The 283,667-nt window shown below is 41.7% G+C and overlaps 21 protein-coding genes and 1 long non-coding RNA gene across 36 annotated transcripts in view; 10 read left to right on the forward strand and 12 right to left on the reverse strand.

The window, feature by feature from the left end:
* Positions 1 to 2,738: 2,738 nt before the first annotated feature.
* Positions 2,739 to 16,992, forward strand: LOC306711478 (gamma-aminobutyric acid receptor subunit rho-2-like; the record flags this gene model as incomplete). The annotated part of the gene is made up of 9 exons (XM_079180444.1): positions 2,739 to 2,860; positions 4,371 to 4,477; positions 10,093 to 10,160; positions 12,947 to 13,170; positions 13,317 to 13,399; positions 14,176 to 14,316; positions 15,219 to 15,371; positions 16,376 to 16,584; positions 16,678 to 16,992. The coding sequence occupies 9 exons, from the start codon at positions 2,739 to 2,741 to the stop codon at positions 16,990 to 16,992; spliced, it is 1,422 nt and encodes a 473-aa protein (XP_079036570.1).
* Positions 16,993 to 26,153: 9,161 nt separating this feature from the next.
* Positions 26,154 to 51,753, reverse strand: ankrd6b (ankyrin repeat domain 6b). Of its 5 annotated transcripts, XM_079180892.1 has the most exons (17): positions 51,620 to 51,714; positions 46,192 to 46,281; positions 38,534 to 38,805; positions 35,466 to 35,564; positions 32,963 to 33,061; positions 31,709 to 31,807; positions 31,424 to 31,522; positions 30,524 to 30,622; positions 29,977 to 30,075; positions 29,817 to 29,894; positions 29,583 to 29,687; positions 29,284 to 29,382; positions 28,956 to 29,114; positions 28,541 to 28,693; positions 28,256 to 28,369; positions 27,579 to 27,858; positions 26,154 to 27,461 (listed from the first exon to the last, which is right to left on the reverse strand). In XM_079180892.1, exons 3-17 carry the CDS (start codon positions 38,657 to 38,659, stop codon positions 26,899 to 26,901), a joined length of 2,271 nt encoding a protein of 756 aa, XP_079037018.1. In that variant the 5' UTR covers positions 38,660 to 38,805; positions 46,192 to 46,281; positions 51,620 to 51,714; the 3' UTR covers positions 26,154 to 26,898. The 5 variants fall into 5 exon arrangements, with proteins under 5 accessions (XP_079037018.1, XP_079037021.1, XP_079037020.1 ...); XM_079180895.1 differs by lacking the exon at positions 46,192 to 46,281 and having other exon boundaries at positions 27,579 to 27,855; positions 29,583 to 29,681; positions 51,620 to 51,753; XM_079180894.1 differs by lacking the exon at positions 46,192 to 46,281 and having other exon boundaries at positions 29,583 to 29,681; positions 51,620 to 51,753.
* Positions 51,754 to 57,035: 5,282 nt separating this feature from the next.
* LOC306711136 (uridine-cytidine kinase-like 1) lies at positions 57,036 to 75,625 on the reverse strand. The gene is made up of 15 exons (XM_079179932.1): positions 75,509 to 75,625; positions 73,645 to 73,853; positions 71,995 to 72,101; positions 71,497 to 71,667; positions 64,731 to 64,802; positions 63,731 to 63,920; positions 63,521 to 63,582; positions 61,181 to 61,200; positions 60,123 to 60,221; positions 59,823 to 59,916; positions 59,642 to 59,704; positions 59,283 to 59,405; positions 59,081 to 59,188; positions 58,800 to 58,956; positions 57,036 to 58,442 (listed from the first exon to the last, which is right to left on the reverse strand). Exons 1-15 carry the CDS (start codon positions 75,607 to 75,609, stop codon positions 58,366 to 58,368), a joined length of 1,653 nt encoding a protein of 550 aa, XP_079036058.1. The 5' UTR covers positions 75,610 to 75,625; the 3' UTR covers positions 57,036 to 58,365.
* A 1,800-nt stretch (positions 75,626 to 77,425) lies between these two features.
* On the forward strand, positions 77,426 to 87,819 carry slc30a2 (solute carrier family 30 member 2; the record flags this gene model as incomplete). Its single annotated transcript, XM_079180607.1, has 8 exons — positions 77,426 to 77,508; positions 83,181 to 83,395; positions 85,182 to 85,328; positions 85,580 to 85,733; positions 85,921 to 86,143; positions 86,445 to 86,550; positions 87,160 to 87,294; positions 87,674 to 87,819. The coding sequence occupies 8 exons, from the start codon at positions 77,426 to 77,428 to the stop codon at positions 87,817 to 87,819; spliced, it is 1,209 nt and encodes a 402-aa protein (XP_079036733.1).
* Positions 87,820 to 93,008: 5,189 nt separating this feature from the next.
* gtf3c2 (general transcription factor IIIC, polypeptide 2, beta) lies at positions 93,009 to 108,442 on the reverse strand. Its single transcript, XM_079179785.1, has 19 exons — positions 108,288 to 108,442; positions 107,565 to 107,642; positions 106,556 to 107,138; positions 106,271 to 106,410; positions 105,984 to 106,165; positions 105,750 to 105,835; positions 105,548 to 105,625; positions 105,120 to 105,221; positions 104,535 to 104,874; positions 104,330 to 104,441; positions 100,038 to 100,069; positions 99,772 to 99,901; positions 99,429 to 99,570; positions 98,528 to 98,689; positions 98,097 to 98,175; positions 97,592 to 97,720; positions 97,196 to 97,471; positions 96,850 to 96,957; positions 93,009 to 95,475 (listed from the first exon to the last, which is right to left on the reverse strand). Exons 2-19 carry the CDS (start codon positions 107,587 to 107,589, stop codon positions 95,299 to 95,301), a joined length of 2,883 nt encoding a protein of 960 aa, XP_079035911.1. The 5' UTR covers positions 107,590 to 107,642; positions 108,288 to 108,442; the 3' UTR covers positions 93,009 to 95,298.
* A 1,186-nt stretch (positions 108,443 to 109,628) lies between these two features.
* Positions 109,629 to 125,666, reverse strand: znf512 (zinc finger protein 512). 3 transcript variants are annotated; one of them, XM_079179861.1, is made up of 16 exons: positions 125,600 to 125,666; positions 119,238 to 119,371; positions 119,101 to 119,156; positions 118,860 to 118,918; positions 117,890 to 118,464; positions 117,455 to 117,544; positions 117,110 to 117,214; positions 116,764 to 116,888; positions 115,834 to 115,920; positions 115,491 to 115,589; positions 115,234 to 115,401; positions 114,948 to 115,145; positions 114,427 to 114,528; positions 114,028 to 114,090; positions 113,788 to 113,886; positions 109,629 to 113,190 (listed from the first exon to the last, which is right to left on the reverse strand). In XM_079179861.1, the coding sequence occupies exons 2-16, from the start codon at positions 119,335 to 119,337 to the stop codon at positions 112,471 to 112,473; spliced, it is 2,646 nt and encodes an 881-aa protein (XP_079035987.1). In that variant the 5' UTR covers positions 119,338 to 119,371; positions 125,600 to 125,666; the 3' UTR covers positions 109,629 to 112,470. The 3 variants fall into 3 exon arrangements, with proteins under 3 accessions (XP_079035987.1, XP_079035985.1, XP_079035986.1); XM_079179859.1 differs by lacking the exon at positions 125,600 to 125,666 and adding an exon at positions 120,521 to 120,737; XM_079179860.1 differs by lacking the exon at positions 125,600 to 125,666 and adding an exon at positions 120,001 to 120,124.
* On the forward strand, positions 121,950 to 124,944 carry LOC306711871 (uncharacterized protein). Of its 2 annotated transcripts, none has more exons than XM_079180935.1 (6): positions 121,950 to 122,083; positions 122,355 to 122,380; positions 123,289 to 123,480; positions 123,726 to 123,928; positions 124,074 to 124,092; positions 124,693 to 124,944. In XM_079180935.1, exons 1-6 carry the CDS (start codon positions 122,046 to 122,048, stop codon positions 124,785 to 124,787), a joined length of 573 nt encoding a protein of 190 aa, XP_079037061.1. In that variant the 5' UTR covers positions 121,950 to 122,045; the 3' UTR covers positions 124,788 to 124,944. The 2 variants fall into 2 exon arrangements, with proteins under 2 accessions (XP_079037061.1, XP_079037062.1); XM_079180936.1 differs by having other exon boundaries at positions 122,059 to 122,198.
* On the forward strand, positions 125,444 to 151,158 carry LOC306711080 (uncharacterized protein). Its single transcript, XM_079179862.1, has 36 exons — positions 125,444 to 126,113; positions 130,351 to 130,563; positions 131,575 to 131,625; positions 132,675 to 132,800; positions 132,918 to 132,944; positions 133,975 to 134,001; positions 134,827 to 136,854; positions 137,471 to 137,608; positions 137,953 to 138,144; positions 138,225 to 138,287; positions 138,587 to 138,625; positions 139,204 to 139,233; positions 139,343 to 139,408; positions 139,711 to 139,752; positions 139,870 to 139,920; positions 140,473 to 140,520; positions 140,649 to 140,702; positions 140,786 to 140,833; positions 140,961 to 141,251; positions 141,501 to 141,548; positions 141,634 to 141,669; positions 141,821 to 141,853; positions 142,026 to 142,076; positions 142,240 to 142,290; positions 142,406 to 142,453; positions 142,650 to 142,697; positions 142,796 to 142,843; positions 143,069 to 143,116; positions 143,280 to 143,327; positions 143,428 to 143,475; positions 143,598 to 143,720; positions 143,833 to 143,868; positions 144,319 to 144,363; positions 144,449 to 144,475; positions 146,047 to 146,091; positions 146,202 to 151,158. The coding sequence occupies exons 1-36, from the start codon at positions 126,095 to 126,097 to the stop codon at positions 146,354 to 146,356; spliced, it is 4,491 nt and encodes a 1,496-aa protein (XP_079035988.1). The 5' UTR covers positions 125,444 to 126,094; the 3' UTR covers positions 146,357 to 151,158.
* Positions 151,159 to 158,010: 6,852 nt separating this feature from the next.
* clvs2 (clavesin 2) lies at positions 158,011 to 179,545 on the reverse strand (the record flags this gene model as incomplete). The annotated part of the gene is made up of 5 exons (XM_079179903.1): positions 158,011 to 158,104; positions 158,362 to 158,594; positions 159,335 to 159,445; positions 177,440 to 177,614; positions 179,157 to 179,545. 5 exons carry the CDS (start codon positions 179,543 to 179,545, stop codon positions 158,011 to 158,013), a joined length of 1,002 nt encoding a protein of 333 aa, XP_079036029.1.
* A 12,841-nt stretch (positions 179,546 to 192,386) lies between these two features.
* smpdl3a (sphingomyelin phosphodiesterase acid like 3A) lies at positions 192,387 to 199,427 on the reverse strand. Its single transcript, XM_079180521.1, has 8 exons — positions 199,255 to 199,427; positions 198,549 to 198,762; positions 196,448 to 196,592; positions 195,805 to 195,901; positions 194,849 to 195,012; positions 193,884 to 194,064; positions 193,520 to 193,644; positions 192,387 to 193,223 (listed from the first exon to the last, which is right to left on the reverse strand). The coding sequence occupies exons 1-8, from the start codon at positions 199,358 to 199,360 to the stop codon at positions 192,915 to 192,917; spliced, it is 1,341 nt and encodes a 446-aa protein (XP_079036647.1). The 5' UTR covers positions 199,361 to 199,427; the 3' UTR covers positions 192,387 to 192,914.
* A 1,568-nt stretch (positions 199,428 to 200,995) lies between these two features.
* Positions 200,996 to 203,036, reverse strand: LOC306711185 (fatty acid-binding protein, brain). Its single transcript, XM_079179997.1, has 4 exons — positions 202,910 to 203,036; positions 202,611 to 202,783; positions 202,164 to 202,265; positions 200,996 to 201,150 (listed from the first exon to the last, which is right to left on the reverse strand). The coding sequence occupies exons 1-4, from the start codon at positions 202,980 to 202,982 to the stop codon at positions 201,100 to 201,102; spliced, it is 399 nt and encodes a 132-aa protein (XP_079036123.1). The 5' UTR covers positions 202,983 to 203,036; the 3' UTR covers positions 200,996 to 201,099.
* Positions 203,037 to 210,467: 7,431 nt separating this feature from the next.
* LOC306711876 (uncharacterized protein) lies at positions 210,468 to 212,747 on the reverse strand. Its single transcript, XM_079180944.1, has 6 exons — positions 212,632 to 212,747; positions 212,239 to 212,505; positions 212,032 to 212,142; positions 211,824 to 211,910; positions 211,290 to 211,318; positions 210,468 to 210,791 (listed from the first exon to the last, which is right to left on the reverse strand). Coding segments are annotated over exons 1-6 (561 nt in total). The 5' UTR covers positions 212,633 to 212,747; the 3' UTR covers positions 210,468 to 210,725.
* A 4,727-nt stretch (positions 212,748 to 217,474) lies between these two features.
* Positions 217,475 to 218,189, reverse strand: LOC306711325. Its single transcript, XR_013767517.1, has 3 exons — positions 218,074 to 218,189; positions 217,877 to 217,987; positions 217,475 to 217,552 (listed from the first exon to the last, which is right to left on the reverse strand). It is a non-coding gene; the product is annotated as an uncharacterized lncRNA (long non-coding RNA).
* A 2,923-nt stretch (positions 218,190 to 221,112) lies between these two features.
* On the reverse strand, positions 221,113 to 223,835 carry LOC306711324 (uncharacterized protein). Of its 2 annotated transcripts, none has more exons than XM_079180203.1 (8): positions 223,757 to 223,835; positions 223,140 to 223,475; positions 222,756 to 223,013; positions 222,535 to 222,603; positions 222,370 to 222,399; positions 221,912 to 222,004; positions 221,799 to 221,827; positions 221,113 to 221,599 (listed from the first exon to the last, which is right to left on the reverse strand). In XM_079180203.1, the coding sequence occupies exons 1-8, from the start codon at positions 223,815 to 223,817 to the stop codon at positions 221,516 to 221,518; spliced, it is 960 nt and encodes a 319-aa protein (XP_079036329.1). In that variant the 5' UTR covers positions 223,818 to 223,835; the 3' UTR covers positions 221,113 to 221,515. The 2 variants fall into 2 exon arrangements, 1 of the variants encoding a protein (XP_079036329.1); XR_013767516.1 differs by having other exon boundaries at positions 221,571 to 221,599; positions 221,698 to 221,827.
* A 1,098-nt stretch (positions 223,836 to 224,933) lies between these two features.
* Positions 224,934 to 227,113, reverse strand: LOC306711322 (uncharacterized protein). Of its 3 annotated transcripts, XM_079180201.1 has the most exons (7): positions 227,022 to 227,113; positions 226,405 to 226,740; positions 226,000 to 226,278; positions 225,856 to 225,915; positions 225,500 to 225,586; positions 225,389 to 225,417; positions 224,934 to 225,111 (listed from the first exon to the last, which is right to left on the reverse strand). In XM_079180201.1, the coding sequence occupies exons 1-7, from the start codon at positions 227,080 to 227,082 to the stop codon at positions 225,046 to 225,048; spliced, it is 918 nt and encodes a 305-aa protein (XP_079036327.1). In that variant the 5' UTR covers positions 227,083 to 227,113; the 3' UTR covers positions 224,934 to 225,045. The 3 variants fall into 3 exon arrangements, with proteins under 3 accessions (XP_079036327.1, XP_079036326.1, XP_079036325.1); XM_079180200.1 differs by having other exon boundaries at positions 226,012 to 226,740; XM_079180199.1 differs by having other exon boundaries at positions 226,000 to 226,740.
* Positions 227,114 to 228,508: 1,395 nt separating this feature from the next.
* LOC306711800 (uncharacterized protein) lies at positions 228,509 to 232,792 on the reverse strand. Of its 2 annotated transcripts, none has more exons than XM_079180843.1 (9): positions 232,718 to 232,792; positions 232,101 to 232,436; positions 231,696 to 231,974; positions 231,531 to 231,611; positions 231,265 to 231,348; positions 231,149 to 231,177; positions 230,839 to 230,880; positions 229,275 to 229,343; positions 228,509 to 229,027 (listed from the first exon to the last, which is right to left on the reverse strand). In XM_079180843.1, the coding sequence occupies exons 1-9, from the start codon at positions 232,776 to 232,778 to the stop codon at positions 228,947 to 228,949; spliced, it is 1,062 nt and encodes a 353-aa protein (XP_079036969.1). In that variant the 5' UTR covers positions 232,779 to 232,792; the 3' UTR covers positions 228,509 to 228,946. The 2 variants fall into 2 exon arrangements, with proteins under 2 accessions (XP_079036969.1, XP_079036970.1); XM_079180844.1 differs by having other exon boundaries at positions 232,101 to 232,433; positions 232,718 to 232,791.
* A 4,977-nt stretch (positions 232,793 to 237,769) lies between these two features.
* Positions 237,770 to 246,509, forward strand: LOC306711612 (cysteine-rich protein 2-like). The gene is made up of 8 exons (XM_079180623.1): positions 237,770 to 237,870; positions 241,931 to 242,025; positions 243,786 to 243,843; positions 243,958 to 244,092; positions 244,349 to 244,417; positions 244,555 to 244,649; positions 244,751 to 244,808; positions 245,955 to 246,509. Exons 1-8 carry the CDS (start codon positions 237,828 to 237,830, stop codon positions 246,020 to 246,022), a joined length of 621 nt encoding a protein of 206 aa, XP_079036749.1. The 5' UTR covers positions 237,770 to 237,827; the 3' UTR covers positions 246,023 to 246,509.
* A 1,563-nt stretch (positions 246,510 to 248,072) lies between these two features.
* Positions 248,073 to 252,227, forward strand: pnrc1 (proline-rich nuclear receptor coactivator 1). The gene is made up of 2 exons (XM_079180700.1): positions 248,073 to 248,609; positions 250,014 to 252,227. Exons 1-2 carry the CDS (start codon positions 248,349 to 248,351, stop codon positions 250,476 to 250,478), a joined length of 726 nt encoding a protein of 241 aa, XP_079036826.1. The 5' UTR covers positions 248,073 to 248,348; the 3' UTR covers positions 250,479 to 252,227.
* A 1,885-nt stretch (positions 252,228 to 254,112) lies between these two features.
* LOC306711517 (uncharacterized protein) lies at positions 254,113 to 259,754 on the forward strand. Its single transcript, XM_079180491.1, has 9 exons — positions 254,113 to 254,185; positions 254,467 to 254,802; positions 254,929 to 255,219; positions 255,304 to 255,387; positions 255,570 to 255,653; positions 255,730 to 255,758; positions 256,027 to 256,068; positions 257,270 to 257,338; positions 259,216 to 259,754. Exons 1-8 carry the CDS (start codon positions 254,125 to 254,127, stop codon positions 257,315 to 257,317), a joined length of 975 nt encoding a protein of 324 aa, XP_079036617.1. The 5' UTR covers positions 254,113 to 254,124; the 3' UTR covers positions 257,318 to 257,338; positions 259,216 to 259,754.
* Positions 259,755 to 268,812: 9,058 nt separating this feature from the next.
* On the forward strand, positions 268,813 to 273,196 carry LOC306711558 (uncharacterized protein). 4 transcript variants are annotated; one of them, XM_079180553.1, is made up of 9 exons: positions 268,813 to 268,945; positions 269,227 to 269,565; positions 269,692 to 269,970; positions 270,055 to 270,138; positions 270,321 to 270,404; positions 270,481 to 270,506; positions 270,775 to 270,816; positions 272,323 to 272,391; positions 272,639 to 273,196. In XM_079180553.1, the coding sequence occupies exons 1-9, from the start codon at positions 268,885 to 268,887 to the stop codon at positions 272,729 to 272,731; spliced, it is 1,077 nt and encodes a 358-aa protein (XP_079036679.1). In that variant the 5' UTR covers positions 268,813 to 268,884; the 3' UTR covers positions 272,732 to 273,196. The 4 variants fall into 4 exon arrangements, with proteins under 4 accessions (XP_079036679.1, XP_079036682.1, XP_079036681.1 ...); XM_079180556.1 differs by having other exon boundaries at positions 272,336 to 272,391; XM_079180555.1 differs by having other exon boundaries at positions 269,692 to 269,958.
* Positions 273,197 to 273,959: 763 nt separating this feature from the next.
* Positions 273,960 to 281,045, forward strand: btbd9 (BTB (POZ) domain containing 9). The gene is made up of 11 exons (XM_079180458.1): positions 273,960 to 274,092; positions 274,619 to 274,827; positions 275,107 to 275,470; positions 276,495 to 276,762; positions 276,866 to 277,085; positions 277,484 to 277,603; positions 278,172 to 278,281; positions 278,500 to 278,689; positions 279,404 to 279,511; positions 280,198 to 280,276; positions 280,488 to 281,045. Exons 2-11 carry the CDS (start codon positions 274,643 to 274,645, stop codon positions 280,680 to 280,682), a joined length of 1,839 nt encoding a protein of 612 aa, XP_079036584.1. The 5' UTR covers positions 273,960 to 274,092; positions 274,619 to 274,642; the 3' UTR covers positions 280,683 to 281,045.
* A 2,612-nt stretch (positions 281,046 to 283,657) lies between these two features.
* zfand3 (zinc finger, AN1-type domain 3) overlaps positions 283,658 to 283,667 on the forward strand; it is a 7,204-nt gene continuing 7,194 nt past the window's right edge. Inside the window, exon 1 of the mRNA XM_079180167.1 lies at positions 283,658 to 283,667. This exon is cut by the window's right edge and continues 446 nt beyond it. The gene's annotated coding sequence lies outside the window, so the exon portion shown is untranslated.

The following is a 283,667-nucleotide window of genomic DNA, read 5'->3' on the forward strand; positions in this document are numbered from 1 at the left end:
CTCTGTAAATGCTCTAAATCTTCTGTATTTAATTCGCTTTTGTTAACAAAAATCACCAAATTGCTAGCGACGTGACTTTGCTCCAGGCGTCTAAGACACAGTATGCACCAAAAAAACCCAACGAGCTGCTTTGTGCTTCCTAATTTCAATGACAAATCTGGGTGCAAAAGCAAAAACACACCATCTGAGGGTCGGAAACATATCAAACTGTCGGAGCGCTGCTCGCACCGGTCGTCGTGTCGCCACTGAAGCAGCGCCCACAGCGTAATGAGTGTCCAGCAGTCCTGTGAAGCGAAGGACGCGACTGATCCAGGATCGGCTAAAACACAACGCGCGTTTGGTGAAGCGCAGCACGAGGCCGCAGCACTTTGAACTCTTCTCACCACTTTGCATTTTAGGGATTATTAGCGCCGGGAAACATGACGAGTTCAGACAACTTTCTGTACTCTCTGCAGCGAGCATGACTCGGTGTGTGATGCTGCTTCACCGCCTACAACAGATTTTTATACTTTATTTGAATCAGAAAGTCATTTTTTTCTGTGGTCATTTATATCTTTCCTCCCCTGCTGTTTTATGGCATTCATTACGCATTCATCTCTCGTTTGTCTTTCATTCTCTGAAGATGTGTGCATCATTTTATCCCCCCCCCCTGCTTGTATAAATACACCCAAACACTGTCTAACGTTTACGCTCTTTTGTTTTTTAATATACTTTGAGTTGGGCTTTATCACCCTGATGAGACTCAGAGGAACTAGGAAACAAATTAAATTCATTATCTGCACAGCAGCATACAAATAGCTCAGAGGTATAGTCGCAGTCTTTACTTCTTGGAAGGACAGTAAATGTCTCTGTAGTTTTAGCAACATTCAAAATACAGCATGAATTATAACTGGAGCTTGACTCTCAAGGACTTTTACGGAAAGTCACAATAGACTCCGACTTGTTTTTGACTGACGTGAGACTTGACTTGGACTTGTTTCAGTAGATTTGAGACTTGATGTGAAAATCAAGGACTTGAGACCCATTTGGGGAGACTTGAGACTTGATTTTCACTTGTCTTGATCAACTTGACTCAAACCTCTTCTTTGCATGTGTCCTGTACGTCCCCGGAAGATTAACTAAATGCAGAATGTCTTCTGTGTTATATCTACAACATCTCTCACACGGTTTGTTAGTCAGGCCCGAAACATTCAATATGTTCCAACCTTTTTAAAGAGAAGGGAATCTGTTGTCAGCTGTTGAGTACTCAGCATTCATCTGGGCAGAGTCGTTTATACAACATGGTTTTGACTGGATAATACTTTTTAATCTCTTGAGATCAAAAACACTTGAAGTGACGGCACAGAATGTTCCTCGGCATCCACAAGGACTGAAGTTGAGAGCTTAAGGACACGGGGCCGACACTGCAATGCTCGACTGTTTGATGTCAAGAGGAAAACAATCAGATCAACATCTTTTAAAAAAAGAATCATCAAGGAACTGTAGGCGGCAGCAGCTGTTCTCCAGTCCACAGAGGAAAGTGGATTTGGCAATTTTAGTAGGCAACCCGTATAAAACTAGAAAGGTGCCCTCAGTAGAGTGCAGATGTCCTCCAGGTGAGTCTGCAACGACCACTGCTGCGATGTGTGATTGAATCAATACGACCACAATTGGCTGACCCCTCGTCTTTACACGTGTCTTTCAAACTCAAAAAACAAGCAGCAATGTATGCATGCAATCGACTCGAAGTCATCGTATAAAAGACGTCTTACGATCTTGCAAAAAAAATCTGTTAGCCATGAGCCAAACACGACGTCTTAAAACAATAAAAATGAGCTGTTAGGTATGCAGCAGGGTCTGAACTGGTGGTACCGTTAGCCGTTAGCCAAACACACCAGGTGTCGGTTAAGGGTAGTAAGTGAGGAGTCAGCAGGCAATCAATGGCTGAATAAAACAGGTAGTTAAAGGTGTTTTTGAAGAAAGCGTGAGTCACCGCAACCACAAGAGATCCTCGAGCATGCAGCCATAACTGGGAACCCAAAATATTATGCAGTTTGCTGCAGCAGAATGCAAGATTTTCTAAAGCTGTTCCACATCTTCTGTAAAACTTCTCTCTCCAGACTCCAGGCGGTCAGGGTGAAATTAAACCTGGAGCGACACAGATGTGGACGTTTACACGTTTGAGAGGAAGTCTTTAGGTCACGCTGTCCTCCACTGCAAACAAGTCAAATAAAGGATCAAATGTTCCAGACTGTTCCAGACTTAATCAGTTCACATTTGCATGCAGGTTCTTTATCAATGATATCAGATCAAGTGATACGTTTGATTATATGATGGTCTGTGAAAATCTAAAAAAAAAGAAGCTGCAGCAGGAATTCGAGACTTCATGTTCTGCCTTGTCCCAGCAGTGTCTCTGCCTCTAACGACTCATCAGGGGGGGAAGATATGTTTTATTTTTTGGATTGCGCTGCATGTGGTGCTGATGCTGCGCGCGCGCCTGAGCCAGAAAAAACTAAACAACAGCCGCTCTGGAGGCTGAAGACCAATCAGCGCGCTTATCAGACTCCACCATCCCGTCTCTCTCTCTCTCTCGCTCTCTCTGTCTCTCTCTCACCCGGTGCACTTGTTCCCCCACAGTCTCCCTCACACTCTTCCTCCCTCTTTTTGCCTCCGACACAGGAAGATGGTACCGTGCACAGTGCGTCCTGCACGCGAACCAAAGGCGCTCACCGACTCGCTGCGGGACTTTTGAACTCACCATGCCGGGTTACGCGAGGTTCCTGCTCGTGCTGCTGTGTCTGATCCTGCTCGGGGAGTGCCGGAGACACAAAAGTAGGAGAAAGCGTTGGTCCGCGCCGGCGGAGACTCACAAGCCCGGCACGTAAGTACCGATAACGCTGCTTTTTATTTGATGTTGATTGAACTCTGACCTTTCGGACATCATCATAGGGACAGCGAGGATCATCACTTTAATCAGCCGCACATTTACGCGCAGCTCTGCGCAACAGACCAATCAACACTTCTATGAGTTTGACAGCGAACAGTTGAACGAGCGAACAGCTGATTTCCAAGAAGGTCCAGAATGTCCACATTAGCATGCAATCTGCACAATTTTAAGTCATGTTGTGGTTAAAAGGACCCTTCACATTTATTCAGACCCCGCTTGTCCTTCCTGTCAAAACTTCTGTCCTCGACCTACCTGCCGTATTGTCTTCATTATCTTTATTCGGATTGGCTTGAGGGTAACAGGAGAGTCTCCAAACAGAGAGGTTGAGAGTGGTTGTATTCTATGCCCCACTACTGTCAACGGGATCAAACATCGCTCAGTAGCAGCTGTAGCTTTGTCCTCATGTAATGTGCATGAATTTATTGTACAAAACATGGCTTTAATGTCTTCCCCCGCATATTAGTGCTGCACATTTCCAATTAATGAATTAATCTTCCTATTATTTTCTCCTGTCATCGTTTTGTCTACATTTTGTCTTCAACCCAAAAATGTGGGAGGTTTTGCTTAAAAAAATGCTTATTACAGCATTCAAAGCATATCTATTAATTTTCTCAATTTATTTAATCAATGATCATAACATAACACTAAGACGATGAGGAATATAATTGTCCCTAAACAAACAGTGAAGAGTGATTTAATTCTCTGCTCTGGTCGACATTACTCCGCTATATCTTTAGTTTTTTAATGCTGTATTAATGCTCTGCATATCGAATAGGCTATACAACCTTAAAGTATTAATCTAAGAAGTCACAGTTGTTGCTGATCATCTTTCTGGTTTTTTTCAGCACTACTGCACAGTCAGTTAGTTTCACCTCTTATTTTTCTTTATTTCAAATCTTATTTTTTATTGCAAAACCAATTGGTTTTAAAATGAGCTTTGCTTACAAACATAAAAATGTACATAGCAAAAAAACAAAAGACTGGTACCCTGTTCACTGCACCTCGTTAATTGTTTAATTTATTAGGAAGTACAAAACATTTTTTTCAATTCTGTAAAAACAAAATATCAGAGGGCTTCACATTTGCAGTTAAGGAGCTCCATAAGTCTGATGAGTGTTTTTTATTGTCATCAAATCCTATGTGTACACCAAAAACTACAATAAATGCATCTTACCCACAAAGGCTGATATCTTCCTCTTTGCCAAAGATCCCCATTAAAACACACCAGTGAGGCTCACTGTTGCACTGGGTGACATGTTCCTTAATTTCACAAACACACAAAGTTTATTTTGACTCAATCCCACACACACACCGTCCTCACTAGAGCGCCAAAAGTGGATTAATCCACCGCTGAAAGTAGTCCCCCGACAAATGCACCACTTCCTTACTGTTTGATTAAAATAACTACAGTGACGAAACTCCAATGGCACCTCTCTCCTCTCAGCCCTCTGACCAAGAAGGCCTCGGATGGAACCAAATCCCGAAAGACGAAGACCAGCCACCTTCTGCGCATAGACGAACACGACTTCACCATGAGGCCCGCCTTCGCAGGTGAGCTCTGTGAGCTTTAGGGGACTTTGCCGCTGCGATAATGTTGGCGGCAATGTGAGAATTATTCACTGTCGTTTCTTTAAATAAGAGCAACAGGAGAGTAGGGTTCACCATTTTGTTAAAGCTGAGTGTGAAACAGGCGGTAACTTCCGGTTCTGCCGAGTGAAGCCGATGCGGAAGTGTCTTAACACTTGCATTCTCTCTACTGACCACCAGGGGGCGACTCCTCTGGTCGTATAGAAGTCTATGAGAAAATGACTCTACTTCTCTCTTGATTTATTACCTCAGTAAACATTGTAAACATGAGTTTATGGTCTCAATCTCTAGTTTCAAGTCTTCTTCAATACAGCATGATGTTCATTTAGTAAATGATGGTCCATTTAGAGTAAAATAGACCATAAAGCAGGGGATGCTTTAGGGCGGGGCTACTGTGATTGACAGGTCGCTACCAGAGACGTGTACGACATTTCTACGTCACTCATCCGCAGTCCAAATGTGGTCACTTCTGTTTACTGGTTACGAAAAAGAAGATGGCGTTGGTCGTAATCCAAGATGGCGACGGCAAAATCGCCGTACTCAAGGCTTCATTACGTCAGTCCACAAGCCAATGAGTGACGTCACGACGACTACGCCCTCTTCTTATAAACCGTCTGTGGTGTGAAGCGAATGTTGATGCCACGCTGAGTTGGGAGAGAGCAGGCTTATTTCTTCCTGCACTTCATCCCTTCCGTTCAGCTCACAAACCTAAATAGCACAGAAATAGACGACATGTGGAGCCCAACACGGCCCCGAGATAGAGGAAACAAAGAAAGCAGGATCTACTGCACTGTAAATACATTCTGACACGGAGCTGAGCAGATGTCATCCTCCAGAGAAACCTCTTCCCTCTGAGGCCGTTAATTGTCACCTCTGGTTGTTTGTATCTTCCACTTAAATGTGCTCAAGTAAAAGTACTGTTACTGTACGAGCCACGTTTTTGATTTGTGCTTAAGTGTTGCATGCCTCCAAGGACTGGGTGGTGTTTTGGTCAACGTATCCTCATACAGTGATACGTTACTCCCTTATTTTTTGTGCGTTTTCCTCAGCAACACGTGTCAATTTCCGCTTGTTACGTGAATACGGTTCAGATCAATTTGCAGCCAGTAGCGGCTAAAGAGGACCTCTAATCGCTAAAGCTACTTTGCAAAAAAACCAAATACTCAAGTAGAAGTAAAATTAGGCATCAAAGTAGCTACTTGAGAAATTATATTTACTGAAAAAAATCACTTGAGTAACGACCCTAAAGTCGACGTTGGCTCTGTGTGCGTCCTCTCTACACCTTGAATGTCAGTAAAACGACACTGCTGCTGGGATTTGGAGGAGGCAATTAAAAATGAGAAGCTTATTTGTTGAACCAAAGCGGCCTATTCTCTGGTATTTAGCATGTTTCAGCACAGGAGGAGGCGGCGAGCTAAATGAAACGTCCCACAGTGAATTTCATGCTCCTCTGGAACTCCAGTCGCGGCCACAGATGGGAGCGAGGAACACTTTGTGTGTTTTTTTTTGCCCTGCGTCTGAAAGCTTTTGTTTGTCGACGCAGGCAGCTTCTTCTGCAGCAGCAGAAGAAGAAGAATGGGATTGTTTTATTCAAACATCATCAAAAGCTGACTGGTGTGAGCGCCCAGTGAGACTGCCATGTGGTTCCCTTCTGGCTTCAGAAGGAGCGACTGCAGTGTTACTAATGAAAGCCTCTTACACGGCGGTGCCTTCCGGGTATGGAGAGCGACGCCGCTTCGTGCCAACGGGGGTGTCAGCGTCAGTTCACTGTCCAAAAAGTGCACAATAAACCGCTTTGTTGTGAAGATATCGAATGGAGAAATGTAATTGTTTGGCTAAGATCCTTCCACAATGCCCGCGAGAGCGACTGTCGGTGATGTTTATGCTATCAATGGTGTGCAGGTGGAGCGACGAGTCTTGATAAGGTGTCTGTCATCCGACTTAAAAGCACCTGAAGTGATCCAATTGGACGGGTTCTGACTGTGGAAGCTGAAGGGAGGAATATTCGTCATCGCCAGTTGTGATTTCTTGTTTACATCTATTTGGGGAGCTCCTCCTTTCCCGTCTGCCTCGGGTTTTTAAAGGAACACATCTGATGAGGTGGACGGATCCGTCACGCGTTAGTCACATCTGCATTAAAGAAGCAACGTGTTTTCCCCCTCATTTCACCCCCACGGGATTCTGAAGGACCCGACACCAAATGCATCCTTTCACTTGAATTTCTTTCTAGCCGCTGCAACATATAGTGTCTAATGCTGTCTAATCCAGCCAGGGTAAACCAACAGTGGATTTACAGTTGCTAATCCATGAAAAGAGGAGCAGTCCAGCATCATTAATGGGAATGGATAAGTTGTTTTTTTCTCCCTCTATTCTGGACACACGTGTTGAAATTACGTGAGGACAACTCAGCCTGCGTTATTCAACACATGACATGAAGTGTAGCTGTAATTGGAGTTATGTTCCTTTCTGTCAAAGCTTTTATAAGATTAATTTATGTTTCAGGGTCAGCTGTGTGGTGTGTGATGAGGATGATTGACAGGTTTATATATCCGGTAAACCTTAAAGGAAAAGAGGGGAAATAACAAAATTCTTCCTCTTACAAATAAAAAGCTGAATTAATAAGTAATAAAACCAACAAAATCTCACTAAACTATGGTGCGCTACGTACCCCTCTAGTCTCTTTTCAACATAAACTTCTGTCTTCACAGGAAATGAGGTTTAGGTTTTTTCAATAAAAAAAGAAATTGCATAGCCCAAAATCACAAATCACAAATTTGCCCTAACTATACACCTGAGCCAGCCCTATATAAACCTGAGCCAGCCCTAACTATAAACCTGAGCCAGCCCTATATAAACCTGAGCCAGCCCTAACTATACACCTGAGCCAGCCCTAACTATAAACCTGAGCCAGCCCTAACTATAAACCTGAGCCAGCCCTATATAAACCTGAGCCAGCCCTATATAAACCTGAGCCAGCCCTAACTATAAACCTGAGCCAGCCCTAACTATAAACCTGAGCCAGCCCTAACTATACACCTGAGCCAGCCCTAACTATAAACCTGAGCCAGCCCCCAAGTAACCCTGAATTTAGGGAGTGCAGCTCTCTAGTGAGGTAATAAGGTACTATAACATAACATAACATGACATAACTGACTAATGACTCACGTGACTAGCGAGTCGATATAATTATATAAATTGAATTACATGCACAGCTATTTTCTCACTTCCTGTAGTGGAATCTATCCATTCAGATAGTTTTATGGGTTGTATGTGTTCAGGTGCAGAGAGAAAATGTCTCAGAGATGTCTGAGTCCTAAATATTGATATTGATCTTGTAATATCCTGAACCGAAACACACTGAATACTGAACTATTTCTTTAAAGGCTGCAGCAGTTTAATAATATGTTAGGGTATTTGATGCTTTTATTAGATAGTGGACAGTGTTGACATGACAGGAAATTAGGCAATAAAGGTTCCCGACCAGATGGATATCTTTAATCCTGGACACACAAAACCAAACAGTATCCTGCATGACTGCTCTGAAACCCTGAACCTCACGGGCAAGTTGGTTTGTAGTGATTTGACTAATTTGTTGGAGAGTACTGTATCACTAAATCAGAGTCTTAATAGAAATGAAAAGGGCCTTCAGGCTCTGTCTCGCCGATGGACCCTACATGAGATATTCTGTATAAATTGTTGATCAAATTACCGCAAATTGATTTCACAGACTTCAAACTTCCAGCGAAGCAGTGCTATCTGGGGTAATTTATGATGTATTATTGGAAAATTATGACGAAGCTGCCAAGTGTCTTCTGTGTGCACGGCACATAATGAGCACTTGAAGGAACGAGGCCATCGGGTCATTTTCTCCTCAGGCGCCTAATGAATGAATCCAGCCCTGCTTGGGGGAACTGGCCCTTTTATTTCTTTATTTTATTTTGCTATATGCCGGCTCAGAAAGTTTCATTATTTTCGTCTAAAGTAGAAAAACAGGATGAAAAACTCAGGAAACTGCCTTCACAAGGGGAATATTCCTCTATAGCCTAATTTAATATGTCTTTATTTTGCCTGAACATCTGCTGGTACACATCAAAATAATAGTCCCTCCCTAACACGGAAATCCTGTATTTTCTCAAATTAATGTTCCTACAAGTGTAACTTTCTTAATTAGACACATTATGAAATTTCACCCACGGGGATGAACGAAAGTCTAAACACACAGTGACTCAAATAATTAGCCTGGTGAAAAACGCAGTAGCTGGATGAATCCCCCACATGTAGCTAATAAAGTTTAGCTCCCGCTGTAAATGCATATAATTTGTGTGCTTTTGTTTTTTTGTGCTTTTTTTGACGATAATTCCATTATAAATAGTACGACGTGGAGTTAAATGATGCCGTTGGGGTTTAGTCGAGCTCTCAGGAAAGCAGAACCGTGAAACTATCAGGACGGCTCTTCTGCCTGCTGCGCGCGCCCATAAACAGGCTGCTTTTAGCATTTTAACTTTGACTTATAGTGTTTGCTCCTCTGTGATGTTGATGCTCGTTGTTGTGGTGCTCATGCTTTGTGGGGGGAAAACACTGGCTGGCAACACTCTCGCTTCATGCCCCATTTGAAAACAGGCCACACGGAAGTGCTACCGAGGGCTACGAGGGCCAGCAGGACTTATGATGCGGAGCATCTCTGTGACGCATTCGTGGGTCTCATCTGATGATCGGTGACGTGGAATAATTCGCTGATGCTGTCAGCTGAAAATAGCAAACGGAAATCTTCTGGCAAAACCACACGCAGGACATTTCATGTGTGTCTGATTGTCCCGTGTGAACACACACACACACACACACACACACACACACACACCTCCGTTTTTCAGCCTCGATCTGAAGCCAACATTTTGAACATTGTTGCACAGAAAACAGTGTCCTTTTTTGTGTCCTTGCGGACCCCGATTGGTTTCCGGCTGTGGCCTCCTGCGATCCAGCTGCAGGGTTTTTACTCAGCAGGTGTCTGGTTGTTACGTCCACTGAGGCAACACGTCAACAGGAGCTCAAGCCTTGCTTGAATCTGGCTCGTGACATGCGACATATGGTGTGAGTACGAGTAGGGAGGACACTCTGCCGACAGCTGGAACTGGGCACGAGTTGACGTCCCCTCTTCCAGGTAGCAGCTTTGCTGGGCCACCAGTTGCGTAACGCTGGCACTCTCGCTGCTGCTCAGATTAATACTACAGCCGTCAATGTGCCTTTAATACACTCATGACACAAGGGTGTGATAAGGATACTCTTCCATATAACTGTACATCCCTAACCCCTCTTGTTGATATGCTCCAGCTGAGGCCGTCTGCAATTGTTTTTCAGCGTCAACAAATCATATGTTGTTGTTTCACCCTGTTTCGTTCCATCGGAAGCAAATGCCGTTAGCCGGTTCTCAGTGCTATTTAACGACATAACTCAGGAGCCATACTTCTCTTCAGATCTACCTGATTCTGATAAGTTGAAGATGTAACTTCAAAACTAACTGAGATAGTCGAGGGGCCTGAAATATTCTAATTTATGTGCATCGGTTTGATATGAATCTGCAGGTCCAGCTGTCCCCGTTGGAGTGGATGTTCAGGTGGAGAGCTTGGACAGCATATCGGAGGTAGACATGGTAAGTGGCTTAAATGTGTAAAATACCTTTTTAAAGATCCTCCCAATGATTACGAACCAGGATTGTTGTGGGTTGAGCACCTTTGGAGCCCGATGAGGAACCCTGGGTGGATTCTAGATGAGAGCCTTGGACATAAAAGGATCTTCTTGTTAGCACCCTTAGAAGGTGGAAAGGTTCTAGAGAGAACCTCCAGAAAGGGTTTTAGGTGGAGCCATTACACCATAGAAGGGTTGTCTGTAAAACCTCTCGGAGGAGGTTCTGGGTGGAACCTTTCGCAGAATTAATCGAACTGTTAAATGTTTTCATAATGGATTAATCGGTAAAGAAACAATGTTTTCTCAGATTTCAGCTTTTTAAATGTGAACATTTTCTGGTTTCTTTACTCCTTCGCGACAGTAAACTGAATATCTTTGAGTCATCTTGGGCTTCGGGAAAATCTGATTATCTGACATTTTACAGACAAAACAACTAATCGAGTAAATAATGAAAATAATAGTGAGTTGCAGCCCTCATTGCTATTGTTTTTAGAATAGATTCTGTTTTGGGCGTAAAAATGAAGGATTACTTTGGATTATTCTCTTTAAAGCAAAAACCAACAACAAACTCAAAGTAATGAGATTATGGGAGAATAGACACATAATGTAATCATTAGCGCTGCTATTCCAGTGGATTATGTTACTGGTGGCAAATGTAACCCCCCCCCCCCCAAAATAAATCTATGACAAATTACTTTGACAAATGAGCTCATACTGCTTCAACACATGGGGGAGAAGCAGCTAATGAGGCAGGAACCCTCTTCATTAACAGCATGAGGACGAACACATGAGCACAACGATGACTAAGACGATGGGGACGCGTGTCTTCTCGATCCAATTTCTTTTTTGATTGGACTCATAAGATCAGAGCCTGAATACAGTTCACAGTAATCCGTTGTCCTTTATCAGATATCTGTGTTCGGCTTCCTGCGCTTTGAACTGATGAACGTAACCTTTTTAGTTATAGTCATTTAGCTGTTGTTTTCAGTTGGATTATCAGAATCAGATTATGAAAGCTCAATGGTAGGAATTGTTTATTTTGCCGAGTAATGTAATTAAATCAACCTTCTGTTCTGGAACCAAAAATTGGATCCGAAACCGTCGTCCTGATGTTGTGTAAGCTCCGGTTTTGCAAGGACGACCAAGGATTACATTTAATTTGGATCCCAGTGTGTATTTAATTGTTTTGGAGCAGAGGGGGGGGGGACGGGGACGGCTGCTCTTAATGACATTATGTCATGTCACAAAGCTGCAGGATGCGGTTACACAGGAAACCATCTTCTGCTGTTTCATTTAGAGGTTAACGGGTTCAGCAGAGACGAGATTTAAAAAAAATGTATCATTGTCTACATTTCACATGAAAAGACCGAAACCAACGATGTGTCGGTCTGTTTATCAATACTTTCTGACCTCACTACCCCGTCTGTGGCTCTCAGCTCCAAGCCCATCGCCTCATATCTAAAACATCTCATAAACCCTCACAAGGCTCAGTCATTTCCTCAAACCAGCGGGCCATTGTAGTTTTTAGCTAACATTACCAAAACAGGAGAAGAGGGTAGAGGCGTCGCAGTGGTGGAAATAGTCAAACTAACTCAATCGTATCAATCTGTTATAATATCGCTGCACTAAAATGATTAACTTATCCATATATTTACCGTACACTTGGGAATGCCTTCTGTACGTTCTACATTGGACAAAATAGATTTGCGGGGCGTGTGAAACGCTCCCTTCGTGTAGAGAGTGCAGCGATCGAGCAACGGTGCATTTTGTTGCTAATTAATTCAACTGTTCAAGTATTTCAGGGATTATGCAACTGGAAGTTTCACAAAAACAGTTGTTTTTCTACACAAGAAACACACAAAGAAGTAGTGCATTTATTGAATTTGCATAAGGAGAAATTTAAACAGCAGCAATAAAACCAATTCTCTGAGCAGATAAAATGGTTGAAATCTTAACATTGTCCGTCAACTTTGACTGTGTTTGAGCACCAAACATCATTAATGTAAACACAGAGTCCACCTCCTCTCGACACACCGGAGTCCTGCTGATCCCGGATGCACGATGTAGCCAGGTCAGCCTCCCGATGTCGGGTTAGCCCGAGGTCTCACATGTTCCAGACAGAATGTGTAACTTTTGTCTCGCTTTAAAAGATTCACCTTCCAGGACCCTCAAAATCAATTTGTCCCAGTTGTTTTAAACAGCTAATATGCTTGCAGTTATATAAATAGTCAAGGATACGTTGAGATCACAGCACTTGAAACCATCTCTCATTAGTAAACTTACTACACATCACAGTTGTTACTCGCTGGACAGATTCAGACATGACCCTGAACTCGTCGTCTTACGCAACATCAAAGGTACTTTTATGGTCGATGCCAAGAGTGCAATATGTTGCTGCTGCCATTATTCCAAACTGATCTGATCTTATGTAATGCCATGAGGAGAGTGGTATAGAGGATGATCTGTGCAGCCGGGGGGGGGGGGTAGTAGTGCAGGAGTCCCTGCATAGCAACAGAGGTTGGAGGCGATAAAACAAAGGTAATCTCGGACCGATGGAAGCTGTGGATTGAGGTTAGTTAACATATGTTCGGCACCTCTCTTGACCATGTATGTTTAGTCAAAAGCAATCCATAAAATGCAGCAGCAACGGGTCGCAGCTCTGTAATCCCATGGAGTTCAATAAACCCAGTGGCTGTTTTCTGTTTCTGTCACCCCTCCCCCCCCCCCCCCCCACCCGCCCCGACCCCTCAGGACTTCACCATGACCCTGTATCTGAGGCACTACTGGAAGGACGAACGGCTGGCCTTCCCGAGCTCCACCAACAAGAGCATGACCTTTGACGGGCGCCTGGTGAAGAAGATCTGGGTGCCCGACGTGTTCTTCGTCCACTCCAAGAGGTCCTTCATCCACGACACCACCACTGAAAACATCATGCTGCGGGTGTTTCCCGACGGTCACGTCCTGTACAGCCTGAGGTGAGGACACGCACACAGATATCTGCCATGTCGGGGCTTTTTTTCTCCCACCAACCAAATGCGACTTGGCAGGCCTTGTTGCAGCATGCACAGCACAGAGCTGGTGATGTTTACGCTCTGCTGTCTCCCCCCCCCCCCCCCCTCAGGGTTACAGTTACTGCTGCGTGCAACATGGATTTCAGTCGTTTCCCTTTGGACTCGCAGACGTGCACGCTGGAGCTGGAGAGCTGTAAGTACTCCACTCTATTGCTGAGAACATAGACTGTATATAAGCAGTGGATGTAGTCATCGTGACATAACTGATTTTTTTTTGTTTTGAAGCCTTGAGTTTGGCATTTTGGCCGGCAACATCCTGGCTTTTTGCAACCAATGAACAGTAGTGACCATATTTGAACTACAGAGAGGTATACAGCTGTGGTAGAGACCTGTCAATCAAAAGGTGAAATGTTATTCATTACTGTTTTATTACTATTAACTGTTAGTAAGAAGTGACAGGTGTTTTCACATGAGTGGGTATTAATCAGAATCAGAAACGGTTTATTCCCAAGTCTTCTCAACACAGCATGATGTTCATTTAGTAAATTATGGTCCATTAAGAGTCAAACAGACCATAAAGCAGGGTATGCTTTAGGGCGGGGCTACATTTGTATTGTCTACGTTGTCTCTACGTCACTCCTCCACAGTACAAATATGGTCACTTCTGTTCACTGGTTGCAAAAAACAGAAGGCGACGGCCAAAACGCCGAACTAGAGGCTTCAAAACCGCAGTCAACAAACCCAGTTCTTTTATATATGGTCTATGATTTTCACACACAAGGATTAGGACTTGGTGATCAGATTGTTACATGACAATAAAGACTGACATGATTAAAATAAATGATGTGAAAGTGTGGGTTTTGATGCCTTTGGTCACAGGAAATCCTCACATGCCTAAGCCTGTATCCGTCCTACTGCTGCAGCTGATACTGAACTCTATTCTTGCGTTCATGTGTTTCTGTCCTTCAGATGCGTACACAGACGAAGACCTGATGCTGTATTGGAAAAGCGGCGACGAGTCCCTGAGCACCGACGACAGGATTTCTCTGTCTCAGTTCCTCATCCAGAAGTTCCACACGAGCTCCAGACTGGCTTTCTACAGCAGCACAGGTAGACAGAGTTTACATAGAACTCATTCTAAAAGGCTGATGTACCCGATGGTAAAAAATGGCTCCTATAGGAGCTCTAAAGTCTTCATGCTCACTGTGTGGCAATTAGTATTTTCACTAAGTTGTTGTTGTTATGAACCGAAACGGGAAGACTTTAAATTAACATTAAATTCTTTAATGTCACCTGCTCTCTTCTGCACTCTGTCAGTTGCAGGGAATGCTTATTTTTCATTGCACTGTGCAAGAATATTTAATTTCTATATAATAGTATAATGTTTTTTCTCACAATTTGATGTTCCTATTACGTTGCAAACTTTTCTAAAGGACAGTTCTTTGCCTTTCTGGATCTCCAATCTGCTCCTTTTCTTTCACTCAAGGACATTGTTTCTCTGAACATTACAGTTTTCATGGTACAAAATAGTGCTACTAAGGGATTGAAATAGTAACATATATTAATTATATTAATAAATATATAAAAGCTGAAAGCTGCTACTGAGTGAAGCTTTCAGTGAAAGCTCTGAAAATAATTGTTTGGCTTTGCCCAATGAGGTTTTACTCAACCCGGTGAGATTAGCACTGGATCCAGAGAAAAGCTGTTCCTCTGAGAAATGTTTTTGAATCAGAAACTCAGAAACTAGAACACTGATGTGAAAAAAACACCTTTTGGGCTATTTCAACATTTCCCTCACATTGTTATTTGTTACTTTGCTCTGCTGTCATAAATGTTGTTATCCAATGCAATTATCTCTTTACTATTCAGATGTTGTTTTTTGATTTATCGGGCGCTGTGCAGATCAGTTCATTCCACCTGGCTCCGTGTTTATTGTGGTATCATTTCTGTTTTTACCTCTGACACATACAAGAACAAACCTTCTCGTTATTCTGCTTCTTCCCGGTCTCCAGGCTGGTACAACCGTCTGTACATCAACTTCACTCTGCGGCGTCACATCTTCTTTTTCCTGCTGCAGACCTACTTCCCCGCCACTCTGATGGTCATGCTGTCCTGGGTGTCCTTCTGGATCGACCGCAGGGCCGTCCCTGCCAGAGTCTCGTTAGGTAACACGATGAACCATCCGGCCTGTTCACGCGTATTATCAAAATGCCTTTTGCCCAATACGTGCTGAAAATGTAAACATTTAACTCGTATGACTGATCTGCTGAAACATGGACAATACCAGCTGACATGAATGAACACATTTCTGAAGAGACCCTCTACAAGACTTGCGTAGCTTATAGCGCCGACTGCTGACGGAACTACGCCGTAGCCACGTTTATTCACTCCGAACCAGTTTGCATTTCTTTATGCGAGACATTTCAAAATTCACTTGACAATTGAATTGCAACGCAGCAATTGACTTTTGCTTGTTTAATCTGTACACAAGCAGGAATGTAATATGACAATTTGTGGTTTTAAGGGGAGTTACAGCCTCAATGTTGGCAACTTAATGACTTTCTTGCTAGCTTTAAGGACTTTCAAAACCCCTTTTAGGGAGTTTTTTTTGTTAAAGCACCAAGTGACAAATTTATTAGGTGGACCTTAACTCCTCAGCCTTGAAGAAAGTCTCCAATTATTGTCGGTGAATGTTCTCTCATGTGCCTGTGGCGCTCTAGACTTATGCTTATGGACTTAGATATTTCCACTGGAACCTTGAAGTCGGGAGAACCTCACCAACCCTGACCTAAAAAAAAATCCAAGATTACTGCAGAAGTGAAATTTGTAATATTATACTGTTTATTAGCACTTCTGTCTTGTTTGTGTCTCATTGGTCGTAAACACAAAGCTGTCCAAATTCCATCTGTGGACATGTTGCTACGGTGTTTGTATGTGCAAAATACAGCGTAACGGTTTGTTATCAACTGGTTTCTTTTCCGACTTGTTGTGCATCATGTCACATCATCCCCATTGTCTTGTCTGGGGACCACCTTCTCCTTTTCTTTTTGTTTTTAACAGTTTCAGTTTCCCCAGTTTCTCGTCTCTGCCCTCCAAGTTCCAGAAGTTGATGTCTGTTCTGGACTGACGGAGACAAACATGGACATGAATTTTGTTTTCTGTGCTTCAGGTATAACCACGGTGCTCACCATGTCCACCATCATCACTGGAGTCAACGCCTCCATGCCCAGGGTGTCCTACATCAAAGCTGTGGACATTTACCTCTGGGTCAGTTTCGTCTTTGTCTTCCTCTCCGTGCTCGAGTACGCAGCCGTCAACTACCTGACGACGGTGAGGGACGGTAAAGACCGCAAGCTCAGAGAAAAAGCCAGGCAACAGGTACCATTTTTTTAGAAACGACGTATGTCTCCCAAACGGTGCTTTCGTGAACTTCTTATTCAAGCCTGATTCCTTTTGCTCTCTTTTGCTCAGTCGCAGACACTCCCCTGCACCTGCGGCATGTCCCACGCCAGGACCATGATGCTGGACGGCACGTACAGCGAGGCGGACGCCAACAGCCTGGCGGGGTACACGCGGGGCTCCATTGTGCCCGAGGATTCGTCGGAAAAACAGGAGCGGATGGTGGTGCATCTCTCCCTGGACAAAGAGCCCACGGGGACCAAGAAGAAGGGCATCCGTGGCTTCCGGATCATCCAGAACACCCACGCCATCGACACCTCCTCTCGCATGATCTTCCCCGGCGCCTACATCCTGTTCAACCTGGTCTACTGGTGTGTGTACTGCTGAGCGTGTGCATTTGAGCCGCAACTGTAACAGTGAAGGACGGAAACTGCGAAATCTTTTTGTTTACCTGTTTGAAGAGAGAGATACAGCCGTTTCTATTCTGCATGTTCAAGTGGAGCAACGGGTTTCGACAGGATGGCAAAAGCAAATCGGCGGCTTCTGGGTGTGAATATCTCAAAAGGCCCGCATGTCATCGCTGGACTGGACCACTTAAACAGCTTCTCCTGCTTCACGTGGTTATATCACGAGCTCATTCTTACCCTCAACCAGTGTGCGAAATACGTACGCAATATACAAGAGTTAATGGTTGCACACACATCAATCAGTAATCAGCTGATATCGTTAACAATAAAACCACTCACACAACTACACAGCCACGCCCTGCAACAGAATACGCACGCTCGCCTCTCTCTCTCTAACCCAACTCTCGGACCTCGGCTTCTTCTAGTTGCCGTCTTAGTATCCGAGAAGAGGAGAGACAATGTCTTGTTTTATTCCAGGTTCTCACGAAAGGCACAAGATCAAATTTGTCCAATGGGGGTCCGTTTAGGTCCCCAAACGGACATTAAGACAGGCTCGCTTAATGAATAATGAAAACTGCTGGGCATTAGTAAGCTTTAATAAGACATTTAAGAGACAATTACAGGAAACAAATGATTGTCTTATGATTTTAGAGACCCCCCCCCCACCCCGAAATTTAACAATTGAGGCTCTCAGGGGGTCTCGAGAGTCAATCAAGGGGTCTCGGACCACCTCGTATTTCGCACACTGCTCTCAATCATACTCCCAACCACATCGTGGGGCTGTTTAATTCCATTTGTACAGAAATAAAAAACAGACAAAAAAACGTAAGCCACCGTAAACGATGGCAACATATCACTGTTGACTCTGCAGCTCTGCTTGCTATTAATATGACAAACCCCCAAAACAGAGGTGACAGACTGCCAATGTTTTAAAGCCTTTGTAGTCAATCTTTGTCTGAAGCTCATTTCAATATATCATTTTGGTGTTAACTTCAGCATTAAAGACCCAAACGCACTGAGAGCGATAAACGCTGTGCGTCAATTGATGCTCCCATGATGCACTGCATCAAATTTGAAATGCCAACACACAGAACCAGCAGTTTTGTAGGAAAATGTTGCTATTCAGGCGACATTTTTGTATATTACAGATAGCCCTTAACATTCATTATTGATATGATATAAATTAAAGTTTAGCTTATTCATAATGTGAAATTGGTGTCATGCAATCCATAGATGGAAGAAGTATCACTCTGTTGGAGTGTGGACGACTCACTGGTGTACAGTGGTGTTACAGACGCCGTCCTGCAGAGAGAACATAATTTACATAAAGTAGTGACAGCTGATGTGACCTACAGCCGGCCAAGTTTGTCATTTTAAGCAGTGAGAGCATCAGTAGTATTTTTATTAATTTCATAGAACATCATCCTGTGGGGAATAATGTGCTTTTGTCGCTGAAAAATCGAAACAAGCTCAGAGTAGAGACGTCAAAGCAGTTGGAAGCACGTCGTTACACTTCTAGTGCATGTCCGGCCATTTGAAACAACAGGTGAACTCCTTCAGCTCAGGGTCCAGCGGGGCCTCCGCCTTGGACCTGCAGTCGGAGCTCCAGCGGGAGGAGGAGAGCTCCGCTCCCTGCAGCAGCGTCTTCTCCTCCTCCTCCTCCTCCAGGAGCAGAGCTTCTCCTCTCTGGAAGCTAACACCAACACCACGCTACTGGAGACCCAGGACGTATTGCTGGACCCGCTGGACGGAAGGGAGGCACAGGAGAACCAGAACCAGGACTGAGAGGGGCAGACTGTCGGACCCTGCTGCAGTAAAATGAGAGGTTTTCTAAAGAGACTCTGGCGCTCAGAAACACTACCACTTTGGTCCACAGGAAGCGCCAAAATCAACACAAAATGAAAGTTTCTCGTAGCAATGTTTCTCTGCAACACTGAACATTGAAGTTTTAGTTACATTTCTTTGTAATGTTTTTTTTACAATGTGGAGAAATGGTAATTAGCGGACTACAGATGCTTCACAGCGAGCTGAAAAACACAAACCATGGATATTTCATCACCAATTGTGTTAGCTGACAGTTGGCTATTTAAACAACCAGCTGAAAATGAGCAACATTAATGTGGTTTTGGACAACACAAACAATATTAGTCAAATTTTACTCTCCGTTTTGGTCTCTATCAACTCCTGAGAAATATCAGTGTTGTGTGTCGTGACTATATTGAGTCTGATATTGAACTGAAGTTGGACAGTTAGATCTGAGCCAGAGTCAACTTTTTGTGCAAACCAGCCCCCATCTAGACTTCCCTAAACATCCCGTTCTTCTCTGAAGCGCTCTTTCTTCAAGATCAAACTGTCAAAAATAATAAGAGCAGATCATTTGGCTGCTATTTCCTCTGTAACCTTTGGATCTGACTGAGTCACAGAAGAGTCCGGAGCAGATGGCTAATGAGGCAGTAAGTGTGCTAAATACCAGACTGTCTTCTCTTAACGGCACTCCTACCACATTGACAAATTTTCAATTAAAGTGAGAGTAAATGCTTCTGCTGTGTATTACTCATGGACTACTGTTGGCATTTACCAGACTGAAGCAACCCATAAAGCCAGAATTAAACAGGATGTTACTACTGTATGGGGTTTTAAAAGCACCACACACCACTGTTGCTGAGCAAAGTCTTCTATTTATTCATGTATTTACAGTTTGTTCATTCACTAAGTTTCTTTTATTTGATATTTATTTATTTATTTTTAGTGCAGCGATGGATCTATGTGCCATTATACCTTGATGCATGCTGCAGAAGAGCGATGCTGTATCTTTCTAGATGTATATTTCTATGAAAGGACTTGAAAACACAGGAAGCTTTACTAGTGATGTAACCAACTTGAACCGCCTTAACTTCTTTTTTTTAATACACCAACATGGTTTAATGGCTGTATTTTTGTTTGTTTCTTCATTTATTTGTTTGCGTAAAATGAGTGAATGCATAGTTTTATATTGGAGTTTTCTGATCAGAATTCCATCCAATTCAGCATTTAATCACGTGGGTAAATAGTAAGATAGAAGCTGTGGTGTGTGATTTCATCCATCACAAGTGCTGCAGTTTGTTTACACAATACTGGTGCACAAGTCAGTGTTTCAAAAGCAGATTCTACCTGCAGAAATATATACATTTTAAAGCAGTAATTTGACATTTTGGGAAATTGATATAAATTATACATCAAACAGATGTAAGAAAGAAACCTGGTTAGAGACAGTGAGTGAACACAACAGACTCCTTTTCTGTTTGTAAACATGACGTATTTTTCTGGGTGGTGCGTAGATGGAGGCAGAATAATTCTCTCAACACTTGGGAATGTTAATATTTACCAATAATACCAGATAGTTAGCTAGCTAGCTTGTCCATCTCAAGAACTGGCTAATTAGCAAACTAGCTTGTCCATCTCAAGAACTGGCTAGTTAGCTAGCTAGCTTGTCCAGCTCAAGAGTTGGCTAGTTAGCTAACTAGCTTGTCCATCTCGAGATCTTGCTAGTTAGCTAACTAGCTTATCCATCTCTAGAGCTAGTTAGTTAGCTAGCTAGCTAGTCCATCTCCAGAGCTATCTAGGTAGCTAGCTAGTCCACAAAGCTTCACTGGCAACCAGCCGGCTGTTGGGGATAATTTTCTGTAACAAGTGTAGCTTGCTAATTAGCCAACCGCTAAATGTATTAACTTAAACAATGTAATACTTCATCCACACACACGAAGGCTAAGTTAAACTATTAGCAACATTTTTATGCCGAGCTAGGCTAACCAACTTTTGGCTCTAGCTCCATACTTATTGCACAGCTTTATTTTTATGTATTTTAAAGGTGCATATCATTTTGGAATGAAACTCTCATTACAGCAAGTCAGATGGCGTCTCAATGCAAAAAAACAAAACCAGAAAGAAGAAGCACGCTTGCCAGATCCGTCAGCTTCCAAACCGACATCTCTTCTACTTCATCTCCAGAAAACAATGTTCAGAATGTAATTTCATAAATAAAGACTTTCTTTCACACATTTAAACGACTCCTGATTTACATATTTTTGAAGATCCAACATATGACAGGATTTGAGGCCACAATCCTATGGAAGCCCCAAAAAAAAAAAGATCATGATGTTTTTTTGGGTTTTTTTTTTTTGCATGCGCTTCAGTGACGATCTCCTCACAGGTTCCTTCATCCCCTTGCCAGTCTTTCCATGAAAACAACATGCAATTCTACACCAGGTAACTATTACTGGTGACTTTTGTAAATGTTAAAATATATTATTGTAAAAGCTACATTAACAGCAATCTTGTAATGTGTTTAGCTGCAACAGTGGACTGATTGAAAGACTTTATAATTATATTGATTGAATGATATGATAGACTTCTAATCTCTATTTTTTTTTTTTTTTGACTTTTTTCCGGTTAAATAAAATAAAATAAAATAAAAAAAAACATCATGATCTTTATTTTTTTTTTTACTTTTTTCCGGTTAAATAAAATAAAACAAAAAAAACATCATGATCTTTTTTTTTACTTTTTTCCGGTTAAATAAAATAAAACAAAACAAAAAAATCATGATCTTTTTTTTTTTTTTTTTACTTTTTTCCGGTTAAATAAAATAAAACAAAAAAAACATTATGATCTTCTTCTTTTTTTTTTTACTTTTTTCCGGTTAAATAAAATAAAACAAAAAAAACATTATGATCTTTTTTTTTTTTTTTTACTTTTTTCCGGTTAAATAAAAAAAAAAAAAAAAAAAAAAATCATGATCTTTTTTTTTTTTTTTTTTACTTTTTTCCGGTTAAATAAAATAAAACAAAAAAAAAACATTATGATCTTTTTTTTTTTTTTTTTACTTTTTTCCGGTTAAATAAAATAAAACAAAAAAAACATTATGATCTTTTTCTTTTTTTTTTTACTTTTTTCCGGTTAAATAAAATAAAACAAAAAAAACATCATGATCTTTTTTTGACCGTCTTGGTGAAGAGAGAGCTGAGCCGGAAGGCAAAGCTCTCAATTTACTGGTCGGTCTACGTTCCTACCCTCACCTATGGTCACGAACTCTGGGTCGTGACCGAAAGGACAAGGTCGCGGGTACAAGCGGCCAAAATGAGTTTCCTCCGTAGGGTGGCCGGGCTCAGCCTTAGAGATAGGGTAAGGAGCTCGGACATCAGGAGGGAACTTGGAGTTGAGCCGCTACTCCTTCGCATCGAAAGGAGTCAGCTGAGGTGGTTCGGGCATCTGATTAGGATGCCTCCTGGACGCCTCCCACTGGAGGTTTTCCGGGCACGTCCAACTGGGAGGAGACCCCGGGGAAGACCCAGAACACGCTGGAGGGATTATATCTCCCAGCTGGCCTGGGAACGCCTCGGGATCCCCCAGTATGAGCTGGAAAATGTTGCGGGCGAGAGGGAAGTCTGGGTCAGCCTGCTTGGCCTGCTGCCACCGCGACCCGACCCCGGATAAGCGGAGGAAAATGGATGGATGGATGGATCATGATCTTTTTTTTTTTTTTTTTACTTTTTTCCGGTTAAATAAAATAAAACAAAAAAAACATTATGATCTTTTTTTTTTTTTTTTTACTTTTTTCCGGTTAAATAAAATAAAACAAAAAAAACATCATGATCTTTTTTTTTTTTTTTTTTACTTTTTTCCGGTTAAATAAAATAAAACAAAAAAAACATGATCTTTTTTTTTTTTTTTTTTAACTTTTTTCCGGTTAAATAAAATAAAACAAAAAAAACATTATGATCTTTTTTTTTTTTTTTTTTTACTTTTTTCCTGTTAAATAAAATAAAACAAAAAAAACATTATGATTTTTTTTTTTTTTTTTTTTACTTTTTTCCGGTTAAATAAAATAAAACCAAAAAAACATTATGATCTTTTTTTTTTTTTTTTTACTTTTTTCCGGTTAAATAAAATAAAACAAAAAAAACATCATGATCTTTTTTTTTTTTTTTTTTACTTTTTTCCGGTTAAATAAAATAAAACAAAAAAAACATTATGATCTTTTTTTTTTTTTTTTTTAACTTTTTTCCGGTTAAATAAAATAAAACAAAAAAAACATTATGATCTTTTTTTTTTTTTTTTTTTACTTTTTTCCGGTTAAATAAAATAAAATAAAATAAAAAAAAACATCATGATCTTTTTTTTTTTTTTTTACTTTTTTCCGGTTAAATAAAATAAAATAAAATAAAAAAAACAACATAATCTTTTTTTTTTTTTGCTCGTGGTAATGGGCTTCCATACAATGCTGTCAAGCTCCCTCACTCTGGTTTCTAATGAGAGGAAGAAGCAGCTGTACTGAAAACATTCATAAAATCCAAGAATAATGTATCAGACACAATCTTCCTGCATAACGCACATCTGTCTCTAATCCAGATTTTAGAGTGCACTCTGGGCACATCTAATCCCTAAATAAACAAATCACGTCAGATTTGCCTATGCTACCACTACTTAAAAAATAAAAAAAAAACAGCACTGCAGCAAGGCAACTGATCCTGCGGTCTAGTCCTTGTTCATTAGTGCATTTTCTGCTTTAAGGTAACTCACTGACTCATGTTCTAATATGTCTGGCTGTGGTTTATACCCACCGGCAGATCCTCTGACGTCTGCTGTGTCTTGTAATATGTTGTGTCTGGGATGTCTTAATAAACATTTACACACACATTTCTTTGAAATGAACTACCCCCCTAAAAAACGGAAACATGATATAAATAGTTTACAAATCCCTGCGTATGCAAAGCCGACGGCTTTGGGTAGTTTGGTTGGATTTGAACAGGAAGGAAAAGGATCAGATTTGAACTGAGCGTGACCCAGAATTAGGGGTTTTGGTCAACGTTTTTTTCTTTTAAATCGTTGCTCAGTAGACATTAAAAATCATCTGCGTTACTGAGGTAATGTCACCCTCATTTACAGGGTTACTCAGGTAGAATGTTTTGGCACTGAGAATATCTGTTTCAGTCACCTTAACACATCTATGAGTACAAATCTAATAGGAGTAATAACGGGATTTGTGAGACCATGTGTCCTCTCCTCCACTGTTAATATAATGGAAGTCACCTTACTTGTACATCTGATCTATTTAATCAATTGTTCTCTGTACAATAAGGCCAAGTTGCCCAGTAATTGTGACCTGGATGTTGACGCTAATTAACATGCAAAAGTCATAAAAGGTCTAAGTACACAACTCATTTGGAGGAATAGGTTTAACATTTTCATAAATAGACCTTTTTGCTTCACGTCTGTGAACGAGGAGTTTGATATCGATGTCACGTCTGTGTGTTTTAAAGCTGCATTCATTGATTTTAATGGCCACTTCGGTGCAAACAGTCCTAGTTAAAGTGTACCAGCAGTATTTAATATTTTGACCCTGGAAGCAGCTCAACTAACTGAAAACAACGAGACTAGAGATGGTAAGATACCATTTTTTCCTTCCTGATACCGATACAGAGAACCGATCCACTGATGGAGACAACATGAAAAACAAACAAACTGTATGTGTGTTACCATACAACCATTAGCTTAAGCTCAACACATGGTGAATATATATATATATATATATATATACAGGACTGTCTCAGAAAATTAGAATATTGTGATAATCCCCATACGTGTGATTTAGTTTACTGAACCAAGCTGAGTGTTTTTCAAGGCTCAGGAAACCCTTGCAGGTGTTTCGAGTTAATTAGACGATTCAAGTGATTAGTTGAATACCCTACTAGTATACTTTTTCATGATATTCTAATATTTAGAGATAGGATATTTGAGTTTTCTTAAGCTGTAAGCCATAATCAGCAATATTAAAAGAATAAAAGGCTTGCAATATTTCAGTTGATTTGTAATGAATCCAGAATGCATGACATTTTTGTTTTTTTAATTGCATTACACAAAATAAAGAACTTTATCACAATATTCAAATTTTCTGAGACAGTCCTGTATATATATATATATATGTATATAATATGTGAACAGGAAGTTCTCTCTGACGGGTCACAGGAGTGAACTCCCTCTGAACCCTGTGCTGTTAGGGTGTAATCTGCTTTGTGGTATTCTGCTGACATCTGCTGGTTTTACTGAGGACTGGCTAAAATTGGACTTTGATCGGCTGCAACACAGATAATTACAAGCCTTAAGATTGAAACAACATTAGAGTACAATATACAATCTTAATTTAATTTGGTGAACTCAAAACAGAGACAAGAAATCTCCTTAAAATCTGTAAATCACATAGAGAGTAAAGTTAGGTTAACGTAACTCCACACAGAGTACCTAACACTACAAACAGAGAATTATTATCATCATTATATTAATGACATTTTTAATGACAACTTTTACAAATCACGTCGTTTTTTTTTAACAGCCAAGAGATCCAGACGGTTCAGTTAGACTTCAAAAGAGAGACTCTCCGCTCACTGGCGTGAGTTTATTCACCAGCATGAATGCTTTGATGCTTCTTTAGAGATTTGTTGTTGACGGAAACTACGGGTAGAAACCATGTGGGTAGGTGGAGGGAGAGGGAGTAAGACATGAAATAGTGGTCAGAGAGCTGGAGGGGAGTGATGGAGAGGTTGGCGGTAGAACAGTGTCTAGTGAAGGTAAGATCCAGCTGGTTGCCGGCCTTGTGGGTAGGAGGAGAAGAGGAGTGCAAGGACAAAGGAGGAGAGGAAGGAAAGAAGAGGTTCTAACTTATCAGTCTGGATGTTGAAGTCGCCAGGAGGTGGGCCAGGTCTACCGTTATCCGGCCTGATGTTACCAGGGGATGGGTGATGTAAGGATTGTGAGGAGGGAGGGGCAGGTGGAGGTTGGTTCTGGGGATTGGGGATAGGGGCATGTTGGGCTGGGGACAGGGGATGCTGGGAGGGGAGGGCAACATCAGGCGCAGCCCAGGAAGATGCCGGACGGCATGACCCGTGACCAGTCGATGGCCATCGGGTCCAGAGGGTAGAGGCCACGCCTCCTGAACCCTTCTGTGTTGATGAAGTTTAACCTGCAGTCGATCTGTGTCCGTCTTCTCCTCACTGAGCTCTGAGTTGCATTGATGGGTTCCAGTGTAATGTCCACAAATCCACAAAAAAAAAAGGAACAGATTCAGAATGATCTTTTTTTTTAATACAAAATATGTTTTCTGGCATAATCATACAGAGTGCATTATTCATATCCATGTCTGTAACCAGCATGTATGAGTGGACAGTCACTACATCAAACAACAAAACCTGCAACACAACCTGCAACACAACTCTGAGCTTTCTTCATGCAACACGACAGAGTTCATCTTTAACGTCGGTACATTTACTGGTAGACAAGCGTGGCAAGACGTCGGCATTCTGGAAGCTACCGTATACATTCAACTGTTCAGGGTTAGGGCGTTCGGGGTCGACAAGGCAGAAACTTCATCTTTTAGTCTTTAAAAAGTCAGAAAATAGCAAAAAGAAAAGGGCAAATCCTCACATTGAAGGAACTGCAATCAGACTTTATGACGTTTTTGCTTCAAAAACAAAGAAAACAACAACAGAGACTTTTCTTTTGATCAACTAATTGATCCTCTAATCGTCTAGTGTGTCGGCTGTAGTAGAAATCCTCGGCCACAAACCAGAAGAATGAACAGATGCGTAACAATTACAGAAAGCCAGTCTGCTAAAAAAAACAACTAAAAACCTTCAGGGGTTATTTACAGTATTAGTTCAGTTACATTCTCATAAATAAGCAGGAGGTTGTTCCTCTGTCAACATGCAGGTATCAACAAAAAGCTTATGTTACTGTAATTCCCTCCATCAACAACTACGATCCGATGACAAAGATGGTGAAACCTCACATGGACTTTGTTATGCAGCCTGGCAGTGTGTGTGTGTGTGTGTGTGTGTGTGTGTGTGTGTGTGTGTCAGCAGTCGTCGTGTCTGTTAGTCCTGAGCGTGTGCAGCTCGTCCTCCAGGTACGTGATCCGCTCCATCAGAGCGGCTCGGTCGGCCTGAGCCCTCCGGTCGGCCTGCCAGCGAGCCTCCTGCACCTTCCTCTCGTACCAGCGCTCCATCTGCGCCGACACCGCCTCGAAGAAGTACTGGGTCACCTCCTGAGCGTGCATGTTGTCCCTCTCCTGAGCAAAGGAGGGTTCACTGGGCTGGTCTCCGAAGACCTCCAGAGTCCGGGCCCCTGTGGTCCCTCTGGACTTAGTCCTGGCCTGGGAGTGCTTTTTGTGGTGTTTCCCTCTGAGCCCGGCTTCAGTTCTGCCGCGGCGCTCTGTGGCCGGAGACAGGCTGCTGGATCTGTAAGTCCTGCCCCCCCTGGCCCCGTACTCCGTGTCCATGTCCTGCAGGTCCTGGTTCTTCCTCTGGGTGTCAGCGCAGATCCCGGGACGCTCCTTGGGCCGAACTACCTGGACAGACGACAGCGGGCTCTTGGCTGCTGCAGGAGAGGAGACCTCTGCATTATGAGCCTTATCCCCATCTGTTAAATGTTCAGAAGAGATCCAACGATTTCACATTATAGTTACACAGCAAGTACTCTTTATTATTAGCCTGCAGCGACTCTGAATCATGAACAAGGCAATTGTGGAGGCGTTACCTGGAGAGCTCTCCACATGAACCACAAAGTAGTGGTTGGCTGAGCCGCCCTCCGCCGCACTGGGACTGTCGTGGAGCTCCAGGCACTGGGAGCTGCCTCCCTGGCCAGAGGGCGGCACAGTGAAGCCGGCTCCGTCGGCTCCGTCGGACTCGTTCAGGCCCTCGGCCACAGAGGAGGAGCGCCGCAGCTCGGTGCTGCCGGGGTCTCCTGTGAAACGAAGGTCCATGCTGTGCAGCTTGGACAGACACCAGCTCTTCAGCTCGCTGACCAGGGACGCCTGCTTAAAGGGCCGATACAACCACACACACACAAGAGTCCATATGGGTTCACGTAAAGAGAGAGAGCAGGACTCCAGACTGTGTTCACATCAATGATGCTTGGTGCTCAAAGCTAGTGAAATGTCGGCCATATTATCAGCTAAATTAGCCTTGAATCCTTCAGCCCCGAAGACACGATGGGCTTGAATTTTGTACAGCATATGTTTATTTTACTTTCATTTTGTTGTAATAGAAAACAGGCCGAGATCTCAGAGAAAACGTTCAAGTAAAACCATCTGGACATCACTAGAACGATACCTTGCAACCTAAATACAGAGGTATACAAACGCATCGTGCCGCGTGATGACCTCAGCGATGACTTCATCAGCTGCAGAGCCTGTGATTGGCCGTTGGCGTTACCTGTCTCTTCTCTGCCTCCAGCCGCTCCTGCAGGGCCCGCTGCTCGATCCTCTGCAGACACTCGGTCCTCTCAGCGGACACTCGCTCCACCGTCATCTTATCGAGAGCTCGGATCTGACGGGAAAAAGCACACAAGTCGCACACATCTCGAGAATAAAATAAAATATCATTGTGTAAATATTAGAGGTTGACCAATTTGTCGTGTGAGAGACGCAGAAGTTCTGCGAGGCAGCCGTCACGTGTGGCCCCGACATTAGCATGTAGCATGTAGCATGTGTACGGCACCTGGTGTTTGTTCTTGCGGTCCAGCTGGCCCAGCTTGCTGTTCATCAGGTCTTGGACAGTGTGGATTTCAGTCTTCATCTCCTCTTTGGTGGCCTCCAGCTGGTTCTCCAGTTTACTGATGAGAGGTTCACAGCGGCAGCCGCTCAGAGGAGCCTGAAAACACACCGCAAGCATGAACAACATGTCCAGCAAAGACCAGCTCTGGACTGGCTGACACATGTATCTCGTCTTTTACACATTTTTGTCAAATAGCATATTTACTATGGGGCCACAGTAACACCTTCAGCTGGTAAAATGACAGTTAAGTTTACACAAAATGTATTTACCAATGTTTTTTGTAGTTTTTTTTACAAAAAAGATCAGCCGTGGACAGACACACAGATGCACACACTGGACCGACGGTTTGAGCACTTACCTGCATGATCTTGCCGTCCTTGCCGCGGTACAGCGTGTAGAGCTGATAGGCCTTGTAGTTGTGTGGAGGGATGTTGGCTCCTCGCGGTTTGCATTTCCTCTTGTGGAAGCCGTCGCTGGTCCTGGTCTCTCTGCGGCGGAGCGGGTCGGACAAAGACGGCTGAAACATCAGCAGCACCCCGAGGTTAATTATTCCATCTCAACGAGCGCTACTCGTTTTGTCTTCTGCTGTCCAGAACTTCGACTAGCAAACGGTGCGCGCTCCTTTTTCTTACATCAGTACGGATTCAAGTGTGTTTGTTCTAACTGAGGTGAGTTCAGGGACCTACTTTCTCTTTCTGCTTCCTGTTCTTTGTGTTCGACTCGGTGATCTCAGCGTGTTTGCAGGCGGCTCGGTCACTGCTCTGGGTGTCATCTGCTGCACTGTCCTGCAGGGAACATAATATTAATTAATGTATGAATATTACAAGAGCAAGCTCTAAAAACTAAAGTTTTCCCTTGTAAATATCGTTCTGTTCTTTCAAGGTTTTAAGGTTTTTTCTCACCCCTTTCCTTTCCCTTATTTAAGCAACTTAAACTACAAACACAATAATGTAAACTTGCTTTGACACAACGGAGCAGCGTTTACCTTACGGTGCAGCACCTCATCTCTGGGCACAGACTGAGCTCTGCCCTCCGCCTTCAGCTTCTCTCTCCTCTTCCTCGCACTCCTGCCACGCACAAAACTCTGCACCTTCACACACACACACAGGAAACAAAATGACTGACGACTCATATATGTAATGAACTAGTATGTAGTAGGAGCACAGAAATGAATCTCTATGTACGAGTATTGTTTTACAGCTGCCTGTGCTGGTGTTACCTGAGGAGCTTTGGTCAGCAGAAGAGCCACGTCTGGGTTGTTGTGTTCTCTGGCCTGGACCAGAGCTGTTTGACCCGCCTGCACACACACAAACAGTAAATTAGCACACAAACACTTCTTCTGAGCATTAACGACGTGGAAAGAGGCTGCAGGAACTCACCTTGTTGCAGACGTGGCTGTCTGCTCCGGCCTCCAGCAGCAGACGCACCGTCTTCTTATGATTCAGAGCAGCAGCAACGTGCAGCGGCGTGTCGCCAGCCTGCACACACACACACACAACAAGATATAATATGAATTAAGTATTACCATAAATATGCATACTTATAACTATGTATTTACAAACTTAGTTACTAAAACGTTTGCCAAGAAACGTCAAAATTAGATTTTCTTGGCTTGCAAAATTATCTTTTAAATTGACAAACATCTCGCTATTGACTACCACACATATTTGTTCCACAATAAAGGTCCCATTGTGATCAAGCGGAAGGGGAGGGACTTTGTCCTTCTATTGGCCTTGCAAGATTAGGGCTGCTTTAAAAGAGTAGATGGTATTTTGAGCCATTTTTAACTGTTAAACGACTTCACATTTTGTAGGAGTTGTCACTATTAACACCAGAATGGATGTGTGTCATCACAGTAGAGTCATTAGGTTTACAGAATAAAACAACACGCTTCAGTGTGCAGTTACTGAATCAATTTGAACTCACCAGGTTTTTCTCCGACACGGAGCAAAAGGCTCCCAGCAAGATGCGGATCACAGCCACGTGGTTGTAGCGAGCCGCCACGTGCAGACACGTATCCCCCGCCTGGAAAACACACATTTAGCAATTTTACAAAGAATTTCATTTCAAAATGAAATGTCGCAGCAGAATGCCAAAACTAATTTGAGTTCTTTGTGAGGGCCATGCAAAATGAAATTAAAAAAAATTAAATAAAATGGGTAGAAATATTGCAAGCAATAATAGACAAGCCTATTGTTTATTTTTAATTCAGTTAATCACTCAGTAAATGTCATCGCATATTAAGTCACTACACTGCAATGTCCCATCCAGGCCGCTAGAGGGCGCCTTGCGCTTGGGTGGTATAGACACCGAGGAAGAATAGAAACACTGCGCTTTGTCTTTGTATTTTTGGATGATAGAAGGTAGATAAATGTGAGCGTGTGAGGAAGAAGTCACGCTGCAAGTTTGTTTTTAAAGAGCATTTTACATGAAGGAAGTGTGAGATAAAGAAACAGTAACAGGTGGATCTAAAATGAAGGAATCAGTGTGTTCACCGGAAAGTTGATATTAAATGCTGCACTGCTCTTTTTCTACCACTGTGCAACAAGCTGTAAACACAACTTCTGACATAAAGTTTTAAAGGTAAATGCAAACAAGGAGCCACAGGAGGAATTATTATGAGTCATATCTCCGTCCACCTGATGAAAGTCCAACATTTACTCCCTTTAGATCTGCTTTAGTCTCCACCAACTCCAAAGAAAAGCATCTTGCTCTTCAGCTGCTAAATGTGAAACTCGTTAGTCTCAAACGTTGCCTGCTGTTGGGGGGTTACGATGTGGACAAAGGGTTCCAGAGGTGGAGAGCGAACGCTCACTGGAGACTTACATGGTTCTTGTTGTCGGGCCTGGAGCCTCCCAGGAGCAGAACCTTGGAGCTCTGAGCGTGACCGTTCTGACAAGCAAGGTGGAGCGCTGTGTTTCCTGCCTGCAAAACACAAAGTCAGTGACGCTAAACAAAGAAATCACACTTCTGCTCTGAAAGTAACATTACAAAATGACAATGCAGAAGCGCCGCAGTTCAATAAGTCAACAGAAAGCCCTGAACCGCTGCTGAAGCAGTTCTACACAGTTCACAGCTGGTTGAAAGGTGAGAACTTTGCAGCACCATCACCTTGTTTTTGGCGTGAGCGTTGGCTCCGGCCTTCACCAGCACTTTGACCGACTGGCTGAATCCGTGCCAGGACACCTCGTGCAGAGCTGTGTTACCATCCTGACGAGACAAAAAGGCTTCAGGATACTTCCACTCATGGAGATTCTCTTCATAACTCTATGATATCAACCCATGAAGAAGTACATGGATGATGGCTCCGTCTACACGTCTTTTCTCCTGATATTTTCATAAACCCTGACAAAATGTGATAATGTTTTACATGTACTTTGTGAAATGTGTTTGCATTTCAGAGCGATCATCCAAAATGAGCCAACTGTAAAGGATTTATGTGGAAAAGGGGCTTAATCAAAGCGTGCATGGTAATACTGGCTGGATTATTTTACCATTAAAGGATAGTTTGGATGTTTTAAAGTGGGGTTGAATGAGGTACTCATGAGTCAGTGTATTACTTACAGTAGACGGAGTTTAGACTAACAGACAGGACTACCAGCAACAAAGCACAAAGATGTACATTTGATACTCTGTTATTGTAAACATATACACTTATTAAATGAGACCAAATCAAAGTTAACAGGCTCTCCTTATTTCCCTCTCATCAGTAGAACAAACCTAGCCTGTCATATTAGAGTCAATGTTATAAGTAGAATACAATTATCATGTGGCTCAAAAATGTACAGCAGACATAACATCTCCTGACCCAGTCACGGTTAGCACAACCCAAATAACCCAAACACAGTAATCAACGGAGGCAGCGGTGGACCAGAAACTCAAGGACAGTTGTTTTAGTGAAAGCAGTCTGGTGGCTTTCAAGAGAGCGAAGATAACAGCTTCAGTTCCCAAACAGAAAGCAACCGCAGAGCACCTCATACGAGCCCACTTAAAAACACACACACCACCGACTGCATCACCATGACTGTCTAATGTCCGTTTGTGCTGCAGAAAAGAGCAAAATGCACTCAAAACTAATTCCACCGGCCTGTCGAGCAGCTAATAAACAATCTAATCTAAAGTTAAGTTTCTACTTAAATACACTTTTATTAATGCACGATATTCACTTCCTCTAAACACACTACTCTACTCTTCATGAGGGAATGAGGCTAAGCAGATTACAGGCCCACTGGTTTCTCTATGATTATCACATGCTTTAATGCAGTCATTCTGGCTTTAAAGACCCCAATGTGCCTCTGTGTGTGTGTGTGTGTGCGTGTGTGTGCGCCTCTGTGTGTGTGTGTGTGTGTGTATTTTGATCCTCACCTTGTCCTGTCTGTCCAGTGCACACCCTTCCTGGATGAGAGCGTTGATGACGTCGCTGTTTCCAACCATGGCGGCCCGTTGTAACGCTGTCTGCTCCCCCTGCCAATAGAAACACACACACACACACACACACACACACACACACACACACACACACACACACACACACAAGCACACACACACACACACACTGACTAACGATACAGTGGCAAGAAACACTCCGCAACAGGTCAAGAAAACCAGCATCCATCCATAGAAAAGATATTCCATCATCACAACGTTGTGTTCTTGCAGAGTCATATTCATGCCCTCGAGATCTATAAATCTTATACAAAATTGTAATATTTCCGACAATAATTGTTGAAAAGTTCTCACCAATCACAGGTGGCGGGATAGTCTTGTTTTCGTCTCGTCAATCATTTGTAAAACACTTGAAAGGTGCCGCATAAAGAACATTTGATGGATAAAGGAATAACTTAGTTTTGGAGGAGTTAGTTTTTATTGCTGCTGACTCTGAGCAGTAAAAACACATGCGTGGATGTGTGTCAGTGATTACAGTTTAAACTTAGCTAGATTACTGACTCTTAATAGGATCAGTATTAGGACTGCTCAAAAGAAATACACCTGTGAACCTCTCCACAGAGTAGCTGCTGTACACGTCTTCATTCACAGATTCATGAAGTCTCAACACACGAATAAAGGATTTCAACATTTTGGGAAATACTCATTTGTTTGCTTTTTCTGAGAGTGAGTTGAGCTCAAGTTTACATCCACATGCAGTGCAGTGTTTGCCATGTTTAAGACTTTTTTTTTAAAATAACACTTTGTGTAAGCGAATTGGAAATGTGCATAAAAACAGGTCGATGGAAATCCACTTAATCTCATGTCTGTGTGAAGCTGGACCTGGTTAGCTTAGCTTAGCTTAGCTTAGCATAAAGTCAGAAATCAGTGAGAAACTAGCTCCGCTTGGCTTGTGAAAGCGCCCTTTGGAGGTGCGTCTGGCTAGCTGTTTCCCCCCTGCTTCCAGTCTTTATGCTAAGCTAAGCTAACCAGGTCCGTATTTAACCAATCGGAGCTTTATCTTGATCCTCTAATCTCACTCTTGAAAAGACCACAAACAGGGTTTCTCTTTCCTAAATATGTTGAACTATTCCTTTAAAAAGGAGATAGTTTGATTTTGGGGAATTTTGTTTGGTAAACTCCTGGATTTACCAAACCTTTATGTCTCTCATAAAGGTAACCTGCAGAGACCTTTATGTCTCTGCAGGTTAAAAGAATAACCTGTGAAATGATCCTTTGTGTATTTACTGCATGTTCTGCTCAAAATAAATGCAACTTGACACACTTATGAAGTCGATAGTTTAACGGCTATACATCATGTATCATTGATGACAGTGGATCAAACATAACACCACAGAACAATTTAGATAAACTAGAGAATATTAAATAATAAACCCTCCATCCACAGAGTTACTTCATCACATAAACATCTGTACTAATATTAACATTAATTCAAAATAGTACAAAATTCCCCAAAACCATCTATCCCTGTTTGTGGACAAGCTCCTTTTCAATAAGCTCAGCAGAGTTATTACTGACTCGAGCAGTAATGGTGTTAATATGGTCCCAAATAGCAGTTATACAAACCACAGCCGGTCACCTCAAACAGCTCCGTCTGCTGTTTGGAGTCCAGAGTGGTTTGTATAACCGTGACAGCGGTGACATACAGTCCCAGGGAAGATTAAGCTCACATGTATATGCTCAGCCCATTCAATTCAGCACACAGAGCAGATTAGTGGTGAGTGGACAGGTTTGACATGAGAGCGCTGGAAGAAAGAGCAATGACTTCCACGAGAGATGGGGGAGGAGGAGGAGGAGGAGGAAGAGGAGGAGGGAGAAGAGGAAGAGGGTCATTCCAAGGATAGATAAGAAGTGAGCCCAGCAGCAGCAGCAGCAGCAGCAGCGGTGGAGGAGTGGAGTTTGTTCAGGGAAGGTAAAATGGGGGAGGGGGCAGATTTCCGCTGACTCAGTGGGATCAGTTTTTGGCTAACCTCCTTCACTGTCCCTGATCCTTCAGGCTCTTTCCCAGCCCTCCTCCACTGTCTTCTCTCCTCCTCCTCCTCCTCCTCCACCTCCTCCTCCTCCTCCTGACTCAGTCTGCACCTCCTGCTCCCTCCAGTCCTGGAGGACGTACTGCAGCCTGTTGCGGAGCTCATTGACCACAGAGAGTGAGTTTGGCAATGCCACACATCTGGCTTTTCACTATCTGTAGGAAAGGGGGACCTGCATCCTGAGGGCAACCCCACAAGTGGACAGTCCAGAGGGTCCCACTCAAGGCCACTGGACGTCGTTAGACTACAGTGTGAAGAAATATCTAAAATATAAATTCCAGTAAAACAAAACTGAAAGCAAAAAAAGATAAGCAATCTACTCAGGACTGCGGTGCGAGAGCTGGAAGTGGAAAGATGGCCGACGCAGCGGACGGGCGGGTGGATCTACTCACGTCGTCTTCGATGTCCAGGTCGCAGCCAGCTTTGAGCAGGACACGCACCACCTCAACGTGGCCTTTGTAGGCGGCCAAGTGCAGGGGGCTCCTGCCATACTGTGGACACAACACACACACACACACAAAGCCCAGTGAACAACACACCAGAGGGAACACAACAGAAGCACAGTAACTCCCGAGCAGGAGCAAACAAAGTCGAGTAAATAACGCACAGCATTACGATCCAGTGAGTCAGATATCGCTGCCGGCGGTGCGGCTGAAGACAATCTGCTTCAGAGGACAATCCATCTCGGTAACGAGTCGACCGAAAACAAACAGATACGTAATCCGTGGTTTAAGATAATCGTGCACAATCTAAACAGCTGTTCATGTTAGCGGAGTCGAGGATCAGCTCTGGGATCAGTGGGCCGAGGCACAAAGGTTGTACACTGAGTGTTCAAATATATATATATTCAAAAACATCAATTGATTAATGAAGAAAATAAGCTGCAGAATTATTGTGCAAAAATGTGGGCACATCGACAAGTTTAGATTTATTTAAATTCTTCTTCCTCTTTAATTATATTAATTGCAAATAATTATTTGGTTTCCGAATCGTCTGTTATGAAGTAATTATTGAAGGACACACACACACGTATGTAATGCTACATCAGTGATGCTACGTACACAACCAGGAAGTGTGTGAGGACAACAGGAACTTCAACAAAGGGAAATTCCTTCTTACATATACGTGTATGATAATTATATAAACATAACACTCGTTGGGAGGATTAGGACAAAAGCTCTGAACACATCCTGAACATTACATCCAAAATAACGAACTGTATCCAGAAGAATGAGGGCGCAGGATGTCTGCATGCAGGTAACCGTTCAGACTTCAAACACCAGAGCCAGGTGATCTCTGTTAATCTGTCATTTTACCGAGCAAACACAGTTTAATTACTGTTCCCACACACCAGCGTAAGCCGCATTACACCCCCTGGTATTATCTCAGCGCTAGGAGGGTTCGTGCTTTGTTTGGGCGCGGCTCTGGTCTGCTCTGTATTTACGTGGTCCTCAGATTGAGTTACACTTGGAGAGGAGCCACCAGCCGAGCTCGGGTAAACAGCAGGCCCGAGGCCAGCGGGGAGCCTCTGTTGTCTCCACACTGACTGAGGGATTGTGGGTTGGTTCTTTCAGAGGCAGTCGGTACGTTGGGTGTCACTTTACCTCGTACTTTTTGTCTCCAAATGCTCTTGTATACGTAGTTACATTCCTCTTTTTAGTTATGCATTTGACTTTATCTGTACGTTTTGCCGTCGTCGTGCTGCTGAAGCAGACTCTCCCTGCTGGGGATCAATGAATCTTATCTTTCATCTTAAAGATGTGTTGGCTTGTGTGACGGAGATGAGGTGCAAATCAGAGCTGTAATAACCTCGGAGCTCTTCATCGTTACAACGGAGAACAACACAGAGTTACCGAATAAATTCATCCAAATCCCAGCGAAGCACACTGATCTACAAAGAATAATCACTCCTCAACTACATGGAGTCTGTTAGTGGACCGGCCGTATAAGACTTTGATAAATGAATAATTGTTTCAGTTGTTTTTCAAGTATAAATACAAAACGTGGGTCCAGCTGCTCCAGTACGAGGATTTTCTGTTTTGTATTATTAACTGAATGTCGGACTGTTGGGCAATATATTTAAAGACGTTACCTTGGGCTCCAAGAACCACGACTATTAATCAATTAATCAAGGAAATAAACTGCAAATTGTCCTTAAACCTTTCACTATTCTATTCTTTCATTCGTCCACTGTAACAGCAGGTCAGGGAAAGAGTTAAAAGGGAGCTTCACAACTTTTAAAGTCCATCTTAAAAATAATACGACATGTCTAAATGTAAAGGGATCTCCTCCCAAAGCGGTTCCGATGTAAGTGATGGGAGACAAAAGAGTCTCAAAAACCTCTCAACCTCTTCAGATTGTGATCCCAGTAATTACCAGGACTCTAAACCCTCGTCTCCTCACTCTCTCCTTTAACCTCACTGAACTCCCCGTTTTATCCTTTTCCCCGTTTTCTTTCTCGATCCATTCATCGCATTAGCCTTCTGAAAACTATTCCTACAGTCCGCTTCCTGAGCAGAGGAATGTTTCGTATGAAACTCTGCCCCCTTTATCCGGGATTAAGTTTTCACGATGGCAACCTGCCAAAATACCCAAATACAGCTGGTGGAGACTAAATCATCAGAGCGAGCAGCAGCACACGTCATGTTGTTGTGGCTGTCTTTTCATTTCAGGTATTTCACATAGAGAATAAAAATACCAAGGAACTAATGATTTTAAATGTGTGCCTGAAACCTAAATGATTTCCTAAATATAGGAAAGCTGCAGCACAACAGACCTGTTGTTACTGTGTCTCTGGAGGCTAATAGACGATGGAAGAAGATGAAGATGAAGAACAGTCAAATTGAGGACTCGCCTTCCTTTTGGGGACAAAATGTACGTTAATAGTTACATTTTTTTGTTTGCATTCTTTGTACCGTCCATCAGGGGGCGACTTCTCGTATTAAAGTATGAGGAAATGATCCTATTTCTTAATATCTCCTCCCCTCGAACACCCACAGTGTATTTAAGAGGAGGTGTCTTCATCCTCTGTGTGACTCCCACACACAATGGATCACACTCAAAACCCTTTTACACTGACGCCATCATTCCCCTGACTGAGTGAAGCTGCTGAAATCATTTTCATTAGTAAGAACACGACGGGGTTGTGTTCACACGTTAGCAGCGCTAAGCCTTTCATGCTCCGTTCTGCTTCTATTTGAATCCAGAGGAAACGGTGACGACACACTGACTGAACACATCTGATGATATCGTGACATTTTTCTGGAAGCTCACAGCTTTGCAGTGAAAGCAATTGGGCCACACTAAAAACCACATCTATGAGTCACACAACTCAGTGACACAATGGGATGTGAATCGACACCCTAAGGACGCAGACACCGTTAAACAGGCCGTGAACAGAGAGATGAAGCTTTGGAGCGGATTCGGGCCGACGGGTTCAGACTCAGGACCGCTCGCTCACCTTGGTGACGGCTACTTTGGCGCCCTTGTTGATGAGCTGGACCACATTGTCGGCTTGCCCCTTGTGCGAAGCTACGAGGAGGCGCTCGGAGAGTGCGAGGACCTCAGCCGCATCCTGCTGGCTCATGAAGCAGGGCGAGTGGTGCTGCAGACAGAGGCGTCAAACAGACGTGGAGCTGGAGAGGCTGCCAGTGCTGCTTCTTCTTCTTCTTCTGTTTGCTTAGAAACTCCACAAACTGCCAGGATTCCTGCCCTTCATCCTCCTCTCCGCTGCTGGGAAGAGAACAGGAAACACATGGAGTGAAAAACAAGCCAGCATGTGCTCCGCTCGTAGTGCTGGCAAACAGGAAGACGGGGCCGACATCCCGACTGTCCAGGTTGTTACACACATGTACAGTCCTCGTGGGATCATGTGCACAGAAATAATCCCAAAACCAGGGCCAAAAAGAGGGTTTGTATTCAGTCACACATTGAGTGCTGCTGTAGTATTTAGTAGTAGTAGTAGTAGTAGTAGTAGTAGTAGTAGTAGTAGTATTTTAATCAGCCATCACGAACAAGTAAATAGTGTAGCTTCTATACAATCTAGTATACTTTATGACTGAAAAGGCACAGGCAGAAACATATATATATATATATATTACATTTGTATCAATTTAAGCTACCCTCAACAAAAGAAAAGAATAAAATAAAAATCATTCACACTTGTAACCCCCCAAAAACGCTTTATAAACCACTCTTTTGAAAACTAAAAGTGAGTTACATATTCTTACATTTATGTATGTATAGCTCTGAACATTGTTGTGTGTGAATCGAGCCTTTCACACTTAATATGTGACACCATGAAACAGTCGGTAACCACCACTGACAGCACAGACACACTTCTGTGGTCTGATGAGTTCTCCAGTTACACACTTCTGTGGTTTTGGTGTGTAACCGCAGGGAAGGTAGAGTGACTAGAGGGAAAAAACGCCGCCGTGCCTCACCTGATTTCTCATCACCATTAAAACGCATTGAGTCGTCATGCACCGGAATGCATCGCTGTATTCATGTCTTGGAGTTGCATAACCAGGGTATGAGACTCTTGTGGATCCAATGAGCTCGACTGTTTTCATGTGCCACGACGTTTTCTTCACATTGTAGCCATTTCATTGTAAAGGAGACCATTTTTTAAACTTGATGTGACCGTAATAAAATGACCTGTTGTGACCCGTAGGATAATCACAGCCTTGTGAAACTTTACGAGCGCTGAGTAAACACCGAGGGCATTCAGAGGATATATGGCCGTCCCAGGTATAGTGACAAGAAAAGGGCTTTCTGAGCAGCTTCCACAACAGAAGTGCTCACCAACCAATTCCTGCAGAAATCCCCAAATGTCAAAAGTATTTGACACCAAATCACAGCATGGAACTTTCTATGGTGCTCCTTAAGTTCTCGGTGTAATGTGGTATTTTGGAGGGATGGTTTTGAATATTTGAGGTAAGAAACGGTTGAATTTTGCACCGAATATGTTCAAGAAATGGTATCAACCCAGAAATTGCTGCAAAAGCTTATGAGAGATACGCGAGCATGAGAACGACATAACCATCATCATAATGTTCCCTTTTATAATTTAATTTAATAATTCAATACATTAATCAATGCATGTTTAGCTGCTGGCTAGATTTTGAGACTTTGATCGAGCGTAAAAGCTGTTAATATGTTACTTAATTAAGTTTTAATGTGTTATATCATGCAAGAAAGTTCCCCACTATGGTCAGTTTATCCAAATAACAGAGCTGGATAAACATAACTGGTTGTATAAATAAAATAAATAAACATTTAAATCAGTATCATTTGAGTAAGATATAGTGGTACTCTCTCCACGCATGCTGCCTCTAATTAAGTCTCAATATATGAATCCATAAAGACACAGACAGGTGACAGTTATATGCAGGCAGATGGAAAAGTCTGTCAACTTTGGAGTATCATAAATATTTCAGTGGAGGTAAATGGGCTCCTTTCATGTCAAATTCTTTTACTGTTATCAATCCAGAGTCATAAAAGCAGCAGGTAATAATCGGAGAGAAGACAGACGCTGTGAGCATGTTGTGACAGGACGGCTCTGTGATTAAAGAGCCTCTATTACATGTTATTTGTGCTGTGAGAACTCCAAACTATACCTGCATTTATTACAGGCTTTAGTCCTTTTATAAACGTTGTATTCAGGTAAAAAAAGATGTGATGTTCTGACCCATGTGGTGTTTATTGGCTGTAGAACTGATAATCCCTGCTCACTAAGCCTCACACAAGCACAACAGAAAGAGAAGAACTTGTCAAATGTTTGAGGTTAAGCTTTCCACAGAGTGAGGAAGTGTTGATATGACTTCAACAATCATCAAAGACTTTAAATACACAAGAGCATAAACGAGCGGAAATAACAAAATACATTTACTTTTGCTGCTGGAACAAAAAGATGTTTTTGTGTACTTTTTAAAAAAATCTGTAATTCTACTTTTACCGAAGTACTATTTATCACAACCATTGTACTTCGCTACATTTTAAGTATTTAAATATATATATATATATATATATATATATATATATATATATATATATATATATATAAAACACATATTAAACATTGTTAACAGCTAACATTTAGAATATTTTGACGGTTTTAAACTCTTTTTCGGGACGGTGAAAGGAAAGCTCGCCTGCAGCCTTGCTATGAATTACAGCTCTTTGACATTAAACCGGAACGTCAGACTTACAAGAACATAAATCAAGAAGAAGCCAAGAGAATTGCATTTAGTGCATCTCTATAGTAGATACTCATTTATGCTTCATTTCCCAGTTTGCATCTCAAAAGGACACCAATATTATAAAAGCAGTACGAGCCGAGGAAGGGATCAGGACTTTGTAGTCACTCGTGTCCATTCGTACAAACTGGTAACCGGAGCCGACCACAGGACGTGAGAGAGACACACTGATTGCACAGCTCCACTGTGAGGAGGAAGAGGCACATCCCATCCGATCCCTGGAGTCTAATCTGTGATGACAGTCCGTGTAATGACGGCGTGTTTCATCACTAGACACACAGCACAAAATGAGGCAACGTGGGACGGACGACATCAACAAGACGGAGTCGGCGCCGCAGACGTACATGGCTAAATCCAGAGAGAGAGAGAGAGAGACGGATTACTTCCAGGACATTAGACCTTCATCACAACTCAACCATGAAACACAGCTGTGTGGTACAGTTCTACTGGAGTAGAGTTTCAACTTTAAAGCGCACAAGTACACCCCCAGTGTGTAAAGGCCCTAAACGACAGCAAAATGCAGTAAAGACGAGGTTATGGTGGAATTGTCCCCACTGCGATGCATCTTAAGAGTCCACACATCTAATGGATTAATGGATGATTCTGCAGTCCAACACATTTCCTTGAAACATTCTCAAAATTTGAAATCAGGCCACACAAAGTGGAATGCCAAAGAATGCATGAAAACCCTCCCAATCGGAGGTCAATTCACTTGAGCTGAAGAAGGGTTCTGAGGCACTATGGTAACATGTGAATGGCTCCCTACTGCAGCTCAAACACTGAATAAGATTAGAGGGGGGGGGGGGGTTCTCTCCCTGACTGCATTCCAGTAGATTCTCCAGAAGATCCTGTTCAGTCGGAGACCACGAAGCACACAAAGCCGGCCTGGCAGTCGCAGCGAGGCTCCTCGCATGCAGCTAGGCAACGCGGGCTTTTGTGCAAACTTTTCTTTTTTTTTTTGGGAGCTCAGGACTCCTGTTCAACAACAACAAGATGCCAAACCCTCGCTTTTCACATGGCTCAGGGAGGAGGCCCTGGAGAATACTTATTAACCTGCCAACTTCTCATGCAGAGACACCGCTCACTATCCGCGTGGTTGGAGCCGATCGGTGGAGGGGGAAGGATTTATTTTTCTGATATATGTTAGTGATAAAATGACAAAAGAAGGGGAAGATATATTCGCGGTGGAGCTGTGTTGTATTTGTTTCATACTGCAGCCCGGATTACCTGGGACGAGGTCAAATGGGCCCGTTTGTACTTTAATACTACTGAAAAAAACACCCGTTAAGTGCTACAACATAACGTTAAACTAATAACAGATATATAACTTATTTAGTCGACAATGTTCATGGACTCTCTTTTGGTCTTTCTGTGTAAAATGATGCAATCCTTGCCAATTTTCTTTCCTCGTTTTCTCAAATAAACCATCTTTGGCCAAGTGTAAAGACACCGGTTTCTTTCAGACTAGTGGTAAGAAACATCTAAAACACACATTTAGGTGTTTATTTTCCTACTTTTGTCCGTTTACGTCTGTAGATTTCTCCTAAATTCACCAAAAGTTACCATTACACAATGCCTCATTTGCATATTTAAACATAACATTTAAGAGTAATGAGTAATGAACTGGTGAAGGTTCATGGTGAGTTCACGTTTTGACCCTCTTCACCTGTAGAGTCTCTAAATGTGTGTAATTGAACTAAACGTGTCTTTAAAGGGCGTTTTCTCTAAATGAGTTTGTTCTCAGACTCTAATCCAGAAACCTCCACTTCAGCAGCTCTTACACACCAAACACACTTTACACTTTCATTCCTCTCTATGTGCTGAAGGTTCACACAGAGGGGTTTGTTCACATGTCATTCACAGACTCATTTATACTACATTAATAAAAACATGGAGGAAATATATATATTTGTATGGCTGTTGACAGTCATTTCTGATATATGAAGTGGTAAAAAATGTTTTCCGAAATTCCCTCTATAAAAACATGCCTTATCCAATATTCAGATTTCTGATCGCAAAAACACGTAATTTTTACGATTACATTTCAACGCTATCATGATAACATTATAATTAATCTTTACCCAGTACTCATTTTAACTAGAGCTTGAAGACATCATAATGTAACTCAATGCAACCTCTGTTGACGTTAGCCGTTATTTAGTCAAAATTATTCAGCTACTGTACTTGGCTCCGCCCTCTCGTGTCACTCCTGGTTGCAAAATACCAAGATGGCGACGGCCAAAATGCCAAACTCAAGGCTTCAAAACCAAAGGGTGACGTCACAATAAACATCTCCACTTGTGATATATAATCTACGAGTAAGACGGGATATTTATGGTTTGGAAACTTCTAATTCTGCCCACTTTTCTGTATTAGATCTCATAAGTTAAAGTCAACTTATATCATGCTCATTAACATCCCACGATGCCTAAAGTGTGCAAATAAGCCTCTTCATTTGTTTAAACAATATCTTGTTGCAGGTATAGCGCGTCATGTTTGGGTCAACTTCCCTGACGGCTGACGTGTTGAATCTTGCGGTCCAGCCTGCTGGAGGTGTGACGGGCTTCCTTCAGAGAAACAGCTGTGATGGGAGGCGCCCGCATGATAACCTCACAGTGACATACCGGCTCTGACCTTTTCTGACTCATTCACAATCACATGCAAGCAGCAAACATGTGCCGGGCTTTTTATTTCTATCAAAAATATACAATAAATCAATGTTAGCTAACCCTTGCAGTAAATCAACCCCCGGCTTTTTGTCGAGGGGACCAATGCTTTGCTAACTTCCACAAAAGTACGTCAACTGTCCATCCTTTAAGACCTCGGGAAGCAGTGGACATCCAAAGTATGCCAGGAATGTCACTGACCACTAAAACGTGCACCAACATCCTTTAACCGACACGTCAGGAAAGATATGCTGTGTTGCACTTTTTCTGCTTTCCGTTAGTTACTCCCGCCAAAGATTTGGCTTCAGATTACAGTCTACAAATGATTATCTGAAGAGCGGGGGGGGGAATGAATTTGACAATTCACCAGCAATATATGAAACTTCCTATTCTGCGCTAGCAGCAACCTCCAGGTCTGAAAAGTGAAGCCAAAGCTTCATGTGTTAAAGCTGCATTCTCTCTAGTGTCCACCAGGGGGCGAATCCTCTGGTTGTATAGAAGTCTATGAGAAAATGACTACTTCTCTCTTGATTTATTACCTCAGTAAACATTGTAAACATGAGTTTATGGTCTCAATCTCTAGTTTCAAGTCTTCTTCAATACAGCATGATGTTTATTTAGTAAATTATGGTCCATTTAGAGTCAAATAGACCATAAAGCAGGGTATTATTAAGGGTAATATTCATGGAGCAAAGAAATAATGCTCAAATTGTCTTTAAGACTTGTAACTGCTTTCCCTCTCAGAAACAAGCCTGAGCTTCTCACATTACATCATATGTTTTTCACTGCTCTTGAAAAATAAAGCGCTCCAGTTCACACAGTTCATGCTTAGAAATGTAAAAATTCCCTGAGGGGTCTCATTAGATACCAAAACTCTACAAGAGGTCACATCCTACAGATCCAGCTTGATACAGAATTAACATCCACTGCACCGTGACTCCATGTGAGGATGGAAACATTAAAAACAGAATCTGTTGAAGCAGAGCATGAACACACAGTAGCCTGCAGTACAGTCTCCATTATGTGGGTCATCTCTTCCTTCTGTTCGTATGAACACTCACAGCCCCATTATAGTACGCCTGTGTTACTATACAGTCCCATGGTGCTCTGCATGAGCCTTTAACACACAGATACACTCTATTTTCATCTCACCTCATATGGTATAGACCTCTTTTCTGTTGGTAAACACGAGGGCGATAACCAGCAAGTAGTCGTTAGTACACAAAACACATCAGGAGAGACATATGGAGACACCTTTACAAAGAAGCTGATTCATGTACAACCTGCCTCCACCAAGACCAACCAGGTTCAAGCATTCATAGCTGTGAACATATAAAAAATAATACACTGTAATTCATAGATATCCTACAATGACCGATGTTTGTTTATGTTGATTTAATTGTTGCGTAACTTGCATACTTCAGTAACGGCACTCTGTGGTTATCTTAACCCAAATGACGATCTTTTCCTAAACCTCACTAAGCAGTTTTGTTGCCTAAACCTAGATAAGTTGTTTCCTGTGAAGAAGGGAGTTTATTTTGAAAATACTGAGCGGACGGGAGTTTACTTTGAAAATACTGAGCGGACGGGAGTTTACTTTGAAAATACTGAACGGATGGGAGTTTATTTTGAAAATACTGAGCGGACGGGAGTTTACTTTGAAAATACTGAGCGGACGGGAGTTTATTTTGAAAATACTGAGTGGTAATTATCACGTATTGCTGGACTGTCGTAGGAACAAATATTTGTAATAATAACGGTAAGCACAACAAGCTAGTGCTGTAAAAAGGTTCAACATATCCTCATACAACAGTTTGTATGATATCTAACAAAAATATATTTTCCTACGAAAGCCAGCAACACGGTTAAATCTCTGCTCGTTACGTGTATACGGTCTTTTCACAATAAACTTCCGTCTTCACAGGAAACTCAGTTAGGTTTAGGCAAATACACTACTTAAATTAGGTTTCTGAAAAGATTGTCGTTTGGGTTCAAATAACCACAGAAGTGTCGACACCAATTACGAAAGTTACGTGACGAAAACATCAACGTTGACTGCTGTTTTCACACGGTCTCCTGGCTGAGAGATCGCCGTTTTCTGGATCCAACCACCTCCCGCCCCGCCAGCAAAACTTTTCATAGGTATTGCTACGAATGCTGGATGAGACCAGCCTGAACGGTTTGTGTGTTCTTACCGGACTGTCACCGTACGGTGTCGCTGAGGTTATCGTAACAGGCAGAGTCAGTCTCACGGCTGGAAGACCGCCCTGCAAGTTTCCGGTCTGCTGCAACAGTAACAGAGAGAGAAATAGGTGTATAAGACATGGACGGTGCGTCCCTGTCCCTTACTGAAAGCCAGTCTAGTCAGCTTCATAAATAGTCTTAGAAGTCCTAGTTTCACCAACAGCGTGAGATAAAAACGGGCCCTGGGCGACAGATTTTTGCGGATGTTTTCTCGCATCACATCACCAAAAACAAACTGAATCTGACTGCAGAAGGACCAACAGCTCAGTAACTCGACTGCTCTTAACAGCGCAGCTATTTTCCCAGCAGGAGGGCTTTTCCCCCCTCATACTGTAGATGTGAGGGATCAGTGACATGACTATTTAGTGTGTTTGTCTGTGTGTGTGTGTGTGTGTGAAAAGCAAGTGTGGTCAGAATGGAAGGCCCCCCTCAACCCCTCCTTCCACCGTCAGGATTTCACTCAAAACTCAGCCATCTGTCTTTGCTGCACCAGTCAGGGACATAGAGCCAAAACCAGATTAAAACAATACTTTGACCCACTCACTAATCCCAAGATCTGTTTCAGTGCTCGCTCGCTGCAGCACAGAGAGAATGAAGCATTCACGGTGGACAAAATGGGACATAAGTACAGCAGAATACAGGACATAAATCCTGTCACTTCTGATGGACCACCATGGGACTTTATATCGGGGAAAAATACGTACGGTAGTCAAATAACTATTTTACCCCATTAGAATTGTGCCATGAATTGCATATATTGTGTTTGTTAATGTAACAGAAAAGTCACATTTTGCATAAGACTGTGAAAACATGTAAATTAAAAGACCACGCCCCAAAAAGTAGCGTAAGAGACGTCTGTGGCTGAAGCTACAATGCCCTTTTCATACTGAGACGTAATCGCACCAAAAAAGTAAGTAAGAAAGTGGAAATAGCAAGTTAGCTAACTAACTAGCCAAGTCGCTAAATGAGTCAAATTAACTCAATTTCTGTAACCAGTGCAGCATGAAAGGGGAATTAGCAAGCTACAAAGCTTCTAAATGAAACGACTTAATGCTTCATCCAAACAAACACATTACCATCGCCAGATAAGTGACAACATTGATCAGCTCATTTCCTGTCACCAGTGTATAGCATGAACACATGGTGGAAATAACAAGCTAGCTGGCTAACTAGCCAGCTCCTAAATGAGTGAAATGTAACAACTTAATCCACATCCAAAAGACTCTCGTCCACGCTCTTGTCTCAGCGTAGGACAACGCATTGCTGTCGGCAGATAATCTGCAAATCAGAGCACAGTAGTACTTGCTAGTACTAGCCAATCAGAGCACAGTACTAGGAGGAAAATAACATGCATGGAACATGGCTAAGTTACCCAACGTATCGTATATGTTGGTGTTGGTGACGTACATTGTGCAAGACAATAGATGTAGTTCAAACTGCAACTTCCTTGACGTGCAATATTATCTTTTACATTGACAAACATGTATAAATCACGGCACACATCAAACGGGACGTCTCTGGTCGTGAACTACCATCTGGGAGGCTGACCCTCTGTTAATCCTCAGGTCACTGCTGGAAACAAACCTTCTGTCATCCGTGTGACAGCTGATCCAGATGTGACGGCCATCTTAATAAATAGTACCGAGGTCAACCTAAACATTAGACTAAAAATAACAACATATCGTGCCTTTTAGTACAACTCTGCTGTACGACACGGGGGCATTTAAATTACCTTGAAAAACCAGGGCTAATAGTATATTAATAGAATCTGAATTATCTAAAGTATTGAACAAATATGTGTGAATACACAAGGAATTTGATTCTCTCAATGTACAGCTAGGGGTGAGGATAACGAAGCTGGGCGGATAAAGGTTAAGAATACATAAGTAGTGAAAACATAGGTTTAAATATAAGTATTATATAGAACATGTATAAAAAGCACAGAATAAGAAAAAGTGTTCTGTAATGTAGTATAGTTTTAACCCCACAACAAACCAAAACATGTTAAATGCAACAGGTAGCTAAGAAATACATATGAAACGTACAGCTTTGGTCACAAAGTAGTTTCACATTCTATCAAAGGACGAGTAAATGCTGTAAAATCAGTCTTGTAAAGCTCCCAGAGGAACCGTGTGTGCAGGTCAGCGTTGTTTAGGCGTTCTCTGTCTACAACAAGAACATCTTATCAACGCTCCTGTACAATATAAACAGAGAGATCCACGTTTCACAAGTGACCCTGAGTTTTTTGGGGATTCCTGTAGTGAGCGACTCTTTGCCGTACTGTCTTTTGGTTTCTCCTCATCTGCAGAAAACTGTTGCTGAGACCAACAGAAGCTACAGAACCGTCTTTGCAGCCACACTGAACAATGTCCGACTCAAAAGTACTAAGTTATGTTTCAGATAATGCAATGTACAACACGGACCTCTTGGTTGAATAAGCATGTGTTTAAACGGATGCAGCTGCACAACAAAGAAGAAGACCCTCCTACTCTGAAGACCCTTGCCAGTCTGGGAGCCGTAATCACCTCCTGGGCCCTGCTTCATTGTCCGGGAGCACCGAGCAGAAAAGGCCCCTTGTGCTCCTTTTAGTGGTACATTCACAATGAGGTCACCGCCCGTGGGCTAGCAAATGCATTACCACAACAACACCGTAACACCACATGTGGTCGTTAAGGGACCAAACTCACACGGGCCCCTCCCACTTTGCCTCAGTCTAATTAGTTGGCTTTCTCTTTTGCAGATTTGGCAAAACATGCATTTCCTATACCTGCTTTTGATGGCTAACCCTAATTGACTTCCCAGTGTGTTGCAAAGTGACGCTAAAGGTCCTAATCAAGCGTCAGTACACGACGGGCCGGGATGAGAACTTGTTGCGCAAAAAACATGCGCAAATTAGGAGGAGGTGAAGCCGCCCATGGCGCCTCCTCTCCAGCTGGAGGGAGCCGAGTGTCAGCTGTCAGGCAGGGCATTCAACAATTCCCCCCCCCCCCCGCCATCCCAAAACCCCCACACACAAAGTACAGGCTGTATCCCGCTGCACCACTCAATGAGCCCCTGCAATGCAAAAGACTTAAGACTCAAGCTCCTTGTCTTTCACCACAGAGCTATTCTCTGATTCCAGAGTGATATTATCTCCTTAAAAACACAGCATTAATATCACAGATTTTGTATATATTGTAATGAAAGCATCATGGGAATTAGCAAATCTCAGCATCTTCCCTTGCACTTGACAACAAATGCTCCCATGAGGCTCCATCTCACCATCTGACAGACAAATCTAATAACTGCCTCTCACACAGTGTCTAGTTTCTGGAGCCTGTAAAACGCATTAAGGCCCATTATGTGCCCATTATACACCTGGTGACCTCTGACCTCGTCAGCCACTGTGCCACGCTAATCAGCCCCCCCCCCGGGGACGTGAGCAGACGGACGGACGGGTATTCACTCACATACTCACTACTGCGTGGGTGGATTCATCGGCTCCACACATGGCATGACTACACCTCCCCGTACGCTTCCACCTCCAATTTAGCTTTTTTTGGAAAAAAATGTTGGAATTGTAAACCAGAGATTTAACTGACATTGTTACTATTTATGTCACAACCAGCTCTGCTCCCAGTAGACCACACAACACAAAATATAAATATATAAATACACTGTGCAATAGTACAATTATTCTGTCTGTATATATATATATATATATATATATATATATATATATTTTAGTTATTGTGGATTTCTTTACTTTTTTAATATTCTTTACTGTTTTATTACTTATTTATAATACTTGTTTTTACTATGTCTCTTGTTTGCACTTTACTGTATATACAGTATATATATATATATATTTACTATATATATATAGGCGGTTCCTGCCTTTGAAAGTGAAGCTTTGCATCGTCTCACTCGGTCACTCTCTAGAGGAGGAGGTCACCAATAAAACTATAAGGAGAACCCTCCAAGCTGCACCTGAAGCCTCACAAACAAATCACATTCAAATAAATGACGCCTCCGTCACTACTCGCTCACAACCACCACTTCTTCCTTCTGAGTAGAAGTTGAGGTATTATCATTAGAACACATTACTGGCCAGCCTTTCCTAAGAAGCTCATAACTGTTAAATACCCTCAATTTGAACCCTTATTATATATACCGAGAATTAAATATTTAGGTTAAGCCTTAAGCTGCAGAGAAGATTTCCACTTCAGCCTACTTTAGTTCACATTTCAGTGGTGTTTCTTAGGGGCTGGAGCCTAATTTGCATCAGATATGGCAACATGTTATGCATCCAGTGCCCTGATTAATTTGTAATTGCTTAATTTATTCTTGTTTCCAGACATCTTACAAACACACTGAACACTGAACCCATCTGAGATCAGACCACAGCCTTTAAATAGTGATGCGTTTTGTAAGAACATTATGCAGTAATATATGTATCATAATGAGAACACTGAGGGGATATCTTGGTGAGGTCATTCAACAGTGAACGGCACAGACGCGTAAATACAGAAAGTTTCTTAAGGGACGTCTGAAGCATTTTAACTTAAACATGTAACATAAAAATGTCATTTATATGCTTTGGAGGTTCCAAGGGAAATGCCATAAAAATGTATATATATATATATATATACATATACACAAACTCCTTCCTCTCCTCTCACTGGGGTTTAAAGGAGTTTCTAGGGACATACCCCACCCTAGAAATCAATGATCACACCCTGCCTGACGATGTGAGGAGCTGATGTGGTCTAATGTGGTCTAATATGGTCTGACCTGGTCTAATGTGGTCTGACCTGGTCTAATGTGGTCAAATATGGTCTGACCTGGTCTGATGTGGTCTAACCTGGTCTGATGTGGTCTATATATATATAATAATAACCTGACTGACGATGTGAGGAGCTGCAGTTCTATCAGCACTTTAGAACCAACTTAAAAAGTCTGTTAAACGCATCTCAACTCTGTACTCACTGAGCTTGACTCTTATGGTCTTTATAACTTTTATCTGACAAACATACATTTGTGATGTTCTGTAGCTTTGTATTGTGTGTCTCGTGTGTTCTTCTTTGTATATCTTTATATTATGTCTCGACCTTTGTACTGTTTGTTATTCTTTCCTTGTTTTGACCTGCCAAAAGGGACTACAGATGCGAATTAGCTTTAAAGCTATAATCTGGTACGATGCATGAAACGGTGGCATTTATGTTTTAAACTGTAAACGGTCCCTTTTAAATAAAATAAATAAATACGACAGTGATTTCGCTCGAGGCACGTAATTCAAGTCAGCAGAGTCACGTCCAGTGTGCGTACGCAGCACAAAAAACAAGCACCGTGAACCTAAAACACGACAAAATAAACACAGCGTAAATCAAAGAGACTCACCTGGGAGAGAAAGAGTCGCTCGAGCGTCGTCAGTTGGTCCCGACAGCCTCGTGAGGTGCACGTTGAGTGAGAGGAAACTACAAAGTGAAAACACACGGTCGCTTCTGTCGTCGCTCCTGCCGCCTCCCTCCCTCTCTCTGTACCATTTACATGTCAACAGACCCGCTGACTGACTCCGTCACTACGGAGAAATGAGAGGAAGAAGACGCAGTTCAGCTTCGGTTCAACTTTCTCCTCAAATTAAATTAATTCCGGACAAAAAACGCCCTCTTCCTCTCCTGACCCTCGACTTCAGAGCCGCAAATAAGCTTGTTTTTATAGCCGATTAAGTTAATAATGGAGTGTTTTGACGATTTTGGCAAATAAACTCATAAGTGTAAATAATAAAACAACTCAGATGATGCTTTAAGAGATATTCCTGTGACTTAAAAGTGTAGCATTTAGGGTTCTATTGACATAAATGTAATATAATATTAATAAGTATGTTCCGCCATTTTTATTTCTACAGTAGCCCAGAACGGACAAATGATACACTGGCCTCTAGGTGGGGCCATTCGCGTTTTCGCGTTACCGCGTCGGCCACCATAGTTTGCCTACACACTTCGCACTGGGTATACTGAGGATTCTTATTGACATTTTTCTATATTTACTGTTAATTTAATGTTCGAAGTAAATAAATGCATATAAAAATGAAACTAAATGATTGTCACTGTCTATTCATATCAATATGAATCTCATTACTTTATGACTGTATGAGTATAATTATTAAACCTGTATAAGATAAGGATATCGTATGTTTTCATGGATGGCCGAATGGTTCGTCACCGCCGCGAGGAATTCTGGGGCGGGATTATCTACTTTTCTTTCGTAAAGGAAGGTCCAGTATTTCCTTTGCGAAAGGAGCTAATAAAGGAAGCATTGATGCACCTTTCCTTAGCATTTAGAGAATTCAAGCTCTTATCATGGCGGCCACTGAGATAGTTCCGGGTCATTTCACTCAGCTAAGAACCTTCCTAAGCAAAAAGGACTATTCCACCGCAGCCTCCGGTTCTGCCGAGTGAAGCCGATGCGTAAGTGTCTTACAACTTGCATTCTCTCTACTGACCAGCAGGTGGCGACTCCTCTGGTTGTATAGAAGTCTATGAGAAAATGACTCTACTTCTCTCTTGATTTATTACCTCAGTAAACATTGTAAACATGAGTTTATGGTCTCAACCTCTAGTTTCAAGTCTTCTTCAATAGCCTACAGCATGATGTTCATTTACTAAATGATGGTCCACTACTTGTAAACAGTCTATGCTTGGCACACAGAAGAAGCCATGATAAGAGCTGGTGGAATTCTCTAAATGACAAGAAAAAGTGCTTCAATGCTTCTATGGGGACAAGTCGAAGAACCCCACATGGTTCTAGTTAGCACCTTTCAAAACAACACTAAAGTAAGCTATTGGTATTCTGTTAATGTCAGATTGTGTTGCTTTCTTTTAACTGTCAATCATGTGAACTTATGTCAAAGTCTTCTTAATTCAAGGATGGTGACATCAGCCCCGCTCTGTGACTCCGTCTCGCCCTTTCTCCGTCTGTATCCGTCTGTACCAGCCCCCCGAAGCCATGGAGACCTTGTGGGGCCCCGTCCTGGAGAAGAAGGGTGTGTCTGCAGCGACCTGGAGCTTTCACACCTCTCCTCTTTGTGCTCTTCCTCATCTGCTGTCAACCTAAGACAATATTTCCAAAGAATGGAGCTAGATATCGGAGAAGCGCAGATTGAATGCAGGTGTAACTGTCAGTTCACGATTCTCTGGTGATTCTTCTGCTGCCGACATGACACACTTTCTTCAGGTGGATAGAAACGTCATCGTCTCATGAGTCAGAGGAATTGGGAGCTGATCCAAATTTGCGTTGCACTAACCTAAGGGCTTGTTCTGATCCATCCACAATGCAGAGAGCCACACGGCCTCACACACTGAAGGTGCTTCCCAGGGTTGATTTCATCGTGAGAGGATAAAGCAGAGACCGCAGGATGTGAAGGGCGGGGGGTTCTGACAATGGGTGAAGATTCACAGCTCTTTAATAGCTGTTCTTTAGTTTTGTTATGGGGGCTGGGATGTTCCATAATTAGAGACATTTACACAGTCTAATTGTAATCAATTACAAATTCGATACATTTTTTGTGCATTTCAGTGAACCCAAAAGTAGATCATTACTATCCAAGTAATCATGAACGAGGAAGTTCCTAAACATAACTAAGTAGTTTAGTTCCCTAAAACCAACTGAGTTGTTTCCTGTGAAGACAGAAGTTTATTTTGAAAAGACTGTTTGTATGGAACAAGAGGAAATGGACGAGTGTTGCTGGACTTTTGTATGAAAATGTGCAAAAAATGAGCAGTAACTTTTCATAAGATATCATATGATACGTTGCATGTATACCGTCTTGTGCGAATTACCAAAATATCTATTGAGGTGGACTTTTTATCGGCCAGGAAGCGATAGAACAAGCAAGACCTCGTTGTTGGTGTGAGAACATCGTGGTACGAAACACACAGGAAACGTCACTTACACTACTTTTGGGTTTGTAGACTTTTTAATGACGTATTTTCACCGTCTGTCAACAGGTTTAAGAGAAAATGCGTCTTTCTTAACGTGCAAAGTTATCTTTTAAATTGACAAACATCATATGCGTAATTCATGGCATAATTCAAACTCTCTCGCCGCAGTAGAGTTTAAACTTGTATTTATTTGTTGATTCATTTGATTAGTTTTATGATGTATTTGTTTTATTGTAATGGTAATGAAAACTTTTTTTCTTCAAGCAACAGATTTAAAACAGAGAAAAGTAACAACTCGCATTTGAGAAGCTGGAACCAACAAATGTGCGACTTAAACAATTAATCAGTTATCACAGTTGATCAATCGTCAATCACCAAATTGATTAATAATGGTCCCATCACTAAATATTATACAATCACAGGACCACATCCTGTAGCTTTCCAGAGTTTACATCTCAGCAGTCATATAAATACTTAATTGCTGTTGAGTGTGATCCTAAATTGCTGTTAAGCTTTTCAACATCAGGAAGATGTGACGAGAAACAAAACAACAACAAAGGAGTAATCTTTGACCTGGAACTCCCGACATGAAGCCCTGAGTGATTTGTCAGCCGACGTCAGCGGCTTTAGTTCAGTCACACCGACCTCGCTGAGGTGAATGCGCTTCTCTTGCCCTCTTCACCGACTCTGACCTTTGATGTTCAGAAGCAGAGCGAATCATCAAAAGCACTAAAGACGTTTTCAATTCTCCCGTCTCAGATTCCCAGAGCAGGAATCTGATCCTGCATTACCGCATAACCCTCTGCTTAGACTCTGGAGCTTTATTAGATTTTACAGGAAATGGTGCATAGTTACAAAATTATTTCACGACAGGTTATCTATGGAAGCCCATTTCTGCCAGCAAAGAAAATTCAAAAGTCACTTAAAAAAAAAAAAAGAATAGTACGTTTTTATTTTTTTTTTGCTGGCGAAAAAAAAGTAAATAATTGAAGAAATATATATATTTCTTTCTAACTTTTTTTATCTCATTCATGAGCTAACTTCAAATCATGTTCATGACACAATTAGTCTAATTTCAAATTAGATTTGACAGGAAATGGTGCATAGTTACAAAATCATCTCCCGACAGGTAAATATGGAAGCCCATTTCCGCAGCAAAAAAAAAAAGTCACTAAAAAAAAAAAAAAATAATAATAATTGTAGGTTGTTGTTTTTTTGCTCGTGGAAAAAAGTTAATAATAAAAGAAAAATAAATATATATTTTTCTACCTTTTTTATCTCATTCATGAGTTAACTTCAAATCATGTTCACGAGACAATTTGTCTAATTTCACATGACATTTTAGAGGAAATGGTGCATAGTTACAAAATCATTTCACGACAGGTTAATAGCAGACCACCTCAAGGTGTCACTCAGACAGAACCAGGACATTCTGATGTAGCATTTCAAAAGCCCTTCAATCTCATTCATGAGCTAACTTCAAAGCTTGAAACATGAGGAGGACAAACAGCCACATGTCACCGTTGTATATGAGCGGGTTTCTCCCACACTAACATTACAAGCAGGACTGATGTTTACTATTTTTTTAATTCAAGTATAGTATTAGGAGTGTTGCATACTGAAACGTGGGCCTAACGCGGTGCTGGACAGGTAGCTTGTGGGTTTATACTGAAAACAGCTGCTGGAAACGTTCAAAAAACAACCAAACGCTCAACAGAGTCGAGAGTTAAGTGATGAATCTCTGTGGTTTCATCATCGCAAGCGACACCTTTCACTTTATAAATAGTAATGTGAAAACTGAACGCTGTTTCTCTACGTTTAGTCTTGACTGGGGACAGAAAGCAGACCTGTTAAAGACGAGCTGAGAGGTCTGGATGTTGGGCAAAAGGGCTGAAAAGGTAATTCCAGAGTGACTTGTTGGCCTCTTGCTTTGCCTCTGCTCTGCCTTGGGCCAGTTATTCCTGCACGAGAGGTGCCATAAATCTGACCGAGCTGTCAGGAGACAGAAATCAAGACGGCAGATATGCTCAACAAGCCCACTTTGTGTTTAGGTTTTTGGATTGTGCCGACAACGAAATACTGCAGCTGGACTTCTGTTGGAATCATTGGATTGTACCGCGACGGTAACAGCAGGAAGAAATTTGGTCACCACGTAGTGCCACCGTGAGGTCAGACGAGTGAACACCATTAAAATATGTTTAGACACGATCACAGTGTGACCAGTTACTGCCTTTAAAACACGAATTAAACTTACTTCTGATAGATATGTGGGAATGTATGTGGCTGCTACTGTATTATAAAGAATGCATCTTCAGCAAAGTAAAAATAAAGGAAAGAATTTGATGTCTTTGATGACTGAGGAACAACTGAACTCCTCCTCCCTCCATCTACCTCCCCCCACTCTCCCTCCCTCCCTTCTTGCTCCTAAATGGACAGCACACAAAGTAAAAGCTTTCATTGTATTCATTTGTTTCTGTACTTTTGCTCTCGTTTATTCTCTTAGATGCTCGTTTAACAAAGGAATGCACTCATGACTTCTGGTGACTAGCAGTTCTCTTGAATACCGATGTTGAATACACTTATTGTAAGTCGCTTGGGTTATTAAAAGCATCTGCTAAATGACTGTAATGTAATTTCCTACAGACAGGAAGGCAGCATGAGGACCGCAGTGTGTGTCACTCACACACTGTAAACAGAACATGTTGTCCTCTGCTGCCCTCCTGTGGGGGAAACGCAGTACAACACAATAAAAAACACGTTTTAACAAGTTATTAATAGCTGATATTTTTATTCTGTACAAAACCAACAGATTATTCTCACAAAGAACATGTTCACTTGCCAAACACAGGTGTAACTATTAACTCGAGCACCAAAATACAACTGAGCCACAATCAGTGTTTTTAGTTTCACCAATAAAAAGTGTGACAAAGGTTCATCGGTCGGCACGTTGCATTTCATGTAAACCATCTAATGTGAAGCTTTCACATAGAAAGTTAATAGTTGAGTCGTATAAATGAAAGTGAGACATCGTTCTGCTGAAGTTATTGTAGTTGTAATGTGCCGTCAGATACGGCTGGACGTAAACATCGTTCCTCACAGTGTTTTAGTTTTCATAAAAAGCACAGGTGTAATTAAAAGCATTGATATTGTTATTACATTATAATTAAAAGCTGTTCCATATGTTTATTAAAATACTGTTCTGAAGTAATTTTATGAAACTGAAAGCCAAGATTGTTCTTTTTTACTCCATCATAAGTTATTCTCCTGATTCAGATTATTAATACAAAATAAGAAACAACTAATAAATTATTATCACGGATTAAACTTGCTGGCATTGTAAAATAAATATCGAAACTTAGCTCCACATTTAGCATCTGCATTATAAGAGTGATGAACACATGAAACACGGTTGGATGGACTTAAAACAAATACCAGAAGAAGTAGAATCGCTTCAATCAGCACAAATAAATAAATAAAAACATTAATAAAGCAGCCGCAAAGCGAGGTCACCGCAACGCGTAGGCGTCCCGTGTGAGTGAATATGACACACGGTGTCATCTGGTCTAAGAAGCAACAAACTCATGAGCAGCCGAAGAGCGAAATATTGTTTTGTAATGTAACGATGTTCGATGGTTTTTAACTCAAAAGAATGAAGTTTTTCTGAAATAATGAACAAAAAAAAGTTATTGTTTTGGTCACCGATGTGATAAAATACCATAAAATTAAAATAACCAACAACATCTGAATGTTTCCTCTTCAGTCATCGGTCCGTCTTCTTGTTCAAGTATGAATCCGTTCAGTGGAAGTTGCTGAGAAAGCGTTTTACAGAGCAGAGCAGAGCTGTAACACGAATCATTCTGAAGCTAAAACAAGTGATTAGATTGAACCTGACTGGAATGTGAAGCCGGGTATCGATCCATCGATCCTGAAGTTCATCTTTTTAGAACTGCTGTTAAAACGTCGGGATTCAAACGGAGCGTAGCTCCAGCTAACGTTCAAGCAATGATTTAAACTTTCTGTAAACTTTGGCGCCAACAGGGAAATCTCCACCGAGCCGTCACCGACCGAACGCTGAACTCCACTCCGCTCACCTGAACAGGAAGCAGTTTATCACAGCGTCACCTCTCTGGGCTGACAGACGTCGACGGGGCAGCGAGGGGTGAAGGAGAGTCTTTGTGCTTCTGTAACAACCCTCCTCGCTCTTCAGACGTCCATCCCTTCATCACTCTCACACCAGTCTGACGGAGCGTCGGTGCCAAAGTAACGGTCTCCAAAATTACCTTTGGAAACAAAAGAGGAAATAAGAGCAGGTAGGTTAGGTCAAGTGGGAGGAAACAAAACAAAGGCTGCAGAGAAGCCGGATCTGGGTCTGTCCACGGTGGACCGGTCTCTGCTGGAGGATCCGGGTCTGTCCACGGTGGACCGGTTTCTGCTGGAGTCTGAGCTGAAGGAGTTTCTGGTGATCCGACCCGGTGGCTCCGATGACGAGCTTAAAGAATAACTCTATAGAAACAGACCATCTTCTCTCTGATGGTCTCTTTACTGATGGAGGTCTGATAACAGGATCAGGACCCTGCATGTGAGGAACTGCTTCTTGCGGACTACCTCAGCAGATGAGGGAACAGAAACCTCCTCACCGATGCCTGGTATGATGTGGAACTGGTCGTTGACCTCCTTGTCCACGGCGGTGGTGATGATGCAGACTTTAGGGAAGGCGTAGGCCACCGAGTGGACGCCCATCTCCGCCATCAGCAGGGACAACAGGAAGATCTTGTCCTCCGCTACGTCGTGGTCCTTCAGGAGGAGAGGATGGAGATTAACGAGAGACAAACCTCACAGACTGGTCTCCAGTTCAGCACACCGCCGAGGAAACATCTCGACTAACGAAAGCACTGGACGGCCGTAGGAGTCGACCTACTAGCAGCACTCTGACGGCCATGAGAGCAGCAGCTCCGGTGGACACGGTGCTGTCCATCAGGATGACGTAGTCCTCACTGATGTCTTTGGGCAGACGGAGGTAGTGGAGCTAAAAGAAAGGAGACATAAACAATATTGTTTTATTTTTGATCTTTGTGTAGAAAGGTGCCGTTTAACTAAAGTGTGTTATCATTATGTGTGACCTCTGGTTCCCCGGTGTCGTGGTTGGTCTGGATGAGGATCTTTCCCAGTCGGATGTCTTTACACACGGCCATCAGCGCCTGCTCCATCGTCTCTCCTGCTCTCAGGATAGAAACGCCCGTGATCTACAAACACAGAGAACTTCAGTGTTTGGTGACGTGTACTGTGGTATGCAGACGAGGCGGGGACGGAAATCAATACAATAACGTTTCTCTAGTTCATGATATCATAAAAAAAAATAATATCATTTCATTTTCGAGCTTTAAGAAAAGGAAATTGGGAATCTAACACTTGTTTAATGTAAATATAATACTTCCTTCATTAACGACCGGGTGAGCGGAAGCGCAAGAAGCAGACTCACTCGTTTACCGCTCAGCCTCTTGCCATCGTAGATGCCACCCTGAGGCGTCTCCACCGACACCGGCTGGATGAAGAGGAAACAGAGAGGAAGATTAAAATGTAACAATATGCAGAACAGATAATGTACTGTATTAATATTCCAACAAGACTTAAAATGGAAGCAGCAGCAGTAAATAGTTCACCTTGAGAGGCAGGAAGGAGAGGGCGTGCTCTATGAGAAGCCTCATTAATCTCTTGGAGTAGAAGATAAACTCGTCTCTGTTCGTATCCTTGTTCCTACGCAAACACGCAGAGGTCAGGAGAAGAGGAAGAAGAACATCGGTAAGAAAGCGGCAATAGTTTGAGGCGCGAAGGTCAGGATATCTCCACCTCCGCCGCCTCGATTTATCTCTTGAACCACCCCGTTGAGTTTGAGCTTCCTCTCGGTCTAAAGTTTAAAAGTAACCTCCAGAAGCTTGTGAGACGCTGCCGTGTGTTCTGACCTGATGATGGTGTGCATGCCGCGGACCTGCGGCGTGCTCTCCAGCACACTGAGGGTTTTGGGTAACGGCTGACCCTGGTGAGCCGAGGCCAGAGCCGATCTGTGGGGGATCAAACAGACGCAGCGTGAAGTAAAAGCAGCAGATATCATCCCGCTGCATCTCTTCTAGAGGACTACATGCAGCATTTTGCTTCTAATAGACATGCTGGAGACCTGCTACACCAAGTAGATGTTGTTGTTAAGCTGCAAAAGTTTGACTTTTGGCTGAAGTTTATCACCATCGTTAGTGAGACTACGTGGACTTCAACTACGACGACTTCTTCTCCAACATTTGTTATAAGAAAAAACTACAAACTGAGTCGTGTTTTCTTGTGTTTTGTGGAACGGATTGTTAAGATAATGTTGCAATTATGTCGTGTATAAATTAAGTCTTTGGCCCCGTCTACACGTATACAGATATAGTTTTAAAATGACATATCAGTATACGGGGAGACAGAACCTTTATTTGTGAGCATAAAAAGAGAGACTGGTTTAACAGGCCTCACAGGATCTTTGTGCAACTGGCTCCAGATTGTAGTTTGAGAAGAGCCGCTATGATTTAAAAGCAAAGTTCAGACGGTTGTCATAAAACCATCAAGGTGTCGGTACTTCACCTGCAAGAATAATCTATTGTTGGATGTGAACGGATTGAGCTGTAGTCTGCAGACGTTTCCTGTTACTGAATGAACAGTTTTTGGTACCAAGACTAACGCAGTGAGTCACCTGAAGCCAACAAAATGCAAAACAAGAAATGCAATTACCCAAAAATGAGCAAATACACTTTGAAAACACATGCTTACAATGTTAAAGAGCGTTGAAAGGCGCTGAAGTTTGCTGCATGCTCTGTCCCTCCACTAAAATAAACAAAGCATGCTTCTGCTTTAACCTCCAGGATTGCAAATGAGTTCAACGCTTTCCTGCAAAAACATCCTCAGTGCTTCACGTCGGCCTTTGGGTTCATTAAGCAGAGTCTATTGGAACAAAACGACACTAAACGAGGATGCACAAGGCGAGCCTCACATATCCCAGCGGAGCTTCCTCTGAAGAAGGTGACAGATATTCATTCGAGGAGATTTAGAGGTGAAATGAGGAAGAAGAAAGAGACAAATATAAGAGGAGAGAAGAAGAACAGCGTTAGAGCAACGAAACAGCTGCACTGCATCACAGCTGTGCAACACTGAACACAAGCTTCCTGGTTCAGTCATTCACTTTGTCTTATAAGTGGTTCATTTCAGGCGACTCCGTTCATTCACTAGAAGCACTACGGTCGCTCTTTACCGCCTCTATTCCCGCGTTTAACACACCGACCTAGAAGAGTTCATCTCTTTGTGTTTGTGAGTCTTCAGCATCTTCTTCAGAACACCAGCATGTTGTATTTAAATGGTTCCATGTCGCACATTTCACCAGGACGTGAGTGCGTTACTCAGGTGTTAAGTGTATTTCTTCCCAGCAGAGGGCAGAACGCTGCACGAGTTGATCTTCGCACTGCAGTTGTAATGTTTGAAAAGGAAACTACTTTGAAAATGTCTTCTTAACTTGAGGACAAAGCAGGATGTGGGGTTTTATTTTGTACTTCCTCATTTGAGCGTCTTCCAGACACTTTCCTCACAAGATGAGGTCACATCTAAAACACTCCATTTACTTGTTTTTGTGTTTATGTTCCATCTTTAACCCTTAATGTACATTTAATATGACAGGCTGAACACCCATGTGTTTACGTCTCCATGCTTCCACTGGTTACCCCGTGTTTAACGACACATTGCAATGAATTGTGGGTAATTCAATCGCAGCATCATGAAACTTTACAAACACACACTAGAGACCGAGGGCGTTCAGAGGACGGCTTTACTAGTTCCCTTCTTTAATGACACTCCGTTACCAGATACCAGACCAGACACCAGACCAGATACCAGACCAGATACCAGACCAGATACCAGACCAGATACCAGACCAGATACCAGACCAGATTGTTCTACGGTGTTCCTTAAGGTCTTGGTGCCGTCATGTGGTATCTTGGAGAGATACTTTTGTCATTATTAACTGTTCAGGGGTAACAAAATGGTGTCAACGTGGGAATGGCCATCATATACTTCTATTACAATGTTCTAAGCCCTCATGCACGTCATCATTTATTCAAATGTATTCATGAACGGAGATGATCGATCTCTGCACTGACGGAACTGTGAACGGCTTCCTGGTCAAACAAAGCAACGTAAGTGCAGATGTTAACCAGAACGATCCGATTGATTCCTTTGTTCATCAGTAAAAACTAATTTTGCAAACAGAATGAAAGCAGAGAGGTAAAAGGAATGAGAAGATGTAGTAATAATAATAATAATAAAGCGACAGTCGTACCTCACAGTGATCTCACGCTGAACGGTTACACAGCATTCAGCCGGGAGAGGAGGAGTCGTGCACAAACGATGAGACATAAGAAAAAACAACAACATGACATCAGCCAATCTGCAACATAAACCCTCACAAAGTAACGCCCAACATTTAAATGAAATAAATGTTTGTTAAAACGAATGATTTCTAACACTAAGAGTCTCTGCGAGGCCGAGTGTGGATCTAAATGCTAAAGAGAGACAGAGAGAGAGAAATCATAAAACATTCAAAGTGTTATCTTTGTACTTTTCTATTGTCCTCTTACGTGGTTATTTAAAACACTTGTTTTGTATTTGTATTGATAGAACATCTTGTCATTAGTTTAAATGATGTATTGTGTGTTTAGAGCTGTTAAAACACGTCCTAATTCATTCTCAAATATCTATTTCATAATGCTGTGAAATTGCTTCAAACTGTATTTTTCATTACATTTGAACACATCATGTTAACGTTCAACCAGCTCATTGTTACTGAGCAGAGCCTGAAGGCACCATAATGTCACTGAAGATCTCCAGGTCGCATACTTCTACTGAATATCTTCAGTGGACGGCCTCCGTCCGCTGCACCACTAATGTGTGTTCTACTCGTGGAGGTGAATGAATATGTCGACGGTGGAACAGATCACAGCTCTGTACAGGTCATAAAGCCGGCTGACAGGACAGAGGGGGAAAGATGGAGGACAGCTCTCTTCACGGGCTCATTAATCTCAGGTTGCTCTGTCTCACCGGGTTCACCGGGGATAAGGAGACCGGGAGCGCTCGAGGACGACCATCGATGAAATCTCATCATTTTGACGGATATTCTACAGCTCGTTGTGCTCGATTACCACCTGAATTGTGCGAACATGGTAAGAACTGAATGGTTGAATCCAGTTTTAAAAGCTGCAGGACACAGCAGGAAGTGGTCAGGGACGACGTTGGTACACCGAACCCTGACCGGAGGCTCGTCTCACGCGTCTACTAGAATCTTTACCTTCTCCAGCTGACTGTGGACGTGCTGAACAATCAAATCCAGGGCGACAAAGTTTTCTCCTCCTGGAAATAAAAAGGACAAGAATTTAAATCATTTGAAGCCTCGTATCTCCGGTATTAATCACCGTGTAAAGTGTCTTCACAGAGGGATTGTTGGCACAGACGTATTAAAAAGTAGTTCCGTTATCTCTCCGGTAAATAAACCACTGACCTCGGGGCACCACGATGTCGGCCGACTGCACCGTGGGTTCGATGTACAGCTCGAATGCCGGCTTCACGAACTTATTGTACTGTTTGATGATGCCGCCGATGTTCCGCCCGCGCTGTGAAATGTCCCTCTTCAGCCGCCGTATCAGGCGGATGTCAGAATCCGTGTCCACGAACACCTTCATGTCCAGCAGCTGGCAGACAGGAAGGGGAAGGAGGGGAATCAGTCTCATAGACACGTGATTTATTGTCTTTATCTTCTGGTTTTACAATTGATGTATGTTGATATTTACACACACACACACAGTTCAAGCACCTCACTCTCAAACCAGACCGCTCCGTTAGTGAATCACATTTGCAGCAATAATTGACTTCAATTACAAGAATTACATTTAAAAGATGATTAATCAGCGCAGACAACGGCTGTAATTAACTGAGTCAGACGGTAATCAACTACAGCGCCTCAGGGGAGGCTGTGAGTCTTATCACCACGGTCCAGCATACTCTCTCACTCACACACACACACACACACAGCATTAGCATTTTGGCCGTCACCATCTTGGATTTTTGCCGTCGCATCTTTATTTTACGCAACCAGTGAACAGGAAGTGACCATATCTGGACTGAGGAGGAGTGACGTAGAGACGCCGTACACGTCTCTGGTAGAGACCTGTCAATCACCGTGTAGCCCCGCCCCTAAAGCATCCCCTGCTTTATGGTCTGTTTGACTCTAAATGGACCATCATTTACTAAATGAACATCATGCTGTATTGAAGAAGACTTGAAACTAGAGATTGAGACCATAAACTCATGTTTACAATGTTTACTGAGGTAATAAATCAAGAGAGAAGTAGAGTCATTTTCTCATAGACTTCTATACAACCAGAGGAGTCGCCCCCTGGTGGCCATTAGAGAGAATGCAGGTTTAACACATGAAGCTTTGACTTCACTTCACAGAACCGGATGTTGCCGCCTGTTTGTAATCAGAGAGAAGTTATTCTTACCTTCAGCAGCTCCTTGTTGGCAAAAGCCAGGATGCCCTCAAAGATGACAACATTAGCCCCGTACACCGTTTTCTGTCAAGAGGAACAAAAAAAAAAAAAAATGTTTTTAAATAAAGTCTGTCATGAGATTTAATAAACCTTTTCTGATTGAAATATATAAATGAGGTCCCATGGTGGCCAACTGGAAGGGGAGGGTCTTTACCTCTCTAGCTGCCAAACAGGTACATTACAGATAGATCAGTTAAACACAAACACAACACATGTTCCCGTTCTTCACCGTTATCTGATAAACCTCATCGTCAACCAGCTTTACCACCACAAGAGAGAGAGAGAGAGAGAGAGAGAGAGAGAGAGAGAGAGAGAGAGAGAGAGAGAGAGAGAGAGAGTGTGTGTGTGAGAGAGAGAAAGGGAGAGAGAGATTAATCACTGTCTCAATCAAAGACAAAATGGTGCAGAGTATATCACTATCCCATTACCTTCCTCTGACCAGCTCCATGCTGAAGTCAATGGACTGGACACTTTGGTATTGATTTTTGTTTTTAAAAACACAAAGAGAGAGAGAGAGAGAGAGAGAGAGAGAGAGAGAGAGAGAGAGAGAGAGAGAGAGAGAGAGAGAGAGAGAGAGAGAGAGAGAGAGAGAGAGAGAGAGAGAGAGAGGCAAAGTTGTGTGTGAAAAGCAGAAAGGGAATTCTAGAGAAACAGATGAGTGTTTATCGATTTGTTAATTTCCCCTGTTCTTTGCTAAGAGATGATTTAGTGGCTCTTTAACATGTTTAAGGGTGAGACAGAGACAGAGAGAGAGCGAGTAAGAGAGAGAGACAGAGAGAGAGAGGCAGAGAGACAGAGAGAGAGAGAGAGAGAGAGATTTGATTTTTAAATTCCTTTTATTGATCCAGGACAGATCACGTCATCAATTCAGAATAAATAAATAAAAACAACTCCTCCACCCACAGAAACTCAACAACATCTCGTGCACGAACAAACAGCGTTTTCCTTTCGTCATCGGTACAAGCAGAACCCTCCACCCCAAGTAAATACCAAAAACAGTACAACTGATAGAACCTACAGAGAGACAAACACTGTGAGGTACATGATCCGTTACCTTCTAGTGTTTTTAACAATTTTTCCTTTCTAAGAAGAGTGATGTGTTTTTTAAAGGCGAAAACGCTTCTTCTCATCCAGAACGTCAAAGCTGACCAGTTTCATAATAGAGAGGATGTCACTGAAGTGATCGCTTACTTTAGATTTATTTTTATATGTTTGATCAACAAAAAGTGTTTAACTCTTTCAATGTGTACAGATCTGTATATTTCCCGGGGGTTCCACTCACAGACTCCATGTCTGACACAGTTAAAGATCCGAAGATCAGGAACCATTCAAATCTAGCGCCTCCGCCTGTATTTTTTAATTGGACATTTTATGGATTTTATAACGTTTTTATATATGTAAGCTATTATGTTGAGTATGTTAAGAAGCGGGGTTCCTGTATATGTGTTAGTGCTTTTATTGTGACGGAAGGAGAGAGAGAGAGGAGAGAGGTTGTGAAGAGGTGTGTGAGAAGGATTAAAGTGGCTGCCATTTTGGCGCTGAATACGAAAGAAAAAAGATGGCAGCCACTTTAATCCTTCTCACACCTCTTCACAACCTCTCTCCTCTCTCTTTCCGTCTCCTTCACAATAAAAGCACAAACACATATACAGGAACCCTGCTTCTTAACATACTCAACATAATAGCTTACATATATATACTTTTAAATGACAATAAAACGGATGATTTATTTTCATTATTTTAGCCGATTGTTGTAAATGACTATAAAAGTACTAATTTTAAACATTGTATTATGTTCCCTTTTGTTGCAAAACCAGCAAAATCATACTTAAATACAACGTGGTTACTCTAAGCACCCTCAGCGCGGCAGCTTCTTGACGGGTGCCGCTCGGGTGCCGAACTAGTGCCGCTCGCAGTTGTGGCACCTAACTGACACTTGCCGCTGAAGTGCTACTAAGGTATCACAGTCCCGACACCTGCCACAGACTAGCCACCGGGGTGCCAGTGGCACAAGGAGGACCTCGGCCCTGCTCGGGAGAAAGCTTTAAAGCAGGATAAAGACTAAAGAAAGTGCTCTGTACCTCAGACTCCTCTCTGTTAGCCACGAATGCTAAACGAAGCTAGCGTAGCGTGCTAGCAGGAAATAGACGGAGATGGACCTACACAGCGCTAGTCGGAGTCTCTGTTCGATATAAACTAAACTGTGTTTTCCATCGACCCGCAAAGTCCACATGGACCTGTCTGAGTGGGCTCTGTGTTGTTCCGCTTCATTGAAAACGCCCGGATTGTCTCCCGGTGTCCTACAGAGCTAATTAAGTTAGCATGCTAGCAGGAAGTAGACAGGGACGCGAATGTAACCTAGCAACACAGCGCAGGTCAGAGTGAGAACATGTCTAAAGTCCAAATGCTGAGATGTTTAGTCAACCAGCGACTATCTGCGGCTGCTGAAGAGATAGTTGGTGAGTTTGAAAGAACGATAGCAGAGCTCGAGGAGGAACTTTCTCGTTCTAAAGAGAACGAGCGACAACGGAAACTACTGCACAATGTTTTCAACCCTCAGCTTCGGTTACACAGAGCAGGTTGGTTCACTTTGTTTTATTCCCTTTCTGCAATCCCAGACTTTATTGTATTGCTGTCTTTTCAAATATAAGAACAATTATGAATATTCTTCTTCTTTTAATATCATAGCCACACATGGTTCTGTTGGTGTGCTAGAGTGGAACTAATTCACCACTTTTTCAATGATAAACCTCTTGAACAATAGAGATATTAATATGAGATTCCTATGACGTATGAATGTATTTTATAATTCTCCACAGACGCCCAGCAGGTATTGGTGGTTAAAGAAGAGCAGCAGGAGTGGCGCTCCAGTCTGGACCAGGAGGACCCAGAGCCCCCACACATTAACAAGACCGAAGACTCTTCTGAACAGGAGACTGATGACTGGAATCGGAACAGAGACCGCCAATCAGGTTCAAACTCTCCGAAAAATGTGCTTGATGATGGAGAGGAAGCTCAGTCCTCACAGCTTCATCAAAGACAAAGTGAGGAGAACAGAGAGGCAGAGCCTTTGAAAACAGAAACTGATGGAGAGGAAGCCAGATCAGAACCAGATAGACAGCCAGCTGCTGATGAGACGTCACCATCCTCTGAATGTGAGACTGGTGACAGTAGTGACTCCGAGGAGACTAAGAAACCTCAGTCAGATTTAAACCCTCTTCAAAACAATGAAGTACCTGTAAGTGAAATAGACTGTAATACTGGAAAAACATCAATCAGCTCCTCTGAATGTGCTGGAAGCTTTGGCAACAAGAGACATCTGAAGAAACACACTGAGTCCAAAACAGGAGTGAAACTATTTCAATGTTCAGTTTGTAGTAAAACATTCTCACTAAAGAGAAACCTGACACAACACATGACTGTCCACACAGGAGAGAAACCCTTTAGTTGTTCAGTTTGTAGTAAAACATTTTCACAAAAGGGAAGACTGACACGACACATGACTGTCCACACAGGAGACAAACCCTTTAGTTGTTCAGTTTGTAGTCAAACATTTGCACTAAAGAGAAACCTGACACAACACATGACTGTCCACACAGGAGACAAACCCTTTAGTTGTTCAGTTTGTAGTCAAACATTTGCACTAAAGGGACACCTGACACGACACATGACTGTCCACACAGGAGAGAAACCCTTTAGTTGTTCAGTTTGTAGTAAAACATTTTCACAAAAGGGAAGACTGACACGACACATGACTGTCCACACAGGAGAGAAACCCTTTAGTTGTTCAGTTTGTAGTAAAACATTTTCACAAAAGGGAAGACTGACACGACACATGACTGTCCACACAGGAGAGAAACCCTTTAGTTGTTCAGTTTGTAGTCAAACATTTTCACAAAAGGGAAACCTGACACAACACATGACTGTCCACACAGGAGAGAAACCCTTTAGTTGTTCAGTTTGTAGTAAAACATTTGCAGAAAAGGGAAGACTGACACGACATATGCCTGTCCACACGAGGGAAACTGTTTAGTTGATGAGTTTAAGATAAAAGATAATAATTAATTTCAAAACTGTCAGGCTGATACAGATTCCAAAATCAATTTATTCAGCTAAGGTGAAGCTACACATCAATTTAAATTCTGTTGGTTTTTGTCTATATGATATTTTCTCATGTATTGTCATGTATTTATTAATTAATATTGTGTTAAATTGTCAAAGTATTTCTTCTCCCCTATACAGTAGGCTACTATGGTTTGAGCTGAATTCTCATCGGTGATGAAACTAAGGCAAATATTTAACCTTCTTTCTCTTCAGCAACGTTTTCTCTCGTTTAAATTCATTACTTCCTTGATGTTGTTTCACTGTACAAACTGCAATTTTGTTCCATAACTGAAGAAAAAAGTAATAGTGGTTAGTTGTCTACATCCTTCTTTTTTATATTCAACATCACCCTCTACTGACCTCATCTCTTTGAGATATAGTGATTCTGTCCGATGGACGGAGACTCTTGCATATTCAGCAAAGATTTCAGTTCAAGTTCCTTGCGTTGATGAGCTGGAACTTTGTTTTAGGACGTGAATATTTCATCTTTGGTAATCTGTTCTAATTGTTTTCATGATGGCTCACAGTTGAAAAGTTCTGCCCATGTTTTCACCATCATAACTGCAGTTCAATTTGTTCTTTCGGTTTGCCTGTTTTTCCAGAAATAAATCATAAGAAACTGAAACTGTTCATGGACAATGGACTCTTTATCCTGCGCGTACCACATACTCGTGGTGCTTCAGTGGCCCTTTGATTCATGTTACAGTTAGATTTTTCTGACAAATGGCCACTAGTATGCTACTTAGGAACACTTGTTTTCTATACAGATTTTTACTATTTACTTAAATAACATGAAAATGTGTTTGGAACTCAGATCCAGATACACATTTAGAACCAAATACTACGCACAGCAGCAGAGGATCTGGATGAAGACAGAGCTGGTATCGATGGGTCTCTGGCCACCATGAGGATGGTGTCATGGTGGCGTTTCCCTCCCCAGCGAGAATGAATCGACAGCATCATCTGACAGTACTACCTGTTGTCATCCAGGCTGTGCTGCAAAGTGTGCAGGAAAAGGTGGCACGCTGACAACTCACTGTGGCTGGACAAACTCCCAAAGAGGTTCACAGACATCCTCACAACCAATCACAAAACACTCCATGAAACCTGCTCTGTTCAACACGCGGTCACGAAGCAACAAAAGCCCGATCATCAATGAATTCATTGCTGACCACAACAGTTAAAATGTACACAGACCCTTGCTATGCCCTTGCTGTAGTGCACAACTTTAGCGCCCTGTGGAAACACAGAGATTCCGACATCATCCGGCCAGCCCATTTCTCACCGCCGACTTGTAAGAAGCCATACTGCTCCCTAAAGGTGTGTGTGTGTGTGTGTGTGTGTGTGTGTGTGTGTGTGTGTGTGTGTGTGTGTGTGTGTGTGTATATATATATATATATATATATATATATATATATATATATACACACACACACACAGAGGCAGAGACACAGAGAGAGACAGAGAGAGGTGACCTCCAGTTTTACAGAAATATAAAGAAGTAGTAAAACTCTTCTTCATGTGTAGAAACACACACACATCCTGAAGAAGCAGCCTCCGGCCTCCTCGCAGGGCCTGAGGCTTAATTACATCCCCGTCGGTACAAAAGGTTCATAAGATGATGTCACAGGTCCTGGTGGGAGATTCCCCGAGAGCTGTTGATCCTTTCAGCCATGAAATTACATCGCAAAGAAACGGAGAGGAGATGTCAAGAGTGCGACGCGGCCGCATCGATTCTTCACAACGCTTTCGGGAGGAGATCTGTGCTCTTCGGTCGAGTAAACGTCCTGTACACTAAATCCTTATTAATTAGCTAATTAGCAGGCATCTCAATTGGCTTCAGCTAAAAACGACTAATACCTCCCTGGAGGGGGGGAGTTAAGTGATTTGTACATTTATCCTGTAAACCAGCGGTCCCCAACCACCGGGCCGCGGACCGGTACCGGGCCGCACAGAAAGAATAAATATTACATTATTTCCGTTTTATTGATTATCAGAGTCTGAAAGATGTTTTATTTTTGAAAAATGACCGGATTCTCTCCCAATTTCATCCGCCTGTGGCTCTTGACATGTCAAGATCGCCACTAAAGCACTGAAAACCCTGCTTCCATTTCACACATCCTCTTTGTGAAGCGGGATGTTCTGCAGTGACAGCAATGAAAACAGAACGGAGTAGTCTGGACATGAGGAACACACTTCGGGTGTCATTGTCTCCCATTAACCCCCAGATGGGACCGTCTCGTTGCAGAGAAACAAGCTCAGGGCCCCCACTGATTCAGCGTTATTGTGAGTTGTATTTATTTATGCATTTAATTTATGTTTTCATGCCGATCGTATCATTTTATTTCATCGTTTTCATCCGCCACACCTTGAAAATATTGTCTTACATCAAACCGGTCCGTGACGCAAAAAAGGTTGGGGACCTCTGCTGTAAACAACAACAAAAAAGAAGGAAAAAGGTGCTTTTATTTTGGCGGCGATAGATTATTTCTAAAGGTTTACACTTGAATTGTAATCCCTGTTAATTTTGAAGGTTGGAACGGTTTCGATCAACCAAATGTCCCAACAAACGGGCCGGTAACAGTAACGTGGAGTTGGTTAACGCGGTTCTCACCCATTCTTTGCGTCTGCAGTGGGACGTGAAGTCGTAAACCGGCACTTTGATGCTCTTCCCTTTCTTCAGCTTCCTGAGGACGGTGACCAGCAGCTCGAAGTCGAAGGCGTCGGGGTGATCGAAGTTATACTCGTTTCTGGACGCCAGCTCCTGCTCTTCTTTATTCAACACCTGACACACACACACGAAAAGTCAATGTTCAGCACTAACGATATTCATTTAATCTCATCTCTATTTAGCTATATATACATATCTATACACACACACACATATATATATATATATTGACCAGAACTGTGATCGATCGGTTACTGGTCAGCAGGTTTTACACACTACGCTGGGATCAGCACTAATGATCCACGTGGAGGAAAATAGAGGCATTAAAAGATAATTATCATGTAAACACCGGGCGTAAAATGTGGAGCACGCAACGTGAAATATTACTGAATGGATCGACTGAGCGACGGCAGGAATACTCTCAATCGAAAGCTGCTTCACCTTGTAGAAAGAGTCCATGGAGAGCAGAACCACCCAGGGGACGTCCAGCGCTTCGATGATCTTATTGGCCACCGTGGTTTTACCAGAAGCACTTCCTCCACACAGACCTTCAGGAGAGGAACACAAAGAAGCACAACACGGTATTAGGGTTCAGGAGGAGAACGGGGACACAAACGGACGGACGGACGAACCGTCGCCCACACGGAGGAATAAAAAAAGTCTGGAGCCTCGAGTCGCCTCACTCGACCTCCTGAGTCAAAGAACACAACAGACATCGGGACGATCCTGGGAGCCGGGCCAGGACTACATGCTGGATGGCAAGGAGGTGAAGAACTGGATGCATTTGCTGCCAACGGTTGTGTGTGTGTGTGAGAACAGAAATAGCCTACAGAGCTACTTCTGTGGTATAAACAACTCTCTGTGAAGTGTTGGAATGGTTTTTTTTTGCTCAGATAAGACACTTCAAGCTGAAAACTGCTGACTGGGACACTGAGTGAAAGAGGCTCCTCATTCCTCCCAATGATTACGGCTTCAGAGCGGCCGCAGAAATCATGTTTTAAAAAAGAAATCCTATTAACTGTCTTCATATAGATTCAGTGTAAGTGACACGTTTTGTCACCCGGCAGTGAAGCTCGGCTGGTTTTTAGATAAAACAGACTTTTTCTATGAGCAATAAAACCAGAAAACTGGTCTCTATGACGTTTCACGGTGTCTGAGTCCTTCCTCTTTCTGTTCATGCATCTTATTTCCCCTCTTTCTGTTGGTCCTTGAACACAACATGTGTGATGAACACCTCAAGCAGCAACATTTCCCCCAAAAAACATTGTGATATTTCATCAAAAACACTTTATTCCACTTTGAAAATTTCACCTAAAATGAACAATTGTTCACTAACCAGATCGTGTACAAAACAAACTGATGGACTCGCTGAGACAAACAGGTGACAAGAACTGTGACTGAACGTCAGGCTGCTGAACACACAAATTATAAAAAGAAATTCAACTTTGTAATGATTTATTGTAAAAGACATGTTTGAGTTCTCTCTACTTCTAGCCATGATTGTGCCGTTTCCATAAAGGTGCAGGACTCGTAATACCGATATTATTCCCGTTTTAGCAGCATTCTTTAAAAATAAAAATACACTCCCTCATGGCTCATGGCAAATTGTTTATAATGTGTTTTTTCTGATTTAGATGTTTTTCCTGACACACATGATGTGTTCAGGGACCAACAGAACGTTGAAAATCCCCTCCTGGCTGTGATAAATAGTGTGTTTTTGGCAGGGCTCTGTGCGTTGTTATTATCGTTTGTCCATTTAAAATGCTTAGCAGGAATACAGTCCTGTTATATATTCGGTGTACGTAGACGTCGTGTTTTTCATCAAGGCTCTAATGAGTTCCACAGTCACACCGCCGGGTCCTTTTATCGACTCCAGCGCAGCGGAGCGTGAAATTGTAACCGGCCACCGCGGCTCGTTGACAATAACAGATCGCCCACTAAAGACAACGTCCACGTCTCCCTCCACGTATCCCCACTCATGCCGACCTGATGTGTTTAACCACGGACCATCAGCTCTGTGAAAGTCAAACAAACACACACACACACAGACAGAGTAGAGCAGAAGTAGGCGGCAGTAGGCCGATTGCTCACCGATAACGAAGGCCTCTGTGAAGGTGGTCCCGGTGACGTTGTACCAGGGCGGCCTGCCGGCGGTGTAGATGGTCCGTTTGTCCGTCCTCAGCAGCGGAGGCTCGGTCTTGGACCGGCTCGTGGTCCGCTTTCTTGGCGACAAAGACGGCGTCAGCGGGCAGCGGGGGACGCTGTCTGAGACGCCGTCCAGGGAATCGTCTCCACTCCCACTGGAGACAGACGGGGAACACAAACAGGGGCCGAGATCAGACAGCAGCACATCAACTGTTTTCTTTCAAACTATAGTTTTCTGTGTTTGCCATCAGAAATGCCGTTAAGCTCATAGATGGCCCCGTGCTGCTGCTCCGTATACAGGCAGTTAAGTCGTTCGTGGTGGTACCTGCAGGCTCCACAAAGCTGTGTAAGATAGGCCATACGTTTAAAAGTAGACGTTCTTTACTGATCACACATAGCCAAAGTTACGAGGCTATAAACGAGCCGAAAATTGGCTTCATCGAGACGTCACATTCTAAAATTAATCAGCTTAAATTTGATCATTATTTCATATTTGTGGAGCTGCAGATACGCTACTGTCCTGCAGAGAGACGAGGGGGAGACGATGCTCTCTGGTGTCTCTCTCTCTCTCTCTCTCTCTCCACAGTGAGGTCTCTGCTGTCGGTGTGGCTGAGGGGGAGGAAGGTGGAACTCTCCGACTCTCCCCAGGAAAACACACCGCCGCCCTGGACGCAGCGAGGCACAAGGTGAGGCCACCGTTCACATGAGTAAGGCTGTCATCACTTGGCGAGGGACGAGAAGATCTCACCAACCTCGCTGTGTGTCTTTGTGACAATATCTGGTGAAAGTACACCGTATAATCTGGAGGTTCACTGTTGACTTGCTTATCCATAAACATCTTAAAAAGGTGCCGATGAACAGTTGTTTGTATGCACGGTTTAAGGACGTCTATAGTCGTTAGTCCAGCTACTGCTAACCTGACCTACTTCTTAAACGGCCCTGAGCATGTGAGGACATGAGTCATGACACACATCAGAGGTAGTCCCACTCAAAAGGCCAGATGGGATAAATACACGCACGCGCACGCGCGCACACACACACACACACACACACACACACACACACACACACACACACACACACACACACAGAGTTGTGACCCAGTAATAATCAAGGATAAACAGACAGATGTTTACACCTGTATTGACACAGCCGGGTTAGCATCCGGACAAAAAGACACCTGATCCCCACGGCGCTACATGTTCTGAGTGTTAGCCACATTAGCATTAGCTTTTCTGTTTTATTTGTGCTTGTTGATTTTACAAAATTATTTTACAAAATATATTTATTTATATATAAATTATTTTATTTATTTCTTAGTTTATTTTTTATGTCTAATTGTTGATTTTACTTAATTATTTTGCTAAATATATATACATATGAAAATAATTGTATTTCTTTCTTAGTGTATTTGTATCTCAATTTGTTGATTTTACTAATTTATTTTACTATATATATATATATATATTATTTATTTGTTTCTGTTATTATTGTCTTGACTTTGCTGCTTTGTCTGTCAAAGCACTTCGTAAACTCTGTTTATAAACGTGCTATAACACAATATTATTATTATTAGTTAAGCCGTATTTAACAGGCCACGTTGCAACGCAGTAAAGAATAATGTCACGCCTATTACAAACGTTTGCCAACAACCTAAAATGCAAATTTCGTTTTTTGTACACAGAAGTCTGGCGTGACGTGGTCCACGCTAGAAGCTAGCTCCGTTAGCATGAAGCTAGCATGAAGCCGCTATCACTGCGCTGTTCTGACTTTTGAGGCCGCAGACATTTTAAAATCTTTATTCTGTAACCTGTCGGATCTTGACACGGACCTGTCCGCCTCCATCACTCCTCCGCCGGTCTGCTGCTGGTCGTCCGGTTTAACGGTACAGTCGCTGCTTGCTGTCTCCATCACTTCGTTCTCTTGTTCAGCGCGGCGCGTAAAACCAAAACACGGAGAACGTGATGACGTCACGACAGCGTAAACTGATGGTGTGTTTAAGGTAATCGGAAAAATGCCACTCACTCTTAATTAACAATACTTTTTTTGATAGATAGATAGATAGATAGATAGATAGATAGATAGATAGATAGATAGATAGATAGACAGATATCATGGACTTATATGCTCGCTTTGGATAAAAGCGTCTGCTAAATGACTGTAATGTAATGTAATGTTATATCATATTTAATATGGATCTTTCTTCTTGCTTATTTGTACAGTTTGTTGGCTGCATAAACATGATTATTATTTAATCGTTTCAGATGGTCATATATCTGTCTATTAATTGTAACCCTATGTGTGTAACACAGTTGAAAAGTTCCAGGTTAAATCCCGCTAAATGGGGAAACTACGCCACCTGCTGTTGTAGATGTGCAACTGCATTGAGTAGTAGAAGCTAACTAACTTAAAAAGTACATAAAAGTTGAGCTGGCTTTATTTGATATTATTTGTCTTACATTATATTTGCCATGTTTTCATTAAGTTAACCATTTGTTTTTACGTGTTTTATTGAAGTATAAACGTTTCCAGTATAGCTAGCTAACATTAACATGATACTCATTTTAGACAGCGCATGCGCAGTTGTCCACAAGAGATGACCATTCTACTATAATGTCCTTAATAAATGCAGGTATTTTACAGTATATAATATTTTAAACTTTCATGCAAATGTAGTGTTTTCTATATATAATACTTGTTTACTAAGTTAGATAATTGTTTTTATAAAATAAAAAGTACTTTGATAAAAGGTAACAGTCCAGTGTGAGAAATCTGTATACATATTTGTTTGTATATATATATATATTTGTATTTCTCCTCCTACATTTAAGAGAGAGACAGTTTCTGTGCTATTTAATTTACATTAATTTAAACCCACTATACGATCACTATCATTGTATTTAAAAAAGTAAACATAGCTAATCCTCAAAGTAACGGAGGATTTCATGATATTAATTTGAATATTTTTTTTTTAGACTGGCATTAATCGACGAAAAATAATTTAAAAAAAAGTTTTTAGACTGAGAAATGTTTAACTTTGTTATTGTCATTTTGTTCAGATATAACCAGTATATCTTTACAGCATGGCATACATCTGCTTTTACACAACCACATATCAGGCTGAGTTGATAATAAATGAATGCAGAGCGAAATTAAGAAAGGTTGATGTAAAAACTGAACATCTGCAACCCATCCTCACTGCAAAAATATGCAGGAAAGTCAAGGACAATAATGTGTTTATTTACACAACATTTGAACACATTATTTAAATGATTTCGTCTCATGTGTTTCTGTGAATGAATTGATTTTCGCTCATATCGATGCTCGTCCCATTAGCGGATGCACCAACCGGAGGTCCTGCATGGAGATCAGTCAGGCTTCACTGTAGGTTTCTGTCCTGCACACTCACAGCAGCTGCAGTGCTCACAGCGCGGCGTGTCTGAATATTACTGCTGCTGCAGCTCCGTGTTCGAGGCTATACAAAAAAACTAAAATTAAGAAAAACCTCCGCGTGTGTTTTCCTCCTCGTGTCCTCTTGGAATGTATCCGTCTGCTCTGAAGTCTCACTGCTCACTGAAATGCGCTCTCGGATGAACCGGACCTGTCGATTCTCGCCGGCAACTCCTGCAGCATCCTCTTAAAAAAATCCCCTTGGCTTCTATTCTTTGTTTTCTTTCTTTGTTATTTAAATCTCACACGGGACACCGACTGACTGCAGCCTGATTAAATGGATAATAACGCTGCAAATTCGGAGAAATCTCAACTGATACACGAGAAGAGTGCGAAAATGTATTCTCTCAAACTACAAAGGTGGGTTTTTTATTTCATGTTTTTTTCAGCTGCATGGAGAATAATGCTGCATTAAGTTACATGCACGAGCCCAATGTTAGATGTGGCATGCTGTTCAAAATAATATTTAAACAAAAGAGACAACATAACTATTCAATATGTCAGGTTTAATGATAAGGTGTGTTTCTCTGTGATGTTTGTGCGGAAAATCAAAAGTCAATATATATATATATATATATATATATATATATATATATATGTACACATATAAACTGTGTAAGGCATGGTGGGAGCAGTCGTCACCGTGGTGCATGTTAAGCAGGCTGCCGCTCTTTGTTTTATGTGAATGAACAAATTCATTTCCATGCTCGGCTTGTTTCTGGACAGCCATGTGACAAATGGCCCCCGCGGCCAGCTCACTGAGCAGTGCTAAAAACTCATCATCTGTCATTAGAGGAGGCGAGAGGCATGCGCACTGCACGCGCACTGCACGCGCAGTCTGATGGAGACAGTAAACGCATGTATGTTTATACACCTGCACGTGAAGGCGCCACGAATTAACACATGGGCGGTTTATTATCCGTGAGGGAAAAATATCAGGCGTTCAGACAGATATTGACCTTTAATAAAATAAACATATTGGCCTATAATGCCATAAAACATCATTTTAATCAATACAAATGATTATAACAGTCATGTTCTTTCGAGGAAATGAACTGTCAAGATCCTTGTTCTGCAAAAACGATATAATTATATATATATATATATATATATATATATATATATATATATATATATATATATATATATATATATATCATATACATCATAAAGGTTTTCAATAATATACAATTATAAGTGCGCATTTCGCAGCTATAATAATAAAATACACATTTTTAAATAACAAATTAAATAGAAAAAAACAAATAAATGAATTTATGATCCTAGGTTTTTCATCACCATATATGCAAAAAAAAATTAAATCAGCAATTTCTTCGTTTGTTCAACGTGAAAGCTGCAGCAGAAACACACCTGCGTGTTTTTCTACATCAACACTGATTGATAACATTGGAAATATCGGCCCACATGAGGAAAATGAAACACAACGGAGGGAAATTATTTTGTTATTACACATCATCAGTTTAGGCCTCGTGGTGTTCACCCATCTATTTAAAAACGAGATGAGAATGAACTCTTTCACGCTCTCATGTCAGCTGTTTCTCACTTTTTAGAGACAAATACAAGATGTGCTCTGAAGCGAGGAGAGAATAAAAACATTTACATTATTTGTTGTTGTCGCAGACAGTTCAGGCCCCTAAAAAAGTCCCCATCATCAGGAAAACACATTTCTAGAATTTTGTATTTGTGTTCAGAAAAAGGCGATGTGCAAGGTGGTGTCGTGTGCTTTTTAACACGTGCATGTTCGTGCGCGTGTGAGTGAGGGGGGGAGAGAGAGAGAGAGAGAGAGAGAGAGAGAGAGAGAGAGAGAGAGAGAAGTGCATATGGCATCACATTTGGGATTTCATGCACCATTTGCACCGTGTGTGTTTGTGTGCGTGTGTGTGTGTGTGCGCGCGCGTGTGTCATCTTCATAATTTTTTCCAGCTGGCTGCAAAGTGGCTAAAGGAAGGTGAAAGGAAAAATATTTAAATCAATTAAGTAAGAAAATAATTGGTAGATTAATTGATTATGACGGCAGTGGCAGCCACATGATTAATGACGTTATCGATAAATGGAAAGGAGTTTATTATCCTCAAGCATCAGCAGAAGTTTGTAAATCCACAAATGTTCTTATTAATCCACTAAACCTGCTCCTGGGATATCTATGAATTACGGCGCTTTATTTCTTCGTTGGTATTGAATGCTGCATGAGACCAGCCTGCTTCATGACCCTGCTGTATTTACCAAAAGCCTATTAGTCGGATCATTCACTCACTGTTAATTCTGATATTTCTGGCAGCACCTGAAGGCAGCATAAGTAGCTGAGGGTTAATGGGAGTCTGGCAGGAGATAATAAACCAGTGGAGCCAGTCCGGCCTGTTAATGCACTTTGGTCACCAGCCTGGTGTTCTGGTAGCTAAGTTATTTAATTAATATCATTTAGGGTTTAACCTAATCTAGTTAAGATAAGTGTAACTTAATGAGATCATATTCATCAAAACATCTTCTCAGAATACAAAATCATGATTCAAATGTCTACCAGAGACAATATGTATCAATACCGATATAAAATGTTGACTTTGCATCTTAAATATTTTAAAAGTAATGTGAATATTTAGTATTTCCAACAAGACTGAGCGTCTACAAGTCACAGCAGTGCTTTGTGCTAAATGCATGCTAACATGCTAACAATGACAATGCTAATGATGCTACGTATGCACGTAAAATGTTTAGCATGTTTAGTATCTCAGTTTAATGCGTTAAATGTAACATTTGCATACTAAAGTACAGCCCAGGCCGATAGGAATGTCGTTAGTTTTGCAGGGATTGTTATAAACGAAAGTCATCGACAACCTGAACCTTTGACCTGATGATGGCACCAGATAGTCAGAGAATCACCAAAATCATTACGATTCATCCTCCGGAAACCGTTAATGTCTCTACAAAATGTCACGAATCTTTAAAGACCAACGTAATTATGATATTGTATCAACTGACAATCACAGACGGTTATGTTTTTGATAAATCAGGACTAGAATCACAACAGTTATAATTAAATGACTTTTCCGTTAAAGCCGCTGGACCACACGTTGTCATTTCTCTGCTCTGCAGCAGTCCTCCTTTCTCCCCGCAGGCACTGTTTTTTTGTCAGATGCATAAAGTATTGCAGTAAAATAGAGTTCTGATACAGCAGACTGCAGCTGTAATAAAATGCTGGATGCTTATTGTTTGAGTGGACATTTCTTCGGAGGGTCTCTTCATGTCACATCATTTCACAGATGGCTGAATATTCCCTCAGATCTCTGCACACCTGCCCTGCGGCGTTATTGACAAACAGATGAACTCCAGTATTTCGGACACCCAACATGTGCACAAGAACTTAATGCAGCCGTTAATACAATCTTAATGGAACAGGGTGCAGGAAACGCCACAACAATTTCTTCTGCTAAGACATTTGAGATTAAATATGCGTCATAAGGCCATAACAATAACCGTAAAAGCTCTTTATTACCTTCGTATTGCTCATTAAAGAGAAGTATGCAGCTGTTGTGTTGGTTGTATTCAAACATGAGATGATGCATGATGCACCAAAGGTGAGGCAGAAGTGCTCACTTATAAAGTGTAGGGTTAAATAAGGGCGTTCGCTTGTTTTTTTTTACGTTTTAGACTCGATTTGAAATTCAGAAAGCACATCTGGGCAGGAGGAACCACGACCTCACACAACAAAGAGCTGTTCTTCTTACCCGAGTTAAAGAATGTAGGACTCAAGGACATTGTTCTGTGCGCACAAAACCAACAAATGAACAAAACAAATATACGTCAAATGTGAAAAACGATAAAGTTTGTCTGCGTTTCCCTAAATCAAGTCAGGACAAAAAGGAACAAACTTAGCAAAATGCTAACAAGCAAACAAAAAAACTGTCTTTTATGAAAACAATCTTTTACAATTGAGGGTGATTTTGTTTTACTGTGCAGTACTAAAGTAGATATGTATCTTAAAAATGAATATAATGCGGAAAATACATTTGTTGTACAACGGTAACGCCTCATGGCCACACTGAGTGTCTGTGGTTGTATTTGGATATTTCTTTTACAAATCTATTTTTTATCTGCATAATGAGAACATGCTCACATTTGAACATATTGCTTTAAGGCTGCAGAGCACTCGAGTGTGTGTATGTGTTGTGTGTATAAAGGTTGTGTGTGAGTGTGTGTGTGTGTGTGTGTGTGTGTGTGTGTGTGTGTGTGTGTGTGTGTGGTGTGTGTGTGTGTGTGTGTGTGTGTGTGTGTGCTCTCATGTCTCAGTGGTATAATTGAACAGAATCTGTTTTCCACTTGGCTGATTCTTTTCAGTTTGGACCTACGTATATATGTGTGTGTGTGTGTGTGTGTGTGTGTGTGTGAGATAAAGGCTAATCATGAAACACTAGCAATCTCCCATGTGAGGTGTGACATAAAGTGTGTGTCCGTGTGCGGTTATCTCAAGTGAGCCCAGATTAGTTTCTTTCCACCTCATTAGCCACATCATCGCAGCTCCCCCTCACTGCACAGCAGCAACCTGGATGTGTGTGTGTGTGTGTGTGTGTGTGTGTGTGTGTGTGTGTGTGTGTGTGTGGAAAATGCAGAAGTCAGTGTTTCGTTCTGTTCCTTTGATTAAAATCCAAATGAATGTAGTTGTATGTGGTCAAAGCTGAGGGGTAATTCTCAGGTTGAACACAATCACTGTGACCAGATGTTAAAAACGTCAATAGTCTGATGTGACGCTGATAGATTGAGAATAATCAATAAGTAGTATTAGTAGTAGTATTAGTAGTAGTAGTAGTAGTAGTATTAGTACTCAACGTATCCTCATACAATAGAAATAGAAGAAAGGTTTCTCCTCATTTCAAGTTCAGCAAAGCAAAATAAACCTCTGACATTACAGGAAACCAGTTAGTTAGCTTTAGGAAAAGATTGTGAAATATTTTGTTTAGTTTACATTAATTTTCTGGAATATCGAGTGTTGAACCTTTAACTACGGTAGCAGTAAATGTACTTCACTCCGGTCCGAGTTGTTAAAATTCAGCGAGCCCCGCTCCCTGTCAGCGTTAATCGATTTCACCTGTTTCTTCTTTACTAGATGAGCCCGTCTCGCCCATTCTGCCACTTCAGTGAACATTGATTGTAATCCACTTTGTCAGGAGAATATCTGCTTCCACTAAGTGTTGCTCTTCCAAACAATACTGTGCTGCGCAGCGACGTTTACTCCCAAAATCAATTCCACTCAGTGTCTTATATACTGTAGTAAGTGAGGCAGTTACAAGGTGAACAACAACCACCCTAAATGCCAATATGTTGCAGCATTATATCACCTTGTATTAACAGTCATGTTGGCTTATTCTACCAGTGTAGTTTCACCACAGCAGAACAAATTCACCTCAAACTAGTCAACGGTGGGAGAAGCTTTTAGATCGCTCAAGTAAAAGTTCTACCACACTGTGAAAAAACCTTCTGGATTAATATTCCTGCTGCATTAATGTGTATGTTGCACGTTAACTAGTTTAATCTACATCAATGCATCATATTCTATAAGATCGTCACACGTTTGTAGCGTCGCCGTCCTGTGAGAACCTCGTATCTCTAAAAAGAAAAATCCACCTCTTGCGTTTTTTAAAAATCAAAATCCAATTATCTTTTCTTCCCGTAAAACAAAATTAAATCTGCTTTCATAAGCTGCTACCGACCAATTTCAACCAATAATAGCATTTACATCCATCAAGCTACTTCCAGGGAGGAGTGTGTGGAGCGCTTTAATTTCCGTTTCACGAGGACTTTCATTTGGAGCATGTGTCTCAACACGTTCGGTAGACGACTACCAGACTACGGTAAATACAGTTAAATCCAAAATGAGAGGATCCTCTCCTCTGAGCAGCAACCTTGAAGTCAACGGAGGGAAACATGTTTGGAGTCATACTTCTGTGCCCCTCCATGTGGTCTGTGTGCTTTTCTTTTCATAGTGCCACTACAAACACACACCTTCTCTTTGTCCCCAGCAGCTCCTTTCCAGACTCCAAAGAGCAATATCCCGACTTCCCCTTCAAGAACGGAGGCGTGGCCGGTGCCATCGAGCTGAAGCGGCCCGTCGGCGCCCACTGCCACGGGGCCAAAGGCCCGGCGCGCGAGGAGAGCGGCGACAGGCTGCTGGCCAAGAAGAAACTCTACATCGCGTCGGCCGTCTGCCTCGTCTTCATGATTGGCGAGGTCATAGGTAAAAGTTTAGAAGCTCAAACCTCAGGGACGAAACAGAGCCAGAAAATCAGACTGAAAATACAGAATATAGCAGTTTTCTGATGTACAGTTATGTATATTTTGAAATAAAACAGTTTAATGCTACTATACTACTACTACAGTACGATTTGTGCAACTTATAAATGAGGTATGAAACAAATAGAGACACATTGAAATGACAAACGTTTGACGATCATAAGTGATGTTTAGTGTGTCTGGATTTGTACCTCCTGCAAAGCTTACATCAGACATCAGAGAAGCACGTTTAATATGGTACGGAAGCTCATTAATGACAAAAATATTGAGCGCGCGCAAGCAATAATTTTAAGCACTCATCTATAAGTCGAGAAGGAGCTCACAGGGAGTAATTCATGAGAGCAAAACAACTTTTGAACCGTGAGAATAACAGATGTTTTTAAGGACACAGGAAGGAATTGACCCTTCGCTAAGTCCCGCCCCTCAGACACAGACTGTCCAATAGGCTCTCATGCAATAGTTTCACATGTTCTTCATTTTCAGGCTGGTTTTGTGGATTTGGAGCTAGTCGTGGTTAAACGTTGTGTGATAGTGATACTCGTTACCCGAAGAGGTTTGAAGAAGATATATGTCTCTACCTTAAAACCTGTGGCACTAACATTAGCAGAGCGTTAGCACTTCTATGCTAAGCTAGCTACTGAATGTATACTCGTGCTGCAGCGGGAGTCGGGGCTTAGCGAGGGGTCAATTGTGTTCACAAGATTACAAGAGTAGCTGCACATTTCTCTCTAAGAAACTACAAAGAAGAAAAACTTTTTTATTGCCTAGAATAAGCTATAAAATGGTAAAGCAGTCTTTGGTTGATTGCCCAGATGTTTATGATGATATAAAAGAATATCATATATTTTTTCCCTGAGGCATTAAAGAGGATCTGAATACATGGTTACATGGTTTGTAGCTGCATTAAATTACACGTTTTATAAACCTTTAAATGGCTCAGATAGAGATAACGGTTGTTTAACAGTTGGTGAATCTCTCCTCATCAGCAGGTTCTTACATTGAATGTGTCTGGAGATTGTGGTACGCTTCATCCCAACCTGTAGAAGCAACTTGATACAGGTTTTATATATTTTTCTTTACCTACTTTAGCAGTAAAGTTATCACATGCCACGCAAAGATTCAGCTAAAAGTACAACAGCTGTTTTAGTTTGCAGATGTGAAGCGTGCATCAGGATTGGATCTTCACGTCGTGGTTTTTGGTCGTCGCTATCTTGTTTTTTTGCAACCAGAAGTGACGCAAGACGATGGACTTAAGTACAACCGAAAGCTGAATTAGACATTTTTAGGTGACCAAAATGTTACAATTAACTTTTATAAACTGTAAAAAAAACACAGCGAAAGGGTTAAAGTTCTGAGACGAAAACATGGACAGCTCACAGACCGAACAACGCTGGGGTAGAGACCTGTCAATCACAACGTAGCCCCGCCCTAAAGCATAAATGGACCATAATTTACTAAATGAACATCATGCTGTATTGAAGAAGACTTGAAACTAGAGATTGAGACCATAAACTCATGTTTACAATGTTTACTGAGGTAATAAATCAAGAGAGAAGTAGAGTCATTTTCTCATAGACTTCTATACAACCAGAGGAGTCGCCCCCTGCTGGACATTAGAGAGAATGCAGCTTTAAGGAACTTCTGCACTGGCTTCACTTTTCAGACCCGTGTGGTCGCCGCCTGTTTTCAAAGCTATAACGGTAATACTGTTTTCTCCTGGTTTCCTGCAGGAGGCTACCTGGCCCACAGCCTGGCCATCATGACCGATGCGGCCCACCTCCTGACAGATTTTGGCAGCATGATGGTGAGCCTGTTCTCCCTGTGGATCTCCTCCAGACCGCCCACCAAAACCATGAACTTCGGTTGGCACCGATCAGGTCAGAACGAGAGATCGGACGTTTATGTGTGGGAATTTTGAATTACGAGCAAATCACAGTTATCTTGCGTGTGTTGGTGTGTCTGACACTCGTCTTTCTGTTGAAGCTCTGCCTCTGAGGGATGTCCTCTTGTTATTTAACTTCATGTCCTCCTGCGGTGCTCAGATAGACGTGTGTGTGTAGAGAGTGTGATGAACTGCATTACAATATAAAAGTAATTAAGATTCCCGCCTCTCCTCTCCTCTCCTCAGAGATCCTCGGGGCATTCATCTCCGTCATTTCCATCTGGATTGTTACGGGCGCTCTGGTCTATTTAGCCATCGAGAGGATCGTACGCAACGACTACGAGATTGATGGCCGTGTAATGTTGGTCACCTCCGGCTGTGCCGTCATCGTCAATATAATGTGAGTGGTTCTCAGCAATGATGGCCGTTGACATTGTATATTATGCCGCTATAGTGAAGGCGGAGATTAATAAATGTTGTTTTTTGTTTTGTCAAAGGAGAACAAGGGTTCTTAGAGCTCAAACCTTAATCTTCATAAATGATTCAATCCTAAGAGAATAATCAAACTACCTCTTTCTTTTCTGCAGCATGGCCTACATCCTCCATCATTCCACCACCTTCCACGCCCACGGCAGCGGCTACCAGCAGATCGACGAGGGCGGCCAGAGTCCCCCCGTCGCTCACGGCCACTCCCACGCGCTCCTCGGCGGCCACAGCAACACCAGCGTCCGCGCCGCCTTCATCCACGTGGTCGGAGATCTGCTGCAGAGCGTCGGCGTCATGGTGGCAGCGATCATCATCTTCTTTCGGGTCAGATATAGATCACATTCATGTTCGGGTGAGACCGAAAACGCTTTAAGTCCTGGTTTGGAAAGAATATTTCCTAGTTTAAGGTCTAAATACTGTTGCAGGAGCTTTTCTGTGAAATTAATGGAAACACATTGAATTCATTTTGTATTTTACCTGAATATTCTCTGTAAAAACCATTTACATTCATGCAAGCTGTTCCCTTTTCTGTTTGCCCTGGGCACTTTAATGGCTGCTGACTGTGGAAAAACACCATCTGATGCCCATTTACTTACTGCTTAAAAAGCTCTTTTCTCTCTTTCAGCCCGAGTACAAAGTTGCAGATCCCATCTGTACGTTCCTGTTCTCCGTCTTTGTCCTCTGCACCACCGTCACCATCCTCAGAGACGTCTTCAGGATACTCATGGAAGGTACTTCTCCTGGAAACTTTTATTCTCTATTACTGAAAAAATGTTTCGGTTGGGAGAAGAGAATAAAAATACCAATGTGCCCGATGCAAATACTAAAGTCCATAGATGTCGTTTCACCGCTGCAACAAAACTAATTACTGACTTGGGAAAAAAAACATTAACACAGAAGACATTTCGTGTTTTATCTCGTTTTCAATTGCTCTGAAACCGTCGTGATTTCATTGGAATTCGGTGCATTCATGAGTCAATTCAAAACAAACTTTGAATGTAATGATGGGATGTCTTCAGACACACGCGCTCCAATCGTGGGTTGAAACTAGCAACCAGGATCCAGCTAAATAAGTGCACGGACCTCTTTTCTTTTGTGAACACGCATTTCAACTTTATGCAGAACAAAGAACACAGATGGTCACATCCCGGGGACGCTTTTTGGGACATCTTTAAAATTCCCTGTGCACGTCTACTATTACAGGTCCCCTAAATAGTACTGAAAATGTTCTACAAACCTTTGCTAGTGAAATAAACGTTTGGTGCAAACTAAAAACATGATTATTATCCTCACATTACGGTATTTTTTTGCGTATTAATTTGTGTCCGGCTGTTTTTCAGGCTCCCCTAAAGGAATCGAGTTTAACTCGGTGAAGGAGGTGCTGCTGTCCGTGAAGGCTGTGAAGTCGATGCACTCTCTGCACCTCTGGGCTCTGACTCTGGGCCAGGCCCTGGTGTCTGTGCACGTGGCCATAGGTAACGTACCGTAAAGATCTACGACCTACACTCATGGATTATGAGGCGATGGGCTCCCCGAGCACAGACATGCGAAGGGCCCCACCTCCTCTCAGTTATTAAGCCTCTCGTTAATCATTGGTCATTATATGTCTCATCATTGTAGCTTTGTCTCTTTGTGGTCATTTTGTGTCTCTTTGAAGTTGCTTTATGCCATTATACACCATCTATATCAGTGTTCATCCTACACGTTCTCCAGTCTGATTTCATATTTCCACATTTCAACTACAATCACTAAGTTCCTCTCATGAAGAACGTAGAAATGAGAGAAGCGTAGTACAACAAAATGTAGTAAAATCAGACTCACGGCTTTGTTTTCTGCTTTCTCACTTCATGTCAGAGGAGGGTGCCGACGCTCAGTCGGTGCTGCAGGAGGCCACTGATCTGCTCCACACCAAGTTCGGTTTCCACAGCATCACCATCCAGGTGGAGCTCTACTCCGAAGACATGAGCCACTGCTCCCACTGCCAGGACCCCAGTGACTGACACCGATACCGGACCAGACCGGATACCCGACAGCGACACCAAACGGCTCAGGCATCATTTCTCCATTGTCTCTGGGTGAGCTGGTGCAGTGACAGCTGTAATCACAATGCAGCTTCCTGTTAAAGGAGTAGAAACTATTTTGGGTATTTATTTTTTGTGTGCCATTTAGTCACGAGACAGCGAAATCATCCATGTGTTGGTAGCAGAGTGCTGGCGCTGGAGCTCCATGCTAACATGGGACTAAGCCTTACAGTCCTCCAATAAAGTCTCTATTAAAAATGTAAAATAATGCGTAAACTCTAATCTCTAAATGGAGCTTTTACCAAATACTGAGAATAGAATAATTGAAACTGCATACTGGGTTGATAAGGTGCTGGCTTGTAAAAAAAGAAAATATGCAACAGAGCCATAAAAACCTCCATCTTGACACCTCAAATTCTGAACCTAAACAAAAAATTGCACTACGGCACTATTTAGATAAGAGGGAAACTAATTCTATAATAGCATCATTTGGTTGCAGGACTAGTTTGCTGGCTCACAGCTAGTTTACAGTAGTTGCAAATAAGTTAAAGACCTTTTTACAAACTCAATAAGGAAGTTGAGTTTTACTTGCGCTTGAGTGTCTTCTCAGTGTTTGTCCAGTTTTGGGTGATACGCCGCCGTAAAGTTTGCATGAATATGAACGCGACGGAGCAGCAGGGGTCCATCTCGGGCACCTTTTGAAGGATTCTTGTTTTTTATTCCACGTTTGACATCCAGATCAGTTTTTCCCAACTTTTTCTATCATTGAGTAGACTGAAGACCCCTGACTAGGTGACATTTTAAGGATATTTCATGTTATATTCATGGCAATACAATAACAGTAGAACTGATAAACTGTACAGTTAACTCGCACAAGTGAACGCAATAGGGAGTTTGTTTAAAACGAGTGATTTGGATTGTAGTTTTGAGTGTCGGGCAGATTATTTCCTGTGAATATTGCATCAGAGATGAGTTTTCCTGTTTTTTTTGGGAACTTTTAATACAAATATCTGTAATTTTTTATCAATCATACATCTTTTTTTGACATTGTACTATTAGCTCTTTGGTTGTTTTAACTGCGTATTTTTTCTAATTTTTAAATTCATATCTTAATTAAAAATCTAAACTTAAAAAAACTATTTCATGTAGTTTTCTTCACAGACTGAGATATAAGACAACTGTTTATCATTTTTAAAAAGTTGTCTCGGACCCTTAAAATCAAGAAGGCCTCCCGTGAAGCTTTGGAGACCACTAACTAACCAGTGATCTAGATTATCACACTTTTAAAATTAAATATAAGAATAGACAAGTAATGCAGCGAAGATTATATTTATGCAACTACTTCAGGGGGGTTTTGTTTTTGCAGTCTCTCCCAGTTGATAAAAGTAACTGCTGGTTGAAAACACTGCCTGATTTCATATGAATTAAAGGAAACTGCCAGATGTAGGACCACATACGTACTTATTTTCTACAGTAACTTCCCTCATAATGCTACTTTTACACGATCGTAACGCAAAATCGTAATAAATTAGCATGTGCTAAACTGTTAGCATGGAGCACCTGGTGTCATGTTGTACCAGAGACACATGGATGACTTTTAATGTCCGACTTTACCAAAAGGCCCGTCTACCTCCGGACGCTCACTCTACAGCTCACTGCCATCTTTGTTCCATTAATCTGCTTTCCCACTAAAAGTCCGACAGGAATCTGCAACACTAGCCGGTCATGAATTCACTTTTTTTATTTTGCAAACTCGTAATGTCTTGACATTGTAAAATACAGACGTACGTGAATTGTGACAAAGCAATAGAGTGCTACAGGAATGAGTCCCGAAACCCAGACATGAGTCAGTATTTTTTAAGCTTTTACGTGACGTAAAAAAAGGCGGTCGCTAACAAGTGGCTAAACGAGACGACGAAACGTCATCAGGCCGACTAGTCCGCATTCAAAGCGAGGAAGGAAACAAGTGTGATGCCCACTTCCTGGTTGGCCTTCAAAAAACAGCTCATCCCTGCAGCACTCTACGGTGTCATTGTTGATTTGAAGAGATTTAACGGACCTGCAAACCTTTTTTTATTTGGAGGCACATTGTTTAGCTGTGGATGGAAAATATAAAAGTGTATTTCTCATTTCACCATGAGCTCTCGTCTGGAGACCTAAACTGTTCCACTACTCCCTTTAAACATCAAACTGCTCTGTACCTCGTCGTACTAGGCCGACTAGAAGTGTTATATGTCTTATTTCTAATAATTCAGCTAAATGTTGACTTGACCAATCTCTCTACTTGTACTGTACTTCGTTTTGTTTGATCACATCATGCCAAAGATGAGGAGTCTCCATTTCAGAGGGTCACGAAAAAATGGATTATTCAAGTTAAGTGGACCCGTAGATTTGAGGATGAAGGATTGGTTGAGATGTTTCTTAAGATAACAGCAGCCTCAAAACTCATTAAGGGCTACTTTAGTTCCTTTTACAGTTTTGTAGCTTCGCAGGCATTCTTGCGTTCCCTTTTGGGTTTGTTTGCTCTTCTGTTTTTATGAGAAGGGTTTTGCCTGATAGTGGGATCTGTATTGATAAGTGTCAGACTGAAAAAGCATTCAGCGTCTTCCACTCCGGGCTGACATTCAGTTCTGAGGGCAGAAATGATTTAGTCCTTCGGTCGGACGATTAGTTTCAGCCTCAAGCAGTCATCCATCTCATTTGTCTCTCATTCCTGCTTCAGCGTTACCCATCCATCCACTATATGTCTGTCTGTTCCACCAGCTTTGACCTGTCTAGCTGTCCGTCCATCGGTCTATCCACCCATCCATCCGTCCATCCATCCACCCATCCATCAATCCATCCATCAATTGGTCAATCCACCCATCCATCCGTCCATTCATTCACCCATCCATCAATCCATCCGTCCGTCCATTGGTCAATCCACTCATCCATCCATCAATCCATCCGTCCATCAGTCCATTCATTCACCCATCCATCAATCCATCCATCTATTGGTCAATCCATCCGTCCGTCCATTGGTCAATCCACTCATCTTTCCATCCATCCGTCAATCATTCAATCCACCCGTCCATCCGTGTTTTGCAAGTCTAGGGGCCCTGGAGGTTGGATTTTCAAAATAAAATCCCCGAAAAGCTAACCTAAAACCAGGAAATGAGTCAGCATGTTTCCACTTCAGGTTCCCCGTCTCAAAGTCAATAGGTTTTTAATGAGATGCTTAAAATAAGGTCTGTTGTTTAACACAAGCTGAAGTTTGTTCTACGATATTAAATACGTCAGTGAATACACACCTTTAATGCATTTTTAAGCTTTTACGTGTCTGTTGTGTTGAAATGAAACTACTAAACGTCATCACTATTTCAGCTCTCCTTCAGCTCAGTGGTGGTGACGTGAAGTCATGTGACCGCGGTGTAGTTAGCCTAACGTTAGCTTTTTGACTTCTGGCGGTTGCATTCACGCTTCAAAAATCCTAAAAGTGGTGTTTATTTGTGAGGATTATCTTCTTGAACTACAGTAAACGTGTAAGTATCATAAACATTTGTTTGCCACAGAGATTATTTTCCACAATAATCCAAAATCCACTGCAAGAATCCCAACGGCTTTTAGTCGAGGGAACCAGAGCGATGCTAACTTCTGCAGAACTCTATGACGCTGATGGTCTCCCATTATAACTAAGACACTTGAATGACACCTCACCTCCTTCACTGTGCCCTTTCGCTCAAGCCCTCACACTATGAATCTCCTTTCAACACATGTCATGGTTTGCACATATCCCGCCCTCTTTCCATATCATTCCAGCTCTTCATACGTCTCCGTAAGACAGCAGTGCAGCGCAGCTCCCAGACATTTATCAAGCAATTCCATTCAGCCTCCAGCTCCTCAAGCCACGCAGTTACACGCATCACTGCAGCAGCCTTTCAGCAGAATTCTCGAGTTAGTTATGTTGTTGGCAACTGGCCAGAAAGGGTTGCGTGTTGAAGGAAATGGAAAAAGAGTTCATCCTCTGGGGAGCGAGATTGTGCCCTTTTAGTTTTAGAATTTCTGGGGACCAAGAAAACCAGCCGGCCGGTATCAGTTAAAAACGTTGGACTTGAGTAAACAGAATAATTGGGATCATTTTTGCAACCGTAAGAAAAGCCAACGAGCCAGTCGACATGCCTGTAATGTTCCGCAGCCACCATGAAAGTCTTGATGTTGTTCATTGCTCTCAGAGAAAGGACAATTGTACATTGTGAACTCCTAGCCGACGCCCATTCTGATCCGAACACGTGCATGGTTGTTAGCCGTTATTCAATATCATGTACAGTAATGATAAGTTTCCTCGTTCAACTGCCAATCAGAATATGTTGATACACCGTGCGGAGGATTAATCAAAAGAAAAGGTTTCTTCTTTAAAATTCTATATTTTCACCAATTTTTAAGGAGATCCTGTATATTGAAATACATTTTTCCTTTTGAAATAATGCAAAATGAGAATATATATATGGACTCAACAGCTAAGATAAAACAAAGTGAATGTAACACAGACCAATGCATTTTACTGTACACGTTTTGATAAACATGCATTCTGAAGTTCTTCGTCTACCTTCCTTCCCGTTTGTTCACTGTGGAAGTCTAATGTTTGAGAATGCCCCGTGTTGTGCCGTTTACCGTCCCGTGACAATTATACTCCGTGTGACTGTTGTAAATATGTCAAATATTGTGTATTTTCTGTGTATGATTTTGTGTATACATGTGTAAATACATTTATCCCTCTTGTACAATCGGTCCTATTTGTCTATGTGCTCTGGTGATGTTGCATAATTCCACATCTGTGATGTTTGATATTTCATTTTTATGTGTGGCAAGAGTTTTTTTGTAACGTGAAATAAAAGAATGCAGATGATGGAAAGAGGCTGGATTACTTTGGAGATGTAGCAGGTCAACTATGTCACGAAGCAAACTATTTTATGTTTATCCTAAAACGGGCCACTAGACACTTTATTTACTTTTTTATTTATTGGCAAAACAATCCAATAGCTCCGACAGCAGCTGTCGTTGGATTTCGATCGTTCAGCAGCAGATTGACTTCATATGTACAATTCATAAGTTGTATTGTTCTTCAGTACTTTTGGAAGACAGCAGTTGACAAAACATCTAGAATTTAAACATTTGAATAGAAATATTTCAACACAAGTGGTGAAACCTGATGAAGACCATGGTGCTATGATGGAAAGCTCCAGAACAGCTGCGAAGATCGTTTCACCACCTGCTCTTTATTTAATATCTACTCAAACATTTGTTTTATTGCAAAAAGCTTTTATTATATGTGACATTTTAAAAACAGCAACAGAAGAGAAGCTGCTGTACATTCTGATGCTTTTATGAGTATTTTTTTAGATTAACAACTTAACGATAATGTCGTCATTCATGAGCTGTTATCATAACTGACAACGTTACTGTGACGTTTATTAAACGGCATTCTGAAACTGCCCATGAGATTTGTTAATAAAACTAAAAAAAGGCAAAAGAGACGTTTTCAAACCTCTAATTAAACTCGTTTCTGACAACTTCTAAAACCAAACAGCTGCTTCTGGATACAATAACATTTTATATTTCAGTTTGTTTGACACTGAAAAATAAATGAGGTCATGTCACAATACAGCAGCCGCTCTAATTAAATAATAAATCAAAACATTTGAAACACCAGAACAACAACAACAGCAGGAATAATTCACCAACAAGAGAAAAGAACAAAGAAAAATACATAAAGTTGTCGTTTATAAACATTACATTCAGCACAGATACACTAACAAAATGTCAAGTATTTCCTCCCAGTTAAAAGCCTGAGTTGTTAAAAGACAAAAAAGACCAATTACAAAACTACAGCAGCGAAGATGGGCTTAAAGGAATAGTTCACGCAAAAACAATATCCATTGTAAATAGTGCTTCTGACGTTTAGGAGCGGAGAGTCCGAAAACAGAAAGAAAATCTGTGCGGACAGACTTCAACGGAAGTCCAACGAAAGACAATCAAATAAAAAGGTTATAAAACGCCCCAAAGGACAGAAGATTCCTGTCCAGTATTATCCAAGTGTGTGTGTTTAATCCATTCGTAGGCTCATGGAAATCCACACACGCAACAGTTTCTGCTGAACTATTGCACAACAAATTCCTTCATGAGAGGTTAGTCCAGAAAATGTCTTTATTCAGCAAAGGTTGAGTGAGAACAGGATACAACGGACACGAGACACTTGGATGATGCTGCACGGGACCTTTCGGAAAGTTTCCCAGATAGTTTATAAAGTCTCCTAAACATTCAATAGAAACCTCTCTGGGGGCCGTGGAGCCTCTGGAACTATTCCTTTATAAGATACATGTTTTCTTGCTGTTGATGTTTTTTTTAAGCGCAGCACAGTTCACAGTTTAAAACATCAACAGTAAAGTGGGAGGAGAGACAGAAAAGTGGATCTTTCGCGGTAAAATAAATTAGCGAACACAAATGATCGTTGTGCTCCGGATGCTGCCGTCCTCGTCGCTGCTCGCTCTTACTAGTAAGGCCGACAGATATGAAGACACAAATTTAAGAAAGCTGCGGTGGAATGTTTTACCGATAAAAAAAAAAAAAAAAAGTACAACGGAAATGTGTACCGAGATTCTCGCGTTTTGCTACTCAGTCCTTCCGTTGCGTGAACAGAAACACTTTTGTTTGAAGTGACGTAGAGAGGAATTATCAGTCATGTCTGCGTTGCTTTACCCTGAGAGAAGTGGGACAAATAGGACGCATGTTGTTGGAAAAATCACCTTTTCTTTTAAATAAATAAGTCTGTTGCACCACTGACCACACCCCCCCCCCCCGGTGATGTCACGGCGCACTGACACACCCTGAAGTACACTTCCACATCACTGTTGACAACTTTAACCACTAGATGTCAGCAAAACGAAGACGTTGTTGTTGTTAATATCAATTTTAAAAAGCTGCAGGTATTTATTATTTTTCCTGAGAGTTGATTTTCTAAGAGTGATTTTAGTTTGCAGCTCGCACGCCCAATGAGAGAAACTGGAGCAAACGAAAAACCCGACATGGAACCAATGTGCATTAGGTGGAGGACGTTTAGCGAGGCACTTAACTGCCAGCTGCTCAAACTTCCTGGAAGCAAATAAACTTCGTCGCTTTTGATTAAAAAAGTTTGGAGCGGAAAAAAAGGTGCATCTGTGAGACATTTGGTGGTGGAAGTAAAATGGTTTGTGGAGGCGGAAACTCTTAACCCGAGGCTCTCCATCGACCTGGAACACTTTCAAGCAGAATTTTAAGAACATCGCTGGTCTTTTGGACACTTGAGACGGGATTAGGCCCAGTTGAAACACCAGCGGATGTATATACTGTATGTGCCGAGGGAATGTTATTTTAAAAATACTCTTTTGCAGGCTTGTGTGTTTGTGATCCACCTTCTGGTTCCGGCGTGAAGCTGAACTCCTGCTATAGCTCCTCCTGGTCTTTAGGAGAGTACAGTGCATTGAACTGGTCGTGGTTCTCACTGATGATCTTCTTGGCCTGGGAGCTGTTCATAGCCCTCACACAGTTTATTTTGACCAGCCCCGACTGGCCCCCGGACACCAACCAGGTATGGCAGCTCATGTTCGGGTTGAAACGCACCTGAGGAGAGAGGAGGGGAAGAACACATGAAATCATAAATAAACTGAAAAGCTTGTTTCCAGGTGCTAGGAGAGCGAGCAGCATCGGTTAGCTGTAAACTAATCTCCTAATCTACGTGGAACTGCTCACAACAAGGTCTGTGGATCGTCTCCAGTAACCGGGTCGGGATTTCTGGAAACAAACAACTCTGTGGATTGTTTTTTAAATGTATCTTTTTGCCGCTTTGAGCACCACAAGCAGAGGCATTCTAGTCTCATTGTATCAACATTCTAGTCTCATTGTATCAACATTCTAGTCTCATTGTATCATTGTATCAACATTCTAGTCTCATTGTATCATTGTATCAACATTCTAGTCTCGTTGTATCATTGTATCAACATTCTAGTCTCGTTGTATCATTGTATCAACATTCTAGTCTCATTGTATCATTGTATCAACATTCTAGTCTCATTGTATCATTGTATCAACATTCTAGTCTCATTGTATCATTTTATCAACATTCTAGTCTCGTTGTATCATTGTATCAACATTCTAGTCTCATTGTATCATTGTATCAACATTCTAGTCTCATTGTATCGTAGAGAAGGCAGACGATATCTCCAACACACGGCAACAAGAATTCATGGCACAAACAATGCCGAGCTTAAGTCTCAAGGACAAGGACAGGTGTAACACCGTGTCATCAGCGTAACTAATGACGCATTTATTTAGCTAGAATCTCCTTCATCTTGAGGACTACTTTGGTTCTACTTGAGTTAAATCAACTTGTTTTCAGGTAGTTTCGCTCCTCTGTGAGCTCTCAGCGAGTCGATATCACTGCCAGCTTCTTCCTCTTCTTTACTGACACGCACCTATTCATCACCATAACTCCTCCCGCTGTGCCTCCCCCCCCCCCCCCCCCCCCCATCTCTTCCAGAGTCAGTCTCTTCCTCTTTATAATCCATTTATCCCCTTCAGACCAACAGAAAAACAGTTCACAAACCCAGCGGCGTTTTGTTTTTTGGAGATTGTCCCATGAAGTGCCCGTCCATCATCTCGTCCCAGAGGCCATGGAGACACCCTCCACTCTGCCCCTCTTAAAATTAAACACATCAAATCCTCAAATGGCTCCCCCTCCCTCCCCCCTCCCTCCCTCCCCCCTCCCTCCTACCGACGGTGACATTTTTCTCATTTTACACATCATTACATTCCGCCTGTCTTTATTGCTGCCCATCAGAGGAGGAGAGAGAGAGGAGGGAGGAGGCTCTTCTTACATCTCTCACCTCCTTTTTCCTTTCCTCACAGTGTTTCCTTCACTTCCCTCCTTTCTATCGTTGTGTTGCAGCAGAAGTCTAACGACTGTGTGTGTGTGTGTGTGTGTGTGTGTGTAGATACCTTGTGTAGTGCACCTAAGGGCATCTCGTCCATGTTCAGCTTCGTCTTCAGCTCCGTGTCTTTCATGCGTTTCCACACAGGTCGCTTCTCGCTTCGTGCGAAGGTCCGCTGGAAGTCGGAAGGATTATTACATTGTGAGTTTTAAAAAACACAAAATAGCTTTAATAACTAATAATGATTATTGTGAAGCTATTTGGACTTTCCTAGTTCTGAAAAGACGGACCGTCAGCGGTGCCGACTTTGGCGACTTTCTCGCTAGATTTAGCAACATTAGAGAGCTGCTAGCTACGTTCATTATAAAAAGAGTGAGCAATGTAGTATGTTGAAGCGGTTTGAATCTACCCACCATGTCGCTGTCTGTGTGCTGGAGCCAGTTCCTCTTCACGGCCTCTTTGTAAGTCTGGAACTTCAGAGGAGGACATTCATCCTTTCTCCCTCTTCCTCCATCTCTTTTGATCTCGCTCCCTCCTGCGGATCCAGCATCCGGTCCTTCGGTCTCTCCTCCGTCCTGCTCTTCGACGGCATCCCCCTCATCCTCCTCCTCCTCTTCCTCGACTCCTCCCATCTCTTGATTGTCGTCTTTGGTTGCCTCGTGAGGCACCAGAGACGTGAGGTAGACGGGCTGGAGACAACAGCGGGGACACGTTAACAGTTGTGGAAGCTCCTCTGAAAATGCTTTGCTGCACGTTTTTAGCAGCAATGTAAACGTACAACGCACAACAAACAAGAGCGGTAAACTTACAAAGCGTCTCTCTAACGTGCGCTTGATGTATTGAGGGATGATGCCGATCTGAGGTAAGAGCGAGAGGATGACCTCCCCGAGGCTGTCCGCTGTCACCACACTGTTCAACCACTCGGTGTACGATATGGACTGCGAAAGAACAATAAACAGCATTAAGAAATGTGCTATTTTCCCCTCGTGAATACCAGGTTTATTTGGTGTTTCGTTACAGATATGTATTCAGAATTACACGGTAATGTGGCATCATAGAAACAGAGTGGAGAAAACATATTTCCAACGTCAGAAAGTCCTTTTGAAAACCTACCGACTGGCTGAGGTCTTCTGGTACCAGATACATTTATAAACTACGTTATGTTTAAAAGTGTTCGTTCTGACGTCCATGAGCGTCGTGCCCACAATTAAAAGAAGTCACTGAAGAGCAAAGCTGATCTATCGTGCACTCCGTGGCTGATTTGAAGGAAAAGCCCAATGACTGAAAAGATGGACACGATTACGTCACACTCACCCACAGAGTGACGGTCCGAGGAATTGCGAAGATGGCGCGCAACTGATGGTCAAAGTAATGCACTCCCTGTGAACCGTACCTAAAAGAAAAGAAAATCACAAAGTCAGGATATCTCACGTTACAGATGGACGTTTATGGACGTTATGAATACAGAAGCACCGATCGATCGGCCGAATAACACGACATACAAAACATTACAAACAGCAAAGCTGGACACGATACACACGACAGAAACAGAAACAGCTTTTGCACAATAACATACAATTGGATAACTTTAGTATTTTAGGGCGGACTATGTGGGATTGAATTTATACGGGTATTTAATGTAGTTTTTGGAATAGTCAGAATATCTTCATTTTGAAGATGCTCGTCAATCATAGTTCTTAGAAAGAAGTGATGACGGAGAGGACAAAGAGAAGCCGCCTCCTCACGCTGCGTAGGTGTTCTCCTGGGCCAACAGGACTCCGGGTGCGTTCAGGGGCCAGTAGATCTCATTGGTCAGGTAGCGTTTCTGGACCGTGATCGGATGGTAGAGCCTCCTCAGATCCCACGTCTTCACATAGCGGTCTTCTCCTGCGGTCACCAACAAGAACCTGAGAGAGAAGGAGAAAGTTAGTTTATGGTGGGAAGCGGTCCATGATTAAGCATCGGTAGCATCATGTAAACGTGGACTTTTGAGGCAGATATGTTTACGTCAAATAAATCATTTTATATTTATACATACGTCGATAATATATCTCTGTGATGAGCTCATACGTGCACACATCCACCCCCCCCACCTCACATTGATTAAATCTGACAGCGATGTCGACCATCAAACAAATGAAGACGGAGCAATCAATACGGATTTCATTGTGACAAAAAAACAGTGTGAATGTGGAGAGGAAGAGATGACAAACTGTGCAGGTGGAAGAAAAAATAAAAAGTAGAACAGAGAGAGAGAGACTGTTTAATTAAAGAGCAGTGATCCAGATACGTGTCCTCCGAGTCTCCCTCTGGAGGATTAATCTTCTTATTCACGTACGTGGTTCAACTTTAGGTTAATACCTATTCCTATTTTACATGTGCCTTTGCAGAAGATCGACTCAAAAGTGTGAAGCACAAACGATGAGTAATGGACATAATGGATTCGTGCCAGAGATGAACTTCAAAGAGGAAAGTAGCTTCAGATATGCAACTTTAACTGCGTTTGAGTCACGATTGTTTGGGACGTTATGCGTTAGTACTTCTTCTATTGGCTGACCCAAAGTTACCATTAGAGAATGCCTCATGTGCATATTTACACGTAATATTAATGGTGATATATCAAAATACGGGTGAAAGGAGTCTGACCTGGAGGCGGGGCAGAAGGCCAGGGCCCGGACGGCGTTGTCGTGAGCCAGGAGGCATCGGTAGGGCAGCAGGCTGAGGGACTCGGACTCTCGCAACCGCAACAGCGGCGACTTTGTGGACAGATCCCACAGACCTACAACACCTGGAGACAGAGAGAGAGAATGTGACACACAAGACTAAACAAAGACAGAAAACACCGGCTCAGAGTAACTTGAAGACAGATGAAAAAGGAGCGATATTGGTAGAAAAGAATAAAGAGGCAGATGAACCTGAGGGGATTTAGACTCTTCATCCGTTTGTTCTGTCAAACGCTGAACCGATTAATCAAGAAATCAATTCATACCGTCATAAAATCCAACGGCCATTATATTGTGAGGTTTCTCAGGCAGCCAATCCATGGACAGGACTTGTCCGCTCTTCTCACGGCGAGGGGCTTTGAAGGAGCCCAGCTTCAGCGTCAACACCGCTTCTGCCTGCAGAACACAAGATCCGTCAAACGTCACGTAAACCGCAGCGTTGGATATTATATGGTCATATACTATATATATATATATATATAGATGAGGTATTTCATGACCTATTGTGTATGTCTGCAGAATTGAAGCCTACCTGGTAAATCGGCAACTGTTTACTGTCTTTTCCTGCAGAGAGAGAAACATGAAGCACACTTTCTGTTTTATGATTATTGGTAACGAGGATAAAACTAAGCACAGGATGCAGCGAGAACAGCAATGAACTGCTGGATGTTAAGAACCACTTCAGAGGTGCTTCTGCCCCGACGATCAGCGCTGTGTTTAATAGAGGTAGAATCCAATAACTAAAAAAAATAAAAAAGGCGTCCCGACTGTTCCCCATCATTAGCTTCCTCCTCCCAGTGTTCGGATCGATACGGAGCCCTCCTCACTGTTCAGCACCTTCCATCAACTCGCCTCAGCCTTTAGGAAAACACACACACTCACACTTTTATACCATCGTCTGACGGAGTAAATCAAGTCCCGATCTTTAGCCTCTTCCCAGACCAGCGTTCAGACCCGGGTCGACCTCAGACCTTCACAACCCCCGAGCTGGAGGTTACCGGAGACCCACATCTCAAGATGCACCGATCGATCGAGACCGGGCAGTCACTTTCATAATTCACATATTTTTTTGTGGGTCACATTTACACGCGTGTGTGTGTGTGTTTGTGACACAAACCACTTGTGTCACTGAGTGAAGAAGACACAAAACTCCACAATAATCTGTGGAGAAGCAAACCTTAAAAACATGTGGTCTATCTACGATAGTTTAGAACGGTTGAAATGATTTTTTGAGCGGTTCCAAGACGTTGGTAAAAAGTTTGGAGACGTGAAAATAGTAAATTGGAATCGGCCAAAAAATTTGCAATCGGTGCAAAAATCTATATTTGGGAGTAAACAGTATAATACTGGCTTTTAGTGGTACTTGAGTACTTGTAATATCAAATATAAACAGAGATTAGAGTGCATTACCAAAGGGAGTCTTTGTTCAGTCTGGTTTGCATAATTCACAGGAATCGTTCTGTTAACGTGTCAATAAATAATCATAAATACATCTGATGTTACCGTCACATAAAGCGAGTCCGGTGTTCAACCAGGAACCCAACTTTACCAATAAACAGTTTAAACCCTGACCTCAGCATTCGAGGCCGATGACAGACTGGTTCTCGTGGTGAATATAAGTACAACACACGATCAGAAGCACTTCATCTGGGCTTTACTGTGCCCCCCCCCCCCCCCCCCCATGATGATTGACAGAGTCGGGATACAAGAGGTGTCCGCTACTCGACCTGAAATTCATGGCTTCCAACACTAACAACTGGCTCAGCGATGCATCTTCTTTGTCATTTCAATTATAGATCCTTGTCTGACGGAGAACGGTGCTGTAAATTATGTGCGTTCACTCGCAGTCTCGCTTTCTCCCTTTTGTCTTTTTCTCCTCCTCCTCCTCCTCCTCTGCAGCTTTTAACAGCCTCCTCCTCATTCATTCTGGTGACTGGACGGACAAAAGCCATTTATAATTATCTGTCGCAAAACAGCACTGGGCTGCTGGAGGAAAAACCAGAACAAAAACACACCCACACACACACACACACACACACACACCTTTAACCCCGTCTAAGCCAATTTCACCTTTAACCCATTCAGTTGAATTCCCGCTCGTGCTCATGTAAGATAGCTAATCTGCATTCAATTAGTGCTCATCATGTCAGGCTATAATAAGCTATAAACACAATTCTCTGGTCATTATTCACTTGGTTAGATCCTCCTCCTCCTCCTCCTCCTTCCTCTGGGGAACATTAATGTTGGCACCAAAGTTTGTGACGATCCAACTTGTAGAAGTAAAGATATTTAACTAGATCTGTGGGTCGCCAATTTGCTGAATTCTTCCATTGAATTTCTGCCGTTGTCTTTTATTTCTGCAGTACTCCTTTAGGCCACACGAGGGAGCCTGAATGCTGATAATTGAAGCCGATTCATACAATTTAATCTAATATAAAAAGGCTAGCTTACATTCCGTTTGTTTCACTGATGAGAGGAAATGAAAACAGTGAGATCGCCTCTGACTAAAGCCTAAAGTATTTTAAATGTTCTCAATAACACAAAACGAAACACAGAAACCATAATCTATCTAATAAAATGTAAAACATTCAAAAACATTTTGGAGGCTTTTGTTTTGGTTTATCAGACTCGAGACTTCTTGAAATCGCGGCTGTGACTCAGTTTGAAAGCTCGGTATTAGATCAAGTCGTCTGTGTGTGTGTTCAGCCACCTTTCCATCCAATAACGATAACCTACGGGTGGAAGCAGGGGGCTGATGGAGGAGCTCTACTGAAGCTGGAACCAATGACCCACGGCTACAAAATAAAATGGAAACCAGACTCCATGAAGCATTGGGGCAAAGAAAAAAAGAAAAGCATGTAAATGTCAGGTTCTATGTGGCTTTCTATGTCCATATTGCACTGGAAATTATTCTTCAGTGTAAAACCAAGCCAAGTGTAATAGAGTTACCCAATATGCTGTGTATGATTTTAATATTAGCGCCTATGATGGTGTATTTAAATCAAAGTAAACTGTGTGTTTTTGCATATTTATAACCTCTTTTACGTGTCATACAATAAATCAAGGCGAGTGAAGCTGAGTTTCTTAAAACCTGCATTCTCTCTAATGTCCACCAGGGGGCGACTCCTCTGGTTGTATAGAAGTCTATGAGAAAATGACTCTACTTCTCTCTTGATTTATTACCTCAGTAAACATTGTAAACATGAGTTTATGGTCTCAATCTCTAGTTTCAAGTCTTCTTCAATACAGCATGATGTTCATTTAGTAAATGATGGTCCATTTAGAGTCAAACAGACCATAAAGCAGGGGATGATTTAGGGCGGGGCTACACAGTGATTGTCTCTACCAGAGACGTATACAGCGTCTCTACGTCACCACTCAGTCCAAATATGGTCACTTCTGACACTTTCTGTTCAAACAACATGTCGACGGCCATAAACCAAATTGTTTAGGGCTTTTATTGTGAAAGGTAAAAATGGAGGGAACGGATCATTTAATTCAGAGGAGATATGCGGTGGTTTTGGACTGTGAGGAGTATAATTAAATGTATAATAAAAAGTAAATTCAGCAAGACATCCTGGTCATTCTTCACCCAATAGAATGTCGCTGTCGCTCTACAAGCAGCGATATCAGCCGACCCCTCGAGCTGCACCGCGCAACAGAGAAGACACGCCGCATAACACCGAGCTCAATGAGAGGAAGGAAGGGTGTGTCGACCGTGACGCGATGAAATGTGAGAGAAGGTTTGTTTATATACGAGAAACACTACGATCTTAGACTGGTGCAGTGTTTAATCAGATTAGCGCACACACACACACACAGACACACACACACAGACATAACCGTGTTCCTGTGTATGATGGATGTGGCAGATAATATCACCATTAATCTCATTCATCCAGTCTTCTATCAGCAGAGCTCCGTGAACTAGACCCCAGGCTCCAGCTTCTCTACTGTCAGCATATACTCACACACTGCTGGAGGGCATTATGTGTGTGTGTGTGTGTGTGTGTGTGTGTGTGTGTGTGTGTGTGTGTGTGTGTGTGTTTCAAGTGTTTCAGAGGAGCAGTTAACTGTTAAAGCTGCTTTAAACAGTTTGATGTAATAATTCATTAATAATGAATGTGATAATCAGCTGAGATGAGGCTGAGTTTTGTACGACGTGGTTGTGAACACATTTCTTCTTCTACTTCTAAAATTCCACCGGCCTCAAAATCTTTTACTTGTTTAGAAATAAACAACGTGTTGCTCAAATTGTATTTCACATCGGGGTCATTAGTTCCTGCTGGTTTCGACTGCTCGCTGGTTAAATTAGATAAGTGGTCTCTGGATTACTGGACTAGTGGTCAGAATACGGATGAGAGCGCTGGGTGAGACTCTTTAAGACGAGATAGAAGGATGCACAAACACAATAAAGCTCGATTTCTCCTATTTCTAAACCTAGATTTGTCATTCGGCACGGCCTTTTTGTTTCTTCGTTGTGGGTGTGTGAAGAAAGAGAAAGAGTAATGGAGGTGTGCAGCACAAATAAAAAAATCAGCCGCTGGGTGGGGTTCAGCGAGATGTGAACGAATCCGTAGTCCAGCTGTTGCCATGATCTAAAAAGCACCACTCAGACTCTGCTTCACTGCAGGAATCAACTTCCTGACTCCATGCTTCATATAAAAGGCAACACTGCCCTCTACTGACCACTAAGACACACTTCATGTCCTGGGTGTCAAGGGTTGTGCGTCATTTCTACTGTTAAGGAAAACCCCGTTGTCATCGTTATAATATTTGTAATTGAATTACAATAAATCTGCCGTTTAACTTTCCCAGTCTTACCAGTTTCCCTCTTGCTGGAGTGCAGAGCGTCCGGGTGAGGCAGGCTGTAAATGGTGACCACAGCGGTGGAGGTGGCGACCGCCAGAAGACCCAGTCTGGGCAGGAACGGAGCCTTTTTTCAGGTGCAGCGGGGGATTTAAAATGTTTAAATATATTTACATTATTAGTCTTCAGTACTCTCATGTTGGTGGAACAACCTCCTCACCTTTCTGCCACAGCTGGGGAGCTCCCAGCCTCCTGCGGGACACCACTTCAGAGCCCAGATGAAGCCTTCGTCCTGGGCCAAGCCGTAGGCCAGGGCCGGCTGAGAGTCCGGTCTGCTGTCGTACTCCAGCGTGCCCAGGTCCCACAGCTGAACGAGTCCGGCTCCGCCGTGCGTCTTGTTGACGCAGTGCTGGTCGTCCATCCCTCGATGGCAGGCCAGAGCGACGTACTGGGATGCCGGAGCGCCGTCGGGCGTGGGACACCACTCCATAGCCCAGACGGGTCCGCCCGCACACAGCAACATGTCCCAGCGATCCGGGTGAGCGGGCACCGCCGTGAACCTGGTCGGGAGACATAAACAGAGCGGCGTTAAAAAAATTAGGATTTTACTTTGAAAATACTGAATCTGACTTTTAAAATGTCTCGTAACGAACACCAAAACATATTCTACTTTAGTTAAGCTCTCCCCCAAAGGTGTCCTGAGGCGTCTTCAGCCAGTCACACACTACTCTTGTAAAGTAGTAAAAAGCTTGAATTCTAAATGAGTTTTTACGTAATCATGATGAAAAGCTTGGATCCTTCTCACCTGCCGAGTCTCTGCAGAGGCGTCTCCTCCTTACCGAGGCCTTCTCTGGACACTCTGAAAGCAGCCGACTGCAGCTCCTGAGGAAGGTACTTCTCCACGTCACTGAAGAACACATGAGAACACACGAACCTTCAACGATCGCTGTATAGAAAGTAGAGCAGCGTGGGGAGCGCTCACGTGCACTAAAATGCATGCACGGCCGGCCCGTCTACGTCAACAAAGCACACAAAACCTCATTCTAGACACTACTCCACTTTATCTTTACACAGACAATAGTTGTGTGCTGCTACATTAATGCTCTGAATGTTAAATGCAGCTCCTTTAAAATACGGTACGACTTTATTTTGATGACTTTGGGAGTTCTCCGTCTTGTAGAAAACGTTATTGTCTCAATGATTACAAACACAAGTTAAAGGTTAACTACCTACCTTGGTGGAACGAGGTTCCAGACACTGGTGGAGGGGACCCACTCTGGGAACACCCAGCTGCTGTAGTGCTCCTCCCGGCTGGAACACACACAGTGAATGTCAGTGAATTTGTGGGATAATATCGTGGCTGAGTTAGTTCATTACGTTATTATTACGCGTGTGGTTTGAGAAAAAGACGACAGTCGTGAGTGAAGCTACTTACAACTTCTTGGTCGTCTTCGTGGCGTCCCAAACCGTTCTCATGATGTTGGTCGTGAGCCCGTTGGGGGTTTTGGTATTCGGGCCTGTCTGCAGGAAGAGAAGAAGAAGAGTTTATAGTTTCATTTCTTCAGTAACGGTTCTGCAGAGATCCAAAGTTTGTCTTAAAGACTACAGAGTCTCTGTATCCCAATATTTGATCTCAACCAATCAGAACGAAGCAGAAGGTTCGACTAACGTGACACTTGTGGACATGAAACGTGGCGGGACTTCTTCCGTCGGTCCCCGAGTCAGAGTCTGAGTTCTCTGCCTCCCCTTCGTCTTCCATCTCCTCAACATCCTCTTCTTCGCCACCTGGAACGAAGTCCTCGTCTTCTGCAGCGTCGCTGTCGCAACGTTTCCTCTTCTGGCCTTTACGTCCTGAAACGAATGAAAAGAATTATCATATTCTAAGTATTCCTGTCAGAGTATGTAGGGGTTTTACTGCTATTAGTGCAGGGTGACCCACAACGACCACGACAGTACCTTTGCTTCCTTTGAGACTCCTCCGCTCCGAGGCTGAGTGTCCGCGGGTGATTTCACTGTCGCACTCTGGCTGGGAGCCGGACTCATCGCTGGGATGGTTGAGCACTTCTTTTGCCAAAATTTGGAGGTACTTCAACGCCCTGGAGAGACATTTTAAACATAGAATAACTACATTACCCTGAGATGATGTGTATGCATGCAGAACGTCTGAACTTGCAACCCCCCCCCCCCCCCGGTACCTCTACGCTTAACTGACTGTTTGCAGGTCTAATGAATGTAACTCACGCTTTAGCAGCACCTCTCCTGTGGCGCCCGCTCGGCGTGGTCTCCTCCTCGGGTTCTATCGGAGGATCCTCTTGAGCCGCCTCACACGGGGGTTCTGCAACCGGTTCCTTCGCAGGCTGCTTCCTCACATACTTTCTCTTTGGCTTTGGCGTCCCGTTTTCCAGCTGCACGGCGTCTACGACCCCACCCTCCCCATCGGTGGTGTTGGGAGTTTTCTTGGCGGGGGTTTTCTTGGCGGGAGTTCTTTTGGCGGGAGTTTTCTTGGCGGGACTCCTTTTCGCCGGGGTCTTCTTGGCTCTCGTCGCCTTTTTAGGGGTTTCCTCCTCAGGTTCCCCATCGGACTCCTCGGCCGTTCCGTCGGTAGCTTCTTCTGGTTCCACGTCTTCGGTCTCAGCTTTGCCGCTCTTTGCCGGAGTTCTTTTAGAAGCCGCTCCTCTGCCTCCTCCCGACCTCGTTCTTGGTGGTTTTTCTTGGGCACTTTGCACATCAGACGGTTCATCGGTTTCATAATCACAATATTTTGTGTTTTTCCTCCGTTGTCGTCCTCTGGAGCTGGGTGTTAAACCTGCCGGCTTCTCTTGCCCTGCGTGGAGAGAGACGTTATTACTGCACAGGTATAAAAACATGTATCAAAAACACAGTTAAGAGACTATAGCTTCACTAAAAGTGTGCACAACTATCACCAAACGTTACTCTTACAGGAATGTACCAATATATGTATAATATAGAGGTGGAAGTGACCACAAACGGGTAATTCATGCTCCTGAATTAGCAAATTGTGCAAACTAATGAATCATTTTTGCTCTCAAATTAATCATGAAGGCACAAAAAATGAATGCATTAATGAATTAATTTAAAAGGAATTAATTCAGAATTAAACCCCCAACACAGCGGCCGTCCTGCCACAACAACATTTTGCAACATTATCATAAATTACTCGTGTTTTCCCTTCATGACACCTTTATAATAGATTGTAACCTCGTGCATGAGAATGTTAGCTCTGTATCACCTGGTCCAGAGTCAATGGGATCCATCGGCCCGGTGGTTCTGGTGCTGGTTCAGTCAGAAGCCTCCTCCTCATGGAGCACTAACACAACACAAATCAAGACATTTTATGAACCACATCTGAGGGTGTGGTACAAACAAACACCCGGAGATGCATTTATGAAAAGGTGACGTTATACAGTTAGTACACATGCACTAATATTTCATCATACTTCAGTGTTTCCTCCTGTTCTGGACTGACTGGGCTCAACGTCGTAAAGACAGTGACTGCTGACCCTGAGAGGTCGTTATTGTGTGTTTACGCCTCCATAAGTAGTTTAGAAACACTTACTGTGGAAACATCGCGTTATCTGAGACCACTGACCCAAACCTCATCGGGTTTTGTGAGTTTTATGTTTTATTCCGCATTCTTCAGTGTAAATCGGCGATAGACACACAGATATATAACTATACTTGTCACATGTTAACCACCCATCAATTCGGCATATGTTTCAGATATCACACGTGCAAGGACCAAGTTATTCAAGTGGTTTGCAGGCTTGCAGTCTTGCAGCGAGCATGCTATTGAGCTAACACCACACAGCTAATGCTAAACGCTGCTAAAGTGGTCAGTGGAGTGTGAGCGCTTCCTACACCGGCGTTCAGTCGCGTAAACCCTCTTTACATCGGCCGGTAACGTGAAGGACGTTTCGGGTTACACGCTCGCTGGTGGCCATTAAAAGCTTACCCTGCGTGCACCAGAGGCTCAACTCCTCGGTGGCGAAGGCTGAAAACGCGTCGTACCGGAGCCCGAGACGCCTGCGTTTGGCTCCTCGGGATCGAATCCCAACCTCGACAAGAAGATCTCGCGGAAGGTCGACGGAGGCGCGGACACGTACCGGACGTGAGGGTCCCGCCGTTAACGCGCAACTAAAATATAAACACCACACGCGCCGAGTCCACTGATTCCGGTTTGGCTGAAAGTCGCTTTCTGCTCGCGTTTAGACCGCCATGTTACTGTACCGGCATGGTGACCCACACCGCCCCCTAGCGGCAGAGCGCGGAACTACACCGGGTTACTACTGTAGCAGTCGCGAGTTCAAACCACAGAATAACCAAATATCAATATTATGTTTGTATTCTATAAAGGAGGAAGTATTCAGACCATTATTAAAGTAGAAGTACTAATACAACACTGTAAAAATAATAGTCTGATACAGCTGAAAGTCCTGCTTTGAAAATGTAACTCAAAATGAAATGACCGATGTGTTTATTAATTTTTGAGAGCATAGCTGGAATACAAAAATTTAAATAAATTTAAAAAAAATTAAAAGCCACCGCACAAACATCCAGTGCAATAACAGCCACAGTCATAATTAAATAAAATACAAAACAATTACATTTCTCTTTAAAAAAAAAAAATCCAGATGCATTGGGTTTGCGGTCTATTTTCCACACTTGCAAGATTCTGAAACGTTTCTGAAAATGTTATTAAGTTGTATAATCAGAACAATGTATTTAAAGTAAAAGTAATCAAGTGACTGTTACATTATATCGTTAGATTGTTATTACTCGTGCAGTAATGCAATAACTGTTCGTGGTTTTCTTTGGCATCAGTTGATTTTAACATTTAAATATGTTATTTAGTTCTTCAAATTATCTTCAGTGCAGAAAAAAGACAAAGACACACCTTTTCTCAAAGTACTTCAGGTTGCAACACTTATGCACTTAAAATAAAATTCAGAATGCATTCAAAGTGTTTGACTCTGTGGCATTTTATTTTACTTAAGTAAATAATCCAAATGTTTATTTCACTACTGCCAAACACAAACATGTTAAAACACATTATTAAACATGTACAAATATATTTGAATGTGTAAAATAGTTATCACAGCATATGAATATTAATGATCATTCATAAAACAATCATAAAGTCCGTTTTTATCTTCCATACCCTGTAATTTAAATTTTTTTATAGAATTCTACTTAAACACACTTTTATATTCTATTGTATTATTTGTTTTTGTGTCTAAAACACAAGCTCAGATGTTGATCTTGTTACTGAAGACACGGAGCCCCAACATGACCATGAATTCAACTTTTAATCATCCGTGTGGTTAGAACAATGCTGGTATACCATGAAAAAACAAACAAGTAACAACATATTAAATGTACAGATTTGTAACATAAATTCAGCAGAGATCATAACAAGTAAACCTTGAATATAAATGATGTCGCACACGACGGAAGAAAAATAGAATGAAGTGTTTATTTGTGTGTTTACAAACGATACAGGACTGCTAACTGAACCTTTATTCAGATCTGGTCTAGATTATATTTACTTTCTGGATGACGATGATGATGATGAAGATGATGATGATGATGGGGGCACAAGACGTCAGAACTTTATTTTCATTCCTCATTAATTTACTGTACGGTTAATAAAACAACTCAGCCCCCAGTATTTGGAATAATTTGTCACTCGTACTCTATAATAAACGGGTCACCATTGATCAAATCAAATGTAATATTGTAGCCGTTTTGGTTCCATTGCAAACAGATAATAACTCCTGTTGGCACTAAAGTACAGTTCTTAAACAACACAGGCTTTGAGTTTTAAGTAAATCTGGATCACAGATCGTCGCTCCTGCATGAAGAAGAAGAAATAAAGTAACGGCAGGAAAGACCACGAGGTGCAAATGAAAACATGCAATAAGTTTCACTTTTTACTGGTGTGGTGTTGAGCAACGTTCCACTCAAAATACCAACGCTCGGACTTTGAGGAGAACGTCGAGCGGGCGCTAAAGATTTGGTCACAAGCATTAAGTGCACATGGGAAGTATTTCAAGAAGCAACGGGAAGCTTTGAGCCAGTTTCTGAAGGATTTCACCGTTTATGAACTTAAGACAGCAATTAACAGGAAAACAAACAGCTTCACAAAGTCAGAGTTCTAGAGATTTCTAGTCTTTGCTTGTTTCTGGTGTTTACAGGAGTTTTAGTACCGTTTGATGATTTGGTTACAACCAATAGACATTTATTAGTACTGACGATGAGTTGTGAGTATTGCTTCATTTCAGGAGACCACCACCTATAGTGATAAATAAATAAGAGACTTATCTTATTAACATTATTAAGTGTTGAAAACTGTAGCGAGAGGGAAACGACAAAGAGTTTAAGACACTTGTGAGGTCATTTTTCCTCACAGTAACTTTAAAGTAAATCAAACAAAAAGACGGTTTAACGCGTCGTTACACTGAGCTACCAGCAAAATGTGCGTTTATGGTTTAAAAATAACACAATAGAGGTGAAATGACTGAAAACAGGACGTGAGAATAAAGTGTTCACGAAGACATCACTGCATGTCATGACATCCACACTGAAATATAAATAAATCTTACTTTTTGAAATACTTCCCACGTACGAGGAGGTTTTCTATTTTAAACTCTTCCAAAAGGCATCTGATGGAGGGGGATGAAGGCTAAAGCACTTTAAACAGAATCACTCACATAGTTTGTTGAAGACAGATTAAAGGGTTCTCCTCTTTGAACGTTTCAAATGATGAAATCAGTTTACTGTAAGTGCACAACAGACGGGAAACAAAATACATTCATGAATGCAAAAAAGAAATTGTAAAAAAAACAAAAAACATACTAAATAGTGTTAAAACATCACAAACAAATGACTGACGAGCATCCATAACCTTACGTCACTGTAGTAGATACAAAATGCAGAGTACATAAACATTACATGCTATCTGTTAAATATTCTGTGATAAAAACATTACGGTCTTTGAAGAGTGAACAGAAAGTGTTAAACGCTTGGTATGTTAGCTTTCCTTCATCGGCGCGTCTGACTTCCTGTCACCTGCAGTCCGTTAATTAACGTCATGAACAATAAGTGGACCGTCACATTTATGTGCTTCATGTTACTCTGTTTCCCTGCTGACTGAACTCCTGTGAGGAATGTTTAAAACCCATCTTGTGTGTATTCTTCATCAGGCTCAGGTCAAGTGACGACAACAGAGCTCCATCAGCAGAGGAAGAGTAAAAGATGCCGTTTTTAAGTTTCACAGAAAGCTCGAGAAAATGTTGAACCGTTGCTCTACTGTGATGCATGTGCTTTAACTCGTCATGTGACCTGCTCTTCATGTGTAATTTGCCTGTTTAAACTCTTTGTAAACTCTTGAGCTGCCAGCAGACTTGGCTCACGGAGGGCGGCTATGAGGCCAAGTGCGCATTCACTGTCAAAAAATAAATAAATATATATTTAGTCAAAATCTCACTGGTGAAAGGTTGTTACAGGAAGGGGCCACGGTGAGATTAATCCTGTTTCTATTTGAAGATAGATTAATTGAACCCAGAAAAGGCCAATCAGTTGTACGTAGTGAGCACGTAGTATGAAGTTATGCAGATCATACTTAAGAGGCACAAAATATTTTCAGAGAGCGACTCGAGTCTAATAAAATACTTCACTGTAGCAGCCTCTCTTAGAGGGAAACGATTCCCCTTTAAAGGGTCAACATAGAAAGACAGGAAGGGTTCTTCAAAGAGTTTTCAAAAGAAGAAGAAGACACATTTAAAGAATCTGTTACAGATAAACACACAGATAAAACGCTACACTACAGTTTTCTCAAGGCTATTCAATGACAACCACAGAAACAGCCTCTGGACCAGGAGTGTGTGTGTGTATGTATGTAGTCTCGCTGACTCTGTGAGGTTCTTTTGAAGGTTTCCGTCGTCATCTTCTAAACATTTTTTTAAAGTCGTAAATAGCAGCTCAGTCGTCAGCCGCCTCCTCCTCGCCGGTTCGTCTTGTGGAAAACCAGTTCTACGTCTCAGCTCGTGAAGTAGGGACGGACACTCCGCGGCGTCTTTTTCTACCTCTTGTTAAAAATCAGCTCTGATGCACGACGACGTTTTCATTTTTTATTTTTAAGTGATCCTTTGGACCTTCCCGGCCTCGGGGAGGGGCTCCATGATGCCCGGACGTTTCAGATTCCACTGGTCGATCTGTCTCTGCCTGTCCCGCTGCTCCGCCTCTGATTCGCCGGACGAGCTGCCAGTATTAACACCACCACCACCGAAAGCAAAGCAATCCTTCCGCTTCCCATCCGCCTTCCCCCTCTCCCCCTTATCTCTCCTTTTCCCCTCCGCCATCCCGCCGTCGTGCTCTCCGGGTTTCTCAACATCCGCCATTTCCAGCTCGATCGGGGCCTGCTCCGGTCCCGGCCCGGCCCCCCCCTGGTCCATGTCCACCCACATGGGTCCGGGTGGAGGCTCTAAAGGGGTGTAGTGGAGCATCGGCTGCTGGTGCTCGGCGTCCGGCTGCGGCGGGAGGCTCTGGTGCTCCGGGTGGAGGAACTGGGTTTGGTGCTGGAGGTGATGCAGCGGCTGCAGAGGGTGCTGCATGGGTTGGAGCTGCAGCAGATGCTGCTGGTGGTGGTGGTGGTGGTGATGCTGCTGCTGATGATGATGCTGATGATGCTGCTGCTGCTGCTGCTGGAGGTGGTGATGATGATGGTGGTGCTGGTGATGCTGGTGGTGGTAGTTTTCCACGATCTGCTTGTCCACATTATGGATAATATCCTTGGGCTGGTTTTTGAGGAACGTCTGAAACTTCTTGGAGGCTTTTTTGTTCGTCACAAACCAGTCCTGTTGGAAAGACGAGACGGGGTCAAAGCAGGTCAGCAGGAAGGATGCGGAATTCCAATACCTGCCTTATCCTTTTACCTCGTTATTGTCATGTATAACACATCATTCAAATGATTAGGAAATAAATGTATGGATCTGTATTCAAGCATTTGCTTTGATTAAACCAAAAAACAATCTTGTCATTATTACACATTTTCACTGAATAGAGCTTAACCGCATCATAATGTAAGTCAATGCAACCTCTTTAAGCGTTAGCTGTTAGCTCAGTTTTTTAGCAAAGCAGCAAACGCTAACTAGCTCTCCTTTTTGCCAGTTTCAGCACGGATTTGTTATTTTCAATGTAGCATTAACAGGGAAAACAATGGTTTAACCACAGGTGTGTTGTACTACTTTGTAGGATGTACGGATCAGTTAGCAATAGACACGTGTTGTTGTTGTTGTTGTTGTTGTTGTTGTTGTTGTTTCTGTGTAGCCTAAATGAGCTGATAAATGACGTCACGTGATATCAGATGGACCTGCGTTCTCACCGATACCCGATCCAGCATTTTAGATGTCGGTATCGGAAACAACTCTACCGGTCGTGAACTACGTCGTTACCTGTGAGTGGACAGAGTTGATGTGGTATTTCACTCCACTTTCAGAGTTGAACTCTTTATTGCAGATCAGACATCTGTACTTTCCAGCCTCAAAGTCGCCCTGAAACGAGATGAGAGGCAACAAAAGAGCCATGAAATGATTAATAACACCTTAAGACTTTAAATACATTTCAGAATGTATCAATATTTACGTCACTATGCAAAGTTATCTTCAGGGATAAAGAAAAGAAAGCCGACGTACCCTCGAGCAGAGTCCCAGATGAGCTTTCAGTCCAGACACACTGGTGTAGGTGGAGCCACAACCCTGAGGAAGAAACGAAGAGTGTGTTAAGGGTTGTGCCCTTTAAGAAAGACACTTAAAGGAACACTTCACCTGCAAAATTACCAGATTAATAATCAATCACTCGACCCTGTGATACCTTGAATTCTGGAAGGGAACTTTGTTTTTCTCTCATGCCTCCACGGTCAACGAAGTATAACAATAGTACGGTTTTAGTGAAGATGCTGAGTTAAATCATATTTTAAATCTTATTACAGTCGAGACATCCTGTTCCAATAACCAGGCTGCACACACATCAAATACATATATAAATACACAAACAACTCAATAAACAAGTACACCAGCTATGATGTTTTCTACCTGGTTGGGACAATGGACTTTCCTCTGCAGCTTCACCTCGTTCTTCCACTTCCTCAGCACCTCTTGGCTGAAGGCCGGCAGGCCCGGTCGGGTGTATTTCAACTGATAAAGCCAGAACGAAGAAGAGGAGGTCAGTGACGGTATCCTCAGTACAAACGTCTGTCTGGCCTTCACATCACTGTTATCATCACTTATCTCAGCTCCTCAACCGTCCTACAGTCCCACGAGTTTGTGGGAATATTACACAATAAAACATCTAAATCTATCTTTTTTTTAATCAAAAAGATAATAATCACATCAAATCAATGACAATAAAAACAAATGAGCTCTTTTGTAGGCCTTAAATAAAGAAATAGACTGTGGCCAACATGTAAAATAGGAGACCTGGCTTTGTGGAGAACGTCTTGTCTATCGAGCTCCTCTGCTGCATTTCAGCACCCAGGACAGCGACCGCCCAGCTCTTTACACACAACAAACACGCATCCGGGTCCGCCTTCCATTGTGAGACAACCGTTTCTCACCTTCTTGTCGTCTGGCACCAGGTCCGACTGAAACTTCCTCTTGGGCCAGTCTTTGGGCAGCTCGTTGTTGGCGATCTCGGCCAGGTGGAAGTTGGCCACCTGGGCCGACGCTCGCTGCACCCGGCCGCTGGCCGTCCTCTCCGGGTTCGCCTCCCTGTGGGCCTTCAGGGCCTCGTCTTCCTCACTCTTCTGGGGCGTCTGGGTAACCCGGAGGGGGGAAACAATTGGATTAAACGGTTCTGAATCGGCTGAATCGGCACACGATAAATAAAAACACGGGACTCACGGGAGCATGCTCTGATTTCAGGTGGTACTCCAGACCGGCTTTGGACTTGTAGGTTTTCCCGCAGTGAGAGCAATTCAGCAGCATCTTCTCCAGCTCGGACTCCTCCTTCCCACACTTCTTCATGTGGTACACGTAGCCCATGATGCTGGTGAAGGCAGCGTTACAGCCCTGACAAGAGAAGAAGAAAACCATTTCACCGTGGATTCATCATCGTTTTCTTACCATATTTTAATAAATTTCCCGTTTTGTAGTTTTACCTCTTTAGAGCATTTTAATTTGCCGAGTCTCTTCAGGATTTTACGCAGCTTGTCTTTGATGGCACGATCATCCAGGTCCTTGGCATCTTCTGCTGAGGGCTGAAAAAAAGAGGCAGCTGGAACATTTTGTAAGATGCAAAGAAACAGAATCTACTTTCATGAAAGCAGATTCATGACTAATTGGACGTTAGTCGACCAAACGACCGATTAGTTGACTCCTCAACTGAGAATAACTCAGCTGAAAGATCTCCTTACTGTGTGTCTGAGGACATGAATCAATATGGAAAAGTGTAAAAATGGAAGAAGGTAGAGACGATGAGGGGTAGCAGGTGATCAGTCTCACCAGGTGGCTGTGGTCAGCCATGATGTGATACTTCATCCCCGTTGAAGACTTCAGCTGCTTCCCACAGTGCTGACAGGTGAAGGGTTGCTGCACACAGCACATTAAAGTTACGTCACACACATTTTATTTGAGGTTATATGGTGTTTACCTGATGGTCACAAATGAATCTGTGTCTGGACAAACATCATCCGGATTATCACGACAGTTGACATTGAACATTTAACATAAAATGCAGTTATTTGAATTTATCTTTAGATCATTTTACTGACTTATTATAGTATAATTATTTTAGGAATTATGTTTTTTAAATTATGTTTTTTGAAATATCTCACATACCTCCTGCAGTACTCCAACGTACCTCTAGGGGAGCTAGTACACCTCATTTGAGAAACACTGCTCTTGATCGCAGCAGATTGTGTATTCAGCAGTGATGGAATGTAATTAAGTACATCACAGTTTTGAGGTATTTGTACTTCACACGAGTATTTCCATTTAAGCTTCTTTATACTTCTATACACTTCTACTCCACTCAGGAAAATTGCAGTTTTTACCAGTAGTATACAAAGTATCTACAATTGGCTCCACGTTGACGAACTAGTGATAAAATCAGAATAATCTATAACAATGCAACACTTTGAAAAAGATTCTTCTGCACAATGAGTATTTACTTTTTGTAGTTTAGGTACATTTTGCTCATAATACTTGTGTACTTTTACTGAGGGAACAATGCGAATGCAGAACTTTTAGACTGTTAGACTGTATTTACAAAGGATCTGAGTACTTCCCTCACCTCTGGCATTCTGAGGTAACTCTACTCTACTTCTATACTGTACGAGTGAGGGCTTCATATACATGTACATTAAAGTGTATACGCTTTCAAACAGCTTATGATTCAGACTAATGTCGGAGTAGAAACACAGCGTTGCTCACCAGTCTGCAGTTCTCCATGTGCTTCTTCAGCCCCTCCACAGTCTTCCTGCTCACACTTTTACATTTGGGACAGGTGACTCTGCCTTTGGCCACGATCTGGAGCTGCCATCGCTCCTCTTGACTTCCTGGTGGACGTCGACAAATAGAAGATTTGACTTCACACACTCAGGAGGAGGATCTAATGACATCCTTCTGTGTCAGAGGTCTTTTTATTACTGCAGCAGGTTAATGGTCATTTCTATGTTAATGAAAACAACCTTATTGTACAATTCCATATTTGAATCTCTCCCCTGGGAAAAGCACACTAGACAGTGGGGATGGATATACACAGCAGTGGTCGTCTCACCTGGAGGATAGGTAGGAGGCTCCTTCTTGGTGGAGAGGACGGGGGGCTTCTGGTCCTCGCTGGGCGGAGCCGTCGAGGCCTCGCCGACACTCGCTGCATCGGAATCTGAAACATTTGCATTAGAGGACAGACTTTTAATGCTCTTTCTTTTGCTCTTTTGTCATTTCATATCTTCATCCTACGGCAGGAAAACTGCTTTCCCCCTCCAATCAGTGTGCAGGGAACGCTGCCAAGAATATCACAACAGCCAACACGACTTCTTCATTTCTGCACGAAAGAATCTGAATAATAAATAATAATGTCTCACGCTCGACCCGTTAAATGTGAGACCAGACGGTAACTTACAGGAGTCTCGGCCCTCTGGTGGCTGTGAGAAGTTATTAACAGGTGGGCCTCGCTCCAGCTCCACTCTGAGGACTTTCTTCATGTTCAAGTCTTCAAAAATGACACGTAAACAACAAAGTCACTCTCCAAACATAAAAGACCAAAATACTACATCTAAGAACACATTATATCTCTTATAAATGCACGCGAGGAACAAAGGAAAAACACTCGTACATATATTTAGTTTGGGCAGTACAACTACATACTATTTATGTACACATAGGCAGTATGAGAACAGGCCACTCCGTATAAATATAAAGTAGAGGAGCTGTTGCAGTCAGGGTCCAGTTTTGAGCCTTCACATTCGTTGGATCCCATAATCTAGTGTTGACTTTATATTCTTCATATCCTGAGTTGTAGCTGGTTTTATCTGCTGTAAGGTGTTCCAGTACGTACCGGGTCTCCAGACGTGCCCTCTGTCCCTGCCGGTGTTGCTCCAGCCCTGGTCTTGGCTTCGGCCGGTTCCCCACGCCTGCTCCGGCCCCGAGGAGGGCCCGCCTCTCCCCGGATCCCTGCCCGCGTTCCACACCTGATCCTGGCCTCGGTCTCTGTCGGCCGCCCACCCTTGCTCGGGGCCCCGGTCCCGGCCCGTCATCCAGACCTGGTCCGGTCCGCCGTGGGCCCTGTCCCTGCCCGGGATCCACGTCTGTTCTTGACCGGAGTGTCCCGCCCGGTCCCTGCCGGAGTTCCAGACCTGCTCCTGCGGTCGGTCTCGACCCGGGGCCCAGGCGACGGGGCCCCGGTCCCTGCTGGGGTTCCAGCTGTGGTCCTGAGGCTGGGGCGGCTCCCTGCTGGCCTCGGGGCCTTGAGGCCACACATCCTTTCCCACCAGTCTCGGAGGCAGCCTTGCAGTGGGCGGAGCCATGGACCCGGGGTCCGCCCCATTGGCCAGGCCACCCGATGACATCACTGAGCAGCTGGTGGTTGGGTAATCTACTGTTCCTATGGAAACACTCTGGAGGTCCTCATACCTGATGAAAAAAAACAATCCATCAACACTTATTATTTTAGGAACGACAATAAAAAGTTATTTAAAAAGGGCCAGTGTGTTGTATTTAGGGGGATTTATTGGCAGAAATGGAATATAATTATTAATCAAAAGTATGTTTTCTTTAGTGTTTAATCACCTGAAAATAAGAATCGGCGTGTCTTTGTTACCTTAGAATGAGCCGTTACATACAAAGCTAAATAATGACCTTTTATTGGATTAAATATTGTCAATAAATAAAATAAATAATAATACATGACGTTACACTTGGACTGCTTGCCTGCTCACACCAGACATGCTGTCTGTAGATCATTATAAATATCTGTAATAACCTCAGTATCTCCAATGAGCAAAGCAACAAGTCGACGTGTCTCTTACCTTTTTCTACCATAAGTCCTCTTCATCTTCAGAGAGTCTCGGGCTTCAGCTTCGTCATTCTGAAACATTCAAGTACAGAACTGTGAAGAAGCGATCCAGCTGTGCGCACACAGTTAACACATTCGGAGTATTAGCAGATGGAAATGGACGTTTCCTCATAACATCTGGACGCTTTGCTTAAATCAGACACATCATTGCATGTAACAGGGTGCATGCTGGGTACTTATTGCGTCATTCTCACCTTGGGATATCCAACTGAATTTAAGTCACAGGTTCTTTGTGGTAGTCGCTGAACAACTGTTGGGAGGGAACATTTAACTTGATTCAAAATCAGAGAAACAGATTTTCAGAACGATCATCTTTTCTTTTCTTCGTTACCTGGACATGGCACTCCACTTTTGGGTTGTGACTGCACGGATTTTCGTTTTCTGGGCACATACAAAGGTGACATGTCCCCTCCAATGTGTGCCGGGTCCATTCTAGGAGAGAGAACACCCCGGTAGAAATCACCACTGAAAACACAGAGAGAACACACATTTCACTTACTGTAACGCTTCCTACATGGTTGCATAAGTCATAACAATTTACATTTCTATACGACAAAAAGAACAATTACGTGTTCTGATAAAAAAAAATAGAAAAAATAGACGAGGTTAAGGCAGGTCCTAATCTTAACCATCGGAGGTCAGTGCCTAACCGTAACCATTTAAAATCAATGCTGAACCTTCACCATCTTGCAGTATTCATCTTGCAATATGTTCACATTTATCTTCAATCAAAGTGCCATGTACATGTAGAACAAGAACGTCACAGATGCAGAGTAAAGTTTTTATCAAAAGTTCTGTGTTTACATGTTGACCACTTTTGATTAAAATCAAACAAACAACAAAACAAACAACAAAACAAACAGAGGGGTTCCTTTAAAGATCCTGTAATGATGATTTGCATATATTTAAGTATTTCAAATTATCCCCATTTTTACCAGCTGCACCAATAAAGTCATGAACACATGCATCACTAATCATAATCCAGGAATATAATATATGCAACTCCTAAATAACATTCTGCACGACTACTTTTTGATGCTCACACTTTTGGAAGTGTTACTACTTTTACTTCCACCACTGTGTGTGTGTATTACCTTATAACGGGATTGCAAAATAAGATTTCTCTGCGGCACCATGAAGGTCTTGCAGCAGAAATAAAGTATTAAAAATGAAGAACCGTGTCTCGCTGCAGCATCCCGTTGTGTTGCATTTCCACCACGCGTGACATTTGAACGGTGTTATCTTTGTTGTGTGCGTGGATGCGTCTCATCATGTTGAAGGCCACTGACCCGCTGCTTGAAAAAATAAAAAAACTGCACAGAGGCTTTCAAAGAGCGACACTAAATGTAGTTAAAGTGAACGATGTATAAATATATATTTGTTTTAATGTGTCGGACCAGATGTAAAGATCATTATTGTCTGTGTGGATTTAAAAAATAAAAAATAAAAATAACATTTTTGATTTTGACGACGACGGAGAGGAAAACACGTCCAGCTGAAAAGCAGAACTAGCTCGCTCGCGAGCCGCTGTCTCCAGCGGGAGGCACATTAACCTGTCCTCTCGGTCTTTTCATTGTTTCTTAACGAGGAGGAGAAAATGCAACGCGAGCCTACCGTCCTACAGCTCCCTCCCTCTGCAGAGACGGAGAGCCTCCATGTCTTCCGAGTCCGCCTGGCCTCCTCCTCCTCCGTCCACCAATGGAGGGCTAACATGGAGGAAGGCCCCGATCCGGGAGTTAAACAAACTCTTTAGATAAAACAACAACCGATAAAAAACACACAACGCGTTGACAGCGTCTCGATATGAAGGACGCACACCGGCAGTGTTCGCTACACTGTATCTGGATGTTGTTCGGAGGAACGCCCTCCTGCTGGAGGGAACAAATAAGACCCGCATCTGCTGCTGCGTTCACGGGTTGTCGGAAATACCGGATTTTCCATGATCGCAATCATCTTCTATGTGTACAAAAAACTACACGTTCAAGGAATTTCACTTTAAGGCCTCGTTCATGCCTTTAAAAAACACTGCCATGAGACAATATATTACTTTATGATGTATATAATATTTTATGTAAACTGATTTATATTTATATTATTTTATAATGTATTTAATATAGTATATAAACTGCTTTATATTTATACCAAGTTTTTTGCAACTGATGAAGGAAGTGACCATATTTGGAATGTGAAGGAGTGACGTAGAGATGCCGTAAACAGCTCTGGTGGCGGCAGCGACCTGTCAATCACTGTGTAGTCCCGCCCTAAAGCGTACCCTGCTTTATGGACTATTTGACTCTAAATGGACCATCATTTACTAAATGAACATCATGCTGTATTGAAGAACACTTGAAACTAGAGATTGAGACCATAAACTCATGTTTACAATGTTTACTGAGGTAATAAATCAAGAGAGAAGTAGAGTCATTTTCTCATAGACTTCTATACAACCAGAGGAGTCGCCCCCTGGTGGACATTAGAGAGAATGCAGGTTTTAAAACACTTCCGCGTCGGCTTCACTCTGCAGAACACGAGGTTGCCGCCTGGGTGCAACATAGCGGACTCTGTGAAGAGGACCTGCCCCCTCACTCTTAGTTCAAGGTAATTGTACTCTAATGAAAACATAGGTATGAATATTATATTAAATTAATGGTAATAGATCTCCCAAAATGCAACGCACTGTACCATTAAGTACAAATAGTAAAAGAAAAACCCTGCAAGCTGCTCTTTAAATGAGCTTGAAGAGTTGTGTTTTAGATTGTCAATACTTTACTGCCTTGCTAAGATTATGTAGCTGATAGAAATCTTGAACTAAGCTGCTAAAGTTGCATAAAGAAAGAGTGAGTAGAAGTTGGTCTCTGTGGTTGTTCGCCTTCATTTGCAACAGTTTTGAGTAAGTGAACACTTAAAGGCATGTTTACTCCACAGATAACCGGGTTAAAGCTGTGCCGTTCCTCCTTCCTCCTGCTGCATTCACGTCTCCTCTGTTATTGCTGAACTGGCTTCACTTCTCCTCTCTGCACTTCCTCATTGTATCTGCGTGCTCGTCAAAGCGAAAGTGAAAGTGTTGCACCGACCGAGAGGGTGGGTACGTGTACGTTTTGACAGCTGCTATTGCTTCCCTGGCTGATTTGAGACGGATATGCCAGAAGTGTTAACAACAAATTACCAGGCTCTTTCGTAAGTAACTATAACTTATAAAGTATCTCGTAAAAGTAAAAAATATTCCGTTCGAGCCTGTGAACTGCTGAATCTCAACCATGTATCAGGACGATCGAGATTATTGGCCTCTGAGGTAACTTTAGCGGTGTCTCCTGGGCCCGTTCAAGCTTGTGCAGAGCAGCAGTGACAACACAGTTTGTGATACATGTACATCGTCGCCTCGTTTAGCTTTACTTTATTTTATTAACTGTGTTGACTTAAAGTTCCTCTTTCTCTCTTTCCTCCTCAGAAACATGGACGAGGCAGAGACTACTGGTGAGAAAACAAGTTTGCTTATTTATTTGTATTTATTTGAATAAATGAAGCTACTCAGCGGTGGAATGTAAATAAGTACATTTACTCAAGTACTGCAAGGTGATTTTGCATTCGAAGGTTTCAGACAAACTGAAGGATTGAGTGTAAATGCAGCAGTAATATTAACAGTAAAACACAGACAGAGACCATTTTGATGCACGATGACTTTCACTTTTGATTCTTACAGTACATTTCTGCTGCCAATACTTAAATACCATTATTTAAATAAGGTTTTGGAAGCAGGACCCTTTCTCATTTAATATATATATATTTATTCAGTGTGGTATTAGTACTTTTACTTAAAGGAAGAGTGTGTAACATTTAGGGGTTATTGGCAGAAACAGAATATAATAACTATGTTTTCTTTAGCGTATAATCACCTGAATATATCGGCATACGGAGCGCGTCCTCTTATCGGAGCACCCACCATGTTTCTACGGAAGCCCAGAACAGACAAACCACACACTGGCTCTAAGACGGGGCCATTTGTGTTGTTTACATGTTTAAGCGTCGGTCTCCGTAGTTCTCCTACATGCACACAGGTAAAGTTTCAGGTGGTTGCAATCTGCAACCTCACCACTAGGTGTCGCCAGATCCTACACACTGCACCTTTTAAGTAAAGGATCTGTCTTTGAGTGTAATGATGTTACTTTCCCCCCAAAAATGACCATTACGTTGAAAAATCACATTCCAATTTCATAAAATATCAGTATCGCCCATCCCTTGTTTTACGCCGTTTATGAAAGTGATACAGTTTGTGAATGTGTAAAAACCTGCTGAATTTAACTAAATATCTTTTTTTTTAACTAGATTCTCTTTGAAACTATGTAAAGCTCAATAATGACTCAAACATTCTTCTCTATCTTTAGTGTCGGGGAAGAAATTCTTTGTCCACGTGGCGGGAAAAACTAACAACGCTCATCTCGAGTACATTGCAAAGCTTAAACACATCGGCAAAATTGACGTGGCCTCTCCTGAAGAAAGTGACTTCCTCGTGATTTTCTGTCCCGTCGTTTCACGAGTTGGAACGGACATCAGCATGGCCCTGGAAAACATTCCAGGTAGGAAATGCCTTCGTTCGCCAGTTTCTTATATATATATATTTCATATCATCACTTTGATTTTAAAGATCTCAGCTTTACTGTTTAGAATTACTCTCCACACATATGGATGCATATTCAGCTCTGCTGCCCCCAAGTGGCAAACAAAATCCCAATGAATACAACGGCAAGAAACTTCTAAGATAAATAGGAAAGACGTGTCATGTTGTTTCTGACTCATTTGTTCGTGCCGTCTTTGCTTACAGCTGATAAACCAGCAATTCTGGTGGTGATGCATCACACCTTCAATGTTGACTACGTTGTAGCTGAAAGCAGGAGACAGGTGACCAACCGGAAAGTCCTGCTCACTGTGGACTGTCTGTTCCACGAGCGCAAGCTCCTGAACAGTAACCGCAACGACATAGCGTGGCACGAGGTCGAGACGTTTCTTGGATCTTCCCGTTCAGCGGTAACGACTATTTTTACTGATCTGATACAATCAGGTTTCCACACAATCAATGCAGAGTGACCGAGATACCAGAATCCTTGCTGTGGTCCATGAAGCAGTGTCATTATTACTAATTAATATTACTTATTTTGTTTCTTCCTTTCAGGTTCCCTGGTATAATAAACGTAAGTGTTACATTCACCTCAGATTTCAGATCAAACAGAAGCTAAATAAATAATTCTTAAGTTACAGTTTTTTTAGTGTATTTGTATGTTCTTGATGAGCTGCAGTGGAGGGAGAGCAACAAAGCATCACAACTTGAAGCTGAACTGCAGACAGCATGTTACAAGGAATGTGGTTTTGTGGTGAAAAGACGATTAGAAGAGTGCAGTTTGAATAATTCAGTCTTCTGCATTTCTGGAAATGTGGTCTTATTTCATAGTTGTGGCCATCAGAATAAACTACATGTGACTCCTGTACAGAGACGTAGAAGGAGCATCATATGCTTGTATGCATTATTACTTCTCTCTTTGATTTATTCCCTCAGTAAACATTGTAAACATGAGTTCCACCGCTTCATTTTGGAGGGCTGTTTCCTCATAAATCATACAGTGTGAACATTTTGAGTATGGTCACATTTGTTTCCCCTCTGAATAAGTTGCTGAGATAACTGGGTTGATCCGGAGATTGCTCTGAATGTGTTTGAACTTGAGATGCACCGATACTGATATCGGATATTGAGATGTAAATGATACCGGATGACTCATTGTTTTTCTTTATTTTAGGAATTGTGGCAATCACAGTTGCTGTTGTGGTGATAGTGGCAGCGGTGGTGATCATCATTGTCACCACTGTTGGAAAGAAGAAGGCTAACCCCTAACACGCACGACATGATAAAGGCTTTGGCAAAAGGACAAAACATTCTGTAACAAAAGGCTTGCTGCTGCTCTGTGCTATTAAAGATAAAGATTATTAAAGATAAAGATGATATGTTGCTCCTTCATAAAGAATGAATAAAAATGAACCGATCAAAGTGATTATCGTGGATTGTCTCTGTACATTCGTCGCATCTCTGATATGGATTCTTATCAAAAATGAGGTAAAGGTCTTATAATATATATATATATATATAATAACAAGTAGATTTAAGTGGTGGGTCATACGACCTGGTTGGTTTGAAGCATACAGCGACTCTAACTCTGTTTACTTTGCACTTTTACTGATCTGAGTCCTGTTTACTTGTAGTGTCATGACGGCACTTCAAACTCAACTGTAAGAGCATATTGCCTGCACTTCAGGTCTCTCTCCCCCTCTCTCTCTCCCTCCCCCCCCCTCTCTCTCTCTCTCCGCTTGATGACAGCTCTGCACTGAGCGGTGGAGTCTGGAGGAGGGGGATTAGTTAACATAGAGGGGGGGGGAGCGATGGGGTGTTAAGGTCACGCCTCTGGCCTAAAAAGGCGAAGCAGAATACCAGCGAGCAGTGAGCCGCTCTAAGAATAACTCTCGGGGCCCTGAGGCTCAGAAACATGGCGTGAATGTAACAGCACCTAATTAGAGTTCAGACTTCTATTCAGACCAATCAAAAGAAGAGAATAACAAATACGATTGATCGTTTATTAGTGTGAAACAAACGTCCACACGTGTGATCACGTGACTCCAGCAGCAACACACTGGCTGGTGGGATAAAGTTACCTTGAAGCTCTCTCTTCTCAATCTCTCTTCTCTGTTTCCCTTCCGTCGCCCGTCAGTCCGCCGTGGTCGATCTAATTCTGTCAGAGCAGGGTGGAGGGGAGGGGAACGCCACAACCGGAGCGCCAACCAGGCAAAGGGCAAAAGACAGTGACCACCTTAACTTGGTGTCTTGTCCGTCTCCCCGGCCTCATCCACTGGGACGGAAGTCTCCCGACCAACCTGGCACCTTTTGGACCCCCATGAGAAGCGTCTGACTTTTGGAAAAACACAGATTTGACAAATGAGAATGGGAAAAGAGGTGTAGAGCGTTACCGGTTTGTTTTTTTTGTTTTTTCCTGCATAACTTCAGCAGCAGCCGTTCAAACGTGACGTTTCTGGATTGGAATTAAAACACTGGGGATTAAAAAAAAAGCGCGCGGAGGAGTTCAGGATCTACCATAAATATTTGTCTTCATGGCGACTTAATCTGCACAAAGGATTTACCGTTCTGTAGCTATGACTGAAACAGTTGAAGGTAAAAAAACACATTATTCAATTTCAACACCGTATTACATAAAGGCTGCCTGACATCATGTGTACATATTAAACTCCTTCAGTGTGTCTTGTGTTGTCCTTCTATGTTTGGCTGTCTGGTGTGTAGGGGAATTTCATGATTGGAAGTATCTAAAAATATGGCGCTATCATGTATCTGTCTGCTATTTGCAATGCAGCTTTAAGACCCCTGTGACATCTACAGCGCCGTATAGGAGCAGTCAGCATCAACACTGTACTTCTCGTCACATGCAACCAGAAGCACTTTTATGTGCATTGGTGACGGTAGTAGTAACGCCTCGTGTTTGAGCGTCAGTATCTAATTTACGGAAGAACTTTATTGAAAGATAAAGAGTTAACAGTTTAAAATAAAGTGAACCATTTAAAGTGACAGCTTATTTCTTCTAGAACCTTGAATTTAGCACTGGAACAGTTGCTCTCTGTGTGTGTGTGTGTGTGTGTGTGCGTGAATGTGGACTGAACTTCTGAATGTGCATGTGTCCCAGAGGCCTAAGGGTCCGATACCAGTCATACATACAATACATGTGGTAAATGTAGACGGCTGCTGCAGGCTCTGCGGTGCCCCAAGCAGCATTCACACAGCTCCCTGTTTCAGCATGTGGGTTTGGAGTTAGCATGAAGATAGCGAAAAATGTCCATCACATTAGTTATATGCCCATGCACACACACACACACACACACACACACACACACACACACACACACAGAGGTGTACAGAGTACAGAGAGGTGATATTCCTCTCCTGTAGGAAGAAGTTATCATCTTGTGGGAACAAGTTCTTTATCTTGTGCACACATGAAAATGATAAAAGGACAAAAGACAAAAGACAGCATTTACATTCTGGTAGAAACTGAAATGTTGATTAATATGAACGGTCCCGAGTAAATGAATAAATGTGCTTACAAGATAAAAGATAAAGATAAAGATAAAAGATATCCCTTTTCTGGACTTTTTTGGGGCTCCGTGGTTTTCACTAATTCTGGTTTATTGAATATATTTCTGTACTTGGCCTCTTTCTTTATTAGACATTTCAACATGCCACAGGTGGAAACGGAGTAAATTGGTCTGCTCACCTTCAACCTGACAAGAGATCTGATTAACAAGAATAACACCTGTGTGGGTGCTGCTAAGACAACGAGATGAGGATTATCCTCGAGCGAAGACTGTTTCATTGTGTTCACAAAACGTATGTAACGTCATGTGTTCACTGCGTTTTCTCAAGATTAAATATGATGAAGTTCAATTCAAACACAGATTCAGACTCCAGTCGCTGCTGAAGTCATTTGGTTAAAAAGCTCCGAAAAAAGTTAGTGAGTTGAGAGAATGAGCCAAGAATGAACTTCCATGCTAATAAATGATGCTCTTATGGTGTTAATGTTCATTTCTTAAGACCGAATAAGACGCGTGGTACGTGTTTTATTCTCTAGAATTGTTGATTTCTTGTTTCTCCTCACTCTCGTATGAGGACCGACTTGTGCAGACTGTAAAAATATGGAATCCCATCATCATGTTAAAAATAAGATTATTATTGAATCTCAGATTTTACTGGGAAACTGCACTTGGCTTCCCCACAAGAAAGAAAACGTGTTACATCTTGTAGCTTGATTCTGCTGTGTAAATATGAAATGCTCTGATACGACCATGCATTTCCATGTATAAGACTTTTCAAAAAGTTCAAAAAGTATTGAATATATAGTTGCTCATGTAGTTTTTGGCAGCAAGTGTGTTGAAGAGTAATCATGGGAGTCATGACACTTTGTTTACAACGTGTCTGCTGTGGAAATGGTCCATACTTGGGGGATGTGAGTTTATGTTTGTGAGGCAGATCCAATATAAATGTGTGACTCTAAAATAGAAGAAGTCTCGTGGAAGAAGGTGGAAAACTAACATCTATTTTGTATTTGTGCACATTTTTGTATAGATTAACAAATAATGGGCCGAGGCTTTGCGATTCCTTTTCTGTATTGCATTATATCAAGGATGGGATGTCTGCACGTCCTGTAATCCATTTCCTCACACTCATTATTGCATCCTAAATGCTGTAAATGGAGAGTCTGCAGTGTCAACACTAACATTACAGCAAATGCACGAGCCCTGTGCTAGTTGGAGACGTGGAAACCTGACCTGATTATGAGCAACCGCCGTACTCAACCAGCCGGATCTTTATGGTCTCGGCTGCGCTTCGTGCAGCTCTGTGCACTCATTAAGGAAATGTTATGACTGCACTCCCCCTGTTTTCTGACTGAACAGGCTCCTAATGACTGCTCTGATCTGGGCTGTCATGGATACCCAGAGAGTAACAACAGTGTGGAGACAGGTCAGCCATAAAAGGAGGAATCGGACACGGACGGCTGGTCAAAACCATTTAGAGTTGGGTTTTAAAAAGTGCTGGTTAACAGAGGCATTCAAAGAATGGAAAGATTAACACATTATTCATGTTTTAACGCTCAGTGTAGCATCCAAAAAGTGGTCACTACGAGTACATTTTATGACAATCTGGATATTAAGATTGTGATATTTTTGGCTGATAGGTGCACCTGAGGAAAGGTCAAAGGGTGAGTGGAAGCCATGGTGTGAAGGTGTCAGTAGTTCATTGCTGTATCATTAGAAGATCTCCTTAGTACAGCCAAACATGACAAAACTGAAAACTGAAAATCTGATCAAGATATGTTGTCGTGGGCCGAAGTCTTGGATGGATTGACCAGTCAGCATTCTCAGTCAAAAACTGTGGCGTGGGTCTGATTTTCATGAACTTCGGTGCAGAAACCTGAATAGAGAAGTGAGTACTCAGGAGAGCGGAACTCTACGTAATCAAAGCCATCCAGAGAAGCCTGTGAGAGGATGCAAAACTCTCTCACTCAACAACTACTGAAGTGTCCTTCTTGAGCCGCCACATCAAGGAAGCCTCCCATCGGTTGTGACTATTGTTAGAAATAAACTTCTTCCTCCTCAAAAGTCCAAAGCAATGGGACCGCAATCTCTATATGTTTTTGTGTAGTTTGTGTATATTTATGGAGTGTATGAGTTAATAACATGGCCAAGGGTACATTGTTGATGGGTATTGTCAGCTTGATTGTTTGTTAGCATTGGTTAGCTAGCATGCTAACTATTAAAATGTAAGAGAAACATGATACTTTCCGCTGTAGCCACCGGGAGGTTTTTGCATCTCGTCATCACTCGTATATGAACTGACCTGTTGGGAGTCATGCAGAGTAATGAGGATAGACAGAGGTGTGTGTGTGTGTGTGTGTGTGTGTGTGTGAGTGTGTGTGTGTGTGTGTGTGGTTAGAATGCGGCCGAGCTGCTTGAGTCAGCAGTAATGGAGAAACCTTCGGTCGCTGCCAACAGGGAGCTGAAGAGAGCGGACAGGTGGTCTGAGCGTCACTAACACAACCACAGTGACAGCACTGAAGCACCCACAGTGTGCCTGAGTTCAACTGACAAAGCCGATCCACTATCAGTGTTACAGGTTCAGTGCTTGTCGTCTCTCACTGCATTTTATCATCCGAAGCCATATAACTCATTTAGAAACGAATCAGGTTGCTCTGGTTCCCGTTTGGCTGTAATAACAACACGAGGGAGAGTCTGTTTGTAACAGTGTCAGAAATGTAACATTTGACCTTTTGACCACAAACGCTGCTCGTTCCACTTCCTACCAACACTTTCAAGGAAAACACTTCCTCCGCTTTCATTGTATACAAGCAATTAAATTAACGTAAACTGCTGCTGACAGAATATTTGCATAACACTGAATTTAGGAAATTAATATTAGGACAGTGGAATAACAAGAAATACATTTATTTAATAACTCTAATTACTTTATTTTAATAACTATTTCCACATTAATGCATCAATCATTATAATCCAATAATACATATTATTCTGAAATGGGCCATTCTGCACAATGAGTACTTCTATTTGTGCGACTTTAAATGTGTTGCGTTGCTAATTCGTTGTTTATTTTTGCTCCAGTAAAATGTTAAATGCCGGACTTTTACTTCTACACTTTGCTGCTATTGCTCAAGTACAAAGTCTGAGAACCTTTTCTACTTCTAGTACACATGATGGCACACAGCTCGCAGTGTTCATTTCTGTCAATGTAGCATATATAGAATACTCAGGGAATAAGAAATAAAAACGGTTCCATTGACGGTCATATTTCTTGCACCGTATCTGATCACAGTTTCTTCGCTCCTCAGCACGGTCATCGACCACCACCACCATGGTCATCGACAGCAAGAACGTAGACGCGGGGTCGGCGGCTGCGCGCGGGCCCAAGAAGACGTTTACGGACGACCTCCACTCCACCTTCAGCTCCCCACTAGCCTGGATCTTGGTTCTGGCTCTGATCATTACGTGGTCTTGTGTTTTTGTCATCATGTTTGACCTGATGGACTACAAGACCGTCTCAGGTGAGGAGAGGTGTCTGCTCTGAAACATGATGTGTTTGCATACACACACACACACACACATACACACACACACACACACACACACAGCCGAGCAAATGGGAAATGATGCTTTCAATAATGATAGTGTTACTCACATTATCAATCAGCCTCTGCTTTGATACTGTGAGACGAGGTTGAGGTCAATGTTTCTTCATAGAGGGTCAGTTATTTTGAAAAAAGACGGACGTGAAGAGATAAAACAGAGCCAACAGCAACAAGCAGGTGTTCTACTGAGAAGCTGTCTTTGTGTGTTATATGATCAGCAATGTAACACATTATTCAGAATTGTTTAACGTTTCTAGTAATGACTACTACGCCTGCACAGTTATTGTGCATTAAAGGCTAATTTTCATTAAAAAAAGGAGAAACGTTTTTATTAATTGTTATATTTTGTCTTATGAATGTTTCTCTTTCTTCATTACAGTGCTCTCTCTCTATCTTAATGTTGTTGTACAGCACATTGAAGTACCCTGTGGATAAAAACTAATGATTTTACTTGTTCATATGTATTACTGGTATTACTAAGTTGCAAGCATTGGTTCCATTTCTCCTCACAACATTAAAACTTCATTAATTTCTCTCCTGTTCAACTCCACTCAATGTTCTAACCTTAACATCAACATCTGACTTTATTCCTCCTTTATTCCCTAAATTATGATTCTTACTGTAAACTAGTAGAAAGTCCTGCAAGAAACGTGACTAAACGTCGACCTTAGACTACAATACTGCTAATAAAATATCATTCATATTCACAATTTCACCTTGAAACAAAGGACGACAAATCGGTTGATATCAATAGAAATATCAACTTCTCTCTTTTGCTCTTTCTGACAGTTATTAATTTAAATTCATGTAACGATGTCACAGGCGTCAGTACATCATCACCTTCATCATCTTCATCATGGAAATCCTCTCTTTGCTTCACTCTGCTCGATGTCTTTGCTTATTGCCGTGTGTTTCTCATCCAACCAGGTCGGCCACCTCCTGTCGTCAGGAAGGTTTTAAAGGATTCAGGCCGTAGAGGCAAGGCACCTCATCTGCTACTAACCTCCTCCTCCTCCTCAGAGCGGAAGCTTTTTCTAAAGGCGCTGATAAAAAAACTACCAATGATCTCACATCGACTGCTAATATTAGCTGTCAATGCTAGAAGGTCCTGAACAGAGCACAGTGTACAGTGCAAGCTTCTGATACTGACAGTGTTCTATTCCAGATGTTGTTTAGTTTGTGAAGAAGAAATATTTATGATGTTTTTAATTTTGCTTCAGGTGAGCTTGATTTACCAAAACATAATGAATCAACCTCATCTGAAATCTCTGCCTTTAAAACGCATTTGACTGCTATATTTTCGTTTATTTTGTCTGATGGCTTCTTGTGTGGATCTGGTTGCAGTCAGGGCTCGGAAAACGTAGAAATATGCAAAAACTATTCTCTGTGGTTCCGCCGAATGTAAGTTAATTGACGAACAATGCATTGGAGACAGAGATAATATGAATCACTTAATGTCTTTATAAGGAGAACAATATTTAGTTTTCTCCGGTGGTTCAGATCTCTTTAAACCGCCCTGATTGAAAAGGAACCATGTTTCTAAAGTGTCCGGTCCTCCTTCATCAAAACTGTCGTGGAATTGAGTTTATATTTGAGCGCTGGGAGACTCCCAGTCTGTTTAGTATGAAGCTAAATTAAAAACGTAAATGTGATGAGAAGAATCAGATAAGAAGCCATGAGTAATAACTTGATGAAAGAGGGTCAAAGTGCTTTTTGCACAGCAGTATGTGATGTACAGTATGAGGCCTTTACTGTGGTTAAACTGGAAGGTGGGTGATGCTTGTTCCCAACAGAATATTGATCAATTCCTGAAATCCAGATTCAGCTCCTGTAGCCCCCCCCCCCCACAGTTTAACCCTTTGCTATAGAGCTGATGTTTTCTGACATTTCCTCAATGCAGCTGAACGTCTGCATTGAGGAAATGTTTGAGGAAGAGCACAGAAACTCTGGCTGAAACTGGAGATACGTTTGAAAAAACAACTTCCATCCAACTGGATGACTGTATACTCGTGTCCCTGCTTCACCAGGAGGCCTCAGCAAGATCGGCTCGGACCCCATGAAGGTGGTGAGCGATGCCGTGGAGGAGTCGACAAACGTGATCAGTCTGATGTTAAAATTTGTCACCAACCTGGTTGCTCCTGAAGACGATGACGGTATGCAGTCAATGTACACATGGCTGAGAAACAAAACAGTGCATGCATCTCATAGCTTTCTTGTAAAAAATGTTGATGAAATTGTGACTTTTTTTTTACTCCTCTCCTCTTTCCTAGGAAATCTCTACGCGGTGAGAAAAAAAGGTTTGTACTGACGCAACGTTTTGATGCATTTCCTGTCGCGGTCGTCATTGTGCTGCAGCCTCGCTCGCCGCTGTGAATGTCATGTACACATGCTGCGCTGCATTACATGTGCTGTTCTTTATGTTGTACTTTTAGCAAATGCATAATCTCAAACAAACATCTCACAAAAAGGGATTTTGTTGCTTTAATGCAACTCATAACAGCACATGTACTGCAAGTTTGACCTCAGTTGACTTTATCAGGCAATACTTTTCATTTGTAAAGGCCTTTACACACCAGGGAGCGTTTTTTTCTTATATAGAAAAAAATATATATATATATTTTCAATATATTTTTGGAAATGTTTTGTCATGACTTTTTTTGCGCGGCGAAAAAATGACCTAATTTCTTTCGATAAAAGGTTGATTTTTGCTACAAATTTGGCATTTTCGTGTTGTTTATTCGTCATAATCCCGATGTGTAAAGGCCTTAAGGGTGGCAAATATTATCTAATAAACTGAAATCAATGGGTGAAAATTCTAAAGATGGATAATGATGCCACTGCAGGAATCGTCTGCCTTCATAGACAATAGAAATACATAACACGTGTGGCTGAGGGACTGGGGGCATTGTTATTATGGAGTTTCATGCTAACTTGATGTATGAACGATCTCAAAGATTCAACATGGTTGGAGGAGGAGGAGGAGGAAGTGGAGGTGAAGATTAAGAAAGCAAAAGGTATTTTATGATTATTATTTTTCCATGAACGTGTGGATACAATCAATCCTGTCCCTCACCCTTGTAACAGTAATGACGGCAGTGAATCAAAATACTAGCAATATTTAAAGGTATGTGTTCATTGTTCTGCTGCCCTAATAACCTTTCTGATGAGAAGCTTGTCTGTTTCTCACTAACTGCTTCCACTGAGCTAATAAACTTCTGTTAAAACTGTATTTGATGTGAATTAGCATCTAAACAGAAACATGCTTGATCCTGTTAAATGTGCACTTTGGTTTAGTTGCTGATTAACATTTCTCTTTCTGTGTTCTAGGAGAATTTCTACCCTCCCGAAGTAAAGGTATGCCCCTCTAGGTTGATCGGATGCTAGTTTCCCTCTCAAAGCTAACTTCACAAGCTAAGTGTTAGCATCTTCAGAGATTACTTTACCCGATGCTGCAGCTCGGCTTTTAAGTTTAAGTTTAAGCTCATTGTTTAGCTGACCGGTCGCAACTTTACTGTTGTGGGTCGCTCTCACGGCTCTCATGGGATAGTTTTTAGTAAAAAAGCTGTAAAAAATACGGTAAAACTATACTTGCTCAGCAGCAAACAGCAGCCAGACACAGTTAGAGACCAGCTGGGGGACATAGTTGAGCATTTAGCAGCTAAAGTGACAGATATTTCACACCAAAAACAGAGCTAAAAGAATAATGGGTTTAAATGTATCAGGTTGACACAAACATGATTCAAAATGAATGATCATGTTGCCCCGTAGCTTCTGAAAATGTTCCAAATCACTAATATAATATATATTTGTCAATATTGTGTTTGCAGCTTGTTCTGCTGCCCAGAAGTGGGCGAAATAAATCAGTTCCTGCAACTCTAAGTTAACTCATTACGTTGTGTGACTAGGCTGTACGTTGTTCCACAACTGCTGCATATTTATGACTTCAGTTATTATTTCATTGCTTTCTGAACTATACATATTGATGTGTAACATTGAAGTTGCTCATTCATGCGCCCTCCTTGCTTCAGGGTAATCTGCTGTGAGTGTAAAGGCGGAGTTAAGTTGGTGTGTCATGTGACGCAGCTGTAACGGCTTCATTGATTTGTTTGATTTATGTTTACGTTATAATTAAACATTATTACATTAACAGTTAGAATTACATTTACATGTTTCTTACAGTTACAGGAATGCAAGTGATTGAAGTTGTGGAGGAGGACGAAGAAGAGGTGGGAGACGACGAAGGAGAAGAAGGAGGGGAGGTTGCAGGGGAGGAAGAGGAGGAGGAGGAGGAGGAAGAGTATGCAGAAGAGGAGGAAGAACTAGAGGAGGATGAGGAGGAGGATGAGGAGGACTATGAAGATGAGTATGAAGAGGAGTATGATGAGGAGTATAAAGAATATTATGAGGAAGAAGCTGACGAAGAGGAGGAGGAGGAAGGAATGGAGGAGGAGGAGGAGGAGGAGGAGGAGGAGGAGGAGGAGGAGGAGGAGGAAGAAGAGGAGTTGGAGGTAGCTGCTGAGGTGGAGGAAGATGAGGATGAAGACGAGGAAGAAGAGATGGAAGCAGCTGCAGCGGAAATTGATGAAGAAGAAGATGATGATGAAGAAGATGATGATGATGATGATGAAGTGAAAGAGGCTGACGCTGACAAAGATGATGATGATGATGAGGAAGAGCAAACAGATGCTGCTGATGAAGATGATGTTGAAGAGTCTGAACCTGCAGCCGCTGATGCTGAGGATGATGATGATGATGATGATGAGGAAGAGGAAGAGCAAACAGATACTGCTGCTGAAGATGATGTTGAAGAGTCTGAACCTGCAGCTGCTGATGCTGAGGATGATGATGATGAGGAAGAGGAAGAGCAAACAGATACTGCTGCTGAAGATGATGTTGAAATGTCTGAACCTGCAGCTGCTGATGCTGAGGATGAGGAAGAGGAAGAGCAAACAGATGCTGCTGCTGAAGATGATGTAGAAGAGTCTGAACCTGCAGCTGCTGATGCTGAGGATGAGGAAGAGGAAGAGCAAACAGATGCTGCTGCTGAAGATGATGTAGAAGAGTCTGAACCTGCAGCCGCTGATGCTGAGGATGATGATGATGATGATGATGAAGTTTCTCCAGAACCTATCTCCACTTCTGAGGATGAAGAGTCGGCGGTGTCTCCTGATTCCGAGTCTGACGCTCCTGTTGAAGTCAAAGACAGTGACGAAGACGTAGCCCTGCCCGATGAAGATGACGGAAAAGATGAAGACGAACACGACGAAGGCGATACCAGTGACGATGCGTTCACTGACACCTCAGAAGTCAGCGGATCTGCACTTCTCTCCAGTGAGGACGACGACGAGAGGGACGAAGACGACGATGAAGACGATGAAGACGACAAATTAGCTGAGGGTGTTGCAACATCTGATAGCGACGACGTCATTGCAGAAGACAGCGATGACGACCTGGTGCTTGATCTTGTTCTTGCAGCCAGTGAGGATGATGAAGATGATGAAGATCATAAATTAGCTGAAGAAGATCTTCCTTCTTTACCTGTTGCGGAGGATGATGATGACATTGATGATGATGAAGACCTGGACGAGGCTGTCAAAGTTGCCGAAGATGAGGAGGATGATGATGATGATGATGATCTGGACCTATCAGACGAGGACATCTCCGTCGCCTCCTCTGAGCACTTTGCAGACGATGAAGATGATGAGGAGGACAGTGACTTAAGCGACGAAGACCTCGACTTCGACCTGGACAAAGACGTCCGCGTTGACCTCGACGATGATGACGACAAACCCGATGATGTCATCGAAGAAGACATCGATGACGACGACGATGATGATAAGGAGGAGGAAGAGGAGGAGAAACTGCCTCCCTTTGAGAGCACAGACAGCGGAGTCTTGGGCGATGAAGATGACGATGACGACGTTGCTCTTCAAACAGATGAAGAGACCGTCTTCAGTGAAGACATCTCCTATGACACAACCGACGATGATGAGGATAAAGATGATGAAGATATCGATTCCAGCTCATTTGAGTTCAACGTAGACCAAGAAGACGAAAGAGAAACATTTGTTGATGCTGACAAAGACGACGACGATGATGATGATGATAAAGAAGTCATATCCTTAGGTCGCGAGGATGAAGAAGACGAGGATGATGAAGACGACGACGACGACGATGACGATGATGTTGATGAAGTCTTGCTAGCAGGTATAGTCCAGTACTATTGAATACTTTTTACTTTTTTTACTTTAGACTTTATAGCCAAAGACAATCCTTGTTTCTGATTGGCTGGCAGGTGTCCATTCAAATTAACTTTATAGACATCAAACGAAGAAAAGGTCAACGGCTGAAATATCCTTCCAAGTCGACGATGTATCAATATTAATTATGTATCAAAGCAATAATAAATGATGGAAAAGGAGAGTAAGCGTGGATGAGTAGTGTATAAGATATCTTTTTATTCTACTGTTACGGTGCCTTTTTAAATCAAATAACAATAAAACAAGAGTACCAAAATGTGCTCACAATAACAGCAGTAATAATGATAACAGTAATATTAATTCTAATTTATAGCCAATTGTATTGATATTGCATCAGGATTAATCAAAATTTTAATAATCAAGGGATAATGACCAATGAAGTGTCCATTTTCAGGAATTAATGGACGACGAGGAGATCATTAATTTCTAATTATGGACACCTTGACTGGCAAATATTAAGACCGTCCCTATCCCAGCACGTTGCCCCGTATATCACAATACATATACAAGTCATCTGAGTTCACTGGCTTTGTAGTTAATGATGTAACGCTGTGTATGTGTAGCTGCCACTGCAGCAGCGTTCAGTGTCCAGGAGGAGGCAGCAAAGACTGAGGCAGACCAGGATGAGGATGAAGATGAGGACGTCAAAAAACAGGCTGCGGATGAAGAGGAGACTGAGGAGGCTGAAGCAGAAACAACTGGTGAGAATCACACATCCATTATTACCTGCTATGTCTAACATGGGCACACTTATCTCCTTATTACCTGAGTTTCCGGTCACAAAATGCTGTGACATCATTTTTCATTCTGTTTTTTTTTGTTTCATCCAACACCTCAGTGTTGGAAACATTTTTTTGCACTTTACACATGTTGTCTTTTATCAACTGCAGCTGCTTGTCCAGTACCAGGAGTAATGGTTGTTTCATGTTCTTCTCTGATCTCCCGTTGACTGCTGCCCCTTCATATGTCTTTAACGATGACACACGAGTGTAATCAGTCACCTCACAGATGAAAACTAAACCACTGCTGCTGCCTTCGCCCTCAGTCACCAGTCACCCTGCCGCTCATGACGAGGACGACGACGAGGAGCCGACAGCCGAACTAAAGAAAGCTGTGGACGAGCCTGAAGACGAAGAGGAGGAGGATGAAGACGACGACGGCGAGGAGAAGGCCACGGTGGACGTGATCAAACCCCTGCCTGAACCGGAGGAAGAAGCGCCAAAGACGGAACCGGCAGGTCAGAGAGCCGAGACGACCGGAGCTTTTGCATCACATTTACCTCCGCTGTCACCTCACCTGTGTGCGTTGTGGTTTCAGTGTGTCCCTGCATGAACTCTGCAAAGGCCAAAGAGTCCGCCAGCAAGACTGAGGACAAAAAAGGTTGGAGACACTCCTGTAATGTACATCTCTGTTTTTCAGGCAACAACATTGTTTTTCATGCAATTCAGAGATACAAAACACACTTTCAGGTGTTTGTTTTCCTACTTTTGCATCTGTAAATTTCTCCTAAATTCACCAAAAGTTACCATTAGATAATGTCTCATTTACATATTTAAACACAACATCTCTTGTAATACAAACACATAATTAACTGGTTACGTTTAATGGTCTGCCTGTTGCAGAAGCACATCGCTGCAGTCTGCAGCTTTAAGTCGGTGATCTTGTGTTTGTGTTTTCAGAAGCTCCGAGGAGAGTTTCAGCTCTGAGAAAGAGAAAAGGTATTTATGACTGAAGGGATTCTTATTGATTTTTGAGCAACCCACATCTCTAAATTCAAACTAAATATGAACTAATGAAGCACGTTGGACTGATAGTTTTACAAGATTTACCTGTAATATTTCACATTTACTTTCACTTTTATCACTTCACAGGCTTTAACTGTGATATTTCACAATGCTGTATTCACATGAATGTGAGAGGGAATTTGAGTTTGAACTGTGTGAGGCATTGTTTGATTACGTCATTCTACAGTATACTGCTTTAATAATCTGAGGGTTAGTTTTTCTGTAAAATCACAGTTCAATGCTGTAATACTACAGCATCATACTGCTTTATCAGAGTATTTTGATGCCATAACTGACTGTGAAGTCACATTATATACATGTCATTTTACTATAATGAACTGTAACATTTCACAGTAACTTGCTGTGAATGCAATGCAACTACTCGCCATTAATTTACCGTAAACCTACAGTCAAAGCTAATGATAACTGTGATGGAGCATTAGCATACAAGTATAAAGATCCTTTAATTTTTTAAGTATCCGTTTGTAATTCTATTTTTCTTTATTTTTAAGATCGTGAAGCCGTGAAGACCACAAGGAAAGGTAACGCTGAGCACATCATCTTTACACCACCTTTGTCTCGAAAGCTAAGTGCAATCCTGCTTCTTACTGTGATGTGATGAATTAAACATGTGCATGTTGTTGCATACAGCTCTGCCCAGAATTTCAGTCCTGGAGCCAATCAGGAGGATCAGGAGACTTCCTCCTCCTTTCAGAGGTACTCTCACTTACTACGGGTATAAAATGCTCTGATGTGTTTCCAGTCTTTATGCTAAGCTAAGCTAACTTCATATTTATTGTACAGAAATGAGAGCGGTATCAATCTTCTCATATAACTCTCTGCCAGAAAGGGCATTCGACAAAATGTTCCTTTAAGTATTAAGTTCTCTAAGAAACATGCAAAGAAAGCCGCAAGAAGATCATGTGAATAATTGTAACATTACATCCACCTTTCCAGCCACTATTTCTGTCACAATTTCAATTAACGGGATTTTTTCTCTTTTAAATTCCAATAAAAAGCCAAGAGAGTGGAAAAGACTCCGACCAAGGCTCCCAAAAAAAGTGAGTGGATGAATTAACCACTATTAGGTCACAATGGCACTCATTCTGTGATAAGAGCAAGCCAAAGTATTGTACTGTAGATATAAACTTTGTCAAGACTACTGTTTTATTTTTCAGCCCAATCTCGCAAATCACAAGCCTCAGAGAGTCCCAAGACCCTTGATTCAGGTAAGAACAACTCTGCAAAAAGGGATCCATCTCCCAGGACGTACATACATACATACGACTGTTTATTCCAAGATCGATCAAGATTGTTATGAAAATAACCACTATGGATGAACAATATATAAGAATAACATTTATAATGTTTCATGGTTTACACTGATGTCAGAGCGGTTGAAACGATTTTGGATAAAAATAGTCTGGAGCCTTGTAGACCAGCTGCTACAACAAAAACAAAATGATCTGTATTAACCAATATGGATCATCAATGACCGGCAATTAGTATTGGCAGCAAAAAGATAAATAAACGTGATCGGGGCATCCCTAAAAGTTGTATTTGCTTCCTTTTTTTGTGCCGATCTGATCTGTCACTCAAAACCGTGATACGTTCTGAATCGTGAGTTCTATGATCTATTGCACCTCAAACCTACACACACACACACACATCCGGTAGTATGTGAGATTAGCCGTGTACAGACACACGCAAGCATGCACGCACACAAAAGACCGAATACATAATGTCCTGGTGGAGATAATAATAACAGTTTTCCTTGACAGAGACAGAGACCAAAAAACAAGAAGAGGTCACAGAATCTGGACAAGAAGGTCAAATACATTACATTATTAATTCAAAAAGGTTTTTAAAGTAACACAAAGTAAATAAAACATATTTATATATTTATTTTCCTGTTTTATTCTGGAGGGACACATCTACTGTCTTTGGTCTGTTTCAGTTGGCCCTTGCAGACCGGCACCGGTCTACTGCCCGTCGCCACCCGGCTGGTACGGTGAGTAACGTTATCATACAGGGGAAGTAAACAGCTGATCTTAAAAGCTACGACCTGCTTCAATATAAATATTTATCTTCCAGTTCATCACATTGTCACAGACAACCCGTACCCTCCTCCGACCATGTCAGGTATTCATGTTGTCACGCTATAATAATATCAGTAAAATAATATTTCCTTTTATTCGTATGGACCTGTGCGATGTTTCCGGTCTTTTCTTCTGGAAAATAAAAACACGTCATACGGTCTTTTTTTCAGCTCCCTCTGCTCCTGTTCTGACCGCTCACCCCGTCCACCCCGGACCAATGCCGCCTCTTTACCAGCAGCCGATGCAGCCGATGCAGCCGATGCAGCCGATGCAGCCGCTCTATGCGCAGTACCAACCGTACCCACCGATGCAGCCGGTGATGCAGCCTCACATGGAGCCAGTGCAGCCAGTCCCACAAGGTGAACCGGCCCGGCCAGAAGCCTCGGAGCAAGAGGCTCCCGTTCAGCCGGAGATCCAGACTCCGGCTGCTGAAGCTCAGCTGACTGAGACTCCGGTCCAGGGTGAGAGGAGACGATTCAATCAGACCTGAGACTCACTTCATTCTTTGAAATCTTTAATGCACTACAGAAACTCTTTTTCATTCCCTTTGGTTTCCTGATTACATGAGTCAGAACATGTTGATGGTAGAAACATGAACTATTCATTTTGATGTAAATTGGGCTATATATTTTCAATGTCTTTGATCTGCTGGGATGCACAAGGTATACAACAGTTTTTAATCCAAATCAACAAAGTCTTCTCTCTTAAAGAACCAGAGACCGTTGAGGAAGAAGTGAAGGCCGCCTCCACAGAGAAAGGTAACTTGTTGTTAAACTCACACACGTGATTCCTTTTCTCTTAATTAACGCTGTTGAACAATAATCAATACGTAATATTTTCCAGCTGCAAAGAAAACCAAGGCTGCTGATTCAGAAAAAGGTACCGTGTGCGTCTCCAGATCCGCTCAGTGTGGAGGATTCTCAGTAAATAACTATACAGCTGCAGCATTAAACAAGTGATGTACGATGACACAATGTGCTGTATGGAAAATTAACTCTGCATGGCCGTTCCCCTCCGATTATCCCCTCAGAGCCGGCAGCAGCCAGAGAGAAAACAAAGAAAGGTAATTTATGTTTACGGCGCAGTAATTTGCTGTCTTTTCAAAAAAGGCTCGAGTGTTGTGACAAATAATACAGACAACAATTTGAGCTGCGCTCTGCAGTAAATATGCAGACGCGATCACACACTCCGGTGTAATATGAGCGTAATTCAACCAAAACATTTTCCAAATCTAGATGCGGCTGCTTCGAGTGAGAAAACCAAAGCTGCTGCTGCTGCAAAGAAAGGTGATTCAACTTTAAAACTTAACCGTGGTTATCTTGAGGAATCTTCATTTTTAACAAATGCAATACAAAGAGAAGCACGGTTCTGGTTGTTTTGTCATTTAAGACCAACAATGTAATCAGAATTAAAATACTACAAACACTGCACTTCCTTCTTTTTTTGCAGAGCCAGCAGTAAGAAAAGAGAAAACCAAACCTGCTGCAGTGGCTAAGAAAGGTAACATTTTAGTAGAATATACAGTTTATACTTCACATAAACAATGTGAAATTGGCTTTAAGATTTTGTTACATTGTATTTTATGTCTTTAAGTCAGTTGCATTTGTTTTCACAGAGCCAGCTGTCAAACAGAAAACCAAACCTGCTGCAGTGGCTAAGAAAGGTAATGAAGATTTTAGTAGAATATAAAGTTTCCACCTCACATAAACTCAACAAAACAAGAGAAGACAAGCTCCTTACAAATATGCAATATTAGCTTACAAGAAGACTGAGAAGTTATCATCATAATATGAACATAACATTCAGAATATATTAATTTATATTTCATATCTTTGTGTTTCATATCTTTGTTTTCACAGAGCCAGCTGTCAAACAGAAAACCAAGCCTGCTGCAGTGGCTAAGAAAGGTAATGAACATGTTAGTGGAACATAAACTCAATAAAACAAGAGCAAATAAGTTCCTTAAAAAGATCCTGAGAAATAATCATCATCATGTGAATTACAGAGCCAGCTGTAAAAGAGAAAACCAAGCCTGTTGCAGTGGCTAAGAGAGGTAATGAACATTACAGCAATGAGTAATGACTGAGAGATGAAGCTCTACTGAAGCTCCCTGAGCTTCTTCAATGAAGCCTCACAAGTTTGTCGTCATATTTATAAACAGGCAACGCTTCCAAAGTGTCGGTACAGCCCTACTGACAGAGGTTATCGCCGTAATGTGAAGATGGATTGTATTCATTTATATTTGATATCTTTAAGTTAGTTGCATTTGATTTCACAGAGGCAGCTGTAAAAGAGAAAAGCAAACCTGCTGCCGCTGATAAGAAAGGTAAAACATCATTAAAGCCCGAGGGTGTCACAGAAAGTATGAACAATCTTAAGTTATATGAAAACTAATCCACCGGCTCCTCCGTGTGAAGGTGCAGCTAATATTTCACTCAGAAAACAAATGATTCAGGCCACTAATCACAACTCTTTCCTCATTATTTCAGAGCCGGCAGCTGCGCGGCAGAAGAGGAAATCCGCCTCTGAGAAGACAGGTGACGACACACTTTTTGATTTGCATTAATTAAAGTCAATCATCATTCTTGTCGGCGACAGGAAGGATGATCGGAAAATAATTGTTTTTGCTTCTCTCAGAAGCGTCACCCGTCAGGAGCAAAGTCAAGGCTTCTGCAGCAAAGAGAGGTACGACTGTGAACGTGCACTAACATGACATTTTAGCAATTTCTCGCTTGCATTATCTTATACAGATGCTGAACCAGAATTTGTTTCAAGTGTACATTTAAATCAAGGTATTGATTTGTCAGAACCAGATCCAGAACTGCACCCGCAGCCGATCAGACTGAGAACAAGACTAGAAGCTGTGCGGAGGGATAACGTAACATCTCAGGCAAAGGAGGAGAAACCTGCCCGACCTTCGTCTGAGCCAGGTAACACTGGTTACTGTTACTTTCTCCAACACGGATGATGGTTTTGGGTTTCACTGGCCTGTGGGGGAGCAGGACTCTGATTCTGAAACCTGCATTTTCATTTTTATTCCAGCCAAAACAAGATCAAAATTATTGGCGGACAAGAAAAGTAAGCAACACCTGGACTTTCACCCAGGAGACAACTGTTTGTGTCCCGTGTGAAACCAGAAGTCAGCGTTGATTTATTTGTCACGTAACTTCCGTGCTTAAGCTTCGCCACTTCCGTAGTTATTATCGGCCAAAAGTTGACTTATCTGTCCCATACAGTCCGTATTTAAGTAACGCCGCTGTGACCTATTTGTCACGTAACTTCCGTAACGTCACTTAACACCACTAACGCCACCTCTACATCGTTTAAGGACACATCCCACTTCTTTGAAATATAGTCACAGATTATGAAATGAAATGGGCTGTTTTCTGCATGATAAAGTTCCAATTAGGGACATGCCAAGCGGCATTACTCCGAGGGGAGAACTATACCACAAGAATATTAAATGCACGCCACAATTACACAGATTCTTTTGGCAGGATGTAATCAGGCCCGTCTCTCCTCTCGCAGGCAAAGCTGAGAAGGCTGAAAAGAAATCTGTGAAAGAGGCTGAAGGTGAGGATTCACAACCGGTGGATGTAATGCGTGATGTGGATGTTTGATCAGTTCCTCTCTTTTTCTCTCCTCGCTCACATTTTAGATGAAGACAAACAACCGTCACCAGCTAGTGAGTATGAACGTTATTCACACAGACGTTATGCTTTTAATTAGACCCCAGTCAGGTTAAAGCGTTGCCACAAAACTCAGTGTTTTAAAGATAAAAGTTCACTTTTACTTTAGTCAAAGAACCAAACAAACGTGTTGGAAAAGGGGGTCAGGCATGCAGCGCAACAGCCAGCGAGTACGTAAAACTACACATCCTGACATGGAATGAGTGGAAATGGGAAACAGGTGCACGGGTGGGCGGAGGAAGATCAGGTGATGGGGAAGGTGTTACTGCAGGGCAGGAGGGAGTGTTGTATCATTATGCACATCATTTACATCGTTTGTTACATAGTCCTTTATATATATATTTATATATTTAATACTTTCAGTTTCAAGTTATTCATCATCAAACAGCAGCAGTCGTAAAAGAGAAGCTAAGAATAGTACGGAAAATAGGGATCAAATATATCAGAAATAAATATGGAATAAAGGAATATGAATTCGTGGTCGAATAATTATAAATGAATCTGTTGAACAGAAACAATGAGGAGCGTTTGTACTTCACCTGTAGACGGTGACTTAAAGAAGCATTTATTTACATGTTTTATACTTTATGCTTGTTGTTCATAGAGAACGGAAAGAGAGCTTCCTGTAAAGCTTAAGGTATTCACTTGATTTCCTCCATCTTTCCTCTGGTTGACTCAATACGAATTTGCTTTAATGACATTAACAACGTTGGTCATTAGAATTGAATGAGAGGAGCCGATTGAGACGAGATTAGAGGCCTTTTTGAGCCGCCTCGAGTCATCGGAGGAGATTATGGCCTTTGATGAATACAGCAACAATAATACTTTGTCGGATTGATTAAATCCATGAAGCAAAAACCCATTAAATTGGGTTATTAGTGTCCTGTTCTTATTGAGTCATCCAGTGGAGAATCAACACTCCCCCCACAGCCCCGAGTGACTCTTCACTGTCCTGATATTAACGTCTGACACAGTATTTCCTCTTTCTTATCAAACATGGTTTGATTTCTCTGGTTAATGTAAAACTTCTAGGTTTCATTGGCTGCTTTCTGGGGGGATTTGGGTCTCATTTTTGAGAAGTTGTCTGTTTTATGCGTGATACAAATTTTAATTTGTTTTTAGAGAAAATTACCTCAAGTTTATAGAAAAAGGTCCCATGCAGAGTGTTTGAAAGAATTACATTTCCTTCATAAATCACAGTTAAAGTCAAACTGAAATTGCATTTCTCCTCACCGTGAAATTTAAATGTGTAATGACATCGCTGTTCCAGCTGGTAAACTCACACATTTATGCCGATGGAAGAGTGTCGAAACAGAGGACGAAAAATGACATTTAAATGTTTATTACTCACAATTCTAATGTGGATTTATAGAACAATTATATTTTTATTTTCAGCTGGACTTTAACAGGAGAGGGAAAGAGCTCATGGATTCAAAAGAACAACTTGTTTGAATGAAACCTTTTCTGTTTACATGCACGTCATCCTTCGTCTTCTCTCTCGCTCACACAGACTCACACTCACAAACCGACAATATATAACACAGTGTGTTTATCCCATTCCTTACAGAAGAAACCCGGATTGATGACAACACGACGGAAAAGAAGAAACCAAGTAAGAGTTGCAGACATTTTAAATAAACTAGCCGACGGGATATAAAGGAGTCACAGTAAGCACCAAACGTGCCGTTACCGATCACCTTTCCATCCTTCTCGTCTTCACAGCTCAGAGATACTTCCAGTGCATTTACGTCCCTGGTAAAAATGCACAGTACCCCTTGCGACCTTTCACCCCGGCCATGTCCCCCGCCATGATGACCCCGGCAATCAGGTCCATGCTGGAGCAGCAGCAGAGAGCGGCGAGGGCGTCGGGGCAATAACCTGAAGTCTCACCTCGTACCTGACAAAGCACTGCATCTCCCCAGTCCAGCAGGAGGAGATGCTTTCATTAACATCTGTGGAGTCCTTCAATTGTGAAGGAGAAACCACAGACAGATAAGAGTGGACGGAACTATTTTCTCTTTTAATATTTATGTATTTATTTCCTCTCCGTGTGGTTGAGCTCCTGGGGTTCCTGCTGATAATTCCCAATCTTCCTGTCAGCTGACGCTTCACTGCCGCGCCTCGCTTAGATCAAATATAATATCGCCAAAATCCAAACAAGGAAGCATTTATGTGGTAACTCATAAAGTATATTGTACATACTGCTTGTATTTGTACTTTAGGCGTAAATAAACGCACACACCTTTTACTTCTGCAGTCGGGTATAACGTAAGCGTTCTATGATACCCTATATTTGTTTTTATACTTAAAGGCATTTCAATTATGCACAGCGAGAAACGCATAGTAGTAATAAATACAGAACTGATAACGCACGAACGAACCTAATAATAAATTACAAACTGAGATAGTGTTTTGCATCAGATGTTAACGGAAAATAGATCAGGAAACTTTAAAGAAATTAGAGAAACAGAATAGTTTTGTGTTTTTATTTGAATGGGATTAAATATTACTTGAAGGGGCTTCCTGCATATTTCACAATAAGAGCTATACGATCACCGGCTTCCCTCCTCTTGTATTTCCTGCGTACCGTAACAAGGTGTGTTTCGCTGCGTCTGCAACAGATTAGCATGCAAATGTTTTGGAGGGTCAAATCCCAGGAGCTCCCACATTTTGATCCGAGCAGCCTCCCCGTCTCCGACGGTGAGTCTCATCAACATGCCAAACGTTGTTGAGGGATGCATGATGATGAGGAATTTTCTTCTTCTACAAGACTTAATATCAGGCAGCAGTGAAGAGGAAGGTGAGCTCATCCCAGAGTATGAAACTGCTGGTTTGTAAGACACACTTTATTTAAATGAACACTTTGGTTTTCATTTCCAGACACTGACTCGTTAATAAGTTGCTAATTTAAATGTCAATTTGACTTTAAAGAGGCGGAACTAACGGCTTAAGTTAAAGTTTACATGCAGTATATGGTCCCCTCATCAAATACCACTAATTTATGATTTGAATGCTGATGTTTTATTTTGTATGGTTTGGCGTTTAATTTTTTTTTCCCCATGCAAATCTTGACCTGCAAATTGTGGATGAAAAATCCTCTTTGTTTGTCTAAATGAAGTGCGGTTTGTTGAATCAATGGCGTCATATTTCTGCATGTTTGATCAGATAGGATCTCAAACTGTTGAGGTGTCTTAGTAAGACATAAATAGAGAGCTGCAGGGACGACGTATTCTTGTAGTCCAACAGGAAGTTAGCATCGCGCTCGTTCCCTCCACAAAAAGCCAATGAGATTTTTTTTATTGCAGAAATGAATCTCTGTGTCAAACAAACGTTTATGATACTTACATGTTCTGTTCTTTAAGATCTTCACAAATGAACAGCACCTTTAAGATTTTCTGGAGCGCAAGTAAAATCATCAGAAGTAAAAACGCCAACATTAGGCTGTAGAGGAGCTCCACCACGGTCACATGACTTCACGTCTCCACCAAGCTACGCTAAAGGAGGACTAGTGTTCTAGTGAGGACGTCTAGTCGTCTCATTCAGACGCTTGTTAGCAACTGTCTTTTTTAAGACGTGTAAATTGGGACATTATCATAGAACAAAACGTTAAAATCTCTTCAGCTTGTTTTAACCAAAACAACTTATTTCAGGCTTCTAAGCAAAAACCCAATAAAAAAAAACACATCGGCTTTGAGTCGAGGGAGCGCTGACTCATTTCCTGTTTTTAGGGCTCACCCTGCGGCCCTCTGTGGCCCTCCGGTTATTTAACATGTTGAGAGACGGGGAGTCTGCACGGGTCAACTTCACCACGTGACCAACTAAAGAGACGCTGTGATGTCTGCTACAGTGGATAAATGTTAATCACCGGCTTACTTACAAAGCCGGATACTGTGTCATATTTTCAGTTACCTCACTCGCTCTGGTTTTGCACCTGAGCAACGACGCTGCTTTGTTGCCGCTGCGAAACCTGTTGCTGAGCATTGTCGGAAATTAGCTTTTTTTGTCTTACCGAACTTGACTACAAAGAACCAAAAGGGTGTTTCACTCTGTAGGCTTAATCCTGGGATAAGGCGCACTGTGGTGTTCAGTTTATTCACACTTAGAACAGTTAAGATGTAACCTTAATTCCTCCATGTTTTGCAGTGTAAGGCACTCGTACTGTTGCAGTGGTTTTCCTGCAGCTGAACAGCTTGTGGACGGACTCAGAGCAGTTGTTTAACTGTAGACTGATGTGAGAGGTGTGGCAATAATGTGGGGCTGTATCTTGAGCCCACAGATTACTAGTCTTCATTGCATTGCAGTTCTATACGCCACTTTTTCAGGGTCATCCCCCCAGAAAGTCTTACGGTGTGTTCAGACGGAACCCAATGCTCATTTCAGAGGCGATGCAAATGCATGCAAAGTCAAAGGAAACAGTTCAACCTGTGCAGCGCAAACATCTGAAAATGCTTCCGCTCCAGCGAGAAATTTGCACTCGTCCTGCAGCTGCATGACTCAATAACAGAGAACTGGAGCTCCTGTTATGCTAACGTCGCTACCATGCTAACAGCAACGGCTAGCCCCCCCGAGGAGTTTGTCTTTGGGATATTTGTGGTCACACAAGAAAGCGAGAAAACACGCTTTGTGTTCACTCTGAATGCACCTTTTAAAATCACTGGTGTGTTAGAACCAAAGCAATCTCAATTGGCTGTTGGCGAAATGATTTTGGAGTGTGAACATTTTAACCTGAGGCTTGATCTAAACTCGGAGTTAATGAGTCCAAGTGTGAATAAAGTTAAGATAGGCCTGGGGGCCGCTTTCTGCCGGCCCTGCAGGGTTTAGGTCAGCGGGCCTGAGAGAAAGGTTAGTGTGAAGAGTCCTCATGTTTCATGAGATCTGACAGAAGAAACCTGCAGCATGTGTGTTCTGTTTAAAAAAACGCACCTGGCGTTGGTGTCTACTTCAGGTGTTATGAATTATTCTAATGATAAATGAATCCTATTCCATGCAGCAGTAGGTGGCTGCTCTGCTGTCTGGAGGCCCTGAAACATCAGCTGCTCGGCAGCTGCTTGATATTAGTAATGTTAGAGAGTAATTACACCAAACAGCTGCAGCTGTGTGCTGTCATTGTGTCGTTAAATCTAATATAAGCTAATGTAATCTCACTGAACTGTATACAACAAATGTCATAGCATTCATAAACATTTGCGTGAACAAGTTTACTTTAAAATGAGCATGTTTGACTCATCCATCCACCCTGACCTCCTCCCTAACGCGAACTTACCAAGACTTTGACTAAACGTATTTGTGATACGTCGAATACAAATGTAATTTGAATACAACGTTTCCTCGAAACGTTGCTGACGATGCAGTTTTGTTGTACGGGAACGTGACTTTTTTAGGAGACCAGGCTGATAGAACACATGAGGTTAAGTTAATGTCAGACCAACGAGCTGTGTGGAGTGACACAACTCAAACAAACTCGTTGTGTTTGCTTCATTAACTCACTATCTCACGTGTCCACCAGCAAGCAGCTGTAAAGAGGGAAACCAGCTACACGTGTGCTTTGTATCGCACCGTATGTGACTCTTGTTTACATCGCAGTGATTTGCTGGTTTTCTACCTTCCTCTGAGGAGGATTTAGGGGATTTAAAACCAGGTTTCTGAACCCTGGAGGGAAACGAGGAACCTGCTGCAGCAGCTGCAGTTCCAGGAGTAAATGTTTTAAAACTAATATTGAATGGACTTTGTGAAGATTTTAAAAGGTGTAAATGAATGCCATCGGGCTTGTTTTTGTGAATGAAATCATTAGTTTCAAGGTTTAAAGTGTCAATCCTTAAGATGGTTGATTTAGAAGTGTGAGTGAAAACAAAAGTAATCGTTTTAACAGTCTGGAGTCTTTGGCTGCGTCCAAATTGACGTACTAACATGCTATTTTTTTTGAATTATGTGCATAGGTTCATCTTTTGTGTGGTTAAAATGGAGAAAGCCTGTGATACATATTTATTTTCCGGGAACGTCACCACAGACGTAACACTGCAAACGCATACATGTTGCAATACTTTTTGGTTATAGGCTCACTCACCATTGTGTTAGATCGATAGATACTGACTGAACAGACATTTATTGAACTGAAAATATAAAATATGATGATTGTGTTGCAATAAGAGCAGATTAATTGCTAGTGAGAAGAGAATTTTATCTGATGAACAAATATGTTTTGAGGTTGTTTGGTTCTTTTAGAGAGATCACTTATTTTGTGAATGTTTCTGATGTAATTTGAGTGATGGTGTAATTTACAGGAAGCACAGCGACACATGTTTAAATATGTGATTCACACAACAGTTAGTCAGATGCTGTACGGAGAATGTAGATAATAGTTCATTTTATCTGTTGCGCTCCGGAGACGGTTCACCTCATTAGCTCTAAAGAGACAAAAAGGAAGTCATACACTGGTTTGCTTTATTAAAAAATGTTTTTTTTTTGTGTTAAATATCATCAGACTGTAATGTGGGCGATAATTTGAACAGTTTTTCATAAGGAGACGGTATGAAGTACCTGTTGCACGTATGATAAAGCGTATCAACATGTTCAAACAGCACTTAAGGGACTCTACTGAGGACGTCTGCCGTGGTAATATGTAGAATCACCAGAATGCATTTTGTGAGTCCGAATTTCAATAAATATTTGCAGAAACGTGCGAGGCCATTCCCGTGTCTTTCTTTGGATTCCTTACAAGCTAGAATTAAAGGTGAAATATGTTCGGAAGGGCAATTAATTGCTGCCTGGAATACATCTTTTCATAGACATTCATCAACAGTTACTGTCAATGTTTTAATCTAATTTCCTCTTCGTTCAGGAAACAGGTCGTAGTCTTGATCACTGATTCTCTGCAGCTGCACTTCGTTACGTCTCAACATCAAACCGCTGCATCATCGTTAAAGGACGGCAATAAGTCAAGTGGTGAGACACAAAAAGAGGGAAATGTGAGAAAATCTACGTGTGTCCATATTTATTTTTGCTCGTTTTACATGATGCATTTCAGAAAATTGTCTTTGAGGACATTTATACATTTCACACCGGCTAACTGAACAGTTTTTGTTGCTCCTATAATATATACCGGCTTTCCATAATAACTTCACAATTCAGTTTGTAGTTTGGTCTCCTCTACAGCTCCTAATGATACAATCAAAGAACAGTGATATGGAATATGGATTAAATATCACCAACTCAAAAGGTATGCATTCATTTCAAGCAAATTATATATATATTAATAATAATTTAAAAAAGTAATTCAGTGTCCAAATCCTCAAAGCACATGATACGAAGCAATACATTTGGGTTTTTAATGGAAGAGGTGGCTTTGGCAGAAATAAATAAAACATTAGTCAAAGTCAGTGAGAGAATTCATCTCATTAGTCCAAGAAAATACAGAATTATAAAGACATCGACAAAGCGTTTGAGTTTGATTCCATAATGTTGCATTGTTGTAAATACATTTTTCCCAAGTCAGACCTTTTTTTTTGTCACCTCACTTTGGAACAAAACTCTTCATGTGAACATTTAAAGACTTAACTGATCTACACGGTGCATGTACTGTCTGTCGTTGGTACCAGTTTCACTTATATAGCAAAACAACAGCTACGTGACTCAGTGGAGTTCAGGGCTGACTAACTGAAACTGCTCATGGAAGTCAACGTTTCCCTTTTGAAAAAAAAGAAAAGAAAAGACATTTAGTGTCAAAAATTAACCAAAAGGATGCAAACAATCACAGGTGAATGAGTCTCCGAACATGTTTCCAGTTCCTATGAATGACAGAAATGTCTTCTCTTCTACAATCTGCCAACCAGTCATGATTTGCCTTTTCATTGTGCATCTTCCAAACTGGGATTACACAGCTGAAGAACGCCGTCCCAGTCTGTCTGCTGACCACATTTGCCACCATCATGGAGGTCTACTGGAGATTTACTGTAGTTGTTTTAAGTTGTGTGTGATCATAAAAAGAAAATCAATATTTTGTGTTGAATTTTAGGAGCATGCACATCCAAAAACAAAAATCACAGGTCGGAGAAGCAATGTAAAGTCTTCTCCCTGTTTTTCTCCCATGCAAAGTGATTTATCTCCAACAGGAAGTGATGTTTTGAGCTCCAGGACAAAACTGGAGAAGCTGCGAAAGCTTCAGGCTTTAATAAAGCAGCCAGAAAGTGTTTCTGGCTGTATAGCCACGGACGCCAGACACCACACCTCCGGTACACTGTGAGTGTAGAGAGAGAGCTTTCCTCGGCTGCAATGGGCTTCATCAGCATTGAACTCGTGACCTTGCTTGATTCATAAGGAATATGGATTTTTCTGGCTCCAAACAGCTGAGCGGGGCCCGTTTCAGAAAAGCTAATCTGCTTAAGGTGAACTGCGAAAGGTGACAGCATCATCTTTCACAAACGTTTGTCGCCTGCAAAACGGCAGTTCAATTTGTCCTTCAGGGCTCTTGGGCGCTCATGCATGGCTCCCAAGTATGGCATCCGACATCATGCTGCAAATCTCAGCTTCACGCCGCCTTTATGTTTCTCTCATCTGCGTCATTGTGAGATCCTATTTTGCACGGGAGAATAACAGTACGTGGGCTCCACATTTTGTTTCATGTAAGCTGGTGTGACAAATGAATGTTTACAAGAAGACAATGTTCTTCAGCTGAATAAACACCGTATTAGCTCGTTATAAGCTGACACCTTAATTATTGGTGTTTCCAGTCAAAACCAGCACAGAAATGATTCATTTTGTTGAGAAAGTTGAATTAAAGTACTTTAGAAAAATCACTGAGGACCTCCATGGCGGCTTCCTGGTTGGCGTTTGAAAAATGTGAAAGCCGTGAAAACGTCACGACTCGAGTGTTACAACAGGTTTGTGAAATGCATTCTGCAACACTTTGCTCCGAGGTCAGCAGGAAAAGACATAACAACACTGAAAGAACATTCGAAATGCGGAATTTCTTCAAAACAAAAACATATTCTAGCGTCATAATTCTGTTTACAAGTCATACCACATATACCTGTGTAATAAACAAGGTAGAGAGCAATTTAATAAAAATACTGACGAGAAAAAAAAACAATTAAAAACTCTTAAATGTGTGGTAAAGCACAAAGCATCACCCGATAAAGTATATTTGTAATAAAATGTAAATCTTTACCTTTGTGTTTACTGTGTTTAAGTTCCTCTACATACAAGTATACGTTTTACAGAACAAAACGAAGCAGCCTCTGATACCAACCTCTAACACCTTTACCCTAAAAATAACCAGTGAACCTGCAGGACGTCCTGTGTGTAATATATATTCAAGCAGATGTATATTTAATGTAAACTTCATATCCTAACAACTGGAAGCATCTACAGTGGCTGTGTGTGTGTGTGTGTGTGTGTGTGTTTATGGTACTGATCTGTGTTTTCTTTCACATTTCCTCAGCTGACTCGTGATTTTTGCGTCCTCCTCTTCTTCTGTTTCTATGTTGTAACTGTGAAAAATATATACCTCTACCGATGCACGGAAATCATTCTAAAACACTCGGATGAACATTTTCTGGTTCCACGTTCGACCCACAGTTTATTACAGTCTCTCTGATGTGCACAAAACTGGCAGTTCTACATTTCCCCCCACAAAGTGTCTGAGTAAAAACGCAGTAAAGCGATTAATAAGCCGTTTTTTAAATATTTCAAAATGACATATTCTCAATATGAAGAAAGAGTCTGGGTGCTGAAACAACTTGGTTGATAAGTGAAAGATTCAAGTTTTGATTTACCAGATGAACTACACGCACACTTTACTGTTCATCTTGGTACATAACGGGAACACTACTCCCTGCACTAAACACCTAAAGTAGTCATTGAATGTTACGTCGTCTCTTACATGGTGACTCTCTTAGTCTTTTAGCACAACGTCATGTATGTAACCATCATGTGCATACTATCATAGGGTTCTGGTCTTTAAGCGAATCAGCTGGAACCGTTCAAAAGTTGTCCGAGGTCGTTTTCAAGCTTTAATTAGGCTAACTAGCTAATGCTGGCTAATGCTAACGCTAGCTAACTAGCAGCTTATCAGTCGTCAGAAAATCGAAGATCGTCGGCCAGAAATGATACTTTTGTTTTCTTCTCGGTGAAATTGAAGCGACTCATTTGGGCCTCGTGCAAGAACAACTCGTACGAACAGATTCATTCTGAAGCGGCTGGTTCGAGTGATTTAGGAGAACTTGCTGCATTCAGCAATTATTCTCTCAATTTGAATTTTCTCTTAATTACGAGCACACTTGACACACACGTGACATTCATCACGTTCATCATCGGTTGTCTGACGTTGCTCACTCGTACTACAAAAAGTAAGAGAGGGTTGAGTTTAGAACATGAAAATGTTCTTGCGTGAGGTCCGATGCTTAAAAAAAACTAAAGATACCACAAACTTTGAGAAGTAAACTTGCTTCAATTATTAATATAAACTGCACATTTGCTGTGTGAGAATAGAAAGGTGTAGCAACTAAGGGGAGCGGGGTTTAAGCGAAGGGTCGATTAAGAATTCAGATTTAAGAATTCAACATCAGTTCCCCCAGACTGGCTGGTGTTAAATAAGGATATCACCTTCACATGTGGCAGATTGTTATTTCCGTCTGATGCGAGGCAGACGGGTCTCCCACCGAGGCCGCAGTCTGCCATCGACTTCTGCCTCGCAGCCTCGGAGCTGTTGTGAGTGGGGCTGACATGTCATGTACGGCTGGTGCGATAGTTTAACATTCCAGCTGTCTGCTCTCGTTGCAGCCGGCCACCTCTCACTTCCCCGCCTGCCGGCCTTTTCTGCGATCAGCCGGTCTGGGCTGCCTGCTTGCCAGCCCGACCGGCTTTTCCTCTGCTGCTCTGAACCGTCGTTTCCCTGCCTGCTGGCCTGTCTCACACGCGGTCGTCATTTTCTGTTGCGCAGCATAAAGCGAATTGTCGATTTTTGGAAGACACCTTCAGCTGGTGCCGTGGAGAAGTAGTCAGTATAGCATACAAAAAAATAAATAAACGGTGAGTGGAGCAAACAGGAATAGTGTTTGCGTCCTTTTAAATATCTACATCACAGCAGCAACTTGTCTAAGTCAAGATTTTAAACAAAATACTGTCATTTGAAAATGTAAAATAATACTTTTCTTTAGATAAAACTTGACATAAACCTATTTACTGCAAATCACTTTAAGCGCACTTACTGCCAACTTGGATACGGCCTGAGATAGACTCTTAAGTCTGCAGGTGTGGTGTGTTCACGTGCTGTTAGGAAGTTCTGACATCTGAGACTTAAAGGCGCCCCGTGGAGTTTTCTTGTTAATGCCTTTGTTGGAGCGTAAACTTCGCCAGATTAGTGAAATACTGTGAAACTAGAGAATGTGAATAAACATCGCCTGATAAAAAACAAAACAGAGACCTGTTCATCGCTCCATAGTTCTACTAGTGGACAAAAACTCAACAGAGCACCTTTAAGACCCTGTCTCATAACCCTGTCTCATAAAAACTACATTTCCATTAAACTGAACTGCTCTCTCATTTACGTTTCGAGCAATCCTGGAACCCATCGACTATCTGTCCGGGCCAAGACTTCCTCTTCCGTGCGCTGCTCATTGTTTACGGTCCGATTAGCACTTTGAGATGCGAGACCAGAGTTGCCGTTGAGAGACGACGTGTACGACCGGATTGTTTCACGAGTAGCCAGTTTACAAGCTAACTGTAAACCAATAAAAAAAGCTAAATCATCATCAGACGATAAGACGATTTTGCTCTCCACACGGGCCGTTAAACTGTCAACCAAAGTCTGCTTGAATGTGATTGGTCAACACTTGAACTACAAGCGGGAACCAAAATGCTTCCGATGCCAAAATATTTTCCCGCTGCCGACAGTCATGCGCAGAATCTTGAATAACATATGTTTTAAAAAAGTACCCAACGATGTGAATTGAAACAAAACAAAGAGCAAAACATCACGGTTTGGCTTAAAATAAGTACGTTTGTTATGTGACTTAGAGTAAAATACGTAACGTTAAAAGTTAAACCTGGGACATCGGTCTCATGGGTGAAAGTCCTGTGTCTGTTCGACCCGTCCAACCACAACTCCGGAAAATATGTTTCACTCAAAACATAACTGACGGTGCAGTTTAGTTGGGAACGTAATTTTTAGGAGACAAGGCTTTAAGAGTCTGCTACCGAAGAGCATTTCCTCATGTCGCTGTAGAACCAAATGCTGAAGACAAGTATCACTGCAGTCATTTTCTTATCACATGATCGGTGTGGTTGAAAGCTCTCAGGCCAAAGTAAATAAGTAGACCTTGAGGTGAGATTATAACGAATACTAATACTGGTTAAAATACATGTTAGCTGCATTATAAAACACCAATAACGCACTGAAATAATGCAAGAAAACAAACAAACTTTGTGATGTTTAGCAAAACATGCAAAAAATACCTGTGCGTTTTAAAATCGTATAATATAATATGTTGAAAAACAGATACTCTGGTAATGTTTGGCCATTTCAGAAGTAACACTATTATTGCCAGAAATATAAGAAACGTGTCACAGAGTCCGAGGAGATGGTAATATTCTTACCCTATCTCTGCTTTCATACAAATTAAATGGAGGCTTATTTATTTGTCTGGCTCGACGTCCTAACGATCACATTCTCAAAATAATGTTTCGGTCATCTTCAGCCAAGATTCATTGTTTGAAAACTAAAAGTAACTTTCCGAATGGAAGAAGTGACATTACGGGTCAGAAAAATAGGAAGAAAAACACAGTATTTATAGAGCCAACTCTCACCGTAAAGGGGGGTTTGCTTTTTCCACGAGGTAACTGGAGCGAGGCCGACAGTTCGCGCTATATTTTCACAGCAAAAGACGCGCGTAAAGCCTCGGTAAGCTCCCAGTAAACCCAGCGGCCTGCCTCTCTGCCAGTTTTGTGTCCGGGAGGTTGAACGAGCTCGTCGTTGTCACCACTTCCTGAGCCGTTCGTTTTTTCTTCAAAATCACTGTACAAAGAAGAAACCTGCAGCCGGGGGGAGCTGTGGCCCCCAAGAGCTCTACGGAGTGAGATTTCCAGCTTTCCAAAGCGCTTCCATCTTTATATATATAATACACAACCTGTCGGAAACACACATGTGGCGACCTTACAACTCGTTCTTTCTTTGTGTTTTCTTTACAGGGTTTCTTTTGGGTGTGGGTGGGGGGGGGGGGGGGATTGGCACTTGACAAATAACTAAATATATAACTAAATGTATAGAACACCACCAGCAGCTCTGAGGAAGCCCCTTCTGTGTGAGGGAGGCGTCCCTCTCGTCTCCGGCTCGTTTTTCCTGCTTCCCATCAGCTCTTTCAGATTTTTTTTTTTTTTTCCTCGAGTTCAAGAGAAACAGGAATCCAACAGCAGCTGCATTCTCTCTGGAGGAAGGTGTTTTACAGGGCGTTCAGGTGCACAGGTAAGTCAGTGTGTTTTGTGTGTGTAAATGCTCTGATTATGCCTTTTTTTTAAGCTGTTGTCGAACGTGTGCGGTTTAGTCCAGCGAGAGCAGCGGCTGCATGTTGTCTTCTTCGCTCTTGGTTTTGTCCGGTCGCTTCAGGACGCCGGGTTCCACCACCGACTGAGACCTGGAGGGGAACGCAACACGAACGTCAGAGGATATCGATGTTTTATTTGTAAATTTACAACTTTATTCTCAGACTGTTTTTACCCCTCCTCACTGCTCTGTCATTTAATTTTGTATTTATTTATCTACGATAAGCAGTCGATGGTTCAAATCCCTGCAGCAGAATAAGTGACACATTCCCTTCCATAAAACTAAAACACAAAACCAGTACAACAATAACTGCTACAGACGAGGAGATGCTAAAGGTGATGAGCCGACCTTTTCATGGTTTTCGGGGACAGGTTTTTCTCCAGGTCCCGCTCCAGGTCTTGCACTGACAGGGTGTAGGACTCCGGACAGTAGTCGGTCTCCTCGTCGTAGGCGTGGTCCAGCAGCGCCCGCGCCCACGTGCCCATATCGTACGGCGGCATCATGCCGCCGAGCTCCGACGGCAAGATCTCAGGGTGGATCAGCAGGTGGAGGCTGTTCAGGTTGTTGCCGTGCATGAAGATCTGCAAAGGTGCAGACAGCAGGACAGCTTAGATTGGGGACTTTGAATCGCTTAAAACATGACTTATGTGGATCCATCGTACATTTAAAAAGTTTGTTCTGACAAGACAAAAGGCTTACTTTAATATTAATGTTCCCTAATCAATCTTTATAGCAAAATATTGTTATAATACCAATTTAAAGGTAATTTATTAGCCATATTGGCACAGGTAGCTCAATTGTATTGCTACATACAAATGTTGTTTATATTTTGAGAGAGGAATTTAACCAAATTACGTTTGCCTTTAAAGAAAAAAATCTTAATAATATCAACTTATTTCCAAACAGTTAAATTTGACTCAAGAGCAATTCATCACAAGACAGAAAATAATGTATTTTTGGGACTTTTATCATGTCAAAACCAGATTTCTTCTTGGAATGTTTTCCATTGAAAGTGTCATTAAGCCTGCATTTGTTTTGGGCCAAACAGTTTCTTATATTAACGTCCAGCAGTTACGGAGCAACATTATCATTCATAAGTAGTTTTGTTTGTGACCCTAAAGTCTACTATTCTCTCTCTGTTAGCTCGGTTTTTGGTCTCCACCATCTCCTCCTTAGCTGCTAAATGCTCCACCATGTCCACCAGCTGGTCTCTTAACTGCGTCTGTATGCGGTTCAGGTGCTGAGCAGGAAGTGTACAGTCAGTTTTTGGAAGCCATCAAGTAATCGTTACATTAGGAATATTGATTGAACGCAGCCTCACCCTCTTCCTGGTCTTGTCTTTGAGGAAGGGCCGTATCACGGTGTAGAGAGCGTGGATGTACCAGGGCTGGTTCACGAAGTGGATTCCTCCAAATCTGGCAGGAAAACTGTCCTGTTGGAGAAAGACACAAAGCAATATAATCCCATTAAAACCAGACGATCCAGAGACCTAAAGACAGCTGCAATCATTGAACCAAGATTCATAATCTCCCCTGTGTTTTATCACAAGTAACAGAACGCCGGTTTCAATCAAGACGGTTTGTTTTTCTTGTCTTCTTTGGGTTCCAGCAACTGAAAAATTACCTCTGTGAGTTTCCCGTCCCCCCCTTTCATTGGATTAGTTTAGTAAATGGGCTCTAATCTCATAGTCAATAGAAAATGGACCGGTCTTATTTGGAGTCACCGCAGCAACAACACCGGAGGGAAATGAGTCCTTGTTCCTACAGGTTGGCGTGTGGAGACTTTCCTCCAACGCTGGACACAATTATGATGATTACACTCCACTGTGTGTGTGTATGTGTGTGTGTGTGTGTGTGAGTCATTCTTGGCTGTGGTCCAGCAGTGTGGTTGAAATTATATTCTGACATAACAAAGCCAGCTGATGCAAAATACAAGGCTCGGGGGTCAGACGTTTATATACAAACTGTGAGCAGCGTGTGGGAGACACGGAGACAGTGAGAGTCTCTGAGGTCGGGCCCGGTTTGTAAATTAGGGTTCGTGACCGATTTGATGAGTCATCGAGGCCGAAGTCGATGCTTAAGAGGTTTTCGATTCGCTGGCAGGGATGTCGGCTACCAGACTGCCGGACGCTTTGGTCCAGAGCAAGATACTGTTTCTGGACATCCACGGCCAAGCATCTAACAAAGAACACGTTTAAAAAACTCATTTCTGGGTTTTAGGACTCATTCATGCGGCGCTCTGTGTGTGTGACTAAGGCCCAAAGAGGATTCTTACTCTTCAAGTCTACATTCTCACAACTTACTGTGTGCACGTCGACCCAAATACAAACACAAAACAGCCCTTTTCTATTTTGGAGACACAGTGAGTTGTCATGCGTCAAAAGTTATTGTTATTAATATATTAATAGTTATATAAAAACATATTAAAATATGGCTGGTCTGCAGCCCAACAGATACTGACGACTACTTTCCTTCGTCGAATGAATTAGTTCAATATTCCCACCTGTGCATAAGTTTTACACAACATATATAACAAATTGTATTATTGTCATGTTATTAAGATGTTATTTGGGGATTTTTTAAGAGTTTTAATGAAGAACATGTTGGGAATATTTTTAAAGGAGCTTTTTTTCAACGATTTTACAGTTGTAAGTGTCTATTTTTTCAAAATAAAAGCATACAAATACGCTTTTTTTAACCATTACGAAAACCCAATAATCCAGTTATTCATAGAGGATATCGGTGCAACATGTTCCGGCTAAAGCGAGGTCCGACATCCCTTCCCCTCCTCTCAGATCCCTCTGACTCTGAACCTGGCCTGCCCTCTGCCCTGACAGACACTTTCACTTTGATGAAGGGACCTTCTGCATTATACATGAAAGACTGGAAATGGAATATGAGCTGCAGAGCCTCTGCTGCACCGCAGGGACTGAAAGAGGAGGAGGAGGAGGAGGAGGAATAAAACAGGAGCTAAGGGAAGAGAGTGGAAAAGGTGTGGAGAGAGAAAGTGTTTAAAGGTGGAGACTTGCTTTAGAGAGAATAATACAACGTAAAGGAGATCAAAGATGGATGAAAGATGTTGAGAAGCAGATTTAGAAAGACCAGGTTTCTCAGAGTGGCAGCCAGTAAAGAGGACTGAAGGAGGTTAGGAGACGATTAATACTAAACAGACGTCGTTTTCTTCCCACAAACTCAGAAGTTTGGAACGTGTGAACAAGGACAAAAGCAAGCTTTAATCTTTTTGTGGTCAATATTTACAGACGCTGTCCGACACAGACATTAAAAAGTCTATATTTATATTCTCCCCCAACAAAACAATGCCTAAATGAGTCTGAAAGTGATACAAAACAAACAATGTGAATTAAAATAATTGCTGCAGAAACTATCTTCCTTCAATATTTGGGTGTATTTTTGAATCTCGATGTCTCATTAAATTATCGTTTTAGAATTGTCTTATTTATTTTTCATGGTTTTAGTGGCTCTCGGGCCGTTTCAAGGTGCTATTTCTGTTATTTCTAGGATGAAATATTATTATTTTTATCGTACTTTGTGTCATCTGTCTGCTGTTATTTAACTCACTGCTGTTGCCGTCTATTGAAGGCCGGCACACTCAAACCAGTCATTTTTACCAGAGGATGATCTGTATTTCTGACAGGGTTGAAATAAGGGGGAGTAATGTGTACGTTAAATAGCTCAAATATAAACTGTCAATTCCAGAAAACAGCCACTCAAAAGTTTGTCTGCAGGAGGAAAATGTCGATGGGAAACAAATGAGCGACTGCGGGGATTTATTCTCGGCCTCTCGCCGCAGGTCTGCGGGTCGCTGTGTTCTGTTACAGCGAAAGGTTGAAGAGAACTAAAGGTGACAGAAGAGAAGTCCGTCAACACCAACAGGACGACGTCTACGACCGAGGAGTCGTTCTTTAAAAACACCACCAGGGTCGTATATACATTTCGTATTTCATGAACCCCTCTGCTTCATCCGTCACCTCCCCCTCCCGGGAGCCCGCGGCTGCTCTGAAGAGGATAAACTCGTTAGAAATGATTTTCTCTTCAAAGCTCGCTTCGCTGTGGAAAAACTGCGCCCACCGCCTGCTTTGTGACACCAAGCGAGATTTCCCTCTAAATCTGACCTGAAGCCACAACATGTAGAACGCAGTGAAGACGCCGACAATCTCATTGGTGACGGTCTTTTGTTCTACGGTAATTACACTCATGACTCACAGAATTCATCTTTACGCTGTTTTAGTGAAGGGGGATGAGATGAGGAGTAACGTTTGAGGACCAATAGTTTCACTTCTTCTCATGCGTTTTTTCCACAGACTGTTTATAAGACGTGAACGTAGTCCTCGTGACGTCACCCATTGGTTTGTGGACTGCAGTTTTAAAGCCTCGAGTTCGGCCATCTTGACTTTTTTGCAACCAGTGAATGAAGTCACCATATTTGGAAAGCAGAATAGTGACGTAGACGCCGTACACGTCTCTGGTAGCGACCTGTCAATCACAGTAGCCCCGCCCTAAAGAGAAAAAGTATATCGCTCACACTGATTTACATAAAGGTATGTTACCAGAAAGCTAAATATGAAACTGTCAAACTGTCAATCACAGTAAGCCCCGCCCCTAAAGCATCCCCTGCTTTATGGTCTGTTTGACTCTAAATGGACCATCATTTACTAAATGAACATCATGCTGTATTGAAGAAGACTTGAAACTAGAGATTGAGACCATAAACTCATGTTTACAATGTTTACTGAGGTAATAAATCAAGAGAGAAGTAGAGTCATTTTCTTATAGACTTCTATACGACCAGAGGAGTCGCCCCCTGGTGGACATTAGAGAGAATGCAGCTTTAACACATGAAGCTTTGGCTTTAAATTGGCAGAACCAGAGGTTGCTGCCTAGTTTTTTGCAGGTGAAAATGATCAATTAATGATAAAAATGTCAAACGAAGTAAAGGTCGAGTATGTTTGGGCTACATACTCCAAAAGTTACTCCTCGTTTTACGTATGTTTTTACTAGAAAAGTCAGCAACACGTGTCAAGTTCCGCTCGTTACATGCATACAGTCTTTTCAAAATAAACTTCCATCTTCACAGGAAACAGCTGTCGTTTAAGCAACAAAACCTCTTATTTAGGTTCAGGAAAATATCGTGAAAGACTTAGTTCGTGTTGAGGAAAAGATTGTTATTTGGGTTAAAATAACTACAGAGGTGCCGTTACTAAAGTATGCAAGTTACGTGACAAATAAATCAACGTTGACTTCTCGATTCACACGGGGATCTTACACATTGCACCTTAAAGGGAAATCTGTCGCGTAATCAGCAGATCTGAAGTGTTTTCTCACTCTTTTTCTCTTCACTTTCTGCCACAAAGAGCAACATCGGAGCTCTTCTTGTGACAATAAAACCTTGCTTATTGTAAACTGCTGCGATCAGTGTCTTCTTGCTGCAAAACAATGGTTTAATTGGGGTAAAATGTTTGTTTAAAACATGCGTTTTATTCAGGAAAATCAGAAAAAAACAAAGGCTTATCCACTTTTAATTCTAAACTAATACATTACACCTCAACATAAACTCACACTACTAACTTCATAACAACTATTCATTTATCATGTAAATTAAGCTCATCAGCAGTAACACTGACAGCTGCCATCTGGGGCTGTCTGACGCGTGAATGCTTTTTAACCGCAACAATCTTTCCATCACTTCCTTCTGTCCCACGTGACCTGAACGCAGCATCAGTGCTGCCAGAGGGGACACACACACACACACACACACACACACAAACAGACAGGCTGCCACCAGCACTGCAGGTTAAAAACACAGAGTCTACTCAGAGGCGCACTGACACTCAGCGGTAACGACGTGTGACGTGTCGACATCCGCTCCGAGGGTGAAGCGAAGCTACAGAGGAAGTCAGCCAGTCGTCAGCTGACACAGCTGCTTCTTTACTGGTGAAAAGTCCGTCTGTGGATTAAAGGCTGCACTCAAGCAGCGAGTCCACCTTAAGGATACTCAATGTGTCCTTTAACAGATAACCACACACACACACACACACACACACTCTCAGACTCTCACTACCAGTTGTGCTTCGAGCATTTTGGATGTTTTAATTCAGTAAATGTACTGATGCACTTTAGTGGTCCAATCTGGATCCCAAGGAGCTGTAGAGGACACAATACAATGTGTTTTACAGCTAAAACTGACTGTTTGAAGTGACTTTAAAATGATAGTTTGCCATTTTGAAAAATAAAGTTAAATACAGATCAAACAAAAGACAGATAACGACTTTATTATTGAGCTTCAGAGATGGATTTGATCTGTTTTTGCAATTTTACTAGTTTTTTCACCGTTTTTTTATGTGTTAGAGACAAATAAATGATGATAAATAATCTTCTCTTGTTATGTAAAATGTGTTGGCAGAAGCTGAAAAGCAACTCAGCACCTGCAGACAGTCTCAGCTTATCGATCATAAGCAGTCGTAATAACTCAAATAAAAAGTCAATATATTTTTGGCCTGATGAAGAAAGAACTGATGCAAACTGACTCCCAGTTCTTGAGAACAAATGCTGCAACAGTCAACGTTTCTGTTGGAGAGCGAGAGTCTCTGGGCAGTCCGCTTAGCGAGCAGCTGACGTTACAACATCTGACGTGCGTCGTCTACCACTCTGAGTGTGTCGGGGGTTTGTGCTCGTACATCTTCTCCCGTCTTTCTGCAGCACATCAGGTTGATGAGCTCTCTCCGCTGCCGTCACTCCCCATCCACAGCAGGATGAGTAAACGTGTCCCCCAGTCAAAAGACGAGGCGGGGGGGAGTGAGTTCTGAATCCATTCGAGTGCTTCTTTTCTTCTTCTTTGCAGGATATAAAGTGTAGCCCGGGGTGACGATATTGCTTTGCTGCTGGGTTGTTCTTTACAAAAAAAGCACCTTTTTAAGAGGAGACGTCTGACTGGAGCTAACGCTGCAAAAAGAAGCAGTAAGTCATCAGTGAGTCTTAACAGTATGCGACAGAAAGCAGCTTCACTCGTCAAAAACGCCGCACTACAAGTCAGAGACGAACCGGATACATTTAACCTTTTTAGTTCACTTTTCCAAAGGACAGCAGCAGCATTAGTTCAACATCGGACCTCTTATAATCTAGTTTTCCTCTTCCCGCTGTCATCATTTATGTTCCTTTCTTTGTTCCTTAGATATAATAATTATAATATATGTCAAAGATAAGCAGGAACTTTACTGTCTGAAAAATACTGTCTTTAGTTAAAACCACCAAAAGACAGAAATACAGTTAAAACTGACAACAACACTGATGTATTGTGTAATTGAATGAATGCAACCCACAATTGTCTCTTGCGGTCTTTATACTCCCTGGTTCACACAAATTGATTTCAGTTCGTAGATGTGGCTACGAGCGCTGAAAAGAGACTTTTTACAGTATGTGAGGCATCAAAAGTTACTTTCCAGCTTCTTTCCCCGTCAAGAGTTTCACACTGAGCGGGAAGGTCACACCAATTAAACTGCAGCAAGTTATTAAAAATACTGCCAACTGCACTCAGGAGCTCCGAGAGGGGAGCAGAGAAATGAAGTTTCTCTCCACCCGAGAGATCACAAGTATTTAAATGTTAATAAATATATATGTATATATATATATATTGAGAGAAAGAGGGAGAGAGAGAGAGAGAGAGACCACACTGTTGGTGAACCACATTGTAAACTGAGCTTTCACATCCTGATCTCCAGCGCTTTATGTTAAATGGTAAATAACTTCAAGTTTTGTTTATTTGTGCCACACAGGACTTTAAATCACGAGATCGGTGTTCGCCGCTGCGTGGTGGTTTCATGGTTTATTGCCTAGTTTTTAACCCTTTCTGTTGAAAAACTATAATATTGAATTATTGCCCGTCACCGGATCAAGCGAAAGGTAAAGAAAAGAGTTTAATTTCTCTGTAGAGTTCTTTTCAGGATGTTGTCAGACCCTTATAATAACAGTCTGACAGTCAATATCAAAGCTACGCTTTAAGTTAAGGCGAGTAAATCGACTTAGTGAAGGTTAGCGACATCCTGAGAGATAAAGAGAGGCCGCTGTTTTTCTGGCAAAGACGCGTTCGGTAAACAAACCGAATTCAGCTGTTGAATATTGGCAGAGAATATAAGCAGTTGGCAGCTTCTTTTTTAAACCATCTTCAAAACCTCATATCAGTGAAAACCTCGTGCGATCTGTTTTTATTGAAGCGGGAGAACACTCGGAACGGACAGCTGCCGTCGTCTTCCAGCTGCAGTCGGAAGATAAAAGAGCGGAGAGGAAAATCAATGCCGCAGCGTCGTGTGAAGACAAACTGTTTACTCACAACAAAACAGCTCCACTTCCTGTCTACAGACTCCAATATAGGTTGGGATCACCGTGATTGACGGAAGAATCCAAAGCGATAAACACACTTATTTCACTTAAAACCCATTTCCTGTTAACTGATTTTCTCATTTTAAAGCATATAATGAAGCTGCTATCTTAATTATACTGCTTGAGATTTAAATTATAGGGTGTTCAGAAACCTTTTATCATTTATTATACATGACGATGATGATGATGAGAAAGAGGGAAAGAGGAGGATCATCAGATTTGAATTAATGCTGCAAGATATCAGACAGACAAGTGATGCTTTCCAACTGCTTCCCTCTGAAGAAGTGTTTTTTTTACACAGAAGCTGCCGCCTGAGAAGAAGCAGTAGGTCAAACTCTATCTCGTGTCTTTTCTTGCAGACGTTTTTCTCAGGAGTCCCAGTTAGTCTGCGTGTTACATAACGATGCTAATGCGGAGTAAAATCCACGGAGAGTTGGCCGACTGGTGCTGTACTACTGCGAGTGTTCATGTGCTCCACATATCTGCAGATATCCAGGCTCTGTAAAATGCACTCCTATTGTAAAAGAGAATGAATAATTAATGAGTGAGTAATTTAGAAATCAGTTTAGTCAAAAATCAACCAGGAGAAATTCACCAAACTAAATCTAATAAACTGATTTGCTACAGCTACAAGTAATGGTTTCTTTAATTGGTGATTAATCAGCTAATTATTCATTTGATTAGATGATTATTCATTTAGAATATAAAATGTCACTCAGCTGTGAAGGATAACCAGGGAGACATCTTGTTTGTCTAACAACAGAGCTGCTTTTGACAATATGACACGGTACATTATTTAAATAATTAATAACTGTTGTAGATTCATTTTGTGATTAATTAATTGATTAATCAACTACTTAAGATTTTCCCGTATTCACTGATCAAAAGCTGAAAGCATAACTGTAACTACATGATTATCCAAAATGAACAAAGGTAATTTAATTAATCTGCATGAATTGGTTTTTGGGCCTCTCGGGGGAAAAAGAACAAGCTGTAAACACATTTATGTTTACAAAAAAAGGAGGTTAAATACAGATCAAGACCTAGCTAAATGCTAACATGCTCACAATGACGATGCTAACATGCTGATTGGTAGCAGGTATATGCTTACCAAACTTTACCATCTCCGTTTAGTGTGTTGGCATGCTAACATTTGCTAGTTAGCATTAGATTTAGGGTTACAAAGGGCACACAAAGCACAGCGGATGCTGAACGCCATTACTTTTTTAGGTATTTGGCCAGAGCATCCCTGGCATTCCAATTGAGATCACCGTTGACGTGAATTAGGGATGCACCTTCCTAAAAAAGCTAGCTAGCTAGCTAGCTAGCGATAGCTGCTAATGGTAGCTGGCACTGTCGGGCCTTGCTCTTCTCCAGCGCCACCCCAAATATGGTCACTTCTGAATCCACAAAACCAGGATGTCGACGGCCAACATACCAAACTCGAGGCTTCGAAACTGCAGTTCACAAACCAATGGGTGATGAAACTAATTCCACTTCTTATATACTATGGTATTTATGGTAATAATCCAAATTATTAAAATGTCAAAGTTTGGCCTGATGATGGAAAAGCCGTCAATTGGATTTATCCTCTGGAAACTATGAATATCTGTACAAAGATTTCTGACAAATTTGAATTTCTGGCGGCACTAGAAGAAAGTCAGGCTGTGACCAAAGTAATTACAATTCATCCTTAAATGAGCAATCCATCCCATCGTCAAAACATTTAACTAAAAATAAAAAATGTCAACCTCCCAAGATTAAGATGCACGAAAGATAAAAAGGTTAAAGGAACTGTTTCTTCTGTGTGTGTCTTTATTTCCTGCTGCAGCACTGTGCACACAGTGAGCAGCGTTACACTATTAATTATACATCACACACATCATACATCCACAGTCATTTGTGGCGCACTCGCTGACCGACCGAGCAGCCGTCTGTGAGCGTCTCGGAAGGAAAAAGAGACGGAGAAATGTGTCTTCACGTCTCCGGCACAACAAAAGGAAACCCGTCTGGAGGAGAGGGGCTGAGCCCCGTAGCGTGGCAGGCCGACATGTTGCCGTGGCAACGGTGGGATGTAGCGGGAGGGAGGGCGGAGGGGAGAAAAAGAAGAGGAGGGGGCGGGGGTTCGATATCGTGCATCTGGCTGCTGATGATGAAGAAGAAGATGCTTCTTTTAGGTTCAACGAGTAGAATAAATGTGAAAAATGTAACAGCAGGAAGGAGAGTTCAGGATGATTTCTGCCACTATTTCATTTGGACGATGTTGTGTTTCTATAGAAATAGCTGTTATTGAGTTCATTTTTATACTAGAGGATGAAGCACAGGATGCCGTTTCTTTTTACAGAAGCTGACATTTATCTGCCATGATGGAGTGACTGAATTGAGAGAGGGGGGAGATGAGAGAGTGAGAGGGGGGAGGGTAAAGAAAACAAAAGTAAAAGGGATGGAGAGGCCAGAGGGGACAGAGGAGGAGGAGGAGGAGGAGGAGAGTGGAGAGATATTCTCTTTTTTACATTTTCTTTCTTGAACCAGTGAGTCCAGTTCCTTTTCTTTTACTCTCCTATCTAACACTCGGATGGCGAAGTGGAATCGGAGGTTTGACAAAAAAAGGAAAAAAGGTCAAGCTGTCCGATGAAAGGGCATTACTAAATATAACAGGAATGGTGTTAATTAAAGAATAATCTTTTCACACTCACAGGGAGCGTGAACGTCTGTAACACACGTCATCGTGGCTAATCCGTCCAACGACGGCTGAGATCATTTAATACTCGTCACCAAACATCTCACGATAAAGTTTCCTACAGTTTCTTTGTCGATGTCGTTACTGTATGAAACCAAACACGTTTTATTAGAACAATAAGAACGCTCGAGAGACGTCCTTTAGAGACGTTTACAGTCTCACGTTACTGAAGAATGATCCCAAAAAATTCCACCAGAAGAAGTAGAACTATAGAGATTTTAAATTTGGGGGGAAAAAAAGAGCACCTGATTTAGAAGTCTTTAGACTTTTCAGATCCGATCAAATTAGACCCGAGGACAATTAGACCCGATCCAGAATGCAGCCGACCCTGACAGACCCAAATAGGAAACGTGCCCGGCAGCAGCAAGGTTCTCGAAAAAAGAGCAGCGGACATGTTTTCCTGCACCTCACCTCAAAAAAAATCATGTCTTTAATAATGCAACAGAGCTGACAAAACGTACTCATCTCCAGCAAAAAACAACAGATCCCAACCAGACTCACTTAGATTTCATTTAATTTGGACCCGGCTCGACTCCTGGTTGAGTCCTGTGAAGACTTCTAATGCACTTATGTAACTGATGATGGCATCAGCGTTTCACATTACAGCTTTAATTATCTAATTAAGCTTGAGCCTCGTTATCGTCCTGTCTGCAAAAAGCACGAGGAAACAGCTTCTATCTGCCGCCAACACGTTCTCACTCCAAACTCCCCGCATACGGACTCTTGGTCAGGACCCCCTGGTGTCAATACGCTTCAATGTGTGGACAACATTGGGAAATTCAGACAGAACTACTTGGTTAGAAGGACAAGATAATGGTTTGGGTTAAAATAAGTATGTTTTGCGTAACTTTAAGTTATGTGCATTAGTTAAGAATGTTGCGTATCTTAAGTTCTGCTTTTGGTTCACACGGGACACGTACAGCGGTCTCCTGGGTCAAAGTCCTGTGTTTGTTTGACCCATCAATCCACTATGACCTCCTCCCTAGGCCGACTTTGTTGCTCTTTATCCATGAATTCTCCCCACAATCCATGCATGTTTGAATACAAGCCGTCTTAAGAAGTCATACAAATCTCTACTTTTACCTTAACTTTCTGTGTAACGTTACTTTTGACAGTGATCTAATGTATCACTGCTTGGTTATACGGACCAAGGACCAGGGAGTGAGAATGTGCTGTATCAGCCCAGTAAGAAGTCCCGTATGTTGGACTTTCCCACAAGCACATGAATGCAACATTAAGAGGTTTGGCCACAAACAAGAACTGTCTTCTGAACAACATCCCAGATGCAGAGCAGCAGCAAAATCGAGCCTATTGTCTAGAGACGTGTAAGAATCATCTTTATTCAGACATTAAAAGCTTTAAATGCAGGTGACTCACATGCAGCTTCAGTGTCGGGTCTGCTGGTTGTCAGAGATTCATTACTGAGTGGCAGGTTGCTGGTCTGAGGTCAGATGGTGTCAGGCTGTGACAGATCACCTTAACGAGGCAATTGACATCTCTGACCTCAGACAGAAGAAGTCTATACGCCGTGTAAACTGCGCTTGTATAGTCACAGTAAATAAAACCCTGCAAACATAATCAATACGTTTAAAAACAATAAGTAAACTAACTCTATTTAACAGGAAAAGAAAATGTATTGATTGACAGTTTTTTTATTATTGTAATTTGCATTTTTACATTTTATTTGTTTTGTGTATGAAATGTTCTGGACAATAAAACTTAAAACGTGCTTTATGTTGTGCAAAGTTTGGGCTTTTACAAATAAGCTAATGGTATTATTAAAAAGGAGGGTCAACATCCAATCTTTTATAAAAAAGTGTAAAATTATATTTCCTTCATTTTATTCTGTCAAAATGTATTTATTGTCAAATGTTTATGTTGTTTTTATTATCTCTGCCACGATAATCTATAAGTGAGGTTGTTTATTGAACTCCTGAACAGTTGACATTCTGGAGAAATATTTAAAAATGGCAACAACATTTTCCTAAACATGACTTTGATGATTTTTTTTGGAGAAGAACAACCCAAAAGAAGGTTGTGTAATCCTTCTGTAACATTGTAATCCTGGAGGATTATGACTGGATGGGTTTGAATCCCGTACCGCTCACCGTCTCACCTCCCGTGTTTCCACAGACTCTTTCATATAATCTCTTGTATGCCGGCATAAAGACATTTTATTGGAGCATGTGCTATTCACACAACTGGGGAAATGGAGCATGTGCTGCGTGTACCGTATCAGAGAGGAACGAGCACACGAAGCCCAGACGACACAGTCTCAGACAGCACGTTAAGAAGAGCAAGGCCACAGAGAGGGTCAACGCACGGACACAAAGCTCTGCTGAGCAGTCGGCTACCAGTTCTCAATTAGTCCCTCGTTGACCATTAGTATTTATATATTATATATTTACATAGTATAAAGGCCTCAACACTAACTTGTAAACGTGGTTGCCAGTTTTACACGTCGTGTGTATGTTTGCAGTATAATTGTCCGTCCAGCTCAAAGATGGCAAAATGCTTTGCCTCATAATTTTCACAAATTTTTCACAAATAATTTTCACAAATTCCCTTTTCGTTTAGGTTCATTAGGTTCTTTTTCAGCTGAATCAAGTTGCACATTGTGATGTTGAACTTTTCATCCAACAGTTAAACAACTTTATTGTTAAGATGCTGTCTCTAAGACAGATGCATGTGTGAGCGCTAGTAAACGCACGTGCAGCTGTTTCCGGTTCTGACTGTAAATATCACTCATGCAACAAAACATTTTATTTGTTTTATTTTGGTAGTGCACGTACAGCCTACAAGCTCTTGTTCTAGTCGTATCACTGTAGCATTCTCATGATCGCTGTGACAGAAAACTAAATGTTTTGAGTTTTGGTGACGTCGTGTTTCCTTTCTCTAGCTTCACAATCAAACTTAAAATCTAGATTCATCAAGCCGAGAGTCATGCAATTCACCAAGAACATTCAAACTCCCCAGAGGATGAACCTTTACCATTTTACTCACTCACACTGAAATGTCATTTATTGTGCAGAAAATATAATATTATCTAACGGCCATCTTGATTTGCTATCGTGCCGATAATCCCTCTAATAGCTACTGCAACGTTCCCGACAATAGAACAATCATTATAGCTGAGAACAGAATTGATAGGATGTTGCAGATACTGGCGCGTGTGGTAAGAGATTAACTAAAGTTTAAAATTTAACACGTGAACGATAACGTCCACGGAGCTTTTGTCGCGTGTTTTTCCCACATCTCCCTCTCCCACATTTCCCATCCTGCCTCTTGACGAGTGACACAAAAATAGGAAAAACAAACAAACAAACAAACAAATAAAAAATCTGTTGTGTATTTTGGGGGTGTAACAAACCAGCAGGGATCCAGACTACTGTATCTGTCTCGCATCTGCTGAGATCCGTGCAGCATACTGTGCAACACATTTCGGATCCCCAGGCATGCGGCCTACATGCTTTTTGGTATTTTGCTCGACACGAACACCGTCAGGGTTGCCATGACAAAGAGGAAAATCACAATTGAGGCAGATGTAGCAGCAATAACGTGGAGGACGAGACAACAGAGGCCAGCAGATGACTCAACACGGGCAGAACGGGAAGAGAACGAGTTTTGATTTCTTACATTGTAAAAAAGGGGCGACTGAAGAATGTCGTAATATCTAATTTTAGGATGTCGAAGTCTGTTTTTCACTTCTTGAGGATGAATATTGTTGTCAAGCTCAATTTGGATTAGATTATTAAATATGACTTCAAGGCAACTAGTCTGGATTTGTCACCGTTACAGATTCAATCTGAAGTGTGGATTGCATGATTTTCACGCTGAAAATCACAAATATACAGTGAGGCAAGGCTTATTTAAAAACCAGATCAATCATAATTCTTATTTCATTGAAACAAGACTAGGTTGAAACCTCGTATATGGCTGGACCGAGTTTGGCCAATGTGTTTAATTGTGGCCAAATTGTTACAGGGAGAGTCAGCGGTGGTGTCTATAATGTGAAGTCCTGGATCTGAAATGTACATCGATGGTCCCAGTAGCATCTGTTTGAATATCGCTTCGGGCGCATGTGTGTGACCGTGTTTTGAGGAAGAAGAACAGTCAGGCCCGGTTCTACGAGGGTACAAATGCATGCATTGCAAATTAGAACATATGCATCAAACTGTGTCAACACCCGACAAATAAACGATTGAAACAAACACACAGGAACAAGTAAAGTTATACAGAAGAAAACTGGAGCAAAGAATTGCGATCTTTCCTCAAACGACAAATTAAAAAAAGATTCTGGGCAGATCAACACCCGTGTATGTATTCAGGAAGTTAATCAGATGATTGATCGCTGGAGGCAAAGGCGTTACAGCAACGGCTGATGGGGAAACGCCAAACAGGCCGACCAACGGAGGCCAATTTGCAGACAAAAAAGATTGCTTTCGGTTCATACAAACATCAGATAATCCAGCGACGAGCACAATGAAACATCTCTGGAAACAAAAGAGAAACGAGGACAGCAGCAGATATGAAGTTGCTGATGCACACAGATGTGAACTGAGCGATGTGTTCGGCGCAAACCGGCCATCAAACTACATCAAACCCTCATGCAGAAGAAACGCCATCCGACCGCCCTGCAGGTGGGTCTGACTCAGCTGCTTTTGAACACTTCCTGGTCTTTCAGATTCGCATTTCATTTGTCAAATATATTCAAATCAGATTACGCTTCTTCCTTCCGTTTTCTGCATCAAATGATGAGCAGCCATTTGTGTGAGCAGTTGCAGAGTTGGGAATGACTCAGGGCTCAGCTAATAGCCTCCATTAATAATTCAGGCTCTAATCTGCGTCTGGAGAGCCGTCAGAAGTGTGTTATATGTGGACTCTTCACGCTGATGCACTTGCTTGCGTCTACAGTTTGTTCCCTCTGTCCGAAAAAAAAAAAAAGGTGGAACATTTTTCCCAACATACCACCTTAACTGCCAATACTGCAGATAACTAGTGGATGACGTGGACAAAAATATCACTAGTAGAAAACAAATAAGAAGAAAGTATATCGCTCACACTGATTTACATAAAGGTATGTTACCGCAATTTAATATTATAAAAAAGGAAAGCTAAATATGATTAGATATCCAGCTTTACTGTTAAACCTACACGATCATAAACAAGTTGATTGCAGGTCCAATCCATCTTGGCTTTATTGCTACCTGTCAATCACAGTAAGCCCCGCCCTAAAGCATCCCCTGCTTTATGGTCTGTTTGACTCTAAATGGACCATCATTTACTAAATGAACATCATGTTGTATTGAAGAAGGCTTGAAACTAGAGATTGAGACCATAAACTCATGTTTACAATGTTTACTGAGGTAATAAATCAAGAGAGAAGTAGAGTCATTTTCTCATAGACTTCTATACAACCAGAGGAGTCGCCCCCTGGTGGACACTAGAGAGAATGCAGCTTTAACACATGAAGCTTTGGCTCCACTCGGCGGAACCGGAGGTTGCCGCCTGGTGCTAATGGAAGAAATTTGAAATGTTAAGAGTGATACGTTATCATTATGAAGAAGGGATGTTAATAATGAATTGTTCAACCATTAAGATTTTGTTGTTGTTGTTCAATCTTGTCGCTAAACTAATCGATGAGGCTGAGAGGGAAAGCGGCTGCATGTTTCTACGACAATGCCTGTTTTGCTCAAACACTGCAGCTGGCGATAAATGATGCATTTAACCTGTTTGTGGATCCTTTGTAGTTTGCTTGTTAGCACTTCAACCACTGCAGCCCTGCATGCAAAGCAGTAATGTTGCCGGTGAACGGTTAATGATCGGTTAATGAGGGTCAGCTATCTAAAAAAAAAAATGTAATTAGCATGAATAGCACATGAAGCAAAGGTTGATTGCACAATGTAACGGCTGTAGAACAATGACACTATCAGTGTTTAGACGGATTCTCAATTAGCTTTGCTTTCACTATTCTCAACTCTGTCTGCCACCAGGTATGATCTCCAAAGGAAGGCTCCAGTTATGACACAAGAAATGCGTCAACCATTGTGCAACCAAAACAGGAAAAGGAAAGCGCTTTTGTTTTTGTCGCCATCGGTTGCTACTATCCCCAGAAGGGGGAAAACAAAATGCAGTGTTGGAAACTCTTTTCCAGTGAAAGCAGCTAGCACTAGCTCCAAAAGTCGCTTAAAGTTGCCCGATGACATCACACAACCATCTGCATATTCACTGATAAAAAGCTTTTGGGTGTGTCGGTTGGAGCGAAGGCTGCCTGAGCAGAGGGCACAACCTCTGAGTTTTGCAATGGGAATGAATTACAATAGAATATATTTCAACATATTTCTTTCTTTTTCCCTGATGGGGAAATCAGGAAATGTATGGATAGTAGTCGACTATCAGAAAGCCTTCCAGTTGTCTTTGCGACGTCAACAATAATGCCACTTGGAAACTCTACGTGGGGGAAAAGTTGTGCGTTGCAACTTTTAAAGATAAAATACTAATTTGTACATTGAAAAAAAACAGCTTCTGAATTATAATCACCATCTTTTGCCCTCAGGGTTGACATTTCCTGCTCTTATTTTGTCAGCTTTAACGCAGAAATAGAGGAAGGAACTTTGAAATGCGACTTTGCCAATTTGGCATCATTCACGAGCACATCAGAGCGCGCTGCGTCTCACTCAATACCTCCCTCGAGAAACACTTCCCCTTAGATTTCACGTTGACTAATGGAGCCCAGCACAAATTGGGCAGATGATTCACAAAGATGTTGAAAAAGCAATAACACACATTCACACACACACGCACAAACCAGGCGAGATCTTTCCTTCCGGGTTTGGCTGGTTACCAGAGGACAGCTGTACACTTCTCTCCTGTAACTAATTTCAATAATGACGTTAAAGTTGTCCCGACGACTGAGAGGACTAATGCGCATGAGAAATCCCCAAAAACAAGCTACGAGCACTGTCACATCTCATTTAGCTGTTCTCTATATGCCACATGAGAGAAACTGGACTCTCATTAGAGAATGCGAGAGCTGAAGAAACCCAAACTGACAACCACTACAAAAAAAACCAAACACTTTTTTTCTTCTTTTTTTTTTTGCATCATCACCTGCCAAACGAACCTTGAAAAAACACCACCCAGCAGCAGTCGTGTGTAATCGAAATGGAAATGTCATTATTCCTCTAAACCAGCTCACGGCTTTAACGCTGTGCTTGACTTGTTCTTAAGTGGAACATTTTGACTGCAGAGTGGATGCTGGAGGTTTGTTCTGCCAACGTCAGAAAAAGGAAAACTTTAAAGTCGAGAAAGGCCGAAGAGTTCCCTCCTCGCCCTTCGCCTCTGACAGGAAACATAGGCTGGCTTTGTTGATGGACAAGACTGCGGATTTTTTGGATTTTAAACTAACTCCGATGTCAACCCACCCGCGTCATTATTGGAAGCTCAGAGCAACGGACGCTGTATGAATAGCAAAATGGACTTTGAATGCATTTGTATAGCGGCTTTCTAGTCTTTCACTCAAAGAGCTTTACACGACGTGTCATCATTCACCCATTCACACACACATTCATACACGGATGGCGCAGCCCTCGGGAGCAATTTGGGGTTAAGTGTCTTCCCCAAGGACACGTCGACACGGACTGGAGGAGCCGCGTTTGAACGGATCTTATGATTACAAGACGACCCGCTCTACCTGGATGGATGGGTCAAACCAACAGGACTTTCACCCAGGAGACCGCTGTTCGTGTCCCATGCGATGCTACAATTCAACGTTGACTGAGAGCTGGGAGGCAGGGTTAAAGGAGACGCTAGTGTGCTCGCTCTACCGACTAATGGATGCAGAAGATCGGCGGAAGATACGTGTGATTTTACACTGAGCAACTTTATTAGGAATGAACAGGGCGCCACCTCCAATGCTGCATCCACCCAACGTCCGGTGAAGACGGACGTTTATTTTGAAAAGACGCAACGAGCGGAAAACCCGACACGTCCAGAACTGACGCTAGACGGGTTCGTAGAGCATCACAGTTTAAAGCTTAGGAGCACTGACCAAGTGAGACTGAGTTGCATGAGCGTGGTGGTACTCTTTTATAATAAGGTTAGGGTTAAGTCAATAAGGCCTAAATGACAAGATAGGACATTTTACTAAAACTACTTGGAAAATCTCATATTGATGGTTTGGGGTGCAAACCACAGTCTCCAGTATTAAAGTCCATAACTTCTCACACCCAACCACTAAACCAATCATACCAACACCAACACCAACAAAGCTTCAGACAGCTGAGCGTCTTACCTGCAGCCCCTCGATGGCCAACCGCAGCATACTGGGAGTCAGTTTGGACGCCTGCTTGAAGGTGAAGTTACTCCAGTCGATGATGAGGATGAAGCCGTTGACCTGCAGCTCCGGATCTTCGATCATCGATTCCAACGACAGCAGGATCGCCCTCAGTATGTCCACAAATGTGTACCTGAGAAAAACACGACAGTTTTTGAGGAGGAGGTCGACCCCATGTTGTCTTGCATTCTTGCATGCTTGTATTTTTGGCGTGCCTCCACCGACAACGAAAAATACAAAAACGGTTTGATGAATTGAGGAAAATGGGGAGGCTAGATTTGACTATTTAAAATATTTGTTGCCACTACACAGTCTCATGCTTGGACATGCACGCTGTGAATCCGTGCATGAGGCGGTGGTGGAGGAAGTGTTTTGAAAAACAAGATTTTGGTGAAAATGCATGTGTTTTTGGGAAAGTAGTGATCATACGATTGTATAAGCAAGCAAGACTTGGATTATAGATGCATGAGTTGTGTGAGAGTTTGTGAATGGATGTTTTGATATTAGTTTGGCTGTAGTTAAAAGATGATCCGATGTTTCTGATTTGAATTATGAGGAGGCAAAAAGGGTCAGAATCTCTATGAATTCTGGTAACACACTAACAATGTGTGACCCCTTATTAAAGCCAAATGGAGTCATGTCCCTGTTTCATGGCCCTGTTTCTACGTTTAACCTGAGCCGACTGTGACCCAGTGCCTGCAGACGAATGAGTTTTATGAGAGAGAAGACGTTCAGCAGTGGACTATTCTCTCCTGGTGGTCCTGCCACTGTTTTTAACCAGAAGACCGGTGCTCGACAACACGTTGTGGTTTTCAAAACTATTCTTGACAGGTTTCCTTAACGTAATTATGAGTTTTGTTGCCTAAACCTTAGTGTAGGTAGTTATTTTAAGGCCAACCATGAGGTTTTTCCTAAAGTGCTTTTTATTACGTTTCTCGTCATTGTCCACGACACCAATATTGCATTTTGTGACTATTTCACAAACTGCCGTGAGACTGTGTTGGTTATTTTTGGCATATTGCCCACCTCTAGTTACCGGTACCTTGGGCGTGTAACCAGACTAACCACTTCCCTCATCACTCACTCACTTCCTTTGTTCCTTTGTCGGCTCTTTTACGCACCTGTAACGGGTGTTTTATTGGGATCATTTCTTTATCTGAATCGGGTAATAGGTGTCGTATGTCGTTCTGATTTTATAACACCCTTTGAAGCAAGTTTTCTCATTTGGGATTTCGGGGTTGGAGAAATAAAAATTGCCTTGACTTTTCCCAGTTTGGTGTGGAAGAACTTGACTGTCCTGCAGAGAACCCTGACCTCAACCTCCATTCAACACCTTTAGGATGAACTAGAACCAGACCTGATTACCTCACTAATGCTCTGCAGCCAGGTCCTACAAATCTGGTGGGAAAACTGAAATGTGTTTGGTGTACTTTTGGGCATTTCATGTAATTTTCCACAACTGATTAGAGAAGGAAGACGAGTTGGTTTCCTGTTGTTTCCTCATAAACTATCATTTTGTGGTGCTGAATGGACAGCTCCATAGACCAGACTCCACTTAATTATAGTGGATTTTAAAACACTCTTTTCTGTCCTTTATGGGTTTCTCTTTATGCGTCTCATCAGATAACACAGACTTTACAGCCCCACCACCACCAGCACTCTGCCTCTTTATTACCTGCTCTGGTCCCAGTTGGCTGCGAACAGGACCAGTATTTTCCTGCCGTATCTGTCCAGATTGGACAGCACGCCGGGGAAGCCGTCCTTCAGGGCCTGTTTGATGCCCGGGTCCGTCGCTTTCAGGTTCTTGAACATGTCCAAGTTCTGCTGCCGATACTCAAAATACTGTGCCAGCAGCCGAAACGCCTCGAAGTGGTTGAACTTCCTCGCCCGGAGGAATCTGAGGATGAACGCGTCGTCTGTCCTGAGGAAACCGATGTCCGGCCGGGTGATGATCATGTCCCGGACCTCCTGGATGTCCTGGTGCAAAGTCTCCGGGTTTTCTTTCAGCTCCACCTTGGCCTTCTCCAGGGTCTCTGGAGAGAGGCCAGCCTGCAAGTGAGTCATCTTTAGCAACAGCTGTCCCTCCACGGGGGACCACAGCTCACCAGCTTCCAGTGAAACAACAGAATAAATTGTTACCTCCAGCAACAGGGTGGTGGTTTTCTTTATGGTTCAGAAGCTGCCCTCAGATGGAGGCCTGCTGCTCTGTAGACGTAATCCACCCTGAACTGGCACAGATGCTGCTGCTATGATGCTCCTATGAAGCATTATCAACATATGGGCCGTTCACTTTTACGCACGGAAACAATTTCAATCCCACCGTGAAGAATTCAACTTTATTGTGATTTCTCCACCACCGCGCGTATAGACTCCGGTCCTCCGGGCTTCAGGCGGCGCATACAACCTGCTGATCCGGGCGGCCCGAGCTCACAGCCGACACACAGCCGCTTCCCTCCATGTCAAAGCCGCTCCTCTCTTTCTCTGGCTCTCTGTGACACGATGACGACGACAGCATCACCGTCTCCCCGGCGTCGCTCGCGGCGGCCAGGCAATGCGACACGAGCCTGCAGCACCTGCTATATCATCAGCATCATCATCAGCATTCCTCCGCCTTCACAACGCATCTCCATCCGCCGACCGACGGATGCTGCTGGTGCTGCTGTTGGTGGTGGTGCCGAGCGCTCCGTCACCGTCAATCGAGGCAGATTTGGCCGCTTGTTTCCGCGTCTGCATCGCCGTCTTAATCACCACTGCTTCTCATCAGCATCATCCACACTGTAGCTGTCAATTTAGATCTTAAAATTTCTTAAAGACCCCCCAAAAATGGTATCCAGTAGCACAGGTGTCCCGCGAGGTTCTGCCACCGGTTTCAGTTTTTTTTATTTTTTTTTTGGAAAGGGGTGGGGTGGACCTGGGTTGGGGGGGGGGGGGGGGGATTACCGTCCCCGCTCCTCCTGCTGCTGCTGTTGCTGCCGCCGTCTGTTCGCCGGGAAAGTGACTGACAACAAGAGAGTCTGTGCTCAGGTCGGTGTATGGACGCCACCGGCGAGGGGGAAGGGAGGCGGGAGGGAAGAGGTGGTGGGAGGAGGGGGTGGAGTGTTTGGATGAAAAGGCAACAGATATGAGAAGGGATGCAGAGAGAAAGAGAGGGCAAGGTGGCAGAAAGATGGAGAATATAGCTGTAGAGGCCAAAAAAAATAATAATGAAAGTGGTGATGGATCAGGGATGGAGACGCTGAAGGGAGGATGAACAGAGATGAAGGCTGGAGGGATGAAGATGGGGGTGGACTCTGGGCTCTGGAGGCCTGAGGCTAAACTAGGGGCCTCAATTTCTTTTCCTTCATTATTTTTCCTTTAAGGACCATCCGTTTAAAGATGTTTAACCTCTAAATCACGTATACTTTGATTTTGGGTGAAGGCCTATTTATTGCTACCTACTCCAAGTAAAGAAATATGGACTCATTTAAAATGTCATAATTAAAGCATCTTTCACTTGGGACCCTTAAAGCAGTAAACACACAAAGGGTATATCTGTAATTGACTATAGATGCAAACGTTTATGTCTCCTGTAAACATTGATATGGTGATTTGCAAGTTCCGTTGTTACGTTCCGTTGTTACTTTACCTTGTTACGTCATGTTGTTATGTTACACTGTTATGTTACGTTGTTACATTGTTCTGTTGTTATATTGTTGCATTGTTACATTACATCATGAATTGTTACGTTGCGTTGCGTTGTTGCGTTGTGTTGTTGCGTTGCGTTGTTGCGTTGCGTTGTTGCGTTACGCTGCGATGTTACGCGGTGTTGTTACGTTGCATTGTTACGTTGCATTGTTACGTTGCATTGTTACGTTGCGTTGTTACGTTGCATTGTTACGTTGCATTGTTACGTTACGTTGCGTTGTTACGTTACGTTGTTACGTTACGTTGTTACGTTACGTTGTTACGTTACGTTGTTACGTTACGTTGTTACGTTGCATTGTTACGTTGCGTTGTTACGTTGCATTGTTACGTTGCATTGTTACGTTGCGTTGTTACGTTACGTTGTTACGTTACGTTGTTACGTTACGTTGTTACGTTACGTTGTTACGTTGCATTGTTACGTTGCGTTGTTACGTTGCATTGTTACGTTGCATTGTTACGTTACGTTGTTACGTTACGTTGTTACGTTACTTTGTTACGTTACGTTGTTAGATTGTTACGTTCTTACAATGTAAAGGTTGTGACATTGTTACGTTGGTACATTAACCTTAACCAAGTACTTTTGTTGCCTGAACCCAAAAGTTAATCACGGGGCATTGTGCGTTTCTGCAAGCATACGTATGTGCTGATATGAAGCATATTTATGGAAAGTCAACATATCCATGGTTAGTAGAAACGTACAATGCCAACATGTTTTGTTGAACACAGATAATTAAATGATTGCTTACTGTGTTATTTCAATCACATGAAATATCACAAGTGAGAGGAGTTATCGATGCTAACACTACTATAAAGTAGCAGCATGAGTGCTGAGATGTTAATGAGTTTGCTTCCCCCTTCCATCAACTGCCTCATTTTTCTTCCTTAAAGTGTCTCTTGCAGGTGCACATTAAGCTTTTTTTATTTTGGGATATACTCTTGGGGGTCCATGTCTGTCTCTGGGCCCCGGGCGGGTGTCGTTTTTGCCTGATATAGTAAAGTCTTCCTCTGGAGGGAGATGGAGGGATAACGTGACAAAAGAACAGGTTCTTCTCACTATGAGGGATTAAGTGAAAGAGGAGGGTCAAGTGTTGGCTGCAGCCTCAGATGGAGAGATGGTTTGGCTCAGTGAGATCATAATGCATACAGTACAAGAGGGCTTACTTACTCCGAGGGTTTGTTACAGCTGGTCAAATGAAACGCAGCTACATGGATGAATGGATGGATGGTTGGATGGATGGAGGGAGGGAGGGATGGATGGAGGCGGGTGGGGGTGGCACCTGCTCAGTGGTGACCAGACAGCTGCACTTAAACATGCTGAATTAATGTCTATTGTATCCGCCTACTTATCTCTCATGGCTGAGTGGAGAGCTCTGCATGGGCCATGCAGCTCGGTTACCTCCACAAACTTAAACAAATGAAATAAGTGGAAGAAATACAAAAATAACAAGCAGATCTTATCTTCTTTCCTAGATTGTTTTCTTTTCCTGCTCTATTTTATTACTGCTGATGACCAACACAAGTCAGCTTTGTTTAGAAAGTTTCTCAAAATTTTATTTAAGAATACAAAAGAACAAGAGGTTTTTAGTTGATTGTTGACTTTGTCTGTTTAGTAGCATGTTTTATGATGAAGTATGTTTTGTGACTTTTCGTTCTGGAGATTCTTTCCTTTGTAAAATCACCATCACAGAGAAAGTAAACAGCAGACAAAGAAACATTAGAAAACCTTTATTTGTTCTTACACATTATTTATTTTTAGGACGAGGGATTTAAATGAAGAATTCATTTTTTTATTTCCCACAAAGTAATGAACAGGTCCACACTTGTTGTGATGCCACTATTTTGCTCAGTAATTCTTTACTCACTAAGATAAGATGAGATCAAATAATCCATTATTTGTCACGCGGTCCCTACATTTTCCGGATTACAGCAGCAAAGTAGAGAGTGACAAAACAAAACAAATACAAGTATAATAAATGAGTAATCAAACAGCAAAGGTAAAATGAATAAGTAAACATTAAAAAAACAGCAGAAACAAAAACATACAACCCATCATTTCTCTCTGAACACGTGCAAGCAGGTTATGATGTTACAATGTAACGTGATGAATGTTGTCATGTTGCGCGTACACAGGGTTTGTATCATATGCTGTCAGTGGGGGAGGGGACGGGGGCAAATCCTGAATGCGGGGGGGGGGGGGGGGGGGGTAGAGGGAGCGTAACGGGGTCCCAGGGGACGAAGGGAGAGGAGGAGGAGGAGGAGGAGGAGGAGGAGGAGGAGGGGGGGGGGGGGGTCGCAATAATTGCCCTCAGCTCTGTCGGGCCGGTGTTGGAGCTAATTGAATGCATCGTGGACGTGCATTAGGAATTACCTCTGGCACAGCTGTCATTGTCTGAGGCGCTTCTTTGATTTGGCTCTGAGTCTCTGAGGGCTGAATGGCTGATTAACAAACAACGACTGGACTTCAGGTTCTTCAGTGAGGCACCACGACGCCCTCTGCTGGTCAATGTGACATAAACTAGTAAATATCACCAAGAACCTTCCCCAGTTCATTACTAACAATTAAACTATATTTTATTGTATTACAGGTTTTCTAAAATAAAATGTTGAAATATGCAAATGATGCATTATCTTATCAGACACGTGCTAATGTTCATACATTTCCAGAACATAAATCTCAACATTGGATAAAGTCAGGTTTAACATTATTGTTTCATTTCTTGACATATTAGAGTCAAAGGTTTTTAGATATTTATGTTTATGAACTCATGAATCAGAAAATACAGCCATGAAAAAAACTATTTTCTCCATGTTTTTAGTCATAAAATGTAGTAAAAATGAGTCTGTGAATGATATATGAACAAAGCCCTCTGTGGTGTTAACCTTCAGAATATAGAATATAGATAATATATAGAATATAGAATATATATAGAATATAGAATATAGATAATATATAGAATATAGATAATATATAGAATATAGATAATATATAGAATATAGATAATATATAGAATATAGATAATATATAGAATATAGATAATATATAGAATATAGAATATATATAGAATATAGAATATATATAGAATATAGAATATAGAATATATATAGAATATAGATAATATATAGAATATAGATAATATATAGAATATAGATAATATATAGAATATAGAATATAGATAATATATAGAATATAGATAATATATAGAATATAGAATATAGATAATATATAGAATATAGATAATATATAGAATATAGATAATATATAGAATATAGATAATATATAGAATATAGAATATAGAAATGAACGTGTAAAGTTTGGTGTATGTAAGAGCTCACATTAAGACGATTATTTATTGTATTACAAGTTTTACTAAATGTTATGTTTCAATATGTAAATGAGGCATTATCTAATGGTATAATTTGGTGAATTTAGGAGAAATCTACAGACGTAAACAGACAAAGTAATAAAATAGTCTGAAAGAAGACGTGTTATGGACGCAAAACAGCCCAACATTCTGTTTGCCTGCAGCGTCTCGTCTGTAAATAATACCGTCATATCAGAACTGTAATAATTGACTTAATACCACAAAACTGTCAGTGAAGTATATCTAGTTTAAACATTTTACGTTTAACAGAACGTTTAAGCTACTACAAAACGCAACACTACCCGGAGAACAGCAGGTGGCAGCGTTGATCCAGTTAATGAACCAAAGCCTCTCCTGTCGTTCCTTCCTTATGACAGCAGAGCCTCGAACACCTTTTCTCTCCCTTTACATAAATCCACCAGAGCTTTGAAATAAAAACAAATAAATAAAGCTCTCGTTTTGATTTTCTTTCTTTCATTGTTTTTGAAAATTTCTTTTCTCTCTCTCAGGCCACACACACATTTCATTTAAATAAGGAGTTTAATAAGGCTGATGTTTTATATATATATATATATATATATATATATATATATATATATATATATATATATATATATAACATCTGTACTGAACAAGAAAAACGTGTTAAAATAATCTGAAATAAAATTAAACAATTTCAACAGGAAATGTAAATGAAAAGAGGAATTGATAAGTGAGGAACAGTCGGGGAAGACAAAGAATTCCTGCAACAACCAAACCAAACCTTCCCCGTGCACCTCTGCTGAGCCCCAGATGCAGCGGTTTCTCCACTGGGGGTGGGACCACGAGGTCAGTACAGTGTTGATCAGGTGGAATAAAAGGGGTTGTAACCCCCCCAGAGGGATCAAAGACACTGCTCAACATGCCACGCCCCTCTACCCCTCTCTTCCTGTACAAACCTCTCTGAGGGCAAACTCACTGACCCTTCAAACCGAGCGGGGGGGGAAGGTGGTGTATAGAGGGAAGGATGGATGGAGGGACGGGTCGAGGGAAGAACAGAGAGATTAAGTTTTAACAGTCAGCTTAACCTCCTGGATTCCCCCCAGAGATGTAGTACTTGTTGCATCTCTTTGCAATACGGCCGGGGGGTTTGGGGGTTCATTGCTTTCTCTTATCACTTCCTAATGTTCCTTGCTTTGATTAATTGATGTCCGTCGTGAATCTAAACCAAGCAAATGAAACATTAATACTAAAGGTTATCGATTGTTTAACGGGATTCATACGGAAACTTTCTTTGTTCTCATCTTTTCCAGGTAAAGTCTCTCTGAGATAAACACATTTTTATCTAATGATAGACTTGTCCAGGAAGCCCACGCCAAGATACACGTGTACTTTAACGCTCAAAAGACTGTGTTAAAGCTGCATTCTCTCTAGTGTCCACCAGAGGGCGACTCCTCTGGTCCTATAGAAGTCTATGAGAAAATGACTCTACTTCTCTCTTGATTTATTACCTCAGTAAACATTGTAAACATGAGTTTATGGTCTCAATCTCTAGTTTCAAGTCTTCTTCAACACAGCATGATGTTCATTTAGTAAATTATGGTCCATTTAGAGTCAAACAGACCATAAAGCAGGGGATGCTTTAGGCGGGGCTACTGTGATTGACACTGGTTGCAAGATAACAGAATGGCAGCAGCCAAAATCCTAGATGGTGACGGCCAAAATGCCAAACAGTACACTACGCCGTCATTCAATGAATGCACAAAAGAAACACAAAGATGTCTGCGACAGAAACAAAGAGAGCCTTTTGGGTATTTATGTTTGAGCAGCCAGAGAAACACACTGTCGCCTCATCGGAGAGGTTACGTTAGCCTACCGGCTGTTGCAACTATTTATCTCCAAAGCACACAAACTACCACAACTAACGTAAGGTGTAACGGTAACGATGTAATTCGTTGTCTATTACGTTTATCTGTCTATGTCGTCAATTGCTAGCGACATCAATCTAAGGTAACGATCACTTATTTTCAGGTGAAGAAATCCTTCTTAATAATATCACATCCCATTCCTGCCAACAGATCCCCCCTAAATGCTACACACTGTTCCTTTAAGTAGAGCTTGCTTCAAACTACGATCTCAAAGATTGCACCCACAGCATGGGATCTGAAATCCCTGATGGTGTTCCATGTTCCCATCTGTCTGATCAACGGTACTTCTCCGTCTGTCTACTCTTCATCAGATGACTTCATTTCGCCTCACGGCAACGTCATTTTGTTGGCACCCTGTCACACGCAAAAGACAAATCCCATCACGCTCTAGTAGAGTTGAGACATTCTTCATTTTTCAATGGCGGCCATCTTTTGTGCCCATTCATAAATGTCAGCACCTCCACAATAATCAGAGCTTTGTGTTCTCGGGACAAAAGCTTTTACTACAGTGGGAAATGAACCAACTCCGCGTTTCTGGGTGAACTTTTTTTAATTGGAAGCAGAGACTCGACCGTGCAGCCGGGACGTCAATAGCTGGCGTCCGTCCAACTCGTTCACACTGACAGTAGACACACAAACAAACACACACACATGCACCCACACACACACACACACACGCGCACGACTAGTTTTTTAAAAACTCTCGAAGAAAGCAGCTCTCCAGAAAAGGTTGTTAACTTTGAACATCACGTCAGTGAGGTAGTTCATCACAGAAAGCTATTCATGCTTTTATTTTGTTAAAATAAAAGTTATCATACTATTATATTACACTTATTGATATAATAACAACAAAAACAACTCCTTATGGTCATTCTAATACTTCTTATAGTTGTTTTGCATCTTTTTGTCGTTGTTTTGTGTTTCTTTGTGGTCACTTTGAGTCTCTATTTAGTTACTTTGTGCGTCTTTCAGGTTATTTTGCTGCTTTTCGTTGTCGTTGTGAGTCTGTGTGCAGCACTTTTGTGTCTCTTTGCAGTCATTTTGAGTCGCTGAGGTCCAGTAGGCCCGTTCAGTAATCTATCAACGCCCATGGAAGGGTTCATTCTTTTAGAAGCCGGGACATCCAAAGACTATTCGACGCCCGACACAAAGTCAAAGTCTTTTCCATTTATATTCCTGCTTGAATCAGTTCATACTGCTTTGTGTACGTACTGTTAAACTGATGCGAGTGAGAGAAATCCTGAAAATCTTCAGGAACCGACAAATATTTACCTTTAAAATAATGTTTTCTTCTTGAAAGTCTTTTTTCATTTGAGTGGTGATTCTTTATTTATTTATTTTATCTGGTTTTATATTATTTTGGAAAGGCTAAGTTAGAAAAGACACACATTTAATTTGGAGTTGGGATTTTTAAGTTCAAAAGTGAACTTCTCTCTTCACAGAATCACTTTTTTCTTCTTTGTCCTGCTTCTCCTGCCCCCCCCCCCCCCCCGTTCTTCAGGGGGGCGGATGCTCGTCCAGTGAAGTAACGGGCTCTGTGGACTCTGATTGGCCGTTGGGGAACTGCCTATGGTGGGCCCATACAAAGGAGAGATCTGGGCTACAAGAAGCTTAGAGCGAACTTCAATCTGAGGCCGGACCCCCACTAGTGTACACACACACACACACACACACACACACACACACACACACACACACACACACACACACACACACACACACACACACACACGCACACACACACACACACATTGCTCGTTGCTGTCTCCCCTCGCTGATGAAGGAGCCCATTCATGGCCGCTGACAAATTACTACTGAAGCATGAGACTAAAGACCCCCCCCCCCCCCCCCCCTCTGTCTCCCTCTCCATTATAGACTGTGTGAGACTTGGGTGTGAGAGAATATCACACGGGACACCAGAGTTATGAAAGGAGCATTATGCATCAACGGGACCAACGTCTGTTTTTTTACTATAAAACGTATTTATGATGCAGCAGAAAAAGGAAAATGTGTCGCTTGCAAGTTGCGAGGAATGACATGTTGTTACTTTACATTCTGTTGAAACAAAATAACACTTCACACAACATAGTTAGCCAGGTTTGCCTGCAAGGGTCTGACCCGTCACCTGGAACCTTCCCTTGGACGTCCTCACAGGTTAGTCACCGTGCACACGAGGCCTCTGAGCATCTTTTCACCTCACATGCAGAGTCAGCAGTGGCCTGTGACCACAGGTGACCTCCTCCTTCTGGACTTTGGCTAAATCCTTTTGTGTAAAACAGGCCTCGTCCGGTCGGGATTGGACTAAAAGTGATTAGCGCCGTTTGTTGCCGAGTCGCACGTCATTCCTTATATTAGTAATAAACAGGGGAAGTGTCAGATGCCCTCAGAACAACTTGATCGATGCTAAAAAATAGACGAAACGTGCAGAGACAAAGTGATGGTTCATTCATTTTAACTTTAACGGCACATTCAGTGATTTCAAACTCACAGAAAAGGCGCACAAGGACACTCAGAGTTTACATTTTAAATCATATTTTTTTACGGTCTGACAGCGACGCTTTCCTGCTCTCGAGGACGAATAGTTAAAGTTTTAAAAATTAGAGAAGAAAAGCACAGAATAAAAGAAGAATGGAGACTTCTGATGACGGATCTGCATGCTGCAAATATACTGATTTTAATATTAGTATTCAGTGGGTTTTATTTTCCATCTCATGTTGGCATTCTGTCCACGTGTTACGTTCATTCGGGCTGTTTGAAATTGCACGCAAAGTCTGGCGTTACATTGAGTGTGTGGTGCGTTAGTATGTGGAGATGAGACGCGATGCACTGCACATACCGTCCCACAATGCATTGCATATGTCTGACCTTGAGAGCGGCCGTCAGTCTTGTGAGCCAGGATAAAAGCTCTTAATGTGGGTCATTTTATTACGTTTTAACATGTTTTCAGGTGAGAAAGTTACCGATCAGATTCCCAACATGTGGTCAGTTCAGCCGAATAACGCAGCTGCTGTGTTTTCGGAGATGTTGAGAGCCTTAAACAAACCTCAGTGTGAATAACCTGCAGATAAATTCACACTTCATCATGTATTTGTCAGTACATTAGTATGCCGATGTCTATTTTCCTTTAATGTAAACCACTTTCTGCTGCATTTCTCGTATGAAAGGAGCTTTAGAAATGCAGTTTATTACTTTTATTATCACTGTGATTAAAACAAATGGAGACACAGTTAATAGCGCAAGGGTGCAGAGGTGGTATTAGGATTAAACCACAGACATTTAAGACAATTAAATCCAACAGTCATTAAAACCGGATTTCTTTTCACCAGATTTAGCGAGTTTTACCACAAATTAATGCTCACTGGGTCTAAAGTAGAAGAGGAAATATAAGTAATGATGCTGATCTGATTAAATCAGTTCCTCAGAGGTCCCGAGTAGCTAAGTGGATCTCTTGGGCTGTAAAAAGGATTCAAGAGAATCAACTTTAAAAGCAACGTTTAGGATCAAGACATTCTTATTTCCTTTATAAACTCAAGAGGAGACAGAGAGACATTTACAGAATGTGATATTCACATTACATCTCTCCCTCCCGTCCTCTCCAGTGTGGAGTCATTGGGGGTCATCGGCCGTCTAGTACAACTCTGAGAAGTGCAGGAATGAAGCAAATTAGATATGAGACCACTAGATATTCCAGAGAGGGACAGTGTTTAAAGGGATTAGGGGAGCTGGAAGTCTGAGGGGTAACGGTGCGCACACACACACACACACACACACACAGATTCCAGCTCCCCAGGAGCGGCCAGTTGGACGGCTATACTGTCCTGACAGTAATCCTCAGATTAACTGGTTGTGGGGCACCAACCAGTCAGCCACCAGTCAGCCAGACAGCCGGTCGGCCGACGGGAACAAAAGCAGAAATGTATGCAAACCTGAAGACGCGGGTCAGCCAGACAAACAGACGGACATTTAGGAAGACGAAAAGTCTCCCCGTTTATCAAAATGTTTGTCTTCGTCTCCTGTTTTCTTTTGCGATATAAGACATGTGGCAATTTGGACCTACTTCTTTGTAAAAGTTCAAAAAGAGGTTAAACGAGTATAAAGAGTATTTAAGTGGAGCTCCAGTGTAACCTTGTGAGAGATAAACCTGCAGCAGGTTTCAGGAAAGTGAGAAATGATTCAATATCCTGAAGCAGAACATTTGGTCTCAACTGATTTTCTCTGACGTATAAGTACATTAGAATCAGTAAAAGTATTCTGAATATCAGCATCATCACGATACTTAAAACAAACCGCGATACGAACCGTATTAAAAAGCTACTTTTATACACTTTAAACCCAAAAACTGACTCACCAAGAGTTGAGCCGTCCAGATAACGGAGGAGATTGAAACCTCGTGACTCCACTCACAGCTGAAGTCCATTCAGCTAATTATTCAACACCAGACTCATGAAACACCAGACTCATCACACATTTATGTGATCCATCGAGATCACGCTGCAGATCTGCTTTCACTTTCACATGAAGGCGGATTCTTCTGTTCATCAGTGTCAAAAAAAGATATACAGTCTACTTCTTTTCAAAAGAAGTGATCGAAGGAAGTAAATCAAAGCAACGATACCACGGTGTAGAAATACTCGGTTCCTAGTAAAAGTCCTGCATTCAAAGTTTTACTGCTTGTGAATTTCCCCCGAGGATCAATAAAGTTTTATCTTATCTTAAACTATAGTTTTATAACTGATTTGCTGATTATATTTTGTATTATCAATATGAATCTGCAAAGTAACAACAGATTACCAAATAATTGTAGTAAAAGTAAAAAGCACAATATTTGCCTCAGAAAATGGAAATACTTGAGCGAAGTACAAGTACCTCAGAATGAACTTAAGTGCAGTTCTTGAGTAAATATACTTGGTAGCTTTCTGCTGCTTTGTGTTTATGTCGCCAGTAAAATCATAATTATATGTTTGTATATATTTAAAATGAAGAACGATGGAAACCTGCACGCTCTCTCCCACTACAGCGACATTCAACGCGCCTCCATCTTGAACGTAGTTTGGTTGAAACGCAGCAGCAGCAGCAGCTAACTAACGGTGACCTCACAGGACTGGGAGCTTTAGCGCCGTTACCGTGGCGACGCAGTCCTCTCCATCGTCACGCTCGGCACCGACTCCCGTCTCCACGGTTACGTTCCGTCAGGCGCTGATTTCTGAGGGAGTCGGGAACAATAAAAGGCGTTCGGGGGCCTCATGAGGGGGAAAAAGGCTCAACTCACGGATTCTCTGTTTCCAAACTTCTCAACATCTGAAGTTTGGAAACATACAAACAGTTTGTGGGTGAAAGTCTCATTACAACTTCTGGGAATCCGGATTAAAAGTTTTCATGTCATGCAAAGGCCAATGTAGCTTAGCATATAGCTTTTATTTTAGCCCCGGCACATGTTGCATTCAAGTTCAGGTTGTAACTCTTCCCTCCGAGTTCGGTTAACTTAAAGGGTCTGAGGAGGTAAAAATGATCGAGTGATTCACAACAAATGCAGTGAAGAGGAGTCTAAAAAAGAACTTTTCTGCGTCCTACGTGGCTCCCTACCTCCTTTGCTAGAAGTTTATTCTGGTGCAACTCCATCTTTTTGCTCTTTTCTATTGCAGCAAAACTTTCTGGTCGGTGCAGTTTGACACAAAGAAGTCTGCCAGCGGAGCTTTAGAGAGAGGGGCGATCAACATTTTAGGGAGGGAGGCGAAGGGACAAAAGAGCCGGGGTGGGCGTGAGGGGGGGTGGGGGGGGGGGGGGGGGGGGCACGAATGCTGAGAAACGAGAGGAGAATGAAAAGAGACCGGGGGGGGGGGGGGGGGGGGAGGAAGAGAAGTGAGAGGGTCAGATGAGGTTAGTCGCTGTTCCTGCAGAGACAAACTGGCGGCCTGCACAAGTAGTTACTGTGGCCTCTGAAACCAGACCAGCGGGTTTAAACTTCTTTATTTAGTAGAAAAATATACCGCAACATTAAAATCAAACACACTTTTCTATGTCTCATGCTGTGGTCACACGACGAGCGACAAAAGCAGCACAGCGGTCGGCTACGTAAGTCGACGAGTCGCTCGTTGAAGTATTTATGTCGTTAATCAGCACCGAGCGGCTATCTGGACATTTTAGATGGAACAGAACGGTTTGAAATAAAAACATATGATTGGATCGAGGCTTCAGCGCGTCATTGGGCGTCGGCTTGCAGCCGTTTGGCTCGTGGTGTGAACACAGCTACATGCTACATGCTACATGCTATACCCGACGGTGTTTGGTGAATAACACGGATGAGACGTGTCCAGCTAGAAGTGATCCCTGATAAAGTCGACAACACTCTCAAAACTGTACTTTTCTCTATCTTCAATTACTTATTTATTGCTATTTGTAGTCTGGATGGCATCTGTTTTCCTGCCATTTCCCTTTTTCATTCATTATCTCAGAGTATTTTCTTTAAATGAAACGACTGATTTACAACCGTTGTCCCTTTGCGACGCATTTGGAGTAGGACAGCTGGTCCAGGTAGAGCACGGCGCACACCTGGCTGAGCTTACAGTCGCCCTCGCACACGATGCTGCTGTCGTAACCGACCATGTAGTGGCTGAAGTACACGTCGAAGGCTTTGGTCTGCGGCAGCCTGAAGCTCAGGCCCAGCTGCAGGAGGCTTTGTGGCCGCAGGTCAGCCAGTCCAAACGCCTCAGTCATGATGTATTCAAGCCTCCAGTCAGATCTTTGTTTCTCGTTGGCTTCCGTCAGATTCAAATAGTACTGCCAGATATCCTTCAGAAGGAGAGAAGAACAACAACAAAAGGGGAGAGAGGGAGAAAAAGGGGCTTTGAGTCTGTTTTGAAAGCCAGAAACAGTTTTTGTGTGTGTGATCGACAGCGCGATTAATCATCAGGACGGACTGTTTTCCTTCTGTCGTTAAATGAAACGCAGTCGGTGCAGGACACTTCTAGTTTGACCGGAATTCTGTCAATATGTTCGCAAACTCCAACGTCTTTTCAAACTTTTTAGGTTTCATTGTGTTATTTTGGTCTTTTCAGTACACCTTGCACAGACAGAGGGCTCTTTACCAGGAGAGCGAAGTCCTCGGTGTCGTACACGTACGCACGGAAAGCCGGGTTGTTGGAGTACGGCTCCAGAACGTGTTTGATCGGCGTGACGGCCGGTGACACGAAAACAGAATTCACCGGTTTACCTGCAGAACAAAGAAACACAAATAAAGCAGTGAATGTGTCTGCTTTCCCTTTCTAAACAAGTGTATCTCAAAACAGTCTGAGTTTTTATTTGTTCCTCGTGGACCAGATTCTTCTACAAAAACAACTTGTTTGAGAAGTTCCAGTCTGGTTTTTGATAAATATATAGAAAATGCATAAATGATCTCAGCATCAACTCTTTTATTTCTGGAACTAAATGCATCGGATCGATATGTTTTACCCTGTTGGTCCAACAGCACCATGATGCTGTCGCGGTGGGTGTGGCCGTAGAATTGTCCCGCAATGACATCGCTGTGCTCCCTGAAGATGGCGACCAGCCGCTCGTTGTGGCTCTTCCTCACAGCGGGGGTGTTCCTGACGAAGGGCAGGTAGCCCACCGGTACGTGAGCTATGATGTACACCTGGAGCGAAGGAAGGGAGACGCGTCTAAATCTCAGCTCTTCAAGTGCAAAAACGGAAGTAAAGGTGTCTCAGGATCACTGGCAAAAAAAAAACACATTGTACACACAACCTTTTGATTCATGTGCAAACAAAATAAGCGTTAGATATTCTCCCAGAGATGTACGCTCGTCTGGCCCACACGCCCAAAAAAAACCTTCTAGCTTCCAGGTTTACTTCCGGGGAACGGGGCCCGAAAATAAACACTACAAATAAAAAACAGCTCGTAAACACTACAGCAGAGGAATTCAGTCAAAATGCAAAGAGGTCTAGTTATAAAATATGTGCTCAAGCAACAGGTCATGAACACCTGAATGTCTATAATGTCTAACCTGCATTATGATTCAATGCATATTGATGGAAGTAGCAGCTTAGAGCGTTTATTTTTCTTGTGCCTTCACTCCGGATTTGAGCGGCTTTCAAAGGCTTTATGTCGCTGCTCTGTCTCGTCGTTGGAGCTTCACATTACGCCGCCATCTTGGAACATTTGAGACATGCTGGCTTTGAACTGCCCTGGGAAAGAATGAACATATACTAGTTTGTCCATCCACGACTCAAATATTCAAAGTGACCTCTGCTTTACATCGCGATGACGTCATTTTTAAAATAACTTTAAATATAAAGAGTCACAGTTGACCCTGTTTGCAGTTCGAGGTGTCCTGGTCTACGGGGGAAACGTTTGTTGGGCCTCAAGTGGGCAGAATTGTAGCGTCGTCGTGGGATCCAGTTCTTATTAAACATCCTTGCCTTCTCCAGACTCTGAGCGGCTTTCTCCAGAGTTTTCTCCAGCCACTCGAACTGTCCCGCAGGGTCCGTCATGTTCTTGGTGACTTTGTTGGGGCCGTAGTAGAGGATGGTGTTGAGACTGAGCACTCGCAAACCAGGCTTTACCAGCTGGGAGTAGAAACCACCTGCAGCCACAGAACAAAGCACAAAATAAAACAGGACGGAAGATGAAAGACGCTGTGACTTCCTTTTCACTGGGACAAAAATACCAAATATCATCTGGTTCCAGCTGCTCAGATGTGAGGATTTGTTGTTGACGTTTAAATGTCTCTTGGTTTTAGACTGTTGGTTTGACAAAACAAGCGACGTGAAGACGTCACCGTCTGAGAAATCGTTACGATTTCCTGACATTTTATAAACTAATTCATCAGATTCAGATTCATCAACATTGAAAACAATCGTTAGTTGCAGCTCTGTTAGGTGCATGAACACAACACCAATACGGACATGCAAACATGTGCATCAACTTATTGCATCATGTATGTATTGTTGTATTTCATATGAACCTCTCGTATGAACAATCATTCGTAATCGTCAGCCACATATTGACTGTGGTTCTCTCCCTTCCTCATTTTTTGAATGCAGGAACTTCACAGTTTGCAGAAGTTTGTGTCGATATTTGTCCCGTCTTTAACAATATTACAAATACTGATTAGAGTACAGTAGAGTATAGCAAATAGAAAATGTACGTTTTAGGTCTGAAAACACACTGTTTCCATATGCAAAAGGTAAAAATAATAATCTAAATACCAACGTCTGAGTGGATCGTATTAAAGTGTTACTTTTTGAATATTAAAAACATGTAAAGAACTTGTATTATAGCTAAACCCAACAGCCACACTGTAGATCCAGGAGGCCTAGATAAGCAGTCATGTGACAGAAACCCCTTCACAGCGGCCGATGCACCAACACGTTACCTTGTGAGAGTGTGAGCAGCGCTTCGGTCTGCAGCCAGGGTTTCCACAGCTGGGCAGCAGCTTTGTAGATGGCATTAGTGGAGGTCGACATCTGGTCCTGAAAACAGCAGGAAATACAAACTTGTTATGCAGCAGCGTGTCAAGACAAACATCTCACATACAAGGCAGTTATCATAAGACACACTCCTCGAATTAAATGCAACATTTAAACTATCTAATCTAATTGCCGTCGCCAATGAACAGAAGTGACCATATTTGGACTGAGGAGGACTGACGCCGTGTTAGAGACGCCGTTCAGGGCTCCGCTAACAAACTGTCAATCACAGTAAGCCCCGCCCCTAAAGCATACCCTGCTTTATGGTCTGTTTGACTCTAAATGGACCATCATTTACTAAATGAACATCATGCTGTATTGAAGAAGACTTGAAACTAGAGATTGAGACCATAAACTCGTGTTTACAATGTTTACTGAGGTAATAAATCAAGAGAGAAGTAGAGTCATTTTCTCATAGACTTCTATACAACCAGAGGAGTCGCCCCCTGGTGAACATTAGAGAGAATGCAGGTTTAGAGGTTGCCGCCTGGCTGCATCCTCCAATCTTTTCTCAGTGTTTGCCATCCGATGAGCTGAAAATAAAGCTACCTGTGGCCAGTAGTCATGGTTTCCCAGGGCAGGATAGACTGTCAGGTCGGGGAAGTGTTGCCTGATGGTCTGGGTCATATTACTGATGACCTGGATCACTGTGTCCGTAGAGAGCTCGTCTACAGGGACATGAGGCGGACTGTCACTGGTGGAGAGGGAGAAGAAGAACATCCACCGTCATTCACCGAGAAATGAGCCACAGAACAGGAACAGGTTTTGTTGCTCTCTTGGTTTTCCTGAGCTTTTGGCAAAGAGAATGACTTTAAATGTGAAGAAGCTGCATTATTTGATGAGTTAGCACTCAGCACTACCGGGAGAAATCAAGGAAAACCCTCATTTCTCAACACTACTGAGCTTCCTGCCCGTCAAATGAGTTCTTTCCAAACATGGTCGGGCTCAGCAGAGCGGCACAATGTTGCAGAAATAACATGAATTCCGCCGCGCGGCGAATTTCGCGAAAAGGCGAAGTCGTGCTACAAAGCCCAATAACAACAGAATAAAGCAAAGAAATCTGCCTACATAGTAACTTAAAACATGGAATAAAAGACTCCCCGGGGAAAGAGGATTAATCGGCAGGCGTTCTCTAAAGCATGTTCAATAAGCCCATGAATTCCTGGCTGAGCTGATCAGCTGCTGATTCAACAGAAAGCTGTACGGAGGAACTGCTGCTGCGACCGACGCGTCCAGGTTTACTACGTCATCGTCACAGCGTAGTGAACATTAGTCTCCAAGAGAACGGCTCTTTGAGCTACTTTTGAAGGCCTTTAAACACACCGTGCACCATCGGTCTGTGTGCCGTCTCCATCTTTAATGATGGAAACCAGCTGAGTGCTGAAACATGCAAAGAGTAAAACAAGATTATTTTCTGTTTGGTGGATCAGAGGTTCATTAGTTTTGCAGGTATTTGGGATTAAACCAAGATATTGGATACATTATGAGACGCGATACGAAAAGTCAGAGGTTCGTCACAGCTGGTTATAATAAAAATAACTTCTTTGTCTAATTTGCTCAAACTGTCCCTGTATCCTGACAGTGTGTGTTACGACCACTGCCTCTGTTTTCAGGTACATTCACGTAAATTAACTTGTTTCTTTGAATTAAAAACAGCACTCTATTAGCTCTGTTGCCCCTTTTCTTAACTCCATTCTCTCACTTTTAACTAAAAAGCTCCTTTCTTTTTCTTCAAAATATAACTTCCTCTTCACAGTGGGAGAAGCGGGTTGGCTTTCGACCACAAGGTTGACGGTTCGATCCCCGGTTCCTACTGTCCAAATGTCAAAGCGTCCACGAGCGAGACGCTGAACCCCCGAGTTCTTCCCCTGCTGCTAATGCAGAGGTCAAATTTCTTGTATGTATATGATGATTATAATAAAGTGTTAGACAGATAATCTGAGCACCCTTTAGTGCTCTTTGTGCATTTGCAAGATTCCAAGAAGCTGTAAAAATATGGAACTTTGTGACCCTACCGCCATGTTGAAAACAAAGTTTCGGAAAACCTTTGAGGTGAGAAATGCAGTGCAATGCAGAGACAGACTCTTGATTCACATTTGATCCCCGCTGCCTAGTTTGACGGTGTGATCGGAGTTCACCAGCTTCACCGGCAGTGATTGACAGCTGCGTTAGAGGCTCCTCGGCTCTGATTGGCCGCTTTCCTTCGGGCACGGTGCAATCTTGCAAATATCCTAAGGAGGCAGAGGAACCCGTTTTATTCACGGATTATCTGTCATGATACAGCGAGCAAATATGACAAAAAGTTATACAACCGTAGCTTTAAAAGGTTCTTACAATGCGTCTCACGGGGAACATGAATGTGTGAACATAATAAAAATGGCTACAAAAAGCACTCCTGAGAGGAAGTGAGAGCAATCCAGAGCGACTTCCCTTCACTAAAGCTTCCTCAATCTTCAGGTCTAAAACCTCAAAGTGGTTTCCCATGAAAGTACAGAACACACACACACACACACACTCACACACACTTAGTAGAACAGGATATGAAACTACTGTAGAGCCACAGATAGTTTCGATGAGCTGGTTAGTCACATTGCTGATCATTTTCAGGCAAGAAGAAGAAGAAGACCAGAGCAGTAGAACCGCCACCGACCCGGTCCATATGATGAAGTCCTGCGGCCGTGTGAGCGGCGCCATGTGAGCGAAGGCGGACTGGATGAGGGCGTAGGGAGAGTCACACAGGAAGTCCCCGTACGGGCCGGCGTGGGTGGCGGGCGCTCCTTTGGAGGAGTAGCACACCTTGGTGGGGTCCGGGCTCAGGTGGTAGGAGGGGTCCAGGTGGAGGTCAGTGATGTGCCAGAACCTGCCTGGATGGATGACGGAGGACAAGAAGAAGGGATGAAAGAGATGAAGACGTAACACATAGTTTCTAGAAACGACAACAAACTGTGGTGAATAATACGAGGTTATTCTTCAACAATGTTACAATGTATCTCTCTGATTGCATTTAGTTTCTTTTTGCATGCTTGTTAGGCACTGGGATAATAGGCGTTTTAAATTATTTTGTATCTTAAAGCACAAGTCTTATTTCATGCCAGGGTTACAAAACAGACTCCAAACCTGTTTTCAATAATAAAACCCATCAGTGGCCATTTAATGTATATTTGAAGAGCTTCCGACTAAACTCCGTTTATACATCTGCAAAGAAGAATGTAACGTTCACAGCCACGTTAACCGTTCCAACACCAATCCACGATGTCTCAGGGTGAATTCGGCGAGCAGGGACATCTACCGAGCAGCCCGACATGTAGGAAAGACATCGACTTTTGTAGCTGAATTACCAGACTCGCGACACTCACCTGTGCCCGGCAGGTAGCTGCTCCCTGCGGGTGCCGCTGCAAGAGGAGCCGCTCCGCACAGCAGCAGCAGCAGCAGCACCAAACACAACGGCTGGACCGTGTTCATTGTGTTACAAAACGGTAATAACGTGTATTACGTGCATCACATGTAAACGAAAGTATACTCGACCACTCTCCTCTGTAAGAAACAGGAAGTAGCCTCCAGTGGTCATGTGATTTCTGGAGCTCAGGAGGAGGGACTTAACTGTTACTCAAATACTGTAATTATGCATAATATTAAGGTACTTTTTGACACTTATAGATTACATATTCAGACTTTACATACAAAACATGTGATAATAGCCTTTATAACTACACAACACAACACAAAAGTGTTAGAATTAGCTCCACTTTGACCAACTACACCTGTAAAATGGTGCTTTATATATTATCTAGAGCAGTCACTGGTGCATTCAATATCTGCAGATAACAGTTATGTACTTTTACTTAATTAATACTTAATTAACATTTACATTTACTTGTAATGGTATTCCTACAGTCTGATATACTTTTACTGAAGTAAACCTGAAAACTACCACATTTTAGATTTAAATACTCTTTGTGAGCCAACGCCCACAGAACCTTTTTGGCTTTTGACCCCTTGATGTGAGGTCATGTCTACATGTCTCATCACAGATTAATGCAGCGTGTTCCTTATTGGATTTTAAGGATTTAAAGAGGAACCAAAGAGGTCAAACTACAACTAAGTATTTCACAACAGAAAAACAGCAAGAACAGTTTACTCAGCAGACTGCAGATCTGCTATTCACTCTTTTAAATAAAAGTAGTGAGTGAGGAGTCAGCAGGCAGTCGACGGCGGCATAAAACAGACAATAAAAGGTTGTTTTGAGAACGTGTGAGTCACTTTAACCACGAGAGGTCTTTGAGCGTGCAGCCATAACTGGCCCACCCAAAATATAATGCGAGATTAGCCGCGGACAGACAAAGAGGTGCACACACACACACACACACACACACACAATCAATCACCTGTTTCTCCTGGTAGAGATTCTTAAAAAACACACACACACACAAAACAATTTGTGCAACATAGATCTTCTTCTCTTTCCTCTCAATGTATTTATTGTGACGCCTCAAATGTATGTTGGGATTAAAGGGTCAGTTCGCGAGCCAAGCGGGTATAGTTTCCTCTTTACAAATCAGTTTTCACCCCGACACAGTGAAGGTGAACCGAGCTTTGACATCAGCCCCTTTTACAGACTGTGCTTTCGGCAGACTTCCTCGGGAGTATTTCGTTGTTAGAAAGCAGTTTCAATGAAAACACATTGACATTTCTCAGACTAGATACCTGGAGGTGAGCGATAAAGTATACGTTTGGGTGAACCGACCCTTCTAGAACATAACTCTGAAGCGAGAGGAAACATATTGATGCACTTTCTCCAACTTTGTCTCATTGTGCCACCAGGTTTACAGCCGCGGTGGGAAGCAGTGTATTTTTGTCATTATAATAAAGTGGCACATCTACAGATACCCTCTGGATCGGGTTAAATCAAATGAGGAGTATTTATTCTCTCGTCGACCATATTGAATGATGGAACCATCACGACATCAATAAACAAGAGAAGAGACAAACATTTACTCTCTGTGTTTTTTTTTAATTCATGTTTCACACAGGGTTGCAAAGACAGAAATGTTTTCATATAAAAAAAAAAAAAAATTACAAAACATGTGCAGCCTGCAGGCCGTGTACATGTAGAGGAGGATGAAGTGCAAAGAGAAGCATACAGTCAATAATAATTATAAAATCAACACTTCTTGGCCGGGGGTGGGATGCTGTCGGAGCACTCACGCCTTCTCATAGCTACGCACCGCATGGATGTCGTCAAAGGTCAAATTCTGCAGGGGAGAGAAGCCGGTTACCATGACGGAGAGGTGAAAGTTCACAAATCCACCGTTATACCGACAGAAAAGTGCAGCGACCGAGTGGAGGATGGAGAGAGGCAGCGTCTGGCAGCTGTAGTGGTTCACTTTGTTCAATACAAACAAGCTGATTTGACTATGAATGTGTACAAAAGCACATTCATTCATTCATCACATCACAACAAAACTAAGTTGTTTTGCTGCATTTTTGGAGCCTCAGAAAGAGTTTTTTTTGGGCTTTTTATTACTTATTTGTTTGCAGCATTTATAGGCGGATTATGAGACGGACTCGATCATTTTTTGTTGTTCTTGTTTTGCATCTTTGTGTAGCTGTTACACATCTCTTTTGTTTTGTGTCTCTTTGTGGTAATTTTGTCTTATTCTGTAGTCATGTTGTCTCTCTCCTCTGTTGCGTTGCGTCTATTTGTAATCATTTTATGTTTCTTTGTGGTTATTTTGAGTCTCTTCCTGTTTGGTATGTGTCTCTTATGGAGGTGAAAGCTAGAGAGGCCCCTGACCCTTTCGGGCCCCTGGGCCTTTCTTTTTAAAGTCCTTCATTTCTGCACAAACTGAGCATTGCCCTCTAGAATTGCTCACTGATATAAACTTCTGGATTCACCATAAGTTTGAAATATTATTTTCATTTAAACACACAGAAGAATAAGAGATGAACAGAAGGCAGAAGAGTTGTATTCTCAGTGCTTCCAGTGATATTAAAATGATCTCTGAGCTGTGGAAACGTCATAAATACTTTATGAAACAATGTATATTTTGCTGCTATATTCCAATAATGCACAACACATTTCCCAGATGCTGAGTACTCTGCTTACAGCTAGAAGAAACTGTCATTTATAGCCACTTGGATACACAATAACTTTCATAATTTTAGGTTTTATTTCTATTCTCTCAGTAATTAGACTCTATTTAAGTCGTGTGTGTGTTGATAAAGTGGGACAGGAATGTGTGTGATCGGTGTGTGTTCGTCTTACCATGACCAACTTGCCGTCCTTGATTTCCCGGACGAACTTGGTCTCTTTGCCGTCCCACTTCTGGACGTGGACCAGCTTGTCTCCGTCCATGGTCACCGTGGACTGGAAGACAAAAGAGGAGAATGCTTTCAGCAAGCGAAGCGGAAAAATCAGCGCATACAGATGTCGTCTCAGTGACCCACAAACAGAGGAACAAAGGAACCGCCCCGACTCCAAGTTTGATCAGAAGTACAATCTTTTTAACATCTTCTCGACCCATGAACGTGGTGAGAGAGAGATCTTAAATTAAATACGAGTTATTTATTGAGGAATATTTGAATTAAAACCCAGTTAAACTACTTCTACTATTGCAGAACACTTCTTAGAAACCATCCGAGCTCTGCTGGTTTCTAAAAGTTAGTGGATCTTAATATTTTCATGAAGAAGATTTTCTTTCTTTCAACTTACTTTGCAGTTCCTGTCATCAGCGGTGGCTTCGTCAAACTCCTCTCCCAGCTTGAAGGAGATCTCTGTGTTTTTGAAGGTGCTCTGGGTGCGAACCACCACCTTGTCCCCGTCCTGGCTGATGATTACAGTCGGCTTGGTCACATTACCAACCTGCCGGGTGGCAAAGCCCACACCTGACCAGGGCAGAGGGGTGAAACGTGTGGCTGTTAACATCCTCTGAATCTGTTGCCGGTGTGAGTGAAATGAAACAGAGCATAACTGAAAGGAAGAAAAATAAAGAATTAAAAACTGTTACTCACCGAGTGCTTTCATGTACTCATCAAAATTGTCACTGTCGACCAGTTTCCAAGTGGCACAGAAGGCGTCGACCATGGTGAAGGTTTTTTCGGGGAGGCAAAGTAATCTCCAAAACACACTGAGGCAAGCTGCGGCTTCTGCAAGAGTCCCCCCTTGTGCTATTATTCCACTACTTATTACTATGCATGAAGGTGGGTGGCGCCAAGCGTCCCATTGGCTCAGGAGATGTTCTCCCAGTTGTGATTGGGTATTTAAAGTGGGTCATGGTCCACCAGACCCTGAGAATAAAAGAAAGAGAAAAAAAACTCCTAAATTAGCCCATTTGTATGCAGAATGATGTAATTATTCTCATTCATGGGTGGGGTTGGAGAGATAAAGTGTGGTGCTTTGCCATATTTCAGCCTAACAAAAAATCCACATTGAACAGTAAAAACATAAATTAATTAGCATTTCACCAAAATGAAAGTTTTAATTTAACTCACAGAGAAACATTCAAGACTGAAGTTCCCTCAAAACTTATAGCTTGTTTTCTGAAACTTGCTTCAGAGAGTTGGTGGCAAACAACACATTTAGAGATCTTCAGGAGCTAATATATATATATCTATATATAGATATATATATAAATATATGTTGTAATTCATTTCCTCATCCTAATCCCCTCGTCTTTAGAGGCCTTCGTGTGTCTGGAATGTGCCATGTACTACTGTAGGGGAGCGCCGGTGAAGCAGAATCAGTTTGTTTGGCAGCTCTTTGTCCTAATCTGCGTTAACAACCCCCCCCCCCCCCCCCCCCCCCCCAAAAAAAAAAAAAAAAAAACACAGCAATTTCTTCATGCTCAACACACACACTAATTACTGTCTATAAACGTGTGTATGTGTGTTTGAGAAAGAGAGATACAGTGTGTGTGTGTGTGTGTGTGTGTGTGTGTGTGTGTGTGTGTGTGTGTGTGTGTAGGTTCTGCTTTCTCACACAACATTCCTCATTTGCATATTTAAACATGACATTTTCAGAAAGCTTGTAATACAAAATACAACTGTCTTAATGTAAGTAATCAACTGGGGAGGTTTCATCGTGATATCTAGTAGACATATATGTATTTTTGACCTTATTCCTCTGCAGTGTCTCCCATTCAAGTGAATCTTGTGAGCAAATGTCTGCTTTCTGTATCTGGCAGAGGAGGGAACTGCATTGTCTCAAATACTTCACTCTGTTGCTCACTTTCCTTTATGTGCTGCAGCTGCAGTGTCATTAGTAAATTTGCAGATATACAAATATCATATCACTCCATCCTTCTCTCCTTTGTTCTTCTGTCTCTTTACAGTATATCTATTTCTTTGGCATGAACAGTCCGTTTGTAGACTGTCTACTCACGTCATTGTTCCCTTTTTACTTTCATGAAATTAAGATTCCTGGAAAGTATTTCGTCCATGTAGATGTTACTGAGCACATTCAGCAGCTCACAGAATTACACACATGGATTTTAGAATAAAGACGCTCAACAATCACACGTGAGTGTGTGATTGTGTTGTGAAGGATCTCTGCTGCCACTCTCTGGTGAGAAATATAAATGATTTAGGTTGTTGTGTTTGAAATATGAGAACGATGAGCAAGAAAGCTTTTGTGAGTTTTGCGAGTGTCTGACTCAACTGTCTCTAACAGCCTAAATGTTAAATGTTAAATGTTAAGTAGCTGAATTGTTTTCAACTATAATACTTCCTGTCTTCACTTCCTCACGATGACGTCATCTCTCCTCTGCTGGCTGATGAATTGATGCGTGATATTAACTTTTATTCTCTGAGCTTCTTGTGGATGTCAAGAGAGTGAAACAGTTTGAAACTTTATAGTTTATTATATTAAAATCTACATTTTTATTTACAGGGAGGATAAAATAAACTAGAGGAAGTAGAGAGTGTGAAGACTGTTAGTTAAGATAAATGTTTGCAGCAAAGCAACATGTGGTGTCTGAGACCTGCTGGTTCCTCGTTGTTTCTTTGCAGCTTTTCTGAGAACTGAAGGAGAAGTGTTTTAGTGAGAATGTGCGTAACAACAGCAGCAGAGATCTGGAGGTTTGACCCTCTAGTGAGGACATGAGAAACATAAATGATGAACATGTTCACGAGTGTCTGACTCAACTGTCTCTAACAGTCGAAACGTTAACAAGTAGCTGAACTAGTTTGTTTTCAACCATAAAACTACAAAAGTCGATGTTTTATCCGAGTGTGTGTGACGTCACCACGTCAGGGTTTAACGACGTGTGAGAATAACATGGAGTCATCTAACAGCTACAGTAAAGAGGTCATGAGCATCCACAGTGAACGTCTGAACGCAGCCTGAGCTCAGATCAGTTTACATGCATTCAAATGTTATTTAGAGAAAAGTTAGAGCCGTGTGCAAACGGAGGCGTTCAACTGAACAGAGAGACTTTTTACTGTGAGAGCTGAGCAGAAGCATGTTAGTAGTGTGGTCTGTGACATCAGATCCATCAGTGGAGGAGTTTGTTGTGAAGGATCTCTGCTGCCACTCTCTGGTGAGAGATATAAATGATTTAGGTTGTTGTGTTTGAAATATGAGAACGATGAGCAAGAAAGCTGAGAACAGAGTTTTTATTTGATCTTTATTTGACAGTAAAAATGCAAAACACATGAAACTGAGCTCTGGTTGCTGTAGCTTCAAAAACAAGCAGTACATCTTAAAATCAGCTCTGAAATGTTAAGTTGAAAGGTAAATATTATTAAGGAAAATACATTTGATTAATCTTGTTATTTTTAACTGTATTGGAGTCTTTTGTCTGATGATTTGACGTTGATGTGGAAGCTGTTGATCAGTGGAGTCTGACTGAAACAGAAGGAACTCCAAAGTTTCCATAGTCCACCACACCTTCATGTTCTTCCTTATTCACCTGCGACACAAACAAACCCTCAGTACCTGAACGCACCATAAGTTACTGTTTGTGATATAGATTTTTAAGAAATCCACTTCAGTTCATTGCCAACTCAAAGTGCTGTGATTAGGTGGTCTCTGGTTCCCTGGAGAATAAACTACAGAGGAACATTTCAGCTCTAAACTGAAAAAGAAAAATAATCCCAAATAAAGTAATAAATGTACGTGTGCAAAAACGTGTTAATGGCAAATAATGAAAGTGTGATTGTGTGTTCACTCTGCGAAGTTGTATCAAGCTCATCATATCACAAAAAAAGGACATAAATCACATCACATTGTGTTTCTTTCACTGCAGCTGGATTCTCGGGATATCGCAGGATTACATATCACACGAAAATCCATCATTTCAGGCCTCAAGTAATGCATTTGTGTCCTACAAGGCAGAGCGAGGACCAATCGGCATCCTAGGAGGAGCTACTGGCAGCTAGGGGCGGGGCTCTGGTGAGTGTGACGCCAAACAGAGAGGCGATTGTTTATTCTAAACAACAATGGCGGCTCCTGAAGAGGATAGCGTAGCAGCTGCAATAGCATCGGTTACATCAGAACATTTATCAGAATCAGAACCGTTTATTGCCATGGTATGTTGAACGTACAAGGAATTTGACATGACGGGAAGGTGCTTAACATTTAACAATCAACAACAATCAGTGCAAGTAGAAACATTAAAATTTACAGGGGGATATAAAATAAAGTGAAATATAAAATAAAGTGCACAAACGAACAGATAACAGGACTATAAACAAGTAAGATGTGTAGTGTAAAAGTGTCGAGTGAAATACGGATCGAAGGGATGCAAGGGAGTGACCGGTAGGAATTTATCCTGGGGATGACAGTCAGTGGGAGTCCCGGGCTCTGTTAATGAGCCCGACTGCGGAAGGGAAGAAGCTGTTCATGTGTCAGGAGGTCTTGGTCCTGATGGACCTCAGCCTCCTGCCAGATGGAAGAGGCACGAACAGTTTGTGTCCAGGGTGAGAGGGGTCGGCTACAATCTTTCTTGCTCGCTTCAGGGTCCTTGAAGCAAACAAGTCCTGGAGGGACGACAGATTGCAGCCAATCACCCTCTCAGCAGAGCGAATGATGCGCTGCAGCCTGCCCTTGTCCTTGGCAGTGGCTGCAGCGTACCAGACCGTGATGGAGGAGCAGAGGATGGACTCGATGATGGCAGATAAGAATATTAAAGTTTTTTTTCTCTCAAATGTATGACTTTAATCGTCTGAGAAAATCAGATTCATTTCTTGGGATATTACATCCCTACCCTGGCTCCATAATGGCCCCGATACGTCTAGATTATTCATACTAGTGACGGTCGGTCCTCCGCTTTGTTCCAAACTGAAATATGTCAACAACCATTGGATGGATTTTCATGAACTCTTGTACAGTCAATCATGATCCCCTGAGGATGAAGCATGCAGACGCTGGTGACCCGCTGGTTCTGCCAGCAGCTTGACATTTCTGGCTTTTAGTGAAATGTCTCCACTACTCTCACTACCTCTCAGGATGAACTCTGGTGATACTTTGACTTTTCATCTGAAAAATGAAGGCGATCACTCATCACTCTTAATCCTGTTAATTTGGACTAAAAACGTTTTGTTTTCTTGTTAAGATTTCAAGGCGACATTTTTGTGCCTCAAAAATCAAATTCAAGCGAAATTATGTTCTGAAAACATCACGATGTAAATACTCACTGGTAACAACAGACAGATAAACATGAGCTGATCGTCCTGATCTGAACTGTCTGCAGTCATAACGAGCAACATCTTCATCTGTGACATTCTTTATAACCAGAGAACATTTCTCTGAAACACTCAGTCTGTCTGATTTAGCTTTGGCTTCTTCAACAATCTGCCCATCTTCAACCAGAACGACTGATGTTGGTGGTCTTCTTGAATCAGTGAAGGTCCACTGAGTAGAGTCACAGTTCTCTTGATCATCTCTCACATTGTTACAAGGCAAAGTGGCTTCATCTCCATCTCTAACATTGACGTAGAGATAAAGTTGTCCTGTTGCTGCTGCTGAGAAGATGAGAGAGAAATAAAAAGTATAAAGAGAAATAAAAACATGACTTTTAATGTCAGTGTGAAGATCATTTTAGATTCAACAACAGTTTACAAATGTGCCTCATCGTTGGTTTCTAAGAGTTCATTAAACTCACTATTCACCTCGATGGAAAACAAACACACTACTCGTCTGTCTTCTTTAAATGAAGGTTAGGTTATAAAATAACATTAATGATGTTAATAAATAAGCTTTTGTAATGTTTCTGTAGTCATATACACATTATATGTATTCTTACCTGTAAACTGAAGCACCAGAATCAGAAGTAAAGAGGTTTTAATCCATCTGAATTCAGACATGGTTCCTCTCCGTCTCTTGTCTCTCTGCTTCTTCTACTCGTCTCTGAACTTGTTTCGTTTTTGAAGACAAACGTTGAATCCACTTCCTGTAATTAGTAAATTCAGTTCTGCTTGGTCTGCGAGACCTTCGTGGAAAGATAGCAGACAGGGTGGCCAATGCCTGCTGAGTGTTTAAGCTTGAACAGAACAGCAAAGTTGGGGGCAGCAAGAACTGGAGAGTTGCACAAGACAGCTTTCACAACTTGTACTCCAGCAACTACCGAGCAGAGCAGGCGAGGTCAGAAAGGGGAGAAACATCAAACAAAAGTTGCGACGAAAGCCCTATAGTAACCTGCTAGTCCTGGGTAATGCCGCAGCTGAGGTTTAGTGGCGGCAGCCTGTCTGCAATGGGGCGAACCTGTCCCTGACCTACTTCCTTCCCAAGATAAGTGATGGTGGTTTTTGCAAATTCACAAAGGTGCAGGGTCAGTGGGGCCTTTGCAAAGCGCTGGAAAAAAGTCAGGAGAGTGTTCATGTGACTCTCCCAGTCAGGTACAACGGAAATCTATGCATGCCTCACAGTTAGCCACACCAGATAACCACACGAGTCTCTGAAAGGTGGCATTACACATGCAAAATGCCATCACAGTGTGCTGAAGGAAATTGTCAGGGGTGACAAAGGCAGAGATGACAGATGGTCACAAAACAAGCTGCTCCCGCCCTATCAATGCCGGAAGAGGAAAAGAGTTGGGCCCAGTTCCATTGTTAACTTTCCGATAGTCTGTGCAGAACCTCGGAGTCAAGTCAACTTATGGAACCAGTAAACAGGGTGAACTCCAAGAGCTGGGGCTGGGAACTGCAAGACCATCGGTTATCAAGTACTCAACCTCTTTTTGCATCAATTCTCGCTTGACAGGGTTCACACAATAAGGGCGCTGCTTGATAAGAGCATTATCACCCACGTCAGTGTTGTTGGGACTTCACCATGTGGTTGGAACAAAGGGAGTTGGGCCTGCATGGGCCTATGGTAGTCAACAGCCTGATTTGGGTTAAAGTCACACCGAGCCCTGTGAGGCGTTAAGTTCACTGGACGAACAATAGACTGCATTTTTTGGGGATCCTGAAGAAGAGAACAGATACTCCTATGCCTCGTTCTCTCCCCCGTTAACGTCAACATTTTGCCGGTCGTAAGGACGAGAATTCCCTTAACTTAACATCGACCGCCACAGAGTAAGAGGCTTGTGTCTTGTGTATGTTTGCAGACCGCCGAGTTCCGTTAGTGCTGTGAAGAAACTACTGTTGTATTACATGCTGTTGTAATAGTGTTGTGTTAGATCAGTCACCGCAAGTGAGGTTGGTTCTGTTACTTTATCAGTTAAAAGACCAGAACCGCGGCTGGCCGAATCTAAGTTCGCCAGTCGGGCGAAACAGTTTCCGTATTTTACTGCGGCGGTGAGGATATGCCTCGCTTTTGAGGGTTCTTTTGTTTTGTTTTTCTCTTTGTTACTTTGACTTTTTGTTTGACTAATCCACACACACACACACACACACACACACACACCTTAAAGGTTTTGCAACCTATCTCAGACACACATGGTGTGTAAACGCGTTTCTCGCTTCCCACCCACACACACACACACACACACTCTCACCACAGATTGTTGATTTTAGATAGTAATTGTATTGTATTATTTGACTTGATCAATGTTATTAGAACTTAATAAACTATGTTATACTTTAAAGAGCAGCTTTCTGTGGTTACTTTGTGCATGTGTATTGTGATTATAGCTGGATATGTTGCCTACGCTCAATTTCAAACCGTCACTGTTCACTCTGAATGTGGAATAGTACTTTGACTATTGACATTTTAATGGTTCCTGATCTCAGGGCGATGCCCTATTATTATTAATAATTGTCAATATTCTTATTGACGTAAATAATTCCATCGATGTCAATAATTTAGTTTTTAATATTTGCTGAAAACCAAACGCGCTCCAGCCAGATCCCAACAGTGTCGTGCTGCGTTACATTTTTGCAAGTAGGTGCATCTGAAAACAAAGCAAGATGGCCACAAATCAGTCGAAAAACATCCTCCTTTTGAGATTCAGGAAGATAGGACACATGATTTGAATTTATGTATTCATAGTTTTACTACACAAAAAGCAAGCCACACACAGGTCATCATGGACAACCACATGCTACTATTGGGACAGGATTCTGACCTGCCTAATCTTATGTTAAGGCTGGATCCACAAAATGATGGACACAATACAAGGAAAGCTTTACTGCGTGTAAGTTTATTAACATAAACACAAGAATGAATGAAAACCAAATACCAAGAACCACAAAAATGCAAACATGCACATAAAATATACAAGCACATGGTCTGCAAACACACATATATGCATGTACATGCACACACTTCAGTTGCAAGTTAAAGCTAATGTGGGTGATGAGGAATAGTCAGAGTTTAATCTGAGGGAAATGGAACATGGCAACACGGAACACTATGATCAGTGGAGTCTGATGGAGGCAGACGTGTTGGTCAAACTCCATCAGGAGGTCTGATGTTTTCATAGTTCACTGTATCATCTTCTCCATCATAACGCACCTGTGAGGAACAACACAACACAATCAAACCCACACCTTCCAATCCCACTTCTGTGATCTGTAGGCGTCCACTGCTCCACACTTATCACAAGGAAAGAAGAACTAAAGTAAAGACACACAGTTCATTAAAGTACACTTTGGCTTTAGCTCTAAAAAGTCTCCCTAACCCCCACATTGTCTTTCCACATTACTGTTGATGTTTTTAAAGTGAACGCAGTTCACAGTTGAGTCAGCAGACACTCATGTAAACACTGAAAGCTTTATCAGCATCTTTAGCTCTGTTAGCATTTATAGCGCTGTTAGCATGTTAGCTGCTAGCCGCCGGCTCAGCTGTCTCCCTCATTGAGAGCCATGTGGAGGCAATAGAAATGCTCTCTAGACAGTAAAGAACCTTTAAAGCCACTAGTGTTTCAGTGATAAAATACTGTATAACAGAATGTAATGAAGAGTGCCAACTGTACAAACAAAACATTTCATTATTAGGTTGTAAAGAACTCACAGCGATGTGATCCATCTGTGTTTTCTTCTCTGAAGAGACAAAAGAAAGAGTCGACTTTAGTTTCAACAGTAAAAATGTCACAAATTCCGCTTCATATTAGTTTGTTTTCATCCTGTTTGCTTGTTTAATTAACTCTCCTGTCATTTCAGATTCTACCATTCACACCCAATCACCTCTCATTCCCCTCACCTGTTCCTCCACACCCACCTCACCTGCAGCCCGTTACCTCATTAGCCCTCACTAGTGAGGTCCCCTCACTTGCACCTGTTCCCTGCCAGATTGTCTTGTGTGTTATTCCCAAGTTCTCCAGCGTATCTTTGTTCCTGATCTGCCTGTTTTCGACCTTGGATTTCTTCCTGCCCCTTATTGGATTTGTTTGCCTGTTTGACTGACCTCCCGGTTGTCACCCTGCCTGAACTCAAGTAAAAGAACTAAACTTGTATTTTGTCTCCAAGTTGTGCTTTTGGGTTCAAGTATCTGAAATCCTTACAGTAAATCCTCTTTTATAATATTCAATATGTGGATGTTCTTCACCTTTATTTCTTGCCCACATGTTGACGGTCACAACTATTATTATGAGTGCTGCTAATGCAACAGACACAGAGATGAACCTCCACCAGCCTGGAAAGAGAATGTTTCTTTACATCAGTATGAAAATGCAAAGTTGTATTTTTTCCTGATAAAATGATTTCATTCATCAACATTAGAGAAAAGGCAGTTTAAAGTCTATGAAAGTCACTACTTTGTGGTTTTGGTGAAGCTTCACTGATTGCAGAAGTTGTCGTGGTGTTCGCTGCTTTAGTGTCGTCATCAGTTGGTGTTGACTCAGTTGTTGTTGTTATTGTGTCTTCACCTGAACACATTAACACAACTCAACAAACTAAAGAACTTACAATACGTGAAGAAAAGTGATCATGAGTGACTTTAATGTTCTCACCTGTTTTCTCACCTGAGGGAGAATTTCTGAAAGAAAACTGCTGAACTTTGTTACCTCTGGTCACTTCACACTTAAATGAATTAAACCTCGATGTGTAAATGAAATGAGAAGTCAGAAACGTCAGAGAGGTGGAGCAGGAAGACTGTGATGTCCTAAAGTCTGTGTTGTCTTCATCCACATCTTGACCCTGAAGCAGCCACTTCACTGTGTGTCTACATTCTACATATGCAGACACAGAGCATCTTAACGTCACCTCATCATCGTCCTCGTGTTCAGTCACTGGAGAAGATGGAGACATTGTGAGAGAAAGAAGAGTAACTTCATCACTGTAATCATGATTATTATAATGTTTCAGTTTATTGTTCTGACAAGACAGTTTGAAAACATCATGATGTGAATACTCACTGGTAACAACATACAGATAAACCACAACATCTCGACCTTGTTGTCGTCCTGATCTGAACTGTCTGCAGTCATATTCACCAGCATCTTCATCTTTGACATCCTTTATAAGCAGAGAACATTTCTCTGAAACACTCAGTCTGTCTGATTTAGCTTTGACTGCTTCAACAATCTGACCATCTCTAACCAGATCTACTGCTGGTCTTCTTGAACCAGTGAAGAGCCACTCAGTAGAGTCACAGTTCTCTTGACCATCTATCTCATTGTTACAAGGCAAAGTGACTTCATCTCCATCTCTGACAGTGACGTAGAGATAAAGTTGTCCTGTTGCTGCTGCTGAGAAGATGAGAGAGAAATAAAAAGAATAAAGAGAAATAAAAACATGACTTTTAATGTGAGTGTGAAGATCATTTTAGATTCAACAACAGTTTACAAATGTGCCTCATCGTTGGTTTCTAAGAGTTCATTAAACTCACTATTCACCTCGATGGAAAACAAACACACTACTCGTCTGTCTTCTTTAAATGAAGGTTAGGTTATAAAATGACATTGATGATGTTAATAAATAAGCTTTTGTAATGTTTCTGTAGTCATATACACATTATATGTATTCTTACCTGTAAACTGAAGCACCAGAATCAGAAGTAAAGAGGTTTTAATCCATCTGAATTCAGACATGGTTCCTCTCCGTCTCTCGTCTCTCTGCTTCTTCTACTCGTCTCTGAACTTGTTTCGTCTTAAAGAAGAACGTTGAATCTACTTCCTCTGATTAGTAAAGTGTAACTTCCTCCTCCCTCTATTTTTTCTTTCCTCAAACAATTTTAGACCTGTAATTTCCCTTCTGCAGAAAGACAGATGCCACTTCTAGTTTATATTTTTAGAGCTATGTCTCAAATTCCCGTCTTAGAAAGTGTGATTTAACGTTGACTCAAATAACTTAACTTCAAATCAAATATAAAGTTACTGTGTCTGTCAGACAGAAATCCCATTAACGAATCCACAATGTGTCAGTTTCAACCAAATCTAATCTGTTTGTGTTGAACTATAAACATGATGTACTCTCAGCTGGTTCATCGGCTCATCACTTTGGTCCAGACTGAAATATCTCAACTATCTGATTAAACTTAGTGATTAGCTTTTCCTCCGTCGACCTCCATCGTGTCAACATTTATATTTGTGCCATATTTTGGTTATTGACCAAATAAAATGTTGTTGGTAATTCACGTTGATGAGGAGACAAGTGAGGAGTCACAGAGAAAAGGACAGGCAGTGATTAAAGAGGTTGAGAGAGAACAGAGGGGGACATTTGATGTTAGTTCAACACTTAAATTAAACACTGAGCTTTCATTTGCAGATGTTTCGTGATCTGTTTTAGCCTCTTCTGCATTTTCAGAGTGTAGTGTGGAACATTCATTGCAATATGAAACCTGACTCTCACCGTTTGGTGAGGTGGAAATCTGACGATTGTGACAGTTTTTACAGCTTCAGGCTACGACAAACGGTGTCGTTTTTGCATTAAAGTAAACATGCTTTTCTATTCCGCCGGATACAACTCACCTCACCACACTCTAGCGCAATACAAGGAGAGGAAATGTGAACAACTTAATAAATCCTCTTGAACCCTAGGCCTATTTTTTAGCCTCTGCTCGAAAATTGCATACCCATACTCTAGAGAGTATAAATCTCTAACTACAAGGTCTATTTGAATAATTCTTTTTTTTTTTATAACAGAAACACTTGTGAGGTCGGCTCTGATGGGTAAATATTGTGTATATGTTACTGGTTAATAGTAAATGAAGATGGCACACAGCTCAAATTGAAAATTGTGAAAGAAATTGTGAAAATAAAGCAATTTTACGAATAATAATTTTTTTTATGAGTCCCTGGCTAGCCTAAAAACATTCCCAATTCATAGCACAAAGGGTGCAGGTGCCTCACAAAAAGATTTGGTGTAAATAAAGTGAAGCAAACCCCAGTTTTTGGTGTTTATCTAAAAATAAACATGCCAAATTCTCATTTTCGAACCAGGATTTGCAGCTGTTCCATTGTACTTTTATATATTATATAACTATATATTTCACTTTGTTTATCACTCATATTGTACAACCTATCATAACAGAGCTGTTTGGCATCATTTTGAACCATTTTGACCTCTCATATCTCCTCCTCTGGAGCGCTTGCTCAGGCTGTGCTGGGCCCATCTTGTCATGTGACACCTCGTTAGAACTGGGTGCTTATTTGGAACACACCCGTGTGTTCCATGAAGTGATTGACAGAAGTTTCAGCCACTAAAAAGCCAAAACCGTGCTGCGATCAGCCCACAAGCCCCAAGCCCCCCGTATGATTCGCCGCCGGCATTTTGACCTCCAGATAAACTCAGATGAACGGAGAAACGCCATTTTAAGTTCCAGACGTAGTCAGGAAGCAGACGAACACATTTATAATACGGAATAATTCACAATTCCTCCGTTTTCGCCCTGAAAACCGACTCAAGGTATGATGGAGTTCTAATATTTCGTAGTGTGGGAGTTGAGCTTTCTGTGGCTTGTTTGGTTGTAACTCCTGAACGCTTTGACGGAGAGTAATTTGGACGATACCGTTGAAATCTGTGTGAAGCGCTAATGCTGTTAGCTGTGTGATATGCTAAGATAGACGCTATGGCCCCGGTTTACGAAGCATTCTCGGAGTTGTTGGCTCGCAGAATGTGACATAAAATACATGATATTGTGGCGGGTCTTCTTAGTTAGTTAGTAGAATAGTTTATAATGGTGTTTGCAGTGTGTAAAATAGTTTAGATGATTAAGTTAAGGAGACTTTTTCCGAAAAAAAAAAAAAAAAAATGTATTTATTTTTAAAATTTCTTTATGAACTTTGATTTCTACGACGCTCTCTTAGATTAAATATCTCGCTCTGAACCCCGAATGGGGCTCGCTCGGGTTAGAGAACCTCCTTGGCTTTCATTTACATTCTCAGGTCACTTTGGGAGCATCTCTGTCTGTATTCACACACATCTGAGTGCTCAGTGAGAACAGAGCCGCTCAACCAAACAGAGAGAAGGTTCACTAATGAAGTGGACAAGAGGAGGGAGGTTGAACACTAGTAGAGGGAGGACATTCAATCACCATTATGAAACTGTTACTACATGGAGGAAGCACAGAACACAGTGTAGAATAAAACTACCTTTATTTGCAGATTATATTGTGATCAGATATTATAAAGAGAAGAGAGTTAATGACTCCATTAAGGCTGAAAACCCATTGAGACACAAACACATCCCAACAAAGACGTTAATGTTAAATGAAAGTGGATTAAAATGAGTTCTTCTGTACACAGAGACATGAAACTGAGCTCAAGCTGCTGTAGCTTTAAAAATAAAACAGTACATGTTAAGATCAGCTCTGAAATGTTCAGCTGGGAGACAAATAAAGGAAGTTAACAAAAGTGAAATGTTGTTTCCTGTTAAATGAAGTTAAAATCCAGCTGCTGTGTTCTGAACGGGCTGCAGATGAGACACATTTGTACAACTGATGCAGGAAAAGACACCGGACTAAAATAAAGTAATAAAAGACGTTTCACAACAAGCACGAATTTATCAGAAAAATATTCACAGAAACGTACAAAACCAGATTTTTTGGGTTCTTATGAATGCTTCATCACCACTGTGGAACATATTCTGACAGACCTCGATTTCAGATGATGTCCACCTGTTGAAATGTGTTTGACCAATGAAAACCTTTGTTCCAAGAGATGCCATACCACCAGCTCCATGCAGCTTGCTGCCATAATAGGGAATGTTTTATCAATTTGGTTTCTCATCACCCAATATTGTACCAGAAACACAGCGACGACCTCAACAGCCCAATAAAGGACAATATATGGCTCGAGATCAGCAGCAGCTGGGATACGATGAAGATGGTAATGAAGCTGATCGGCACTTGAAACATTATATGTTGGTCACATGACGTGGCTAACCACAACAGCTAGCGTTAGCATCACATTGGGGGTCTGATTAGGTCATGCATTGTGTAGTTATCGTTAACGTTTGTTGTGACAATTTTCTTTTTCTTATTTCCAATCTCTAACCACTCATGTAAATCACGACGAGTAGATCAGTGGAGTCTGATGGAGGCAGACGTGTTGGTCAAACTCCATCAGGAGGTCTGATGTTTTCATAGTTCACTGTATCATCTTCTCCATCATAACGCACCTGTGAGGAACAACACAACACAATCAAACCCACAGCTTCCAATCCCACTTCTGTGCTCTGTAGGCGTCCACTGCTCCACACTTATCACAAGGAAAGAAGAACTAAAGTAAAGACACACAGTTCATTAGAGTACACTTTGGCTTTAGCTCCCAAAAGTCTCCCTAACCCCCACATTGTCTTTCCACATTACTGTTGATGTTTTTAAAGTGAACACAGTTCACAGTTGAGTCAGCAGACACTCATGTAAACACTGAAAGCTTTATCAGCATCTTTAGCGCTGTTAGCATTTATAGCGCTGTTAGCATCTTTAGCTCTGTTTAGCATGTTAGCTGCTAGCCGCCGGCTCAGCTGTCTCCCTCATTGAGAGCCATGTGGAGGCAATAGAAATGCTCTCTAGACAGTAAAGAACCTTTAAAACCACTAGTGCTTCAGTGAGAACATACTGTTTAACAGAATGTAATGAAGAGTGCCAACTGTACAAACAAAACATTTCATTATTAGGTTGTAAAGAACTCACAGCGATTTGATCCATCTGTGTTTTCTTCTCTGAAGAGACAAAAGAAAGAGTCGACTTTAGTTTCAACAGGAAAAATCCTCTTTTATGATATTTAATATGTGGATGTTCTTCACCTTTATTTCTTGCCCACATGTTGACGGTCACAACTATTATTATGAGTGCTGCTAATGCAACAGACACAGAGATGAACCTCCACCAGCCTGGAAAGAGAATGTTTCTTTACATCAGTATGAAAATGCAAAGTTGTATTTTTTCCTGATAAAGTGATTTCATTCATCAACATTAGAGAAAAGGCAGTTTAAAGTCTATGACTTTATTTACAGAGAACAACTTGCACTCCAGCAGTTTTATGCTTTCACTGACATCTCGAAAAATGAATAAATAAATAATATATTGATCACTTTCTATTTTTAGCATTAAATATAAAAATCTAACTGTAACAAATATAACACTAAAATAAAATAGTTAAATGTGAGGAGAGATAAAGACTGACAGGATTAACACATGAAATGTTGAGTCACTACTTTGTGGTTTTGGTGAAGCTTCACTGATTGTAGAAGTTGTCGTGGTGTTCGCTGCTTTAGTGTCGTCTTCAGTTGGTGTTGACTCAGTTGTTGCTGTTGTTGTGTCTTCACCTGAACACATTAACACAACTCAACAAACTAAAGAACTTACAATACGTGAAGAAGAGCACATGTCAGTTTCTTTAAAATGTTCTCACCTGTTTTCTCAACTGAGGGAGAATCTCTGAAAGAAAACTGCTGCACTTTGTTACGATCTTTAACTTCACACTTCAATGAGTTAAACCTCGATGTGTAAATGAAATGAGAAGTCAGAAACGTCAGAGAGGCGGAGCAGGAAGACTGTGATGTCCTAAAGTCTCTGTCGTCTTTCTCCACATCTTGACCCTGAAGCAGCCACTTCACTGTGTGTTCACATCCTAAATATGTCGACACAGAGCATCTTAACGTCACCTCATCATCGTCCTCGTGTTCAGTCACTGGAGAAGATGGAGACATTGTGAGAGAAAGAAGAGTAACTTCATCACTATAATCATGATTATTATAATGTTTCAGAATATTGTTCTGACAAGACAGTTTGAAAACATCATGATGTGAATACTCACTGGTAACAACAGACAGAAAAACCACAGCATCTCCACCTTGTTGTCGTCCTGATCTGAACTGTCTGCAGTCATAACGAGCAACATCTTCATCTGTGACATTCTTTATAACCAGAGAACATTTCTCTGAAACACTCAGTCTGTCTGATTTAGCGTTGGCTTCTTCAACAATCTGCCCAGCTCTAACCAGATCTACTGGTGGTCTTCTTGAATTACTGAAGAACCATATCGTAGAGTCACAGTTCTCTTGATCATCTATCACACTGTTACAAGGCAAAGTGACTTCATCTCCATCTCTGACAGTGACGAAGGGATAACGTTGTCCTGTTGCTGCTGCTGAGAAGATAAGAGAGAAATAAAAAGAATAAAGAGAAATAAAAACATGACTTTTAATGTCAGTGTGAAGATCATTTTAGATTCAACAACAGTTTACAAATGTGCCTCATCGTTGGTTTCTAAGAGTTCATTAAACTCACTATTCACCTCGATGGAAAACAAACACACTACTCGTCTGTCTTCTTTAAATGAAGGTTAGGTTATAAAATAACATTCATGAAGTTAATAAATAAGCTTTTGTAATGTTTTTGTAGTCATATACACATTATATGTATTCTTACCTGTAAACTGAAGCACCAGAATCAGAAGTAAAGAGGTTTTAATCCATCTGAAGTCAGACATGGTTCTTATCTATCTCTGCTGTTCTGATGCTCTAAACTGTCCAAGTCTCTAAACTGGTGCTTCCTACAGAGGACAGCAGTATATATTAGCTGAAGGTAAGAGGGAGTAACTTCCTCATCGTCTTCCTCATTTGTTCTCATGTAGGTGGAGCATATAAACCTTTTTCTTTTTTCTAAACAACAGTAACGTACATTGAATGCATCTGTAGCTCAATGATCTGCAATTTCCGGATCCGCATACACGACACGGATATGAGGATGTTTTAGAGGTGTGAGAGCTGTTGGTTTGGTTTAAAGCCTTAAAAGGATGAAATGTTGTCAGTGTGAGCCGTCAGTCCCTTATGTTGAAAGTTGCACAGAAAGTTGCAACAATGTTAGACCTGTAATTTCCCTTCTGCAGAAAGACAGATGCCACTTCTCGTTTATATTTTTAGAGCGATGTCTCAAATTCACGTCTTAGAAAGTGTGATTTAACGTTGACTCAACTAACTTAACTTCAAATCAAATATAAAGTTACTGTGTCTGTCAGACAGAAATCCCATTAACGGATCCACAATGTGTCAGTTTCAACCAAATCTATTCTGTTTGTGTTGAACTATAAACATGATGTACTCTCAGCTGGTCCGTCGTGTCAACATTTATATTTGTGCTATATTTTGGTTATTGACCAAATACCTGCAAAACCAATTCAGATGTACTTTGTGTTTAGTGCTAATTAGCAAGTGTGAGCATGCTAACACACAAAACTAAGATGGTGAACATGGTAACTATCTGCTTAACTTTAGCATTTTGGCACTATCAAGGTTTCACTATCACGGTTTCATTTATTGTCTTTGGACAACACAGGGTTGCACAACAAAATGCAGTTGTGTAGTCATATTTTGCAATTTTTCAGTCTTCTACAGTTTGTTTCTTTCTTCTGCTTTCTGTCGTCAGTGACAGACAGCAGCAGCGTGAAGAAGCTGTGGCTGGGTGGGTTTTGTCTTTATCCTTTGGGCTCTGCGCAGGCACCTCTTGTCACCAATATCACTGATGCTCAGTCGACCAATATTGTTCTGGGCGGTTTTAATCACCTGCTGTAGAGCCCTTCTGTCCTGACCCGAGCACATCCCATGTCAGTTTGTAATGTTTGCAGTCAGGAAGCTTTGTATTGCTTCTCTGTAAAAGTTAACAAGAACTTAGCACGGGAATATAGCTTTCTTAAGTTAAGTAAACAGGAGGGGGCTGATGTTAGCATGCTGATGTTAGCATTGAGGCCCAGCTCAGATCAACTGTCTGCGTATACGTACCGCCTTACGTTGGAGTTATCCAAAGATACACGTAACAACTTACCGTAGAGTGAATGAACAACAACCGTCCTTTGCACACTTTCTAAATAACAAGCATAAAACGTTACAAGCGTAAAGGCAACACATTTGGTTTCACACAGGACATGGACAGTGGCCTCCTGGGTGAAAGTCCTGTGTTTGTTTGACAAAAAAATGTCACTTTAACGAAACCATTTGGGGTCAGATCGGTCTCAATATTAATGAATGCAAACAGAAGGATTTACAAATGTGATTTGTGATTTGTGTAAATAAATAGTTTTTTCCACAAAAACATTTTTCAATATGCACAAAAATAGTTATCAATATATATGAATGTAAACTAAATCCACATATAAAAAATAATAATAATTTACAACTATTGTTCTCATGCAAACAAAAATATTTCTTGTTTTAAATAAATATGATAGAAATCCACAAATAATTGCATTTAAAAGTATTTGAAATGTTCAAAATATATTTGGATGTTGTTGCATTCATGTACAAACTGTTGAACCTGCATTTAACAACCACAAACAACATGTATGTTTATTTGTACATTTATTATTATTGAGACTGATCAAAATGCCACCATTCATAGAGGGTGGGATCATTGATTGATTTTTTTCTTTCCAAAATAAAAATGCATATCCACCTTTTATTGTGAAAGACCTGAGTCTATTAAATATATTACAACACGTGTATAACTGTACATATAACATTCATTTTATTAGCAGTTATACTGAAGACAACGCTGTTACTGATTCCATTAAGAAACAAAGCTCACTGTGCAGAATCAGCAAAAACACATCGGACTCCAAACCAACAATTCCACATCAAAGTGAATCCAAATGAGTTATTCTGCTCACCGATCATGCTAAGCTCATGCTAAACAAGTTAAAAGGCAATCAGAAAAAAATCTACAGGCCTAAATTGAAATGTAAAATTGTGTTCTGAAGATTTTCTGATGCAGGAAAAGACAAAAAACTATTTTTTTAAATGTGCCGCGAGCTTCTTAAAATCAGATAAAACGAGGCTTTAATATCAGGCTGCAGGTGATCAGGGGAGTCTGACAGAAACAGAAGGGTCTCCGACGTTTTCATAGTTCGCTGCGCCTTCATGTCCATCTTTTCCACCATGCACCTGCAAAAAAATGTATTTTAGCCAAAATGGAACAAATAAATGTTGACGGTCAAGAGGTCCATCATTTTGTAACGACACCTCAAACTCGGGCTTCTTACTGAGTTTAAAACAGCGACACATTCACAGTCGTGCATCACAGTAACAACCAGCGTTTTAAAACCAGGACGGTTTTCACCACTTTTTTTGATTTTCAACTCACAGTGTTGTGATCAGGTGGTCTCCGGTTCCCTGGAGAATAAACCACAGAGGGAACATTTCAGCTCTAAACTTACAGTTTGTGTGAATCAGTGTGGACGGGCAGAAGTGTCTCACCTCGAGCTCTGATGAGAAGAACAACGATCACAGTCATGAGCAGGACTTCAGCCACGCGGAGAACCAACATCACAGAGTCCAGAACGGACCAACCTGGAGGCAAATCAAATCCAAATCAAATTACTTGAAAACAAATTCAAGAAAAAATAATTTCAACAAAAGATAAACAAGTTCCACGTGTGTTTCACACGTCACAAACGTTATATTTGCATTAGTGAAGCTGCATTGATTGCTCAGAAACATTCTCTACTTCTACACTAGTAAACCGTTTCACTGTTATTTTAACTCAAACCATGATCTTTTACTAAACCCAACTAAGTTGTTCCCTGTGAAGACGAAGGTTTATTTTGAAAAGACTAAACGCAGATAATGGGCAGAAACTGACACGTGTTGCTGGATTTTTGGAGGAAAATGCACGAAAAATGAGGAGCAACTTGTAGATAAGATGTGATACGAACCGTTGTCTGAGGATACGTTCAGAATGGGAGCTGAACATAAACACACATTAATTATATTAGAGTACATCACCAAAACAAGAATCCCACATAATGTATGAATCTACAGAATTTGTGAATAAATTACAATCACAGTTTCTAGATTTGTTTTAAGTTGTGAGGAGCTACTTTGTTTCTCAGCTTCTGGTTTTGTTGTTGCTGCTCTTGGTATTGATCCTGTTGTTGTTGCATCTTCACCTGGTAAATAAAAAAATACTGTAAAACGAGAAAATACCTCCTGTTTATAAATGAGACAGAATGATGTCATCTTACAATTAAAATCCATCAAATAATCAACCGTAGTTGTTACATCAGGGAGAAGTGATTTTAACAGCTCATTATAATCTCACCTGAGGACTGAAGGCTGAAGGGAAACAGCTTCAGTTCTCCAGTGGTGTCATCAGTCACTTCACATTCGAGGAACTCAGACTTCTTTGGAATGAAACGAGGAGTTGAGAAGGAAACAGTGGCCGAGCAGAGAGACTGTGATGTTGTCATGTCTCTGTTATCTGGACCCTGAAGCAGCCACTTCACTGTGTGTTCACATTGTTCATATGTCGACAGAGAACAATTTAAAGTCACCTCATCATCGTTCTTGTGTTCAGTCACTGGAGAAGATGGAGACATTGTGAGAGAAAGAAGAGTAACTTCATCACTATAATCATGATTATTATAATGTTTCAGAATATTGTTCTGACAAGACAGTTTGAAAACATCATGATGTAAATACTCACTGGTAACAACAGACAGATAAACCACAGCATCACTTTGTGGTCGTCCTAATCTGATCTGTCTGCAGTCATAACGACCAGCATCTTCATCTGTGACATCCTTTATAACCAGAGAACATTTCTCTGAAACACTCAGTCTGTCTGATTTAGCTTTGGCTGCTTCATCAATCTGCCCATCTCTAACCAGAACTACTACTGCTGTGCTGCTTCTTAAATCAGTTAAGAGCCACATCGTAGATTCACAGTTCTTTCTACCAGACTTCACACTGTTACAAGGCAAAGTGACTTCATCTCCATCTCTGACAGTGACGGAGCGCAAACGTTGTCCTGTTGCTGCTGCTGAGAAGATGAGAGAGAAATAAAAAGAATAAAGAGAAATAAAAACATGACTTTTAATGTGAGTGTGAAGATCATTTTAGATTCAACAACAGTTTACAAATGTGCCTCATCGTTGGTTTCTAAGAGTTCATTAAACTCACTATTCACCTCGATGGAAAACAAACACACTACTCGTCTGTCTTCTTTAAATGAAGGTTAGGTTATAAAATAACATTGATGATGTTAATAAATAAGCTTTTGTAATGTTTCTGTAGTCATATACACATTATATGTATTCTTACCTGTAAACTGAAGCACCAGAATCAGAAGTAAAGAGGTTTTAATCCATCTGAATTCAGACATGGTTCCTCTCCGTCTCTCGTCTCTCTGCTTCTTCTACTCGTCTCTGAACTTGTTTCGTCTTAAAGAAGAACGTTGAATCTACTTCCTCTGATTAGTAAAGTGTAACTTCCTCATCCCTCTTTTTTTTCTTTCCTCAAAGTTAAAGTTGCAACAATGTTAGACCTGTAATTTCCCTTCTGCAGAAAGACAGATGCCACTTCTAGTTTATATTTTTAGAGCTATGTCTCAAATTCCCGTCTTAGAAAGTGTGATTTAACGTTGACTCAACTAACTTAAATTCAAATCAAATATAAAGTTACTGTGTCTCCCACCCACATTGTGGCCATGGAGGCGTGTTGTTATATGCAATCATTTGAAAACACTGTGATAAAACGGGCAGTTTTTGTTCAGTAATACTATTTTCCATTAACATGACGTCACAGAGGTCAAGAAACGAGATCCAGCAGGTGTCTGCTTCCACAGAAACCATGCAAATAAAAACCTGGTACATAATCACAAGATCGACTGTGACAAATTCACCGCATTACTGCATCCTTGGTAAACAATATTTGTGCTTTGAAGTATCTAAAGAAATGAAACAGTAAAGAAGAGGTATGCGTACTGAAGTGTGTGAAAACAAAGCCCAAGACAAGGAATCGAGACAATAGAGAAAAGTTCTACTGCACGTTAGTTTATTAAAATAAACACATCAATAAATGAAAACCAAATACTGAGCACCACAGAGGAGCTGCTGCAGCAGAGTAGAGAGAGAGAGAAGGAGGGAGAGAGAGAGAGAGAGAGAGAGAGAGAGAGACAGAGAGAGAGAGAGAGGCTCAACAGGAAACACCAAAATAAAACAGGATGTAACAAAGTGCAGTATTAAAGATTCTACACATGCAAACATCAATACACAGAAACTAATACATGCACATAAAATATACAAGCACATGGTCTGCAAACACACATATATGCATGTACATGCACACATGCAGCTACTATCAGAGCCTGTTTAGTCTGCAGGAGTGAGGTGTCACCAACCAGCAGGCCGAGAGGAAGCGATGTAAGACTGATTCTGACATCATCGTCTTTTTCAGTTCAGTTCTTCACAAACTAATCAGATGATGACTTCAGTTGCAAGTTAAAGCGAATGTGGGTGATGATGAATAGTCAGAGTTTAATCTGAGGGAAATGGAACATGGCAACACGGAACACTATGATCAGTGGAGTCTGATGGAGGCAGACGTGTTGGTCAAACTCCATCAGGAGGTCTGATGTTTTCATAGTTCACTGTATCATCTTCTCCATCATAACGCACCTGTGAGAAACAACACAACACAATCAAACCCACACTTTCCAATCCCACTTCTGTGATCTGTAGGCGTCCACTGCTCCACACTTATCACAAGGAAAGAAGAACTAAAGTAAAGACACACAGTTCATTAAAGTACACTTTGGCTTTAGCTCTAAACAGTCTCCCTAACCCCCACATTTTCAACTCGTGCTTCAGTGATAACATACTGTATAACAGAATGTAATGAAGAGTGCCAACTGTACAAACAAAACATTTCATTATTAAGTTGTAAAGAACTCACAGCGATGTGATCCATCTGTGTTTTCTTCTCTGAAGAGACAAAAGAAAGAGTCGACTTTAGTTTCAACAGTAAATCCTCTTTTATGATATTTAATATGTGGATGTTCTTCACCTTTATTTCTTGCCCACATGTTGACGGCCACGACTATTATTATGAGTGCTGCTAATGCAACAGACACAGAGATGAACCTCCACCAGCCTGAACCAGAGTGAAAACATACACAAATATGTTGTTACAGCTTTAAGACTTAAAATAAACTTTATTCACATTTAATTACATAACAATGCTGAAATGTTCCTTTAAATCAGTTTAAACATGTTCTCTCAAAAACAGATTTCATTCATCAACATCAGAGAAAAGTTAGTTTAAACCGTGTTTTAATTACAGAGAACAGTAACAAATAAATCATTGAAATAAATAAATAATAAATGTGTTAAATGCGAGGAGAGACAAAGACGTGGTGTTACCTGCTGTTGTGCCGTCTTCAGTTGGTGTTGACTCAGTTGTTGCTGTTATTGTGTCTTCACCTGAACACATTAACACAACTCAACAAACTAAAGAACTTACAATACGTGAAACAAAGTGATCATGAGTGACTTTAATGTTCTCACCTGTTTTCTCACCTGAGGGAGAATTTCTGAAAGAAAACTGCTGCACTTTGTCACCTGTGGTCACTTCACATTTAAATGAGTTAAACCTCGATGTGTAAATGAAATGAGAAGTCAGAAACGTCAGAGAGGCGTAGCAGGTAGACTGTGATGGCCTCAAGTCTGTGTGTTCTTTATCCACATCTTGACCCTGAAGCAGCCACTTCACTGTGTGTAGACATATTAAATATGCAGACACAGAGCATCTTAACGTCACCTCATCATCGTCCTCGTGTTCAGTCACTGGAGAAGATGGAGACATTGTGAGAGAAAGAAGAGTAACTTCATCACTATAATCATGATTATTATAATGTTTCAGTTTATTGTTCTGACAAGACAGTTTGAAAACATCATGATGTAAATACTCACTGGTAACAACAGACAGATAAACCACAGCATCTCGACCTTGTTGTCGTCCTGATCTGAACTGTCTGCAGCCATAACGACCAACATCTACATCTTTGACATTCTTTATAACCAGAGAACATTTCTCTGAAACACTCAGTCTGTCTGATTTAGCTTTGGCTTCTTCACTAATCTGCCCATCGTCAACCAGAACTACTGCTGGTGTGCTACTTGAATTACTGAAGAACCATATCGTAGAGTCACAGTTCTCTTGATCATCTATCACATTGTTACAAGGCAAAGTGACTTCATCTCCATCTCTGACAGTGACGTAGAGATAACGTTGTCCTGTTGCTGCTGCTGAGAAGATGAGAGAGAAATAAAAAGAATAAAGAGAAATAAAAACATGACTTTTAATGTGAGTTTGAAGATCATTTTAGATTCAACAACAGTTTACAAATGTGCCTCATCGTTGGTTTCTAAGAGTTCATTAAACTCACTATTCACCTCGATGGAAGACAAACACACTACTCGTCTGTCTTCTTTAAATGAAGGTTAGGTTATAAAATAGCATTGATGATGTTAATAAATAAGCTTTTGTAATGTTTCTGTAGTCATATACACATTATATGTATTCTTACCTGTAAACTGAAGCACCAGAATCAGAAGTAAAGAGGTTTTAATCCATCTGAATTCAGACATGGTTCCTCTCCGTCTCTCTTCTCTCTGCTTCTTCTACTCGTCTCTGAACTTGTTTCGTCTTAAAGACGAACATTAAGATCTACTTCCTCTAATTAGTCAAGTTTCACTTCCTCATCCCTCTTTTCTCTCATTCGTCACTTGTTGCTTTCCACTGCTCCACACTTATCACAAGGAAAGAAGAAATAAAGTAAAGACACACAGTTCATGAAATTATACTCATTTAGTGTAATGCAAGCAATGTAATGCAGTGTACAGCATGTCACAAAACGATGACGTTTCACAAAATGGATCCCATGGATTGAGCGGGCCTGTTTCTCTTTGGGTTACAGAGTCTCCAGTCAGCTTACAATGTATCAACCAGCTCAGATTTTAACCACTTGAACCCAAAACGTGTCTCACTGCAACAAGGCAGCAATCAAACCCCGCAGGAGGACAACGGTCAATGGGGACAAGAGCATGTAGTTTAATTAAAAGGCAGGAAATGGACATGCTGCTGGATTGTGGACGATGAGTATTGGAGCATGTTTTTGGTGAAACATTAAACCTGGATTTTAAATAAATATATAATATGGACCAAATCTTTGCTTTGTAAGGCATAGATAGTCCTCACTTTAGATGAGGTCACACAAAATACTTAAATAATGACGAGTAACTACCTGAATTAATCCAGAATTGCAGTATTAATACGCATTTATAAACAATATATTAACATAGTCCCTAACCATGAGTGCATATCTAAATTATTATATTTATAAATACATGAATAATTTATATCTAAAGTAATTCTTTATCATTTACTTACACTTTATAAATGATGTTATTAATCATCTAACTCCTTAATAATTAAAAAAAAATTTTGTGCGTGTTTTTTTTTTTAACTCACCCTGTCCTTTAAGATCACCTTGTTTTTTTGTTTCAACAGCCTCACCAACACTAAGTGTCTTGAGCCAGTGGAACACTTCCTGTGTTTTGTGATGAAATGACCTGAATGCTTCTTCCACCACCGCCAAATATAACGAGACTGATACACACATCAACTCTGACTAGAATGTGTTTGACTCTGCCGTGTGAACTGTTATGTGATATTCACAAAACACCTGTCAGTACAGCGACATAATGAATTTAAATGACCGTAGAGTAGCTCAGCTCATTAGATCCCTGTGCCGAAGACCAATTATTCCTGGACGCAATTAATGTCGATGAAGACCTTCTACTACATCAGACTTTAAGCATCGTGCATCTTAAAGAGACGTGCATGATCCACTTCCTGTCATCAGTGGTGTCATTTCCTCATCATGACTTTCTTCCTTTTTCATATTCTTACTCTTATGTGCACCACTTGCCTCTTACTGACTCCATTATAGTGATTCAAAGATACTGGATTTCCACAGTGTTCACTCATTCAGCTGTTTAATATCTTTGCTTTTAATACACTGATGAAAGGAGACATACATGTTCAAATCATATAACAATAAAAGAAGAAACTTGGAAAATAAAGAAAAACATGATGAGAAAATCAGCAGAATTGCTCAAGTTTGATAAATAATTGCTCATGAATAAATTACAGGCAATACATGTTATTGAAACAACAAAAGCAACTTCCTTACAATAACCTAAGATTAGCACTTCCATCTCTGAGCATGAGAGCAAGTTCATCAAGCTAAATGTGTAATATAATATGCTCATTTATATTTTAAGCAACCACCCATTCACATGCTGAGATACTACTTCCCCTTTTTATATTGAGACACCAGTGACACTTCACCTCCTTCTGAAAAGGAAGATATTTACATTAATCCATCCAAAAACCATCAACAGAGAAAAGCAGACATGAGTTTGGTTTGTTTGGTTAGGTGACGGCAGCCTAGAGGTTGCTGGGATCAGCGGAGGAAGCTTTCACGGTCGCGTATGTCACCGCATCATCATCATCATGTTTACTCCGACCCTGACAGGAAACAGCACAACGTAAATAACACAACAGGAAGAGGTGGAGGAACCCACCACAATGACGTACGACATGCAAAGCAGCATCAATGATGTCACAGAGTAAAACACAACATAAAAAAGATCATAAAAGAATCATCATCATCACACTTTACAGCATATTGGAACACACAAAACAACACGGCGCACAATGTAACACAGTGCAACACAACGTGTGTATCATCAGTGTAACCAATCAGAGAGCTCACCTGGGCTTTACCGTTGGTCTTCTTGGTGAAGGTGACGGAGGCGTAGGAAACACCTTCTTCAGGATCAGCCTGCACAGAGAAGACACCGTCATGGCTGCTCATTAACATAAACACATTATAACAGTAAATAGAAGTTATTTTGGGGGGGTGGTTGGATTTGTAACTTCCTGTTTTACCCCACGTTCTCTTCTGGTAAAATCCAGTTGCATCATCTAACTTCCCTTTTTTATCTTTAATGCACACTCTCACACTCTCAAGACTGTAAAGAGTGTCAGATTCAATTATATTTCAGAGGAAAAACACACATTTCCAATACATTCTCATTTCGTCACACGCTGTCGTTTTGTCAGAGCCATGGCGACACTTTGTAATGCACCGGGTAGCCCAGCGCCCGGTTACAGTAAACCTGTGGTTAGTGTTGTGAGTGAGGCAACAAGACCACTTAGAAAAACATCATGTTTGGGCTTAAAGGAGCTGTATTTTTAACATTCAAAGCATTAACATAGCAGTAAACAACTATTGTCTATGTAAGGATAAAGTTCTCCGTCTGTGTGTGTTGTTATCAGAGCTTCTCCTTGCTTTGTCTACATAGTGCCAGTCGCAGCGTGCTTTTAGTGCCCCCACCCTCAGGTTAACAGTGTTAGCTCTGTAAGCACTTTAGCCGTAGTTTGCACTTCTAGCGCAGTTAGCATCGTTAGCCGGCTCGCTGTTGACATGTTGAGAGCCGTTTGGAGGCAATCAAAATGCTCCCAATCTCGGATCCTGCACTTAAAATAACTGCGTGAACTAAGTAAAACGTAAACAACGTAACATAAGTACAGAAAACACGTCACAAACATCACTAAATAAACCTTGGGGAACAGACTGGACTCGAACACCGGTCTCCTTGTGAAAGTTAAAAGTCCTGTGTGTGTTTGACCCATCCACCTCCCCTCCCTTTAACAGAATAAGAGAAGAGACTCCAGCAACATACGGCGGGCTAGTTAGCTCGGTAGCTTGTCCTTCGGAGCGGCGGGGACTGAGGCAGAGGGACCGCCGTTGGCCACCAGCCCGCTGTTTGGCTTATTTTCTGTAACTAGTGTAGCATGAAAGCATGGCGGCATTAGCAAGCTAGCGAACTAGCCAGCTGTCTGCTAGTTAGCTAGCTAGCTAGCTTGTTAATTCAATGCTTTAATGCTACACTGGTTACAGAAAATGAGCCGAACAAAGTTGTCGCTCATCTGGCGATAGTGATGTGCTTTCCTACGCGTTGACAACAGTGTGTGGGTGAAGCATTAAGTTGTTGAATATTGCTCATTTACTTTGGCTCTCTGTGTTTCGTAACGTTACTAATCCACTGCTCGTTTTAGTCGTTTCTACAAAACCTCACGTCAGTGAGTCGGCGACTCGCTGTACGTTTTTTCAGCAAACTCCTGGAGCATTTTCTCTGAGCGTCTAATAATGATGTGGATGGGTTTACATTGCAGTTACTTAAAAGCCCGATGCGTCTCATACAGACGCCGAGAGGCAGAAACAAAGCGTTGGTATTTGACGCTCTGTGTAGCGTTGTAGCATGTGATCTCACCGTGTCCTGGCTGGTCTCTGCAGCAGGGTTTGAGGTCAGCCCCTGGACAGAAAGCATTTTACACTTCAGGTAATTCACATGTTGCCAGGTTTCCAAAACAAACAAGACCTGCGCTGTTGTTGTTATAGAGGCTGTAGTTCATGCTGTTTATGGCTAAATAAGAAAAGCATAAATTAGCTTTGGGCCCCTTTGTAGCTTTTCCTCACTGCTGCTGCAACCACTTTGTTTTAATACAACACAGGATGTACTGTTTATCTGTTCTAAGCTATAGAATCAAAATGAATGGTGAAGAACAGTCTTTTAAACTCACAACGTTGCCGTCCGTCCGTGTTGTGTTTCCTGAAAAGACAAAAAAGTTGGTTGAAAAGTTATACAATGAAAATACAGTATTCTCAAAATGTGTTGAAGTTTCATCCATTCTCTCACCTTTAGTTCTCTTCCACTTGATGAGAGCCACAGTGATTATTAAGAGTGCTACTAAAACCACAGCCACGATGACGTACCACCAAACTGCAAAAGATAATACAAATGTTTTCGGCATATTGTCTGCAGCTTTCTGTTCTGTTGAAAGCAAAAACTTGAAAATTAAAACTGTTGGTGCAAAAACTGGATCCAATGAAAACACATCTGCAGAGATGTGGTTGAAAGTTCCACAAAAATACATAAAGACACATAAAATGCTGAGTCACTACTTGTAGAAGTTGTCGTGGTGTTCGCTGATGTAGTGTCGTCATCAGTTGGCGTTGACTCAGTTGCTGTTATTGTGTCTTCACCTGAACACATTAACACAACTCAACAAACTAAAGAACTTACAATACGTGAAACAAAGTGATCATGAGTGACTTTAATGTTCTCACCTGTTTTCTCACCTGAGGGAGAATTTCTGAAAGAAAACTGCTGCTCTTTGTTACCTCTGGTCACTTCACACTTCAATGAATTAAACCTCGATGTGTCAATGAAATGAGAAGTCATAAACATCAGAGAGGTGGAGCAGTAAGACTGTGATGTCTTAAAGTCTGTGTTGTCTTTCTCCACATCTTGACCCTGAAGCAGCCACTTCACTGTGTGTTCACATGATAAATATGTCGACACAGAGCATCTTAACGTCACCTCATCATCGTCCTCGTGTTCAGTCACTGGAGAAGATGGAGACATTGTGAGAGAAAGAAGAGTAACTTCATCACTATAATCACGATTATTATAATGTTTCAGTTTATTGTTCTGACAAGACAGTTTGACAACATCATGATGTGAATACTCACTGGTAACAACAAACAGATAAACATGAGCATCTGGATCTTGTTGTCGTCCTGATATTAACTGTCTGCAGTCATAACGACCAACATCTTCATCTTTGACATTCTTTATAACCAGAGAACATTTCTCTGAAACACTCAGTCTGTCTGATTTAGCTTTGACTTCTTCAACAATCTGCCCATCTTTAACCAGAACTACTGCTGTTGGTGATTTTGAATCATTGAAGAGCCACATCGTAGAGTCACAGTTCTCTTGATCATACTTCAGACTGTTACAAGGCAAAGTGACTTCATCTCCATCTCTGACAGTGACGTAGAGATAAAGTTGTCCTGTTGCTGCTGCTGAGAAGATGAGAGAGAAATAAAAAGAATAAAGAGAAATAAAAACATGACTTTTAATGTGAGTGTGAAGATCATTTTAGATTCAACAACAGTTTACAAATGTGCCTCATCGTTGGTTTCTAAGAGTTCATTAAACTCACTATTCACCTCGATGGAAAACAAACACACTACTCGTCTGTCTTCTTTAAATGAAGGTTAGGTTATAAAATAACATTCATGATGTTAATAAATAAGCTTTTGTAATGTTTCTGTAGTCATATACACATTATATGTATTCTTACCTGTAAACTGAAGCACCAGAATCAGAAGTAAAGAGGTTTTAATCCATCTGAATTCAGACATGGTTCCTCTCCGTCTCTCGTCTCTCTGCTTCTTCTACTCGTCTCTGAACTTGTTCCGTCTTAAAGACGAATGCTGAATCTACTTCCTCTAATTAGTAAAGTGTCACTTCCTCCTCCCTCTGTTCTCTCATACGTCACTTGTTGCTTTTTTTAAATCACTTTTCTCTCATTCAGTTCTGTTTAACTCAACTCTCATAACTCAAAGTTATACGTTTCTGCATCAATGATCCAATCTGATGCAGCAATAAACAAACTGTATTAAGACTCATGTTGAGTCTCAAGTTCAGTCCCATGATGCATTTGTGACACTGACATACAAGCAAACCAACAAGGGCACATCCTGTTCAGTCAGAGGTGTGAAGATTGTTGCTGAAGATAAATGTTTGCAGCTAAAGCAGCTTGTTTCCTTCAGATGGTGTTCATCAGAAAACAGACAGGATTCATGGAGATGTCTGCATGAACACACAGGTGAAGAGTCAAACTCATCGCCCACCACAGTTCCTCTCTTGACGTCCGTGGTGCAGTATGTTGATACTGTAGATCAGGGGTGGCCAACCAGTCAGAGACCAAGAGCCACATTTTTTACTGTGTTACCGCAAAGAGCCACATCATACACATGGGCACACATGAACATCACCCTATCCCTTCCTCACACACACACATATCTTTGCTCAGCCAGATTTATTGTAAATGTCACACACCAATATGATAATGACCGAAATTGACTCCTAAGACCACAGGCCAGTCATTTTCAACAATGAACATTGTGTACACCAGGGGTGTCAAACTCATTGTCGCTCTGGGGCCACATCAGCATCATGGTTGCCCCCAAAGGGCCGGTTGTCGGCGGGGGGGGGGTGCTGCTGCTCCTTCTTCGTCGGCGGGGAGGGTGGCTGCTGCTGCTGCTGCCACATACGCTGGTGGAGGTGTGCGCGGCGCGTGCGGATCGGGGAGGAGCTCCGCCTTGCGCGATACAACGGATATTTGTAAATTGTCCGACTTTTACATTTTTACTTAAAGCGGGGCTTTCAAACAGTCCGTCTCGGCGTTAAATGGGTCGACGAGGAACGTAATCTGTGGCCGCACATGCGCGTTTGACGAAAATACCGTATTTAACTCAAGCGAAGCGAACACGCACATTAAAAAAACACAAATACAAACTTCGATATGAACGTAAGAGCCGCATGAAACCGGGCAAAGAGCCGCATGCGGCTCGCGAGCCGCGGGTTGGCCACCCCTGCTGTAGCAGATACGATGATGTTTCAGGTCTGAGACCTGCTGGTTCCTCATTTTATCTTTGCAGCTTTTCTGAGAACTGAAGGAGAAGTGTTCTGGTGAGGATGTGCGTAACAACAGCAGCAGAGCTCTGGAGGTTTGACCCTCTAGTGAGGACCTGATGAACACCAGGAACACATGAGGACAGTCCACACTTTATAAGGACAAAGAGGCGCTCATTGAATTCTGTTCAGAGCTACTTTAACCCCGGAGGGTTTGTGGTCGCTGAGATGCAACAAACAGTTAAAACACTGATGAGCGTCCTGACTGAACCGTCTTTAACTGTCGAGCATCAAACCTCCACAATAGCAGCAGCAGCAGGTCTGTTCATGCTGTTCTGACTTTGATACACGTTTTGGGCTCCATAGTTCAAAGTGTAGACAGTGGTGGCTGAGTGTGTTGCACATCAACACTTCACCTGTGGTTTGGAGGCTTTCCATGCTTCATGCTCTCTCTGCAACGTAACGGCTCGTGTGACTGATGAGGGGAAGTGGGAACAGGTGAGTGAGAGGGGAAGGTCAGCTGACTGGGACTGGAGGGAAGGTCAGAGGGCATCAGGTGGACGGGAAGAGACGCACAATGAACGGGTCTGAGGAAGCGGGAATGTGGCCGGAGAGGCAGAATGTGACACTCTGCAGAGACGACTAGTCGGACATTTAATGTGTGTGCAATGTGTCTACATTCATCTCAGGTCACAGCAGGTGGTCATGTGCATCCAAAACATCTGAAAGTGGAACTTTACTTGAGTATCTCCATTTAACGCCACTTTCTACTTCTACTCCAGTGAAGTTTTGCTCTTTGTGCTCCACTATTTATCAGAGAGTTGTACTTATATCTGACATTCATCTAAAAACAACAGCTCTGAGCGGTGACGTAGTCTCAAATCCAGATGGAGGGGGAACTGGGAATGGATCAGGATGAACTCTTCATCATCCGGAGCTCAGCTCAGTTTGGTCCAGCTAAACACCAGGTTTCTGTTGTTTTTGTCCACAGCAGTGCTTTGCTTTGCTTTTCTGGCGAGCTGGTGCTTCTGCAGAAAAACAGATATGAGACAGAAGCAGTTTGGGTTAGACCTCCTACACCCCAGACACTGTCACCGTGGAAGTCTGGGCCAAAACTAAATAGAGACACAATCTGGATGTGTTTATTTTAAGATTAGTGCATTCCCAGGCCCCCAGATGGCTCAAGCCCAAGGGCACTATGTGGAGAGAGAATCGCCACTGTTTCCATCTTTGCTGAATCTGTTTATGTGTGTTTAAAAATACAGCGCGCACTCGTCGGACTAGGAGACGTAAAAGAAAGCCAAGTCTTACTGGCACAAATCCACTGCTCAACACCCGCATCTCTGACTCTTGTTCTCAAGTTTGTACCGTCCATCTTGTTTTTATTTTTTTTTGTGGGTGAACTTGGAGGGAATAGACCCTTTTACGGCGTGCAAACAATGACGCCGTATGTTTGGCAACGGAACGAAGGCGGGGGCGTGGTAGCTTGTCAAGATTTAAAAGCCAAAGATGGCGAAAGCGACCTCAACAATTGACTTTCCAGATCTGTGTGACTTTCCTAGAAGATTTAGTTGCCAGATTTAAAACCTAGCGAGAAATTACGAGCATACGAGTCACTGATAGAACTCTGTTATTTGTGTTTGTGTACAGAATGTCCCACATCATGACAGACGGACTCAGAGGTTTGACTTTTGAAATTTTGCGCTTCAAACAGTCCAGTGGAAGCCATTACCACGAGCAACCCACGGACGCATTCGGTTGAAAGTCACCAGTTGACACGGTCACTTGTTAAACTGAAACACCTGTTGTTCTGAATTCTGTTTGAGTTCTGCAGAAACTTGAGTCCGTCTGACAGCCGAACACACTCTCTTACGTATGTACACAGGAGTATTTGTGGAATATAAATGTTCATTAGTAGGAGGAATTTGTACTAAGTAGGAGAGATGAATGACGAAAATGCAAAATACTCGCCTGCGAATATTATATGTCATGGGCTTTTATTGTGAAAGGTAAAAATGGAAGGAGTGGATCGTGGCATTTGCTATGTTTGAAAGAAATGTTGCTGCTTTTTCGCCGCGCGTGTGAAAGTATTCATGACAAAAACAACAGTTTGAAAAAATCACATTGACGTGCAAACAAATTAAGGGCTTGTTGGGAAAAAAACAATGTTTAGTTGAGTTTAATATTTAAAGGGCAAATATAGTGATATGTAGCATTTCTTTGCTCATTTGGTCCAAAAACTGGAGGTATACTGAGACAAAATTGCAATTTCTGTTTCTTTTTTGCCCTCAGAAAGAAAAGAAAAAACAATATTTCAACTGTAATGTATTCTTTTTTCTTAACTCCACACAAAAGGCCTTCTTGTATCTCGGTGCCGAGAATGTGCAGAGCAGCTCTCCTGGGAGCTGCGGAGCATCACTTAACATTCCCTGTGGAGAGCTGTGCTGTCCGGCAGCGTAACCTAACAACCACACGGAGGACACAAACAAGAGCTGATGACTCGGATGAATGCACGGCAGCAAACATCGCTACGATTTAGGATTAATCACATTTACAGAAATAGAGACACCTGCGACGGACGACGCACATCTGCAGAGATAGCTTCCCTCAAGTGGGCCGTCTGTAATCCAGGAAGTCCACATTAGGATAAATGACCTCATAAAAGTCAATTCTTGGATGTTTTGTTGGTCAATTTCATTCTAATCTATATGGACAAGATTTTTCCTTTTCATTAAAGTTTTTTGGGGACAGTAAAAAGGAAAGTGAGTATTTGACTAACATTCATTATGAGGCCTCAAACACCACTTGCAACATGTAATTCTGTAAAATGCCTTTATTCTCATACACATTTCATATTAATAAATTATTATGCAATTAACATGTAAGCAGTATTTTAATGTCTTTTTTTCAGACCAGTAGAAAGAAAACATCCAGAATACTTTGTCGACTTACGTCTGGAGATTTACTTTTAGACTTTGTCTCACTTGCATATTTAAACACAAGATGAAAACTAATTGTCTTCTTGTAAGTAATTTTCAAGGTGATATTTAATACTTTTTTTTACCTTGTATTTAACATTATGTTTTGCATTTGTATTATAAAGTTAATATTGATATGAACAGGTATATGTTTTCCTTTTATATTGTATGTCTACTTTCTACCCTTAATTCTCATATAAAGACTTCTTACATTTTCAAATCTACCTCAAGAGACGGGCCCTGATTTCTGTCTCTGAAGACAACTTACAAGCACATCACATGCACAAAAGGGAACAAACCACTAAACATCTGTTTGGAACTCTAAAGTTTAAGTTGAATGCGAAATCCTTCACACAGCACAAGCTGTTCGTGTTTTAATTTGTGTTTCTGGAAGGAATGTATTGTTTGTATGCTAAAGGCAATAAAGCAAAGTTGATTACCTGTGAATGTGTATTCATGGATATTTAATTAGTCCGTAATAATAATAATAATAATAATAATAATAATTGGTTTTGCCAGAAAATCTTCAATAGAGCAATGCCAAAATAAATGCAGATAATTTATATCTACTTTACGTGAGAAAGGCATGATGTCATCCTGTGGGCGGGGTTTATGCAAATGAGGCGGACGAGCCAAAGGGAGGATGTGAGCGTCGGTACTCTGCCATCACCACCACCATAACCACCCTCTGAGGAGACAGACAGGGACACAGACAGAGACAGAGACAGAGACAGAGACAGACAGGGCGCCGGTGCACCGACAGAAAACGACTCGTTCTCTTTGTTCACACGGAACATGGCGTCAAAATGTCCAAAATGCGACAAGACGGTGTATTTCGGTGAGTGCATGTTTTCTGTGTCACTGCTCGACGTCGAGGTTGTGCCGAGAGGCGAAGGCTCTGCCTGCTGGTGGGAGTGTTACCTTCCTCCGTTCTTTAAATCTGCGTATTTATTTCATGCATAACATTTGGTTTTAGGGAGATTTATTGTAAACCATGCAGCTACAGATGATCCGAGGCGACCTGCACCCACTGACAACAAAATATATATTTGATTGTATTATTTTATAAATATAACATAATCACGTCTAAGAATTTTTAAAGAAGTATCAATGAATATTGTATTAAATGAATATCTCCTGTGACTTAATGCATATCTTATAAATCAACATGTAGAAGCAATATGTGCAGACTCTTCCATCACAGGTGGGGCTTTGTGGTGTGGAGCACATTAATATGGTGGAAACACACCTATGTTACACACTGAAGCGTGAAAAGTTAAAGTCATGTTCCTCCCATTAGCGCAATCGATTTCTAATATTACATAAATGTATTTCAGATCTCAGTGTCTCAAATGTTAATGTTATCATCGTGTGGCAGTGGTGCGATTTGGATAAAAGCTCGTGTGTGTATTTACTACGTAGCGACTGTTTAGACATTACGTCATAGTAAATAGATTTGTATTTATTGAACTTAAACGTTTAGTTCAGCGAGATAATCGTCACAAATAAACTTTTATGCTTCTTGAAGCATGAATGCCATCAGCTGAAGTAAAACGCTGACGTCAGGCTGTAAACGTTGCTTTGAATCGTGGACGTTAAAATATCTTAAGGTCGCGTGAACGACAGATCTTATTCCAGACATCTAACCAAAAACACTTTGACTTTGTGACGAGGAAGCACAACGTGTAAAATGTTGACTCACTTATAGGTTTTAGGATTCCTGCAGGAAGTCTACAGTAAAACCATAACCCGGCACGCCTTTACCCTCCGATACAAGTATTTACTCAAGTGTACTTAAGTATAATGTTGAGGTAATTGTACTGATTTCCATTTTAAGATATTTTCTAGTCCACTTGATTTTTGGGCTGCTGTACTTTTTGCTCCGCTACGTTTGTTTCACAGTTATTTATTATTATTAATTAATCAACTTATTACTTATGATGTGTTATTATAAGTTACGCTACCCAGCAGTAAAGTCCCACCAGCTGTAACATCAAAATGATGAGCACATGAATGCATCAATAATTATAATCCAATAATATACATTATTAATACTTGGATTTTGAATGCAGTACTTTTACTTGTCAAAGAGTATTTTTACACGGTGGTATTGATACTTTTACTCCACTAACAGTGATACAATGAATTCCCAGCAGGGACCAATCATCCTGATCCAGTGACCCTCTTATTGTAATTATCTGCAGTCTGCGCTGCCTCGGGTTTATTTAGCTTTTAACCAGTTTTGATGTGAAACCAATTTTGACAGTTCCTCTCAAAAATGCCTCAGCTGGTGAGTCCCAGACTCAAACTGGCCGCTCTGCTGGGACACAGTGCAGACTGGGCTATAATTGGTTATAATAAGAGACATTAACCGTCCTGTTTGTTTATGGCCATCAGATCTAAACGGTGTTATCTGATCAGCTTGTGACATATTACCATCTTTACGTGTAAGTCCACCTTTTAAATCACCTTTTTGGTCCCCAGACAGTAATATCATCTCACTCAGGAGTGACTTTAGAGCCCATATATCAGCTTCTGCTCATGTTGAAGCTACGCACCACATGGCGTTGTAAATAATTGATCGATCGCTCGTGCGTCACATGGATCGATTTTCTTTTTGTTCTTTCCTCTTCATGTCTCTGGAGAAGTGAAAACCACGCCCTGCAGCTTCAACCAGACGCGCTGTTCTCTTTCCTACTCGCAGAAATATGTTTCCTCCGGCAGTGAGAGTCGTTGTTGTGTTGCTGCACAGGGAATATGTTGTGGTGGAGATGCATTTTATACATTTTTAAGCTCTGACATTTGGTCTATTTATGGATTTTGAGCTTCAAAGGTGTCAGGATCAATCATGTTTTTGTGTAAAATACAACAAAAATGCAACAAATTGATATAGAAAAAACAAAAACAAAAGATAAATGACAAGAAAACAAGCGAAACGGGGCCGGAAAAGGAAAAAAATGAGATAAATTAAAACTCAATTAAGCAACTTTAATCTTAATAATATGAGATTGGAGTGTTTCTGTTGCCTCGCAACGGCTACACACACACACACACACACACACACACACACACACACACACGTCCTCCACCATCGATGCAATGTGCTCGCTGTGTGTCGATGTGACTTACTGTCACATATCAGTGACAGGCTGGCCAGTGAGTCTGAACAGGAAGTGTCTCGCTCTATCAGGACCTCGGGGTCTCTGCTGGGATATTCTGGGAGTCTCTCTCTCTCTCTCTCTCTCTCTCTCTCTCTCTACCTCCCTCCATCCGTCCTGCTGTCCTTTCTAAAAGTCCAAACGTATCAGCATCAAACTCATGCATTCAAAGTCTTACCTAAGTATCGGCATCAAAGCATCCAACGATAAAAGTACTCTTCATGCAGAATTGGTCTAGAACTGGTTTGTTATCAGTGAAGCGACTTCGTGTGATCATTTCCAAAAATGATCAACTTTAATCTGCTCTCTGTGCTCTGAAGGTTAACACAGAGGGGTTTGTTCACAGCATTCACAGACTCATTTATACGACATGAATAAAAACATGGAGAGATAGATTATGACTGTTGAGAGTGTTTTCTGATTCATGGAGTGACACAAAGAGATCTCCGTCTGTAAAAACCTCTGACTCCAACATGTCAATACAAATGAAACAAGAATTTTGAACCTGACTTTATCCAATGTTTACATTTCTGTTCTTGGAATTCATTTAAAATTGAACAACAAAACAAAACATTTCAGAAAACTGAACAATTGTCTTAATGTCAGTAATAAACTGGGGAGGTTTCATGGTCCTGTGATGGTCATGGTCAGTGATATGATGAAGGAATGTACAGGAGCTGTGATAGTTATATCTTAGTTACTGTGACCCAGACAACAAGATGTGAATCTCTCGGCGTCGCTCTCTAAACGCAGAGGAGAGAATGTGCTTTAGGTTGATGTGAACTCAACAGCCTGTCAAGTGTCTTTATCACTTCGACTGTGGTCTCATGGAACAAACCGCTCCGCTATAATTCAGATTATACTTTTATCTCTGCAGGCGTAAACTGTGGAGCTCATGAGTTGGTTCTTGTGAGTGTGTGTGTGTCTGTCCACTGTATGCTCAAGGACCTTTCATGGTTGCTTTTTAAAGAAAAAAAAAATTAATAGATGTGCATTTTATAGTTTTTTTCAAGCCAGAAACTTGGTCTATTTCTGGGATTTTGAGATTCAAAGTTGTCAGAATCAATCAAGATGTTTTGTGATCATTTTTACAACAAAATGATGTAAAAAGGGGGAAAAGTAAAGAACTAAAGGAGGGAGGGAGACACGTCTCTGGTTACGCCTCGTATCCAGACTGAGGATTAGCTGTTGGACTGTACACGTTGTGAACAGCAGTGCATGTCGGTTCCTCTGGAGATGTTACTGTTATGTTTCTGAATCGAAGGCGTATTTGTGTGTAAAGAAAAAGTCACAAATCGAGCATTGTATGATTCCCCTCAAACCTCTACATGTGCTTTGATATTTGTAACCTGAATCTCATCAAACATAACAGGAAAGACCGTTTTCCCCTTTTCTGTTTGATATTTTTGGGCAAGATGTTCATAATCTTCACTCTGATTTGATTGTGTTTTCTGGAACATTTCTGTTTATGCCTCTCTGAGCCCTCAGGATGTGACTTGGATGATTGGATCTTCCTTTTTTTTTGTCTTGGGTGAATGTATTCTCTCCTCCGTCTTATTATCATCTGGTTTCCCAGGACTGGAGTAGTCTGGTCCTTTCATCATAGCTGGATCTTTGTTCTGGTTTTGAAGGACTCCATGTCCCATAAACACCACACACAGGACCGCGTAACTCAGTAGTTTTACCACACAGGTTGATATAAAGCCCTCATTTGTGTGTCTTCTTCTTCTTCTTCTGCAGCGGAGAAGGTGTCGTCTTTGGGGAAAGACTGGCACAAGTTCTGTCTGAAATGTGAGCGCTGCAACAAGACGTTGAACGCCGGAGGCCACGCTGAGGTAAGAGGAGTTCTACTCCCACATGTATGTGTTATCATTCATATTTAGTGGCACAAGATGGACATTTTGACCTCAGAGAAATCAAACATTTCTCTTCCGTTGACGGTTTTAGTGTTTTAATTCACTTTATAATGTAACTCTCAGCGTTTGACTGATCAGGACAGACAGAGAGGTGTAGAAGCAGTGATTCATAGTTTACAACCGTCTGCATGAGTCTTGTGATTATTCTTCTTCACAGTAAAACTGTTTTGCAGTCACAGGCTGCAGCGGTTTCAGACACACTTGTTATGAGTGTACACTAAAACCCACAGCAGATGGAGAACTGGTTTGAATGAAGAGAAGATAACATCAGCAGGAAGTTTGAGGTTTCCTTGCGGTCAAACTTCAACAGTCGCTCGAGTAACTTTCTAACCACGCGGGAAGTGGTTCCTGTTGAGGTTGTTCTCTGTGGTCAGAAGCAAAAGTGTCTGCCACACCAACAGGTTCTTCATCTTTGGAGCATTTCTTTCTTTGGTGCATGTTTGTCCACATGAAAAGTATCGTCATTTGAAATCAGCTCTGATTCTGACTGTTCAGGAATACCTTCGGTCCGTTTGTGGTCCGAGGTGTGACGCTCAGTTCAGCACCGACACAAGCGCCGAGCTTAATAACTTAGCAGCCTGTTATTTACAACTGTGATAGTTTCTGTGGCTTTCTTGGTCCTAAAATAAGCTTTTAATGAGGAAGTAGTGTTTGTAAGAAGTAGAAGTAGTCACCGCTGTCACGCCTTGGTTTGTGAATTGACGTTTTGAAGCCTAGAGTTTTTTAATACAACCAAACCATTTTCTGTGACCAGAAAACCCTCTGAAAGGGTTAAAGTTGTGAGAGCAAAACACAGACAACTCCCAGACCGGACAACACCGCTGTAGCGACCTGTCAATCACTGTGTAGCCCCGCCCTAAAGCATCCCCTGCTTTATGGTCTGTGTGACTCTAAATGGACCATCATTTACTAAATGAACATCATGCTGTATTGAAGAAGACTTGAAACTAGAGATTGAGACCATAAACTCATGTTTACAATGTTTACTGAGGTAATAAATCAAGAGAGAAGTAGAGTCATTTTCTCATAGACTTCTATACAACCAGAGGAGTCGCCCCCCGGTGGACATTAGATAGAATGCAGCTTTAACACATGAAGCTTTGGCTTCACTTTTCAGACCCCGAGGTAGGAACCTATACGGCGCTGTAGCCTTAACCCTTACACACTGTTTGTATTTAAAGCGGGCGGCCGGTTCTTGTGTTTGCTATGGAATAGAATCCTGCAGGTGCCACTGCAGACACGTTCAGATAAAGCCAGCAATAACAGCAACACATGTTATGTCTGAAAAGGGTGAAACACGGAGAGTCAAGCTGAGGAAAAGACACAGTAGTCTCTATTTGCTTTAAACAACACATAGTTATCAAAAGGAGCATGGTGCGTCACCTCCCGGGGAACAGGCTTCCACAGAGAACAAAGAAATGAAATGAGAGTGAACAGACTCATATTTAGTTCTGTCGTGCGTTATGAATTCCTGTCGAACAGAGAAAATAACAGAGCAGACATGTCTCGTAAACATCTGTGAATAAGTCCCGGTTCATTTATTATTTGGCATTACGTGAATCCAAACAGACTAAAAACAAAAAAAAGTTGACAAGCTAAACTTCTCCACTCTGGGTCAGAACGGTGAGAAACTGGAGGCGGGCGTGTCTCCTTACTTTCTCTCCTCTTGTGCTTTGCAGCACGACGGGACGCCTTACTGCCACAAGCCCTGCTACGCCGCCCTCTTCGGGCCAAAAGGTGCAGCTTCTTCTTCTTCTTCTTTTCAGTTTACAAAAAAGACAACATTTGCAGCACCTCTGTGTTGGTCATTTTGTGAACGCAACCCTTTTCTTTGCCTGCGCCCGCCCGCAGGCGTGAACATCGGCGGAGCCGGCTCCTACGTGTACGAGGCCCCCGTCAACGAAGCCCCTGCTGCCATTTCTATGGAAACAGACGGCAAGCCAGAGGAGCAGAAAAAAGCCCCCCCACCACGGGGGCCGGTGAAGGGTGAGAGATATGTGCAGCAGAAATAGAAACACTGCCAACGTTTGGGAGAGTGTGCTAGAGAAGGCTCTCTGGGGGGATTAAGATGTTTGGTTCAAGTCTCTGTAGCAGATTTTAGAGAATAAAAACAAAATATACCAACTGTGAGTGAAAGCTGAGAAAAAGAAACCTGCATCGTGCTGATGTAGCTACAGATGCTCCATTCAACGTGTTGGTAAAAAGGAATAATACATTACATTATTCTATGTGTCTTTATCAGCTGCAAGCTTCTCCTCGTTCTCCGGAGGACCCAACATCTGCCCCAGGTGCAACAAGACGGTGTATTTCGGTAAGCAGATTGGTGTCTTTGTATCTCACGGTGCTGGAATGTGTCTTAACTGACTAAAGTGGCCGGTTTCTATGGTGACAATCTCCATGGTGTGTGTGTGTGTGTGTGTGTGTGTGTGTGTGTGTGTGTGTGTGCAGCTGAGAAGGTGTCGTCTCTGGGGAAGAACTGGCACCGGCCGTGTCTGCGCTGCGAGAGATGCAGTAAGACTCTGTCTGCCGGCAGCCACGCAGAGGTGAGAGAGACACAAGCACGACGTTCTTTAATATTTAGGATGTTTTTAGTACAGAGTGAGGAATTTAAAGAGGGATTTTCCTTTTTGTTTCCCGTTTGCAGCACGACGGACAGCCCTACTGCCACAAGCCGTGCTACGCTGTGCTGTTTGGGCCCAAAGGTATGAAGTCAGAAACACGTTGAGAGCGGCTGGGGGGGGGGGGGGCTGAGAGAGACCGTCCAAAAAATACCTCCATGTCCCCAAACAACAGTCTGCAGAAGGCCATTTTAGATCTACGAGCATCTATCAGAGGCAGTCGAGCCAAATAAATGAGCTAAATATCTCCTCAATAAGCTCAGTAACAGTGTTTGATGTCAATTCAAACCAGATCTATTCTGAGTTCAGAGGGTCTGATTTAAATTCATATTTATTCTCATTATAATAAGATCTTCCTGTTGCCAGTGTTTTGGTACATTTTGTAAAAATAAAAATAGTGAAATAAAGAAAGTGAAGAGGTGAAAATGAAACAGCAAAGTGTGTTTCACATCTTGTACTAACTTGTCATTTGCAAGTGCCTTCCTTCATCATTTCAAGTGTTGATTGTAAAAAGAAATGTTATTTTTTTGGGGCCTTAAAAGTGTCAGAATGAAGCTCAGTAACATGAAGGAGAGGAGGAAACTATCATAATGACATTAGTGCTCCACTTTAGTTGATTCCATAGTCGACCCTGGTTCACTTTTTGTTTCCATTAAGACTTTTAATTTGCCGCTTTTCACTCCATAAAACCGTGGCTCAAGAATGAATATAAGCGGATTGCGTAATCTGTGCACTCACTTTAATGTCCTTGTTGGCCCGGGACACACGCTGCCAGGCTCCGTCTCTCTCTCAGCGGCCAAACACGGACGAGGACAACGTCTGAACATCAGCGTTTCATTGTTTCCACATCATAAGACGTCACTCGTGGGCTTTAGTTGGCTTCGGCTCGCAAACACAGACACACAGGCACAAGGCAGATGCTATGAGCACCCAGGAGTCAGAAACCAAAAACACCATCTGCACCGAAACCAGGTGCAGATTAGATACTCACGTCTATATGTAGCCTTTGTATATTTTTCCTAAATTTAACCAAAATAGCCGAATAGCTGCCGTGTAGCTGTTATCACCTGGGTGCAAATAGACACTCTAAAATGTGGCTAAAAAGTTAGTTAGCTGTATGTTATCTTGTGATTATTATTATTCATTAACAGCAAAAACTCTCCTGAAATGAAAGACGGTCGATATTTGGGTGAAGTGACCCTTTATGTCTGCTCTCTGGTCCTCTCTCAGGTGTGAACACTGGAGGCGTGGGCAGCTACATCTACGACGAGCCTGCTGAAGCGGAGGCCCAGCCCTGAGCCCTGAGCCCTGAGCCGCCTCCAACACCTCCAGGACCCTCCGTGTCTCTTTGATTTGCCTTCTACGGCCATGGTGACACGTGATATGTACCGCGATCACAGGGATGGATATTTAGATGTTCTGTTGTATTTGTATATTGTTTATAAATCTATTTTTTGTACTGATACAATCCTTTGACATGTCCTCCCATGTGAGTTTCAAATCTGCCTTTAAGTTTCTTGGTTCTCTTTGCCAAATGATTGTGGATAAAAGCGCCAGTGTCACTCATGATTAATATAGTTTATCAGACTTTTGTGCACTTACAAGATGTACTGTGCGAAACGTACCGGCCCACCAATGTACTGTCAGTGTTTGTCAAACGGGTTCTTCCTGCTTCTAAACGAGCGATGAGGTGTAGACGTAGCCGTACGCACAGAGACGTGCTTTTTCCTGAATGTTATGAAGGTGAGTTTCAACAGTGCATCACATTTTCTACAGTAAAAGTATGTGATACCAAACCTGTGTTCAGTGTCTTTGTTCATGTTATTACAAATAAGCAACAATATCCACAAGTCATAATAAGGCAATGTTAGGTTTAGTAAAATAGAAAATGTCATACACATGGAAAAAAGATATTTTCATTATTGATTCAGCTGTGGATTCTTTTATTTCATTAGTAACCAATTAAAATAGTCTAAAGTGCTAATTTCCCAGAGACTGAAAGTCTTCAAATTGCTTGTTTTGTTCAACCAACAATCCAAAACTAACAATTTTAACAAAGAAAAGCAGCAATTCTCTTCAAGGAAGAAGCTGGAACCAACAAATGTTTTGTGTTTTCGTTTGATAAATAAAAAGGTAAGACGTCACTGACAGGATGAATTCAGAAACGCCCCTTACCGGAAACAGATCCCCGGAAGTGGAGACTCGTTTACGTAAATAGAATACTATCGGAAGTAGGGAGCTTGTCTTCAAAATAAAGGTATACAAAGTGACAATTTACTGTGTGAAAATACTGCAGTAACCAGTGATGGAAAGTATAGCAGTTGATCACAAATTCAAAGTACTTGTACTTTATGCATCCACGACACTGTTATACCTTTTACTCCATTGCATTAATCTGACAATTTAGCAAATTCAGATTTACATAAAACATATTTAATCAGCAAATGAAACATGATACATTGTCACAGATCCAATTACATCCCAGTACAACAGCATTGAGATGTTGCTTGTGCACCTATTAGTATTAAATTATCTATTTTATAGTATATTATGAAATAACACTGACAAACCGTTGCCACTGAGGGCGGATATTCTGTGTGAGATTTAGCAACCTGAAAGAAGTTTTCCACAATTCAAAACTTAAAAAGTAAGTATTTTATTTGCTGATTCCAATATTTATTCTCCAATATTACAGTTAATACATATACATTTGACTGTGTAAAAAAAACGGTATTCCCTGGTATGCTGGTCATACTTAACTTTTTATACTTTTACTTGTGGCAAGGTATTTTTTACATTTACAAATGTAAAACACGCAGTGGATCTTTGAAAAGTTGTACTTGATGGCAAGTTTATTGCTCTAAAACAGGACCGATAAATGCATTTATTCATGTTTTAATATCTATCGCACAGACACTATGATTAAACAATGTCCTGTGTTTAAACATATTTTCTTGAATCTCAAGTAGCTACATATCCCACAATCATCTAACACTAAAAACACAACACTAAAAGTCTGCGTTGTATAAATACACCGTGCAATAAAAAAAATATATCTGTCTACATAATATTTTTAGTTACATTTAAGTTATTGTGGAGTTTTACTTTTTTACTTAGTTAATATTCTTTACTGTTTATTACTTATTTATAATACTTGTTTTGATCTTGTTTTTACTATGTCTCTTGTTTGCACTATACTGTGTATGTGTACATACTACTAATAAAGGAATATCTTATTTTATCTTATCTTGTCTGTATTTGGCAATAGAACGTTTTATTCTGAAAGAAACATCACCGGACGTTGTATGTTATGATCACGCTAGTTTAACGTCTGTGCTAACAAGCTACTTCCGCTTAAAAACTCGTTGACACCGACGCCATCTCGAGATTAAAGAACGTCCATAGTTTTTAGCAAGACACAAATATTTGAAATAATTTAATATTCCATAAATTGACCATCAGGAACTTCTAAGACCACAGTATAACATTAGTATTCTTTAAGTAAGAACGTGTTTAAATCCGCCCGCGAAGAAGAAGCAGCGCAGCTAAGCTAATAAAGCTAACCGATAGCTTTCACAGCGTGTTTATGTTTATAGCGTTTTATGTTTTCGCCAGCGCGAAGAAATGTTGGCCGGATCTCGGGCTCACGGCGATGAAGCTAACGTCGAAAACAACAACCCGATATCGATGATCTCTCACAGCGGCGATGGGGTGAACGCGTGCAACAAGACGACGAAGAAGAAGAGAGGAGGCCGGAAGCTGCACATCCGGCTGTCCGACCACAACAACAACAACACTCTGGCAGCTCTGTCTGCTAACAAGCCCGCAGCTCAGTCCGGTACCGAGCTCAGCCTCCTTAATCTCAAACAGGGAGCTAAAAAAGAGGTAACGTTCACTTCCTCTTGTGTTGTTGTTGTTGTTGTTGTTGTTGTTGTTGTTGCCTTTACTACAGTTTAGGTTTTTGTTTTTGTCTTGTGAGGTATATAATCCCAAAAATATTGTTTACACCTGCATCGGTTTTAGGTGTAAGTCATATTTAAGCAAACGTGGAAAACAAAAGTGAATTATTTTGGTTTGGTTAATCTGGTTTGTGTAACATTAGGCTGTTATGATGCTACATTAAATATGTGAGTTTGGAACTAGTAAAACAACAACAAGACATTAGAAGACCGGAACTTGGTCTCTGTCAAATTAAACCTCCACTACTTCTTTAACTATTTCCCGAAGTGTTGTAGACCAAATGATTACTCTACTGTCCTACAAATAATCACGTGTTGAAGCCAGTTGTAATCCTATTTACATTCCTAGAATCATCTTCTTTTTACAAGTTATGTGCTTATTAAGCCGCATAACTCTACCAAAAAAATTCAAATGTTGATGTCCAGTAATAAAGTGGCTTTAATCGTGATAGGCTCCTCTATAGCAGAGGCAGTTGGACATGACGCAGTTACTAATCCTTGTGCAAGAATCGAAAGTGTGGTGAACGAGCCTCTTCCTCTTTCTGCTGGCAGCTACGCGGGTATTGAAGCCCCGGGCTGCGGGCTGCAGGCTGCAGGCTACAGGCAGCAGGCTGCAGGCTTGTCTGTCAAATGCAAAAGGGAGAGGAAAGTCATGTGAACAGTGCCGGGTTCATAACACTCAAAAATATGTTCTATGATGTAGAAATCCATTTTTTTTGGTCTTTGTTTTTTTACTTAAAAGTGTTGATTTAACAGTTGTGTTCTGACTTTCCCTCTATGATACATGTGTGGTAGTTATTATTGAACTTTTATTTCAGACTCATGAGTCCATATAGCAACAAACACAAATACAACAAGAATATATAAAATGCAATACAATACGAGGACACCAAGACACCGGTGTAATCATTGCAATTAAAAAGCATACAGACATCTGTTCCAATGTTTCCATTTTATCACTTTGTGTTGGGCTCAGTTAAGGCTTTTATAATTACATTTTCTGAGTCATTTAATCGACTTTTAAATTCATAATTCAGTAATAATTAGGTTTTTCTTAATATAATCCCGTGTGGTGAAAGGGAGAATACAGGGGGTTAATGTGGAGGATATCTGGTGTGATCGTGTGGTGAAGGTCTGAGGTTGAAGCTTCCAGACAGCAAGCGTCCTCTCTCCTCCTTTCACTGATAATCCTAAAAACAAGCTGCTAAACTATATAGCTCCTACACAGTTTAGGTGTTTACAAATTGTTTGCATGTCTTTGATGCAAAGTTCTTAACTTGAGGTCGACCAACAAGTGAGGATTAATGAGAGTTTGTTTCGGTTTTCTTAGCTGCTGAAATCCAAAGGCGGCAGATCGGAGCGAGGAGCCACGCAGCCGGGCGGCCAACCTGCTCGCAACGTTCCCCGACACGACCAAATCACCCAGAGCATGATCACGCGGAGCCACAAGCCCAAGCAGGGCCAAAGCCCCGGAGCGGCTCTCTCCGCGAAGAAGAAAGACAAGAGCGGCCCGAACAAGCCCCTCCCCCTCCACCATGAGCCGAAAACCCCCCTCCGCGCCTCCGACAACGTCAAGGCCGCGGACGCGCCGCCCGCCGAAGCTGCGGCCGAATACCTCAAAGATGGCGAGAAGGTCTACGCCGGAGCCAAGTTCAGCGAGCCGCCGTCACCGAGCGTCTTGCCTAAACCGCCGAGCCACTGGGTCGGCGAGGACGAGCCTCAGCAGAGCGACCGGAGCCGAGAGCAGATGAGCGTCCATCTGAAGTCGCTGCTGAAGGTCCAACAGGAGTCGTGACCGCAGCTGACAACCGGACCCGCGCTGCACGACAACAATTGGAAAAATAGGCGTTACGGTAAAGTTTGGCCTTTTAACACACTGCAATACAATGTCGGGAGTTTTTATGAACTGTAGTACAATTAACCGTGAATCAAACATGCTGCCTGCGCTTGAGGACGTTCGGGGACAAAAGAGACGACGCCACTTTGTGTGTGAACACTTTTGAAAAAGCAGCCGTGTGTGTGTGTGTGTGTGTGTGTTTTTTAAAGAGCTCATGTTAATGTACAAAATATATTGTAAACATATATTTGTGTATATTTTTCCTTGTTTTAACAGAGATTCTAGTTTTGTTACTGAGGTTTTTCCACAAAAAAAAAAAAAAAAAGAACAAAAAAAAAAATGGCCAACTGAGGCACTTGTTGCCGCTCTTTTTTTAGCGCGACGCTCGGTGGACGCGAGAAAGACTTTTCTCACCGATTTGCACTGAAAGGCAGGAAACGTGGTTGTGATGCTCCGAAGCTTGATCAGCCGGCTCTGACCACAGGAGAGGACGTCCACGGCGCCGGCTGGTTACCCGTCAAAGGGGCTCAGACAGCGGACGAATCAAAGCGCCAGATGTTTACCATCTGCTCTTTTCCTTCCCCGAGAAGCCGAGAGTCCGACCAGGGACTGTGAGGCTGCTGAAGACGACAAAGAGAAGAGTCTCACGCAACCAGCATCCAAACAGAGTGCTATTTCAGTTCTTTGATCTTTATTGCACTGATGTAGAGTACGTCCACATGAAGCCGGCTGAGTTTAATACATACCGCATTAAAAAAACAAAGCTTTTCCTTCGTGGGCGCGGAAGAGAAACCTGCACTTGATTCTTAGAATAAGCCGTCCGAGTCGCTGCTGATGAGCGTGTCTTCTGTTTCTAGCTTCCTCTCTGATCAGTACTTTTAAATGTCCAAATGGGCGATTCCCCCAAAAACGACCAGAATCAGTGGAATGCCTGAAGAATTATCTGCAACTATTTTAGACCGAAATAGTTTTGAGTCATTTGCTGCTTCCAGCTTCTGAAATGAAGACGTCTAAATCCGTTTGGGTTCTTTCTTCTATTCGTCGGGACAGAACGAGACATTTCCGTGTCACGAAAGGATCCGTTGTGAGCGGCGACACTTTTCTGACCTTTTTTAAACAATATGACATAATGAGAAATCCACAATATAATAATCATAAAATGAGGACTTTGACTTACATATTCTCAGCTCTACCGGCTGTTCGCTGTGATGGCAGTTTAGAGAACGAAGGAGAAGAGGAGATTCAGCTGTTTTCATATTGTAAACTGCTTTTAACGGCTTCATGTGGACGTACTCTCACGTTTGTCTTATGTCTTTTAAAGGGGGCTTTGTTTTCACACACTTCAGTACGCATACCTCTTCTTTACCGTTTCATTTCTTTAAGATACTTCAAAGCACAAATATTGTTTACCAAGGATGCAGTATGCGGTGAATTTGTCACAGTCGATCTTGTGATTATGTACCAGGTTTTTATTTGCATGGTTTCTGTGGAAGCAGACACCTGCTGGATCTCGTTTCTTGACCTCTGTGACGTCATGTTAATGGAAAATTGTATTACTGAACAAAAACTGCCCGTTTTATCACAGTGTTTTCAAATGATTACATATAACAACACGCCTCCATGGCCACAATGTGGGTGGGAGAAAAAAGTGTTTTATGAAGAATTTCTTTCATATCTAAATTAAAAATGATATTAAAATATTGGCTACCCCTGTTAAATGCTGCTTCTGTGTTTATTACAAGGAAGGGAACGTCTCACTTTTTGTCTTTTTAATGACAGAAAACAAGATATAGTTATCAAACGTTCCATCCAGAGGAACATTATTGAAGTTAATGGTGAGAAAAATATAGAAAATTCACTAAATAAACCCAACGTTCCTGACACTACATTTTCATTTCGCTGCGTGTAGTTTGGAAAGATACTAGAATGCAGGCGTTCATCTGATACTTCAGCCACTGCTATGGAAGCAAATGATGACTATAATGATTTTAACCTTATGAGAATATTTGTGAAATTTAAACACCACTTAATATTGAATTGTCACTGAATTTATAGCTCTGAAATATTTACTTTAAAAATGATCTGAATTATTATTCAGTAGTATATCTTTCAAGTGTCTGGATTTGACAAATCCCCCACATTCTTTGACTCGACTTGAATTTTTAGATAATTAATAATAATGAACTTGAACGTTTGAACATAGTTTTTGACATCAAACGTTGAATGGCGATGTTTTTGCATTCGGTCAGAGCAAGTGTAGTATATTGAGCAACCACTGTTGCGAGTTATGTGGTATAGTAACGCTTACGTGGTACAATAACGAGTATAACAAGCGAGAAAGTCAAGGGTCAAACAAGCACAGGACTTTCACCCAGGAGGCCACTGTCCATGTCCTGTGTGAAACCAAATGTGTTGACTTTACGCTTGTAACGTTTTATGCTTATTATTTAGAATGTGTGCAAAGGACGGTTGTTGTTCATTCACTCTACGGTAAGTTGTTACGTGTATCTTTGCATAACTCCAACGTAAGGCGGTACGTATACGCATACTGTTGATCTGAGCTGGGCCTCAATGCTAACATCAGCATGCTAACATGAGCCCCCTTCTGTTTACTTCACTTAAGAAAGCTATATTCCCGTGCTACGTTCTTGTTAACTTTTACAGAGAAGCAATAAAAAGCTTCCTGACTGCAAACATTACAAACTGACATGGGATGTGCTCGGGTCAGGACAGAAGGGCTCTACAGCAGGTGATTAAAACCGCCCAGAACAATATTGGTCTACTGAGCATCAGTGATATTGGTGACAAGAGGTGCCTGCGCAGAGCCCAAAGGATAAAGACAAAACCCACCCAGCCACAGCTTCTTCACCCTGCTGCTGTCTGTCACTGACGACAGAAAGCAGAAGAAAGAAACAAACTGTAGAAGACTGAAAAAATGCAAAATATGACTACACAACTGCATTTTGTTGTGCAACCCTGTGTTGTCCAAAGACAATAAATGAAACCGTGATAGTGAAACCTTGATAGTGCCAAAATACTAAAGTTAAGCAGATAGTTACCATGTTCACCATCTTAGTTTTGTGTGTTAGCATGCTCACACTTGCTAATTAGCACTAAACACAAAGTACGTCTGAATTGGTTTTGCAGGTATTTGGTCAATAACCAAAATATAGCACAAATATAAATGTTGACACGACGGACCAGCTGAGAGTACATCATGTTTATAGTTCAACACAAACAGAATAGATTTGGTTGAAACTGACACATTGTGGATCCGTTAATGGGATTTCTGTCTGACAGACACAGTAACTTTATATTTGATTTGAAGTTAAGTTAGTTGAGTCAACGTTAAATCACACTTTTTAAGACGTGAATTTGAGACATCGCTCTAAAAATATAAACGAGAAGTGGCATCTGTCTTTCTGCAGAAGGGAAATTACAGGTCTAAAATTGTTGCAACTTTGACTTTGAGAAAAGATAAAATAGAGGGAGGAGGAAGTGACACTTTACTAATCAGAGGAAGTAGATTCAACATTCTTCTTTAAGACGAAACAAGTTCAGAGACGAGTAGAAGAAGCAGAGAGACAAGAGACGGAGAGGAACCATGTCTGAATTCAGATGGATTAAAACCTCTTTACTTCTGATTCTGGTGCTTCAGATTACAGGTAAGAATACATATAATGTGTATATGACTACAGAAACATTACAAAAGCTTATTTATTAACATCGTTAATGTTATTTTATAACCTAACCTTCATTTAAAGAAGACAGACGAGTAGTGTGTTTGTTTTCCATCGAGGTGAATAGTGAGTTTAATGAACTCTTAGAAACCAACGATGAGGCACATTTGTAAACTGTTGTTGAATCTAAAATGATCTTCACACTCACATTAAAAGTCATGTTTTTATTTCTCTTTATTCTTTTTATTTCTCTCTCATCTTCTCAGCAGCAGCAACAGGACAACGTTCGCTCTCCGTCACTATCAGAGATGGAGATGAAGCCACTTTGCCTTGTAACAATGAGATAGATGATCAAGAGAACTGTGACTCTACTGAGTGGTTCTTCAGTAATTCAAGAAGACCACCAGTAGTAGTTCTGGTTAGAGATGGGCAGATTGTTGAAAAAGCCAAAGCTAAATCAGACAGACTGAGTGTTTCAGAGAAATGTTCTCTGGTTATAAAGAATGTCAAAGATGTAGATGTTGGTCGTTATGACTGCAGACAGTTCAGATCAGGACGACAACAAGGTCCAGAAGCTGAAGTGTATCTTGATGTTGTTACCAGTGAGTATTCACATCATGATGTTTTCAAACTGTCTTGTCAGAACAATAAACTGAAACATTATAATAATCATGATTATAGTGATGAAGTTACTCTTCTTTCTCTCACAATGTCTCCATCTTCTCCAGTGACTGAACACGAGGAAGATGATGAGGTGACGTTAAGATGCTCTGTGTCTGCATATTTAGGAATATGTCTACACACAGTGAAGTGGCTGTTTCAGGGTCAAGATGTTGATAAAAACAACAGAGACTTTAGGACATCACAGTCTTACTGCTCCACCTCTCTGACGTTTCTGACTTCTCATTTCATTTACACATCGAGGTTTAATTCATTGAAGTGTGAAGTGACCGAAGTGACCAGACTTGACAAAGTGCAGCAGTTTTCTTTCAGAAATTCTCCCTCAGGTGAGAAAACAGGTGAGAACATTAAAGTCACTCATGATCACTTTGTTTCACGTATTGTAAGTTCTTTAGTTTGTTGAGTTGTGTTAATGTGTTCAGGTGAAGACACAATAACAGCAACAACTGAGTCAACGCCAACTGACGACGACACTAAAGCAGCTAACACCACGACAACTTCTACAAGTAGTGACTCAGCATTTTATGTGTCTTTATGTATTTTTGTGGAACTTTCAACCACATCTCTGCAGATGTGTTTTCATTGGATCCAGTTTTTGCACCAAACGTTTTAATTTTCAAGTTTTTGCTTTCAACAGAACAGAAAGCTGCAGACAATATGCCGAAAACATTTGTATTATCTTTTGCAGTTTGGTGGTACATCATCGTGGCTGTGGTTTTAGTAGCACTCTTGATAATCACTGTGGCTCTCATCAAGTGGAAGAGAACTAAAGGTGAGAGAATGGATGAAACTTGAGAATACTGTATTTTCGTTGTGTAACTTTTCAACCACCTTTTTTGTCTTTTCAGGGAACACAACACGGACGGACGGCAATGTTGTGAGTTTAAAAAAATGTTCTTCACCCTACATTTTGATTTTATAGCTTAGAACAGATAAACAGTACATCCTGTGTTGTATTAAAACAAAGTGGTTGCAGCAGCAGTGAGGAAAAGCTACAAAGGGGCCCAAAGCTAATTTATGCTTTTCTTATTTAGCCATAAACAGCATGAACTGCAGCCTCTAAAACAACAACAGCACAGGTCTTGTTTGTTTTGGAAACCTGGCAACATGTGAATTAACTGAAGTGTAAAATGCTTTCTGTCCAGGGGCTGACCTTAAACCCTGCTGCAGAGACCAGCCAGGACACGGTGAGATCACATGCTACAACGCTACACAGAGCGTCAAATACCAACGCTTTGTTTCTGCCTCTCGGCGTCTGTATGAGACGCACCGGGCTTTTAAGTAACTGCAATGTAAACCCATCCGCATCATTATTAGACGCTCAGAGAAAATGCTCCAGGAGTTTGCTGAAAAAACGTACAGCGAGTCGCCGACTCACTGACGTGAGGTTTTGTAGAAACGACTAAAACGAGCAGTGGATTAGTAACGTTACGAAACACCGAGAGCCAAAGTAAATGAGCAATATTCAACAACTTAATGCTCCACCCACACACTGTTGTCAAAGCGTAGGAAAGCACATCGCTATCGCCAGATGAGCGACAACTTTGTTCGGCTCATTTTCTGTAACCAGTCTAGCATTAAAGCATTGCATTAACAAGCTAGCTAGCTAGCTAACTAGCAGACAGCTGGCTAGTTCGCTAGCTTGCTAATGCCGCCATGCTTTCATGCTACACTAGTTACAGAAAATAAGCCAAACAGCGGGCTGGTGGCCAACGGCGGTCCCTCTGCCTCAGTCCCCGCCGCTCCGAAGGACAAGCTACCGAGCTAACTAGCCAGCCGTATGTTGCTGGAGTCTCTTCTCTTATTCTGTTAAAGGGAGGGGAGGTGGATGGTCAAACACACACAGGACTTTTAACTTTCACAAGGAGACCGGTGTTTGATTCCAGTCTGTTCCCCAAGGTTTAGTTAGTGATGTTTGTGACGTGTTTTCTGTACTTATGTTACGTTGTTTACGTTTTACTTAGTTCACGCAGTTATTTTAAGTGCAGGATCCGAGATTGGGAGCATTTTGATTGCCTCCAAACGGCTCTCAACATGTCAACAGCGAGCCGCCTAACGATGCTAACTGCGCTGGGCTACCCGGTGCATTACAAAGTGTCGCCATGGTTCTGACAAAACGCCAGCGTGCGACGAAATGAGAATGTATTGGAAATGTGTGTTTTTCCTCTGAAATATAATTTAATCTGACACTCTTTACAGTCTTGAGAGTGTGAGAGTGTGCATTAAAGATAAAAAAGGGAAGTTAGATGATGCAACTGGATTTTACCAGAAGAGAACGTGGGGTAAAACAGGAAGTTACAAATTCAACCACCCCCCAAAATAACTTCTATTTACTGTTATGATGTGTTTATGTTAATGAGCAGCCATGACTGTGTCTTCTCTGTGCAGGCTGATCCTGAAGAAGGTGTTTCCCACGCCTCCGTCAGCTTCACCTAGAAGACCAACGGTAAAGCCCAGGTGAGCTCTCTGATTGGTTACACTGATGATACACACGTTGTGTTGCACTGTGTTACATTGTGCGCTGTGTTGTTTTGTGTGTTCCAATATGCTGTAAAGTGTGATGATGATGATTCTTTTATGATCTTTTTTATGTTGTGTTTTACTCTGTGACATCATTGATGCTGCTTTGCATGTCGTAGTACGCAGTGGTGTATAAAGTAGCCAAAAGCCATACTTGAGTAAAAGTAAAGATACCTTACTGGAAAACGACTCCAGTAAAAGTGAAAGTCACCTATTAAAATACTACTTGAGTAAAAGTCTTAAAGTATCTGATATTTATTGTACGTAAGTATCAAAAGTAGTTTTCTGATATTAAACGTAATTAAGTATTGAAAGTAAAAGTACAAGTAAACGCTGTTAATAAAAAAGCAAAGGGTCAGAATTTTGAGAATTATGAAGTTTATTCTTTTAAGTGCTGTGGCCACCATGACCAAGGACAAGGAGTTGTGTTGAAAATAATTGGGTTGGCTGTGATCCATCCAGGAGCAACAATGTTCAACATCATATATTGTACATAAGTATACTTTTGCATCTACTATGAACTATGGGCCTGATTTGAACACAACAGGCAAAGGTTTTGCTCAGCTGAATCTGCAATTGGTCGACTGCTACCATCATAACTCCATCTGATCATCCACCAAATGACTCAAATATCAAAACATGATCAATACTGAAGTATTACAAAACGTAATGCTGCACTCTCGCGGATCCTGTCAATCCTATGGTGTGGTGGCTAGCTAACGTTAAGTTAGCTAACGTTAGCTAACATTAAGTTAGCTAATGTTAGCCAACTAGTGCTGCAATGATTATAGCTAAGATGACTCAAATCAACAACATCTCACAACTGTCAACACTTCCTCAGCTCACTAACTCGCTAGCGATCTGTCTACTACACTAATTGTCTCATTTGATTTACGATAGCTAGCGAACGTTAGCCTAACATACACCATGTATAGCTACATTAGAAGATCAGACACCTGTCCCCATCCCCCCCCCCCCCGCCAAAGATATACTCTGAAACACTGCTAGATATCCGAACAGGTTTATGATAATTATGATAACTAAACATTAACGTTGCGGCTCATGGGATTCATCTTAATTTACCCCAATGTGTTTCCTGTGGTTGGATGGGGAGTTTTTGAATGCCAATATTGCAGTAGCTTCGGGTAAGCATAAGAGGCACTTCATCCGGTACGAAGAATCTTTCACTCCAACATAAGAAAACATTTCTCGCAAATATGGCCACGGTGTTGGTCTTCGTCACCACCGTCGTTTGTTGCGGGAGCAGCAGGTGCTTCCATTTCTGCTTCCATCATGAAATCAGTCATTGTAGAGTGGAATTCTACTCATGTAGTCGCTCGCTAGCGAGCATCCTGGGCATCACTGGGAATCAAAAAACCGCGGCTTTGAGAGCGCTTGTTTGCAATTGTGCATTAACGTGATTAACCAAAGATTTAACTTGCAAGCTAGGTCCACTGATTCACCAAACCTGCTTGCTTGCAGTCTGTGTTCCACCACAGTCCCCGACGTTGGTCTCATGATTCATTTTTTTTATAAAGATAGATTTTATTTTGTAGCGAGTAACGAAGGTTTCAGGGGAAATGTATCGGAGTCAAAGTATCAGTTTTCTTTGCAAAATGTAGTGAAGTAAAAGTAAAAGTCAACAGAAATATAAATAGTAAAGTAAAGTACTAGCTAGCTATAAAAAAAAACGACTTAAGTACAGTAACGAAGTATTTCTACTTCGTTACTATACACTACTGGTAGTACGTCATTGTGGTGGGTTCCTCCACCTCTTCCTGTTGTGTTATTTACGTTGTGCTGTTTCCTGTCAGGGTCGGAGTAAACATGATGATGATGATGCTGATGATGATACGGTGACATACGCGACCGTGAAAGCTTCCTCCGCTGATCCCAGCAACCTCTAGGCTGCCGTCACCTAACCAAACAAACCAAACTCATGTCTGCTTTTCTCTGTTGATGGTTTTTGGATGGATTAACGTAAATAGCTTCCTTTACAGAAGGAGTCTCAATGTAAAAAGGGGAAGTAGTATCTCAGCATGTGAATGGGTGGTTGCTTAAAACATAAATGAGCATATTATATTACACATTTAGCTTGATGAACTTGCTCTCATGCTCAGAGATGGAAGTGCTAATCTTAGGTTATTGTAAGGAAGTTGCTTTTGTTGTTTCAATAACATGTATTGCCTGTAGTTTATTCATGAGCAATTATTTATCAAACTTGAGCAATTCTGCTGATTTTCTCATCATGTTTTTCTTTATTTTCCAAGTTTCTTCTTTTATTGTGATATGATTTGAACATGTATGTCTCCTTTCATCAGTGTATTAAAAGCAAAGTTATTAAACAGCTGAATGAGTAAACACTGTGGAAATCCAGTATCTTTGAATCACTATAATGGAGTCAGTAAGAGGCAAGTGGTGCACATAAGAGTAAGAATATAAAAAAGGAAGAAAGTCATGATGAGGAAATGACACCACTGATGACAGGAAGTGGATCATGCACGTCTCTTTAAGATGCACGATGCATAAAGTCAGCTGTAGTAGAAGGTCTTCATCGACATTAATTGCGTCCAGGAATAATTGGTCTTCGGCACAGGGATCTAATGAGCTGAGTTACTCTACGGTCATTTAAATTCATTATGTCGCTGTACTGACAGGTGTTTTGTGAATATCACATAACAGTTCACACGGCAGAGTCAAACACATTCTAGTCAGAGTTGATGTGTGTATCAGTCTCGTTATATTTGGCGGTGGTGGAAGAAGCATTCAGGTCCTTCGTCACAAAACACAGGAAGTGCTCCACTGGGTCAAGACACTTAGTGTTGGTGAGGCTGTTGAAACAAAAAAACAAGGTGATCTTAAAGGACAGGGTGAGTTAAAAAAAAAACAGGCACACAAAAACCAAGCAATTATTAAGGAGTTAGATGATTAATAACATCATTTATAAAGTGTAAGTAAATGATAAAGAATTACTTTAGATGTACATTATTCATGTATTTATAAATATAATAATTTAGATATGCACTCATGGTTAGGGACTATGTTAATATATTGTTTATAAATGCGTATTAATACTGCAATTCTGGATTAATTCAGGTAGTTACTCGTCATTATTTAAGTATTTTGTGTGACCTCATCTAAAGTGAGGACTATCTATGCCTTACAAAGCAAAGATTTGGTCCATATTATATATTTATTTAAAATCCAGGTTTAATGTTTCACCAAAAACATGCTCCAATACTCATCGTCCACAATCCAGCAGCATGTCCATTTCCTGCCTTTTAATTAAACTACACGCTCTTGTCCCCATTGACCGTTGTCCTCCTGCGGGGTTTGATTGCTGCCTTGTTGCAGTGAGACACGTTTTGGGTTCAAGTGGTTAAAATCTGAGCTGGTTGATACATTGTAGGCTGACTGGAGACTCTGTAACCCAAAGAGAAACAGGCCTGCTCAATCCATGGGATCCATTTTGTGAAACGTCATCGTTTTGTGACATGCTGTACACTGCATTACATTGCTTGCATTACACTAAATGAGTATAATTTCATGAACTGTGTGTCTTTACTTTAGTTCTTCTTTCCTTGTGATAAGTGTGGAGCAGTGGAAAGCAACAAGTGACGAATGAGAGAAAAGAGGGATGAGGAAGTGACACTTTACTAATTAGAGGAAGTAGATTCAGCATTCGTCTTTAAGACGAAACAAGTTCAGAGACGAGTAGAAGAAGCAGAGAGACGAGAGACGGAGAGGAACCATGTCTGAATTCAGATGGATTAAAACCTCTTTACTTCTGATTCTGGTGCTTCAGTTTACAGGTAAGAATACATATAATGTGTATATGACTACAGAAACATTACAAAAGCTTATTTATTAACATCATCAATGTTATTTTATAACCTAACCTTCATTTAAAGAAGACAGACGAGTAGTGTGTTTGTCTTCCATCGAGGTGAATAGTGAGTTTAATGAACTCTTAGAAACCAACGATGAGGCACATTTGTAAACTGTTGTTGAATCTAAAATGATCTTCACACTCACATTAAAAGTCATGTTTTTATTTCTCTTTATTCTTTTTATTTCTCTCTCATCTTCTCAGCAGCAGCAACAGGACAACTTTATTTCGACGTCAATGTCAGAGATGGAGATGAAGTCACTTTGCCTTGTGACAATGTGATAGATGATCAAGAGAACTGTGACTCTACTGAGTGGATCTTCACTGATTCAAGAAGACCATCAACATCAGTAGTTCTGGTTAGAGATGGGCAGATTGTTGAAGAAGTCAAAGCTAAATCAGACAGACTGAGTGTTTCAGAGAAATGTTCTCTGGTTATAAAGAATGTCACAGATGAAGATGTTGCTCGTTATGACTGCAGACAGTTCAGATCAGGACAAGAACAAGGTCTAACTGTGGTTTATCTGTCTGTTGTTACCAGTGAGTATTCACATCATGATGTTTTCAAACTGTCTTGTCAGAACAATAAACTGAAACATTATAATAATCATGATTATAGTGATGAAGTTACTCTTCTTTCTCTCACAATGTCTCCATCTTCTCCAGTGACTGAACACGAGGACGATGATGAGGTGACGTTAAGATGCTCTGTGTCGACATATATAGAATGTACACACAGTGAAGTGGCTGCTTCAGGGTCAAGATGTGGAGAAAGACAACACAGACTTGAGGACATCACAGTCTGGCTGCTACGCCTCTCTGACGTTTCGGACTTCTCATGTCATTTAAACATCGAGGTTTAACTGATTGAAGTGTGAAGTGACCGATGGTAACAAATTGCAGCAGTTTTCTTTCAGAAATTCTCCCTCAGTTGAGAAAACAGGTGAGAACATTTTAAAGAAACTGACATGTGCTCTTCTTCACGTATTGTAAGTTCTTTAGTTTGTTGAGTTGTGTTAATGTGTTCAGGTGAAGACACAATAACAGCAACAACTGAGTCAACACCAACTGAAGACGACACTAAAGCAGCGAACACCACGACAACTTCTACAATCAGTGAAGCTTCACCAAAACCACAAAGTAGTGACTCAACATTTCATGTGTTAATCTAGAATCTCTCTTCCTGTCTTTATCTCTCCTCACATTTAACTATTTTATTTTTGTGATATATTTGTCACAATTTTGATTTTTCTTTGTTATGCTAAAAATAGAAAGTGATCGATAAATTATTTATTTATTCATTTTTCGAGATGTCAGTGAAAGCATAAAAACTGCTGGAGTGCAAGTTGTTCTCTGTAAATAAAGTCATAGACTTTAAACTGCCTTTTCTCTAATGTTTCTCTAATGTAACAGCAACAACTGAGTCAACACCAACTGAAGACGACACTAAAGCAGCTAACACCACGACAACTTCTGCAATCAGTGAAGCTTCACCAAAACCACAAAGTAGTGACTCAACATTTCATGTGTTAATCCTGTCAGTCTTTATCTCTCCTCACAATTAACCAAAAACATTTTTATTATTTGTTACTGTTCAGGTTTTTATTTTTTGATATTTTTGAGGTAAAAAAAAGAGAAACATTTTTTTTCTCTGTAATTAAAACATAGACGGTGTAGTGGCAGCTTATTTTACCGTCCTTCTTGGCCACTTCTTGCAGGATGTAAAGGGTTCTGGCTCGCGTAGACCACCATGAGCTATTGCAGGCTAAACTTGTCTTGTTAGCTGTCCATGAAGCTGCCCATGAGGCACGTCGCTCGTAGTTAAAAGTAGTTTTATTCTTCGATGTAAACAAAAGAAACAAACAAAGTCCTTGTGCAATAACTGTGGCTAAAACATTGACCTTCTGCTGGCTCTAACTTAAAAGTCGTTTAATCTGCGGTCTTCTGCGGTCAGAAAAATTGTTGCTCCACATCCTGCTTCATCAAAACCTAACTAGCACTGAAAACCTACTTAAAGGAGTCAACCAACTATTGTCCAATAGCAGGACAGAATAGAGGAGCCTTTATCTTAATAGGGCAAAAACACACATTTGAAGCCCATTCTACTACATGACCAAATACCTTTACTAATTACCTATATTATATGGTAAACATTCTAAAGGGCATAACACATGCTATTGCAATAAACATAAAATACAAAAAACTGTTCAGAATACAAACTGGCTCTTACAGACGAGTTTAATCAGATCGGGTTTAAACTGCTCTGTGTCGACATATGTAGGATGTGTACACACAGTGAAGTGGCTGCTTCAGGGTCAAGATGTGGAGAAAGACAACACAGACTTTAGGACATCACAGTCTGGCTGCTACGCCTCTCTGACGTTTCTGACTTCTCATTTCATTTACACATCGAGGTTTAACTCATTTAAGTGTAAAGTGACCAGAGGTGACAAAGTGCAGCAGTTTTCTTTCAGAAATTCTCCCTCAGTTGAGAAAACAGGTGAGAACATTTGAAAGAAACTGACATGTGCTTTTCTTCACGTATTGTAAGTTCTTTAGTTTGTTGAGTTGTGTTAATGTGTTCAGGTGAAGACACAATAACAGCAACAACTGAGTCAACACCAACTGAAGACGACACTAAAGCAGCAAACACCACGACAACTTCTACAATCAGTGAAGCTTCACCAAAACCACAAGGTAGTGACTCAACATTTCATGTGTTAATCTAGAATCTCTCTTCCTGTCTTTATCTCTCCTCACATTTAACTATTTTATTTTTGTGATATATTTGTCACAATTTAGATTTTTCTTTGTTATGCTAAAAATAGAAAGTGATCGATAAATTATTTATTTATTCATTTTTTGAGATGTCAGTGAAAGCATAAAAACTGCTGGAGTGCAAGTTGTTCTCTGTAAATAAAGTCATAGACTTTAAACTGCCTTTTCTCTAATGTTTCTCTAATGTAACAGCAACAACTGAGTCAACACCAACTGATGACGACACTAAAGCAGCTAACACCACGACAACTTCTGCAATCAGTGAAGCTTCACCAAAACCACAAAGTAGTGACTCAACATTTCATGTGTTAATCCTGTCAGTCTTTATCTCTCCTCACAATTAACCCAAAAAATTATTTGTTACTGTTTTTATTTTTTTATATTTTTGAGGTAAAAAAAAGAGAAACATTTTTTTTCTCTGTAATTAAAACATAGACGGGTTTAATCAGGTCGGGTTTAAACTGCCTTTTTTCTAATTTTGAGGAATTAAATCATTATATTATTGTTTATTTGTCTTTTTGAATAGTTATGTATTTAAATGTGAATAAAGTTTATTGTAAGTCTTAAAGCTGTAACAACATATTTGTGTATGTTTTCACTCTGGTTCAGGCTGGTGGAGGTTCATCTCTGTGTCTGTTGCATTAGCAGCACTCATAATAATAGTTGTGGACAAGAATTAAAGGTGAGAAACAATTTATTTACAAGAGCTTTTGATGAACGATGATTTTTACTGTTGAAACTAAAGTCGACTCTTTCTTTTGTCTCTTCAGAGAAGAAAACACAGATGGATCACATCGCTGTGAGTTCTTAAAACCTAATAATGAAATGTTTTGTTTGTACAGTTAGCACTCTTCATTACATTCTGTTATACAGTATTTTATCACTGTAACACTAGTGGCTTTGAAGGTTCTTTACTGTCTAGAGAGCATTTCTATTGCCTCCACATGGCTCTCAATGAGGGAGACAGCTGAGCCGGCGGCTAGCAGCTAACATGCTAAACAGAGCTAAAGATGCTAACAGAGCTAAAGATGTTGCCAAAGCTTTCAGTGTTTACATGAGTGTCTGCTGACTCAACTGTGAACTGTGTTCACTTTAAAGCATCAACAGTAATGTGGAAAGACAATGTGGGGGTTAGGGAGACTTTTTAGAGCTAAAAGCAAAGTGTACTCTAATGAACTGTGTGTCTTTACTTTAGTTCTTCTTTCCTTGTGATAAGTGTGGAGCAGTGGACGCCTACAGATCACAGAAGTGGGATTGGAAAGTGTGGGTTTGATTGTGTTGTGTTGTTTCTCACAGGTGCGTTATGATGGAGAAGATGATACAGTGAACTATGAAAACATCAGACCTCCTGATGGAGTTTGACCAACACGTCTGCCTCCATCAGACTCCACTGATCTACTCGTCGTGATTTACATGAGTGGTTAGAGATTGGAAATAAGAAAAAGAAAATTGTCACAACAAATGTTAACGATAACTACACAACGCATGACCTAATCAGACCCCCAATGTGATGCTAACGCTAGCTGTTGTGGTTAGCCACGTTCTGTGACCAACATATAATGTTTGAAGTTGTTAGAAGGGCAGAATTATTTGCAAAATTCTAAATTCCTTCTAGACGGACTGCCCTGGTCATCAGGTGTTAGAGGCAGCGTATTGCTGCTTAGCAGAACAATGAATAAAAATGACAAAAAACAAAACTTAGAGAGGCATAGGGCTCTATGTCTCTTGTAAGATGGCGCCAGCTGCACGGACGTGCGGTTACGACACACACACACACACACACATACGACTTTCAAGCCACCGTACAGGGTAATGGGTTACACAAGGTCATTGGAGGGCTTGTAGGCACTTTCCAGGTAACCGCGTTGTTGCGTATGAAAGGTACTTTTCAAGTGACAGAACAGGATGGTGTGCTTCGGTGATTATGTTTTCGCAACGAAGGCATCGTGGTTAGCGTTGCCATGGAACGATACACAGTCTCAGGTCATAGACTACACACACATAGACTTCACACAGGCACAGGTATCTGCTGACATCGGCATTTCCCATTAGCATTGCGCCACCGCGCCAACACACACATTTTTTACTTTTTATTTTCACTCTAGGCTTCAGTTTAGGTCCCATTCGGCCTTACGTTCACCTCGTAAAAGGCAATGGTCCGCGTTCTTGCCCCTTAAGGACAAGGGCGCCATTCATGCAGAAGAGTACGTATATTTGAGAATACTCTATTCTTAATCTTACGCTGGGCAAAAAGGTGTATTGTGTTTTGTATCTTTTATTTTTGGTGTATTATCATGTATCACTGCACCCTGTTGAAAACATACAATGAGGAGTACGTGTCGGAGTATAAATATCAACCAGTGAGCACGGTGTGTCAAACGTCCTGAGTACCAGAGGAGGTCATTGTGTTAGACAACGATCTGTCCATCAAAACATGACTAGCATTGAGGGGGGTTCCCATGCCCATGTTGTGCCTCATGAGGAAGGCTTTGAAGAGGGGGGTGAACCTTTCCCTCAGTGGATCCAGAGTTGAATTTTCAAATCTCCGGACTTTTGAAAACAGCTTGCTCACTGAGTTCAGGGTTTTTTAATCTTTTTCGATTTTTCTGTAAACTTTTTGTTAATCAATTGTTCTCTGTATATGAACCAAAATAAATATACTTTGAATTGGACGAAATAAACAAGTAAAGATTTAACTAGTTTAGACGACTCTTTTTCCCGATCTCTTCGGGGACGCCGGAGCTCCAAGAGCGAGGTCTCCTCTACGGGGAGATCTCTCAGCCCCTGTGGTAAGTTGAAGGATTTCCAGCACGGCACACGACTGATGCAACTTTTGCACACACATAGATATACTCACATCCGTTTCTACAGTTAAGAGAGACCTGGGGAAGCCCCGCTTCAAGCCGGTCCTAAACGACCGTGAGTTTGAGAAGAGCTTTATATCTGTTGGGCTCTGAGCAGGGGCAGAACATGTAAGACTTTAAAACCGACGGCTATTCGAGCGATAGATTATACTAACGAGTAGATCAATGTCTTGCGATCAAGAAAATAAAACAAACAAGCAACTATGTTGTTACTTATGTTGGCGACCGGACATCGGGACACAGAAGGTCTCTTCTTATTTGTTATTTTTTAGAACGTGCGAAGAGTACCGCGGGCGACAAAGTGCAGATCAGCTTCATTACCATCTTCATCGTATCCCAGCTGCTGCTGATCTCGAGCCATATATTGTCCTTTATTGGGCTGTTGAGGTCGTCGCTGTGTGTCTGGTACAATATTGGGTGATGAGAAACCAAATTGATAAAACATTCCCTATTGAGGCAGCAAGCTGCATAGAGCTGGTCGTTATGGCATCTCTTGGAAGCGAACCTTACCCCATTGTGGCGCTGGATTTTCGAACAGGCAATTTCGCTTTCTAGATACTTTGAAGGGGATTGAGCAACAGGACCTCGTCGTAGGTCAAGCCCACAATGTGTGTCCACAATCTGGAGTCTCTGGGGCCCATTTCTGAGACTTTATTATCACTTTTACATTGGTCAAATTTAAAGGAATATATAGGTCCTAGAGTTCCCTCTGCTGGCCAATGCTGGGAATAGCACTCTGCTTGCAGAATCAAAGTCTTACTGCAGATTCTATGAAATCTGAGCCTGAGGGTTACGGTTAGGGGTAAGGGTTAGGGGTAAGGGTTAGGGTAAGGGTTAGGGGTAGGGTTAGGGGTAAGGGTTAGGGGTAGGGTTAGGGGTTAGGGTTAGGTAATAGCAAGGATACCAGACTTTTGGCATGATGATCGTATATAGCTGTTGGCCACTTGGTGTTAGAACTCCTGAAACTTGCTGTGTGTGTTGGTATTAAGCCAGAGCATGTGTGTGTCAAGTTTGGTGACTCTAGCTTGTTCCTTTGGTATAGCTGTCATAGACTCCCATTGCTTTGGGCTGGGGGCGTGGCCAAGCCCAGGATAAGGGATGATAACCACAGTTTCATGGACCCTTTTGGAATTGCTTTTGATAGGAAGGTCCTAGAGACTTGTGAGTGGAATCTACCCCCACCCCCCCCCCCCCCTAATGTGGCCATTGCAGTTTGATTGGTACCAGGCCTGAGTTTCTAGGACCTTCAGAAGGGGTAATGAATCCCCTTCATCATAAATGGTGAAGAGGCCCAGATGGTGTATAGCTCTTGGCCACTTGGTGCTAGCCTCCTGAAACTTGTTGTGTGTATTCCTAGCACACCATAGCACCTTTGTAGTAAGTTTGGCGTCTCTAGCTGCTGCCTAAGACCTAACCATAAGCTTCTCACACACCATGAGCTTTACGACACATGTACGACTGGTTGTGGTTAGTTAATACTTTATATTCAGTGTTTCTCAAACTAGAGGGCCGGCACCTCCAGAGAGTCACAAGATAAATATATTAACATTCTCTATTCTTTTATTATTATTTCTGCATGCTTATGAAGGATAAATGATGAATAACTTTGTAATTTTAATTTTAAATTCTGTTTTTATGGCGATTTTGTAACATCTGTTCAGAGACTACAGAGAACAAACATCCTCTTGTCTAACTCTGGTGCATTTACAGTTATGTTGTATTAATGTGCACTGTCCCAATTCCAGATACTTGATGTCAGTGTGAACTTCACACCTGCTCATGTCGGTCATAAGTGCTGCATAAAAAAAGCAACAAGTGACGTATGAGAGAACGGAGGGATGAGGAAGTGACACTTTACTAATCAGAGGAAGTAGATTCAACGTTCGTCTTCAAGGCGGAACAAGTTCAGAGACGAGTAGAAGAAGCAGAGAGACAAGAGACGGAGAGGAACCATGTCTGAATTCAGATGGATTAAAACCTCTTTACTTCTGATTCTGGTGCTTCAGTTTACAGGTAAGAATACATATAATGTGTATATGACTACAGAAACATTACAAAAGCTTATTTATTAACATCATGAATGTTATTTTATAACCTAACCTTCATTTAAAGAAGACAGACGAGTAGTGTGTTTGTTTTCCATCGAGGTGAATAGTGAGTTTAATGAACTCTTAGAAACCAACGATGAGGCACATTTGTAAACTGTTGTTGAATCTAAAATGATCTTCACACTGACATTAAAAGTCATGTTTTTATTTCTCTTTATTCTTTTTATTTCTCTCTCATCTTCTCAGCAGCAGCAACAGGACAACGTTATCCCTTCGTCACTGTCAGAAATGGAGATGAAGTCACTTTGCCTTGTAACAATGTGATAGATGATCAAGAGAACTGTGACACTACTACGTGGCTCTTCACTAATTCAAGAAGACCAGGAGTAGATCTGGTTAAAGATGGTCAGATTGTTGAAGCAGCCAAAGCTAAATCAGACAGACTGAGTGTTTCAGAGAAATGTTCTCTGGTTATAAAGAATGTCACAGATGAAGATGAAGATGTTGGTCGTTATGACTGCAGACAGTTAAGATCAGGACGACTTCTAGGTGAAGATGATCTGGTTTATCTGTCTGTTGTTACCAGTGAGTATTCACATCATGATGTTTTCAAACTGTCTTGTCAGAACAATAAACTGAAACATTATAATAATCATGATTATAGTGATGAAGTTACTCTTCTTTCTCTCACAATGTCTCCATCTTCTCCAGTGACTGAACACGAGGACAATGATGAGGTGACGTTAAGATGCTCTGTGTCGACATATTTAGAATGTGTACACACAGTGAAGTGGCTGCTGAAGGGTCAAGATGTGGATAAAAACAACAGAGACTTGAGGCCATCACAGTCTACCTGCTACGCCTCTCTGACGTTTCTGACTTCTCATTTCATTTACACATCGAGGTTTAACTCATTGAAGTGTGAAGTGACCACAGGTGACAAAGTGCAGCAGTTTTCTTTCAGAAATTCTCCCTCAGGTGAGAAAACAGGTGAGAACATTAAAGTCACTCATGATCACTTTGTTTCACGTATTGTAAGTTCTTTAGTTTGTTGAGTTGTGTTAATGTGTTCAGGTGAAGACACAATAACAGCAGCAACTGAGTCAACACCACCTGAAGACGACACTAAAGCAGCCAACACCACGACTTCTTCTACAAGTAGTGACTCAACATTTTATGTGTCTTTATGTATTTTTGTGGAACTTTCAACCACATCTCTGCAGATGTGTTTTCATTGGATCCAGTTTTTGCACCAAACGTTTTAATTTTCAAGTTTTTGCTTTCAACAGAACAGAAAGCTGCAGACAATATGCCGAAAACATTTGTATTATCTTTTGCAGTTTGGTGGTACATCATCGTGGCTGTGGTTTTAGTAGCACTCTTGATAATCACTGTGGCTCTCATGAAGTGGAAGAGAACTAAAGGTGAGAGAATGGATGAAACTTGAGAATACTGTATTTTCGTTGTATAACTTTTCAACCACCTTTTTTGTCTTTTCAGGGAACACAACACGGACGGACGGCAACGTGAGTTTAAAAGACTGTTCTTCACCCTACATTTTGATTTTATAGCTTAGAACAGATAAACAGTACATCCTGTGTTGTATTAAAACAAAGTGGTTGCAGCAGCAGTGAGGAAAAGCTACAAAGGGGCCCAAAGCTAATTTATGCTTTTCTTATTTAGCCATAAACAGCATGAACTGCAGCCTCTAAAACTACAACAGCACAGGTCTTGTTTGTTTTGGAAACCTGGCAACATGTGAATTAACTGAAGTGTAAAATGCTTTCTGTCCAGGGGCTGACCTCAAACCCTGCTGCAGAGACCAGCCAGGACACGGTGAGATCACATGCTACAACGCTACACAGAGCGTCAAATACCAACGCTTTGACCCGCCTCTCGGCGTCTGTATGAGACGCACCGGGCTTTTAAGTAACTGCAATGTAAACCCATCCGCATCATTATTAGACGCTCAGAGAAAATGCTCCAGGAGTTTGCTGAAAAAACGTACAGCGAGTCGCCGACTCACTGACGTGAGGTTTTGTAGAAACGACTAAAACGAGCAGTGGATTAGTAACGTTACGAAACACCGAGAGCCAAAGTAAATGAGCAATATTCAACAACTTAATGCTCCACCCACACACTGTTGTCAACGCGTAGGAAAGCACATCACTATCGCCAGATGAGCGACAACTTTGTTCGGCTCATTTTCTGTAACCAGTGTAGCATTAAGCATTGAATTAACAAGCTAGCTAGCTAACTAGCAGACAGCTGGCTAGTTCGCTAGCTTGCTAATGCCGCCATGCTTTCATGCTACACTAGTTACAGAAAATAAGCCAAACAGCGGGCTGGTGGCCAACGGCGGTCCCTCTGCCTCAGTCCCCGCCGCTCCGAAGGACAAGCTACCGAGCTAACTAGCCAGCCGTATGTTGCTGGAGTCTCTTCTCTTATTCTGTTAAAGGGAGGGGAGGTGGATGGGTCAAACACACACAGGACTTTTAACTTTCACAAGGAGACCGGTGTTCGAGTCCAGTCTGTTCCCCAAGGTTTAGTTAGTGATGTTTGTGACGTGTTTTCTGTACTTATGTTACGTTGTTTACGTTTTACTTAGTTCACGCAGTTATTTTAAGTGCAGGATCCGAGATTGGGAGCATTTTGATTGCCTCCAAACGGCTCTCAACATGTCAACAGCGAGTTGCCTAACGATGCTAACTGCGCTAGAAGTGCAAACTACGGCTAAAGTGCTGACAGAGCTAACACTGTTAACCTGAGGGTGGGTGCACTAAAAGCACGCTGCGACTGGCACTATGTAGACAAAGCAAGGAGAAGCTCTGATAACAACACACACAGACGGAGAACTTTATCCTTACATAGACAATAGTTGTTTACTGCTATGTTAATGCTTTGAATGTTAAAAATACAGCTCCTTTAAGCCCAAACATGATGTTTTTCCTAAACCTAACTAAGTGGTCTTGTTGCCTCACTCACAACACTAACCACAGGTTTACTGTAACCGGGCGCTGGGCTACCCGGTGCATTACAAAGTGTCGCCATGGTTCTGACAAAACGCCAGCGTGTGACGAAATGAGAATGTATTGGAAATGTGTGTTTTTCCTCTGAAATATAATTGAATCTGACACTCTTTACAGTCTTGAGAGTGTGAGAGTGTGCATTAAAGATAAAAAAGGGAAGTTAGATGATGCAACTGGATTTCATCAGAAGAGAACGTGGGGTAAAACAGGAAGTTACAAATCCAACCACCCCCCCCCCCCCAAAATAACTTATTTTTACTGTTATAATGTGTTTATGTTAATGAGCGGCCATGACGGTGTCTTCTCTGTGCAGGCTGATCCTGAAGAAGGTGTTTCCTACGCCTCCGTCAGCTTCACCAAGAAGACCAACGGTAAAGCCCAGGTGAGCTCTCTGATTGGTTACACTGATGATACACACGTTGTGTTGCACTGTGTTACATTGTGCGCTGTGTTGTTTTGTGTGTTCCAATATGCTGTAAAGTGTGATGATGATGATTCTTTTATGATCTTTTTTATGTTGTGTTTTACTCTGTGACATCATTGATGCTGCTTTGCATGTCGTACATCATTGTGGTGGGTTCCTCCACCTCGTCCTGTTGTGTTATTTACGTTGTGCTGTTTCCTGTCAGGGCCGGAGTAAACATGATGATGATGATGCTGATGATGATGCGGTGACATACGCGACCGTGAAAGCTTCCTCCGCTGATCCCAGCAACCTCTAGGCTGCCGTCACCTAACCAAACAAACCAAACTCATCTCTGCTTTTCTCTGTTGATGGTTTTTGGATGGATTAATGTAAATATCTTCCTTTTCAGAAGGAGGTGAAGTGTCACTGGTGTCTCAATGTAAAAAGGGGAAGTAGTATCTCAACATGTGAATGGGTGGTTGCTTAAAACATAAATGAGCATATTATATTACACATTTAGCTTGATGAACTTGCTCTCATGCTCAGAGATGGAAGTGCTAATCTTAGGTTATTGTAAGGAAGTTGCTTTTGTTGTTTCAATAACATGTATTGTCTGTAATTTATTCATGAGCAATTATTTATCAAACTTGAGCAATTCTGCTGATTTTCTCATGATGTTTTTCTTTATTTTCCAAGTTTCTTCTTTTATTGTTATATGATTTTAACATGTATGTCTCCTTTCATCAGTGTATTAAAAGCAAAGTTATTAAACAGCTGAATGAGTGAACACTGTGGAAATCCAGTATCTTTGAATCACTATAATGGAGTCAGTAAGAGGCAAGTGGTGCACATAAGAGTAAGAATATGAAAAAGGAAGAAAGTCATGATGAGGAAATGACACCACTGATAACAGGAAGTGGATCATGCACATCTCTTTAAGATGCACGATGCATAAAGTCAGCTGTAGTAGAAGGTCTTCATCGACATTAATTGCGTCCAGGAATAATTGGTCTTCGGCACAGGGATCTAATGAGCTGAGTTACTCTACGGTCATTTAAATTCATTATGTCGCTGTACTGACAGGTGTTTTGTGAATATCACATAACAGTTCACACGGCAAAATAAAGTAAAACTACAACTAAAGTAAACACGCGGAAATAAATATCACAATTTTAAAGTTGGAGGGGAATAGCATAATTTGGAGGGAAATAAGCAAACAGTGGCAACACTATTGGTACGTTCTGATTTCATGCAAGAAACTATAAAGAGGAAAGAAGATCTTTGAATGCAGGACTACAGGAGGAGAGGTCAGGACTAAAGATAGGAGAAAAGGGATATCTTAATTGTTAAAAGCAACCGGATTATTTGTAACAAAATGTGATAACAGCTGCAATTAAATCCAGCAGTGGGCAGTAAAGCCACTTAAAGGATGCCTACTTCCGGAAAATAACAACCAAAGAAGAATAAATGCCTCAGGGACCTTTATTTTGAAAACTGTTTGATGAACCGGAAGTTGACGTCCGTTGACCCAGAATTAGTTTCCATTGATGTGATGTTGGAAGGATTGTGTATTTGGTGCTTAATTTTCGTGTACAGTGGGAAAAAACAATCGCTTTTTTTATTTATTATTTTAAAAATCATCTTTATTTGAACAACGGAGTGACTGAGAGCTGCTCGGTAAGTTTAAAACGACGAATGAACAATGAAAACGAACCGTTGGTGCGCTGCTAGATAGCTAGCTAGCGTTAGCTAACGTTTGTTTCGGTGTCAAATGTCGGCTGTAAACAAGAAAGCTCAACATCTTTAGCTTGTTATCGCTATCACAGCATGTTAAACGTGCTCATTGCGTTGTTTTAGCTGAAATGTGAGCAACGTACACGGACAAATACTGGGTTTTTGTAACCCAATGTTACTTTACTACGTGTGTTTACGGTTGTCGTTAGATTCCAAGGCATTCTAGTTAGCATTAAGCTAGCTGTGATTTTAAAACAATATTTACCTCTGAGATGTAGTACAGTAAAAAGTACAATATTTACATCTGAGATGTAGTACAGTAAAAAGTACAATATGTACATCTGAGTCGTAGTACAGTAAAAAGTACAATATTTACCTCTGATATGTAGTACAGTAATAACTACCATATTAATTAAGCTAATTAGCTCCGTGCTGTGCCTTGACTTTGACATGTTTCCTCGTGTGTTAGATGTAACTCAAGCAGCCGTGGACCATGAGTAACAGCCACCCTCTGCGCCCACTGGCCTCCGTGTCGGAGATCGACCACATCCACCTGTTGTCCGAGCAGCTGGGCGCCCTGGTGCTCGGAGAGGAGTACAGTGATGTCACCTTCGTCGTGGAGGGGAAGCGGTTCCCGGCGCACCGTGTCATCCTGGCAGCTCGCTGTCACTATTTCAGGTATGAGTTAATGACTCAAACCCCCATGGTTCACCTGTGTAGTCTCTATTTGTGTGCACAAGGAGTATTTAATACTAGATATACATATGACACTACATATACAACCATGATGCCTTGCCAGTTTTTGTGATTAATTATGTTTGTCAGAATGTATTGCCATATGTTTGTGAGACTGCTGGCAGCTGGTTGGGACGGTCCAAAGCTTGCAGAGTAAGAAAAAGCATGGCCACAGGAATAACATATAAACTATTACCTTCTTGCTTCTTCTGGCCCCTTTAGGGCCCTGCTGTACGGTGGGATGAAAGAGTCCCTGCCCCAGGCGGAGGTCCGTTTAGAGGAGACGCGGGCCGAAGCCTTCTCGATGCTGCTAAACTACCTGTACACGGGTCGGGCCAGCCTCAGCTCCGCCCGGGAAGAGGTGCTGCTGGACTTCCTGGGCCTGGCTCACCGCTACGGCCTCCAGCCGCTGGAGGACTCCACCTCCGAGTTCCTCCGCACTGTCCTGCACACCAACAACGTCTGCCTGGTTTTTGACGTGGCCAGTCTGTACTCCCTGAGCGCGCTCAGTGCAGCCTGCTGCGCCTACATGGACAGACACGGACCCGAAGTGTTGAGTTCTGACGGCTTCCTCATGCTCTCCAAGGTGAGAGGTAGCTGGATTACAGACTGGTGTGTGAAGAGTTGTAATGAGTATTGCGTCTGGTTCATTCTCACGTTAAGGAAGCCTTCTTTTCTCCATACATTGTGAAATATATATCTCATGTGTGCCGTTGTTGTAACATAAATCTGAGATACCTCTAGTGGCAGGTAAGTGATTTCTACCATACAGATGCTTCAGACAAAGCAAATGAGACTCAACGCTGTGGCTGGTAACTTTGAGAAACTAGCAAGAGAAAGGTAGATTTATGAAAGTGTCCAACCGAGTAACCCAGCCCAGTGTTGCCAACTCTTACAGTCAGAGAAGCTAGCGTCACTAGCTCCAAAAGTCGCTAAATCTAGCGAGAAAGTCGCCAAGTCGACATCTCTTCAGGCCTCCTTCAACGACACTACCCCAAAATGATCATTATGAACATAAACAACATACACAGCTGTTTTTACTACTCGCAGCCGGAAGGCTCCGGTGACGCGCCATGGGCTCACATGCAGAGTGCACAGGAAGGCAGGAAGCCTTATTACAGTCCCGCTATTACAGCCACAGATACCAGATTCATTTCTCTTCTTTTATCCGGGTGTTTGATTTATTGACGGCTGTTGGAACATTTCAATAAATCTAACGTGTGACTTCAGCTCAGCTCATGACGCATAAACATGACGTGCCCAGACAAAGATATTCTTCCTCCCATGTTTGCAGCTCTGACTCCATCTTGTTCCATGAACCAGTATAGATGCATCTCACTCTTATTTTAGTAATCAAGTAATCCGCTCTTGTCTCAACGTATTCATTTTTCAATTAATCTATTATCCATTCATTTTTGATAACTAATGACCAATAAAATATCATTTTCAGAGCCTAAAAAAAGTACTTGCTTGTTTGGTCAATGGTAAAAAAACACATAGTATTTATATTTACAGGGATTTGGAATACAAGGAAATACTAACTAAGACGCTGTAATCACTGCATGTTTGGTATTTTTGACTTAAGTTAAAGTTAAAGTACCTGTTTGCAGACGGCTCTGCTGACCGTGATGAGGCGGGACTCGTTTGCTGCCAGCGAGAAGGAGATCTTCCAGGCGCTGAGTCGCTGGTGCCGGCAGCACGAGGAGGGGGCCGACACCCAGGAAGTGATGTCGGCAGTGCGGCTGCCGCTCATGACTCTGACGGAGATGCTGAACGTGGTGCGGCCGTCCGGCCTGCTGAGCCCAGACAACCTGCTGGACGCCATCAAGACCCGCTCCGAGAGCCGTAACATGGACCTCAACTACCGGGGCATGCTGAGTCAGTGCTCCTACCCTCACTGTTATCACATCAAGCATTTTGTATAGTTTATGCCTGGGTTTTTCATGTATTCATTTGCACATTTCTTCTGCTCTGGTTTCAGTCCCGGAGGAGAACATTGCCACCATGAAGTACGGAGCTCAGGTGATGAAAGGGGAGCTGAAGTCGGCGCTGCTGGACGGAGACACCCAGAACTACGACCTGGACCACGGCTTCTCCAGGCACCCCATCGAGGACGACGGGCGGGCCGGGATCCAGGTCAAACTGGGCCAGTCGTCCATCGTCAACCACGTCCGCCTGCTGCTGTGGGACAGAGACAGTCGGTAAGACAGGCTGGTCTCCCCCAAGCCAACGGGAAGATACGGACTAACATAGCAGGGCTTGGATTTAATCTGTAGACGTACAGTATGCAAAATATGTGATATTTAAAAATGACACGTTGATGCCATGTTAAAAATACACATATGACGTGAACAGCACCTTTTAAATCATGTTATATATAAACAGCTCGGCTTACAGACTCTCCACCTCCCTACACTCTTTCAGTGCAATTAGTTTACTGATCATTTTAGTTTTCTATAGATATCGGGATAATATGTTTAACATGAATTCTTTTGGCCACGGTAATGGTGTAGTGAGAATCTAATATATCGTGTCTGATTGTTCGTAATGTTTGCTTTTGACTTTGTGTGATTTCAAACATCGTCCTTGATTACTTCAGGTCCTACTCGTACTACATCGAGGTGTCTATGGATGAGCTGGACTGGGTGCGTGTTGTGGACCACACAAAGTACCTCTGCCGCTCCTGGCAGGATCTGTACTTCACGCCGCGAGTTTGCAGGTAAGCTGAACGAATCCATTCGACTCCAGCATCAGTCATCATCCGTCGGCTCGAGCTGTGGTGGAACGTTCCCCGACCAGGGCTCATAAATAAGAAACGCATGCACTCACAGGTAGTTCAACCTCTTCTGGTGTTCTGACATCTTGCCAGGCTGAGATGAGTCAAAACAAATCACTATTTGTTTTTACCAAACACAAAGGGCTCGTCTGTGCCATCACTTGTCTTAACCTGTTCATAGCAAGGGTTAACAGTCTGTGTATTACGGTTTCTTCTGGAGTTGATTTTGTTTGTATTCTTGTGTTTGCCTGGCAGAGGACAGAGAAGCATATTTTCTAACATTTCAGACAGTATTTTGGTGTCTGGTTTTCACCTTGTTGCACAAATAAAGGTGAAGTTGGAGACTCCAGAATGGAGATAATGTGTTTACGGCGTGCATGGTTTGAGATAACGGTGTGTAAACATCCAAACAGACGTCACAACATATGACTCAAGCTTTCCATAAAGGTTTGTCTAAAACAATAGCGTTGCGATACATCCCGCCTTCACGATGTTGCTCTTTGTATCTCAGGTACGTTCGCATTGTGGGAACACACAACACCGTGAACAAGGTGTTCCACCTCGTGGCTTTTGAATGCATGTTCACCAACCGCTCGTTTACCCTGGAGAACGGCCTTTTGGGTAAGTCGCAGACACAGAAACACACCTATTCTTCTCTACATGTGTAATCTGCAGTGTTTCTAAGAACTGAACTTCACTTCATAGGCTTCAGACATCCAGCTTTCCTCTGTTTGCTTGTAATGTCTGGTTTAGGAGTTGTGTTGAAGTTATTCAGGTTAAAAGCAGTGCGCTAGACCAGTTTCATACAAAGTGTGTGACCGTGCGCCTGATGTCTGCAGTGCCCGGTGAGAACGTGGCGACCATCGCGCTGTGCGCCAGTGTCATTGAGGGCGTGAGCCGTTGCAGAAATGCCTTGCTCAACGGCGACACGCGCAACTACGACTGGGACTCCGGCTACACCTGCCACCAGCTGGGCTCCGGAGCCATCGTCATCCAGCTGGCTCAGCCCTACTCCATCGGATCCCTGAGGTAGATCTGACCACGTCACAATACGAGTAAAGCCAAGCAGCTCAACGGCTTCATTTCTCCAGCGGGAGTGAAACACGGTGATGATGCTAACAGAGCAACGGTGGCATGTCTTCTTCTTTTCTCAGCCACATGGAGATTGAAGTTCCTTGAAATGTATCTTAGCTGTTTGAGACTTAAACTTTAAAATAACTATTTTATAATTGTTTCATAATTGTTGTTCTTTGGGTTTGATGACTGTAGTAGAGGTAGTAGTAGTGTTTTTATTCAGCCTGTTTATCCCTATCCTTCATTCTTATCAATTAAGCTACCCATTAAGATATTTAAAAAAGAAAAGAAAAATATATTTCATTCACACTTGTAACCCCCAATAAAACAATTCTTTTGAAAACCAAAAAGAGAGTTACACATTCTGACTTTAACGTCTGTCTGTTGTGCACTGTGGCGTGTTTCACGGGGAAACAGCGTTTGTGAGCGTGTGCTCGGCTACACGAGGGATTTGCAAAACTCCGTAAAGACGGCAGAGTTTCCCTTGAATGAAATTGTTGTTCTGGTCGTCAAACATTTGAAACCGTTTTACTGAAGAAAAACAAACGAGAGATGAATGAACAGTTAACACACGGACACAGGATTAAAACTGGGGAAATGCATTTTGAAGATCGTTATGTCCAAAACGGGTAAATGCTTCCTCCTCTTCCTCTTCCTCTTCCTGTTCAGGCTGCTGCTGTGGGACTGTGACGAGCGCTCCTACAGTTATTACATCGAGGTCTCCAGCAACCAGCAGCAGTGGACGAAGGTGGTGGACCGCACCAGGCAGGCATGTCGGTGAGTGTCAGACCTTTGATGTAGACATCTTCAATAACTTCACACTCTGATTTAAAAAAAACAGGTTTGCATTGTTTTCATAATGCCTAATATTGTTATATTCTAATGAATGTTGTTACTGTGAAATGAATCACTAATTCTAGACCTTTTAGAAGCACAGAGGAGCACCTTCTCTACTTATAGAGGAACGTTGAGCCACATATAGAGTTGCTGTGGTCCTTGTCGTTAGACCAGATTTGAAGCTTTCAGGACCAGAACATCCTCAGTTTAATGTCAAACATTTAACAAGGTGAACAGACTAACAGACATAACCACAGAACGTTCCCAGGTGATTACTGACATTAAGGCAGTTCTTTTTTCTGAAATTACATGTTTAAATATGCAAATGAGGCATTATCTAACGCTAACGTCTGGTGAATTTAGAAGAAATCTACAGATGCAAACAGAGAAAGTAGGAAAACAAACACCTAGATGTGTATTTAGGGTGTTTTCTTTCCACTAGTCTGAAAGAAGACGTGATGGAAGCGAGATTGCCCAAATTCTTAAAAATCAACCAATTCATGATAAACTGTGATGTCTCAAATATAATCATATAATCATCATTGCGTAATCATAACAGACGTTAATGTTGTAAACTGAGAAACAATCCTAATGTCTCATGTTTGTGTTTGAATGTTTTCTTCCAGATCGTGGCAGACATTGAAGTTTGAGAAGCAGCCGGCTTCCTTCATCCGGATCGTTGGGACTCACAACACTGCTAATGAGGTGAAAACACAGGAAACACTAAATCATACATTTGAACTAAATCTGTGTCAGCCAAAGGTCCCCGGGTACCTAAACTGATTTCATATGATATAATATTAATAGTACCTCAGGTCTCGGGGGGCTGGTAGTTTAAAGGAGATCGTCTTTCACCAACGAGCAGACTCGAGCATCGATCTCCTCCCGCCAGCGTTTGACTCTGATCTCTCTTCAGGTGTTCCACTGTGTTCACTTCGAGTGTCCGGCCCAGGTGGACACGGAGGTGAACGAAGGCAGCCCGGGCCCCGAACCCCCCGACTCCGGGTCCTCCTCCCCGCAGCCGCGACCCCAGCTTCCCTCACGCACACACAGCCTGCTGCCCTCCCAGCCCTCTCCCCCGTCTTCATCGTCCTCCCAGTCCCATCAGTAGGAGGTTGTCTAGAGGAGCGGGAGACACTCAGAATGCCATTTTGCACAGCCTTCATCCCCCCAGACCGCGCCGCTACCGCGCTGCTAGCGGCGATCGTGTCGTCGTCAATGCCCGCGTGGTCCCTCCGTCACGAGTGCAACATTAGAGGCCGGTGTGTCTGTAGCAGCAGCAGCGTCCTCCAGTCCTGAAGCAGAGGGTTTGGTGTTGCATCATCAACGGCTCACACAGTTTTGTGAAGGTACTTTTTAAGCTACTGAGACTCAAGTTTTTCTTTTTGTCCTTTTTGAAATCATCGAAGTGGAATCTTTACTTCTCCAAAGACGAGGCGCACACTGAAGCGTGGTTCTACTGTACCACCAAAGAGCAGTAACACCTGTGTGTGTGTGTGTGTGTGTGTGTGGGGGGGGGGGGGGGGGGGGCTATTTGAATTTTACCCGTTCATATTTCCTAAAGAGACGGATTTTACTCCTGAAACGAGCTATTTTTTTAAAGAAAGCGTCTGAGAACGACTCTACTCACTTTTCATACCATCGCGCTAATAACCGAGTAGCAGTCGAAGTATTTTTCAAAGTTTGGAATTCAACTCTTCAGAGGTTTGCCAAAGCTGTGGAGCCGATGCATTCTGAAATGCATTCTGGGGGCATCTGTATGCAATTTGCACTTAATCCAGTTATGCATTTGCATATGAAGTAATCGCTGTCGAGTATTTGTTGACGGGCTTTCGCACCCGAAACCAAAATCTGGTGTGACTTTTTTTAATGGTTAAAGTTCATACCTCAAGGAAAAAAAACTAATCTAGAGTTAAGTGTTGATTTAGCATTTTTAAGCCCTTGGATAGTTTAGCACAAATGACTTTGGGGAAATCAATTGGGTTGTGAGAATTATTTTTGGGCTCGGACCAAATGATGTATGCACTAGGGCTGAAAGGAAGAGCGTTAATACACAGGAGCAGCTGCTGTCGGCACTTTATTTTACTCGAGTACACGCATATACAGGTTACAGCTAAAGTACAGTACTGGAGTGCTGGATTATGTAACTTTCTGTTTTATATGTCAAATTAATTTAAACGCTTCCTTGCTCTTGGATCCATCTGCTTTTGTTTTTTTTTGGAGGTTTATTTTGAAATGAATCCATCAGTGCTGCAGCTTCCTGTTTGCTTCAGTTGTGTCCTGATGTTGCACTTTTGACTTTGGAAAAACTCCTTTTAAAACAAAACAAACAGAACTTTGTCTGATGTTGAATAACCTGTGATAGTGAACCACCCTGGTGACCCACTGTTGTTTCTATAACTCATGTTAGAAGAGCTCCCGTAGTCGGATGAAGTCTTCCGTAATAAGCAACCAGATAACTGAAACAGGGCTTTGTTCAGGTTACATTGTAATGTCGAGAAACACACTCCCCGACCCAATCTCACTTTTAAGTATGTGTATAGTTTTACTTGATATATATATACATATATATATATATATATTTCACTGCCTCTTGTTCAAAACATGCCTGTCTAAAATGTGAATATGGGAACTGACGATAGCGTTGATTGCTGTGAGGGTTCATTCACCCCCGTCTGCTTGGCTGGATCGCTGCCGTGAGGAGAACCCAGCGGAGGTGTTTGATACGAGCAGTACGGTGATGTGCGTCGTCTGCCACAGACCAGCGGTGGTGACCGACCCGTCGACATGCTTTCATCACCCTCGTGGCACTGACACCCCCCACCCCCCCTCCGGCAGCTCTTTAGAACATGTTGATGTGTAAATGCTGCCTACGGAGCTGTTTGACTGTCATGAAACATTTAAAAGAAATGTCTAATTTTGAAGTTCAAATTGTATTTCTTTTTGTCTTGCTTCTGTCTCTTTTAAATTATTACCCTTCTTCTGTCCCGGACTCTTAAGAACAACGACCGAGGACCAGGACAGGATTTTAACTGATGAACTGATGAACAGTATACGTACATAGTCACACTTTAATTAGGGTTTTTTGTGGGTCTTGTTTCAGATATAATCACCAATCATATAAGCAGTATTATTACCCACCATTTTCAGGATGAGGTGTTTGTGGTCATTTGAATAACTGCTTATTTGTTTGTTTATATCCTCAACTAAAAGCCTTAAGACTCCGTCCTGGGATAAGATCCAGTTTTATTATTATTTCATTTGATATTCCTAAATTAATTTGTACTTAATATGTTTACATCCACGTTTGTAGTGACAAACTGCTCTTTCAGCTCATTGTTTGTGGTTTCCAGCTGCAGCAGGCAGATGTTTTCAAAGAATAAAAGCATTGTATGCTACGTCTCCAGCTCCAATAAGCAGACTGAGGAGATAAGCCACTCTTGGTGAGCAACATTTGACATCTAAAAAGCCAGATATGTCCCTCGGGAGGTTGGTGGAGAACAAATTTGAACTTAAAATAGAGTGAATATCACACTTAAGTTCATTTCGTCGCCCAAAAACATGGCTGCAAATCAAATGTGTCTGCAACTCTTTCCTAATACCTTCACTGTGTCAGCTTTATGAGGTTATATGTCATGGCTGTGTTCACAGCTTGTTATGCTGCTCAGAAGAGTACATGTATTATCTGATGATACTTATAATAGTTTGATATAATCCCATTTTAAGATTATTTCATTTTAATTTCAAATGTATGAGAGTTGTGTCTTTTAAAAAACGGATTCCAGTGATGAAAGCTAGCTTAACTCTTACACATTCCGTGTTTCTACTCGTTTTAAGTGAACACAGCGACACAGAGTGTTTACTCTGTAACTATTGTCGGCTTTTAGTCGCCTAATATAGCATTTAAATGTCACTTTTGTGGCCCTGTCTTTGGCTTCATTTTCGTTGGGCAATATTGACATTTCTGGTTTTGATGGACGCGTTTCCGGCCCAGCGTACTTCGCACCAGCGACGTGTGAGTAGGGGTGGTCACTAACGGCAAAGAGGGGGAGGCCTTACTTAATGTATTTATTTTTTATTTTCACGTACCCTGCCG

The sequence above is a fragment of the Pholis gunnellus genome, assembly GCF_910591455.1.
Source record: "Pholis gunnellus genome assembly, chromosome: 19".
Taxonomy (NCBI): Eukaryota; Metazoa; Chordata; class Actinopteri; order Perciformes; family Pholidae; genus Pholis; species Pholis gunnellus.

Coding starts and splice junctions, on each gene's coding strand:
- smpdl3a (XM_079180521.1), bottom strand. CDS start 199,360: ATGAACACGGTCCAGCCGTTGTGTTTGGTGCTGCTGCTGCTGCTGCTG. Junction 198,763..199,254: donor CAGCTACCTGCCGGGCACAG/GTGAGTGTCGCG, acceptor TCATCCATCCAG/GCAGGTTCTGGCACATCACT. Junction 193,645..193,883: donor GGTGCTGTTGGACCAACAGG/GTAAAACATATC, acceptor TTTGTTCTGCAG/GTAAACCGGTGAATTCTGTT.
- ankrd6b (XM_079180891.1), bottom strand. CDS start 38,659: ATGAGCCAGCAGGATGCGGCTGAGGTCCTCGCACTCTCCGAGCGCCTC. Junction 29,895..29,976: donor ACAGCCACGTCTGCAACAAG/GTGAGTTCCTGC, acceptor GTGTGTGTGCAG/GCGGGTCAAACAGCTCTGGT. Junction 29,383..29,582: donor ATGAGGTGCTGCACCGTAAG/GTAAACGCTGCT, acceptor TGTTCCCTGCAG/GACAGTGCAGCAGATGACAC.
- LOC306711517 (XM_079180491.1), top strand. CDS start 254,125: ATGTCTGAATTCAGATGGATTAAAACCTCTTTACTTCTGATTCTGGTG. Junction 255,388..255,569: donor CACCACGACAACTTCTACAA/GTAGTGACTCAG, acceptor TATCTTTTGCAG/TTTGGTGGTACATCATCGTG. Junction 255,654..255,729: donor CAAGTGGAAGAGAACTAAAG/GTGAGAGAATGG, acceptor TTGTCTTTTCAG/GGAACACAACACGGACGGAC.
- LOC306711871 (XM_079180935.1), top strand. CDS start 122,046: ATGCCAGAAGTGTTAACAACAAATTACCAGGCTCTTTC. Junction 122,381..123,288: donor GGACGAGGCAGAGACTACTG/GTGAGAAAACAA, acceptor CTCTATCTTTAG/TGTCGGGGAAGAAATTCTTT. Junction 123,481..123,725: donor GGCCCTGGAAAACATTCCAG/GTAGGAAATGCC, acceptor CTTTGCTTACAG/CTGATAAACCAGCAATTCTG.
- LOC306711558 (XM_079180553.1), top strand. CDS start 268,885: ATGTCTGAATTCAGATGGATTAAAACCTCTTTACTTCTGATTCTGGTG. Junction 270,139..270,320: donor CACCACGACTTCTTCTACAA/GTAGTGACTCAA, acceptor TATCTTTTGCAG/TTTGGTGGTACATCATCGTG. Junction 270,507..270,774: donor CAACACGGACGGACGGCAAC/GTGAGTTTAAAA, acceptor CTTTCTGTCCAG/GGGCTGACCTCAAACCCTGC.
- LOC306711322 (XM_079180199.1), bottom strand. CDS start 227,082: ATGTCTGAATTCAGATGGATTAAAACCTCTTTACTTCTGATTCTGGTG. Junction 225,916..225,999: donor TCCCTCAGGTGAGAAAACAG/GTGAGAACATTA, acceptor TAATGTGTTCAG/GTGAAGACACAATAACAGCA. Junction 225,587..225,855: donor TGAAGACGGCACAACAGCAG/GTAACACCACGT, acceptor ACTCTGGTTCAG/GCTGGTGGAGGTTCATCTCT.
- pnrc1 (XM_079180700.1), top strand. CDS start 248,349: ATGTTGGCCGGATCTCGGGCTCACGGCGATGAAGCTAACGTCGAAAAC. Junction 248,610..250,013: donor AACAGGGAGCTAAAAAAGAG/GTAACGTTCACT, acceptor CGGTTTTCTTAG/CTGCTGAAATCCAAAGGCGG.
- LOC306711185 (XM_079179997.1), bottom strand. CDS start 202,982: ATGGTCGACGCCTTCTGTGCCACTTGGAAACTGGTCGACAGTGACAAT. Junction 202,784..202,909: donor TGAGTACATGAAAGCACTCG/GTGAGTAACAGT, acceptor TGCCCTGGTCAG/GTGTGGGCTTTGCCACCCGG. Junction 201,151..202,163: donor AGGACGGCAAGTTGGTCATG/GTAAGACGAACA, acceptor TCTCCCCTGCAG/AATTTGACCTTTGACGACAT.
- LOC306711612 (XM_079180623.1), top strand. CDS start 237,828: ATGGCGTCAAAATGTCCAAAATGCGACAAGACGGTGTATTTCG. Junction 242,026..243,785: donor ACGCCGGAGGCCACGCTGAG/GTAAGAGGAGTT, acceptor TGTGCTTTGCAG/CACGACGGGACGCCTTACTG. Junction 244,418..244,554: donor CAACAAGACGGTGTATTTCG/GTAAGCAGATTG, acceptor GTGTGTGTGCAG/CTGAGAAGGTGTCGTCTCTG.
- btbd9 (XM_079180458.1), top strand. CDS start 274,643: ATGAGTAACAGCCACCCTCTGCGCCCACTGGCCTCCGTGTCGGAGATC. Junction 274,828..275,106: donor GCTCGCTGTCACTATTTCAG/GTATGAGTTAAT, acceptor TGGCCCCTTTAG/GGCCCTGCTGTACGGTGGGA. Junction 277,086..277,483: donor CTGTGGGACAGAGACAGTCG/GTAAGACAGGCT, acceptor TGATTACTTCAG/GTCCTACTCGTACTACATCG.
- LOC306711080 (XM_079179862.1), top strand. Junction 140,521..140,648: donor CACAGAATCTGGACAAGAAG/GTCAAATACATT, acceptor GGTCTGTTTCAG/TTGGCCCTTGCAGACCGGCA. Junction 141,670..141,820: donor GGCTGCTGATTCAGAAAAAG/GTACCGTGTGCG, acceptor TTATCCCCTCAG/AGCCGGCAGCAGCCAGAGAG.
- LOC306711876 (XM_079180944.1), bottom strand. Junction 211,319..211,823: donor CATGTGGGCAAGAAATAAAG/GTGAAGAACATC, acceptor TTGTCTCTTCAG/AGAAGAAAACACAGATGGAT. Junction 210,792..211,289: donor CACAGATGGATCACATCGCT/GTGAGTTCTTTA, acceptor TGTTCCTCACAG/GTGCGTTATGATGGAGAAGA.
- LOC306711800 (XM_079180843.1), bottom strand. CDS start 232,778: ATGTCTGAATTCAGATGGATTAAAACCTCTTTACTTCTGATTCTGGTG. Junction 231,975..232,100: donor TTATCTGTTTGTTGTTACCA/GTGAGTATTCAC, acceptor CATCTTCTCCAG/TGACTGAACACGAGGACGAT. Junction 229,028..229,274: donor AGACCAACGGTAAAGCCCAG/GTGAGCTCTCTG, acceptor GTTTCCTGTCAG/GGTCGGAGTAAACATGATGA.
- LOC306711324 (XM_079180203.1), bottom strand. CDS start 223,817: ATGTCTGAATTCAGATGGATTAAAACCTCTTTACTTCTGATTCTGGTG. Junction 223,014..223,139: donor TTATCTGTCTGTTGTTACCA/GTGAGTATTTAC, acceptor CATCTTCTCCAG/TGACTGAACACAAGAACGAT. Junction 222,400..222,534: donor ACCAGAAGCTGAGAAACAAA/GTAGCTCCTCAC, acceptor GTTTATGTTCAG/CTCCCATTCTGAACGTATCC.
- znf512 (XM_079179861.1), bottom strand. CDS start 119,337: ATGGACCCGGCACACATTGGAGGGGACATGTCACCTTTGTATGTGCCC. Junction 117,215..117,454: donor ACCAGAGGGCCGAGACTCCT/GTAAGTTACCGT, acceptor CAAATGTTTCAG/ATTCCGATGCAGCGAGTGTC. Junction 115,402..115,490: donor AATTAAAATGCTCTAAAGAG/GTAAAACTACAA, acceptor TTCTCTTGTCAG/GGCTGTAACGCTGCCTTCAC.
- LOC306711136 (XM_079179932.1), bottom strand. CDS start 75,609: ATGGAGACAGCAAGCAGCGACTGTACCGTTAAACCGGACGACCAGCAG. Junction 59,917..60,122: donor GGCATGCACACCATCATCAG/GTCAGAACACAC, acceptor GTGTTTGCGTAG/GAACAAGGATACGAACAGAG. Junction 59,705..59,822: donor TCTCCTTCCTGCCTCTCAAG/GTGAACTATTTA, acceptor CTCTTCATCCAG/CCGGTGTCGGTGGAGACGCC.
- gtf3c2 (XM_079179785.1), bottom strand. CDS start 107,589: ATGGATCCCATTGACTCTGGACCAG. Junction 105,626..105,749: donor ACGAAGACGACCAAGAAGTT/GTAAGTAGCTTC, acceptor TGTGTGTTCCAG/CCGGGAGGAGCACTACAGCA. Junction 104,442..104,534: donor TCCCCAGCTGTGGCAGAAAG/GTGAGGAGGTTG, acceptor ACCTGAAAAAAG/GCTCCGTTCCTGCCCAGACT.